General features: G+C 39.3%; 6 protein-coding genes across 11 annotated transcripts; 2 read left to right on the forward strand and 4 right to left on the reverse strand.

The window, feature by feature from the left end:
• Window positions 1-46,945: 46,945 nt before the first annotated feature.
• On the reverse strand, window positions 46,946-67,304 carry CAAP1 (caspase activity and apoptosis inhibitor 1). Of its 3 annotated transcripts, none has more exons than XM_075136539.1 (6): window positions 67,069-67,304; window positions 65,761-65,961; window positions 64,177-64,261; window positions 63,114-63,189; window positions 53,598-53,671; window positions 46,946-47,717 (listed from the first exon to the last, which is right to left on the reverse strand). In XM_075136539.1, exons 1-6 carry the CDS (start codon window positions 67,198-67,200, stop codon window positions 47,374-47,376), a joined length of 912 nt encoding a protein of 303 aa, XP_074992640.1. In that variant the 5' UTR covers window positions 67,201-67,304; the 3' UTR covers window positions 46,946-47,373. The 3 variants fall into 3 exon arrangements, with proteins under 3 accessions (XP_074992640.1, XP_074992642.1, XP_074992643.1); XM_075136541.1 differs by lacking the exon at window positions 67,069-67,304 and adding an exon at window positions 66,755-66,934; XM_075136542.1 differs by lacking the exon at window positions 67,069-67,304 and adding an exon at window positions 66,488-66,506.
• Window positions 67,305-73,269: 5,965 nt separating this feature from the next.
• PLAA (phospholipase A2 activating protein) lies at window positions 73,270-91,417 on the reverse strand. Of its 3 annotated transcripts, none has more exons than XM_075136536.1 (14): window positions 91,189-91,417; window positions 89,031-89,224; window positions 87,150-87,250; window positions 86,948-87,068; window positions 86,451-86,618; window positions 85,232-85,367; window positions 84,558-84,727; window positions 83,462-83,619; window positions 82,306-82,525; window positions 81,161-81,229; window positions 79,527-79,598; window positions 78,588-78,689; window positions 75,537-75,701; window positions 73,270-73,996 (listed from the first exon to the last, which is right to left on the reverse strand). In XM_075136536.1, the coding sequence occupies exons 1-14, from the start codon at window positions 91,335-91,337 to the stop codon at window positions 73,431-73,433; spliced, it is 2,391 nt and encodes a 796-aa protein (XP_074992637.1). In that variant the 5' UTR covers window positions 91,338-91,417; the 3' UTR covers window positions 73,270-73,430. The 3 variants fall into 3 exon arrangements, with proteins under 3 accessions (XP_074992637.1, XP_074992638.1, XP_074992636.1); XM_075136537.1 differs by having other exon boundaries at window positions 89,031-89,078; window positions 91,189-91,397; XM_075136535.1 differs by lacking the exon at window positions 79,527-79,598 and having other exon boundaries at window positions 91,189-91,413.
• Window positions 91,418-91,565: 148 nt separating this feature from the next.
• On the forward strand, window positions 91,566-132,398 carry IFT74 (intraflagellar transport 74). The gene is made up of 20 exons (XM_075136538.1): window positions 91,566-91,691; window positions 92,452-92,592; window positions 93,031-93,166; window positions 93,682-93,730; window positions 94,571-94,669; window positions 94,836-94,896; window positions 95,367-95,426; window positions 96,485-96,546; window positions 108,168-108,306; window positions 109,348-109,410; window positions 110,226-110,369; window positions 111,028-111,068; window positions 112,304-112,383; window positions 115,557-115,610; window positions 120,398-120,495; window positions 121,496-121,622; window positions 125,443-125,606; window positions 126,252-126,377; window positions 128,832-128,892; window positions 130,658-132,398. The coding sequence occupies exons 2-20, from the start codon at window positions 92,476-92,478 to the stop codon at window positions 130,771-130,773; spliced, it is 1,797 nt and encodes a 598-aa protein (XP_074992639.1). The 5' UTR covers window positions 91,566-91,691; window positions 92,452-92,475; the 3' UTR covers window positions 130,774-132,398.
• On the reverse strand, window positions 97,881-101,952 carry LRRC19 (leucine rich repeat containing 19). The gene is made up of 4 exons (XM_075138290.1): window positions 101,869-101,952; window positions 99,882-100,392; window positions 99,481-99,690; window positions 97,881-98,206 (listed from the first exon to the last, which is right to left on the reverse strand). Exons 1-4 carry the CDS (start codon window positions 101,950-101,952, stop codon window positions 97,881-97,883), a joined length of 1,131 nt encoding a protein of 376 aa, XP_074994391.1.
• An 8,828-nt stretch (window positions 132,399-141,226) lies between the features above and the next one.
• On the forward strand, window positions 141,227-180,636 carry TEK (TEK receptor tyrosine kinase). Its single transcript, XM_075136348.1, has 23 exons — window positions 141,227-141,442; window positions 153,228-153,539; window positions 158,745-158,855; window positions 161,550-161,702; window positions 163,864-163,995; window positions 165,145-165,285; window positions 166,011-166,139; window positions 167,152-167,306; window positions 167,592-167,733; window positions 168,115-168,276; window positions 169,266-169,400; window positions 170,117-170,410; window positions 171,699-171,998; window positions 172,484-172,641; window positions 173,886-174,096; window positions 175,056-175,166; window positions 175,510-175,700; window positions 176,089-176,202; window positions 177,116-177,186; window positions 177,792-177,832; window positions 178,945-179,041; window positions 179,518-179,617; window positions 179,729-180,636. The coding sequence occupies exons 1-23, from the start codon at window positions 141,391-141,393 to the stop codon at window positions 179,801-179,803; spliced, it is 3,387 nt and encodes a 1,128-aa protein (XP_074992449.1). The 5' UTR covers window positions 141,227-141,390; the 3' UTR covers window positions 179,804-180,636.
• Window positions 180,637-185,411: 4,775 nt separating this feature from the next.
• LOC142076064 (RNA exonuclease 1 homolog) lies at window positions 185,412-205,387 on the reverse strand. Of its 2 annotated transcripts, none has more exons than XM_075138430.1 (16): window positions 205,111-205,387; window positions 200,701-201,692; window positions 200,077-200,169; window positions 199,328-199,532; window positions 197,882-198,024; window positions 196,230-196,364; window positions 194,722-194,818; window positions 194,414-194,476; window positions 193,786-193,932; window positions 193,268-193,381; window positions 192,590-192,663; window positions 192,215-192,325; window positions 191,819-191,934; window positions 190,808-190,946; window positions 189,404-189,524; window positions 185,412-185,930 (listed from the first exon to the last, which is right to left on the reverse strand). In XM_075138430.1, the coding sequence occupies exons 1-16, from the start codon at window positions 205,262-205,264 to the stop codon at window positions 185,839-185,841; spliced, it is 2,796 nt and encodes a 931-aa protein (XP_074994531.1). In that variant the 5' UTR covers window positions 205,265-205,387; the 3' UTR covers window positions 185,412-185,838. The 2 variants fall into 2 exon arrangements, with proteins under 2 accessions (XP_074994531.1, XP_074994532.1); XM_075138431.1 differs by lacking the exon at window positions 205,111-205,387 and adding an exon at window positions 204,786-205,067.
• Between the last annotated feature and the right edge of the window lie 40,144 nt (window positions 205,388-245,531).

Here is a 245,531-nt window from a genome sequence, read left to right on the forward strand (position 1 = left end):
TACAGAAAATATTCACCTTTCACCTAGAAGAGACTAAGAGGTAGTTTATTCTGATGTGATGGCCAAACATCTGCTTAATGTCTTATGTGTATGTTTTCTGTCAACAGGTAAACTGAGAAAATAAGACTTGGAATTTTCAAGTGTCTTCATGAGTGCTTACTTGTCACTACATTTTTAGGAAATATTTAATGTCTCACTGGGTTCAAATTACAGCTTCAAACAGTTCAAGGAACAGTTCAAGGAAGCTCAAAAGCAGTCAAGACCACAATCACCTTGGAAAAATAGCAGAAACCAGATATTTTTGCGTCATCCTTGAAGAGATTCAGACAGAAGGACCCTTGTCTCCATCTTAGGGATCCATACCTTCGGTGAGATTCTGGAATAAGCAATTTGTCTTATTAACAAACTCAACTTACAAGACTCACTAGAAATCACATAAATAATGGTGCCAGCTTATACTGGACTCCTTTGTTCTAAGTGATCACTGAGCAACATATGCTAGCAGGCATAAGGCAAATTTAAAAGAGTACAACCAAAAAAGCTAAAAGTCCTCCGGAGCTGAAACTCTTGGGGAATGCAGAGGACAAAATGGATAAGATAAGCAAGACTTTCACAAGTCAATGAACAAATACCATTCAGGCAAACTGGAAAGTAATACAAAACAACAGAATTGAAGTCTCTGCAGCCCTTGATACTCTTGCTAGTTGAGGCTTAATTTGGGTGGAAGATATTACCACTGAAACTTGTGTAGTACAGAAGAGTGTGGAGTACTGTATTCCACCTAAAAACACAGCAAGCACAGGGATGTATTTAAAGACAGCACACACAACATGGTGGCAAGTGATCTACAGCAGAAAAGCCAGTCTCACTGTCCAGCAGAGCTGAATATATGAGAGCAGGCTGGGCTTAAACGGTGCTTTGCAACAAAAAGCACTCAGAGATACAGGCTCCTGGAAGGTACAGAATAGCTGCTAATGAAGGGATCCAAATTTATAAAGCAAAGGGAGATTCTTGGTCCAGAAAGAAACTTACGAGTAACTTTCACTAAGCAGAGCCTAAGTGTGTTGTGAATCTGAGTCACAGACCCATGTACTTTTGCAGTATAGTAGAATAATAAAATCTGGAGAAAATACTTCCTTGTCAGTAGCGTAAATATTGTAAATACAGAAAAAGTGTGCTGTGCCTGATGTTACTCATACATGTAACACACACCTAACCATCACAATCATTTGAGGATGAAAAAAGCTGCAAAATATTTGTGAAGCTTTTCTTGCAGGAATATGTACGTGAAGCTATACTTGTTGCTCTGTCTATGATACATTTCACATATAATTTCTCACCCAGAAGAGTACACAATGTTTATGGAAAATAAGTTATAAATGTGCAGTACATTTGTGGATTATGTTTTGATGTCCATAAATACCTTTTTTTCCTCCTTCCAGCATTCTTTAGTTCAACTTCTTTAACCTTGCAGGGTTATGGAGATATGAAAAACACTGACTATGTTGCAAGAAAATATGGGGAATGGGTACATTACCAAAATTAATTCCAACCACACAAAAGTAGTTTTTTCACAGTTTTTCTGTTGGTGCTGTAGTTAAAGTAGTGATGATAAACACACGGTTATCATTTAGCAGGTAAAATCCATAAAAGGACACTTTAATTTCTCTAAAGATTGGAATAGTAGACCAAAGCTGTAAGGAATATAGCCCATCTGATGGATGAAAGTTTTGAAAATACCACAGGACATCTGGGAGGGAGAACTGTTAGACAACAAGGAACTTTTTCCACTAAAATAAATAGTTCTGTTTAGTTACCAACAACAAAAATTACAATATGCAGCAAATATATTGTAGTTCACTGTGTCACCAACATTTTTCAGTGTTCAGATAAGGGATAAAGGTTAAATTCCTTATATTTTGAATTGCAGTTTTGTTGCCAAATGTAAAATATTTAACCATCAAGGCATTCATTATTCTCCTGCTGTTCTGGTCCGATTAATTCTTATAATATTAAACAGCAATTCATTTTATCCCTCCACATCACAAGTCCAGCTGAAGGAGATAAGTGGCTGATAAAAGATCTCTGAGAACAGTTATAAATTATTCACTTTAAAAGAATAATAAAGCAGCTATGCAAAGCTGAGTAAATCCTTCATATATTGCACATAACTTACTTAGAAACCTTCAGCAAATTACAGTCAATAATCTTCACTGTCAACCTGCCGTTCCACAAAGTTTTGCACAGAAACTTACCTCTGAAATGCAAATGTTTAATTAGTTTTTAATGGTGAGGTTTATTTTTACTAAATCTGGTCATCTGTCTTGATTATTTTCTTCATTTTTTATAGTTAACAAGTAATCGTCGTTTCAGGAGCTTTCTTCCTCCTTCTTTCTGTTTTGTATTTCCCTCTTTGAAAATGCAAACTTCAGTAAAAATGGCCAGCACACATCACCTGAATAGGGACCCACTATAGGGACCCACCCTCGGTCATTTCCTCTTGGGAATATATTCCAGGTTCAAGGACTGAGGTATGAGGGAGAAAGCTCATACTCAGCCGGGTCTGAGGCATTGTTTAAATACATGTGTGAGTGAAAAGCAATGTATCTTGCTTTATTTTGCTATAAATAACTGACGGCAGGGAATGGGAACCATTGGCACAGTATGAATTTAGATATTTTATAGCTCTTAGATCTGAGCTGTGATGCACATGCTGTCCTGGGAAGAAAAAAAAAAAAAAGATTTGATAACTGAATAGCAGTGGTCTCTGCACTTGTTTCTTATACTGTGCTGAACATATCATTCAGATTTAATAACAATACTACAGACACTTTTTCATACTATGCATATTTGTCTCCTTTGAGTATCTAAAGACTATGATACCTGTGAAAAGTTCACAAAAATTTATTAAATTATTTGTTTCTTTTTCCCTAGGCCAGCATCTAACTGAAAATGTTTGAAGCAATGTAATTTCTTTCTCCTATTAAATTTGGTCTAAATAGTAAATATATTGTAGCATTGCTTACTGAATTGTTCTCTAACATACAGTAGTTCGTCATCAGGCAGATATTGTCATGGCCTATGTTTGAGTAATCATACTTATGAAATTTAATTTTTAATGATGCAAGCATTATGTGTGGTACATGGCACTATCTCCTAAATCTAGAGTCTCAGATCAGAGCATTACAAAGTTTTCTCTAATCTCTACATCACCTCCTTGTTAAATGGCTGTCTGAGTGAATTTGTTTTTAACCCACTGGCAGCAGTAGCCTGGGCAGGCTAACAGGGGAGCTCTCTGCCATGAGGACTGCTGAGATGTTCCCAGCGCCAACAGGAGCGGCAGGTAATTTGGAGGGCTGTGATTCATTTGAAAGCCTCTCGTTCTTTTGGACTTGTGCAGTCCTTTTCACCTGTTGCTGCCAACTAGAAGGACCTTGCAGTCTTTAAAACACGTGAAGCCTCCTTGTCAATTGTTCAGATATGATGGCAACCAGGATGGATAGGTAAACTCTAGGAGTAGGGTATTGTTAGAGGGGAAATGTGGGAGGTGAACAGGCTATATCACACCAAGGCTCTTGGTCCTCCTATAGCTATTCTACATTCTTTCTGAGCAATAAATGCGTACTATATGAACCTTCCTCCTGAAAGAAAAACAAAGGATCTGATGATGAAACTTACGTGGGTGAGCATATAAGCATTAGTTGCCAAGCCAAATGATAAAAGGTTGCCAGGTTATGTTAGTTAAATTGGGTCATTTAATTTATGAATTCTAAAATACCAAATTTTCTTCCAAACCTGACAAAACAATGCCAAAAGAATCAGATCCCCCTTTTCACCACATTTCTGAATTATCTCAATATACAGTGGTAACAGTGGGTAATTGGATCCCACACCTTCCACAACAACTGCAACCATCTAACGACTACCAAACACTGCACTCTGGAGCCTGGGTAAAGAAAGCACGTATGCCTCGTTGAGCAGCAGTCCTCTTCAGAGTGGCTGCCATGCAGGCAAATGATCCTCAGAGGAGCAGGCTGTGGTAGAGGAACTGTGAAACACCTGAAAATAGTTGCTAACATTAATGACAGTGGGACATGTCTTGTTCTGTCACCAGCTGTGACCATTGCTGTGGTCACAGGAGCCAACTCACCCACGATGGCAAATAGTTTGAAGAAAGCAAATAGAAGACTAGGCACTTGACTCTTTATGATTAAGTGGTCTCATTCTTTAGGAGAACATTATTACAGTGTCACACTTAGTGACAGATTTGGCTTAGTCCCTCAGTACACAATTAACATTTGCTGAAAATATGAGACAAACAACTGTTAATGGGGAAACATACCATAATTAGCAATTGCTTGCAAAGGTTGTAATTTAGATATCAAGTTGGAGCCATGGAAAATCTGTAATGAAGCAATGATCTGACACAGTTTAGCAGATCTTATGTCTATTTTGTGCATTAGGAAGGAAGAATTACTGCGTCATTTGTTGTAAACAAGCACCAAATAGAAGATCACATCACATCACATCACATCACATCAGCTCCCTTTCACATCAAGCTTGGTTAAGAGACAATCAAAATTTAGCTACCAGCAGATACATGTGATCCTCAACACAATAGTCAGTTGCCATGGGGATGGGTTGTATAGAAAAGAAATTGCTTGTAAAAATGAGCTGGGGGCCAGTCTCATTAGAAAGATGTCCTCTATTTGGCACTTGCTGTCAATCTCACTGGACAAGCTGACGAGGTTTGTGTCCCTAATAACAGGCAGTATGCATGTGCTGGGCAGGGGGGCTTTATTATGCTTGATTTCAAGAAGTCAAAAGCCTGGCATCTGTTAAAGTCAGCAAAGGCCAACAGGCAAGATCCCAAGCAGGGGCTGAGGAGGGAACAGTCTCCATCCTGCCCCTGTTGGTGTCAGAGCACACAGACCACATCAAATCCCCAGGGGTCTCTTGCTTAAGACCTGCACAAGCAGAATTGAGAGATAAACATTCAGATTTGTTGTTCTTAGACAAAACAAGTTAAAACACCACCCTGCTGATGATCATTTCTGGAGTCCTATACTTTGTTGACTGACTGGCACTCCTACACTATGGCCAATTAATTATTAACCTTGAGGATCATGCGCTCAGAAGGAATTTTTGATGGATAATCTTGTTTGCAAAGAATAAATGGGTGATGAAGCTGGACTTGCTGCTTTAAACAGTGATTGTTCAAATGAAAAATTTAAAGTTCAATATACCTCTTTGTGAGAAAACTGCCTTAAAATATCTTTTTGAAAACAAGTTCTGTAATTTCTGGATTCCTGAACTGGTGACACTTTTAAGAGGTCTTTCTGTCAGGGGGTTGTTTCCCACCTCAACCTTTCCATCTTTCTCAAACTGAGCACTCCAAAAACAAAGATATGGAGTAAATCAATCCCATCATCATAGTGAAGGAAATTGGGCTTTTAAACACTGATCTTACAAAAGGATGTCTGAGAAGATGTTCATTGTCCTTGTGTTCTGTATAGTGTTGTATGGATTGCAGAATAAACTTTTGCTCCTTGCCCTTTCCATCCCTTCTCTTTTAATGCAACAATCATAAACACAGAGAACATTTTATGAGGATTTCTGATATATAACATCTAATATCCCACAAACATGTTATCACAAAGCAGTTTATGGAGCAATGCATTATGTTCTTGAAATGCACTGACTTGTAAGTATACATGCCAGCCCTATTGTGAAAAGAGCAAGGCTATCATGAATTCTTGTACTACTGGCATTTAAACTGCTGTGATTTACTGAGGGAAGGTGTATTAGTCAGGGCACTGAGCCTACACTCCTTTCCTTTCTTGAGTTGTCAAATCCTTTACATGAACATATCAATAAAAAAGGAGCAAGGAGATTAAACATCTGTCTTTACGCTTCTTCCTCTCAGGTATTCAATTGTTTCCAGAGAAGAATAAAAGTCCTATACAGTAGATATCTTGCAAAGGGATAGTAAGATAAGGAAATTCAAATGTCACAAGAGGCAAAAAACATTAGTTTAACTGCTAAATATCCCTAGATGTTATTGAGTTAATTGAGTAACAGCAAACAAAAAAATGTGTTCTTTTTAAGTTTCACAGTGAAGCAATACGACATAGAAACAAGATTAAATTTTTTCCAATGCAAATGATGAATCAGACAAAACATGACCCTTTATGGAACATTATGCCTCAATTTCTGCCATGCTGTATGGTGATGTGAAGAATTCAACTTTGGATTTTGATTTTGCAGCTAGTCTTTATCTTTGTATACATGCACAGACACAAAAGAAAATAAGGTAATCTCCCAGAGATAAAGAAAATTAAGGGACACTAATGATATGAATTTTGCACTACAGAACAGGCACTCTAAAAATAGCTCTACTCACCTTCCTCCATTTCCTGCAAATACTCTTCGCCAGACTAATACTCCTTTCCCAATGTTAGCAGCAGGAGAAACTTAAGTGATATTGGCTGCATGTAGAGAGATATTGAAAGAGAGAAAGAGTATAGCTGGATAGGAGTCATGTAAAGGGGTACAGATAAGCGGGCAAGATATCCTAGATTAGAGTTGAGGTTTCAGGTCAGGGATTAGACTTGAGTTGCTAAGCTACCTTTATAGATCTAATATTAAAATTATTAGCTGAACTCACTGAAGTTCAACAGTGATAGGCTATGCAAATTGTAGAGGAAAATTAACTTTGCTTTGATGTTTAAACATGAACCTGACAACAGAGCTGCAACCAGATCCCTCAATTGTAAGGAACAAATTCCAAGTACCAGATGGAAACAAGCTTCAGCGACGCAGGGAAATTTCTATATTCCCACTTCACACTCATATTTTGTGACCTGTGTCTGTCTCTGTTGATGACTAGCCAACATGGTGAAGATGTGGAATGGAGATGTGCTGAATTTGGCCTTTTATGATAATGACTTCTGCTGATAAGCACCTTGCTTCTCTTCTCTGATTATTTCCAAAGGCAACGAACAGGTCAAAGCCTTACATTATTGAACTTTAATTAGGAGACTAGTTTGCATACATTTTAAATGTTAATCACTGTTCAGTGAGCTGGTGAACTTTGATGGGTCACAACCTGCTCACCACTGGAATAGTTTGTAGCTCTCACTGCATGTTGGCATTGATGCCAGAAGCCAAACAGGGTAAGACATGTTTGGACAGCATAGAATCCTCTTCAGAAATGTAGGTTCATTACAGAGGTAAAGGTATTAAGCACAGAATTTGAGCTGATTCAAAAATTACTTCTTTCCAAACTGTGCCTTGGTGTCTGTGTTTCTTCAGGCATTATCTACTGGCTATAATTTCAGATACTATTTTTAAAATGGTAAGTTGCAGCAGATAAACTGCACAGACATTATATTTATTATGCTATGCTTACAATGAGTAGCAATGTACTAAACAGATATTGCAACTCAAATTACGGAGTAAAAACTGAAAAAATTCAGTATCAGAATAATAACTCATTTGCAGCTTCAGTTGTTCTCACCTGTTTTATATTAAGAAAATAAAATAGCATTTCAAAGGACAGGTTTCTACCTTTCAATGCAGCCAGGCTGATGAGGAAGGACAAACACTTGAAAAGTGCAGTTACGCAAGGTGCTTGAACATAGAAATTATTTCCTTAAAGTGTTTAATCATGCTTTCCAAAACCACTTCCTTTGGTGACCTAATCACATAAATCATAGTAAAAGGTTAAAGACGAAGTTCAATTGCACCAAATTATATGTGATAGTTTTGCTGAAATGGATTACTTTCTGTTAAAGAGTGAATTCATTCCACTAAATAACATGTTCTTTGCATGGCCTCTGGACTGAAAGCTGATACTCTGTCACACACTTCTATGGATGGACTTTTTACCTCCTTAAAACTCTGCTGCATGGGAAAACAGCAACCAATCATATAGCCACTTTGTTCTAGAAAGTAATCACTTCACTATTGCCTTACTCCATGCAATGAAAATGTTTTGTGTGACTTATGATTTCTGCAGAAATTCTTTGAAACTCTGCTTGTTTTATAGCAGGGGAAAACAAAGCATAGAGGTACAATGGAAGAGCATGGAGCTGGGAGATGTCCCACTCCTAGATCTATGCACTGCACTATCTTCTTCCTCCGGTCCCCCAAAAGAGAGGTTTCTATTGCAAACTTCTTACTTTTATGTATTTATTTTGGGTGACATCAATGTGATTACTGGGTTAAAGTTTGAAGAGCTAAGGTCACCATGCTTCCAAGGAACTGGTGAAAGACAACCATCACGTTGTGCTGGCTGTAGAAGGTACTAAACAAGTGTCAGTCCAACTGATTTCTCTGAAAACCAAAAAATTGCCCTGACTAGGGAGTAATCAAAGAAGAGAAAGACGCCATTCAAGTTTATAATGAATAAGAAGCAAGGGGAAACAATAAGCCAGAGCTGGAAAAGGTGTTAACACTGCCCCTACATTTAACGGCAGCAACAACATAAGCCTGAAGAAGCTTTCATTGCTTACACCTTAGAAGATATTGGATACTACACTGTCCTGGTTTCAGCTGGGATAGAGTTAAATTTCTTCCTAGTGCTGTGTTTTGGCTTCAGTATGAGGAGAATGTTGATAACACACTGATGTTTTCTGTTGTTGCTAAGGACCTTGTCAAGGACAACTACCCTCTGCTACCAAGCTAGACTGGGAGGAGGGAACACAGCCAGGACAGCTGGCCCAGCTGGACATCGGGGTATTCCATACCACATGACGTCATGCTCAGTATATGAAGGGTAGGCGTGATCCAGGAAGTACCGATCGCTACTTGGTTATCGGTCAGCGCGGGTGGTGAGCAATTGCATTGTGCATTACTCATTTTGTATATTCTATCATTATCAATATTATTTTCCCTTTTCTGTTCTATTAAACTGTCTTTATCTCAACCCACGAGTTTTTCTCACTCCTACCCTTCTGATTCTCTCCCTGCCCCACTGGAAGGGCGGGGGGAGTGAACGAGCTGGTGCGTGGTATTTGGCTGCCTGCCAGGTCAAACCACGATATAGACAAAGGTTTTGGCAGCTGCAGAGTAGATGGCAGGCACACAGAAGGTAGCAGAAATTATGTGAGGTTACGGCAGAAATGTATCATCTAGCTCGATCTTCTATAAGGTCATCCCCAAGAATGACAGCAATCTTAATATTCAAAATACAATCTTTAGATTCAGGGGTCAGCATTCAGCCCAAGAAAACGGTACTGAGTTCATATCTCTGATAAATGCTCTAATTTCAGATTCTCCTCTCATGAGGTAAACAGCATTTTATCAGTTCAGATAATGGTCTACACTTTAAAAAACGTATCCTTTAAATGTATGCTTTAAAGAAGACCATGTATCTCAATGTATACTTTAAACAAACAAGGCTAGTTTAAGACATTAGTGAGGCATTTGAAGTAATATTTTTTATAACAAACTTCCCTAAATTTCCACACCATAAATTACTATGTAAAAAGATCCTAGGCCAATCTTCCTGAAAAATCAGTACCAGATAGCTGCAAAATATAGGAAAAAAACAACCCAGACAACCACAATTTTTTCAGGCCCAGTTACAGCTGAAATTTTTGCCATCCAAACAACACAGAGGGGCTCCAGTATTTGTGAAAATCAAGCCAACACACTGGCAGGCAACCAATTCTCTGCTGGTAGCCTGCTAATTACAAAGTAGTTTCAGTAGAATACTGTAATTCTTAACAGTTAATTAGGACTTTATAATGTAGCTTTGATAGCACTACTTGAACTTAATTATGAAAGAGGTAACAAGTTTGTCCCCACAGTAAAGAGACTAAATACATCATTATAGAGGAAATCATATTAAGAAATAAAATAAATGTAATTGTCATGCAGGTACTAAAATTAATAGCAAAGGCAACAAAGGTCATACCAAATAATAATATTTTTAAAAGACATCACTTCTAGTAAGATATTTGAACTGTCCACAGCTGAAAATATGCTAGTCTTAGAAAAAAAGCCTGCGCAGAACAAAAAAGAATTTCAGGTTTTGTGTGAATTTGCACATCTCCGTGTGTATGGGTAGGTGAGGGCACAGAAGGGCTTATCAACATCCTGAGCCAGTGCTGAAGACTACGCTTCTTGAACTTGCATGAGCAGCATGGTCACAAAATGTGTTGATCTTCCCTCTCTGCAACTCTGACCATGGTCTTGCTGATTCCTCAGGGGAAGCTGGATCCAGCTGTGGGGTTTGCGTTGAATTCTTCAGGATGACTGTGACTACATAATGTTTCCTGGAAGCCTAAGCACTTTGTGGGGACATAGTTATTTGGACCAGGTTTTCCTCACTCAGAGGAAGAAACCTGACAGTACAAAAGGCAGTTGGGTATTAGGGAAGGGAAGGGAAGGGAAGGGAAGGGAAGGGAAGGGAAGGGAAGGGAAGGGAAGGGAAGGGAAGGGAAGGGAAGGGAAGGGAAGGGAAGGGAAGGGAAGGGAAGGGAAGGGAAGGGAAGGGAAGGGAAGGGAAGGGAAGGGAAGGGAAGGGAAGGGAAGGGAAGGGAAGGGAAGGGAAGGGAAGGGAAGGGAAGGGAAGGGAAGGGAAGGGAAGGGAAGGGAAGGGAAGGGAAGGGGAGGGAAGGGAAGGGAAGGGGAGGGAAGGGAAGGGAGGGAAGGGGAGGGAAGGGAAGGGAAGGGAAGGGGAGGGAAGGGAAGGGAAGATGAGGGAGGGAAGGGGAGATGAGGGAGGGAAGGGGAGGGGGGGAGGGGAAGCGAGGGAGGGGAGGGGAGGGGAAGGAGAAGGGAAGGAAAAGAGATGGAAGGGGGGAGGGGAGGGGAGGGGAGGGGAGGGGAGGGGAGGGGAGGGGAGGGGAGGGGAGGGAAGGGGAGGGGAGGGGAGGGGAGGGGAGGGGAGGGGGGAGAGGTCTGGCTGGGGAGCTACCTTTGCATGTACTATTGGTTGCCTGTAGGCAGACCCACCTTCTAACACACACTTTAATACCTTCTGTGATCCACATCATTTTTCAAGAGGGCTTCCAATTATAGCAAGCACTTTTGGCATAACTTCCGTGTGGGCCTGTTTTGGCTGTGGAGGTATTATTTTAAGTGTCATGAGATGTACTCGAGTATAAGAAAGCATGTTGGAACTGGCAGTAGCATCACTAAAAAGGTTATTCCCGGAGATAAGTTTTCTGCAGCATTATAAAAACTGTACACATCAGCTATGTTTCCTAGGTTATGCTTTATGTCACGAACTTGACCTACTTGAAAGTGCGCAATATGCCATTCAAACAGATGCCTGCAAGTATGGGTAGCCAAGAGATTGTGAGCAAGTAGATGTACCATAAGAAGTTAAAAGTAAAATTTGCATCCATTATTATCTCAGAAGCTGAACATCCTGATCTTTATGGTCCCTAATTAAAAGATGGCCTCCCCACAAGTATTTAAGCTGGGATGCATAATCTTAAAAAACAAAGAAACTTTTCCATGCTCATTTGAGGAAAAGTTTATCCAACTTCAGTCATTAAGAGTGAGTCGAATACAGGCTCCTATTCCAACACATCTGTACATGCTAACCAAATCAAACCATTGTACCTTCTTTTCAGCTTAGCTGAGCAGGGTCTAGAACCACTGACTAGGTTTTGTCGCTCAGCAGATGGAGAAAAAGTGGGCAAGGTGTGTTTAGAGAGCACTCTTGGCCGATTGTTGGCAATAAAATTAAGCATAGTGTCAAAATTAATGAAGATATGACAGAGAACACTTCCAGTCCTGCTAGCCAAGAATCTTGGACCCAAACTAGCCAGCTGCAAGCCTCTGCAACAGGTAAATACACCACGGTCAGACACACTGAATCCTGGCCCTACTAAAACAATATGACATTGTGATCATTTCAGTGACCACTGAATTTCTCAGCTGAGTTCAGGTGTTTTAAGATCATGTGTGAATCTGGAATTTCCCATATTCACAGCCATTCAGGTGCCACTGAGCAGAGCAGAGATCACTTTTCAGAGAGAGACTTTCCTCCCTGGTTGATGACACAGGTTTTTTCAGTGGCAGTACAACAGTGAAAACCCTTGGACAGTAGCTCGCTCTGATCAGGTTGACAATTGGTACCATAAAACAAGTAATACTACAGAAAGCTACAAATATTGCATTTGATCCAACTATAGCTGCCTTCACATACGGGTTACAACACTGAATCTGCCCTCCATTTCAAGTAGAAAAATTAAAAATATCAGTGCATAGAGAGCAGCCAGACTTCACCATTGACATTGTACATCTGATGTGTTTGCACAGCCTTTACAGACAATCCTGCACTCACATTTTTTTGCAGACAAATATGCACTCATTATGCTCCAATACTGTTAGGCCCTGAAAACACTGTGTTTAAGGTAATGCAGAAAACCCTGCCGAGAACACCATGTCAGGCTAATGAAGTGCATGGCTTTCAAACTGGTGTGTGCTCCTGTTAGTTGACTTTGAATGTAACCACAGAGAGAGCAAGAAACTGCAACTTCCAGGGAGGGAGACTGTCGGCAGTTCACAGCAAGCATGACTAATAAGCACACCCTCATTTTTGAAACAAACCTTAAAGAAACGAAGGGGGCAGGCACTGGCCTTCCACACCATGTACACTCCTGTGATTACCACCGAGAGTCTCTTCATTGCAGTCAGAGCCTCCCTTCACAACTAAAAGCTTTTGACCTCCCAGAGCATTAAAGGAGACAACCTGAAAATTTGGCTAAACATCCTTTTTTCCAAACAGCCTCAGATACCTCTACCCCTGGTTCAAAGAGAAGAAAGGACATAGTGACAAACACAATATGCACTCTGCACACTACTCTTAAGGCAATTATAATGTCAAGAGGGGACAAAATGAATGAATCTCAGGAAAAAGTATTCAGAAAATTAATGGTAGGTAATTAGCTACCTACATACTGTGCTATATTATGCTGCCTGGTCTCTTTTTTTGTGCTTTCAGTGTAGTTTTCCTGTAGGTGTGGCTCAGGCAGTAGCTTAAAGACCAGGGAAGTCAAAATTTCTGGCTCTGCTGCGGGAATCCTTTTGATTGCAATTCCTTCTGCTCCATTCACATGTGAGAAAATTTCTCTGAATAGTTGAGAAGTTCTTCACAACCTTCACAAGATCCGCAAGAAGGGCTCAAGGTTTCAAAATTCACATGCACACAGGCTAAGAGACACACACCTGTGCACTTATATATCCCAGTCATGCAAGAGGAGAACGTGACTTCTCCACTGTACAGCTCTATGCCTATATCATGAGGTCCTTCATTTTAATCTTCCAATGTAAGTACAACTTGCAGCCATTCCAGTGGCATCATATGCATGTGGAACAGGAAAGTTGGCTCTAAATAGGTCATGTTCCCTTCAAAAAGAAAGGAAGGAGAGGTTTGTCCTTTGCTCACCTCTCTGTCAAGTCCTTGTTTATCTATTTTGCCTGAAGGGGTAATTCTCCAGACCCACCAACCTCAACAGCATTGGCAGCAGAATATAATTTTTGACTGTTGGTTCATTGCTAAATTGCCACTTCGGGGGGAGGGGGGGGCGTGGACTTTACCAGGTTTCTGTACGTCAGGCAGTGCCCAGAAATGGCCACTGCACACATAAGAGCTCTTCTGCACACATGATATTCTGCTCTAACCTACTGCTGTGATATACCCACAACAGGTCCAGGATGCTCTGGGTTCATGAGACCAAACCGGACTCTTAAAGGGATTCATACATGTGCACTGATACTAGTCTATCAGTCGTATATGTACACATTCAGTAGGTCAAGTGATGGGAATATATGGAGGCTATTGCTTTCAAATCACGTAGCTGGGACTGGTCTTTACGCTTTGTGTACAAACCTGTGATGCACTCAAAAACTAAAACCACAAAAGCTGCAAAAGTATATACAAAACCTAGCACAACAGGAAAAAGCGATTCTTGGGAGAACTGTTTGTGGGAATAACTGTTTGAGGAAGCATGTAGTATAACACTTCCCAAGTTCTGCCAAGCCCAGTTTTATAATCCAGTAAGCATTTTTGTACTACATCCTTTCTGTTGCTGTCTTATCTTATGCTTGGCTTGCAAACCCTTCACCGCAGATTTTTTTCTTTTTGTTCTGAGTCATCATAACACCTAACACAATGCATACAGATGTTGACTGTGCTGGCAAGATACTATTTGTTGTAACACTAAGTGACCATTTGTTGTTAGGTCTAATACATGCTGAGCCTCAAAACAAAGTGCATACCTATGTGTTATTCCAGTTCTCCGCTGACTTATAGCAACATAAAGCTAGAGTCAGCTTGAAAACACTGGATCCATTTATATCACCTCAGGAAATGAGGTTTAAGACAATGCTTCATACCTCTCCCAGTGTTGTCTGGCTTGGCAGTTCAGCATGTTGTGTAAGATTTTTATTCCCATATTTCTGTGATGGTTACATCTGAAACATTTTTTTCCTCCGATATATATGTCTGTCAGCTCTACCTCTCATGCTACAATGCAGCTGAGATGATATTCACTATGATGCAGGGGAGCAGGAAAAAATCTGTGTATTTTTTAAATCACCACAATAGGTCTTAATTAGGTGACTATTACATTGAGCAAATACTCATCTTTAACTCTGATTGACTGTAATGGAAGGTAAGGCTGCTTAGCTCTAACTTGAAATACTCGATAGACAGAAGGACTGGACCCTACAGGCTTCATCCTACTGCAGAAGTCAAGGACAGTTTGTGTCATTAAATACAGTGGGAGCTGAACCAAACTCCAAACAACCCTTCCAAGGTCATCTAGAACTGGAAATCACTTCTTTCACATTTCCACCTCAAACTGTAACCAACTTCAAAAAAACAAGTTTGCAATCCAGTGAAAATAACCCTACATAAGTGAATTTAAAACAAAAGACTGTAACAACTAAAACATATGGGGATAAAGTGGGTCAAAACATAACCCAGATAACACAGCTTGTTTCCACACTGTCCAGAGGATTTCCACAAAATGTTTGCCTTTTGGAAATACATGGTTGCTAATATTTGAGTGGGTGTGACAATAAGCATGAACATCATTTTTTAAATCATTACGTGCTGTTTCAGAAACTAATACTTTCTACTCAGTTGAGGGTAATAAATTTATTAGAAAAGAGGTGTATGCTTTTCTTATTCTAAAATGTTACATTCTATTACATTTTAAAAAGAAAAGAAGGTAACAGAGTATCCTATAGGTATACCCTAGTCTCCAAAAAAGAATGTCCTGTCAACTCATTCTTCTTGGTATTATTAGGTTAGGAGATAGCTTCTAGATGAATGACATCCACCTATAATGATCACATTAAGACAGAACTCATTAATTAAAGATGAGGTCTGGTTTTATTGGCTTCTGGTGTTAGTTGAATAACCCTTGGCATTTCTGTAACAAGAAAAAGGTATTTTTTTCCTCTTCTAATAAAGAAGAAAAAATGTACATGCCATATTCTTATATAACCATAAAATCAGAATAGCTCCATGGATACTCAACAGAGTACAACTATTTCTAACGAAGAACAATACACACCAGAACATAGAATAGCCTTGTACAATCACAGAGTTTCTACTTGCTGCATTGAAAAACCCAAGTAGTATTTTTTCTGCATAAAACATAACTAATTTTCAACTTGTGATGTTGGAAAAGACTTCCCCAGACTATTTTTTTTAAAAGCAGGGAACAATTTGCATATTTGCACAACAATTTAGACTTTCAATTCTACAAGAGATAGGGTATTTGGCCACTAGTTTCCTTCAGTAAATATTAGTAGTTTAAACATGTTTTCAGACTCATTTTAAACTATATCAGCACACGTTTTGTCCCACAGAGATCTTGACTTAAAAATCTCTATTCGTTCTATAGGTCAATAATACTCACAGATAAATTCAAAGCCAATTTCATGTTTAGTTAGTTTCTCTGAAGGAAAAAAGTGCATTTGGTAGAATTGGCAGGTCAGATTCCACTCTTGTTGATGTCAATTCAGAGTAATGCAAGGAAACCAATGGCATTTTTTTAATTTATAGCGGCATCCATGGAATCAATGTGTGGCTCAAAGAGTTTTACTGCTACTCTTTAAGCAAGACTAAATATAAATATAAAACCAGATCAAAAATCTCATTGACTGTATCTTCTAAGCCAATTAAATAAGTTATGTGTCTTAATAGAGGAAAGCTCACCTCCTCAATACAAATTCTGCACCCTGAATCTTAGAGAAGTTTTGTAATTTTGGTTTGATCTCTGTGGCTTAACCTTATCTGTCATTTTAAACACAGACTTTGTAACAGTCTCATTTGTCCATGGACAATGGGTTCCTTACTAAATCTGCTCACCACCTACTTACTTTATTTTACAACAGCACACTGCTCCTTAGCTGCCTTCTCCAGTAATACTCAACTTAAATATAAACAGATATAATTAATGTGACAATGAAATGCATAAATTAAATGGAGCATTACTGACTTTGGTAAAATATGTTTCAGAACGAAATGCAAGGGACTTTTCTGACTGCCCTCCCAATCCTGCAATGGGATTACCCTGGTGTAGGTTTTTGTTTCCTAATACTACAGTCATTGTGTCACTAACACAGCATCAGTTGAAAAAAAAAAACTTCAAACATTTACAGTCCACTGCAAAAAATCCAATAACAGGGTCCATTAGCATAATTCCACCACTTGACATACTAATAACATCTATATTAAGTGGATTTTTGTATATGCACATAGATAGGAAGGTAAGTAGATAGGTAAGTTTATAGATGGATTGATAGATAGGTAGATTTTTCCCACCCCCCCCCCAGCATTTCTATTTTGCAACAAATCAACTGGGAATTGTCTATATTTAACAGTTTAATGCATCTGGTAGTTACTCATGTAGAGAAATTAATGCAAAGGAAAATAAATTGCTTACTATACCCAGTAGAAAAAGCACCTCAGATTATATACCTCATCTAATTTACTACTGCAAGCAAAGTGCAACGTTACTGTTCAAATCTGACAGACGCTTTGGTGAGGGGATATGAGCTTTTCACTTTGGTCCTTCACAATCGGTGTCGTCCGAATATTATTTGAGTAGAACATCATTACCTCAGAGGGTTTCAGAAGAAAGTGTTTTAAGAAACTGCATGCTACTTTGCAATATTCAAGACATCATTTTCTCTTAGCTTTCAGTCAGGCCCATCACATCTTTTCTTCCTCTGCTATTTTAGTTTGTTGAAAGGCCGCTTTCTCTGTCCCTGTTGAGGGGGAGGGTAACTATAGTTGTTCACTAGATGAGAAAATGAAGTTTTCTAACCTTGAAATTGGGATGCAGCCGAAATGGACCCGACTTTTATGTTCTCTTTTTTTTTTTTTTAAACCAGTGGTTCTCTCCAGTCTAAAAGGACAAGTTCAATTTCCCTTCAATTCAGCCCTGTTAGCATGGCCCTGAGCAGAATTAATAAGGCAACCTATAATTTATTAAAGTCTTTCACAGTTCTCCACTCAACCAGCTCACATGACATGTACTTCTAAAAAATGATTCTGTCACCTGGAATGAGAGGATACAAGTAATGGACAAAACAGGATTAGAGTGACTCCCAAGAAGCTTTATGGCAGGCATCACAAATACCTTCATGTTTCACCACAGCTGAAATAAAGCACTGACTCACATGTGACTCCTGATCCTCACCTTAATTAGTAACATCTTTAAATCAGAAAAGCTTCGTAAAACAAGGGGTCTGCACCTTGCTGAATTACAGGGCATAGCTCTTGAGAGAAATCAGTGAATGACTATGAACCCAAATCTCTTACAGGGGTCAGAAAAGGAGTAGAAGCAGAAACGATATCATGCTACTACCTAATGCTATATCACAAGTCTATTATGGAGATTATTCTTGGGCCATATCGTCTTCTGTGGCACTTTGGACCAGCCATGATCTTTTCCTTGGAATCAGTCACTTGTCAACATAAGGAATAGGAATGTGGCCTCCAGCTTATTCAGCTCTCACATTGCCAAGAAAAAAAAAAAAGAAAAAAGGTCAGGATGGAGTGAATGAAAAGTTAACATAAATATGTAGTAAAATACCGTGACATATGATATTCATCTGGGATCAGACGCTTTTCCCATGCAGCAGCAATAAAGGCATGAAAGGAAGCACTGAAAGAAGAGAGAAGGTTTTTGGAGAGGTACCCAAATCAGAAATGAGCAGAATTACCTTGTATTCCAGCTAATTCACAGTGATGCTAAGGTTAATTTATTGCTTGTTCAGTGGCTATATTTCACATTCTCCATAATGGACCTGGCTACTTTTGTGCTGCATGCCATAAAAACAAAAAACAAAAGGAAGATCTTGCTGCAGACAAAAAGCTGTTACACTAGTTGTTGGACAAGGGGCAATACCCCTGTGGATGAAGCATGGGGTGTATGTTGTGCCTGCTAGAAGCACCTTCTGACAGATTCAGGAGTAAGAAGATAAAACCCCAAATCACTTTTCAAATACACATTCTGTCTAGTTGATCTGATTTTAAGTTCAGTACTATAGAAAATTGGAATAAATTAAATCAAAACATAAGAAAATTATAGAGGTGCTCATTGTGTCCCTGCAACCAAAATGTGTTGAAAACAGACCTCAGGGTTGAATTGGCTTTCAGAAGAATGAAACATGTCCACCGGTCCTACAACAAAAAAACAAAACATAAGTGCTGAATAGTGAACTTTTAAGTTTTCTTCTTAAATAACTAAATGAAATGACACCTATATCAAGTTTGCTTACACTACTCAGAGTGAAAGGTAAAATCAGCTTTAACTTCAGACTCTCCCTGAAATCTCCAGTTAAAATAAATAGAAGGTTCTTGTATCTGGTTAAAAATAGATGCTGTTTTGAACCTGTTCATTACAGTGATTTATTTGCATATGTGCTTGATCTCTATTTATCGTGGAAATTTCAGGAATAAATATATATATATATATATATATATATATATGTATCTATCTCCCTTTTTAGAACTTTTTTTTTCTATTAAAAAATTACACCTCAGTTCCAAAAGAAATTTTACTGTTAGGATTTTTGGAGGTTTTTAGACTATTAGGATTTGGGGAGTTTTGCTGTACATTATTTCTTTTAATTAAAAGAATTATCAAGATTCAGTCACGCACTTCTTTTTATGGGCAAGTAATGGATGATACTATCACAGAATGGCTGAGGTTGGAGACGCCACTGGAGATCATCTAGTCCAACTCTCCCAGCTCAGAGCAGGGTCAGCTAGACTAGGTCACCAAGGATTGTGTGCAGTCAGGTTTTCAATACCTCCAGGGACAGAGACTCCAAAACCTGTCTGGGAAACCTGCTCCAGTCTTTGACCACCCTCACAGTAGAGAAGTTTTGTCTTGCATTTAAATGGACTTTCCTGTATTTCAGCCTTTGCCCATTGCCTCTTGTCCTGTCATTGGGCATCACTGAGAAGAGTCTGGCTCCATCCTCTTTGCTCCTCCATCACATATTTATCAGATATGGATAAAATCCCCCTGAGCCTTCACTTCTGAACAGTCCCAGCTCTCTCAGCCCGTTCTCGTTTCAGAGATGCTTCTGTCCCTTCATCACCTTTGTGGCCCTCCTCTGGAGTCAGTGTAGTATGCCTGATCTCTCGCACTGAGGAGCGAGGAGCCCAGAACAGGACCCGGCACTCCAGAGCAGAGGGAAAGGATCATCTTCCTTGACCTCCTGGCATCAGTCCTCCCACAACAGCCCTGGATGTGGTTGGCCACCTTTGTCACAAGGGCACATCACTGGCTCATGGTTAACTTGGTGTCCACTATGACCCCACCGGGACCCAGGAATATTTGATGCATTGTTCTTAATTTTATTCCTCCACTCCTCTCTGTTAAAACCATTTTCTCCCCCCACATTGTACTTTGAAAAATATATGAGTTCTAAAAGGAAGAATTTTTATGAAATAAAGGGTTTTTTATGAATGCAGGCCGGTGTAATTAGCCCCCTCACTGTCTCCATGGACAAGATGTTAGACTTCATTTTCTTCACCTGTTACTGCTGGTCTCCAAGATTAACCAAAATACATTCACCTCTCTCAAAATTCTTGCTAAGTGTTGAGAGGAACAGCTTGGAGAAGGCAGATACACACAAGCAGTATGAAAGCCCAAATAAATATGTTCACAATTTCTATAAAGTATGTGAATGTTTTTTTTCCCACAAGCACATACTTTCCTACTGTGACATCACAATACACATCTTGAATTAGGGATACAAAAACACCCAGGAACTTCTAATTTTTGAACATCTCCTGAGGCTCAATTCAGAACAGAAAATTAAAGAAACTTAGGTTTATAGTTCTGCAACATGGGGTTTGGATTTGGCTCAATATCATTTTTAGAGAAAAACTAAGGAATTATTTTGGAATTTGATTCCAATGTCCCTGGGGTTTGGAAGAAAGTGAACAGAAAGTTGAGATATAGGGCTTTGACTTTGACCTATGTCTTCTCTCTTTCTGCATCTTGCTTTATGCTACATCACCCCCGATAGGTTTACAGGTTTATAAACCCAAGTACTAATTTATATTATTTTTTGCTGCATGCTCGGCTATGCCTATCAGCCCATTAAGAAATTAATAAGGTCTCAGTATCTGTCATTGCTAATTTTAAACAGGAAAAAGGACATGCCAAGCCATAATATTGACGCATTTGAAAATATGTTAATTGTCTTTCTCATTATTCAGCCTACTATTTTCCTAAACACAAGTCACAAGAGATATTTTAACATTTTTAAAACCATATCTGAGTTCCTTTGAAATCCCAGAGTTTTCCTACTAATTGAAAAATAGTTTTCATGAGGATTTGTAAAGAAATCACCAATCAGAGATAGAAGTTAATGTATATTTGGTACACACTATCGACTGTTTTTCAACCTCAATTATTGACGAAAATTAGCTATCTGAACTCAGCAGAAGTGCTAACTAGCTTTCAGTAACAGCAGTTCTCAACCTGGGTTCAGAACAGCTGCAAATCGTTCAGTCACATTTCTGTTGCAAAATATCTTTGGTAGTTGTAAGATGGGAAGTAAGCAAGGGAGTATATTTTTCTCCCTAGCAAGCCTGAGTGATTCTTATTAATGCTAATATAGGCATGCCTGTGCAATAATGACTCTATATGCCCCCCAGACTGCAAATTGACAGTCTTACAGCATATCAGTGCATATAAGGAAGCATAATTAATATTAACTGTGATTTAATGCATCATTTTCCAATTTCTCTATGGAGGGTCCTACTTCATTTTAGCTTTTGGGAGGACACTGAGTGGGCGTTTTTTGGATGTGTATGGAGTAATAGCTCTTTTGACATTTAGATGTCAATCTTTTGGACTGCCTGAGATCTTATCTACACACATTTAAAAAAAAAAGTCCCCTTTCAAGTGATGAAGAGAGATGGCAGCCTTTCAAGTTATAAATCAGGAAATGTCTCCCTAATAGTGAATAGTGAGCAAGAGAGGGACAAAGGAGGTGGGGGGGGGAGGGGAGAGTGCATGCACATGCCAAAGCTGATCATTTTCACCACTTGTATTCTCTTTAAAATGAGTGACAATCATCTTACGGGCTGTAACTCCTTTGTCTCTACTCCTCACCAAGTTTCTGTACCTCACCCTTCCCTGGCACTGGAGGAAATGATTTATCCAAGAGGTGCAGATAAATCTCACTTCTTAGCACACCAAACCACACTCATTTTGTACATATTCATGTACATAATACTCCAGATCACAAGCCAAAGACAAAGAAGAAGAAAAAAAAAATCAACTGAGGAAGAGATGGAAGAGGAGAATATGGGTTCAGAATTTCAAGAGGGGGGAATTTTGCTGCTTTTGCTCAAGTTGTTCTCAAAAGAAATCTGTATCCGTAACCTAGAAATTCTTTGCAACGTAAGCATTTAGGCTCAGATTTTCAAAGAAACCTTTGGGTGATCTGGCACTCAAATCCTCCCAAGTTGCATGTAAGATATTCAATATATTCTCAACTCTTAGTGCTATGAGAGATAAGGGATGCTCTGCATATCTGTAAAAATAAACCTGAAGTTCAACATAATTTTTAGCAGAAAACAGAGGCAGAAAATCCACATGTATAAATACTACAGTCCACATAGTTGTATGCGTCTTCATAGCAGTATGTGGTATTGCTCTAAAGTAAGAAGAAATTCCTAAAAAGCAGGAGAAAAAGAGGGAATTGGCCATTTCACCTGTGGTCTTAGACCAGCAGCAAACCCAGCAGACTGAGAGTTCAGTCTGAGGCCTTGACAGCTAGAGCAAATGAATTTACAGAGTTCAGGGCACTCCCAAGCCCAACCAGACAGTGCTGGTGACTTGTATCTGAAAAGGTATAACATCTTTCTGTGGATTACTTGTTGTTACACCTTAGCTTGGGAAGGCAAATGTGTTAGAGGTTCTTATAAAACTGATCTGAAATTGACTTTAAATTGCTTGTTGGCTCCTGCTGAGAAGGGCTGAACCATTCATACTCCACGTGGAGTTCAAACGGGATTTCTGCCTGACTGTGCGGTGACAGCGAGCATCCAACACTGGGTGAAGGATAAGGCTTGTATCAGATGCTGCAAGAAGATCTCTCATGTCCCATGTCTTTGGAAAGCTTATGCTTTGCAACGTAAGCATATTCCTGCCCCACTGGAGGACTTTCCTTCATGAGTGATCCTGCTGACCTCTGAATCAGCCCTAACTCAAGACCTAAAACTAGCTCCAAGCTGTGTGTAAAACTAAACACATACTTAATTTTCTCAACCTGTAAAGGGGAGGCAAAAGAGAAACTCTTGTGAAAGGGGATACATTCGCCATGTATGCCTTACAAATAGAAAAAATTTTGCTGGAGTTTGACTCACTTTCCATCCTTTAGACAAAAAAATAGAGTGAAAATCAGAACTTCTCACTTGTTAGAGATCAAAATGTTTCTCACCTCATCCCCACAATGCCGACATGAAATAGGTCTAGAGGCAAGGTCCCTGGGATACTCATTGGACCACCTTTCTAAAGCCACATTACACTGACAGACACACATTTTGCATAAAGTCTTGTCTCCAGTGAAAAAGCGAAAGATTTGTCTCTTTTTTCACTGCAGCCAGGGCTTCACACTCTTAATTTTGGTAGCCCCTGGCAAGCACATTTAATGTTCTGATTGGTATGTGCTTTAGTCAGTTTTTAAATGGCAACAACATATACTTCTGCCAAAGAACAAGCTGTGGCCAGCAAGAGCAGTGACTTTTTATTGGTTCCCCCAAAACTGATTCAGCTGCAGTCCAGGCCAGCTGTAATGCCACCAACAGCACTGACCTATGAAAGTCAAAGTCATTATAACAAAACACTGCAAACAAAGAAGCCTAGTAAAGATGTGAGGACAATGAAACGGCGATCAGAAGTATTAAGGGATGGAAGACAAAAGAAAACACAGATCATATCTCACCTCTGTGCCACACATTAATACAAAGAAAGAACTCATGACAAATCATCCCTCATTTATTTTCCTTGTACACAATGGATGCCTAATATATTTGATCACTGATCCCTTGCAGTAATGAAGCAGTACAAGAATATACACCTATAAGAGTGAATTTAGTGGCAGGAATAGTTTGAGTTTCCTTCTCCAAATTCAAGAAATCTGTGTAATTTGCAAAAGAAAGAAAAAAAAATCTATATTTGTGTTTCATAAAGTTTAAACATATGACAGGAAGCAACACTTATTTTTTAACATTTTTTCCTTGTTCTGCTCCTGATTTGCTGTGACATTTTGGTCATGTCTTCCATGCGTTTCTTACTGTGCTGGTTTTGGCTGGGATAGAGTTAATTTTCTTCCTAGTAGCTGGTATGGGGCTGTGTTTTGGATTTGTGCTGAAAACAGCATTGATAACATAGGAATGTTTTCGTTACTGCTGAGCAGTGCTTACACAGAGTCAAGGCCTTTGCTGCTCCTCACCCCACCCCACCAGCGAGCAGGCTGGGGCTGCACAAGAAACTGGGAGGGGACACAGCTGGGACAGCTGACCCCAACTGACCAAAGGGATATTCCATACTGTGTGACGTCATGCTCAGCATATAAAGCTAAGGGAAAAAGAAGGAACGGGGCGAAGTTCAGAGTGATGGCGTTTGTCTTCCCAAGTAACCGTTACACGTGATGGAGCCCTGCTTTCCTGGAGATGGCTGAACACCTGCCTGCCGATGGGAAGGAGAGAATGAATTCCTCGTTTTGCTTTGCTTGCGTGTGCGGCTTTTGCTTTCCCTGTTAAACTGTCTTTATTTCAACCCATGAGTTTTCTCACTTTGACTCTTCTGATTCTCTCTTTCACTCCTACCCGGGGGGAGTGAGCAAGCGGCTGTGTGGGGCTGAGTTGCCGGCTGGGGTTAAACCACGATATTTACCCATAGATGAAGCGAGTTTGCATAGGATACACCAAGCGTTGTGAGTACCAGTTTCTTGAACTCTCTGGATCACGTGTTTAGTTCTGTTATTCCTTCCTCTCTAGCTGATACTGTACGAGTAGAGTGAGAGGGTAGAACCTCGTCCCCACTCACCGTTTGTTGACTCTCCAGGAGAGAGAACAAAGAGGTGAAGAAACCATGGGGCAGGATTTTACAGGAAAAGCTATGCTGTGTTTAAGCTGTATGTCCGATTCTAATATCTGCTTTTTCCACCTATAACACCCAGAAAGCAGGAGAGGAAACAAAGGCAAGAAAGTGTCATTTTCTAGTTCCACAGTTAGTTGTGAGGATCATGTGTTTTTATTTTACATGGTCCAGTTCATGGGAGCCAAGATGATGCCAAGACAGTTCCTCATTAAAAGAAGTCTTGATGCAATAGTAACACTTGTTACTGTTTATTGAGGACTGGTGAGTTAAAACGAGCACTTAACCTGTGCTGATATTAAAAATGCCTTGCCTTTACTAGGATAATATCTTCCACAGGTCCCTCCCCAAGGTGCACACCCCTCTTTGGATAAGATTTCTTCCAGGGCTGGTGCAAATGTGCACGTGGGACCCAATGGCACCATTTAGCTTTCAGATTTTACATTTATAAAGCATGTTGATATCCTCTGACTGTAGAATCTCTCTCATAGTTACATGCAAAATATCTGAGATGTTATTTAATCTCAGGTGTGATCAAACAGGGAAAAAGCACAGCTGTAGGTTGTTGCCTTTCTTCCTCAGATGCTCTATTTTTGCATGTTTTTGGCTGTAGTAAAAAGTTTTCTGATGCTACAGTAAGCACAGAGTCCTGTGATGTAATTAAAAAAAAAAAAAAAAAGACTTGCATAACATTTAGTTCAAGTGCAAGCACGTAGCTCCCAATACACTCTGGAGATGCAGTGTTTCAATTTGCAGTGTGCAAAGTCCAATCACAAGCTCAGTAGTCAGGAGCAAATGAACTCCCCATACCCCACACGTAAGGCAAAGGATATGCTTTCCAGGAGTAGTATCACCTGGAACACCAAATCAGAAAGAAGAAACTAGAGCCGCTCCTCACCACCAATGCTTATATTAAACCAAGCAGTACAACAGAGTGCTTGCAGCTGTATTTTATTGCACGTAATCAGCGGTCCTGACAGAATCAGAAGTGTTTGTCCAAATGAGAGGAGAATATACCATAAAAAGGTCAGGGAGGAGGCAAGGAGAGGGGAGGAGAGAGGAACATGCTCCTAACATCATTTTTAGGTGCTACTCCAGCACCCACATTAGCAACTGAGACTTGCTATTGACGGAGACATAGAAATAACTAGAGGACAGGTGATGGCCCACCTCCATAGAGCACCAGCTCTACCATGATGTTGCTTGATTTGTGTTGTTTGTGTTACAGTAACTGCAGGATGCCTCAAAGGGGACCGGGGTGCCGCAGTAGCATGCACGAATAAAGTCTTCCACAGGCTACTCATCCAGGGGTTGCCAGATACAAAAATACCCTTCGGTTTCCACTAGTTCTCCAGTAGCCAGGACAGAAGCCAAAGCCCTGGCAGCGGCTGCAGAGACAGAGGACACAGACTGATGTGCAACTGCGCGCACTGCAGAAGGGCTGCTTGGTTCAGTTTACTGCAACCGTTGAGGGGAGCTGGGTTCCTTCTTCCACTGCGTAATTTGTTGTTGCTTTCTCACTCTGGGAGAAAAAGGTAAAAACTTAGTGTTTTTCCGCTTAAAGAGTCATAGCACAGGAAGAGTTAAAATAAGAAAGCCTGAATGTTTAATCTGCCAGAAACATATGAGAAGAGCAATCAAATCTGGGATAAGTAGCTCCGAATGAGGTATGCCTGATTGCTTTAGGCCATGGTGTTTGTCAGTCTTTTAAAATTCAAGTCATTACCAGATGCTGATCTGCTATAATATTGTGATATTTTATCTGATTACACTTATCTGATTGTGCCATATCTGCTATTTGCCTTCCCATTTTTCCATGTATATTAAATGCAGGTGGTTTTATTATTCAGAGAGCTAGAAAGTGTTGACTGCTCTGAATATAAATGGGGATATTATATCATTACCTTGCTCTAAAAGCAGAGCCAATCAGTGTGTAAATCATATGCAAGGTACCTAGTGGAGACACAATAAACCATAATGTCTTGAGAGAGAAAGCAATGAGGAAGGGATAAGGAGATAAAAATTTAAGGCATTGTTAAAGAAGGATAATCTTCATAATCCTATTTAGTTCTTTCAAACCACCATTTGTTGATAATATAACCTTTATATTCAAAACTTTTTTTAAGTTCATTAAGTATCTCTTGGTGAAGTTATTGCCACGTGGAACATTATCAATAATGGAACTGAATAAAAAACAAGATCACCAGCCAACCAAGCATTTTAGCTGCTTTCAAAAGGATGCAGAAGGCATCCACACATTTCTGCAGAAGCTCTGTGGACCCTTCCTCTTCTCACCACAAGGCTTACTGTGGGTGTAGGTGTCAGGATTCCCTGGAGAAATGTGCAGGAATCATTTACAGCATATCTGAACAGCAGATCAGGGTAGCAGGGCAAAGGGACTTCATCTGAGATCAATATGCAGATATAATAAAGTTATCTGGGAATCCCTTTCTGCTTGCAAGCAAAATTCCTTGATGATTTCACTGTGATAAATTCTAAGCATGATAAATCCCACTCTGAGGATGCTTAGAAATGTTGCTAAATCACCAAAAGGCTGAGACTGGAGGCATATCTGGAGATCACCTAGCCCAACTCCCTTGCTGAGCTAGAGCATGTTGCTCAGAACAGTGTGCAGTTGGGTTTTGGATATCTCCAAGGATGGAGACTCCACAACCTCTTTGGGTTTGTGCTCAAAAACCCACATAGCAAAAAAGTGTTTTCTTATGTTTAAATGGACTTACCTGTCTTTCAGTTTGTATTCATTGCCTCTTGTTCTGTCACTGGGCACCTCTGAGGAGAGTCTGGCTCTGTCTTCTTTACTTCCACCATGAGGTATTTATACACATCAACAAGGTCACCCCTGAGCCTTCTCTCCTCCAGGCTGAACAGTCCCAGCTCTCTCAGCCTGTCCTCATAGGAGAGATGCTCCAGTCCTTTCATCATCTTTGTGGCTCTGCTCTGGACTCGCTGCAGTATGTCCATGTCTCTCTTTTACTGGGGAGCCCAGGACTGGGCACAGCACTCCAGATGTGGTGATCTCTAGATGTTATTCCTCTCCTTTGGCTGTTTTAGTGTAACGTCTTGTGATCCTGCTCAACCTCCAGCAGCCCTGACTGGACAGATGGAGGTACATGTTTAACAAACGAGTAAAAGCATAAAATAGCTAATGCCTCCCCATCCCTGCACCCATCAGTTCTGCTTGCAACAGTCAGAGGGACACCAGGGATGTCAAGTCCCCCAAACAGACTACAGCACAAAGAAACTCTGCCACACCTCCTTTACAGGAGTGATTTCAGAGAACATGACTAGGAGTCCAGAGGGAGATGGTGTTGGTCAAGTGGACAATAAGTAAAGCAAGATAACCTTAGGTAGACACTGGTAGGAGGTGGAGGGGAGCAGGGTGTGCAGAAGGCAGCTGGGGGAAACCTCTATAATTAAAACACAGCAGACACCAACTTTTCTGAAAAAGAAGAATGCAAAAAGAAAAGGAAAAAAAGGAGGGGAAGGGGCAGTCAACACAAGAGCCATGGGTGAAATGCTCAGAGATCCAGAAGTTCAAGAAGAAAAACAAGCAAATAAAAAAAAAAAACCAAACATGGGAGAAATAGCCACAACTATTGAAGGTTAATTTAAGCTTGCAGGGGAAAGAGTAAAGGTAACGCAACAAGTAAAGGTGGCTTGAAATCTGAACTGAGGAAAAGGTACTTTATTGTCCTGGGACCGCAGCGAAGTGTGGCTTTCATACAAGTGCACAGGCAGTCCAACTAATCCTGCGGTAAAAGTAGCAGAAATGCTCTTCTCTCTGTAAAATGCACCTTCAGCAAACAGACACAAAGAAAACTGTGAAAAGGAAAAAAAAGACAGAAATAGCCCTCAAAGCAGCAGTATGAGCCAGATGGACAAACCACTGCCTTAAATGCCTCTCTCCTGAATCTTCACTGATTTTATCTTCCCAGATGATTTTCAGCACAGAGTATCAGCCTAATGATATTGATATGCACGTCTGGGCACTAAGGGAATTAACCGCCAAGCTTGCTGGAATATGTGTGATTTTATCACGAATAGCACAAAATGCGTTGTTCATAAAGCCTCTGCTCCTGGAGCCATGTGACACAGGGAAATTCTTGTTTTGTGTTCATATTTCAAAAGTAAGCTTTTCAGCTTCCCCTCTCTGGAGAAAAGATTGAAGATGTCAACTCAAGGTTAAAAAAGCAGAAAGCAAATAAAAAGAACTTCATGTTTAAAAAACATATTTTTAAACATTTTAAAGAAAATCACTTTCAAGATTTTGGAAATCTTGATTCATCATGCTTGAGCTCAGTTTCACTCCTTTTTCAAATCTCCTGGACAGAAAAGCTAACAAGTGCCATACTGCTTTTCCAGAATAAAAAGCTGACTTGCCAATCACCATCTCATACGTATACATCTGATAAATGGAAAAAAACGGAGAAAAAAAAAATTTTGCAAAAAGTTCTAAAACTTCAAGAACTGATGGTTAAAAAGCAAGGTCTTGGTTCACGGTATAGAGGCTTCCATGTGCAAAACACTTGTTGGTAGCACTGAACTAGGGGATTTCTAGAACTTTTTATTTCCTTGTATTAGCAGTTCTTCGGAGAAGGGACACTGGTTTTGCTCTGCTTTCAGAAAGCAATGGGTTGCACTAGCACAGAGGTTCATATCTATGTCTCCTTGGTTCTAGCACCAGACAGAGAGTTTAAAGATCAAATATGATCAAAAAACTGAACTGTTTTTTCCTGTTATTTGACTTCTACGATTAGGGGATAAAGGGAATATGGGACTAGATTAACTGTATTTGGGTGCTAGTACAGCTTTCAGCGTTTTTATGAAAACTTATCTCAAAACTCACTCAAATTTGTTTGGATAAAAGACAATCTTTTACAGAGATTGAATGGCAGAGTCAAAAGTGAAAGATAGTGGTGTAAATTTTCAAAGGCACACAGATATATTCAGGGAAAAGGAACTGTGTCAGGTTTGGTTTTATTCGAAGCCTCCCTTGTATAGTTTTTTAGAGGGAATAAATATTACGTTTGCAAAAGCTGCAAATTATACCGAATATAGAGGAACTGCAAACACCAGTTAAAGCAGAATAAAGTCAAGTCTCTTCAAGAGATTAGAAACAAGGATTGATAAGAATAACAGAATGAAGCCAATTTCCCAAGAGACCCCTTTAGTACAAAGCTCCTTATATGCTGTATTTCTGCGGGGCAGCACACTCAGGGTCACAGGCTTTCCTGGGCTGCAAATGTGCCACCACAAAGACCTGAGAAGCCACCTCCATTAATCTAGTCATGGGAGGACTGATATCAGACTTCTTGGTTTGACTTCTGTGGGTTTCAGATCCCGCTCTCAACAATTATTTCTCTTGGTGTGCTGGTAAGGAGATGGAAAGAGGAAGCTGGACATTTCTAAAATGACTGTGATGGGCACAGAACAGCTTGTTGATTTTTATTCATGTTAAGACATAATTACTTGCTTTCCCCTGGATCCCATATGCTGCTTAGGCGTGGGCAGGAATAAATGCCACGTGATCGTACAGTCCAGCCAGAAGTCACAGAAGGAAATAATGCTAAAGAAAAATGAAGCAAAAGACAAAAAATCACCTTTACCAGGGTGCTGGTGGGGCTGGGGGCTGCTGGGGACAGGAGCATTGGGGCTGCCCTGGGGGTGGCAGGGCAGGACCTGGCAGCCAGGACCATCCCACCACCCCTCCAGGGAGCAGGGGCAGCCCCTGCCCCAGGCATCGGGCACTTCCCTGGGGAGAGTGATGGGAGAGGCTGGGCCAGGACATCGGCCTGTGAGTAGGGGTCAGGATCAGGCCCGGTGAGGAGACTCAGTGTCAGACACAGCCCCAGGATTCTTCTCTTAATGCTTAAGGAGCATCACTACAAATAGAGCCTGCAAAGTCATTCAGTGCATCCTGCAACGGTACAATAAAGCCCCTCAGGCATAACGTTGCAAAGCCAGGACGGGCTCCCAGTCAAGGTACGCACACATTTTCCAGCTACACACTGTGAATTGCCTAAATCCTGTGTTCCGCTGCCCTCGCCAGGAGTGACTCAGAGCTGCCTAATGCGCAGCCTGCGCTCGCAGCCCGCTTGCGCTGGCCGTCCACAGCTGCCAGGGATGAAAGCTCCCCATCCCTCCAGCGGGGCTGGACCGCGCAGCTGTAACACCTCTGTATGCAGTTCAACATCTGTGGGTCCTGGCCACCTGCCTGCTCTTCTCCCCATTTTTCTCTTCCTGTTGTTATTTCCCTTTCCACTGCTGACGTGTTTTGGCTGATGACAAAGCTGGGTCTGTTCCTTCAAGAGACACCTTCAGATTCTATGCAAATTTTACCAAGACTTGACCTGGTTAAAGCATGGCCAGGAGTACCATTTTTCAAAGACCTCAATGACCTCAGAGTTTTCACAAAAGTGACTTTGGCTTTTCTCACTCAGGTCACCCTAGCAAGGAATTACTTCAGGAACTTTACCCATAATTTAGCAACTTGGTATGCTACAGAAATGATATGTGCAAGAAATGGACTAACAATTCCTCCATTAAAAGCTGTCATCGGGTAAGATAGATGCATGTACATGTTCCATGAAGTACACGTGTATTAACAGAGCTTTGCAGATGTTAGAACACAGTGTGATGGGCTTTTGGCCCAGAGGAAATGTCAGTGTAAGTAGTTCCTGCCCCAGAGGCTGGGTCTTTTTCTTCCCCCTGTGCTGCCCTTTGGTTACACTGATACAACTGTTCAGTAAGGCTGTACAGTGAGCAGCGCCTGGGTTAAAAGCAACCCTGCCAAAAGGGAAAATCTTGTGTACCTCAAAACTCCCTTAGCTCACTGACCAGTTTAACACGCCTGCTGTAATGTGCTGAGCCTGGCTTTTCAGGTGGGGGGGTGCTTCAGAGCACCAGAGGGGCCTCAGCCACCGCTGTGTCCAGGGAGAGGCTACCTGGAGCTCTGCTGCAGGATTATGCAGTAGGTCTATACTGCAGGGGAGAAATTCTTCTTCTCAGTAGGGCTTCAGCACTGTTTTAATCTTTGATTAGCTCTTAAAAAGTTCGGCATGAATTGGTGCGGCATAAAATTACTTTATTATTAAAGAAATACATCCTGCTTTGACCATGTCCTCCCATCAAAAACACATAAGCAAACTTCATTCCTACCCTTACTTAGAATTTTTGCACTTACAAATGAAATTAAAATGTCCACCAAGTCCCTTGTAATGCCTTGTCTATACTTCCCTCTCACCCCACTACTACAGCTATAGAGAGACGCATATTAAGCAGCTAGGAAAAACCAGAATTTGGCATGGAATCTACAATGCCCACTAACTCCCTGACCAAAAGGCAGGGATTCAGAAGAGAACCCGACTTCCTAAAAAGCTTTTAGTTCAGGCACACTAGCTGAATGAGTCCATTCAGCCTTCATGTACACTGGCAGTGGTTTTTCATGGAATGAAAACATTTAGTTGAGGAAAATGTTGACAGCCACTGATTTCATTAATGCTTGTCATGATTTATCTGTGATTTTTCTTCCAAGAATTTCTATGCAGAGACCTCATCCATCCAGTCTCCCATATTGTTTTCCAGTTATTCCTTTCCCAAGGATGGCCTTTGTTACCTCCACCTGCTGGTAAAAAAGGAAAGAGAAAGAGAGGCTTCTTATTTATGCACATACATACATGCTGCGCATATATGCACACAAGGGAAATAGTAGCAGGGTGCTTTTATTTCTCTTTATTCACATGGTAACAGCCTATTATACATGGTAAAACCTTCACAAGCCAACGGTTTTGCTGCATTTCTGAGTCAGAAAAACTTGCAACCCTGCAATAACAGCAAGCCTAATACTTGACAGAAGAAATCACCCCTCAATTAAATTTTGCAGTATGACTAGCATACAAATTTAGGCAGTCTAATAAACTGTTTAGAGAGCTGTTCCTCATTCTTTGCAGATGGCCCCTGCAATTCATATCCAGATATGACAGCAGTGCATTCATTAGCAGTGTTAGCAAAATAAATATTTTCAATAACAAAAATACATCAAATGAAAAAGAAATACTAAGTCAGAGCATCATATGGTATAAACAGGCACAACAGTGTTCAGGCAATTCTTTTATTTTTATTCAATAATCGATAAAAGCATGTTATACGTACAGAACGGAGAACAATAGGCTAATCATTTGGAAATATTTGGTCTCACGTGGAATAAGAGGATGTACTACAGTGGGGTGACATAATACAAAGACTCTAATGTAGAGCATGCAGTCCTTCAAAAAGAAGGGTGTTGAGCTGCTGTAAACACTCTCCCTCACTTTTCCATTCTTTACTAGTAGCAATGTAGGCCCTTCAATAACAAAGAGATTTTTAATGTTATTCATTACTTATGCACTTCATGATCAGCTTTTCTCTTAGCTTGGAACTTTGCACCATCTGAGTACTGAAACATGTTTTGAACACTGTCAAGTCAGATATCTACTGTAGAAAAACTTTCTATACTCAATTTTGAGAAAAGCTCTATTGCCCTAAGAACTTATGAAAGTATATTTTTCCAAAGGTAAATGCATATTGGATTTTGTCAGTTTTGTTTTAAGGACAACGTTATATCAAAACACCAAGAAATCAGATTACCAACTTCATTGGATTTAATAACCTAGGTCACAAAACCAACCAATTCTCTGTATAAAATAATATATACTCCCTCTTTCTTTTCGTAATATATATAAAGCACCTGTTCAATACTTTTTTCCCCACAGACCAAAAAGTATGTTAACAACCTCTAGTTGCTGCCAAGAAAACACTTGTTGGCTGTGAACAACACAGATCCTTTCTGTTCTCATTAGCTGAGGGAAAGATTTGGCTCATTAAACTAGGTTGTGCTTCACAAGCAGAGAAGGAAGAGAAAAAGGATATGAAAGGGACAGGGTCAGGAAAAGTGCCTGGCAGGTAAGGATGCTATTTGTAGTTGTTTTCCTCCATATAAGCCTCAGGATCACCAGAAGAACTGGCTGTACTTTTAAAGACAAAAGAGAAATTTCTAATTATCTGGGAAGGCGTATAATGTGGTCCAAGAGAGAAAAACACTGCTAGCAGAAACCTTCACAGGGAGACTGAGCCACAGCCTAAAACCGGAGAGATAGGAGCAAGGAGGCATGACAAACAGGTGCAGGAAAAGTAAAAAAAGAAAAACTAATTTGAACACGAGTGCAGAGAAAACCGCTCTGTGAAGATGCATGAGTTCTGTCTTTATGAAAACCTCACTAATATTTACTGTAACTGCACAACAGCTCTAGCCTTGGAGGTAAGTCTGCACGACAAAAATTAATGTGCTGAACCAAGAAGTTTTATAGATTATCAGAGTTTGCCCATAAAAGAGTGTCAGTTTTCTCCCATAGATATGAAAGAGGTATCTCTACCTCTACCAAACACTAGACTGAGAGCAGAGCAAGAGAACATGCAAGGAACAGTGAAGAGGATGCCTGATGCCCATTTTTTTGGGAAAATGAAGAGTAAGGTGGGAACCTTAAGCCCAACCCAGAGCAGCAGCTAAAAAAGGTAGTCACTCTAATAGTCAGCACGACAATGACCGAGTAGCTTTGTGGACTGAACTTCAAATCTCTACGCCTCAGTTGCCCACCTCAGTAAAGGAGATCATAAGATTGCTCTGCTCCACAGGGCAGTTCATTAAGATTCTCATTCATTCTAAATGAAGAGGCTGAAATTAGGTAGAGTGATTTTTTTCACCATGGGCACCCAAAAGTAAGATCAAAGAGCTGATAAAAGATTCTGGGGATCCCACATCCAGAACAGCTGTAATTCAGAATGTGGGATACTGCTGTAGGAGGACGTGCCTCAGTAGTAAAAGCAAGAAATTATCAAGGAGTGGAGAAAGGAGATGTACTCTCTAGTTGGCATGAGTGCTAATGATAACAAAATAATCTTTCTAGTCTTGATGTCCCTCCCAGAGGGACCAGGAGGAAGGGCTCACCAGGACCCCCATGCGCTTGGGGCAGGAGCACCGTGCAGCCGTGTCCTGGGCAGGCAAAGCCCAGGCAGCGATGCCGGTGGGCCAGGGGTGGCTCTGGGGAGAAGGTCCTGGGTCCTGGTGGGCAGCCAGCTGAGCAGGACCAGAGAGCCTGGAGATAAGGGAAAGCTTTTCCCCCATGAGAATGGGGGTCAGTGGGGCCAGTGCCCAGGGCAGTGGTGCCATCTCCCTCCTCAGAGGGTTTCCAGCCCCGATGGGTTAAACCCCTGAGCCCTGGTCTGACCCCACAGCTGAGCCCGCTCTGGGCAGGGTTTGGAGTGGAGACCACCCAAGGTCCCTGCTAGTCTGAAGTATCTTATGATGATCCAATGTTCTCAATTCAAGGAGGACATCAGAATGCTGAAGAGGATTCCTGGAAGACCTAATTAAGGGTGAATTAAGTAACTGGAAAAGGCGCAGTGCAGAGGAAGGTTTTAAGGATCTCAATCTTTTTACCTCATTAGAAGCAGGTTAGTGGATGCATTGATCACTGTCCTTAAGTACCATTTAGGAAGCACAAACCTGATAACAGAGGGCTCTTCAGTCTGCCAGGAGAAGGTATAACAGGATCCAATGACTGAGACAAAGAAAGTCTCGTAAAGAAAAAACACAGACTTTTTTTTAAATGAACATAATTACATATTTAATTTGTGGAAATCCTCTAGTGCCAACAGAATGTAAGTAGGCTCAATTATAGTTGGCATTTGGGTCTTTTATTCTGGGAACGTTGAGCGTTGAATAACATTTCTTTTTCAAAAAGGAACAACACAGGATAGGGTATTTTCTGACCAAAAAAATGAAAGATACATATCAGCCGTTGACTGAGAAGATGCAAAAATAAGGTGTAGGAAGAGAGCCTATGGAGGGAAAGGAAGTCCAAAGGAAACAAAAGTGTGGAGATGCACAGGTGACAACTATAAGCTGACATTATACGGAAAATTAAAAAAAGAGAGACTTGCACTAATTCAATTCATTCTGGCTTTTTTGTGATAGCTTTGCAGGGTTAACAAAAACACAGATCATCAGCAAACCAGGCCGTAGGTCTATAACTTTGCAGCGCATAACAAGAAGGAAATTTATGTGGGACAGGAACCATCTTTCTGTGTTGAGAGGGTGTTATGCCACTTGTATTGCCACTGGTCAGCACCATTACAGGAATACAATTTACGGTTGTTGTCAAGGCATAACAGCAGCATACCCGACTCTGGATGCACACACAGAGCAGTCCTTTATTGGGTCCCGGGCTTAAACCAATGCTGTGCAGGGCAGAACCGCACTTTACAGTTCCGTGACAACTGGATGGAAAGGTGAATCAGAAGGTTAAATAAATGATATACATATAACAGCCTGTGCATGTTTAATATTTATTTCTAACTAGTACAAACACAACAGAAGAGAGCAATAATTAGCTAAAAATGGACTAACAATACTTGTAGGTATAAAGCACACGTGTTTGGGAGAAATGGCATAATTAATGAGGAATTTCATTACTGCATGCAGGTCTGTTGCTGAGCTAGAAGCAGAAGCTATAGTCAGCACCTGTCCTAATACCGTAGTAGCATTAAGAATATATTACAAACAGTGAGTTTTCAGTGTGATCAGGAGTGTACTTGCTGATCAAATCAGATTCACTCTTTAAAAAGACATAGAAAATAACTAGCAAATATTTCTCTTTGTATTATAGCCTATGGATGTTGCTTTAGTTACATTAGAGGGTGTTAGTATGGTAAGTGAGTGGAGAAAAATGCTCTGACAAGGGAAACAGTAGAGCTGATCCAAAAAAATTAATTCCTAGTAGGTGTGGTTTCCGGTGTGAAAAAGTTTGAGGATGCCTTCCAGGCATTGAAAATGCCTTTCATAACGCTTATGCAGCCAAGTGGCAAAACTCATTATATCTAAACAGCCTAGTACATTTTAATTCCCTTCTTTTCATTAATGTTTCCTGTTTCCTACGTGCTGCATGAATATCCAGTGGGCCAGAGGCTGAGCTGTTGCGGACACCAGACAGTACCACGTCAGTCACCACGCCATGCAGATGGTCAGGGTAAGATTCCTAACAAAGAGCCATGCAACAAGGAGCCTGCTGTATGAGCAACTCTTGAACTGCCACCATCTCCTCTTTAAGCATATTCTTCCAGCTGCCCCAATTATCTCCGATGGAAAATGGTCTTTTGACCAGCTAGGCTCTTCAGACCCAAAATCCTGAAAGGAATCCAGTTAAAGAAATGAGCAGAGTATCAGTGCGACGAATGCAGTGACTTCTTCAGTCTGAATTACATGTGCAAGTTACAGTAGCCCCATAAATTTCACTCTGGCAGTATCCCTCCAAGTCTACTCTATCATCCTACTGCTGGACTATGTGATGGGAAGGTCAGAAAAGCTGAATTTTAGTTTTTCTGTTTAGTTTCTCGTTCTCTGTAGCAATGACCCCATGTAAGGTTAGTAAAACCACATGATACATTAAGCTACTAGAAAATATTCCAAATGGTGCACACTTAAAGAACTGATCAATCTGTTTCATAAGTGGGTATAGGTCTGACAGCAAAGAATTTTTACAAGAACATGGTCTGTATTTACCCTATTCTTGAATGATGAGTGCTTAGCAGAAGCCTACTAAGATCAGGGACTTTATCCATGATTCGGTACCAACAATCCTTTTTCTGCAAAAGTACAAGAACCTTGCCTATCAGCAGTGTTTCCTTCCTGCAAAATGCACTGAATCACTGCAAGATGCTTTCTTGATAACTGATACCGCAGGGATTTTTTTGGTAAGTCAATGAGCAGCCCAAGATTTGTTTAATTGCTGCATTTCTATTCAATGCATTTAAAAGGCTGCTGTGGCTGGAATGGAAAGGGTGTTGTTACACTATCAAATATTTCTCCCGTAGGCTGACAAAAAGAAGCTGTCTCTTAACCTGATGGCAATGAAAGACAGTGAATGAATCATTGCTTGAGGAAACCAATTTATTTAGTCACTCTGTGTCACTGTTATTTATTACTTATCAGCACATGCTGTTAGTTCAGTTAAATATAAAAACCTGAAGTTCTCTTCCAGCCTTCCCCCCACCCCAATTTTTAAAAACACACAGCAAACAAGAAAAATGACATGAATCTGTAGTGCTAAAGCAGAACCCTTTGGGTTTATTGTGCTTCTCTTGTTTTAATAAGGCTTTGTTTATTAAACTTCTGCAGCTAAGGTATGCAGATTATTAATCTTCTTCAGCAGCTAAAGATAAAAGTTAGCAGAGAGAGAGGACATTATAAAAGTACAGTTTAGAGTTCCCCACTGAGATACACATTAAAAAAATGAAATGAAGTAGTGAGACAAAGTGTTGATTACAACATTTTATCAATAAAAATACAGGGAGCTGCAAACAGCAAACATTTTCTCTCTTTTGCATACAAAGGAATAAGGAATGAAAACTAATTTTTATATATGGGCACATATGTCACTTATTAGGTTAAGACATGATGAGGACAGATAACAGAATTTTTGTTCCTCATGAGAGGATTCATTGTTCTTTGCTTAACAGTACCGTTAATATGGAAATCCTTCCTCATAAATATAAATATAAAATGTAAAATAAATAATATAAATATAAAATCTATTGGTCCATAGCAAATTTGGCATTTGGAGATTTGCTTAATATATATAATTGCTAAAGGGACAATAAATTAAATCTACTCTACCCAAGACCCTTTTCCAACATTAAAGGGATAGTCTGAATTGCAATTCTAACCGGGCTTATATATTGACCGTGTCAAACACTGCCCGCTGACTCCTGACCCTGTTTTCAACGATAGGCATGTATTATACCCCAACAGCTTTAGGAGCTGCCATTCTTCACTGACCACAGCTTTCACTTCGGTTAAGTTCATTCCCTTTGGCCTGCTGATATTTGGTGAACACTACTGGCAACATTACCTTTTTCTGCAGCAAGTGGAGGTACCGTTAGGGGCCCAGTGGCTCCCTATTCTCCCCCTCTGTTGTTTATGGCTTGGCTTCCCAGTACAAATTTCAGTGTTAATTTAGGGCTGTGGCAGTGAAGAAACATATTTTCAAAAACTTGTCCACTAAAAAGCATTTCAGTCATTCACATCTCTGACATGTCATACTTTTCAAGAGACAATAAAAATGTCAGAAAATTTCATTTCTCAGTTCTCAGGCAGCCAATGTTTTTATTAAAACATAGCAAAAGTGCAAGGAACAGGATTTATTCTTGCTACAGGACCCAGATTTACCAACTGGAGATTTAGTAAAACCATGATCTACCAATTCCTGTATCAGTTCCTTTCACCAAATGAGTAATTTACTGATGATAAACATTATCATGCCAAGACATGTATAGAGGCATACTCTTAAAACAATGAAAGCACAGAAATTGTCGCAATGGGCTCTCCTGCAAAGCAGATACAACTATTGTATTTTTGAAAAGAATATGCAGATTAATCAGTGAAACAACTGATGAAGCTCTACTATTATGTGACCTGGTGCCAATAGTTGGCAAGATGGTCTAAATTCTACCTACATCCTGATACCTATACCTAACTCTTCCTATTAGTGGGTTCTAGCTCTTCAGAGATGCCTACACAATATGAAAGAATAGGCTTAGGAATTGAAAAGGAACTTAGATCATCTACATAGGACCCTACTATGGTAGATGCTACCTATTTTAACTTCCTGGGAACAATATTAATAGCTCTATGGCATTTTAGTACAAATATAAATTCCATAAGAAACCTATTTCTTTAAAATACCCTTTTTCACACAGTTAACCAAGAAGGCAATCTGTTAATAGAGTTGCTTAGATCCACTGAGTATTTAAAAGGGTTGAAGACAGAAAATACATTACCTGCCTTTACAATGGCAGGAGGTCCCTTCAGTTAATTTTCCAATACTGCATCCACTCGAGTTTCAGTATGCCTCTACGTCAATGTCCTGATGAGGCCTGGAAAGCAAGTTGGAGAAGACATTAAACAATTAATCTTAATTTTGTTTGGGATAAAGAGCAGGCGGCTTCCTAAAAAGATAGTTTAAGGAGTGCCTGTATTTGTAACAAAGCAATCCTACAACATGTAGTGATACAGGAACTGGTGCAGCCGAAGAAATAGAACACTAATGCAGAAGCACTGGGATATGCAGTGTACAGAAATTCCCCTTTATGGAGGAAAAAAATGCTAGGTTGTTAAATCTTGATGAAAAGCAGCCTACCTGTCCCCAATTCCAGCAAAATGGGTTATGCACCCTAGGTCTGAAGCGCCACATTAGGGCTGAAGTAACGAGGGTGCCTTTGTCAGCCTTTCCACTCATCTCAAGACAATGAGAGCATCGCTTCATTCTTAAACTTCAACATTTCATCTAAGTATACATATAACAAAATTTCCTTGCTCCTACCTTTTATTTGTCTAAATTGCAAGTCATTCCCCTTTACTTTTCTGCTGCCATCCCCTTTTTTATGCAGGGAAAAGTAGTGCTTACAACTTGTTTATAGATTTTGGGTTCTGCTCTTAGTATACAGCTCTTTGAAACAGACATTGTTAAAGCAACACAGCCCCCTAGTGTGGATGCAATTCAAAAGTTTGATTTCCATACAATTATGAGACATTAACTTTAACCAGACTACACATGGTAACAATCACAGTGACTTTGCTTAAAAAAACATACTAATAATCAGAAGTATGTAGATTGGCAAATTTAATAGCTGAAATAGTTTACATTTGGAGCAGTTCATTTTTGCATCACTTCAATAAGATGGAATTAAATCATGGACTTTAATTCTGATGCCTCATATCTCAAGGACTGGAAGAACCTGGGGTATCACTTGTGTGAGATAATCCAGTGCCATTTTCAGCAGTTAGATTTTCACTACTCATTCTGTTGTGCCAACACAGCAAATTCGATCAGGATGCTGATCCAAGTTGGCAGGAGCAAATGGACAGGATTCTCTGCTCAAATGAGCTTCCTGATGTGGTTCTCCACATACCCACGTAAACACTAGCCGCACAACACTGGTGTGGGAGGGAAGAGACAAGGAGGCAGCCTAGGAACAAATAACCTAACCAAAATATATTCGTAGTTCTTCACCAGTATTCATATTCTGCTAAAATGTCTTTCCCAGTACTCTATTTCTGCCTGCCTTTACAGGCAAGTTTCATCATGTTTAGACTAAACAAGCTTTTCTGTCATGTCCTCTGTTCCTCTGGTGATCTTAGAAGTCTTTGTCTGCATTTGTTCCACTCCCAATAGATATGTCTTTGATACAGCCATGCAGAATTGCACACAGTATTCCAGGGAAGTAAAGCTGAGATTTTGTAAGTAAAGTAAGATTGACTGGAGTCTGAAGATGGAAGATGGGATGCAAGATCATAGATTCGACAATTCACGGTGTAAAATACTAATCTAAAACAACTTTGCCGAGCCATTAGATACAAAAGATGAAAATTCAGTTTTGAGTCTGACAATAATCAAGACAGATCCCATGAAAAAAGACAACATTTTCCCATGTGCTTAAGAAAGTGATGATGCACTGAATAACATGCTTTTTTTTTTTAACAGAGATGATTACTTGCGCTCTACAATTTAATAACAATGCAATATTTACACTCATGCTTTTGGGGTCTTTCGCTGTCTGACTACAGTCAATTTGCTTAACTGGTTTGTGGCTAAACCTTTTTACAAGGTTCAGATTTTTCTTCACCTTTTACATACTCTGTTTACATATTTTAATATTAATGCCAAGAAAGGCCCATGAAACATGAGACTTGACCAAAAAAAAATCCAGTATTTTAACATTTAAATTTGGCCATAAATAAGGTGAACACACATTTTTTTCTCTCCATATATTGCGGATTGACTTAGCAATAAACATGAAGGTTTATATTACTGGGACTAAACTGCAGGGCTTCATAATCAGTTTTTAATTTGGCGTCTATGCTGCTAACGTTATGCTGTTCTTTATGTTTCTGCATAAATTAACCACCTCAGCTCCCTTCCTGACTAAAGGGCCTATTTGACAATTAATCTTCAGTTATCTTCTGTGAAAAGGGCACGTTTACCAGCATCAGTGATCTCATAAAGCTAAATTAGTGCTTATAATCTTAAGACGGGCATGTAAAATGCCATATAACAACTTACTACACATTCATGTGCATAAAACCTTTTTTCAGTTGCTGTTTTTTAGAAAACCCTTGACGTGCTTTATCCACAGATGAAAATGAAGTAACTTTAGTTAAGACGAGCGCTTTTGTAGACTCATATTTAAAAAATAATAGTAATATCCAAGCACCCATTTATGATTTTTATAGCTCTGACCGTTTAAGGAATCATACGGTGAAGAGATGTTTTGTCCCATCACAGCCCCGCGGAGGCTGCTGTTTGTGAAACTGTGCTCCCTCAAATACAGACAACTCTGCAGGAGACTGCTATCCAGCTGCCTCGCTTGGCGAGATTCACAACACAGTGCCGTACTGCTCATGTTTAATGTGGCATTTCAACCATCCCATTAGAACAGCAGCATCTTAAATCATCTACACAGATGATTTGATTCCCTATGTGCTACCTTTGTATCTGCTTAGAAGCAACCTGAAGTCAGTGATCAAAACTTCCATTCACTGCGATTAATAATTACAGTAATTTTAAACGGCAAAGAACATATTTTATAACATAGCTTAAAAAAAGAAGTTATGCAAGGCACTAAGTCTCTTAGGCAAAATATTTTTCTGAGAGCAAATACTGTAATGAAAAGAGTGTTACAAACAGAACTAATTCTTTTCTGAGGAAATGCCTGTGATTTGTCTCTCAAAAGTGGCATCTTGAAGTCTAATTATTATTCTCTATGAAACCACCATAAAAATAACATCAAAGCCTCTAAACAGAAATTATAGATACTTTTGGCTCTCTGGGGAATCACACCTTTTTATTTACCTAATACAAACACAATCAACCCTTCTCCTCAAAAATCATTGTGCTTCATCTATAAGGACAGCCAAAATTCATTAGAAAATATTTCTGTTGCAGTCCAGAATATAATCAGGATCTTCTTCCTCATGCTGACCAACAGCCAGTGTATAATATTTTTTCCCAACAAAGCAGCTGATCAAAAACCGGTAAAATTATTTTAAGGTTTCATAAATAATTCATGACTGCATTTTAAATACAAATTGCCTCTTCCGCCAAGTGAAATATTAAATTTATTTTTCAAAGAAAAAAGCAAAGAGATATTTAAGAATGAACAACAAACAGTTGTATAATAAATATTTTAAATACACTGGATTTTTTTAACTGTGCGGTGATACAAATCAATGCAGGAACCCATATAATTTAGCTGCTCTGTTTTTAACCTAAGCAGGAATAGCACAATACCTTAAAAATGAATTAGCACTTGTGTAATCAATCACATGAAGTCTCTCTTATGATATATGTATATTTTATTTTATTTTTGTAAACAGCTTAATTTAATTTTCTTGGAATCCTTCGCCTCTTTTAATTCAAATTTAATTGGGCTGTAATTACAAATCTTCTCTGTCATATGCATAGTAAACCTGTTTCATCTTTGTCACACTACATATTAAAGTTAGCATATGCAACTTCTTGATACAGACCTTGAAATAATAACCTCTGACAGATCAACACACTACAAAACGAACTTTTAAAGGTGACCTGGAAAATCAATAGGAAAACGAAGCTCAGTGCAGAAATAAATGCCATATACCTCCAGCAAGTAGGCAGTAGAAGAAAGCTACGTTCTAGTTTATCATTACTTCTAGCAGTATTTCCTTGCTGCCAAACAACTGCAAATGTATCGTTCTGCGACACCACTGAATGGACTTTGTACATTTGACTGTATCAGTTCTTCTGGTGGCGTAGGAAACGTATTTCTAATTAAACCTGATTTACATTCAGCTTTCCTACCTTTTTGCCTTACTAAGGCACGGCTTCGGCATGAAGTAGCCTTTTGCTGGGAAGTCGTTGGCAGAAATATGGGAGCCACCCAGGAGTATGCAGTCAGCGAGGAATCACCTCTGCTGGTGACAAAACCGCGGGTGTTGGGACTACCAGTTAAAAAAGGAAAGATACAGGTCTAGAAACATTTGTCCTATCAATCAACTATTACTGTATTGTACACTTCTCTTCAATATTAAGGACTGATTTTTGTTTATTCATATTGCTTGGGATTTTGCAAGCCTCATCAATGCTATGGCAGATTGTAGAACTGGCAAATGAACCTTGACATGAAAGAAGAGAGGCAAACAATAAGGAACAAGTTTTCCTACTGGTCCAGATACACAAGGTTGCACAGCAGGACTAGGAAGCAAATGTCCTTGCAGGTGAGCTTTTTCATTTCCACAGCAGGCAACGTGAGGTATCCACTGCCTTAAGGATCTAAGCATAGGAGCAGTAAAAGTTTTTACAGTCTTAACTTAATTCCACTAGCCTGTGACTTTACAAAGAACAAGACAGCACATCTAGGTTTTGCCAACTGTCTTTCTTCATCACCAGCTTTTGTTTCTCTGTATTCAAATCACAGGTTCACCAAACAGCCAAATGAAATTACCTGAAGACAACACACACGTATTCTGAGACAGTTAAGTTACCTTTTGAATCGGATATATATATTCTAACTTACATCCTCCATTTGCTAAAAAATTGTTGTTGCCGCGGATAACTGATCACAGTCAGGTGAAATTTACTCAGGTCACTGCCATCATTTAGTGAACGCACACTGTAATTTTCTCAGCTGTATTTAACTAACGTTTTAGTTCATAATCAAATTTACACTGCACTATTTTGCTAACATTTTACTCACAATACTGTTGATTCTAGAGGAAATCAATCACACTTTAAGAAATACATAAGAGGCTTGCTACTAAAGACAATGCCAACAAAGAAAGGGAAAAGGGTAGAAAAGGGGTTAAAAGAAAAGGGGGAAAAAAGGTGACAAAAAGAAAGGGAAGAAAGAGAATAAAGGGAAAAAAGGAAGGAGAAAAAAGAAATTGTAGACCTTGCAAGAGAATTCAAGACCTAATATTTAAATAGAACAAGGTCTGCAGTAATATCACAAAATAGCATGTGGAAATTACCTATGCTACTGCTGCAAATAATCGAATTTGGTTTCTAAGAAACAACCAAGAGAAAATCAGGAGTAACAATATATATATTATTTTACTTTACCAGGACCACATTCCTAAACTTCATACCTTAAAAAAAATTGATGTGTGTGTGTGTGTATGTAAACAAACACATGCAGAAATATTTTAATATGCATTTGATTAGCAGCCAAGTATAAAACCAGCACTAATTCTAAACAAAATCTGAATTATTTTAATTGTTGTAAGAAATCATAGCAGGAAAATTAATCCTATAATACAATTTACTTACAAAGAAATACCTTGAAATGGATAAAAGCAGAATTATAATTTTAAAACCTTGTATAATAAACGAATTAAATGTGTTTTCTAAAAAACATTTATACTGAAATTAAGTGGATTTTCCTATTTTCTGGGGACATTAAATGACTGTGTCAGTTAAATGTTAACAACTCAAGGTCTTCTAAATAGTCTGATTTGCTGCATTGCCCTAAATAGTATGCCAAATATTCAACAAAAACCTTCATAGTCAAGGAAAAACTCTATTTCAGTTATGACACAGACGATAAACAGCAGAGGAGAGTGACAAAATAAAATAACCAACAGAATCAAAACTCTGGTATTTGTCACTTTCAGGCACTTTCGTAACTGTGAAAATAACAGGGTTCAACTGTTTATTTGAAAGGAAAAAATCCCTCCCTTTAAGAAGTCAACTTTCTAAAAATTAAGTATGCTTTTAAGTGAATCATCGTTCATTTTAACTAGAATAGCTACATTACGATGAGCGGGGCCCTGTGGTGGTGCATGCCTCCCCGCCCCTTCTCCCGGGCTCTCCGCCTGTTGATCTGGGCCGCTTGTTGGTCTCAGAAATTCCCGTGAAACCTTGGCCTTGGTGCACTGAGTCTGGCGGTGAAGCGCTCCTTGACCGTATCAGAAACTCTGCATGGCTGAGGCTGGGAACGTACTCCTGCTGCCTGGCCCAGGTGTCATCCCGACACCCTTATCTAGTCGTAGCTCAAGTGGAACAACACTGAAACCTTGAGAATGTTAGTAACTACCACCTGGGACTGTGGTCAGGGTGGAAATTTACGGATGACTAAAGCCAATCATCTTGCGAACCTATCAACAGCGGTCCCAAGTGAGACCCTTTGAGGTCTCCTGGACGGCAGCTGGCTGCGCCCAGCATCTCCCTCGGAGTGGGACGCCTCTCAGAGCCCGCGGACTCTCGAGTCTGTGATATTCGGAGGACCGTCACCGACTGGCACGGGACCTGGGCTGAAACACTCCTCGAGGATCAACCCTTCACCCGTTGAGAAATGCCAAGACATTTGATGTACTTCACTGAACTGGAGAGGAATTTTTAACAGGTATATCTTTTGTGCATTTATACTTATTTCTATGTGTGTGTCTGTGTGCGTGAACTAGTAAGCATAATCTGTAATTAAGTCACTGTCGTGATTGTAATAGACTCTACTAACTTACTTTGTAAATGTTAAATTAGTTAATGATTAAGTGCTGCTGAAATCTTGTGATCTACCTTAAAACTGTGAATGAACCTTAGACTGCTGCTGAACACATATAATCCCTTAGACATAAACCGCTGACCAAGTCTGAGACTGGGGTAGATCCAACTGTACCTAGCCTCCTCTCTGAGAAGTTTAGAAAGCAAGGGGGGGGGTCTACTCTGAACCTCATGACTCAATGGGAAGGTCTCCTTACCCTTTTTGTATTAGATATAAACCATTGACCAAGCCTGGGAGTAGGAGTGGATCCAGCTGGCTCTTCTCTCAATCTCGTGACTCGACGGGAGGGTCTCCTTACCCTTTTTGTATTAGACATAAGCCACGGTCCAAGTCTGAGACTAAGATTGGATCCAGCTGGGTCTTCTCTGAACCTCGTCGATCAGGTTCTCCCTTACCCTTTTCGTCCTCGGTCTCTGTATAAATCATTCTCGCTCAATTATAACATGATTTTCCTTGGTATACTTTATCCATGTAGTAAGTGATAAGAGTGAACCTTGCCATCGAACTCAATGTTAAGTCGCGCTTTTATAAATGTCTATTAAAATCACCTTCTGCTAATACCTTTGATGGTGATTCTTTAGGTGGCCTCTGAACCACTCATTTGTGACAGGCCCCAAGGACAAATAAGCAATCTCAAATCCCATCCCAGAATGCTGAAGGCAGTAACACAACAAAAGACCTCTTCAAAATGGTATTTTTAATGAATTACATAAAATCAAGTTTCTCAAGCAGTTTAACAAGTTGCTAATAAATAAAATAGCTGGTAAGTTCTAACCATGGGGTTATAAAGAACTTGATTCTCCTAACCTTTCTGGAAGGCACCAGGTTCTTGGCATAGCTCTATGCATTGTGTGACTCCTTGAGGAGATAACCCACCACAAAGAGACCTGATCTTAGCGAAGCATCACACCACTCTGTTTGTGCTTGTCATGGAAGCAGCACGCTAAAGGCAACGAAACCAACTATCAACACTTAAGCCACAGGTCAGGATACACAATAGGGTTTGAATGAGGAATGTCATACCCAACCCAAATGTACTTTAGCACTGAAGAGAACAGACATCACATCCTTCAAAACAAATACTGAAAATTAAATCTAAACAATCTCAGGGCTGTTTTTTTACATCACCAGCTTTCATCAGAGCCTTAATAGCTCTGGCCCTCATCTCGAGTTCCAGAAGCTCCAGTTGCTGTGCTGATGGCTGAACATCTTCTGACGGAGGAACGGCTAAGGTTGCTGCTTTGGGCTCCTTTGGGCTCGACTCTGCCAACCCCAGAATCTCATTCACGCTTTTCTCAATGTCCTTCTGAAGGTCATCTATCTGACCAGCTCCACTTCTGACAGTGTTTTCTTGCACATCTGGGCCATCTTCTTCATTACATGGGCCTTCTATGTCACTATCATATGCATCTGCATTTATGCTGAGGACATCACTATCTTCTCCCTTGCCTGTAACACAAATGTAACAATCATATAGTTGCCTAACAACCATTTTTCTTTCAACTTTCAAAATCACTTCTGCTTAAAGTGTTTCTCTGAAGATTAAGAGAGTGGCAAAAAGATCTATGAATTTAAGAACTAATTCCTCTTTTCTTTTCTTCCAACTTTTAAGGCTGATCTAATTTAGACAAGTGTTAATGCATTTTTATGCCAATTTAGAAGAACATGCACTATACCAAAGCAGCAGTACCAGGAAAATTTATTCCATCCTACAGAGCTACATGATCTATTTTCCTAATTAAAATGTCATAAGGTTTTATATCACAAGGAAGCCTCTGCAGTGCAAAATTGATTACTGTTTATTATCTTTAAAGTAAACTTAGTTTTCAAAATGCAATTTTAAAAATTACACTTTAAAACTATTTTATATATTTTAAAAGAGTGGGACACTATAGTCAGGCACCGTACTAAAAATTAACAGAAACTCCACTTATAGTGCAACCATTCATAATCTATCACAAGCATTTCAGACGTATTTAATTCAGTAAAAACATGGGGAAAGTTATGGCATTAGCTTTTAATGCTGGCTAAAAGTTGGAGTTTATTTAAAAAAAAAAAATTAGAAGAGGCAGTGCAATAAAATAAAAGCAAAATGTAACAGAACCTGAATAACTGTTCTCAGAATTTGGCTACAGAAAGACTATTGCTTTTGACACATTGGCCTCAGAAATTGTTAGTCCTTCACCAGCCTTTGTATCTGTGGAAACTTACAGTAGGATTGGTTCCTGCTTAAAATGAACAATTTATACTCAGATGATGGTAAAGTTACTGATTCTAAAGGCTTTATAATTGCTTTTGGTAGTACCACTATCCAAAGGTATGGCTGTGTTCCCTGTTAATTAATAATGAGGGTTTAGAGCTAAAGATCTGTGGTTTTGAAATACATCTTATTTCTTACCATGAAGATTCAAAAAAAGTTTACATTCCTATGTAAGCTACTTGTGTCTATAATGATCATCTATACATCAAAAATACTCTATATTTAACATATATTCAGACAGTATTGCAAATCTGTTTTTTTAAATTTTCTTTAATTCTCGTTTAAAAATATGGGAGAGCATTAAGACAAGGGAGCCAAACTCTCCTCAGTACAGCACACTGACAGGACTAGTGCAATGGGCAAAAATTAAAACACATGAAACTCCATCTGAACACATGTAAAAACTTTTTTACTGGGAGGGTGGTCAAACACCGGCGCAGGTTCCCCAAGGAGGAGGTTCCCCAAGGAGGTTTGAGATTATTGAACCCAATCCCCCTGTTCAAAACAGCCCTTCTACCCTAAACAATCCTGTGACTCTGATTCCTAAAATTTGTATGTTGACATCTGGCTTTAAAAGGCTCTCTTTCATCGAACTGTTAATTTTTTTTTTGAATTGCTGGTTTCATCATCCATACTTTTCGTTCCTGAATCTCAAATCTGCGGGGTTTTGCAAGGGTTGCTCACCAACAACAAAACCACCAATATACTGGAAACGCAAGTAAACGCTTCCTCTCTGAATTGCTCTTTTTTAATATCTGGCAATCAGAATCTTACTGACATTCAAACTATAAAAAAGAAAACATTGATAATGCAGTCTAACACAGCAGGGACCTAGGATTTTAATACCTTTAACTAATTATCTTCCTATCATTGGCTTTTTTGCTCAAGATGCTCACATTTAACGTTTTACTGTTGGAAAACTTCTGGAAATATTTTTTTAATAATTCTTCTCAATAAGAATGTTCCTTCGACGTGAGTTTCAGATCCAATGCAAACAATTCTCTCCCCTTTCAAAAAAAAAGCATCTTTGAAACAACATTTTTACACTATTAATGTTTCAGTGTCTTTTATTATACAGGAAATATTTTAAAATGCAACGAGAAGAATGTGAGACACTTCTTGAAAACACAAGTGTGAAGTGTAAAAAACTCTCCATCCACATAATGATGTGTATTTTCTTCTTGAGTTTTTGTGCAAACCTCTCATGCTAGGTTGAAGTTCTGTACAAAGATTAGCAGTAGAGTATGGATTAGAAAAATTAAATCATTTCTTATTCAAAATCAGTTTAACCAACCTACCAGCCTTAAAAGAGACCACTTTTACTTTTAAAGGAAAAACAAATAACGCTTTAGAAAAATATTACTCTTTTTTAAAATGCCTTTTGGTACATGCATGCATTTGGTTTTAATTCATGAGCAGTGTAGAAAAACCTTAGGAAAGACCTATTTTTCTTGGGGTTTACAACATTCCTGCTATCCTGCGGGTGTGAAAAAAAAAATCAATACTGACTACTAATAAAGCTATAAATGCACTTTCTCTGCTTAAAAAACAGAAAAACAAAGAAGAAAATAAAAGGAAAGGAGGAAGGGAGGAAAGTAGAGAGGCCGGAAGGGAGGGAGAGAGGGAAGGAGAAAGGGAGGGAGGGAGGGAGGGAGGGAGGAAGGAAGGAAAGAAAGAAGGAAGGAAGGAAGGAAGGAAAGAAGGAAGGAAATAATTTTTTTTCTGGTCAAAAAAAATCTCAAATTGGTTTTACAAACAATAGTAACATTTTAAAACATAAATCCAAGAGTTTTATTGATTAAGGATTAAAGATTTTTTTACTACATACACTTAAAAAATATATTCAGATATTCACTCCTTATCACAGGCTATGATTTGTCACAGCATTTAAGTCCTGATTTAGGAATACTGCATGTTACCCTGACTGAGAATGCACTCCTCATTTAGGATCTTACATAGTTATCAGTCCAGTACCTCGTAACACTGGTTTACTGGGTTGCAAAAACTGGACATCATACTGGTAAATACAGCATATATGGGAACATAATACAGCTAACGTATGTGGCACCTCCAACATTCTAATCAAAGCTGACAAGAAAGCAAATTCAACTCTGGAATATGTATGATAAGTCATACAGAGAACTTTTGGTCTTTGTTTTTGTAAGATAAATCATAATTTTCAAGCAATAAAAACGCAAAGCCTAAAACATGAATGAGTCTGAAGGTACAAAAAATCCTCCTCACAGCAGTGTGTATAAAAAGTACTCATAAGAGATGAACATACCAGGGCCTTCTTCAATCCTGAGTAGTTTTGCCCTGTTCCTACTGTGACAGTAACGTCAAGATTAATATTTCAGTTTCAGATGCAGTTTTACCTCTTTCCCATACTATCAAATCCACTTTGAATACTATCTTTTCAACTTTTCCTTGTAAGACACAAAGTATGTGAAAGATCAAAAGAAATGGGAATCAACAGGATGCATCAATGGAGCATAGTTCAAAGCCTGAAAGTTAACTTCTAAGCATACTCATCCTAATTCACTGCCAAAGAGACGCTGACTTTGTACTGGGTCTGGCTGGGATGGAGTTAATTTTCTTCACAGCAGTCTCCATGGTGCTGTATTTTGGATTTGTTTCTGAAACAGTGTTAACACACCAGTGTTTCAGCCAGTGCTGAGCAGTGTTCGCACACCCTCAGGGCTTTCTCTGTTTCTCACTCTGACCCCATAGCCAGTAGGTTGGGGGTGGGCAAGAGGCTGGGAGTGATACACAGCCAGGACAGCTGAGCCCAGTTGACCAAAGGGTCAGCATTGTGCTCAGCAATAAAAGCTCAAGGAAAGAAGGATGTACATGGTTATGGCATTTGCCTCCCCAAGTAACTGCTATGCGTGCTGAGGCTCTGCTTTCCCTGAAGTGGCTAAAAATCTGGCTGCCAATGGGAAGTAGTGAATAAATGCCTTATTCTGCTTTGTTTCAGTGCACAGCTTTTGCTTCACTTACTAAATTGTCTTTATCTTGACTCTTAAGTTTTTCTCGCTTTTGCTCTTCTGATCGTCTCCCCACCCCACAGGGGGAGGAGTAATTGAGCAGCTGGTGGGTGCCTATTGCTGGCTGGGGTCAACCCACCACAGGATCCTTTTGGTATTGGTCACATATTAAGCAGAAACAAAATATTAACAGTCATTCATGTCTGTCCCAGAATTAGTATGGACCAGGAAGCTGGGCAAAGCCGCCTTGGGTTCCATTCCAAATTTGGAGCCTCCAAAATTGTATAATACAGTGTTCATACAAGCTCATTGGCCTACAGATGTTTAATTAGCTGATGGGCATATTTATTTCCCTCTTTTGCAGTTGTAATTTTACCCAGTAATAAAGAACATGGTTGGCATTTCTCATTATCTTTTTCATTTTGATAACTTTTACTTCTTCCTTCAGCTACAGTTGCAAAATTAATTTTAGCACACTTAATTCCATTGTTTAATTTTATTTTATCCATTTTTGCTTATCCTCTCATTCTCTCTTTTTTCCCCATAGCTTCACAGGCTGCAGCTCAGCAAAATGATTAGAGTTATATTTTTAAATTTATATTGATATTCTCAAAAGCTCTTTAAAGCTAACATCTTCAGTGAAGTCACTGTTATAGCCCAAAGCCATCATGATACTCTGGTTGATTAAGTCATAAAAAACAACAATGAAGCAATCAGCTGCAACAATCATCGATTCCCTTCCATAATACAAAAGTGGAAGAGATCCGCAGGAAATCTGTCAGTTCTAAGGTCACTCCGTATAGTACAACAAATAATTTAAAGCATTCCTCACAAAGCCATAGCAACCTGCTCCTAAGAGTTTTGATGCTTTTATTACCACACTTCACTTCTCCGTTTAACTCCCTTCACTAATTACTTCAGAAAAAAAACATGTTTCACAAAGTTATTCCAGGAGACATCTTTTAGACAATATTCTGAATCATGAAATAGGAGTTGCAAATAATGTTAGATCTTCACAGAAGAGAAATATAGCTTATAAGAATTTGCAACATTCTTTGACTGGAAAAGCTATTTCTGATGTTACTGCATACAGCTAGTCCAAATGAAAATAAATAGACAGACACAGAAACACCTATAATTCTAGTGCTTCATGTACAAAATAATACTGGCAGTTGTTACATGGTGCTGGTTTAATGAATGGAATAAAACAAATATTGCTGCAGGTTAAGAAAACTGTTTCTTTATGCAGCAGGTACTCAAATGTGTACCACTAACTTACCTGCTTTTGCATTTTCTATTCTGCCAATCACTGTAGTACCTGAATGTCTCACCCACTACATTTTTGCATTTAAACAACGAAAATATACAAGACAAAACATTCATCCTCAGAGATTCAAAGACTTGAGTGTGTACTTCCACTGGCACTGACTTCAAGTAAAATACGCCAGTTATCAGGAGTGGTGGGTGTTAAGCACCATTCCATTGGACCTCAGCTCTGCACAATCAAACAAAGCAAGGTATCATATACCAAGACCGAACAAAATTATTAAATTACAAGCAGTCCTTTGGCAAACAATTACTATAACAGATTTCTATCAATGCCAAAACAGAGTACTGTAGACTCTTATGATCATCTCAACAGAAAGTAAAACTGACTCTCAAAGAATTCAGCAAATGGTAATAGTATTAACAATCACTATATACCAAGAAATTGAAATGACTGAAGTTCCTCTTCAGCTGAAAAACTAGACATGAAGAGCCAAATGAGCCTTGCAAGAGCTTCAGTCATTTTCCAGAAGCTAAACTAGCACATTTTGAAGAGCTGCAATTTGCTTCTAGCCACAAAACTCTCCAATCTCACCGAATTAAGAAGCAAAAGTTCCCACAATGTCTTCTTCAATGTACCCCTGTCCTTTTCTGGAACTGTGCCCAAGGGAGAGGCTGTAACCCTACATCAGCTGATTTCTAAGAGGATGATTCTCTGTTATTGCAGCTACTGTTCAAAAGAGAGCTATCCGTTAACTGGAATTAGTCACTGCCCAACAGCAAGAAAACAAAATTTCAGCTTTCCCCATTACATACCTTGTTTTGATTCCTGACCTTCCAGCTTGTTGTCTTCTCTCAGAGAAGAAGTAGAGTCTATACTGTTGTCCTGTCTGGACACAAATAAGAAGACATTTTAATCTACGTCTTCTACAATTTCAGAGAACTTTCTCTAAGAAACGTTTACTTCAACTAAAGAAATGATGTGGTAGTAGGCCAATAGGCCAGCTACAGTACAGTATGTATAGAGGCAAAAGGAACGCACAGAGTGCTAAGCTAAGCACTTGAGAATGAGCTTTTTTTCCTTTACCTACTGATACACAAGGATAAAGCAAATATTTCCACTACACCCTAGCCTTTCAGAATAACAATCCTCACTGGTAGCCACTCCCTAATGCTAGGAGCTTTTCTCTAAAACTCAGAATAAATTGTCACACAGATAAATGATTTGAAAAAACTATAGTTTCAGTTGCATTCGAATACTACTTTCTGTTCTCTTTTGAAATTAAGAAGCTATTTTCATGAAGTTACCATCACCCCACCACCATCCACCTCTCCTACATCACAATCTCTTAGTTTCACAAAGGGACACTTTTTAAAACGAAATGCAACTCAACTGTTAAATTGTATTCAGTATCTGCATTTCTCTATCTCTTCTATTTAAACATTTCTATCCCTGACCTGCAAGGTTTCAACTGATTTATACAAGGGATAAGGAAGAGACACTTTTGTGAAATGTTCACGTCCTTTAGACATTTCGCAGGTACTAGTTATTCAAACCGTGAAAATACTGTGAAATATACAGGAAGGAGGAAGGCAGAAGGACCCAGAATCACAGGAAGAGCTCAACTGCCATATTTAGTGAGCATTTTGATAGTAGAATTGCCAATTTCCTACCCTGAAGGTCAGCGTGGCATTGGCTTCGTACATATTAATATGGAATCAATGCAACTATCCTGCCTGTGGGAGCTAAACAGCACTATAAAAAGGATAGCAGTATTCTGGTATCACAGATGTAAATATGATGACTTTAACAACTTGTTTTTCAATAATGGCCTGAAGACTTTTCCTAAAATTGAATACAGATCTATTTTCCCCACGCTCTCAAAGATCTTTTTTTTTCCAGGTGTCCAATGGCTATGTCAGGAGTGAGAACACCGTAATACATCTCGCCATCTTGGTCTGAGAGACAGAGTTATTTTGATTGCTATTTCCTTTTCTGTAGTAGCAAGGATTACAAACCAAGAGACTCTTCTGTTTCTCCCACTTTTTGTACCCATTGCAACATAAATGTGTATGGCAGCACACAATAATTGATTAAGAAAAATGTGTAGCTGTTTTCATAAGCACAGAGCACCTGAAAAAAAGATTTTTAAATGTTCTGCGCCTTAAGTAAGGAAGAAATGCACTGTCCAATGCCTTTATAATAAACTAGGAGTAGACTATTTAGTGTGATGCATTCTCCTCAGAACTCAGTGGTATGTATCCTTTCAGTTTGCTTTCCTACTTGGTCAACTCAAAAAGCATTCTCCCAACCTTTTAATTTCTGTTGGACTTTCCACTACCAAGCAGGGCTGAAAGACAAGGGATGGATACAAACTAGATGTTCAAATAGCTATGCTGAGTGGGAAGTTCTGTATATATGGCTAACCCTTTCAGAAAATTATTTAAATTTTGCCTCTTCACAAACAAAGAGAGTTTGCTCATTTATTTTCTATTCCATTCATCAGTCTTGTACTACAAAGGCCAGAGGTGTTGCAAGATGGATTACAGCCCTCACCTGTTAGATGTAAAATAAGCCCAGGAATTCAGCAAATAAAATTAGGTCTACTGTATGTGATGGTTTAGATATGTTAACCAGAGTCTCAATGTTCCTGCTTTTTCCTGCTTTCATGGGGGAAAAGGAACACCGGACAACATGACATTACCGTGTTCAATTTGTTAACTGGATCAAGCAGAGAACAGAGTGCAAGGAAGAGTTTTGCAGTCATACACACAGCCATAAGGTCAGAGTTAACTGAGATCCACCCCAATCACCACTCCTGCACAACCTAGCCCAGGGGAAACACCCTCTCAGCACTCTCAGTGCCAGGCTGCCAGGCTCCAGTCCAGCTGAGGACCAAAGCCTAATTGGTCCTCTGCTTTGAGACAGTGCCAGACTCCTTGGTAGCAACATTTCCCCACCCACCTCCATTACCAGGTGGGGTTAGGCCAGATGCCAGCACATCTGGCTAAATCTGTCCACGATGCTGTCACAGCACATCTTCCCAGAAATTTCAGGTTTTGCTCTCCGGTCACTTGCCAGGAGTGTTCTCCGTTGTATTGTCCTGTCCATTAGGTTATCGTGAGTCACCATAAGCACAAAGGCCAAGTGAGGAGCAGAGGAAAACTGCAAGCAGAGGGACCCTAGACACTTCATCAGTGCAGCAGGACCACCCTGCCTGAGTTGCTCCTAGGGTTGTGAAAGGAGAGCAACCAGCCCATTTTCTTGGAGTGAAACCTAAGAAAAGCAGTCAGCTAGAGAAATCGCCTTACAGGCTAAAGGGTGTTACTGCCTACAGGAACAAGGAGGTCTGTATAGGATGCTGGGGTGAAATGCTGAGCATTTCAGGATTGCATAAAACATACTGGCGGATGTGTTTAAGCGGAGTGTAGGAACGTGTAAGGCAGATTGGGATGTGTCCTGGTTTTGGCTGGGATAGAGTTAATTTTCTTCCTAGTAGCTGGTATAGCGCTGTGTTCTGGATTTAGGATGAGAATAATGTTCATAACACACTGATGTTTTAGTTGTTGCCAAGTAGTGCTTACGCTGGTCAAGGACTTTTCAGCTTCCCACGCTCTGCCACATGCACAAGAAGCTGGGAGGGACCATAGCCAGGACAGCTGACCCAAACTGACCAAAGGGATACCTATACCATATGACATCATGCTTAGTATATAAACCGGCAGAGTTGGCTGGGGGCCGCGATCGCTGCTCGGGGACTGGCTGGGCATCGGTAGATGGGTGGTGAGCAACTGCATTGTGCATCACTTGCTTTGTATATTCTATTATTATTATTACTACTATTTTACTTTTTTCCAATTATTAAACTGTTCTTATCTCAATCCACGAGTTTTCTCACTTCTACTCTCCCAATTCTCTCCCCGATCCCACCAGAGATGGGGTGGGTGAGTGAGCTGCTGTGTGGTATTTAGCTGCTGGCTAGGGTTAAACCACAACAGGATGTTTAGAGAAAAAAACAAAGGTGGGAAAAGGGAGAGATCAAGGCAGATTGAGAAAGAACAAGCATGGGGAAAAAAAGAGAAAAAAAGAAGATAAAGGGTGAGCAGAGCATAAGCAGGTTGCTGGTCAGTACACTTGTCTGGCCAAGCCCTGGACCCAATCACCACAGTCTGTCCTGCCTTCTTATTGAACTCTATCGCTATACTATTTTTCCAAATGAGAGGGCACTATTCTCTGTACATAGGCATGTGCATGTATGCGTGTGTTTCTAAGTGCCAGCAACTGCAAAGAGGGACCAAGGTCATAGGGGCCTGCAGGATTGTGTTGCCAGAAACTAGACAGAATGAAAAACATGCACACTTCCTTCGGGAACTTAAATGTCAAGCATCAGTGTGCATACAGGTGCTTGTAATTCACCAGCAAACCTCAGGCTAGTCTAGCCAGCAAGTAGGATGAGAGGTCTGGGAGTCAGGTACCAGACAGCTGGTAAGATCAGAGACCAAATTCCTAAAAGAGACCAGGGACTGCAAGAGGGCAAGTTGAGGGACCATAGGTCTGCTAGATACCCAAGAGATCAACAGTGAGTGTCAGCTACTGGGGACGATCATAGATCTGCACCAGCTACCAGAGACACACGTGTGCATAAGGAGGACTGAGTGGCAACTGGAGTGGGGATGCAAACCTTCCGAGCTTGTATGTCCAAATGCCAGCAACCAGGGAGAGCAGTGGATCTGGGACCAGCTACTGGTGAACAGCTCTGGAAGGATCCACTTTTTTTTTTTTTTAAAGCAACTCCTAATGATTTGTTATACTTAGTCCCTCAACTCTTGACCAAAATAAGGTTGTGATATACCCTGCTTGTCACTAAGAGCAAAAGCTGCTTAGGCTGCTGCTACCCTATCCTCCCTCACTCATACGCTTCATCATTTTGAACTGAGTAGTCTTCTCTGCACTGGACAGCAATGTATCACTTGAGAAAGTCTGATCTTGCACAAATAGTATCTAGGCAAGAAACTTCACATCTCTTGTATCACCCTGAGCTCCAACGCCAAATTCCACTGTGAACTTATAATCACCCCTTTGACAGAAAACTCAGAGTGACCTCTATGGTTCAAACACTGGCTGTGAAATTACCCACACGCATTTTAACAGCTACGTAAAAAGAAATTACCAACTGAAAAATCACACATCAAAACTTGTTGTAAAGTTTTCTCCTGTTGCCTTGACACAATCACTGATTACAACAAAACCACACTCCTTTAAAGACTACCTACTGTCAGCAAAAGAAGTTTTAGAACCCAAAAGTACTTTTACAGCACGTTTTACTCTTTCAGAATTGATTGGATTGGACTGTACTGCTGGTGAAGCTTCACTACTTCATTTAACAGGCAGGCATTTTGCACCATCTTGCGGCCAAGCAGAAGCATTTCAGCTCACAGTTCAGTTTTGCTTTCAAACTTGTTGTTTAATTTGTTTGTTAGTAAAAAATATTTTTTTCCTAATTATCTATACTGTGGTATAGCTTTAAGAAAGGGTAGCACAACATTATGTCTCCAAACAACGGGAGCAGAAGATATGCTAATCTAAAATTAAGGCACAGTATACAAATTTAATACCCCCTTCTTTCATGCCATGCTAGTAAGTGACCACAGTAATTTGGAGCTGCCTCTTTTTATCAGTCTTTAAAGATACTTCTCCCTCAGGATGACAGTTAAGTTCAAAGTCACTTTTCCAAGAGATAAACCCATCATTTTTTTCTTTTTTTAATAGAACAACATTTGCACAGTAAGCTTCTTTCTGCTGAAAAGAACAAACTATTACAGTTTGGTGGTGACAAATGCTGTGAATTTAAATTTGCCCTATGCTAGCTTTTCATGTTGGCATGCTCCATGCTAGTGCAATGCCTACCTGGGCTCATGCATGTGGATTCTGTACAGAACCTATTACTTTCAGGAATCTGCATAGCTGTCAAAGAAATTGAGGGTGATTTGGTACCACAACTCCAGCAGATTATACAGACTGAGGTAAGACAGCAGCCCAGGTTAGGAAAAGGGGTACTGGTCAGAGGAGTGGACAGCTAAGGACTAAGACAATAGCACTGCAATACTGGTGGCTGGGGTTCCAAGCATCAGCAGTAACTGGGGTTGAAGAACAGCAGGAAGAGTTTTGTGACAGAAAAGAGTATCTTAATGTGCTGGACTAGAAGACAGTCTGACAACATGAGATACAGTCATGCTGATAATTTCCTTATAAGGCTTTTAATTGTCGTTAAGAAACATTCACCTAAATCTCTGGAGAGAGGCTTGAGATCAGTACCTCTGCTACTCTGACATAAAGATCATGTACCTTTCTAAATTAAAATTTGCCTTTGCAGTTCCAAGTCTAAAAAATATTTCTAGAAGTCCCAAGTCCTTATAAGCTTCCTGCAAATTTTGGTTGCAAGGGTAGTTTTTCATGACAAATGAGAATTAAAATAATTAACAGCAAGGAAACAAGGAAGAAAATTCTCATGAAGTAGTGCTCCTCAGGAAAGGTATCCCAAATGACAGATGCTAGTCAAATAGTTTAATGCACTATGAAATGTCCATCAGTCTGATTACAGGAGAAGTTTGAGGACACCACAAGAACAGAAGACAATGAACAGATGCCAAGTGCTAATGTATCTGTTCAGTGAACTCATGTAGCCTATTCTTTCAGTGATTCCAAGTGGTGAAGGTAACCAAATTGTCCTAGAGGAGTAAATATCAGATGGCAATTGCATGCTTGTGAACAGCCCAGTACCCCAGAGCAAAACATGTTAAAATACGGCAAGCCTCTAAACTGCTAACCTTTCTAAAACAAAACAAGCAAAAACTGCACTTATGACTGCAAAGCAGTAAAAAGTCTATAAATTCTTGAAAGAGCAAATATTAAACTGCAGATTTTTACACAGTGAAAAAATAAGTACATTAGATTTTTAAAGCAAAAGATCATTTACTCACATTATACACGTGAACATATGATCACTATAATGATATTTAGCATGCTTGTGCTTTTAATACATGTTTTATTACTACAGCAAATAATTTACTCTCAGTCCTTCTGTTGGAGGGTATTTAAAGAGCCAATTCAGGGAACAGGAAAGAAACAGCTCAAGAACATGGTAACACCTTTTGAATGAGATGGGAAGAATGCCTACTTGGTTTTGCAGGATGTTAATTGGCTATCTCCTGTCAATTAAGTATCTGTCATTTAGTTGGAAGCTTGGGACACAGCAATTCCCTTGGTTTAACAGTATTCCATTGCAGACAGTAACACAGAAACAATAACAAAAATCTGAGAACTGCATAGTTAAAAATCTACACAGAGCTCACAAGTAGTGAAGCATATCCATTGTAATAGCAATTTCCAGTTATTGGCAAACATAGGCCCTGCTTCTTCAGTTCTTCTGCATGCTTATTCCAGGATTTCTAGTGTTTAACTCAGAAGAAGCTGGTGACAAAGTAACAAAGCAAGTGTGTTACATGCTAATGGAAGCATCTGAAGCTTTTACAGAGCTTAGGAAAAGCCTCAGGCCTTCCGTTCTGGCAGCAGAATGAGGATATGTGCATCAGAAAAAGGAAGGTTCAATTTACAATTTCAGATGCAATACTATCCAAAAGTTTCAGATAAAAATCTGAATTTTGCAATCTTCCCTGTACCTGGAGAAACTTCTCTAAATCCCTGCTACTTTTAGAAGGTACAGACAGGAAACAGGTCTTTAGAGACAGATAAGTATTTCCATATTTTAGGAAAAAAAAGACACAGTACAAACTACACCTTCTAAGAAAACCTGTATATTTTGATACACTTTTAATCTCTTCAGATATATTGATTTAAGCTTTCAGGATTTCTATTGATATATGCATATTGCTGAAAGTATAAATTTTTCAATTTTTTTTTTTTAAAGAACAAGGTTGAAAGAAACAAACTGGTGTTTCCAATCAGTTAACAAATTTTTGACTAGAGTCAGACTTGCTATTCACATTTTCCCTTCCCACCTTTACATATCCATGAAAACAACTAAGACAAGTCAGACTTAAAACAAAAAAGCTTTAATGTTGCATCATTAATAGAATGCAGAAAAAAGTAGTTATTTACAAGAAAACCATAAGTAATGAAGACAAATTATGAAGAACCAACAGTGAGAATATAAACAAAGAAACTTTTTCATTCTGAAAAGTCTTTTCTCTTCCCAGGGCAAACAAATTCACCCACTTAAACTCAGATGATAATTAAAAACATATTCATGATTACAACCAAAGTTTAGCTCAGCAATGCAGTTTTCACTATTTCTTCACTGTTGCATCCTTAGCCTCCCTGCCTACTGACTGACTTGTTGCTGTTCTGGCTGAAGCACAATTTTCTGAAGTTTTGCGAACTTGCATTTATATTTATTTACACACAGGTTGCAAAAAAGTTAACCTAAATGCCTAAAGATCAGACCTATTTAGTAAAAAGGGCTTGTGACATTTTAGAGTTGTAAAAGCATAATATTGTTCTACTTACTGATCGCTGGGCTTAACGATTAATATAAAACCTTAATTTTCCTTATTTCACCTATTTCTTCCTATCCCTTTATCTCTCTATCACCCAAACAGCTTTCCCTTTTTGTTTCTTAAGCTAGCACACAGCTGAACCGATAAGCCAAGGTTCTGAGATAGCACCCTTTGTGTAGCATGCTATTTTTTAACCCACTGCATTAAAAGGAGAAGAAAAGCCACAATTCCTACACCAACATATTTTGCCTGGTCAGTTTGGAGGGGTCTGAAATATCAAACTATCAGGATGGAGATAGAGATACAAAAACCAGGGGCACCTCGACCATTCTGTTTGCCAAAGGAAGCAAAACACTCTATAACTTTGATCAACACCTCTTAGTTTCTTTTACTTTTTTTTAAACACAATTTCTTCTAGATTTTGCTGTCAGTTACTGCTCACATCTTTCTCATCAGCGACGTAAGGTGACATAACTTTGTCAGTTTTTGGTAACTGCAGCAATGGTTAAAGAACTCGGTCAGTTTTAATTCTGCTGTACTTCAACACAGCTATGAGAAAAGGTAGACAACACCAACACACTTTGGTTTACTCACTGCTTATGCCTGGAATATTATCTGTACAGTGTAAAAACAGTAGACTTCCAAACTGCAATTTAGATTCTATAGATGTTGTTTTCCTGAAACTTTCCTACTTGCCATGGGCAAATGGGTTAAGTGTCTTCAGATACCCACTAGTTGAAAAATGGTAAATCCTGCCTGCTTTCCTTATTTTGTTGTTTTATTCATTAATTGACAATAACAATTTCCCCTTTTTAGATTTTAGCTCAAATCACCACTTTATTTGCATATAAGCACGACTTTATTCAATCTATTGTAGCTGAGGGTCATAAACACATGTCTCAATAGTAGCTCTGAAACACCTTGCAGCCATGGAGCTACCTTCCTGAAATCTAGCAGTGCTAATCCTCCATACCTTTTTAAGATGAAGAGCATTTCATGTATTTTGCAATAGTAAAGAGCTTGTGAATTAGGCCTTAAAAAAATCATATAATTTCTCCACATCAAAATCCTGTGGCATTTTTCATGGTTTCCTTAGCCAAGAAGTTTGTCTTCTCATTCTATTTAGAAGTTCACTGGCAAAACATCCATCATCTAACAAAGGCTCCTCTACATAAAGAGACCTGATATTTAGTGTATTTTGTAGGTTTTGAATTTTTTATTTTCCTTTTTTAAATAGCCAGCAGAGGGCAATGTCCAAAATAAGAAAACTAGTCCACATGAACGGGTGTGCTGACACCATTCACAGATCATGTAGGCAACAAAGAGCAAAGGGGGGATACAGTCACAAATCAGCTCCAAATGAACCCTAGAAGAAACAGTGTCGGGGGTATTAAAACTGTATCACATGAGAAAAACATGATGAAACATCACTTAACTTAGTATCACTCCATTTTCTAGTGTATTTGTATGAGGTATGGTGAGATGTGATCAAAGAAAACTACTTCATTCAGTAACTTCGTAAGTTGTTCTGAATCAATGACAGGATCAGAACCCAGGTCTCTGTTAAATCAAAAATACTGACCAGAATGTGAAATTTGGATACTATCACTACCTTTTCCATCCATTTGTTCCTACTTAGTAAGTCTAGATGAACTAAGCAAACCAGCAACTAAGAGGTACTTTAATCTGCCCAACACTGGTGTATTGTCTTGTATTGACTCAGAAGTTAATTAGGTTTGATCATTTCTCATGAAAAATCCCTATATTGTTCAATATTCTTAATTTAAGTTTTTAAGTGTTTTGTCTTTTACTCACTGACTGACTGGTTCACCTCCAGCCTTGTCTCCTCCATCTGCCTCCTCGTCAGTATCAGAATCAGCTCCAATCTTGCCTAGATATACACAGTTTCAAACATGAAAATTTAGGCAGGAAATATAAATAATGCTATATAGTTAGGCTTACTCTTAATAATTAACTCTATTGCAATAATTAGCAGAAGAAGTTTTTTCCCCAGTTAAAGCAGATGTTCTAAAATTAGACTTACTCAAAACCAAAAATCTTATTTCAGTTACACTGTATTACGAAAAAAACAGAATAGTTATTGCTAGTACAATACTATAGGCACTAAAGGTAGAATACTATAGCACAGGAGGTAGAATTAACAGAAGGTACTCCACAGTATTCAAGATTCAGAGAGTTCCACTTAATTGAGAAGACAACAATATGTTTACAAATAAATTCTAGAGTCCTTAAATATCAAGTGGGAGTTCAGTAAGATACTGAAAAGCTGGAATGTCATATCCTTCATCAAAGTACATGGACTGTGTGTCTTAGCAGAGCAGAGGGATCCACCAAGAATCCTTTAACTACACCGAATACGCTACTGCAATTGCTAATACAATTGAACTGGTATTGTGGCATGTCAGATTTCCCGTGCAGAGAACCAGGAGGCAACTTAATGTCAGTTTACCTAAAATAATGGATTTCGAACAATACTTCTACACTCCTAGCTTTGTTCTTTCCATCAAGTCAAAAGCTTTGTTCTTAGTTTGGGTACTAAGGAAAAGAAGCTTATACTACTGTTTTCTGAATGTGCCCCTATTAGCTTCTAAATCAATGAATGATTTCATCCAAGCTTAAAAGATCAAAACCAGCATATATATATATAGATACACTCTCTCTCCCTCTCTCCACACACACACTATTAGTATGTGTATATACGTAATGCTAATACGTACACACATATATATACATACTAATATATACTTACTAGTGTGTGTGTTTATATATATACTAGTAGCTAGAAACAGAGTGAAAATCCAGTTTAGAGGCAGACTATTCTCTGGTGTACAGTGGTGCCTAAAAGTTTCATTCATACCTTCAAATATCTTCAACAGTTTTTTTTCAGATAGCAGCTCCAACTGCTCCAAGCAAAGCCTTTTGATTTCGTCCATGGAACAGTTCTAAGAAGACAGATAAGACAGACCACGAGCTACTGAAAATTTCTGAGGACAGAGTAATTATGAACGCTAAGTAGTACTCCGGCTGTACTGAATGAAGAGCTAACTCAGATTGCAAGTCCCTTCCCTATTCTGACTTGCGTTGATGCAACTATTGAAGAACACCAGCTAGGCATTTCAGTTTTGACAACTACCAGAAATAATGTGTGTGGTTTTTTCTGAAATTTTTTTTTCTGAATTTTTTCTGAAAAATTAAGCAATACACACTATCAGTTACTTGACCTATGGCTTGGCGTTTTCACTGCAGCTCCAACACAGAGCAGTAGAAATACTGGGCCACCCATCACTCGGGAGCAGGTGGATTACGTTATTAAGCCTGCAAAGACCAGAGCCAACTGTTGGATCCAAGTTCAAGAACTGCAGCTAACGCCGCTATTGACAACACACCAACAGTTGTATATCATAATAAAGAAAACATAAGAAATACGTAAATTGTGATCCATTTCTCATGCTTGATACTACCACACGCTGTCACAGATTTTATGGGTATTCCAGCTACCTTCACATCTTTCATACTACCTGGCGTCCTCCTGGTGAAATAAAGTGATAATTTCACACTTTCAAATGAACTATGATACCACGTTCACGTACCAAGATTAGAAAGTGCTGAGCATATTGTAACTTTGATGATCCTACTGTAAGTTTGGTTCTACAGCACCAGGCAACTTCCTTTCAAACTCAGTAATGCCTTTGCCTCCAGCTGCACCAGACCTCTTCTCCCAGAGAAGAGAAATGGATGAGATTGTCTGCAATTCACTACATGGTTAAAATGAAGAAGTCCTGACTCGCTTATATTAATAATATGACTCATAAAGATAAAAATTAAAGACAACAATTTTAAAACTATTAACAAACACCACACAAACGGCATTTCACCTGCAGCCTCTTCTTCTGTACAGGCTGCTAGCCTAATTTATTATCACCAAGTCCTGCAGTTCACAAGCCTCAAAAAGCGTACATTCTAAGCCAGTAAAACACTAGTGATACTACCACTAAAGTCCACAGAAGTTACAGCTTCAGAAGCTATTTATCAAGGAGTTTTATTGCCTTACCTCAGACATCAGTTTAATATCATACAAAGAGCTGATACAAACAGAATTCAAACTTTTATTAACAAATCAGCATATTAGTGAACAACACTACTGAATTTACTCCATGCAATTATGAAACTCCTTTTGCATTTAACTAACCAGTACAGACAGACAGTATAAAAATAAGCAGCCTGCAGTTCAGCAATGGCTGAGCAGTGGAAAAAGCAGTACGCTGGAATAACTGTATCAAATCTTAAAAAATCTCACTTTCAGAGACTTGATATAATCTTTCTTTAAGAAATATACAGGCAGCTTTTAAGCTGGAAGTCCACCAGACTTCAGACAAATGTGCTTTGTTACACAAGCATTCAAGCTTGTAAAAAGTTTGTAAAGGTAAGTGTATGTCAGTACCTTTAAAATATCAGGCAGCATTTTCTGTAGTTTTTTCTCTCCTATGACACAGAAACACTGCTGAAGCATTTCTTTTTTGTCCGCGATGTAGAAACTGACTGGTTTGAGTGACACGCTGAGATCTAATCCTCCTTCTTCTATATCACTGGGTTGTTCAGCTTCTTCCACCTTTTCTCCAGATGGTACATTGCACTTTTCTTCCTAAAATCAAGGAGAACAAGTACAATTTTCACATTTTCTAATGAACTAGAGAAGAAGGGAAGTTACAGCTTCATTTGTGCTTGCAATAGTTTTCCCTTTATAATTGCAAGATACATCTCCAGGTGGACTTTTGAGCTTCCAAATAGTGTTTTAGTTTGCAAGGTAACTGCATAACAGAAGCTACATTTTTGGTTACTGAAACCATTCTTATGCTAAGGGAAATTTTAAAAGCTTCAAGAGGCAAAAAGTACTTTTAAATATTAACTGGAAAATATTTCTGCAAATACCTAGCTGCTGCTTATACACGAAAGCATGCTTTAAGGCGGAGGAAGTTACTCTCTCTGATTTGCTGTGCAATTAAATCACTAATCTCATAATTTACAGCCACCCTGCTACGAAGGAAATTGGCACACAATTCCCTGCGTGGCACAATCTTCTGAGAATAAAAGCGGGCTTTGTAGCAGAAAATATATCTTCCATACATCAGTGGAAGACCTCTACAGTTACAAAAGCCAGCTAGAAATACGTTTTGTCAGCCCCACGATTCACTGAGGAGTGCGCGTGACGTGAACGTCTGCACTGCCGCGCCGATACCTCCTAGAACAGAGCGGCAACCCTGCCCGCACGACCACCTGCCAGCGACCGGGGCACCTTCAGCTCGCGCCCCGCACCTCCCACCCCTGGAAGACAGACACAGGCCGCTCTTCCCCGGGCGCGCACGGGGAGCGCCGCGGCCCGGCCCAGCCCGGCCCCGCCGCGGTGCCCCTGCCGCGCACGCCCCCGCCTCTCCGACCGAGTTTTCTCCTCTCCGCGGCTGCAGGCGGACGAGCTCTGACCGGCCCCGTGCTTGTGCCACCGACAGGAACCCGCCGGCGCCGGCGCCGCCCGGCCGAGAAGAGGCCGAGCCGCCTGCCCCCCGGCCCCTCCCGCGGCCGACTCGCGGCAGCGACAACGGCCGGGCCTCGCCCGCCGGGGCGCCACGAAGGCGGGCGCGGCGGTGGCGCGGAGGGGCGGGTCGCGGCCCCAAGGCGCGGGCGGGCCCGAGCCCCGCCGCCCCGAAGCGGAGAGGGGGGAAGCGGCCGCCAGAGCACGCAGCTCCCGCGCTACCTCCAGGGCGCCGTGGCTGGACTCGGTGCTCCGCCGCTTCCTCTCGCTGCCGCCCGGCGCCGGGGCTCCCCCCGGGCAGCAGGAACGCGAGCGGCGCCGCTTCTTTTCCTTGGAAGACTTCCTGCCCGGCATCGCCCGGCATCGCCCGCCGCCCTCACATCCGCGCGCCCAGGGGATCGCCCCCGCGCCGGGCAGGCCCGCGCGCAGGGCGAGGCGTGCTTCCGGCAGAGCCCCGATAGGCCGCCTCGCAAGGCGTCAGCGCCCGTTTCCGGCGGGGTGGGCGGGGCTCTGCGGGGGCCGTTGGGGCCGTCGGTCAGCGGCGGCGCGGGCGGAACGGGCCTGCGGGGCGCGCGGAACCCGCCGCCCCCGGGCGGGTAGGGGGTGGCCCCCGGCCTCCGGATCCGCCCCCTGGGAGCTGTGCCTGGCGGCCCGCTGCCGAGCCCCCGCGCGTCTCGGGCCCCGGCCGGGGCCGCCGCACCGCGCCGGTGCCGCGCCGTGGGTGCTGCTGCCGGCGGCGGCTGCCGCGCCGCGGCTTTCCGCCCGCCTGCGTGTGGGTGGTCTGGGGCTGCTGTTCAGTTTCGTTGCCTGTTCTTTTTCGGGTGGCGAGGTGGGAGTAAAAGTGTTTCCAGACATAAGCAAGCCACGCACTTACACAAATGGCTTTGATCCTCCGTCGTTACTATTTAATCCTGATCTTTCTCCCTTTTCAAGCAGTTTCAACAACGTGAGGACCTTCATTCTCTTCCCTTGGCAGCTCTTTGGAACCAAAGATCATGTCCGAAGCCTTTTGGAAACCCAAGTAGAGGACATAAAATCCAAGCAAACCGCATTATCCAGGTTACATTGTCTTTGTGCTCAGCGGCACCTGCAAAACACCTGAGTAGGTTTCGTAAGGTGTTCTGCCTGGGGGAAAAAAAAATCTTTAATGCTGATGAGTCTGGTTCTAGTCTTTGCTATAGTCCCTGTAGTCTGCCCAGCAGAGAGACATTCGACTTAATTCTCTGTTGTTCCAGAGTCATCTCTCAGACTTGCTTAAAAATTGTTAGAGCTGCTGTTTTGAGCCCCTGGTTTGAAGCTTTAAGCAACAGGTTACACATCACAGTAATCACCTTAACTTGCTTCTCATGTAACCTTTTGTCCCCAGAAACTTGTTCTTACTGATTCAGTTGATGTATTGCTAACTTCTACTGAGATATGCTCCATTGAAAAAGGTTCAAGCATGGAAATATCCATAATAAAAAATCAAATATGCATATCCCAGTGATTGCTAATGTCAACAATAAATTTAGTTTTTCTGTATATGAGTATTGCAGAAGTGTGACACAAATGATTTTTCACGGGATGCAAACAAGTATGAATCATGGCAGAGAAGCTGGTTGAAGGCAGATGACCTCTCTGAGCAATTCAGTAAGACACGGATCAGCCTTCAGCCACCAACGCCAAGATTAGCTATAGAGGGAAATGCCAATCAAAGGGGATAGTTAGCCGAAAGTAAAGATCAGGGTAGAGAAATGTCTATCATTACACAGAAAGAATTTGTATTAAGAACCTCCTTTTCTGTGCAGAGACATGCAACAACTTTTTTCTTTATTTAATGCACAGAGTGAGCATTCGTCTTTCTTCTGGGTCTGTTTTTTTCCCAGATTCAAACACGTTGCCTTCCAGTTTGATATATTCCACATTGTGTTGGATCTTCAAACAGCATTGGTGGTACTGCCCCAATGAGGTAGAGGTCCACTGAATGCAAGTTGTACAAAGCTAGTGGTGATCAAAAGCATTGTGACCAGATGATAGAAAGTAATAAACCAATACAGGTAACACAGTGGTTGACAAGTTTTCAAAAGGGTTAGAAGAAATTATTAAGTATCATCTGTTCTTTTTTCAGTAGGCGTGAGTCCCTGCAGAGTCGGATAATGTGCACTCACAGGGTCAGAACTGATCCTGATTAGTCTGTATTGTTCGATTACCTGGATGGGTGGGAATAGATCTTCATCTTTATCATCACAAAATGACAGCCCTAGTGTACTCTGAAGATGGCAGAGGTAAGATAATTAAGAGATGTTGATGAGGGGTGTACAAGTTTGACATGAAAATGAGATCCCTTGAGCAACTCTATGGAAAATAAAAGGTTAAGCAGTATATGCTTAGGCATGCAAACAGGACAAGTGTTAAAGATGAATCAGGAACAATCAAATACCTAATAACTGCCCGAGCTGCTATTTTTATACAAAACCTGCACCTTTATTTGTGTGGACTGTGTTTGCAATGAATGCAGCATCTATTTACAGAGTACATAAGCTAACTGGATGTGTTGATAAAATGATTTCTAACAATATTGGCACCTATGTAGTCACAGGCTTCAAAATTTACTGTCAAAAAGGGGTAGTTCATACTTAACGCTTCTTTTTTCCATGTGTTTGATATAGATCAACAGTAATTTGGTCCACATTTGCAAATTCATCTTTGCAATTGGCAAGTCTAGAAAAAAAATTTCCCACCAAAATGCCAAGCTCAATCTCTACGGTGAATAAACATCACAAATCCATTGCAAGAATAGGAAATCTGAAAATATTCCAGATATTCCTTTAGGCTTTCAACAGTCGCATATGGCATCTCGTTGCTGAACATTTAATTTCATAGTCTATTCAGTACACATTTTGAAAAGGTGGGAAATTCTAGACTTTGGATTTGTTGATAGTTTAAAGAGAGAGAGAAAAAAAAAAGGGAAGTGATCACAGTATATAGTAATGGATCAAATTCAGCTAAGACAGTGTAACTAAATATTTTTAAACAAAAAACTTCATACAATTGGAACCAGCAGGTTATAACATTTCCTAAAGCATTTACAGTTACCTCTTTAGTACCAATCTATAGCACTACTCTTCTATAGTAAATTGCTTTAGCATATTATGTTATAGAGAAGTGACTGCATCCAATGATTCACGAATATCTAATTCAATGCACGATGCTTTTAATGAAATAGGTTTGCAGACTGAAGTTAGTTTATTTCTGTCTACAACCTGAACATGACTGAGTAGTTTTTAAAAGTCTGCTTAAGATTAGGCCCTGATGAGAGCAAGGTGCATCATAATAATAATAATTACAGAAATCTTTTGATTCATGTATCTCAGGCTATGTGACTATAGTTTCCATTTGCCTTGGCAAGTACAGCAGTTGGTGCTGACCTAAGTCAGTTTTGATTCCTTGTTCAGTTCTTTAGTAAGGCATTTTATATTGTATGCTGAGTTCTGGTCTAAGTACTTCCACTTCATAAAGCTCAAGGCAGGCCCAACAACAAAGGTTCCATGTGAAGTGCTACTACACACCGTTTGCTGTTCTAAGAGCTTCCATTCTAGCTTAGAAAAAGATGCCAACAGAAGAATTATATCATTGACTGAGAAGCTTTGAATTGTTAGCAGAAGATACAATTTCTCTTCAAGGGGCTCTTGACATCTCTGAAACATACTTTTACCATTCCCATACTTTTCCCATTACCAATCAGTTCAGGAGCACTTAGCACACAGATCAACTTATTTGAGGTTTATTGCTGTAGGTAGGAAGCCAGCTCTGAGTTCTGTGCTAGACACATACTGTTCTCAGTGTCCTCTGGTCTCAAAACACCGTGGACCTCCTGTTTGACACATTTCCTAGGCATAGATTTAACATCCTTTCACTGAAACAGAAACTTCATCCTGGTGACATCCTTAAGGTTTTCTGGTTGCCGGTGATCTCAGCTGCAGATTTTGTGGTACGCTTACATATATTTGTGTGTTTATGTACATGCATGCTTACATGTACCACAATGGAGTTTTAGAACAGTGTCATTTAAAACAAGAGCAATTGCAATTATTCATTTTCAAGATAATACTGACAAAAAAAAAAAGGATATATAGTTGTCATACATTGGAAAACAGAAAAAAAATGTCCACCGTTTTGTAGATGATGTGAGTTTCTCCCCTTTTTGTGCTCAACCTGTGTTAGCACGTACCCAGTTTTGCTAGCTTGGGAAAATCCTCACTGAAAGCCACTGCACAAATGCATGAAGGCAAAAGAACACCAACATGCTTCTGTGTCAATTAAAAAAAACCCACCTCGTTGTAAGATCTTAGAACATAATGCAAGATCTTGCTGTGTGCTACAACTATTTTTTTTTTCATTACCTCCTTTACACATTACCTCCGTTGCCTATGCTGCCACTTAATGTCTCTGTGGAGACAGACCCTCCAAGGCCAATTCCTTGGGGATGGAATCCAATGTCCCCCAATCCCTCTGTTCCCTCAGACAATGCTACGTCATGGAACGGTCAGGTATCACAGTACCCTGTAGCAGCAACTGTCCTTCTATCCAAATATTCCTGGCCTGCTTTGTGTATCTTGCCTAACATGTAGTGCTGCAGCCCCCAGATGAAGGATTTTTTGCTGTGCCCCATCATTTCCCTGCAAATTTAAGTTAATTTTGTAATATCTCTTAATATACCATTTCTTGGAGTTGCCAGAGTATGTTTATTAATATAAACATTAATTTTTGGTCTGGGAAGTTAATGACAATTTTCACATAAAGAGGTAATCTGTAACAGAGCAATCCCACAATAACAAAACCAAAATGTTAGATGAGTATAGATTTCTTAAAATATCACATGTACAAACACAGTTAAAGTGCACAACATTACAAAGCTAAAGCTTCAGGAACAATTGTATAGTAGGCAACCAAAATTCAACAGACAGGCACGTTATTTCACAGACACGTTTCCTAAAGGTAGCTTCTTAGATGTTTTCCCAGGAAGGGATTGAACTATTGTTAAGCACTGTAAATCCTTAATAATCTCTTGGACTGCCTTATACATGAACCTGCAATGGATGAAATGACAAAAACAGTGACTAAGGCCGTGACCAAGACTGTTTGAGAGGATATGTGTGTGGAAGTTCATCAGAAGTGTAACAGTGCAAGTGTGCAACTAAGGATCTGAGAAACAAGGTTTGCTGGAAGTAATGTAGTAATTCAGACAGTTCAGTTAGATGGAGCAAAAAAAGTTAGAGCTCTTGGTCACAAAATCTTTCACATCTGGCACAGATGAGGCAGAGAGGTGTCATGTGATGAAGAGCTCATGTGCCAGAAAAGCTTGCCCATTTTTTTTTCATGTTTTCCATTCTATTAGACTAATGAAAAATGTAACTTGAACACTGACCATCTTGACTTCATCTTAATTCTAAACCAAAGTGTAGCATTTGCAGGAGTAGTAGGAAATAACATTCCCCTTTTGAGCTGAACATCTTGGATCTGGTGGAATAGCTGTAAAATACTGCTTTCTCTTTTCACAGTCACCACAGTTACTATGTTAAGCTACTTCATAAAACTTGACTTTACATTTGTACAGTTTAGAATACAATATTTCAGTTGTAAGGGAGCTACAATGATCATCGAGTCAACTGCCTGACCACTTCAGGGCTGACCAGAAGTTAAAGCAAATTATTAAAGGCATTGTCCAAATTCCTCTTAAACACTGACAGTCTTGGGGCATCAACTACCTCTCTAGGAAGCCTGTTCCAGTTTCTGCTGCTCAATCTGTTCTCTGCACCTAAATTTCTCTCCCACTCTTCAAGATGACTTCTTTTTAAAATCATCTAATATTTTACAACATACTTTATCAACTGGTGGAGTACTCCTGTCATTAAAAGTCATGTAGAAGCTTTTGTAGAAGTTCAAGCCATTTTACAAGCTACAAGATATTCACTTATCAGTGAAGCACGACATCTATATGGCAGTTAAAGATTCTACCCCTCAAAAAGTCACCTAGTTCTAGGTTAAAAACAGTAAGAGCCATAAAATAGCTAGGTTTCAAAAAGGAAGTGGAAAAAGACTGATGGAAAATTAGGTAAATGCCATTTCCTTACCAGCATATTTGACCAGAGTTAATACTAACCAATGTTAACTATAAGTTTGTGAAAAGCACCACTGAACTTAACAGTTCTCAGGGCCCCTTCTCTACTGACAGAATGCACCGTCAAGAAACATAGAAATGTGCTTGAGGCAGGTGTCGGAGTTGACAGTCACTGAATCACAGCCATTTCCTACATCTCCATGTAGATGACCTTTAAGTACTGAGACGGTTTGACTTCTTGGTGATCTATTTTGATCTATGTCAGAAGGACTTCCTGCAAAGATCCTGCACACTATAGACTTCAGAAAAGCAGTCAAATGACAAACAGTGTAAAAAGTTTTATTTGCTCTGTATCTTGCAACAAATCAAGTTTAATTCATCCACAGTATTTTCTCAATTATAGTCTGTCACAAAATATGGACAAAAGCATCTTTTCTTTTTCCTGCATACACTGTGTCTCCCAAGTGCTAAGAAAAACAAACAATTATAGCAGATTAAGAACAAACCTACAGCATTCGTTTACTTTAGCCGGTTCTGATACAGAGGCATACTTTTTTATTTGAGAGTCAACTCCAAGAGACTTAGCTAATTGTACAGCATTTGTATCATCACTAATTAGCGTCCCAAGAGCCACAAGCAGTCTAAAAATGGCTTCAAGATCTTGAACAACTTCCATAACTGTGCTGATTACTGATAAACATTGAGCTTTGCCCTCAATGTTGTTGACTTTATGTAAACATACAGCATAGTTCAATGTCAGTGTGGCAAGAGCAATGTGGATGTTCTTATTATTGCCTGATTTCATTTCTATTGCTTGTGTCATTATTTCATCTCTCTGTTCCATCATGAGCTTCTGGCCTGCCTGGCTGACAAAACAATTGCAAAGAGCTCTAAGTGCCAACAGCTGGTTTGCTTGCTTTCCTTTAGGGTTCAAAAATTTAAGAAGAAGGATGATAAATTGTACATGATCCTTTTCACTGCAGAAGTTCTCATTCACAGTGGGATGCCTGACAGACAATCTAAGAATGTCTAGGGCTGGAAAGACAATATCTAAGAAACAAAACAAAAAAATATTTTAGCGTTAATATTGCATTATGTGCAAATGTGCTGGTGAGTTTCTTTCAGATATAGACATTCTTAAACCCCTAGCTTTGGGAACAGACAGTAACAGTTTCATGCGGGAGGAGATTCAGGTAAAGCACAAGTTGTTTGAAATTCATAGGCAAGTATTGACAAACCCATTCTAATAACACTTCAATTAATCACAAAAAACCTGCTTCTTAATTTAGGATAAATGGAGCGCTTTGCAAAAAACCTTAAAATCTTTCCTAAAAGCTCTAATTGATAACACTGAAGGCAAGCACAAAATATGATAATCCAAAAAGGTCTCTGAAAGCTTCTCAGTGACTGAACACCCCTACACAGGCAGCATCTCCCTTTGTCCTCACTCCGTATCTTACAGTTTAGGATATCTACAAAACTGCTTACAGAAAGAAACATGAGAAAAAAATTTTTACACTACCTTCCACTCTCAGACATAATTTGCAAAGGAAAAAAAAAAAAAGAAAAGATGTCCTCAACTCATCAGCTGGAAATCATTGTAAGGAAATTGAACTTAAGAGTTTGTTCAGTAGTTCCCCCTCACTTTACCAAATTTAAAATATATCTGGCTCCTTGGGTCTACTATCAGTATCCCATGCTTATAACCAAATCAAAGCTAAACCTGCTTAGCTACTTATTGAGCAGTCTTTCCTGCGGATATGCAGAATCTTGAGAATTAACACTTTGTACAATACAAAGAGTCTGAAAGGTATGAAGACATTAGCCATCACCAGCTCCCACCTGTGCAAAACATAGTTTGATTAAGTGATGTTATATAATAAACATGAATACCAAAATATTCTTCCCATTAATAAATCTTTAACTGCAATTTCAAGAAAGCAGTTCGTTTTAACTGCGTATTTAGGTATTTGTATATGCAACGTATCCATTTTTTCCAGAATGTGCAGTAACAACCAAGAGAAACTTTCCAATCCATCAGTGCTGACAATGATACATTATCAAATGAAATTGTATCACCTCCACTTGCATTCATTCAGAATGTCATTTCACTAGTGCAGTTCTAAGCACATAACCTAGCTTCAGTAACAACTTCTTTTCTACTATATTAAACAGGAGCTACTTTTGAGATTTTTTAATAATTTATCTCCATAATTTCATCTCTCATTTGGTGACAACTTAGGACTCCAACCTCACACTTCTTTGCTCTATTTCCAAACAAACCTCACACCTCTTTCTTGAGGATGCTCCTGCTAATGAAATAACCATGACTGATGTTTATATCAAGTTTCTCCTTTATGTTTACTTGTTGTGCCAACAACAAAACCTGACAACCATTTCCCAATTTTGCAATTCATGCCACTGCCTCTGCTACTCATCAGTGCTATTAGCATCTGTTTATCATCTTCTGGTTTCTACTTGGGTTATAAACTCTTTGGGACAGACTCTGTGTATCAGCTACCATAACAAGACTTTTGGTTCATGGTGAAGAATTGAGATGACAGTACAAAAAATAATTGCAAGTATCTACCTTCTGGCCAGTTGACTGCTCTCCATAAAGTCTCAAGCTGCTGTGCTGTAGGTGTTTCTGCAGAGGTGTTGCATGTTGCAGACAGTAACTTTTCTAGGATTATCAAGTCATCTTCTGTAAGCTTATGTTCTTCAGTTGCACTGCCATTAAGTTCCTTTAATTTGCCTGTAAGACCAATAGAAGAGGCATGGCTTTCTGACATTAGAACTTCACAAATCCAGATTGTGAGTGAAATACCACAAAAAACACTCTACAAACAAGTTACAACTATTGTAATTGTTCTGGGGGGGCGTTCGATTTTTAAACATTACTTTTCCCAGTTTCATCATCCTTCTAATTTTAAGTTTTTAATCATCACAATGATTGCTACTATTAAGCCCCCTCTAATACTGCCACAGACAGATTCAGAATTCACATCTTAGCCTACGTGCAGGCAAAAATGCAGAAAAGAATCACACGACCGTTAGTTTTCATAACTGAAACACGATTCCTTTTTTGCTCTTTTCTATTATTAGGTAGTAAAAACAATACAGAAACTACATGTTCTTAGTGTTACCACAGTTCTTGTATTTTTATTATTTAAGTGCCATAAGCAAAATATGATTGCACCATGTCCTATATTCAAATGTCAATGTAATTTAAAAATAAAAGTATTGGAAAAGGTATTTTAATGCACAGCATTTCGCTTAAAATGGATCTAGAATTAAGCATCTGCCAATCATGGTTCTTCCAGAATTGATGAGGGCCACATCAATGAACACACAAGCAGGCAGCAATACATTAGTACACCCTTATGAGTTTCATAGTGTGGACAAAAATCAACTATGGGCCACTTATGAAAAAAAAGTACAGCTATTACATCTGTCTCAGTCCAGCCATAATATTTACAAGTGTATTTAACCATGCACTGTTACAAAACTTAAGGAAACTCAGTAAACCTAGTTTTCAGATTCTAAGCTTCAAAAACCAAACAACCCACTAAGCCTGCGGCTAATACGGTTATCCTTCATGAATATTGGACAAAAATTAACTGATGCAGTATGTTTTTAAGACTAAATAGAAGTGTCTGCTTTGCTATAACGTAGCAGAATGAAAGTCAGCTAGTTTTGCCGTCCTCCCTCTTAGTAAGTTCTGGACAAAATTTTACTGTAAAATCTGTGCAAAACTAAGAGGATGCTAAATCTATTTAGTAGTGACAACCTCCCGAAAAAAATTTTCTAGTTTGTGAATCTTTTACCTTCTCCCTGAACAAATAAATACCAGAGCGCAAGAACATTCAGGGAAACAGGACGAGGCTGACTGAAGATTCTAACTGGTATTTTTAAACAGAAAATGAGACCTGAACAATACGTAGAAGAGCAATACTGCAGACAGAAGGCCCCAGAGGGTCCCAGAGAGACACTGACCGGCTTGAGAAATGGACCCATGCAAACTTCATGAAGTTCAACAAAGCCAAGTGCAAGGGTCCTGCACCTGGGTTGGGGCAATCCCCAGTATCAATACAGGCTGGGCGATGAATGGATTGAGAGCAGTCCTGCAGAGAAGGACTTGGGGATACTGGTGGATTAAAAATTGGACGTGAGCCGGCAATGTGCGCTCGCAGCCCAGAAAGCCAACTGTATCCTGGGCTGCATAAAAAGTGTGGCTAACAGGTCGAGGGAGGTGATTGTCCACTCTCATGAGACCCCCACCTGGAGTACTGCATCCAGCTCTGCAGTCCCCAGCACAAGAAAGACATGGACCTGTTGGAGCAGGTCCAGAGGAGGCCACAAAAATGATCAGAGGACTGGAACACATCTCCTAAGAGGAAAGGCTGAGCAAGTTGGGGTTATTCAGTCCAGAGAAGAAAAGGCTCCAGGGAGACCTTATTGCGGCCTTTCAATATATAAAGGGGGCTTATAAGAAAGATGGAGGGAGACTTTTTACCAGGGCCCATAGTGACAGGGCAAGGGTAATGGTTTTAAACCAAAAGACACACTGGAACAGTGTGGAACAGGTTGCCCACAGAAGTTGTGAATGCCCTATCCCTGGAAGCATTTGAGGTCAGGTTGGATGGGGCTTTCAGCAAGCTGACCTAGGGAAAGGTGTCCCTGCCCATGGCAAGGGGGTTGGACTAAATGATCTTTAAAGGTCCCTTCCAACCCAAACCATTCTATGATTCCATGACTGTAAGGCCAGGAGCTTGCCCTCTTCAAGAAGTTGGATAAAGGTGAAGGTATACTTTTTCTAAAAAGCAGAATCTCTTGGTTTATGTTTCCTTGTCACACTATCTAGACAACTACAACATTTTCAAGCTCTGTATATAAAGGGGAGGGAAGGAAGCGAGAGAATTTTAATTTGGAGATCTTTAAGGCAGGTACATTGTGAATAGAAACTAGTTTTACAAAACATAGATGTACTGAGGCACTCTACAGAAACATACTGAAATAAACTGATGACAAATAGGATAGAGATTTTGTGGAACGTTTACAGAAATGTAGAAGAGAGAGTAGAATAGGAATGAAACATGGGAAAAGAGAGGGAAAAACAAGCCAACAATAACATTTACCAAAAATGTGTATAATTACTAAATATTGTACACTGTTTTTTTCTGTTATGCAGAGTGTTCTGCTATTACAACCTGTGAAATTGCAGAATGCCTTACTTTAAAACTTCATAGATTACACTGTATGGCTACCTGGTGAACTAAAACTTTCATGAGCAAAATCAGAAAGGGATTGCACGTGACCTGCATACCCAGTAGCTAAGTGAAAAAAAAGTACAGTATTCAAATGTACCAGCTTGATAAAAAAGATGCTGAATAACAGTGGACATAAGCCGAGGGGAAAAAAATAGGATATCCTGCATTAGATAGAGTTCTTGTGAAATTTGCTCATACTCCTAAGCCTTTAAATACATGCAGCATTAGAGTGATGAATGCAATTTTAAAAGGTCAAAACCAAGAAACAGTAGGAAAGCTATGGGAAATCACTTAGCTTTTTGAAAAGATTAAAAGTGAAGTTACTTCAGACAGATGAAAAATAAAACCATCCTTGAAATGAAAACACGGACCCAGTATCTGCGTAGGATTGGCCTGGTCAAAGGTGACAGCATCCTTCTTCGGAAAATAAATATTTTCAACTTTCGCTGCAGCTGATTGGTAGGCGCCCATTCCTACATAAAGGAAATAGAAAAGTTCAACAGTGTACCAAAGTGTCTGACATAGAACAATATCCTACCAGTAAGTCTCTCCTGCTGGACATCACTCAGAAAAATAACTTTAAAAGAAATTGAGTTATGCAAATAGCCGTCATTCCTTATGTTATTTTTACATTCAAAGCTTAAAGCAATACCTTCACAAACTGTTCTTCCCCAATGTAAAAATTTACTATACAAGTGTAAATTACTAACAGTGATTTCTGAATTACATGAACTAAACACACAGTCATTCATAGGAATGGGTATTGCAGTTAAGACATGAAAATGGCAGGGGTTGTTTTAGAACAAAGATCCCTGCTGCCCCTGAAATCTTATCTTTTGATTATTTTCATAATGAATGAGGTTTTATATATTGGCAGATTTGCAGATATGAACAAGTTATGTCACATGCAACAGTAGCTTGAAATCTCTTCAGAAAAAGAGTAATAAAAAGCTTTAATTTATGACCTATAATGATTTCCCAGAATCACAGCTGAATTAGTGGCTGATATTGTGTAATTTCCATTAAGTACATATATCAATTTATTTGATCAACAAGGTAACTAGTAGGAAACGAACGATCCTCTCAAAAACAGATTACTATCATGTATTTTAAAGCTTCTGAGCATGATTCCTGCGTGTAAAGGAAGACTCGTTATCCCTATTTTCTGAATAATTTCCATAGTATAAGCAGCTTCAATCAGCTCATTATTTTTAGTTAATATAAATTTGCATCAATATAGAATCCTCGTCAAAGGAAAAAACAAAGCAAAAGATCAAGGATGCTTTTCCTTGGTAGGCATCATCTCTTACCTGTGTATGGGTCAACCCCACTCACTGGAGCTACTGCATTTGATGCTGAACCAGGAACATAGCGACCAGCACCTGAACAGAGACATTACGCTTTTTAAACACCACCACTGGTAAAGAGGTAATGTATACCTTATTTAGTTACTAGTTTTCAAACACCACTATTAAAGATGTTATTTTGCACTAAAGGAATTCAAAAGAAGTCTTTCAACACTTCCTGAAATTTAAGGATTAAATCTATGCATATGTGTGAGGGTGGTGCTGGTGGTGATGATGGTATTCACAAGCTAAGTGACCCACAGCTGGGAGACATTCTGGCATGGTCTCCAGCACCCACTGGTGCAAGGCCCTCAGTACAGCAGATACCTTACCCATGACAAGCTCCAGGGCTAGGGCACCACTGCCCAGGCCTCGCCTCTCTTTCTGCTTGGAGCCAACAGTGGCCTTTCCTGTGGTAGGTGGATTCTGTTTGTGGCACTGAGGCCTCAGGTGAAGGAGCTGCAGGGCCTTTGCATCTGCAGAGACCACAACCTGAGCCACACAAAGCAAGGGAGGAGACACAGCTGAAGACCACAGTAGAACAGAGAAAGACTGTCAAGATGGAGAAGGTTTCTGCTCCACCTGTATATCTGCAACTGCAGAACAGGCACAGAGCCCTGGCACTGGTGAGGACAAACACCCAACAGGGGATGCATCAGAGCCAGCTGAGACTACACCTCATGTCTGCAAAAAGGGGAAAGGCAAGCAGCAGTGGTGGGAGGCTTCCTCCTGCAGGGTATGGAGGCACCCATCTACTGACAGGACCTGGTATCTTGGGAGGTTTGTGTCTGTTGGGGACCAGGATGCTGCAGAGAGACTGGCAGGGCTTGCCTAGCCTTCAGACTATTACCCTGCTACTCTTCCACATGGGCATCAATGATACAGCCAAGGAAGTCCTGGAGAGTATCAAGAGTGATTAGAGAGCTCTGGGGGCAAGGGTGAAGGGCCCAGGTGGTGCTTCTTTGATGCTGCCAGCAAAGCAGAAACAGAAATGGACTCATCAACTGGGTCAGCAACTCGCTGCACGGCTGGTTTTGCAGGCAGGCCTTCAGCATCTATTGACTAGAGGACCGTTTTTGAGGAGCAAGAGCTACTAAGCTGGGATGGGGTAAGTCTGACAAAGCAGGGCTGGAATGTCTTTGCAAATAGGCTTGCTAAACTAATGAGGAGGACTTTAAACTAGCTATGCCAGGGAGGGTTAGAATCTAAAATTTAGGGTGGAAGGTACCAATAAAGGTCATGTAATAAGAAAAAAGGAATAATAAGGAAAAGAAGAAAACTACTTCTATGAATATACCCATTCCTGTGTTGGCCATGCATATGAGAGTTTGACAAAACAGAAGGTGTAAGACCGTACTCTCTGCTGTAGAGGACAGAGTGACATGAAGCAGACCAGACAGCAGAGGGCTCTCCTCCACTGAACAGATCTGGACACGGTTTGACAGTGGCGGAGTCCACCTCATTAGTTCGTCGCACACTACTGCCCCAAATGGAGAACTGCAAGAAACAGTGGTCTGAAGACGAACGCTGAATGCAACTGAACACGATAAAATACGCATCTTAAACGCTAGCAAGACAGATTATTAATTTTACATTACCTGTAAATGGATCTGCTGCAGGTATTGTACTTGATCCAGATGAAGAGCCTGGAACATAACGTCCAGCACCTAGTGAAACAGTAAGAAAAGCAATGACTACTATACACTGCTTGATGTTATTAAAATGCCAGTACTTTTCAGACAGAAGCAGCTCAAAAATAAAGCCAAACATCAAATACATCTTACTGTTTGTTGTGGCATTATAAGAAACCTGATCCTATTCAGCATCAGTAGACTTCTGTGTGAACAAATTCTTCCTAATTATTTGAGGGTCAGAAATTTGTTTTCTGGGGCATACGCATTACACATTTGGCCAAATCAAGTGTGTACATAAGTTCAGATAACTGCAGCTCCATGAGTTACATCTGAACCTGATTAACGGCCTGTATTCTCATTTCTAGTTCATTGCACGAAAAAGATGTAGCTCAATTATTTTAATGACATTTTATTCCTAACTTCATCTTTGTGAAACTCATTGAAATAAGACTGGTTTACTTTGTAAATGTGATAAGCAGGATGTAATTGATTACCATGGTTCAACTTACGAGTAGTTAACTTGTTCTAGTTCCATTTCCTGCCTGAAGAAGGGTCATTTATGTATTTCACTCAGTTTCAGTTTATTGTCTAGGTAAATTTTTGTATTTTAATTGCCTTAACAGCACCCAGCCACCTCTTAGAGTAATATGAAAAGTGGAGTTTTCTTCCACTGGAAAAAAAGACTAGACTGAAAAATACAACTGGCTTGATAAACATTTTGTTGAAGATCTGTTCTGACAAATATTCACAAGTTTGTCAAGTTTTCATATTTTTCTTGTCAGATCTATCTGTGCCTTGCCCTCAATCATTTGAGGACGTGAAAGTCCTGTACAAGAAGTGCAGGAGCTACAACACTGAAGTCTGCCTGACCAGACAGTGAGGTGGATTGAAAACTGGCTGAACAGCCAGGCCCAGAGGGTGGTGATCAGTGGCACAACATCTAGTTGGAGGCCAGTCACTGGTTGTGTACCCCAGTGGTCAGTACTGGGTCCAGTCCTGTTTAACACCTTCATTAATGATCTGGAAGATGGGTCAGAGTGCACCCTCAGTGAGTTTGCTGATGACACAAAACTGGGAGGAGTGTCACTATTTAAGTTTAAAATTTTTACCTGTAAACGGATCTGAAAATTGATCACTCGTACTCAACAGTGTTTGCCCCTTAGTGTTGTCCATAATAAATTTGGCCACCTGATCCAGAAACATAGGATTTAGATCATTCTTTTGCAGGAAGTTGTATGCAGTCAGCCAAGGATCATCAGTAATGTTATATGGCAGTTTGTAGGAAGGCCCACTTTCATTTACATCAATAGTGAAAACATAGTCATACTCCTTTAAGCAGAATAAAAATAAAAACAAATTAGAAATTTGCCAGTACTTTTTACATAAGAATGTATCAATTGCAGACTAATAAAGGCCTAGGGCTAAGCCTAAAAACTTTAATACTGCTACTTGCAGATTGTATCAATAACACTCTCCTACACAGGCTGCAAGTAAAAAAATACGTAAACCATACCCTGTGTTTTCCAGAATTCTGTCTCAAGAACAGCAGGCTAGAACAACACATCATGATAAAGTGTGTGCAGATATATTACAAAATAACAGGTGCACCAGGTAACTCTCATGGACAGCTCTGGCTGCCTGCAAAGCTATAGGACAGTCAGATGCCTCAAAAAACTTCAATCTCAAAAGCACACTTCTAATACTAGAAAACAACAAATTCCTAAGGTTTCTTTAAACCATGTGAGAGATAAAATTAGTATCTCAAAGGCGTTCCTTCTGTGGTGGCACTAGACAGAGACTTTTCTGTGTATATTTCAGTAAAGAAAACATTTTTCAGCTTATCTGTCTTTAGGTTCAAAAGTTACTATAGAAAAGGGGTACAGAAAGCCTGGTGCCTAATATTTTAGGCAAGCCTCATATTATAAATTGTACGGTTCACTTCCTTTGGAAAGGAAGTTAAAACTAACTTTTCAAGATATTAGCAATAAATACTAGAGAACTTGATCATTTCTCTACTAACAGTTCACCTTTCTCCAAAATAATTTGTGTCCATCGGCTTGCTCGTTTTACAAAATGTGTTTCAAAAGTAGTACTTATTTGTACTTCTACCTCTGAGTTTTAATAGATCAAAGAAGACAAAGAAGTAACAACAAATACCTATTTTCTAAATTATATTTTATCCAAGCAAAGACTGGAATAAATTTTTAATGGGAAATTAAGCATTTTACTTAGGAAGGAATAAAACCAATTAAAGTTTGCATATACCTTTCCTTCAAATAAAACCTTTCCAGATGTTTGTTGTGTGGCTCCAGAAGAACCAACAACATCGCCAATCTTTATCCATCTTCCTTCACTAACGCTCCACTGATATGCTTCTACTTTCCCATTATCTTTAATAAGCCGTGTCTGTCCATCTCTTGTTCCTGTAGACAGGAGTGTTTAAGAGTTTGAACAAATTCAAGAATACAATTTACTTTAGGAGAAAAAAAGTCTTCAAATAGCACTCAAATTTAAAGATGAAAAGGTAGTTCACCAACATTTAAAGTCACAGCACGAGAAGTAACTAGATACTACATGTCGCAACAAGAATAGCAGAAATCTTGACAGCGGCATTTTGCAATTACGGTAATGGTATCTGCCACCAGACTAAGTTGCAAAAGCAATCCTTAAGTCAAGTATTTCAAAAGTTTACCATTTTCCCAGGGAGATGACAATCAAGAAAGGTGATATTCTCCCATGGTCTAACAAGATGGGAAGCTTCATACGATTGTAACATTTATGCCACTTGCTGATCAGAGCCAAGGGCTGAGGTCACTGGTTACTTCGCCTTGGGAAAAAGTATTTGTCTATTTAAGAGTAATCTGAACTACCACTGCTTCCACTGTATTCTCAGTAATCTCCCGAGTACCTGGAAAGTGTAAACTGAGTCAATCAAGACAAACTATTTTTCAATTCGAAAGCTAAAGCAGAAAATTTGCATCTACTTTTCTTTTAGGAAAAAAAAATTCCACATTCAGTAGTCCTTCTGCAAATTACATAACTCTCATATACTATTGGCACAGTTGGCATAACAGATCCAAAACATCTTGAACATGCTGCAGCATCCTGAATCCCACCTTCTAAATTATCTCAGAATAGAAATATTTATCATTTTAGTCAACAAAAAAACCCCATATATTTAAACTACAGCCTTGCCTCCAAAGGAATCAATGAAAGGACAGTAGAGCAAAATTAAGCTGTTTTCTTCAGCAACTCTACTGAAAGTGATCAAAGCCTTAATTTTGGAAACTATGGAAAGTTTCAATACCTCAGAACCAAGATTTAGAGGGATCTCTAACACGACAAAAGTACAATAACTTACCAGGTTCCTTAAGATGTTCTCTTCCAGGAAGGTCATCAGCATTAATATCTCCTAAATCACCAGTTTTAGGGTCAATGGATGCTTGAGAAAGCTCATTTTCAAAAGCTTGAATCTCCTCAGCACTTGCTGTACGTTCCAAAGACTCTGTAAACACTCTTATAATTCCATCACTGAATGGAGAGAAAACATTCAAACAGAAATATTATTTTAAATGTCAGAATGACTACATACATTCTAATGGTGACTTCTATGTCAGGAGAAACCATGATTATTTCTATTAATCCCTCCCAATGATTTTTATGAAAGGAATTCACTCTCATGCTAAAAACACCCAGAGAAGGACTTAAGCAGGTAACCCTACCTTAGTATAACTTTAAAATCAAGGTAGAATATGCCTATCAAAAGGGTTCTTTATAGTGTACTTGTTAAGTCCATTCTCAGTCTATTCACGTTTTATCACATTCCCAAAAACTCACTCTGCCTCTGAGATTCACAAAACAAAAGAATGACTTTTTGGATGAAGTATAGCACATGTTTAAATTTAATCCCCATACACATTTTGATGGCTGTATTTTTAAATATGGATGAAACTGATATCTAAAGTGATGCCTGCAATTTCATCAAGGGTTTGCAGATTTAGATCTAAAAATACACTGAGAGTAAAACCTGCATACCTTGCACCAACTACGATGTCACCATTATCTAATACACAGCAGCACCATACAGACTGAGCTGGGAGTCTGATTGTTTGAGCACATTGCCCTTGTTTCCAGATTCTAAGAGATCTATCCTCTCCGGTAGTTACAAAATCTGAAAAGAAAAAACATATAAACTTTTAAAGCGTATTTTTAGTGTACTGTGATACTAGATGCTGTTCTGCAACTGGGTATCTAAAAATTAGAACAATAAAAGAAGCTTTCTACAATTTAATACCTCTCTCAATTGCAAGAAGAGAGCTAAAAGAAAGCCACTGCATAACTGTCTTCTCAAAAAAAAAATGAAGTGCATAAATTGCAGACTAAGCAGCCAGACAGGGAATGAAATTATGCTCAAGACAAACAAAAGATTCCTTTCTCCTTTCAAGAGTTTAAACAAAGAACTTTGAACAATTTTGTAACCATCACTGTTTTATTTTACACTACACTTGCATAGTTTCACGTTTGTTTTAAATTTGGATTTTTTGCAAGGTAGGCCTGCTTTTTTGCAAGGTAGGCCTGCTTTTTCAGGAAACATGCATAAAGCACTCTTAAAAGTCTATAAACTCCTCAACGAGGAATTTTAAGGCATAAGAGATTTATGACATACACATCCACTAGTATACATGCACTTTACCTGTTGAACAAATGCGCAAGTGTCCCATATACCACACAAAGGTCACTGACTTGGAATTTCTTCTGCAACTGCCTGCAACAGTTAGTTCTGAACCTCTAAACCTCTACCTCTGAAAACAAATGCATTTAAGCCCCACGCGTAAAATTCTTAACCTAAACTATTTATAATGTACTTTGAAAACTTTCTGTGGAATTATCTAAATTTACATTATCTCAAACTAGTAAGCCACGCATTACCATTTTAGTACTCTGCAACACTGCTGAAACACAGGTGGCAACCGAGATGATAGCTTTGCCTATTGCTTCGCCAAAGTTTCACTTAAGCGTTGCAACTGAGCCTAACTCAGGACCTTTCATCTCACCTACTGCCAGAGCAATTCTGCTGGAGGTGTGATTGGGAGTCAATCACAATTTTTTTTTTAATTATTTATGCTAAAGGAAAGAAATCAATTAAAGACTACCTGAGTTCTTTAGTTGTGGCAGCTCCACTGAACTACAGAATGCCTACTTTGTCATTTCATTTTGGAAGAATATCGGGTAATAGTCACAAAAATAATCTTACCTTTACATTGAGGGAAGACAGAGATGCTGTATATATAATTTGTATGTCCATAATACACCTGCAGACACTCGCCAGAGATCTGCCATCTTCGAACACTAGCATCATTAGCACAGGAAAGGAATTCCATTTCACTGAGAATAGCTAAACCTCTCACACAATCTTCGTGTCCTTTATAAAAGAAAGGAAAACTTTTAATGCAGCCTTTCTTTCCATTAGCAGCAGTATACCATTTCTATTTAGCTCACTCTAAATCCTGGCAACCAATCTTCATTATGGGAGCAGTTTAAGAAAAAAAGGCAATTCATTGCTCATTAATCTCTGAAAAAAAATCTAATTCCTTTAGAAGTGATGTGATTTCTGAGCATACAACTTGAAATAATTTAGAAATCCTGCCTAAAAATTGTTCAATTTATCTACAGTTTTGTGGGGGTTTAATTTTTTTCTATTTTTAAAAGAGCACATGACCCTGATGAAATTACAACTGCAGCAACATTTACCAGTGAATGTTCTTTCACATCTGCCTGCCTTCCACAGTTTAATAGTTTTGTCAGCTGAACCAGTCAACATTAATCCCTGTTCAGGAAGTATTTTCACTGCCCATATTGCAGCTGTATGACCCTGCAAAACAACAACATTGTTAGACTTAACAGAATTAAATTCAGAATACCTATTTTATATTCATGTAGAGGAACTTCATACCTGTAATGTCATCATACATCTGTCATTCAACCAGACCTTGGCTGTCATGTCCCATGATCCACTTAATAACGTGCCAAATTTCCCAGATGAAAGGCTGCAAACTGGAATGAACATTCAAATCAGCACTGAAAGTTTCCTGCATTGCCACCAATCTTATGCCAGCAATTTAGAGAGATGTATTTAAGGAGATTTACTTGGTATTAGTGGCATATTTAGTGTTGAGGAGTTTGGGGAAGAATTAAGTGGAACTGTAGTTGCACCGCAATCTAGAAAAGAGCTGTTTAAAAATCTCTTCACCTTAGATTACAAAATTTCACATCTTTTTGCCATTCATATTTTTAAATTTCTCTTAATACCAGATCTCTTCTCCTCAGACTAGAATATGTTGACAAGCAGGTTAGGTAACTAGTCAAGACACAGAATTAATGCAAAGGTTTAGTTTTAAGATTACAGAGAAAGCCAAGACTTCATCAACGTGCATTAATTTATGTCCTCAAGAAGCAAGATTTCCTACAAAAAAAACTTAGCTCATCTTCTTGGAAGGCAAAATACTACTACCAAGAAATTGTGGTGACATTTAAAAATTCAGCAAAAAGATAATCTGCAAATGCTCCAGTAATAGACTCCAGTATAAAACTGAAGACACATGGTGCTAATAAGGTTATACTAGTAAATTTACAAAAAGAGCTAAGTCATAAACAGAGAGTAACTTGTCCATCTAACTGTTCATAAAAGGAAAGTATGGCCTTATGCTTCTTGCTTCTATGACTCCACAGTGATAACTGGACAGTATTCTACCCCTGTCACTTATCATGTCCTACTTTTTTGCCCACTTTAAAACAGATTTTACAATTCATGTAATTTTACATTTTTTAATATTTTACATTACTGTAAAAATTGCTACAAATTCTTTTTTGTAGGGGAATCTATAACTTGCCTAGAACATTTCATCCCTTTTTACACCTCTGAAGGGAGCATGTCATATGTAATTTTAACTACTCATCCATCCCAGGTTACCGATAAAGTACGTAAGCTATTCTATGTCTCTTTATGCAGTGACATTATTTTCTTTCTTTCTCAGAGAAAGCCAAGAGGTTTATAACACAAAAATAAATTTTTGGTGCTGCTTAGCAGTCCAAGGTATTTTCAAACTAGTCTCCACAACCATTCTTTAACAAAATTAAAAAGAGCCCCAAAACCTCCAAGACTTGAAATGTTTATTTTTGACACCCTATAATTACATGATTAGACTGTTCAAAGGTCTATTAAATACTAGATTAGCTCACAAAAAGACAAACTTAGTATGCTACTATGAAAATTGCTGAATCTTTTCTTATATAGCTCAAGAAAAGGTACACAAAGTTGGTTTAATATGTCACATGTTGCACTGACCTGACTAAAGAGAGATGAAATTTCTGCAGTGAGCTTTTAGTCTTCACTATGTATTTAAAGCACCAATTAATATCAGGTTCCCATCTAGGTAACAAATTGGGCAGTGAAAGTGTGTTTATTTAGGAAACTCACTTTTTCTACTTCTGTCAACTTTGACATAAAAATTAAGCTTAATACATGGAGAATTAAACTAACCGCTTCTTAAAAATGTAACTCTTGGCAAAAGGGTAATCATTCTGTAAATTGCCATGTATTCACATATACAGTAAAAGCTCAAGCATTCATCAGTGTAAACCTGGAAGCCCTTGCAATGAAGTCACTGCATGAATTGAGATTGTAAAATCCTATTTGCAGAGGCCATAATTAAAAATTTGCTATGTTGAATACCAAAGAAATCAAAATTGAGTTTTATAACTTCAGCTTAATTTCCTCTCTAATAAATCACGTTAGCCTTTATGCTACAAACTCCAAAACAAAATTACTACATACCTGTGTTCTTATGACCCTTAAGGACGTAAAGAGGAGCTGGGTTGTCAACTGTGAAAATGCAAATATTATGATCATTGCCACCAGTTGCAATCAGCCCACGAGGATAGAGGTCACTTGGAGGTATGATGCACACACAAGATACAAAATTTGAGTGGCCACTCATACAGTGCATTTCAGTAAAACCCCTGTTAAGACTAAACATATATGATAGTCAGTTCAGAGTCATGACAGAAATAGTACTTATTTGAGGCACTGAATTACAACAGGTGTTTTATATTCCAACTCTTGAATTCATAACTATGTTTGCACTGTGCTGAATAAATCCTATGAAAACCTTAAAAGAAAATTATATTCTAGCATTCCAACCAGTAAGCAATATTTAAAGCTTTCCACTTATTTTTCAGTAATGATAGGCTGGAAGGACTTAGTTTTGTTTTTCCCTGCTCATTGGCAAACACCTTGCCCAATCTGATCAGAAGTAGTTGCAGTTTGCCTCTACAAAATCTTTTGTTGTCTCAAGTCTCAAATGTGTACCCCAATACACCCTAAAATAACAGAGCACATAAATGAAAGAAAGTTTACTGCCTGCCAATCTATTCACTGGCTCTTAATTAGGAGCACTGTAGAGGTTTAATAGTTAAACAAATTATAACTGATTCAAGCAGCACCCTTATTTCTTCATCATGATCCAGCCTCAATAGTTATAGCGCTAACTGGAAAAAGCTACTTATCCCCACACAATAAATGTGTGGGTTGTGGTGGTGGTGTTTGTTTGGGTTTTCTTCCTTTCTGTGTTTGTTTTTTTCCCCCAAAAAAAGGTATCACATCACACTGTCGTCCTTCATACTCTAATCCGTGGAAAGCTTGGGATATATAGAGAAATCATGATGCTCTTCTGAATTCTAAAACATCTTCTCTGTTGACGGTACATAGAACAAATGAAGGTAACATATGTTCCTGTAAAATTTAAATAACAAAAATAACATACAAAAGTTTGCTTATCCACTGAACTCTGCCTAATCCCAGAGACTTCAAAGCAGAGAGAGATAATCATTACCAACGCTATGACTCTACATAAGTTAACCATGTCTTCCTCACACAGCCCTCAAGAATTATGGGTTAGAATTCAGACTTCCTTTCCTACAATAAATTTCTATGCAATTTTCCAAGTTCTTCCCCTTGTGATGAGAGATTTAATAAGACACACTTAATGAGATTAGTCTTCCTCCCCCTCAGCTGCAAAGCTACAGAGATCAACTTAAACACACATGTGAGCATTCAGGCAAATTTGCCAATTATCTCTGTTTCACTGGAAAGCAGTGGAAAGACCATCCATGCCTAGCAACTTCAGAATGCAGTTCAGAGTTTGAAACTATAGACAGGTGAGGAGATATGTCCTGTGGCTTCCTGCAATACCCTACATCTCCACCATCTCCTATGCACATCGCTTAGCAAGTACCTCTTCTGGTCACAATGATATATTGAAAAATTCATTGAGTGAATTCAGCAAGACAAATCCAGTAGGAGACAATGTTTTACAACACGAATATCAGAGAAAATAATATTGTTTTTTTTCCTTTTGTGTATTTAAATTTTCTCTGTAGTTTTTGGTTCATATTCCATTTTATGTTCAAAGAAGTTTACTCAGCAAGGGCGAAAAAAGAATTTTTTAAAAATATTCAAAGCGTACCGCCTTACTGTCAAAAATGCAGCATTGTTACCTAGCAGGATTACTTTGGTACAAAGTATCAAAAGGCGGTAACACCATTAATACCACCACGAAAAAAGACGCCCAGATTTATAGACATTATTAGCGTCTGCAAAGCACGCTAAAAATATCGACACACAGTTAACTCTTTGAGCAAATACAACCTCCCCAAAAGCAGGCATGCAAGCGGTAACGCCTTCGCTATTCCCAAACTCATCACCACGCCCCCAGCGAACAGACTCCCACCGCCACCCCTCAGGCCCCGCCGACTCGGCGGGGAGCCCCAGGAGAGGACACGGCCGCGCGGACCAACCCGGCGGGGCTCGGGCGGGGCCCCAGCAGCTGCACCTCCTCCGCGCCCTTCCTCCCGCAGAGCGCAACCCGCAGCGGCCGTCCAGGCCCGCCCAGCGCCGGCAGCTCCGCTGACGAGGGCCGCGGCCCGGCACTCACCCGTCAGGAGCCCAGAGCCGCGCAGTTCGGTCCCGGGAGACGGACACGAAACTGCCCTCCGGGAAGAGGCCGCGGGTCAGGCCCCGCACGTCCTGCCCGTGCCCCACCAGGGAGCAGCGAAGCCGGTAGGCGCCGCCCTCACCCGCCATGGCGGGCGGCCGCCGAGGTGTCCTGACACAGCAACTATCCCCGCCGCCGCGCCCGCCGCCACCGGAAACCGCCACGCGCCGCGCCGGAAGAGGTGTCACTGGGCACGCTGGGGGGGGGGGAACTCCATGTCCCGGCAAGCACCTCGTCCCATAGCGGGGACAGGGCCGCCGCACTTCCGTCGCGTGGCACTCTGGGAGGTGTAGTCTCCGCGGGCCGCCGGGCGTGGCAGTCCCTCGGCGGCCGCACGAGATTTCTGACTCTCGCGATAGAAGGGCGCTGCACTGTTTGGCTGGGTGGTTGCTGCGATACCGGCTCCGCTGTCCGCGGAGGCTTAATGGCGGCGCGGGAGTACGGTGAGAGGAGGGGGCTGCTGCCGCCCGGGAAACGGGGTCCGCGCCTGTCTGCGGCTCTCCCGGTTCTGTAGCAGGGGCCGTTGGCGCTGCGAGCTCTGCGCCTTCCCGGCTCCAGACCCCCTCAGCCTCTCTGGGGGCGGGTTTTTATCGCTCGGGGGAACAGGGGTACTTCCTGCCTGTCTGGGTTATGGCCAGCAGTACCAACGTCTCTCTGGCCCTGCCTGGCAGCTGCCTGGCAGCTTCAGCGATCGAAAAGCTGTCTCTGTGTGCCGCGGCTGGGGAGGAGCTCCGCAAGGGGCTGGTGAAAGCTACCCGGATTTACCGGGGTAGCGCAGTCTGGGGTTGCATTGGTGACTGGTGATGCCTGAGGGACTTGTCTCCAGATAACCCAAATGGATATTGACAACAGCTGTTCAGTTCAGTTTGTTTCACGAGAGACTTGAATTCTGTGGGGGGATGCTGAAACAATAAACGCCACAAGAATTAGCAGGAGTTGGCTGTTCAACAATATAAACTGAGAACTGACTAAGCACTGAAGAGGGACTGCTGTCTCTCTCCTTGCTGATGGACCTTCTGTGGTCCTTTCTGAGCACTGTCTCTATCTCGCACTGTGCTTTTCCAGTAAGGAAGTGCTTTGCAGTTTTCTAAAGAAAACTAAAGTCCTTTTAATAGAGGGAAGAATTAAGCTTTGAAGAGTTGATCTCTGGTAGTTTTAAAGAACTTGTGCAAATTAAAGGACTATTTCTATCCTTCTTTCCAGGGAGAAGTTCAAAAGGGAACAAATATGGCCAGCAGTCACAGACCTCCAATAGCTCGTCCTTCTTCAAGAGCAGGAATAGGGTTGACCGCAAGGCCTACCTCTTCATCAAGGACTCCGTCAGCAACCAGAATAGGAACAGGGGTATGTCAAAAAGTTTGAACATTGACTTCGATATATTTTGGTTTTTATCCTTTTTTTTGTAATTTTTTTAGTACTGTGACTGAAGTGATAGTTTCTCAGGAAGAATTTTAAGATTTTAATTTTGTAGCGAGTTTTATTTTCTAATTTTGACTGAAGGGGGTCAAGGAGGTCTTGCATCAAGAGTTCACCTAGGAGACCTTAATAGCATTTATTCTGCAGACTGAGGGAACAATGAACAGCTGCTCAAAGATAATCTCTTACCCTTTTGCAGCAGACATTCGACTGAAGCTTTGTTTACCTGAAGAGGTGTAAATGCTAAAAGATTCTTATACGAACAGTATAGAGACTAACTTAAGTTTTTAATTGCTTTAGAAATTGCATAACAATAATAAATTCGTAATTCAGAGTTGGGAGGTTTGTGTTTTGGTTTTTTTATAGATGCCTCCTAGTACATCAAGACCCGCTTCTCGTAGTGGTTCTTTGACTACTGGAGGAGTCTTATCATCTCAGATTAAAGTTGCAGACCGTCCAGTGACTCAACAGGGATTAAGTGGAATGAAAACTGCAATGAAAGGTATTTTTTACTGAAAATAGCTATCAAAGTGTCTGCAAACATTTTAAAGAAATATTTAGGTTTTTAAAGGAAAACTTTTCATTGCTGTATAAATTGCAGAGTGAATAGCTATGATTAATAGGAGTAGGAGAAAGGATTTTCCTCTTATTTTCTTTGCTCTTGTCAGTCAGAGAAGACAAAGGCTTTTCTGTGCCTGAGATGTATTTAAAGATCATTCAGAAGAATAGAATAGGATAAACTGTGTCTTCTTCCATCACGGCAGAACGATTAAAATACTTTGTTATATAGTAACTATTCATATAGCTGAAAAAGTAATGTTTATCTTCAGAACAGTCTAAAATGAATTTCTGCTTTCATTTGTTTTAATGAGGTAAAATCTATTTAAGAACACTGAGAAGATGACAGTTCTCTGCCTGCAAATTCTGCAGATTGTTTTCATAATTTACAGTTCATCAAAATTAGTTTCCTACAAAATTTGTTTTCTAACAAAATGTCTTCTTATTCCCCTTTGTCAGGTCCTCAGAGACAGATAATGGATAAAACATATTACCTTGGACTGCTGAGGTATGTCTTAACAACACATTCAAGCTGCAGAAGATTTAATGCTCTGTTCCCTTTCTGACATGAAGTTTGTTGTGTTTAACAATAGCGTGGGATAAGTGGTGTTCACTTACAATGGAATCTGTCCTGTTACAAGAGTTAAGGTTTTGCGTATAGTTTGTAGGAGGGAAGGAATTTTATGCTTATGTCCAAATACAAGTAGATTACTTTGACATTTTGTTATTAGGCCTGCTAAGTTAAATGCACTCCCACAGCATTAGTAAATGGAGGGTCAGTGATTTTGAGCTTCCACCTGTAATGCTTGATAGGTCTGATAGCTCCATTTGTAAGAAGTAGCACCACAAACGAAGCACTTTTTACATTTCAGGTGGTTTACTTGGATTACACATTGCGCTAACACTGACAAAGGCAAGGCCTTGCGGAAACTGTATTGCATACACTACTTTGTCAGTTGATCATATTGTAGTATTGAATAATCAGTCCTAAAAGATGTAATTTTAAATATGGATGATATCCACATTCTGTGAAATGATACTATGATTTCTTTTCCCGTCCATTTGAGAATAATTCACACCTGTTTCACCATCAGGGACAAAAAGCTAATTAAAGCATTTAATTTCATATCCAGGTTTTCTAACGACTACTTATGATTTTATCTGATAGAACCACTTTGCTTTTTTCCTTACTTATCCAGCTCTTCGTTGAAATACTGATTTGAAACATGGTGCAGTGTGAGAAAGATACTGATTGCACATCTCTTGTAGTAAAATATAGTTTCTGTTCTATCTGTGTTTTAGTTGTACATTCAAATGTTAATGATTCTTTTTTGTTTATTTTTTACAGAAGCAAAACAAATGAACTCACAACAGAAATTAACAAGCTGCAGGAAGAAGTAGAAATGCACAAGCAAGAGAAATCTGTCTATTTGTCATATGAAAAAAGGTGAGATGTATTGCAGCTAATGCAGTGTTAACTTTCTCAGTCACAAGACTATCCTCGGGTATTGTGCAAGCTTCAAGGAACCATTAAATAATTCTTTTTTTCATTATTTTATTTTCACATATACAGATCTTCCCATATTAAGTTTGGCTTTTTGTTTTGTATTTAGGGCAGAGGCTTTAGCTGGTGAAATCAAAGAATTTCAAGGTCAGCTAGCAGACTACAACATGGTATGCTGCCATCAGCTTTTGATACTGAATGTTCTCCCTTCTCTCATTTACTTTGTAGTGCTTTTGCTTTACTTCAGCATCTTTTTTTTGACATTTCTCTGTAAAAATATACTGATTAGTACTGGCTTTTATTCAGTTATTGGAAAGGAAAAAGATGGAAACTAAGGAAAATATAAAAGAAAAAAAAAGAAAGTGTACTATACATTAGTAGAAGCAGTTGCATACGGATTTAAGAAATCACTGCTGCATAATATTTGTGTGTTTTGTACAGCTACATATAATGATGATTACTTCTGAAAACTGCATGTAATCTATCAGGATTCCCAAATCATGTTTTTTCCATTTGCAATAACAGAACATTGCTGCGTTTTCATCAGCGCTTTGTGAGTTGCTACCTATTTGTCTGATTTTTTTGTGTGTAATTAAAAAAAAGGAGAGTAATAACAGGTTGGAATTCTGTCTCATTTCAGGTTGTGGATATACTTAACACCAATATGGATATGGCAGAAGTGATTCGAGATTACAACATGGTAAGAATTAGGATATTTGCTATGTTTGAACAGAGAAATGGTGTGTGTTACATTCTTGGTGCTTTGAACGTATGACATATATAAAAAATCATAGCACTAATTACCTTACCGGTAACTTACCCGGTTTTTCCAGTTAAATTAACCGTAATATTGGCAACGTGTTTGTAGTGAAAGAATTGTCTGAAGTGTTGCATTAACAACCCCATGGTAGTTTTCTGTGTTTTAGATTTGAGAAGGCTGTCATCCCAACCCAAATTATAAGTGTTAAAATATATTCTTTATTTGACTTGGAAGCACAGAACACTAGTCTTATGAAAAGCAAATTCACTAGGCTGCACTGCTTTGTAAAGCTGCCTGGTCTTCTGAAAATTTAGTTCTGTTTTGTGTTCTGCCTTTAAATGACTCCAGTGTAATATATATTAAATAGGTCTCTGACATGGCCAACCCCAAAATCAATGAGCTTTGTTCTTCCTTTATTTTCTTTCTTTATTTTCTAACACATTTAGTGTTCCTCTAAGCATTAAGGCATGAGTGGCGTTAAGGAGGTTCCATTTTTTATAATCACTTTGTCCATAAGCAAAAGAAACTAATTTTAGAAAAGGTTATTTTGGTAGCTTGAAAAACCACCTGGGTATTTCTTGGTCAAAATATTTTTTTTCCCCCTGCATTTGATTGAAAAATAAAGTCAGAATGTCTGTGTCATAAAAAGAAGAATGCTTTGCAAGTGTTAGATTTTCATTTTGTTTGTAGGCTTAAACAGTATTTTACTCCCACAGTAATAGTAAGTGAATTGATTTGTTACAAACTTGATTGTATTTCTTTTTCAAACATAGAGATGCCTTCTTACTTCCTTTGGTTTCCGTGGAAGACTGCAATTTCAGAAGGTCTTTCTTCAGTATCAACTGCGAAAAACTTCTGGAGCAGGCGGCCTCTGCTGCTCCTTCCTCTACTGCATTCTGAGCAACTTCTTGCTCATTTAAAGAAAACTTTGAATTTGTGTATAAAGTCTGTATCTTTATTATTACATATGATATAAAAATACCTTTTTCTTTTTTAAGTTAAAGGTTCAGAATGACCGAGATGCTCAGAGCGTGGATAAAATTTTCACAGAAAGACAAGCGTAAGTACATGAAGTGTATGCTTCTCCAAAGCTGTTAAAATCATAACTGAACTTGGCAAAATTGAGGTGCCATCTAATTCAGAAGTTCCTTAACAGGGCGATGCATGCCACAAATGATATCTGAGCAATTTCAAGGTGATACATCAGTGCCAGGCTGCAGCTGGAGTTCCCGGCATTAAACTCTTCTGAGTAACTGCTGTGGAGATACTTACCATGTCATCCAGGAGGAGTTAGGTGGCAGTGGAGACTCCTGTCTTTTGGCAACCTGTTGTCAAGTTCCTGAGTTTTGGAGGTTGTGTTGTGGAGTAGCAGAGTGGGGAAAGCAAGCAGAAGTGGGAATAGAACTGCAATTCCTGTCCGATAAGGTAAGGGTGTGTGGAGGGGAAGATGAGGACAGTGAGATGCTTGCAGTAAGAATTTGTAAGCCTTGAGAATGGCTTGTGTAGTGATAGGCTGAGAGGGTGAGTTTCTGACGTTTAGTTTAGGATGTGCAGGAGAAAGAGATGATCCTGCGTGTTGCCAGTAAGAACAATCTCAACGATGAGATTTCATATATAAATAAGCACTTTTAAAAAACAATTCACCATTTAATAATAAGTCACTTTTCAACAATACTGCTGTTTTCAACAGCTTGCAGATGTGTCTATTCTACCCCTGAATGCATTTTTAAGTGTTAAGAAAATATGAAGAGGAAAAACTTGGTTCAGTAGCAAACTAAGGCATAAAAGCATTAGATATGCAGTAATGATAATTTGTCATTGTACTTTATGTAGACACATTTAAGGGAATGGAGCAGTTGGTGTTTCTTGCTCTGCTAATTCAGGAAAAAAAAAAAAATGCTGTGTTCTCTGATTGTGTTAGTTTTGCCTAACAGACTACTGAGCTGTGACACCATTGATTTGGATTCGGTCCCCAGTCTGGCTGTGATCTGCTTCAACATTTTAAAGAATTTATTTTTCCTTTCTGGACTTTTTCACATATAAAGCATTAGTGATTATACCAGTTTCACAAGCTACTTTGTAAAGACTTGTTCATGTTAAGCAATATACAGTAAGTTCCCTGCCCCTGCCATAAATAACAAAATAGGTTTTTGTGAAAGGTGGATTATGAGTATTTTTTGCATGTTTTGAAATATTTTTTGTGACACTAATCCATGCACATCACCACATTTTTTAGCTTCATGATCCATGCAGCAATACTTTGTTATGGATTTGATGAGATGAAGGGAGATGGATTGCTTAGCTTCATTTTGTATTGTACCTAAGTAGCATAACATGGAAGTATAAGTATACTACAGTTTTGAAAAGTCAGTTCATCATCCATTGTTTAAGACATTAACTCTCCTCAGTTACATGAGAATCTATGTATTTATCCTCAATAAATCCGTCTTCCCCAGGCACAAATGCCTGAATTTTCTCAAATATTACTATGGGATCTTCATAATTTGTACCCGATACTGTAGGAGAAGAACTCATGTCAGCTGAGAACTCCCGTTCAAACATCTCTGAGTCATTTTCTTCCAGACGACGGTGTCTGTAGCTGATCAAATAGTGATACCATGTCGGGCATTTTATAGCAGTAAAAATCAGGAGCGTAGTGCTTAGGACAAACCCTAAGACACCTGCTAGGAAGGTCCAACTTTTGCCAAGAAGTGGTAACTCTTTAGAACAGACAGGAAAAAAAGAAGAGTCATCTTCATGAGGATACAGCAAGAACTCTAGTATGCATTTTTTCATAGCTGGATTGAGAACACACAAAATAAACAATGATAGGGGAATTACTGAGTATCTCCAAAGCTTTAGTAGAATGTTATTGCTATGTTATTAGGGAGTCAGAAACATCACTAAGACCAAAAATGCATGTACATCTCATATTTCCCAGCAATATAAATCCGCCATGCGTATTTATCAAAATTAAATAATAGTTTCAAAGTCAGATAAAGTTCTGGGGACATACGAAAGATAGAATCAATTCCAAAATTGGGCTTTTGAAAAAAAAATCAATAATTGACTTCAAATTCTATTTCCCAGGCTTGAATTTCTGTATGGTGATGATGTCTGCACCCTAAAAGATTACATCTTTTGTTTGGCATATCCTTTCAATTGTATTTCTTTTATAATAAAAATTTCAATAGACTGTAGTTGCCAGTAGTCTTTATTTAGAAGCTGGTTTTGTGTGCTGGCCACTGTCCTAAAATAGGTTATAGCTGCTACAGCAAAAGAAGCCTGTGGCAGTAGTGGCATACAATTTTTGTATGTATCTGGAGATTGGTATTTCTTCTGCTTTAGCCAGAAGCAAGAAGTAAAGCATTTCAGTATGGAAGAGTGGAGAATAACATTAATTTGCATTAATGTTATTAATGCAATTAATAAAAAACCCCATGACTTTACCAAAAGAAAAGCTAGAGTATTACAGAGTTATGGTGGAATTAACAACAAAAGGTGAAGAAAAGTAAGGAGAGTATCGCTGAAATTTTCAAAGAATGTGGGATGGGCACATCCATGTCCTTTACACTGAACACAGTCAAGGACAGGAGTAAAATTAATAGGCTCACTCTTTCACGTTTTAAGAAGACAGCTACATCTACAAAGCAGTTAATTTGGAAGAAGTAATTGAATTTTTTAAAGATGCTTCCCTAGTTCTGTTATCCAGAGATCTGGGCAATTATCTGAATTTCAAGCCTGAATTTCGTCATCAGCTTGTAGTATCATTTGAGAATTCAGGTGTGGTTTGTCGTTTTTGAACACTTACTCAGTAGATCTTAACATTCACCATAATGTGTATACGGTCTACCAAAACCTGGAAATACACTTTTTCCATAGCCTTGGCTTTTATGGAAGCATTACAGTGTGCTAGGAATACAAAACAGTATGAAATCATGGAACAGCAAATCAAACAGCTTTTAAGCAGTAAAGCGAAACATCAGTATATTACCTGCATGTGTTCCATTGCTTCCAGTGATGTTGTTTGGAGTCGGAGGTGTTAGTGAGGCACTACTTTTAAGCTTAATGGCAACAGTGAAAGTTACAGTGTTTTCTAAAGAAGCTTTTTCAATTTTGCAGTCAGCTTGTTGGATAGCCGCCATCCTGATGGACAATTTTTCCGTGCTGTTTGGGAATGTACATGTAGTGCTGTTTTCATTTTCTGTGAATGTGAGCCGTGGAAAAGCTATGAGATATTGCTAATTAATTGGCACTAAAAAATTTTCATGCATAACTAATGTATTACTGCAAAATACAGATAAGTTGATGGTGGATATTATCCAGCTCAGGAAAAAACAAGATAAGGCTGTTTGATATAAACAAGAATGAAATGCTGCTCTTACCAAAACTTACCCATTGTCACATTGGAGGCAGTTAGCCATTTCTGTAAATCAAGGAGGTCACAGGAGCAGGTCCATGGGTTTCCAGCTAAAATGGTTTTAATCAATTTAAAAGATGATTTGATATGAAAAGATTTCAGAAAGTTATACTGTAGATTTAAAACTGTCAGACTTTTTAGAGAAGTAAATACATCTGAATCTAGTTGAGTAATTGCGTTATAGGACAGATTCAACACTGAGAGTTGATTTAATCCTGCAAATGCTGCTTTATGAACTGTGCTAATATGATTGTTGCTGATATCCAGAATCACGAGTTTTGTCAGATTGCAGAAGCTGTTATTATACAGTACAGTAATCATGTTTTCATTCAGATAAAGTTCAGTGAGGTTAATAAAACTTTGAAGAATGTCTTTGTCACTATCTTTTAAAGTGATTTTATTATTTTTGAGGCTTAATTTAGTAACATTTTGGAAAAGGTTAATGGGGATATTAGAGAGGTTCTTTCCAGACTCCTCACACGTGACCTGTTGAAAAAAAGAAAATAACAATTAAATACTGTAGGGAAGTCCAGTGATGAAGGTGTCTCAGTGATGACTATTAAGGGCGTGAAAAATCTTTTGTGATTTTTAATGACAGCACTTTAAAGGAAAAGTTCTACTGCTCTTCATGCAATTTTATTTATGTTTTTCTTGATATACTTGTGGTCTGGTGATACAGGGGAATGAATCCTCCTAGTGTATAGAGACCTGAAGTTCCAGATCAACTTAGTGCTTAAATGCTGTTTGAGATGCAGGGCTCTGTATGTGATGATTATCCAAAACGTTACCAGTTTGGCATGCTATTTTGGAATTAGTAGAGCTGTCTGTTTTAAAATTCTGTGGGAAGGTTGGCTGGATAGAAGAAGGATTCCTTTCCCACATAATCTGGAAAGAAGGTGTCATAGAGGAAGTGGATTCAAAACTGAAAATTAATTCAGAGATGCTTTTTCGAATGTATTTTTTTTGTTTTAAAAACAGCTATGTTTACTCTTTAAAACATCTTTGGAGCAGACCTTCAACAAAACATTTAGTGTATATTTTTATTATAAATATAGCACTTAAATTCATTTTGGTCTTCTGGGTTGAAGTTTAGCATAGCTGCAGTCTTTTCAGGTTTGAGAGTGTTTACTCTCAATATGTTGAAACGTTTTTGTTTTCTGAAAAGAGTAGATTTCTTTATATGTCTATTTATGCATTACTGCAGATGATGTTTAGTGTCAAGATACTTGAACTGGCTTTAAAGGAGATTCTAAGTACTGAAAACAGAGTGGTTGCGATATCCCTCTTCCTAAATAAGTAGTCTATGGTCAGCTTGTTACTGCTGTGACCGAATTGAGTCTAGCTAGCTTATTTAAAAACAAATGTAGGTGGAGTGCCTTTTCTACACTGTATATATCCATTGTGTGGTTTTTTTGTTCTTCGTGTTTGTCCCAAAGTGAACAAGCAGTAGATACAGCACTGGACCTGTAAGCAGTGAGTTAGAGCAAATAGTACGGTACCAACTTGACTGTTAAACAAGACTTCTTCCTTCCCCTCATTCCCCAATAAATACAAAATCCATTAAATTAACCTCTGGGAAAAAAAAAAACTTTAAAATTTCTTACATACATTTGGACCTGACTTGGGCAAGCGCTACCTCAGTAAATCTCTCGAGCAGTAGTTGGCCTTATTCAAGTAACTGTTGTTTTTTAGGTCTATTCCAAAAAGATAAAGGAGGCACTGTATTTGCGAGAGATTTGACTGAAATATAAAACCATCTCAAATATGTTTTGGTGTTATTCACCCATTTACAATGACTGCCAGCAGCTAGTTATCCATTGTGCAGAAAACCACATCTTCTTATTTGTCTCTATATGCTTCTTTCTTCAGGAATTTTATGTTTACAAGGTAGTTTTTAAAATGCCTTTAGCTTCTAGTGTATCTTTCAAAAATAAGGGTAATTTACATACATATAAAACTTACAGTTTGAGAAGTAACGTTGCAGTCAGCAGTGACTGGATTCAAAAACAGTGTGCCAGCCCACATCACAAGCCAAGAGAGTTTCATGTTTAGAGCCTAGCAAAAAAACAATACTTTTGTACACCAAGACCAGCATACCAGTGTCTTCTGTAGAGTAGTTTAACAAATTAATAGATACAGTCATTTCAATGATAATTTAATAAATTTTGTTCTACATAGGTACTACAAAATGTAAAATTAAGAGGAAAAACATAGGTTGTCAAAATTAATGCATTCAGCTTTCACTTAATTGACTCAAACCTAAAATCCAGTGAGCAGACTGTATCAGCAAATAGAAAAGGGATTGATCAGACAAGTTAATAGGCAACAGTTTCATAAATGGATAAAACAAATAGGCAGGGATGTACTCATTAATATCCCTGTTAAAGCAATTGTGGATACTGGAAGACTATGATAGGAGTAAGCTGTAGAAAGTATTCAGGCTTGTATGCTCTCCCTAAATAATTTCTCTTGTTGCCACTGACAGAGGCAGAATACTGTACTAGATGGATTGTTGGTTTATCCAGTCAGATTTTTCGTATGTTCTTATGCAAGTTATTAAGCAATTTTTGTGAATTTTTAATTAGTAGATTGATCTTCTAATCTTTTTATTATCCATAATATAACATATATCATCTGACATAAACTTGGACCTCTGTATTATGAAAGTGTAGTTGTTGTTCTGATCTTTGGAATGAAGTAAACATGGTTCAATCTCTTGTGCTGGAGTTTTTGTACAGATTTGAACCTTATTTTTTGAGAGTCAGGAAAGCTTTTCTGACAAATGGTATTCACTTAATGACATTAACTGACATTAACTTCTCTCAGAGAAAGTGTCACTTATCCACCCCCTTTGAATCAGGTGTTATTTGCAAGATCTACTGATTTTGAACAGGAATGTTAGACCATCTCTGTCAGATGTTAAATCAGTCCCTGTTTATGCCAGACTTGAATTAAAATGTTATGTAAAAGGTAGATTACCCCTTCATCTTTACACTTTTTCTTAAGCATCTGAAGAGAAAAGATCGTGAGCTAAGTGAACCTCAGTATCTCCTTCCCCGATTTCTGTCTTCCAGATTAAAAAAGGCCCAAAAGATAAGGTGTAAGATACTTGTTTAAAGTGCCTATTGTATCTTGAGCTGTAGAGAGTATTCGCTGAATTTAGCAGAGAAGAGTGGGGGAAATTACATAAGGAAGCTCAATTGCACAAACAATGCTAAGCATAGGCAGGCAGTCGGATTTGAAAAAACTCCACCAATCCTTAAAAAGAGTGCCAGGAAGCCTTTTCTGATCAGTATGGAGTAGATGAAGTGACAGACCAAATTGGTCAAGTCTAATTGATTGCTTCTATACATTTGTGTGTTTGAAGACTGACCTCATTCACCTAACTGAGTCAGCCTGGAAACTTACTAACTCCCTGCAAAGAAGAAAATGATAAATGCCACTTATACTGCTCTGATCCATCGTGCATTTCTACTGCTGTTGGAAATTTACATTAAATACAAAAAGAGTTAATAAACCTTTTTGTTAGACATTATCAGTGGCAGGGACAAGGGATACTAGCAGCAGCAGCCACTGTAGTATTATGTTCTGTATTAGGTATTGTTCTTGGCGGTGATGGAGCCAGTTTTATATTGCATGGAAAACATGCAGTTTGAGAACTCCTGATGTAGACTATGTTAACAGTTGGATCTCATGGCATACTTGGACCTTAAAGATACCACTTCCAAGATGTTCAGAAACAGAGCAGGCCTTAACCAGGCAATCTAGAAACAAGAATTAATAGTATTATTGTAGTTTGCAGATTTCAGGAAAAATACTGTCTTTAATAGAGTGGGGAAAATATATTAAAATATTATTTTAAAAATTAGTCTGTAAGTTAATCAATAACAAGTTGAAAATGAAAGTTAATTTTAAAGTTTTTCAGAACTTCAAGAAAAAATTTAACACGTCTGAATGAAGGGCATGCCATTAACTGGAAAAATCCTTTTCCTGTGTAAAAATTCACTCTACATGTGTCTAAGTCAAAAACATAGTTCCTATTTTTTACTTTAGTTTCTGCTGAAAAGGTAGGGGTTTTCTTACAAATTCGATTTCCTGCATTGTGTGTGTGGGAACCTGTATAATCAGTAGAAGAACAGGAAAGCATCTGTAATTTTAATTGCAGTTTAGCTTTTTACTAGAACCAGTCTTTAAGAATTGCTGTTTAAAGTAATTGCTTTGGAAAGAAACAGAGCCTGGCAATACATTGGTAATACCTTGACATTTCCTTGTAAGTAGAAGCGCTTTCTTAAAGTTTTCCTCAGTGAACTTTTAAAGATTTTATTGTTTAATAGTAATGTAATTCCTATTGTTTTTCTTGCATTTGTAAAGAAAAAGGCAGATTTGGGGTGGTAATGGGGTTTATATAATCAGGTAGTCTGCTTTTCAGAGAAGAAACGGACTGTTCCCTGGCTTTTTACTGAAGTACAATTTACTTAACAGCTTAGCGTGTCCAAGGTTCGTAGTAATTCCTGAACCTTTAAGGTATCTCAAGATGTATTTGTTTCCAGTCTGGCAACAAAGTTACACTAATAAATCTTTGCCTACATTTTGAAAAAGATGTGCCAAGTGTCTTACCTTTCTATAGCTTCTTAGAGGCAGCATATGTACACATGTGTAGGTTTTTCAGTGCACTGACAAGAAATAATATGGTGCAACAGCACTTTGTTTTTGTTCAACCTTTGTACCTGATGAATAAGCAGGCAGTGTAAAAAATAATAAACCTAGAAAATCCTTAGCAAAAGATTGACTAGGTTGAGCAACTTCTTATAATCATCTTGGGTTTAATTGGATCTGCAGCCAATAGAGAAGTCTCATAGTAGTGTGCTCAAATGTCAAGTTCCAGATCACATAGGAAGCACTGAGTTAAAATGCCAGCAGGAATTTACAAGCAAGTTGGGTTATAATCAATTAAAGAAATGCTGGAGACAGAAAAAAACTTGTATTTTTTATGTGATCAGTCATCAAATGAAGAAAATTTCAAGATATTTGCATACTAAACTAAAGATCTCTAGCAGTTAGTTAAATCTGTGTTAAATTCTTGTGTTTTGGAAACATCGGCATCAGAGGAGCTGCAGGGTGTGATATATAAAACTCATTATTTACAAAGAATTACAAGCACTTAAGGACGTCTGTTACATGGGCTATATTTCAGGAAGAAATTCTAAAAACAGATGATACTTGCTCTGATTTGAGAGTATGTCTATATGCATGCATGTCTGTATGTTGAAAAAGGGATTATATCGATACACAAACACTATGTGCAATAAATTTTTTCTTGCATTGGTGCTCATTCTCTAAGCCTCATTCTGGCCAATGCACAGCATCAAACTACAAAACAGTTCAGTCTCCTCTCCTTCATTCCTCTCGAATATGTGGCTGTAGAAACCATTTTATTTCACTATGCCTCTTTGATGTTATTGCCACTTTGATTTTTTGCTTAGTATCTCAGAACATTCTGCAGCTTTTCCAAGCCTCATCCCTGATTCAGCTTCATCAGTAATCTTCAAATTACTTGTGGTAGTGAATTGTCTTCCTGTGATAGCCATTGCTGATATTTTTATTGCCTCTCAGAAAATCACTGATTTTTAACCTTCTGTCAAAAGGTTTCTACCACAGAAGATGCGTCACAGCTAAGTCAGACATTTATAGTCTCAAGGGCATACTGCATCACCTTGAAGTATTTAGACAGGAGTCCATATCACAAAAAGAGACTTGCCTCAGGTAAAGAGGCTGTTCTGGAACGTGTCCACACACACTTTACATCGGTGGGGCTGGAAAAGTAGACTTTCTTTCCTTACTCTGTCATGCGTACTTGCAGTCTCGGGCATAGATGAGAAAAATCCAGTAGAGCTTGGAGACATAACTGCCCTCAACAGTGGCAGCTGCTTACACGTGGTGTTTTGGAACACGGGAGAAATGCAGCAGGCAGTATTCTTCTCTCCCTCCCTAAATGCCCCAGTGATCTCCAGGAACAGGCACCCTGTTTGTACTTCAGACAAGCTCCCTGTGATCAGTACTGACAGTGTCTCAAGAATGAATGAATTACATCTAGTGTGGAGATTTATTCTGGAAATCAGCAACCTTAACATTTTCTTGAATTCTTCATTGCAATTTCTCTGTTTTCATTCTGTTGTCTCTTCAGTTGGGCTTGATTTGAGAGAAACTGTCACTGCTGAGACCTTGCAACAGCTTTCATAGGCCCCGATGGAGGGATGGGGAGCTTCCAATAAAGTAGTAACATGAAAGCACCCTGCCAGTTCCCAGTTCCATGTCTTCCAGAGGGTCTTGAATGAAACTACTCTCATAGCTTAAGAACACGCTTCACTTAAAAAATTACTCCTTTCCACTACCAAGCATAACATAATTATCCATTCATAAGCTGGTGTATTTACAGTGAGGGCTTCATTCCTTGGACTGGGTCTGAACAAACCATTTTTACTCTCAGGAGGGTGTTCCATTTAATGTCATGTTACAACCATCTGGTATTTCTTGGGCAGACAAATTTGCTACAGAAAGTGGGAGATCATCACTTTGATTTGTTTCTTCATCGTCAGGTCCCAAAGCATCTTCGCAGCATGGGTTGCTAACCTGACAGAATTTCTACTTAGCATCCTCATTTTCCTAGAAATTATAGATCTTTCTTGAAGCCAGCTGGAAGACTGGTTACTCTTTTGAATCTCTTTTGAGAATTCCTTGGAAGTGGTGAAAACTATGAGGACAGGCTGAGGGAGCTGGAATTGTTTAATCACTAGAAGAAAAGGCTTAGTGGGTATCTTATCGAAGTAAATCCCTGATGGGTAGGAGTAATGAAAATGGAGCTGGTCTCTTCTCAGTGATTCCCAAGGGCAGGACAAGAGACAATGGCCACAAATTGGAGAACAGGAAAATCCATTTAAATGTAAGAAAAAGCTTTTTATTGTAAGAGTGGCCAAACATCGAAACATTGCCCAGACAGGTTGTGGGGTCTCCATCCTTCAAGGTACTCAAAACCTGCCTGAACAAGACATTGACAACCTGCTCTAGGTGACTGTGCTTTGAGTAGTGGGGTTGGACTAGATGACCTTCAGAAGTCCATTCCAACATCAGCTCTATTCTGCTTCTATGAAATTTTCATTGTTCCCTTACCCTGATTTTATCCTTGTGCAGTTAGACTATTTTGCATCATCTTTTAAGCCTTAGGGCATTCTTGGCTGCAATCATTGAACTGATAGTGTCAGTTATATAATTTAAAATTCCTGGCATCTTGCAACTCAGGAAGAATTAACGAAAAATAGAAGAAAAATAAATCCTGAAGGAAGTATCCAGCTGATTTTGTCATTCTTAATAGCAGAAGTCACTCTGGAAACAAACAAACAGTTCAAACAATCTTTCATGAACTGTGAAGGGAAGGAGGGTATACTCTTTAGGGTCTCAGGAGTTTTTGTTAATTTCCTTTACCTTTAGCTATATTCTCAAATAGACTCTTCAGCTTTCAGGAATTCCATAGAAATTACTAGACATTACGTGAGACAGTGTGAGAACAACTCTTTATGCCTTCCTTGAATCTGCTAATACATTTGCTTGTACCTTAATATAGCTGCAGTGATAGAGAAGTTTTTATGGTTGCAGCCCATTGATTTCCTAACGAGATTAAAGTCATGAATCAAGAATGTCAGGAATGGCTAATTTCTTAATTCTTGCATGGTTAAGAAGCTCCACACTGCCTACGACACTGAAGCCACTCTCCATTCTTAAGGAATCCAACAATTCATTGCTAAAAGAAAGTCATCTTATCATCGTTATCCAGTACTGTCAAGTCCTGGTATCTATATAATAGTTTTCTTTATGTGCATTCACAAATCACATACCAGCTTCTTTATTTCAGACTGCCTGTTCTTATTCTAGGATTTCACTGATTGAGAGCAACTGAGAGGGAGTAGTATACTTTTGCCAGTGTTGGGGGCTATGTAGGTAGACAGGGTGGGAGTGTTGGAGAGTACTATGTGGGTACTGTAAGGGCAAAGAATTCTGCATCTTCTGTATTCCGTGTGTGACTGTTTATGTAGCTAATCCAACTCCAAGAAGATTAGATACAAGTAGGTAACTCCTTTTTTTAGAGTCTGTGGAGTTTTTGTGTAAAAGGATCATTTCAGTGAGGCTGAAGGAACACCAGAGTTTGAAATGGGTGCTTAAAATAAACATCAACTAGTATAAGTTACAAAAACATTCTATTTTTACAGCACAGAAAAGTTAATTCAAGGTGTAGAAGAAGATATTGAACATGAAAAGGTTGTAGCAGATGACATAATAAAAGACATGTCGCAGGAAAATCAAGCTAAATATATGGAGATGAAGGCTGCAAATGAAAAACTCTCCCAGGTTGGTTCGTTTCATTGTACTTACCTAAAATGTTTCTCAATCTGTTTCCATTGGTTCCACATAGAATTTCAATATTAAAGAGCTTGAGAATGGAGTCATAAAAACAAAATAAAAACAATAAAAAAGCTTGCTGGTACCTTAATCAATTATAGAAGTGCCTGAAAAATAAATAGAGCAATTGACTAAAACCAAATACCTTGTCTTTTCGTATTTCTTATTTAAGAAGAAATAATGTTCATCATTTTCCTTTTAAATTTGGGGGCTGACATGCAGATTTTAAAAGCCACTGTGGTGCTTAGATGTTTCATCATGTGTAAAAAGCAACCAAAAGGGAAAAACAACCCCAACAATTTTTTTAGTTCACTTGAGCAGAAAGTTTTCTTCCTGTGTACAAAGCTGAATCTGACTGGGGTTTTTTGTTGTTCTTGTTGTACGTTGAATAATCAGAAAAATGAACTGGGCTTTGTAAAAATTTTGTGACTTCACTAATCCTAATGTTAACAAAAGCAATAAGATTTCTAGGTTCTCTGGGATCATCTAGCTTCAGGCATACAGCCTTAGAAAGTTTCTCTGTATGGTCTGTACAAAGAGATAGGCATCCTTTGAGGCCAGTGCTTCCCAGCCGTCTTAGGATGAGCTGAATCACTAGTCAGGGCCTACCTGTCTCTTTCTGGACTATGAAGAAACTGTGGTGGCTAGTTCAGATTTTAAAATCTGACTTTAAACTTCTGAAGTAGAAATGGTGATTTCCACACCCAGTACTGATTTTAAGAAAAATAGTGGAAAAAGGGCAAACAATTTTTTGGTTATAGCCCAACTGCTAAAAACAATGGTAAGACTTCATTGGAAAAGTTGGATGCTGAAAGTAAGTAGATACTATATCTGAGTTACTTAGAGAAGCTGGACATCGTTTTGTCTTTTAAATTTTTAAGAGCAGCAATGAGATATTTTACAGCATTTTGTAATACTAAGTTGCAGAACAAAAAAGTAATCTCATCAAGTGTAATTTTTATTTGAATTTTGCATTTTTTTCTTCTTTAGGAATTGGTTGTTCAACAGCAGGAATTGGACGCACTAAATGTAAAGGAGGAGGCTCTAAGAGCTGTATGTATGATAACAAGTGATCTCTGTACCAATCTTCGCTGAACTCTAGTGTAAAAAATAATACAGTAGAAAAATACCTATAATCTTTCTCCTTAAATTTTCAGATACTGTAGGGTCATGCCTTACAATAGGAAGGCAAAGCTGCCTTTTTGTTTTCTACCAATAATTTCTAATCAGTTGTGGGTAAAAATTGTTTTTGCTAGATGCCAAGTACAAATTTTGATAACAATAATGAGGTTTCCTAGCTTTAGTTACTCATGTGGTTTCAAATGTTTTGTGTGACATTTGATTTATTTGGAATTATTGTCTGAAATAAATGTGAAATTATTATTCACATCCTTCTTAAGGATTTGTGAGACCTGATTTTTCAATATATTTTTAACTTTCAGGATGTGTGAGGAGAATTTTCTCATATTGGGTCTCCCATGGATAAAAGGTTCTATGAGCTCAAACATACAGTCATGTATATATTCCGAAAGTATGATTTTCAAATACTACTGGACATTTTTCCAGTTCTTTTGAATACTGTGTAGTGTTTGTGATCCCCTAGAAATGATGAAGTAGTAAATCTACTCAGAAAATTGGCCTGAGGATGAACTCAGAAAGCAAGAAGTAGCTGACTGGAATATTCCATTCCAGAAAATGCAAAATTGAGAATATGGATTGTAAATTTTATTGTTTATACTATCTCTGTACTGTTTGTAACCAATAAGCTTCACTTTCAGTTATAGATGTGTTGCTTAAGTAAAACATAATTTCTGCAATGCTCTCTTGCCATCTGAAAATAACTAGTAGGTGTTTGCTTTTCCCAACAGGAAATAGCACACTCCCAGGTGAAGCAGGAGGCTGTGCAGCTGTATGAAAAGCTCCACGAGCTCGAGGAACGTCGAGATCAAATGATTGCTGAGGATAAGAACATGGAATCTCCACAGGAAGAAAGAGAGAGATTACTAAAGCAGGCAAGAACATAAAATGTTATCATGTAAAAGGTTCTTTGAGTCAGTATTTTAAGGGATGATAATATTTTAAAATAATTGGGTTTGAATCTTGCCTTTATTTGCTCTTTAAGCAGCACAAATCATCTGAAATTAAGAACAGTTAATGAATTGGCTGGATGGATGTTTCAGGTTCAGCCAAAGCAAAATTGGCCGTCAGCTTTTCAACTGATTGACTTGCTCCAATTCATCTGTCATGTTGGTATGGGAAAACTGATCCTGTTGAACAGTTCTATAACATAACTCCAGACAGTATCCTTGTGGGGTACTGAGCAGATGTACTAATCCACGAACAATTTAGTCCATTTACAAGGGTCTATGCTATGTTATGTAACTATCCATATATACTATATGGATTATTGGACGGAACGACACTGATGTGTGTCTGATTTTTAAATGTGTATTGAGAAAGCAGGAGAACATTTGGAAGACATAACACTTAAGTCGTATCACTTCTTCTCTTCAGTGAAGAGCCACTGTTGGACAATGTGACAGCATGTTTGTGATTTCAGATGCTGAGTTTCTATTCCTTATATACTAAATTAAGAAATCTTTTTTGATTTTTCCTTTTTTCATTTGTAGATTTTATTTCATATGTTAAAGTTGTTATACTTTTTTATAGGTTAAGGACGATAGTCAAGAAATAGCAAGCATGGAAAGACAGTGAGTAATGCCATTATACTGTTGCTACAAATTACATTTAGACCCTAAAGACAGATAGTTGAATTCCAACGCATATTTCTATGGACTTTTAGAACCACATTTTTGAGTCTCTGCTAGTGTTAACCTTCCACAGAGAATGGAATATATCCTTCTGGTTCAGCTAAACAACTTTTATAGTGATAGGACACTTAGATCTGCATAATAACATAATTCTTAACCTTATGAACATGCCTTAAGAATATAAATTGGTAATAGCACTGACATAAACTTCTTTAAGGCTGAAAAAGACATTCATCCGTAAGAGCTATTCATCTGGGACGTTTATGAAGTTGAGCCTACATTACGCTGCAGTCACATTTTGAAGAGTTAATGTTTGTTTTGTGTTCTTAAAACTTAAGAGTTACAAAGTTGCTTACAGAGAGTTCAGTTCTAAAGAGTAACGGCATTGGTTCTTGATTCTTGGGTATTGGACCTTTCTGAAGATTTGCCAGAAACTTTGGTAAATGTTACAATAAATAGTAATGTACTAGGGGGGAAGATAAAACAGTACAATATTTTTGTGATTTTGAGCCTTTTGATTTCTCTCTCTTTACAGAAAATTTGAGATAATTCCTGAAATCTCCTAGAAACAATTTTAAATTGTTCTAAACAGTATTCCAAACTGTAATAATTGGTTAGTTTTTAACGCACTGGCACCTTTGATTGGATAATAAGTTGATTAACAGGGTTTTTTGAAAGAAACAATAACAGAGACTTGTATTTGAGAATTTACATAGAAATGTTTTTAAGGTAATTTCCTTTCTCACTCCGATTGATTATGTAATACAGTGTTTTACTTGGCAACTTCTTAATGGATTTTAGTGAACACGTAGGTAATATTTAAGGAATACCCTTCCTTGTTGCAGTTTACCAAGTATGTTGTACTTCTGCAAAGCTGTACAGCAACCAGCAGAGGGACCAGTTGAGTAAGTTAAGACCTACCGATGACTCAACAAAAAATGTTTTTAATAAAAAGGAGAAGTACTTATATGTAATAGATATAGGGACTAAAGTGACAGGTGCTTTACATATACCTTTTATAATAACGCCAATCCTCCTGATATTCTTTTGGTTTTGATAAACTTTGGTATTTTGGTTTGGTATTTTTATTCTTGATTTTTCTCTCCATTTTTGTCAAACAAAATAGGTATTTTACAACACATTTTTAACTTGGGATTTCATTATCTATTTGTCAGGCTGACAGAAGTAAAAGAAAAAACAAACCATTTTAAAAAGGTAATTCAACGACTTGATATGGATCTGGAGAATCATCAAGGTAATATGTCTGGAGTTGTAGACTCCAGAGTCTATGCAGAGCTGCATCTGTTCATATTATAACACATATTGTAATGGACATTTGTTGTTTGAAACTTTTAGGCTTATGCAAATGTCCATTATTCACCATCAGAAGAAGGTTTTGTGTCTAAGGGTGCAGGCTTCTCTTTTCAAATGTGAGAAATGGGGAGTAGCCACTCTTAGCGGCGCATTCATCAAGTTCATATTGAGTAATAAAACTACCATATAAAATAATAGTACAGCTTTTGTGTACAGGTTTTGTGTCCCAATTTTATTTTTAGGGCTCGGTGAGGAATAGAAGTTTCTTTTACTGGCAGCATTGCAGAACCAGCTTAGCTTTACAAAAGCTTTTATTTATTTTACCTTTTACATGATCTGATACACTGTCAGTGAATGTGGAATTGAGAATGTTTAATAATAATATGTAAGCAGACAGAATTCAGTACTATTTTTATCTGTCTTTGAAACTTCTTGGGTTGATCTTTGCAACAAGAGTTTGGGAGCTGCCTAGAAATGGCATTAGCTTAGAAACTTACCTCCAGCGAACACCTGCTGTAGTACAATAGGCTAAGTTAGGTTGGGATTTGTCCTAGCACTGGAAGTTATGGTTCTGGAGGAAATAACTTAGTGTGAGCATAGGCCCTCAACAGCTGGGGAAGATTTTCCTTAAAATGGAAATTCATCCCACGGAAAACTTTCTTCTAATTATACGGAATCTATAGATAGGAGTTACATAAATATGTGCATACATTCTGGAAGACTTTATAACAAGTTATTTAAATTCTATAGGACTTATGAATTAATGTGTTTGTGTCCTTTTTACTTTATACCTATTCTCAGGCAATCAGTGTAATAAAATTCAGCTGTAAATTTCTTCAACAAATATTTCTAAAATTGACCCTAAGCAAATGTTTGATACATTTGTTTCTCATCTTTTGCATTACGAAATATTTCATATTTCTCCAGATACTTCATTATTTTTGTGCAAATAATTTATTAAGACTGTTTTATTAGCTTCCTTGTTTCCAGATAATATCATTGCCAACTTCACTATTCTGCTTTAATTTTTCTGTTTTGTTTGGCTTGCAACTTTTTTTTTTTAATCTTTGGAGAAATGCAGAAGGTAAGCAATGAGTTGCTTTTCACATTTTATGGTTAGATTTACACACAGAATCATTCATTGCTGGACTGTATGTCTTTCACTGTTTTAGAAAAAGACCTCTGTTGAATAAGAGGGTTTAAAGCATATGTTGGAGAAAGCACATGCGCTCTGTCAACGTATCAGGAACAGTCAGGATATTCAGAATAAAGTTACCTTGTGGTATAATATAGAGGGAGTTATACCTGTTGGTATAACATAGAGGGAATAACAAAGATATTCATAAGGAGTAGCTTTAAGACACAGCAATCTAAACTCCCAACTTTTCTAGTGAATGGAGAGAGAATCCCGGGGGGCCATTCATACTTCTGCTCTAAATCAGCATCTTGGGGTGTCCTTGAGATTCCTGTCTTCCCTCCCTTCCTGGTCAGCTTACTTATGGCTCAGTATTTAAACTGTTTATTACAAAGCATTCCCAAAACTTCAGCTTCTAGAGTTTTTTAGTTAAATTTAAGGTAAAATAGCCAGTAAAAAAAAAAATTACAATTAAGGATTTTTTAAATGTTTCAGGATTAATATTTCAGTGCTGGGAACATTTTTGAGCAGGAAAAACAAAATGAACAGATCATAAATAGAAATAATTATTTTTAGTTTTCACTTAAGAAAATCTAAGTAAGTAAAAAATTCACCCACTTATTATATGTTCCATATATTAGCAGTTGCCTTTAACTGATTAGTCAAAATCAACATTAACTCATATTGGAATAGACTTAACACTTCATAAATTGCATGAGAGGCTAAGTTATTGATGTAATAATGCCATATTTTAAAGAAAACTTCTCTGTAAAGACATTTTAAAGGTTGTGGTCTTTATTTCAAATATTTTTTTTCTTTAAATACTTGCCAGATCACGTACCTCATTGTTTTACAGCTCACTGTAACTAGAATTTTTAAGAGTAGAACAGACTGAGTTATTAAGTATTAGAGACTTGCCTTGCAAAATGAAAGAGAGAGTCCAGCAAGGAACAAAGCCACAGCTGCAAGGAAGCTGAAGCAGAATCACAGTCCCTTAGGATGTTCTTATTGTTTGTATATAGTAGATTAAAAAAAAAAGCACGGGGATGTACAAGTAAAAAGACCTGGAGAAATTTGCTTGCTCAATTATATCTGTATCTACTTCATTCTTTTTCTTTGTGTTCTTTAAAGTTACAAGATTATGCTGAAAATTTATCAATGACCAAGACTCAAACAATTAAAAATTTAGATGTTTGAAACTTAAAATTATTTTTAGGAGCTGAATTGTCTCATCTTCTTGAAACTTGTGACAAATATATCAAGTCTCCCATTTTACTAGTACATTTTAATTAATTAAGAGCTATTTATAGTCAGTAGTTGGATTTAAAGATAGAGTCAATTATGTATTTTATGTTATTCGTTACTCCTAATGCTACTATAAAGAATGTGTATGGAAATGTTCTCTTAAACTTAATTGTAGAAAGCTTTCTGTGCATTTTATTTTCCTATACCATTGCTCATACAGTTTTCCTGTTTATTTCCCTGAGATTGTCACCCTGTTGCTTACAAGCTGTGTATCCGTATGAAAGTCCATTCTAATACACGAAAGTGCCATTGAAATGGCCCATATGTTAAATAGAGCTGCAGAAAGTTTTAGTTAAGCATGGTGCCCAAATAAATATGCAAAAGCATTTGTTCCCTATTATTGAAATTCACCTGACTTCAGAAAAATCCTATGAACTTCCTCTGTTCAAACCAAGTATTTATCCCAGTCTTTTTTATCAAAAATTCCAACCTCTAAAAAGTTCTAAAAATTGCATTGAGGCTGATTTATTAAGCTAAATATATTTTTTTTTAATATAAAAGTGTGTATGACATAGTCAGTTGAAGTGACTACATTAAATGACATGGGATGAGTCCTGTAGTTTCTAGGCATATGGGCATGTAGAATTTTTATTTTTAAAACTGACATTTTGCCTACCTAAAGGAATCCAGGACTGAGACAATATAAAGTTAAATCAATATTACATCTCTTGCAGGAGAGGAAAATTGGAAATACAAGGAGCTGAAGAAGAGGGAAGAAAGCATGGACAGTAAGTTGTCTAATATACTTTAATTAGGCCAATTCCACTTAAATACAGGTTTTCTTGTATTGTTAACACTCAGTTAATTTAGAGCTGAAAAGAACTGATATCCTGATCTTTGCATAAAGTTTCTGTGATCTACCTCAGGACAAGATAATTGATATCACAATTGATATCACAAGGACAGTCAAAGATACTTGGAGCATCTTTCAAGGCTTTTCATTAAACATTAAAGGTCTTAGGAACACAGCTTTATGTTATGAAAGCAAGGCTGAAATTAATTTTAAAATTAATTTAAATAAAAGATATATAAAACCAGCTGTTCAGGTCTGATTAAAAGCTGAACTTCAAAATATACAAGCATAGACATCATGTAGTTCTTTAAAATTAAGGCTTCTCATATCTGTTTATTCAAGGTGAATGCTAATAAAGCCTTCTTCCGTATTAAAAGGTTCTAATGTTGTAGAGACCTCAGCAGCAACTAACAGAGGATGAAAACAGAACTGTTTTTTCAAATATATTGCTAGTATAATGTAGTAGGCAGCTTATAAAAAAAGTTGGTCTATTACTCAGCAAAAGGGGAAAACAATCAATAAATATGCCATGAAGGCCAAAGTATATAATACCTTTTTGTAACAGTGTTCTCTAAAAATGTTCAATATAACTTAGGGCTAGCATGATACTGAAAGAAATGTCTCTGACAATAAGGAAAGGTGGATAAGAGCATTCTTAGAGAGTTTCTGCATTTTCAAATTACCTGATTTCCTGAGAGGCGGAAGGGCAAAAGCTTGTTTGATCTTGATTTTCAGTACAAATACAGACCATGAAATTGGGACCTCATGATCCTTCTGACTTTTTGGGTTTTGTTTCTGTTTCTGCCCTTCATCAGAGGATATTGATGCAGTTGCAGAGCTGTTTGAGATTAACTGAGAGTTTCGGGGGAACATGCAGGAATCTTAAAGATGGAAAAGAGCAAATATGGTACCTGTCTTGAAGAAGAGCAGCCAGGGAAAGATACACCAGTCAGCCTAGTATCAATTTCCAGAAAGATTGTGAAAAAAATAAGGAAGCAAACAATTTGTAAACATTACAGAAACAGGAATATGAACAACACGAGTATTGATTTGTCAAGAACAAACAACTAATTTCCTTCTTTGACGGAAAAATATTGCAGAATAAGGGAAGGAGCAGCAAATGATGTGTACTTTGACTTCAGTACATCTTCTACTGCTGTCTTGTGTTTTTAGACGCAAGCTAGGGAAATATTGTCCATTATTAACCTATAGTGTGCATTTGATTAAAAAATTATTAATTATGAAGAATCCACTGCCAAGACGGAAGGATGTATTGAGTAGAGTTTTGCAGCGTGTTGGATGTTCAGGTTAGTCAATATTTTTATTAATCAGTTGGATGACAGGAGAGAGAGTAAATACATAGTTTCACAGAAAATGCTACATCGGAAAAGCTGAAATCATGTTGAGGACAGGGTTAAACTTTAAAATACTTCTGGCAAATTAGAAATTAAGTACAAAAAGTTCAAAAAGGATTAAGTGTAAGTTTATACAGAGTAATCAACAGCAAAAATACAGAATAGGGAGCAGTTCGTTAGGCACGGCTCTGTGGTATGGCTCAGAGTTACAGTGAAAGACAAAGTGAACGTGGCTCAGCAGTATCATACTAATATGGAAGAGAAAATACCACAGCACTAGGTATACATAGGAGTGTGATTGTCAGACACATGAAGTAATCTTGTTCTCTCTGCATTGAGGAAGGCTTCAGTTGCAGTATTGTCTCTAGTTCTGCACATAAAGAAAGAGGTTGGCAGTTCTGAAGAGAGACTGATGAGGAATGCGGAAAGCATGACCTGCAAGAAAATATTAAAGAATGAGTCTTTTATTTTAGAGGATTTATGACGGTCGTCAAATGTGTAAAAAACCTGTTTCAAATAGAAAGTGAATAATCTATCTCTGCATATATATGGAGGATAGAAAAGGAGTAATACACAAATAATTGCAGAAAGATTTCAGGTTGGATATTTAAAAAAGCTTTCTAACATTAAAACTCACCAAGCGTTGGAATAGATCGTTCAGGAGGATTGTAGGGTATCTATCATGAGCTGTCTGTAAGAAGAGTATAAACAAACATCTGAATTACTGACATACTGACAAGTTGTTTTTGTCCTGGAGCAAGTGAATTAATTAGACGACCTCTTGCAGTCTCTTCCATTCAATTTTTTATGAATCTGTGAAACACGTAGCGCTCAAATGAAACAAGGTCAGTAAGACAGGTGTGATAAAAAGGAGAGTTGCTTGCAGAAAGACAATGAGGTGAGATGTAAATATGGACCTTACTTAATGTTTCTAAATAAATTTGAATAAGATTTGGAAAAAAAAAAAACTAAAAAGGTCCAGAATGCCAACGGAGCAAAATACTAGTCAAATCATATAGGTACGATTCTTAGGTCCTAATTCCACTGTTTCGGGCTCATTTTATAGGATTACATATTTGTGGATGTAAAGTGCTTTAGTTTTGTTCTCGTTTCATATTTTTGAATATGTGAGAATGCTTTTCTTTCATGAAGGTGGTTTTGTTTCACTCCTGTGTCTTCCCTACGTATATGCTTTGGAAGATTCAATATCCTCATTGCCTACAGTTTCCTTAGAAGCAAATAAATAGGTTTACAAGAATATTGCAATCAACTTACTTGAGACCTTTTGCTAAGATGCATCAAAGGCCATGGCATCATCTGTTATGTTGAAAAGAAGTGGTTCAGACCCCCACAAGAGACAGACGTTAATGAAGCCTTTGCTCACTACTAGCGCACTAAACAGTTAAATGTGATTGAAAGTTTTGTGTTAGGTTATCTGAGTGATTCTCTTTGTAAAAATTACCCACTTAATTTTTTAAACAAAAAAGGAAAGAACAGGTCCAATGTTTTGAACACAAAACATTAAGTGAGAATTTCAATACTATTACTTTCCTTACTGCCCTTTCTCTTACTTCTGTTGTCCTTAGGTATTTTCTTAGTGTAGAAAATTCCTGTTTGTATTTCACAGCAACAGATGGTATGAAATATCCACTAAGTTTCCTTTGACGAAAGAACTCTTTTTGGAGCTGTCATTGTTGCTCCTCTTATTAAAGTATAATTGTATTATCTTTAAGGTAAAACAAGACAAGTTCATTTGAAGGAAAAGAACATCACAGAGAGAAAATAAAACTTCCCTTTCTGAGGGTAACTTCATTTGCAGCCTGGGTACTGGAGAAAAACAGACCTGGCAATGGTCTTATTCAGCACTTGGGACTTGACTAGCTTTTTTCAATTGCAGGCTGTTTAAGCTTTGGTTTTAGCTATGTTTCTGGTTACTGGTTCACAGCAGTGTTGGCAAAAGGTAAACCTTCTTACATTCTTGCCAAGTACTGTTCTCTACGGTTACTAGTCAGTGGCAGATGGACTGAAACTTTATTTCAACTTTTTGAGCCAACTGAATCTGCATCAGAACTGGTCATTATTTTTAGCAGTCAGCTGTGCACCTTCCAAATGTGTTGTCTAATGCCATTCATTGACCTCTAAGAATTCCAAGTGTCTTTCATCCTGAAATCTGTGCCTCAGAGACAGTCTTTGTTCTACCTTAGTATTGTCCCCTGGCTCAAATAATGAACATTTTCCCCTCTAGAAGTTTTAGAAGCTGTAGTCTGTGAAGCGTCTCTGTTAAGTCTTTCATGGACAGCATTGCAGATGATGTCAGATATTACTGTAGTTTTCTTATCCATAAATGTTTTATCAGTAAAGAATTTAAACATTAGATATTTTTTAAAAATCCTGGATGTTCTGGGATCTAGTCATTCCTCGTCCCTTCAGGATTTGTCAGTAATTCCATTAAGTAGTTCCCCCTGTCTTCTTTCTCTTTTCCCAAATAATCCATCTTGAATCTACTATTATCTAATCCTTCTTGCTTAAACACGCACTTCTCCCCTTTTTCATCCAGCTAGAAAGTTTGCAAATCCTTACATTTCGAGAATGCTCCTGTGTATATAAGCCATGTTTCAGGAGAAGACCCAGCAGGAGAGGGATGATTATAACTTATAGCCCTAGGTGGCATCTTGATGGACCTCTGACTTCCATGTGATGGGTCTAGCACTTTTTTTTCAATATATCTGTCACCAGGAATAACAATATAGTATGCCTAGGACACAAATACAGAGTGCATACCACCATTAAAACTGTCTTGTCAGATTCAGTTGGATACTTACTAAAATGAACATAAATTAGAGATGTAGCAAAGGGACGTCATACAGAAAGACAGAGATGATACCAGGTCAATACTGGTCTCAGGTCCTTAGCAGTGTTTGACATTTAGTCCAGGCCATTAGAGATAGTGAAGTCACCTGTTTCCTTTATTTAGTAGCCCATTTTGATAGCTTTCAGAAAAATGAAGACCAACAGCTGCTGGGAAAGGCATTCAGAAAGGTGTCAGAAATGATGGTGAGGAAACTCCTTTCCCATTGGGTGGCAACCCTCACCCAAACAGTATCCAGGAGGGTGGTGACCTCATGTCAGTCAAATCAGTCAAATATGTGTCTCTGGAGAAACTGTCTTCTTCTTCATTCCAACCCATAAATTGACAAGTTTCAAGGACTCTACCACCTGTCTCTTAAGTAAACTATTAATCTTAAAGTAACCTGTCTGAAACTGTACAGCTTATCAATTTAATACAAAGTTTTGACTGGAGATAACAAGGGCTTGTGCTGTACCCATGCAAATAGCAGCCTTTTTTATCACGTTTGTTGATCTCTAGATTTTCTTGAGACTTTTGAAGAGGTGAAGAATCAGGAATTGGAACGAAAGACCCAAACAGAAGCCAACATTGTTGCACTCCTGGAGCACTCAAGCAGGGTAAATGCATTTCCCTCCCACTGTGGCAAGCCAGGAGTTTAGAAACATTGAGCAGGAGAATGAATGGATAAAGAAGGATGGTGTTTTTTATATATTATCCAGTCGGTATCTGCATAATAATCTCTCAAGAGGATTAAACATTAAACCATGTACAGCTGTAGTTAAAAAAAAAAAAGAAAGATTTGTTTAATTTCTCTTTATTTCTGGGGAGTTTTGAATATTAGATAATACTTGTGACCGGAACAAAAGAAATGTTAGCATAGTTGCTGTAACTCGTCATCATTGCTATAATTATTCCATTTTGGAATATTCCAATATTCCATCCATGGAACATTATACCATACATGATAAACATTTCAGAATACTGCAAATAAAACTACTGCAATATTTTGTTTACCTAACATCTGCAAATCTCAGTTTATGGGTATTCTGTCACTACTATTAGGTAACTGACAATATTCCAGTCGTCTCTCAGATCTACTAAAATTATGTCTGGAATGCTCTGCTGTGTAATATTTAATGTAAACACTTTAGAAATTGTTCCCATTTGCAGTCTGCCATTTTTTTGCACTTTCAAAACATTTTTCTTACAACGTTTTTGGTTCCCATGGAATTTTTTCTTACAGAAATCTTTCAGCTGAGTAATACTTTGATTATATCATCACTTTAATTGTCTTCTAACTCTTTTAGTATGACATACCATAAGATATATTTTAGGCAATGACTTTAGAAGAGATCGATATAGCAACACAGTTTATACTTGCTGCATTTTTGTTTCATCTTCACTGGCCTGTCAGTACATCTTTTATCAAAAGTTGGCAGAATAAAAATTGTTCACATTCAAATAACTTCAGAGTATTTCCAGTATTTTCAGTCTTTGTAGTAGAAAAGCCAGATAATAGACAATGTACTAGGACAGGAGAGTTTTTTATTTGTCCAGTTACCATTTGTTGTTTCAAAGATACAGCATGTTTACATTATTGTTATTGGTAACACACAGAATGTGAATCGTATGAAACAAATATCATCTGTCACCAATCAAGAGCTGAAGATTATGCAGGAAGACCTCACTTTCAAATCAAATGAAATGCAGAAATCACAGAGCACTGCTAGGAATCTGATTACAGGTGAGATCAGCAATGACTTTTCAAATTCATTCCTTAAAAAAATTAAAATTACCTGAGTTGTTACACTAATAACAAGTACAGGATCAGTGATCTCCAAATATTAAAATACAGTGGCAAGTTGACAGATTGAAACTCTTGTGGGTTACAAGTTATTTATATTCCTCAGGGGTATTCCACTTACTATTATCAGCAAATGATCAGCTTACTTGCACGGATATACATTAAACAGATGTATTTTAATACAGGAGTACAAAGTTCTTTGAGCTAGAAGTTTGACTTTACTAATATTCACCTCAAAATAAACGTTTTTCACAATCTTAAAATAGTGTTTAATATATCGAAGTAGAGACTTCCACAGTTATCTAACCATGTATTATTTGTAAATGTAGTTCTTAGTATCACTTAATTATGGTTTGTGCTTTTCTAAAGGGGTATGTAGCATGGGAGAACAACTGGCAACAACAGTGAATAGCTCGCATATTCTCAGGCTTTGATTCTGCAAAGTGAATGTTCATTTTGACTTCATTTTGGAAATACTCAAATACTTAAATTTAAGTGTAAGAATCTGCAGTATCTCGCCTGTAAGTTCAAAAAGCAGACAGTATTTTTCTTTCATTTCCATAACAAATATCTATTTAGTTCTTTATTTGCACTGTTTATAGTGGAATTGTTCTCATAATTCTAATCCTTTGCCAATATCATTATTGGTTCAGCAAGCCTTTCCTTGTTTGTTTGGCTGAAAGGAAGGGGCAGGAATTAAGAACCATAAATCATTTTGTTAGAAGGCTGTTACGTGCTGTACTTGGTAGTAATTTTCAAAATAGGAGCCTGTGTTGTAACTTCAAAGTAGTTATGTGCAAATAAGAAGTTGTTATGCGCAAAATGTTACAGAAATTGATTGTTCTGCTGTGTGTTTGAACATTTAGTGTTAGCTTGTCTGCAAATACTCATTTTGCAGTTCTAGCGTAGTTTAAAAAGCTGAGCCATACATTACAAGTTCAAAAATGACTTTTCGGTTTTTTTCGTGAAAGCATCAATTCTATTACTTTACAATATAAGGATGTTCCAGAAGCACATACTGCTACAAAGACATTATTGAAAGACATGTTTCTTTCTTCACAAGGGGAGAGAAGGAAGTTACAGTACATAATTTTCAGCAGATCATTTAATGATTCATAAGTAAACTTCTGAAAGCAAGGAGTCAGATACTGTAATAAATAACTTAAGATTCTTTCAAAAATACAGTGAATGTTTAGTTTGCACAGTTAAAGTTCTTCCTAACCCTTGAATTATAGCACAGTCATCTTCAGGATTGTTTTGTTGTGATTAAAATCTGGATTTCCATGTTTTCTTGCCAAAACAAAGATATAAAAAGTCCACCAACAGAAGCCTTAAAAAAAAAAAAGAAAAAAAAAAGAAAAAAAAAAAGAAAAAAAAAAAGAAAAAAAAAAAGGAAACCATGAAGAGTAAACAAAAGTGCTGATGGCATAGTTTCCCAAAAACATTTCCCTGGGTCACTGTAGTTTGGTCTGAGAGTTTGCTACTGTGTACACACTGCCTGCTAGACGCTGCAACTTCATGGCGTATCAGAAGGAACTGGGCTGCATCCTCTTCCTGTCTCTTCCCCTAGAGAAGTTCTGAGGTTTTTTGGTTTTGAGTTTTTTTCACTGATGCTGTTGCTGGATAAGGATAAAATCAACCCCTTCCAGTTTCTTCCCTTTCCTCCAGAAAATGTGAATGGATAGGAATAGTCCATTGCTGTCTCACCATAGTTTTTATCAGTGTATAGATAGAACAGTCTAAGAATCCTTTCTGGCTTTTTGGCATTTATGTTGTTATTACTCTTTACACATAAAATAAATCCCAATTAGTCAACTATGTATTATTTTAAAATAACAAAATATAAATATTAGAACAACTATATAAAAAGCAAAAATGCTGTGATTAGGCCTAAATAAATCCTTAGGGAAATCTAAAGTTGTTCTCTGCTATCTCTCTCCAATTTGAAGTATTTTTATTTAATAATTCTATTTTTTACTGTTTTTAATGTTAAAACCCTAATTTATTGAGGTCCATTAAGCATTTGTCTGTCTTTAAACCACAGTGCCGTAGGAACAAGGGAAGTAGAGCTGTCGTGTCTTAGGATCTGACACTGACCAATACCAGGAACTTCAAAGTGAAACTATGGGCAGTTATGAAATATTCTAGGCACAGGGAAGGTGTTTTCTAAGCCCTTTAGGGTGGAAGGCAGAATAAACATTGGATCGCAGACATGCAATGCAGTTCCAAACCTTTTATTTTTAAACCCTTCTTTTTAGCAGTATGGAAATTTTTCGTATTTATATAAATGCTCTTTGTGCTTACAGAACTCTTTCAATCTTGCCTTATGGAAGTGTGTTCCTCAGGATAATTACATATTGTACACAAAAATCTTGGCTTGCCTTTTTTTTTATTTTGAGGTTCCTAAAGAAATCACCAAAGCACTCTGTAATAAGCCAGAAATGTTGATTAAAGCTAGTATTTCACTCTAAAAAATGAGTATATGGCATAAATACACAAGAGGAGAGATGAGTACCAAAATCTTGCTATGACAGGGTTTTGATCAGGTGAGATTTTCCCAAATAATTCCACTAAGGAAACCATAGTTTTTGGAGAGGTGAACTCTCCCTCTGCCACATATGCACATCCACTCCCTTCTGCCATAAGGGTCTATACTGCCTGGGTTAAATTGGGGGAAAAATTTCCTACCCTTTTTCCAAGTGATCAGTACAAATCTGACTGTGTGAGCAAAATATACAGTCTATGGCAAGAGAAGTTTCTTTGTGCTGTCTCATCCCTCCCAATAGCCCACTTTGCCTAATATTTTAGAATGTAGGAAAAAAACCTGCATTATTGGAATCATTCTTCCGAGCTAGACACAGCTCTGAAACATAAGATTATGTAGCCTTGTGTGTAAATGTTCAGGAACATGAAGAAAATACAATGACAAGGTTGCATGTCAGCCAGCCATCCAAAACAAGTCTAGCCACATCTAGTCCTTCCACACTCAGGGTGGATAATTTGTTCCCAAAACTGGCTCAAAGTGTATTTTTTATTTTGTCTGTCTTTATTGTGTCCTCTCTTAAGCATCTCATGTCTGAACAGTTTCAGTCTTTACATCTCTCTTCATATAAGAATCCATCCATACTTCTAACTCCTTTAATTACCTGTATCTCTGTTGTTTCTTTTTAGTGGACTGTCAGAAGTAAATGCTGTGTATTGTAGCACATGCTCATTTTGTAAGCTATGGCAGTTCTTATTCTGGGGAGATATGGAAGTGTTTTCCTGTACAGAGTGAACGTTTAAAGCAAATTTGGTTATTTACTCTCATAAAACTAAGTCTTATCATATACAAGCAACATAAATAAAAACAACATAATGCTAAAAAACTAACAAAATATATTTTTTAAATTGTCTGCATTATTGCAGTCAACTTCTTTTAAGTATCACCACTGCTTTAAAACTTGAAATTGACTGATGCTATAAGCAACTTTAACAATAGAAATATCACACTGTGATATAGAAGATCACGGCGTTTTCATTACTTTTCACTTAAGGAGTATAAAACAGTAGTTGTAATATAGGAGTCTGACTTATGGGATGATTGTGAAGATCACTTTTCTCCTTTCATTCACATTAACATTCTCATGGATATCAAAATCAGAAAGATATCCAGGAGCTGTTTGTATTGCTTAAGTATAGCATAAACCGTTATATATTGGGCAATGTATTATGAAATAAAAAGTATTGTTAATTAGAGATTGTGTATCTGGTGATCTAGAGAGTCAAAAACTGCAGATGGACCTACAGAAGATGGAACTCTTGGAGGGCAAGATGGTTGATGAACTGGCTTCTCTTAAAGACAAAATTGAACAAACAAAAACGGAGTTGGAGGTCTATAATAATTTGCCAGCTCTGAAAGCATCAGGAGAAGAGAAGAAAAAGGTAATGAAAGGAATGAAACCTTGGATTATGCAGAATTTTTGTGGTTTTGAGCATGTAGTGGATGCAAATCCACGTCTATGACTAGGAACCCTGACTGAAAGCTGAAAACTGGGCTTGCACACCAGTGCAAATGAATCCAAATGCTTCCCTGCTTATATATGTGACTTATTAATTGGGTATATGTACCAGGCTATCAGCTGGATACCTTCCACAAAATTTCCCATTTATTTTAGTGATTCATCTGAACTTTTCTGCTGTAATTTATGACTACCCATAAGTTTGAATTTAGCAATCTAACCACAGAATCCAAACAAAAAAGAAAAATCTATTCTGCATGTATTTGCTCTAAGACAAACTCCATCTAGAGCACTTCCTATTTCACATGTGATAAATTTCCTACAAATTCTTAACATCAGCATTCCCATTTGTGCTGATATAGTATAGTCTAAACCTACGACTTGGTCATAACCATTGAATATCATCTTTAGGACAGAGCATGCATTGCTAGAGAAAAGCCTTATGAATTCTTTATGCATATGATCTTGTTCTGAAAGGAAGAAAAAGCTGAATTAAAATAACTTGTCTGTAGCCCATAGCACATGAACTCATCCATTAATCGGTTTGTGTTGTTTTTTTTCCAACTAGAGACTCCAGGATGATAAAGAAAAATTAACAAAACGTAGCCATGCTTTCAAGAAAATAATGGAACAGTTGAATACAGAGTATGAGGCACTAAAGAAAGAGCTGCAAGAGAATGAGACACATTCTCAGGTATCGGTCAAGCTACATATTATCTCTTCAGTTGTTTCTATTGCAGTTTCAGCTTTCTCATACACATGAAGCATTGTATGGACGGAATCAGTTTATTCCTTCTCAGGGAGTTTTCAAAGTTATGTGTTATCAATGCATAGCCATATTTTCTGTTTTGAAACAGGAGTTAATATTGTGCCAATAAATTTCTTGTAAGCTTTGGATTTCAAAGTTACTAGGCAGAGCTCTTTCTGAGCTTAAAAATTGTGCAAATCCTTTGCTTAAGTGTTTGTACTAATCTTGTTCAGAACTCTTCCCCCTTTTGCCTTTCCTTTGCTTGAGGAGTTTTGTGGACCAACTTAGAAAGAAACTGCAGGAAGAAAAAGTCACTACTAATTAGAAAAGATCCCTTTTGCTTTTAAAGTTATGGTGGTAAGTTTTTTCTTGCAACCTGTACTATTAATTCCATTTCCCTTTTTCCAATCCTTCTGCTCCTTGCAAACCACTGATGTTATAGGATTTGTTCAGATTTCTTTAAACACAAGGAACTTCAGTATATGAGTATATTTACATTTACATTTCAAAAGTGAATGAGGAAAGATGATGTTTATAAACTCTTGAGCAGCTTTGATTCTTCCATTATAAACACCCATAAATCGCTGTCATTTTGGCAACAGAACTTTACTGACATATAGGTTTGAATGCACAGAAGGAAAATGGATAATCTCAAAATAAGCTGAAAAATGGAAATTGACTGTTTTCTCTGCATTTCTGATTTTTGTTGTTTCAGGTTGTTGAGATCTTTATCCTTTAGAACGATTACTTTCTTCTAATTCAGTTAAAAGCTGAAGATGATATTTGTACATGTTTAAGTTAACTTTCTTCTGGAATGAACCTTATGAAGCGGATGAGAGAGCATAGCTCGAAATGAGGAGATATACGTATACACTCGTAGCATATGATCATTGTGGGCTAACTCTAGGGTGATAATATAAATTCCCAAAGCTGCATGCCAAAGTCTTCAAGACTTCAGATATTGTATATTTTTTATGCAAGATCAGATTCTTATTCCTAGAAATTATGTAAATCAGAAATGGATACCCAGCCAGTGTTAAGATACTTTCATAATGATGCTAAAAAGTTTATATAAAATAGTAGTTGTACAGCATTTCTTCAGTTCATTAAGCTGTGGCATTTGTATTTCAATGTGTGCAAAAAGGATTTGTTTCTTTGCCTTTTATGTCATGAGTGTAAATGTCATGAGGGTGAATAAAGGTGTATCTTAAAATAGCTGATTAGTTGACAAGCATCAAGTATTTTGAAGTACAAATAGCATTTACATATCTTGAGGGTTTGGCCGATTTTGTAAGCAGTCGACTCTATGAGTTGTGGCATTCAAGGAGTTACTATAAAAATGTACTGAATATTTCCTTTGGTATATATCAGGCAGTATTTTAAACCTAGGTTCCTTTATCAGCTGTATTGCATGTAGCAACATCTACAAAGGGGGCAATAAAAATTATAATTGGTCAGAAATATCATATCTTGGAAATAAATGATTGCCATGTTTGCTGTGAACCAGTATACTAGATAACTGATTCTTCATGGTAAGGTTTATTTTGAGTAATATAGCCATTATTTTCATATCTGCTAGCTTAAGAATAAGCTTTTAAGTAAAATGGTTTGCAATATTTTCCTAATTTATTACCTTAGTTTCCTCTGAAAGTTTAGTCTCAGAATGATTTTCAGTTTTTGCATTTAAAAATAACATCTGCATATCTTGAAATGCAGAACCTTGAACAGTAGCATCAGAAAAACAAATATTATAAAATTGTATTGTAAGGAAGCAGCCATCGATATAATGTCCACATTAGTTTCCTGTTGATGCTGAAAGTATTGAAGAAGTGCCAGCACTTAACCCACACTCCTACAATCTTCTTGCTGCAGCTCTGTTCTTATCACAGCTTCTGGCATCAGACAGGAAACTTAACTATGGAAGTAAGGAAGTTTCTTCTGTATAGCTCAAAGTCCAGGACAGTGTCAGGAAATATTGTATCTTTGGTGATTTTAGATCCTACTGATTTTAAGAAGAGATCATTTAAATGATATGAAGTATAATGAGAATTAGTATCTCCCTGCAGTCTTCACCTTTTTACTTCTGATGTGCTTACACATTTCCCTAGATGACAAGTCTTGAATTCTCATCTGATTTTTTCCATCTACCACTGCAGTTGCATGCAGTGCTTTTGTACAAATAGATGTATGAAGTGCTAAATTATATACAGGTTAATCATTGGCAGCTTTAAAAATCATTTTGCCATTGTTTCTCATTTCTGTGGGTTTTTTGTGAAATAACTTCAATCTTACCAGGTGATAGAGTATAAGGTATTGACACAACATTTTTGGGAGATTCTTTGTGTAAAGTACATGTGTAATAATTATCATTTTCATTTTTGGCTCTTTTTGTGTTTTCAGCTTACAAATTTGGAGAGGAAGTGGCAGCACCATGAGCAAAATAACTTTATGATGAAGGAATGTATCCTTTTCTTTAAGAAATACAGTAAAATTCACGCACTGTATTAATTGAGGAAGAAGTCTGTTTCCTCCAGCAGAATAAGACAGGACAGAATGGGGAACAGGAGACAGAAGAGGAGGGGAAAGGTGATGCTTTGCAAATGTCTGGTTAGCTGATAGATATTATATATAGCAAAACTTGCATGTGTTGTCTAAAACAATTTTATGGAGTCCTAAAACATAAGATTTGTCTTGCAGTCTGGAGCTTTTACCTGTTGGGTCAGTTTTGCCATTAGGTTTCATACGAAGATCATCTTCACATCTGTCCAGTCGTATCTGAAATTATCCAGCACGTGTAGCATTGTTTGAAAAGCTGTATAGCATGCTGACTTGGCTTAGTATTTTGCAGTAAAATGCAACAAATTGTATATGCTTCATGTATTTCTTATCAAATAAAGGAGGAATTGCATATTAGAGGGAAAAAAATCAGATAAATGTGGTAAGGTATGACAAGGAGGTACTTTAGCTGCAAAATGGGCTGGGATGGGGGAAGTGCGTTGTAGCTTTCTCATTATGTGATACTAATTAAAGAGTTACATTCCACTAATCATATAAGACCTTCCAAAACATCAGCAAAATCTTATTTGCTGCAAGTGACTTCCATAAGGTAGTTTTTGAAATTAGCAAAAGTACTGAAGTTTTTTTAGTTAGAATTGATGGTTCTTCTTATCTTGTACTATTCTCCGTAATTATTGTAGAGATCTGAGTAGGGCATAGTTGCACTTTTATTTTATATTCTGGGGAGTTTGAATTCACTGCAATAAATTCACTTCTTTAAAATGATTTAGGAAGCAAAAAATTTGAAATCTCAAACATTCATAGAATCACTCTTACATGATTATAGTACAAATGTAATCAGTAGAAGTAAAAGCAAAACTAGACTGTATCCTCCAGCGTTGTGTGTTGGACAACGGACATTGCTACATATCTCAGAAAATGGCACAAGAATGTATTTTAGGCAATTCTGTAACAGCCTAGCCATCAGGGGAAAAAAAAAAAATAGGATCTGCATATAGCGTTATCTTTTTCGTATACCAAATATCGCATTTCTCGTATCTATAATTCTATAGATATATAGAATATATAATTCTTAGAAAAAATCTGAAAAAAGTCTTGGACAACGTAATGTAATTGGAGCCACCTTCTCTATGAAGAAGGCTCTACAGGAATATTTTATTAAGGCAAGAATCTTAGATCCTATTTTTTCTAACAGAAAAACTCTAAAACAAACCAAGAGAAAAAGTTGATCAGGATATTAAAAGCGCCTCCTAACAAGCTACAAGGTATTACCTATACAAGTGCAGACCCTTATATAGAGTTTTATGTCTGCTTGGGCTAGTGGAAAGAAAGATCCTGCTTTCTTGGACTGGGACTTTTGCAGCCAGAGTTCTAAAGTGCCAAATTGTATGGCTGTAAATAGCTGAGTGCCTTGAAATGGTTTTGTTTGCAGTGTAACAATGGGCAGAGTCTTCCAGAGGGACCTATTGCCTCTACATATGAAAACAAAACTGACTCAGCCATGTAATCTCTTTTTTTTACCATGCTTGGCATGAGATGGCAGCTAGTAAATTGGTGTAAATCTTTTAGACCCAATTTGAGTTTTTTCCATTATTTGCAACCCTTGACAGTTTTCACAGAAGGAAACTTACTGTTTTGTGGGTCCCTTATGATCTCTAAGTATGCTAATATTTATACTGGCAGTTTGTTTCCTTAATTCTTTTAATCAGTCATAGCAACAAAAAGTCAGGAGAGTGACTACCAGCCAATAATGAAGAACGTGAGAAAGCTGGTCACAGAATACAACAAAGCTCTCATAGAAGCTTTACAGAACACCAAGAACTGAACCCGGGCACTTCCTTCCTGCCCCAATGGACCAACAATGAGAGATGTGCACAGGCGGCACGGAAAGCTGGACTACTGAGCCCATTTGCTCACCGCTACGGTGACAAACATTCGTAAAAGTATTTTTCCGGGTTTTAGTAGTATGCCTCCTTTTGCAACATTAAAAAATTCTAGAAATGAACTTATGAATTTTAGAAACTTGTAGAAATACTGTACAATAAGTGTAAAATCATCAGAACATTTTACTGAGGCCCATTGCTGGATTGCATCTCAAATGTGAAATTTCAGTCTGCTTTACACAATGAGTCTCTAATTGTCTTGTAGTCCTATCCCTGCCAAACAGAATAGGAATTTTCCCTGAATAAGGACTGCCTGACACAGGCTCTCATACACATTATCTTAAGAAGTGTGTAATAGGATAAATGGTAATATCAGCATACCATCCCTATTTAAGTAGCAATTTATAACAAGTAAGGAAAACATCTAAGGCTGACAAGCATCCTTTTTGATTTTGCTTCATAGTATAAAGTCTTATAATAAAAGCAAATGTTCTCTGGATCTGTCAGCAAATTTTCATTTCTCAATGGAGAACTAATTAACTTCCTTATTTTATATTTTTTAATGTCATTATAAGGAGAGAACTGTGATAAAAAGTAGTGAAACATAGCTAATACTGACCTTGTGCAGAGCATTTTACTTTTGTAGTATTCACCAATAAAGGAAGTAACGGAAAATTATTTGTATTCTCCACAGTTTTTTTTCCTCATGTTTCAAGCTGCAGTGTCATATGCAACCTCTACTTTGACAAAAATACAGAGATTCAACATACAACAAAACCAGGACTGATACAGAAATAACAATGTGCTTTATGATACAGAAATTTCAGAAAATGTTTACATAAAACAAAATTTCCACGTATATATTTCCCTCACATTCTATATGTAAAGTAATTACCTGTTGCTAATTTCCTCCACCTGGTATGAAAAAAGCACAGTTGACTATAGATAGGAATCTTAGCCAGACAGTAATCTAGCCTTTTACAAAAATTATTAAAAAACAGTAAGGTCCGGATTTATAGTTGTTTTGCTCTCTTAGAAAAGATTTCTGAAAAAGAAGTAGACTATATGCTTCACTTTATAGAACTAGAATAGACAAAGAATTAGAAAATACACTGAGTCTGTTAAAATAGAAGTTCTGTATTTTTGTCACTAACTTTCTCCAAATCTATGATTGTCATTTTGAGTATAAAGAGGTACGTAAAACAAAAATACTGAAGATTCTTGCAGAGAGCACTGTGTTTCCAAATTCAACACAGTAAATGCTGTTGCTCTGTATATTTATGTCTGTATAATATTTAGAGATAATGGAACAGGATTTCTATAAACCAAGGACTGTTATCTAGGGGAAATTCCCGCTAATGTCTCTTCCTTCCTGTCAAAGTTTCAGCTATTCCAGAGAGAGCCCATTATTTGCTGAGATAAAGTTGAAGTCTAATATTCTCACCAATCAAACCATCAGCTGGAGAGATCGCCTCCTGAATTCCACTTGTGCTACAATAACATATTTTAATGAACAATGGAAAAAAGCTGCAGACTGAATAAACAAACTGCTTTAAATTCGTTTTCACTCGGGGCAGGGGATGGTTTTATTCCTTGGTAGTGCTTCTGTACGATAGCATGGTAAAGTTTACAGGTTTTTGTTGTGTTCCCCAGGAGGTGCCTGTCTTAAAGGCCCTCTCTCCAGCAATGCTCTTCTTTTCTTTCTTCTATTGAAGGATCTCCAGATTACCTGTTTCTGTCTGAGAATCTCATCAATCGTTCCTTCTTTTAACAGTTCATCCATACGGTCCTGGATCATGGTCATAGTACCCGTGGCTGAAAAGAACTGTACGGATTCTAAATGGTGAGCCACACAGCAGGCGTTTAATCTCCCTCTAGGAGATTAATAACTCATTCCCAGTAGTGAGCTGAGTAAACTGTAACCGTATCTAGCTCTTAAAGTCTCAGTAAAATAACCTTTTCTTTAACTCTTTTTATCTTTTTTTTTTTTAATACAAGATTAATTACCAGACACATGGCGTTTTTTTACCAAAGCTCCTGTGTGTATATCAAGACACTAATTCAGTAACACAGGTCTCTCCACCCAGGCAATCTTTTATGCATTTTATGCTATGACTTCAAACTGGGAGGACATTAACTAAGTGGCAGCATCTATGGGGTGCAGAAATTTAAAACCTTTTCTGCTCATCTGTCCCACCAGGGCTGAGCAGAGGAAAGCATCACCTTCCTCAGCCTGCTGACGATGCTCTTCCTAACACACCCCTGCATACTGTTGGCCTTTTTTGCCATGCATTGTTGGCTCATGGCCAGCTTGGTGTCCACCAGGAAGGACCCCAAGGCCCTTCTCAGCAAAGTTGCTTTCCAGCCACTCAGCCCCCAGCATGTACTGGTGCCTGGGTTTTTCCTCCCCGGGGGCAGGACTACACATTTGCGTTTGTGGAACTTCAAGAGATTCCTGTCTGCCGTTTCCTCAGCCTGTTGAGGTCCCTCTAAACACTGGCACACCCATCTGGTACTTCAGCCACTCCTCCCAGCTTTGTATCATCTACAAACTTCTTGAGTGCGTTCTAACCCGTCATGCAGGTCATTAGTGAAAAGGTTGAACAGTATTGGCACGAGTATCCACCCCTGAGGTACACCACTACTGGCTGGCCTCCAACTGGATTTTGGGCCACTGATCACACAGTGAGCCCCAAGCCAGTTTTCAGTCCACCTCACTGTCCGCTTACCTAACCCGTACTTTGTCAGCTTATCTGAGGATTTTATGGGAAATGGTGTCAAATGCCTTGCTAATGTCGAGGTAAACAACATCCACACCTCTCTCTTTGCTCACTGAGTCAGTTAGTTACCTCATTGTGGAAGGCCATCAGGTTGGTTAAGCATAATTTCCCCTTCATAAAACCATGCTATTTGTTCACTATCACCTTCCCATCTTTCATGTCTGGAAATGGTTTCCAGCGTAGGTTGCTCCATCACTTTCTCAGGGATCGAGGTGAGGCTAACAAGCCTGTAGTTCCATGGCTGGCTTTTCTTGCTCTTCATGAAGATAGGAGTGACATTTGCTTTCTTTCAGTCTTCAGAAGCCTCTCCCTATCACCATGAAAAAAAAAGATAAGCAAGAATGGCCTCACAATGCCATCAGCCAGCTCCCTCTCCACATGTGGGTGCATCCCAACAAGCCCCATGGACTTATGTATGTCCAGTTCGTTTAAAAGTTCCCTAACTTGGTCCTCCTCCAGGAAGATGCCACTGAGGCATTATGATACCAGGTTTGACAGTGTCTGTCACTCCAAATCCCACTTCACTGGCACATTGCATGGAAATAAGCATTTCAGTTTCAAAATCTTCAACCAAAGGGTCTGTTATTTCTATGTTATGTTTGTGCTTTGCATGAGGATGAGCATAGGAAAGACTGTCCTTATTCCCAGCTCATGATGGGATGACACTGCACCAACCTTGTTCCCCTATTCAGGGATATCATCATCTCCAGGCAAACTGTATTTTTGCTACAGACAAGAGTTAATGCTCTTGCTGGTCCTCCTGCTTCATCTTACCTTCACCGCTTTTCACTGTGATCAAAAATCAATCAAATTCTTTTTCTTTCAAAATGAGTTGATTTTTTTTCCTTGCGTTAGTGAGCTTAGAAGATAACATGCACCATTCCTGTGAGCAATTCCAGACAGGCAGAACACTGAGATTCTTTTTTAGTTCTTTCTGCCTGATGACATTAGTTAATGTTAACGCTTCTTAGTGCGTGTGTGTGCTGTTTCACAATCAGAGGGATATGTTTCCAAAGTGAAGGGGTTGTAAAGTCTTTCAGGATACTTCTATTTTTCTGCTGCAAGTGTAAAACAAAAATACAAGGCATAAGGCAGACTTTATGATGAGGCACGAGTCTTAAGAATATCTTAGTTTGAGAAAGATATTAGAATGCTTACTTTATAACTATTCTGCAAAATATCTGCTTTGAGTGAACTCCTTGGAAACATGTCTCATAGTGATAAGGCATCTGGGTGGGGTGGATATGGCAATTGTCTGGAGCAAAAAAAACAACTCGGACTCTGAAAGGGATCATAAAATCAGAGTTCACTGGAACACATGCACAACGGTGAATACTAGCTGAATGCTGAACGCTATATATATTGTAGGTGACAACTCCGGCCAGAGCAATGCTGCGAAATGCAGGTTAATCACCGGGAAGGGGAACTGAATTACTCCCAAACAAAATAGTTGTCATCTTTTTCTTCTTCTGTAAAGAGGAAGGAAGCCTTTAACTGCAGAGATGATCTGAATTCAAATCCCAGCTTTGATCAATCATTCGTTGGGACTGGCAGAAGTTTGGAGCGGAGGAAGAAATGTTCCTTGCCCTGACTTGTGGTCTACACTTGCAAGTTCTCCTTTCAGGAAGGAGGACTAACTGGACAATATGCCAAATGTGTGAAATGGAGGAAGCCTCCCACATTTAAAAAAAAAATGAGCCAGAAATGTAAAATGATCCGCTCTTGTTTCCTCTTGTAAAGCTAATTCCTTGAAAGCTACATTCAAAGTGACTGGGCTTGATTCACTGAGCACTGATCTTTGGATCAGGCCCAAGATTTCTGCTGTGCAGCAAAGGATAAGTAAGATGCAAGACCGCTTTCTCCAACATACAACATGAGTTTGCCTACAAATACTATTTCAAGTGGGGTGAGGGGAACTCAGCATTTCTGAAAATTAGAAAGAAAAAGAAAATAATGATTATAGCAGAAATTATCAATAGTATCAGTCACCCCAACAGTTATGCATGACAGAGAAAATTCCAAATAAAGCCTTCAAATTTTCAGTATCCTTCCTGTTCCTTCTTCTTCTTCCAAATTAAGTGAAAAGAGGGTGTTTAATGGCTTGGACTTGTGTTCAAGTTTGCTGTATTTCATAATTTTTTAGGAGTATTGAGCTGAAAGTTACTGAGGGTCTTTACCTATACGCAAATCTACATTTTAACTTCTCACCTTAAGATGAGACGTGCATGTCTTTCACGCTTCCATATTTCAAGAATTGCTGAAATTATATTGTTCAAACTCTCAAAAAATTTTGCCATTTAGCAATTTTTCTCTCACACAGAGAGAAGACTGAAGCATTCAAAGAAGGAACTGTTACACTGCAGCTCACCAACAGTGCACTTGTGGCTCTCCTGTATCAGTACAAGATTTTAGCCAATCCCAGTGTGACGTGAATTTGGAAGCACAGCCAGGTAGATAGCAAACTTATCACTAAGTTGCACTTGTTGAATGCTGGTTAAAGTTAAATAAAGTTAAATGATGCAGTCATCAAATAAAAATCCCCATTAGAATCACATTAACGGTGTGAGATTAGTTCAGTGGAAGATAGCGGGTCCTGCAAACACGATTTTAAGAATGAATTTTTGTAACCTTAAGGATGAAAATACTAACCTTGAGATCTGGTCCTTGAAGCAATAGTCAGATCTGCAAACTTCACGTGCATTAAGTGGCTTACACAATTAGTCTTTATGTCTCCAAATTGCACCCGTATGAAATTTGCCTCATTAATGCAGGGCTACTTTAAGCAGTCATATTTTATTGCTGTGCATTACTTGGGGTGATTTAATGTTAATATCTTAAAAACATTTGGATATACCATTGTTACCATTAAACATAAACACACAGACTCATCCGTCCTTCAAAACGTATTGTAGAAAAATTAAGTAGAAAAGCAGTAATAGAACAGCGGAGAAAAATTGTGAACTCTGTAGCTTCTGTATGAGCTCTGCTTACCTCCTGTTGGATGATGCTTCCTTCAGGCTGGAGAATCTCATTCATCTCCAGACTTCTTTTGACTTTGGGAGAGCAGGAGTATTAACATCACTTATGTTTGTGCTCCCAGAATCTGACCCAATCTTGGCAGAGAAACAAAAGCTTGATTTGGGATTAATTTAGCACATGATCAGAATGTTTATTAGATCTTTTAAAAAACAGGGCAGACATGCTCTAAAGTAGGAAAACAATGGGCTCAAAAAGCAATGACAACAAGGATGCGGTTTTGTCCTTTTTTATACACACTAAGTGGGATATAACTAGCTTGCTTACTTCTCACTCATGTGACTTCATATACGTGTTTGACATCATCAGTGGCTCTTGTTGGCTCTTCACTTCTCACACTTTCTTTCTCCAAGCATTTTTTAAAATAGTCTCAGTCCCTTTTGTCAGCAAAGAATTGGGAAACAAAAATTATTTTTTTGTCCTTCTGCTGACAATTCTAAAATCTACATAAAACCTATTTCAGCAAAATACAAGTGACTCACAAAGCAAAAGTTTCCAGAGTAGAGACCTTAGTCAAACAGCCTGATGTCCTTCACAATGACTTTACTGATAGAGGCCCTGAAGTACTCCTGTGCTGTTTCATGAGCTGAACTTTCCCCTTGAGAGAAACCTGAGATTCCCATGAGATCCAGTGTTTAATTGTAGTAAATTCCCTTTCATTCCACTAGCAAGGAAGAAAGGAAAACGACAGCTCGCCTTGGCTGAGGCTGTTCTGTAGACTGCACAATGCTCAGCCATTTTCCAGACTATGGTCTCCTGAAAACCCAAGAGAAGCTCTTTTTTGAGAAGAAAACAAAAACGCTGAGCAAAAAACCTGATCATAGCTATGTTTGCAAGCAAGAAGTAACTGCACCTCCTCAGCACGAGCTGCCAAGTCAAGAGAATGAGCTGCAACAAAAAACAGACGCTATTACCTTTTCTACCTTACCTATTACAGTATCACCACTCCTCCACACTGTCCCTTCCACGTTAGTATGAATTATCTTTAACTATGTACCACAGAAACCTTTATCTCCCTCCAGTTTCTACACTGCCACTGCGTTGCGCAGGGATACTCCTCATCCTGACCGCTGAGACCAGCGACAGCACGTGTCCTCTGACTGGCCACCTGGCTGCTACCTGTCACTTCCAGGTGATCCAAAATAGATGGCTTAGGGGCTATGGTTGCCCTCAGTGGCATAGACTGTTCTGTAGGGGAGAACAGGATCTGTTTAAGAAAAGAAGCTTAAACTCCATCATTTATGAGCCTCTGCTTCACATTAGCTGATTGCGGTGAGTAATAATTCCTAAAGTTCTTTTACTGCCTCCTACTAACACATATTAACATCATGTCAAGGCCAAAGTAATGGCTTGTTTCCAAAAAGCATAATACAGCCAGACACTGCAAGAGGATATGTGCTTTCTGCTAACACATCTACCTGATTAAAGAAGTGCGGAGTGGCATTGTTTCTTTTTCCTCCTCACATATTTCCATGCGCTACAGCATGTATGAATGGATTGTCCTTGAGACAAGCGTGCTGCTTATCTAAAGAGGAAAGCCTGGTGTCAGGAGTTCAGGGCACTCGACATATCATAAAATTAGCTTTCAGCAAACAGAGTTATGAAAAGCCATGTTTAATGCTAGGACTATATTTACATGTTGAAAGATGATTTGTTTCCCTGCTGTAACTAATTTAAAAACTCATGCATGCCTTTGTGACGGGTGTTCAGCTAGATGTTAGTGCTGATATGTATTAATCGGCAGATAACCACCACCAAAACTGATGTTCCTGAGGGGAACACTTTAGAAATGGCATGGGGTTGGACAGCCCTTCTGAGTCTTTCCAAGTACTTTTAGAAAAGACAAAGGGTGTAGTCTAGGGGGCCCAAATACAGCTACACACTCACCTGAGATCGTGCCATGGACATGCTCGTTGGCCAGCCCAGTAGTCAACAGCCTCTATTAGTCCTGCATGCAACAAAAGCTAGAGTAACTCGGTATCGTATTTTACTTTTCCTGCCATCCTCACTTTTAGTCCAGTTTCTTTTACTGGCAATCTGATTTTGCCAGAAGGCTATTTCCAATTTGTCTGCTCTGTAATTGTGAATGCAGGCCGAGATTTAGGATCCTCTTGTTTGTAGATCCCTCAACACAACCTGAGGATGGAATCGCAAGAGATGGGCTTGTGCATGGGATCCTGCTATGGTATTGTTATTGCTTGGTGGAGGGGACAGGCAATTCTACTGCACTTCTGTGCTGTTTAGTAACCAGAGGGATGATCAGATCATACAGTTTTTAGTTCACAGGATAGAAAATTGATATGACCTACTTTTAGGAAGACTCGTATTCTAATAACATGAAATATAAGGATCAAAATATGGAAGGTGGGGCTGGGAGACACTTAAATATGAGTTAGAATAAGCCAGAATGGTGAAATCCTTTAAATTCCACAGCCTAGCAAAAGCTTCCTGATTAATTTTGACTTCAGCAGGAGCAATAATCAAACTGTGGCAGTTAAACACCTTCCAAGTAGAAACAGATCTAAGTTTAAAAACTTACTACACATAAACAAGTACTTAAATGTTTGCTGAATCATAGATGCCATTCTCTATTTCTTCAAAAATGAAATTATATAATGAGACACAAAACAAATACATGAGCCTGCTGAGGCTGGTATCGCAACCAAATTCTGACTCGGGTCAGTACATACTTCCTCTTTTCTGGCTTCAGCAAGTCTTTGCAACCTTCATGTATGTGTGGAGTATTGCATATCTAGGCTGTCCGCTGTCATCCTGGAGATAGTTACCTTGTCATGGCAGATTAAATGGCCAGTAGGCACAAACTGATTCTTCAAAAAATAGTGAATAACTGACCTCGCCAATTATGCATACTGCAAAATCAGTATCAGCAGCAGTCCAGATGCATTGCTTTGCATTTAGGTGCATTAAAAATGGAGACATGATGCATTTCTCCTCAGTGACCTTTTTATGCCTTGGGGAGTGAGATTTAAGTGAAAAGCTTAAAAAACCCTTAAAAAACAATAACATCTGGAGAACGCCAGCCCGGACTGAAGTTGTTTGACCCCTCACCCCTCAACAAATCAAAAGACACTGAAAAAAAATTAAGAATAGGCCATGTAAGAAGTAGGTTAAATGAGCAACAGAACAGAGTTACCCACTAGATGATAGGAATTATGATAATACTTAGTATGTGGTAATACACTAAGTATTCTGATATTGGAGGGTCCTATACCGGCAGGCTTAAAAAGGCTAATGTGCAACTGGAGTATGGATAATCACTGCCTCTTCATGTCTAACAGTAGAAAAAACCTGTTCTCAGAAATCAAAGATGGATGAAATACATGTGTGTATTTTGGTGTGGAACCAGACCAGCTAAATATCTTATATTCTGCCTCCTTTAAGCCTCAAAATAGAATTTTGGTAGCGTTTGGACCTCACAGTGTGTTTTTCCACCCAGAGGGTATTTTCAATTTAAGTTGCTACTTGGTTTGCCTTTCAGTTATATTTTCGGGGGCGGGGGCGGGGAGAGGGGGCAGTCGGCATGTAATTGCATTAATGCATTGAAATCTGCTGTAAGGTGACACCCTACTGTCCACACGGCAATAGATCTTGGGTGTAAAGGACTTCCTCTGTGACATCTACACCAACCGAAGGCTAAACGGCCTTCATAAGGAAATTAAATCAAAGTAGGATCAACGCATACCCCATTTCCAAAGTGATGCTGAACATTCACTTTTCTATACTTCTGTAAAAGTCATTCTGGGTGTTAGCATCTTGGCAGAACTACAGGACTTTCAAATGCTACATTGTCATGGGTTATATTTAGTCAAGTGGTAAATAAGATTGCTCTTTATTTGCAATTCTGTTTATATATCTGAGTGCTGCTTTCCCATTTATTTCATTATTTTTTTGTGGTTTTCTTTGTATTTTTGCCTCATGTTTTGTTTTAGCTTCTGAGTTTTGAGACCCCCCTGAATGATGTGGCATTTTGATCCCACTGAAGTCATAATAACTCTGGGTGCGATTTATTATTGCAACAAGTTTTCAGTCTGTTTCCAATTGTCAAACGTAGAGAAAAATTGTTTCCAGTAAAGCACATGAACTAATGGAGCAGTTTGCTGGATTGTGGCTGGCGTTGGTCTATACTGGATTCAGCTGGTTGCTTTGTTACTGTTTACTTCATAATTTTATTACTGTGTGCTGAGATGCGCTGCAGCCAGCAGCTTACACGTGAATTAAATAAATAAGGGAAAAGATGATAGCACCCTGAGAAATTAGCAGAGCTGCCCTTTGAGAAGGGGATGACACTTTCCACCTACTGTACCTAGGTGGAGGACTTTTCACTCGCGCGCTCCCGCCTGCTGGGGGATGCCATCATTGTTCCTATTTTGCTGACTGTGACCAACAGCAGTCCCCTGCTTCTCCAGCAGCTCCAGATAACTGTTTTGATGTATGGCTGGATGGACGGGACTTGCGCTGCCCTGCAGTCCCGCTGATACAAAAATGCCTTTAAGATCCTGCCTTTCCCATCCTAATCTACAAAGGAAACAGGAAAAAGGAACTTAAACTCCCTGTACTCAGACAGCAATGAGACTGTTCCAGCCTGCTCCAGTGCTGCGGTTTCTTGCCTGTGAGTTGTAAACAGCGTACCATGCAGGAGAAGAGTAACCGGTAAACGTCTACCCCGAGAAAAGGATACTCCATGAGCGACTGTAAGAACTGGATGGATATATTTTGGAAAGCATGGACCCTTTAGCACACCTAGTTCTCTATGGATTCAGCCTGATGATTTCAGGTAAGCCTTTGCTTTAATATCTGTAGTCGACCCGTCACGCCCTTCTTGTTTCTCACATGATGTGCAGACAAAACGCATGACTCCCTGCTCCTTACTCCAGCACTTATCTTTATTAAGTACTTGTGTTTGTTTCAGTGAGACCACTTATCCCTGTGCAGCGCTCCTGCAGAGAGTGAGGGCAAGACTGTGGCCAAGCTATTGGGGAGGGTTTAGCTACATGTAGAATCCACTGCTACCTCTTTTTAATTGTTGAAGTCATTTGTTGACACATACGTACATTGCAGCAGGGTTTCTCTTCTGTCGAATGGTATTAACTTTTTCGTAAAGCTCATTACTTTGAAACTATTGATGTCTTTCCCCAAGAATATCTGCTCTAAATACAGATTAAATGTTGACTTTATCTGTGACTGACATTATGAACTGGCTGTGTGGTAGGAAATGTTGACGTTTCTAGGTATTTCAGTATCTGATTTTAGACGAGTGCTTAGACAAGATTCCACAACTGGAATCTAGATGAAGGTCAGAGAACAAAAAGGGCAGAAAAATGCACATTATATAAGACGAATTAATAACACTTCAAATACAGCTAAAGAATGATTCAGTATTACCAGCAAATGTCATTAGTTCAGCAAGTCAGAAGTTAGTCATAAGAGACATCTGCAGAAAGGTATACAGTAAGATTATACTAATGCAAATTTAGTTTATAGTATTTGGAGCATTAATGTTAGAGATGCTTTGCTGAAGCTATCGCAAGCAGAGCCCTGAGGAAGCCTGTGCTCTTCCCACTGGATTCTTAGTTGCTCAGCGTTTGAGTATTGCTTTCACCATCCATACTTTGATTTTCTAGACAGTTTCTTCTGGGTAACATATCAAGCAGAATTCTGTAAAAGAGAAATACAACTCACACAATAACCTTAGACTCTTAACTCACTCCTAACCATTTCATTGAGATGTGCATAGGTTGTTCCAGTCCATCTCACAGAAAAAAGGTAATGTGCTGTAAAACTGCAGACTGTGCTGCAATGAAAACCAGAAAGTAGCAAGAAAAGGCAGAAGTCCTCATTGCCGTGTAACTTGCTTTACAATTTCCAGATCTTCTTGATTAGCAGCATGTTAATAGCTAAGTGAAATTACGAACAAATGAGTTTGAGATGTTACTTTTGGCATCTATAACAAGCTAGAGATTAATGCAGGCAAAAAAATGTGTTTAAAATCTGTTGAATGCATGTTTGGAAGTATTCTTATCTAGCCATTGCTGTAATAGGCTGCATATTGTTTACCAATTCCTCTTTCGTGGCTTAAGCGTCTTGATTGTTTAGCTGCACATTGATTCAACCTATTTAGCCCTCGGATCACTTCCAGCTTCTCACTTTAAGGAGATATCTGGTACTGTAAGCATTGTGGATGGAGAAGAAAAGACAGCTCAGTTACCCCAACTCTTTTTCTTTGTCTCTCCTGTTTCTCTACATGGTAACGTATACCTAATTGACATAGAAAGCAAGCAACGTTCACTAAGTCACAAGTATGGAAAAACAGAAGTCAGCTGCGGAGATTAGCTATAAACATGGTCAGTGCAGACAGCTCAGTCCCGAAGAGCCGCCCGTCACTGCCTTTTCCACAGGGGCTGACCAGCGAGGTGTGTGCTGTAGTCACACCCATCTCAATAGATCTGTCAGCTTTCCCGCTTTTGTTTGAGAATGATATCATGTTTCCTGGGGCGAGCGGTGGAAGACAATGCGAGCCCGCTTTCCTCTAGATACTGCAGGCGGAGTTCAGGAAAGCGGGACTGACATTCCCCAAGCAGGGGAGGCTTTACACTCAGCACAGACAGTGAACTGGCTTAACCTTCTCCCCGATGATCGTGGGCTTCTCTGGGTGTGTTGCTGGGTAGGCACAAAGCCCACTCCACCCTTTCCCAAGGTGAAGACCGTCAGCTTGGCTCCCATTACGAGAAACGGCATTTGATTTACTTTTTTGGTTTTTTGATAACAGTACTCCATTGGCAGTTAGAACTAAAGATCTGATTTGGAAGGTAATGTTAAAAATATACACAAATGCTCAGTTTTGCACTGTATATACGGTCCCTGCTTGCCATAGCAAATGTTCAATTAAACCGACAAGGGATTGAACTTAATCATGTTGGGATTCTTGAAACTAGACTGAGCATCACCACGTGTTTTTCTTTTGGTTGATTCTACTCCAGTCAACATTCTGTAGAATCAAAATGATCCTGGCATCCATCCTGAAGTATGGATTCAAATCCCAAGGCTGTGGCTAGGTACTATCTGTTAAGTCCTCACCAAAGAAGAGCCGCAGGCTCACCTGTTCCCTCAGGAGGCTGAGGACAAAGCAAGGAACGAGTGTCAGAACTTGCCTTTTGCCTCTTAACAACATCCTCAGATGGTTTGGAAACTTGCTTGCAGCTTCTCACAGTGGGCTAACTCTCAGAAACGTTCATGTGTGGGCCTTATTTTAGAAAGATGGCCACCGTCAGTAAGATATTTGTGGAAACCAGCAACAATTAAAATCAGTTTCAAGCACATTTCTTTGACTGTTTCTGGCAGGAAACAAATACATTGTCAAATGTCTCCGTTCTCCAAGACAGACAGAATCTTCTGTGCTATAGCTTTGCTCTACCAATAATCTTAGATCCAATGGGTTTCTAAAAATACTAGAAATTTTTTTTTTTTTTGTGATTTAGCTGTTGGACCCATATAAGGTAAAAGACTCAAAAGGTTATACTAGCCTTTTAAGAAAGGGTAACAGTGGAGTTAACAGTGCAGTGGTGTTCAGTGGTAGCTCTCTATCATCCTTGTTGATGGCTGCGTTTTCTTTGGGATCAGTAGGTGTTATAAAAAAAACATAAATCATATATATAATCATTATTATGTGACTCATTTACATATTTAGAAAGTTATGCAGCCTTTAACATACATTACCAGACACATAAGCACCATTATGATGCTGTAGGCTCTTCAAAATTACAAGAAATCATAATTTTTAGTTAGACCAGAAAGTTCTAATAATTCTGTTTCAAGACTTGTTTTTCCCTTGTGAAGCTTAACTTAACCTAAAGAAAATCTGTATTAACCTCTGGTTAATACATGCCTGTGACAGTGAACAGGAATGTCATTCTTCCCATAATTAGAGACTAGGCCTCTGTGAGTATCTTCAAATATGCTGTTGTCAGACCAAAATGGCACCTGAACTTCAAACAGCCTGTCCTACAGCTGCAATGCTGGGGTTTCGAGCCTCCCACAGCCAAAGGAGTGGACACAAACCATGTTTGAGCTTTCAGTCTCAGGTATTTCAAAACTATGCTGACTAGACATTAGACTGACACATAACCTTTCAGACATCTAAATTATTAAACTATTAATATAAATTGCAAAAGAAATTTAAAAAGAGACTTCATCCCTTGTTCCCGAAGTGTATTTGATTTGTGAGACCCAGCAATTGCATCTGCCTGCCACACTTAGGTTATTTACCCAGAGGGAACGGTGTTCTGGTGCCTTTTTCATGAGTCTGAAATTTACACAGAATTTAGACTCTTCTTGAGATGTAGCCTTCATCTAACCCAGAAATGATGGGTCTGCCACAGGAATCACTGGTTGAATCTCTGACCTGCTGAATGTTGGTATTTCTGCACAGTTCTGTTAGGACGATCATGACTAGAAAATCGATGGATCTGTTTTATGGGAGAAAGAGAGCTGTTCTCTTTTAGTTACATTGCTGGATGTATATTTGCAAAGAAAAAAGTTCCAGCTGTGACCTAATTCATTGCTGCCTGACTCTGCAGCTGGAAGCCAAAACCAACAGCTTCAGACTGTGCAGGCAGCTCTGTGCACCTACCCTAATTGGAATTACAAAAGTGGGCTGATTCCCTCCAGTTCTTTTATTTTTTAGCTTTAGAGTTTGCTTTTGGTGTGTGCCTGGTTCAGACCTAGTGAGAGGTAGAGTAGCTCTCAGGAAGCCTGTATTCCCAAAGGCCATTTCAGCAGCTGGGATTAGTCAGGAGTGAAGAGGCATTGCATCAGACCCGGAGGAATCAAATCTAAAAGGGTGAAATGAAATCACACTACATTCACAAGTGTTAACATATGCTATTGTTTTAGATACAGATTTCATATATATATATACACACACACACTAGATTGTTTGGGTATTTAGTCATAATTAAGCTGGTTGGATGGATTACCTTTTTGCTGAAATTTCATTTTGGGGAAAAAAAATGAAGTTGTAATATTTTGCAGAGATGGTCTGATACCCACAAGAATTTCAATCTGGAAAGCTTTAGGTGGACAAGAGGGAGTACAGAAGTCAAAGAGACCGACTGCAGCTGAGCAAGCCGGCTTTAGGGCAGGGAAGATGTGGATTTGGTGCTTCATGTGCCCACAATGAGAATTACGTGGGTTGGAAACCTGCTCTGTGTCAGTCACGTAGACTTGAGCCTGCTTGGCCCAGATCTGTCTCTTAAACACACAAAAACCCTGTTCAGCTTTCCGTGGAAGACTGAGAAGTCATTGTGTTGTGGAGGGTGTTGGGTAGGCACAGAAGAAACGAACAAAAAATGTATGCACCTACCACTTGTGTGAGATAGATGTATGGTTCCATGGTCAGCTCCCAACGTGATGCAAGATCTATCTGGGACTGCAGGGATGAAAATCTTAGAGAAATTGCAATGAAGGACTGTCCTCCAAAGACAGTATCTACCCCATGCTAGTGGCAAGATCTCATTTAGGATGCTGTTCCACTGCGTTTTCAGTGGAGACACACAGCAAAGAACCAGCCCGTGTCTGAACTGGAGACTTTCCTGTAAGGGGTTTAAGATGGTAACTGTTTTTTAGGGTACAGATTTGATAACTGTTCTCCAACTAACACCCAAACTAATAACATGCACTAATAATGTTAAACAAGGGTCATATCATAAAGAAATAAAAAACCCCATTAAAATTCATTTTGTAATCCATCACTAGGAAATGCAAGCACTTTTAGGGTGTGACGACATTAGGCATTTACTAAGTTCTGAAAGGATTTTTGAAAGACAGGTTCACAAATGACATTTCTGCATTCAAGGGTAATATATGTAAACTTTTGCTTCAAGGTCAGTATTTTGCTTGCCCGGTATTTATTTACTTTTTGCATTGTGTCAGCCTGTCTAATGAAGCGGCTTGGTTAATTTCCCCTTCAGAGTGTAACAAGTCTCTCCTGACAAGGCAGTTCCATCTGCACTTCTGATCATGCTGATGATTTTCTCTCGTATTATTTTATGGCTGTTCATCCCAGACCTGCCACTGGTCAGAGACCTTAGCCTCGCTAGTCACATAGTGTGCTTAGCACCAGAAACATCTCCCACTACTCTGCTCAGAAAAATCACTAAGTGGCAAAGTGAGGGTACACTACTGTACAGGCAAGAATGTATTAGAGTATGTCCGTCGAGCAGCCAGCGCTCACAGACACTTCCAGACAGTTAATCTGGATATATCCTTTGATATATCCTATGAATATATCCTATGAAGACTAGTTGATTACCTATGTTAGTTTGCATACTTCAGCTTGGCATATGCACACAAACAACATACAGTATAGATAGTAGCTTCATAATGCAACTTACAAGGACCACCCTTGTTATAGACATATTTATTCTTGCTTGCAAGTACTTTCCTGGTATGTTGCTTTCCGCTTTCTTGCTTATGGTCAACCAGGCCTAAGGAGGAGTCATGAGAAAGCGGCTTTCAACATTTTGGTTACTTACACACACACATTTAGGCACCCTTACTGGGAAACCCCCAACCAAGCTGCACCAGTGTGTCTTTTCTAGCTTTTTCATCTTAAAAGATTGCTTTGATGGGTTGTGAAACAACTGAAATGTAGAGAAAACAATTTCACTCTGTTTTACAAGTAACCAGCTGCATTGCCTTCAGCTGCTCCAGATGTACCCAAGGGCCCATAAGAAACGATTAGCCCTGGTAGCTTTGACAGACTACTTTGTTTTTCACACTTGTGCTGTGGTCTTCCCACTACTACTAAGTAGCAAAGTGATGTTCTGTCACTAATTTTTTGTCTCTTATTAGTTTCATAATACCTTCCCTCCATAAATAATGCCCTATTTCTAAGGGCAAGAGGTCTCAGTATTCTTTAGCTGTGAGCCATCCCACAGCTGCCCAGTAGCTCACGTAAGATACAAGCAGTAAGATTCTTTACATGGACAACAAGAAAGGTTTTATTGGAAAACCTGACTTTTTGCTCATTTATGAGCTGTTTTTCAGCAGCACTTCTGTCTCTCTCTTTTTTCACCCTGCTGCTGCTGCCGTGTGGCAGAGAATCTTAATCTGTTTGGGTAATAACTTCAGCCTTGTTTTCCTGTGGAGGACTGAGCTGTCAGAGGAGAACTTGACTCACTGGGAGAAATTACCTGAGCTGCTGCTATCTTTGCATCCCAGATGAAGTTTCCAGGACACCAGGAGACAACTGAGCCCATAAAATGAATATGTTATTTCAAATCCCCCCCAAATTATTTACTTTTTTAGAGAATCACAAAAAATAACCATGATTGATAAGAGAAATTTTGAGTGCACATATGAAAAATATCCCCAAACAGCTAATGTTTTGGGTTAGTTTCTAACTAGCTTTAATGTTAAGTAACAAGTACTCTATTTCTTCTCCTTTTTTTTTTCAAGGGAGAGGAGACATGGGGATTGGGTCTCTATTCTGTTAACTTCTTCGTATTTCACTTGCATTATTTCCATCCTGATTGATTATCTTCCAAATTGGCTAATTAGTTAATTAAAAAAAAAAAAAATGTACTTTATTCAGTACTTCACTAAGAATTAATGAAATGCTATACTTTTTCAGCAAAATTGTTTCTATGATTGCCGTTTGTATTCCTAAATAGATTAGTTAAATTATTTTAATCTGGTGTGTGTTTTTATACAGAAAAATACAATTGAGGAGGGTACAGCTGAACCCGTAACTACAAAAAAAGACACAATAAGAAATACTGAGGTGCAGGCTATTTAGCAACTTATGTTTCTTCTAAATCAAAATCTTATTCTTTCAAGCAGAGGGAGTGCTTGGTGTTGTTTTTTAAGAGACTTGAAGGAGGAGGTTGGTGACTTGACAGTCTGGGACATGTTTCCATAAGTCTTAAAGTGATTTTTAAACCCTGCAGTGAATGTCATATACAACTGACTGTTTTACTTTAAGCATAACACCAAACCCAAACTAAGCACAAATTCTATTTTTTCCTTGCTAGTATAGTATCTATATGTTTTACATTCATATTCCCAGATAGTTAATAGCAGAAATAATTTGTGTTCCAAGCAATAAGAGTAAAAAAAATAAGGACTGCCTAAGCATTTCAAATTACATCACCTTTTATTCCCCTTGCTTCACCTGATGAAAAAAGGGTGGAATTTACTTGAATTTTCTGCCCTCCCCTCTTCTCTTAAATAATTAGTACTTTAAAAGTATTAATCTTTCCACTTACCTCTTACCACAGCTCTTCTTCTTCCTCTGTCATGCTCCAAATGCCAAGAGAAGGACTTCCAGCTTATAGTCACTTCAAGCAATTAATAGTAAAGCTCTACAAATGTAAGGAAAATAAATACATCATTAGGTGTGTAATGTCTAAACAATTTCTTTCCTTCCACTACCACTCAGTATTAATTAATAGCTAAAACATTTACTCAGAACTTTGCATTCTCAATACACCTTGCAAATACGGACTAGTGATTAAATAGGCGTCTAGGGGGCAGTGGGGTATGGTTGTCCTTTCCCTTGATGGAGCTGACCACTTTGCTTGCTATGGTAGAGGAGTGTTAGCCTCTCCACAGTACTGAACACTTTTCCAATTAACAGGCGACTTTGCAAAGGTCTCACATTAGGTAGAAATTGTCTTCAATATTTGCATGTTTTCCTGGGGAGAGACAAGGGTTAACAGTGTAAATCTGGAAGTATTTGGGCAGGGATTTTCTGAGATGAAATGACAAATCATAACACTTTTCTATTCTCATAAGACTTGCTATGTGTACTCATCTATGGCATTAACTATCTCAGCTTGAGATTGCCGTATTGTTTTATTCCCGAACTAGCATCTAGCACAACTCCAATCTAGGGAAGTGATGTTTTAAACTTTATCAGAGACTTTCTTGCTCTTTCTTGCTCTTCTTTGCAAGTGTCTGGGAAGTGTTCCAGGGAATTTCTGAGAGCTGTTTCTTGCAGCTGGTCCTGGCTGAGTTTTGCTGGTGCAACACAGCACAGAAAACGTGATGACTCTGTGCCTGTATGAATGGCAATATTTGGTAGGGAATGAGAAGAGAACACACAGGGGCTGCAGAGACAGCGTGATACACACTTATTCTTTGTTCAGCCCAGTTTCCCCAGGAGAATATGTATATGCATATATAGAAGAGCTGTGAAAGATACAGCCAGGTATCACCTAGCAAGAGAGAGCACAATCCTGTAGTTAAGAGCGGGCCAAGAGGAACTGCAAAGGTCTCCCTGCATTCATTTTGCCATCTGGGTTATAGTGGGTGTGCTATTATTTAAATTTACTGCTTTAGTGGATGCCATTTTCCCTGTGCTGGAAGGGCTCAAAGCACTGCACCACAATGAGTGTGTGTCATAAATAGTGGGCAATGAATCCTCTCTGCATGGTATCTCCCATTTCCAGCATTAGCCTTCTGCAAGTGCTCTCTCTTCTCAAAATGTATTTGCACACACAGCAAATTGCTTTCCTGATAAGGTCAGTTCTTCAAGGACCAGGGCAGGAGTCAAAGGACTTTTTCAAGGAAGCACAGAGGATTGTCACTGACACAGAGGCAGGCTGTTTCCTGTCTGAATTTGTTGTGCTTTTCTCAGAGAGCTAAATCCTGTTGTCCTTGTTTGGTCCTTAAATAGTCAAAGTCTTCATTAACATCAAGGGTAGGATTTGCCTAAGTTTTGCCAGACTAGGTAAATCCTGTTTAGCAAGGACAGTTGGGTTAGTTTAAGTTGCATTACCAGAAAGAGATGCTGTAGGAATCCCGAAGCATAAAGCATATGTGCATTTTACACTTTTCTGGTTTTATTTTTTTTTCCACAATCTGAGGGCAGCAACTCCCAGTGGCGTCAAAGAAAGCCTTCCTATCACCTCAGAGGCCTTAGCCTGACTTTAAAATGCCAGTCCTGCTAGATTCCGAGTTGAACGAACGAGTGAGTTGCCTTCAAGTCAATGTGCTACTAGGGTGCTTTTTTTTTCAAAATGCACCTAAAGCATGGCTTTTCTTAGTGCAAAGCTTTCACTTGGATATATTTTAATTTCTGCTTGCAATATAGTCCAGCTCTGAAACCTTAGCTGCCAAATCATGCTTGGCATATCATTCCATACTTATGCATAGATATCACTCCCTTTTAGACACAGAAAGGCCTTCTAGTGTTTTTTCTCCAGGAAGACATGAAACTCCACCTGTGCTCTGTCTGCCTCACACTGGTGTGTGGTTACTCTGCAGTGTCTAATACGACACAAAACCACCTATATTTAGACAACCAGTCAGAACACTATCCATCCACCAGTAGCTAGATTTTGATTCATCTGGAATAATCACAAGTATAAATAAGAAATATGCCTGAGTTATGGTTGTTCTACACCTTGATTACACGATTTGTACTACTACAATGAAACAGAAAAGTATGCAGCAAATGCCCTGAATCTGATACAATACTGCTTTGCTATTTCTTGTATAGGGATCAAAGGCAACATGAAAGCTAGTCCTTAAAACTCAGACTTCTCCTACTATTTTTTCTCAGCATATTAAAAGGTTGAGATGCAGGGCAGGGAAGGAGGTGTTATTTTCACCTTTCAATCTGTTGGAAGTCAGAGGAACAGAGAAATGCTAGAAAAATGGACTGGAGCCCTGGACGAGCAGTCATCCTCTGAAGGACCCCAGCAACTTGGGCCCATACCTCTGTACTGGAAAGACAGTTGCAGCTCCGTGCCCTGTAGATGCTAGGGAGAAACACCAAAATATTTCAGTTCTGATCTGCAGCACCCTGCCTGACCTCAACACAGATAATCACATCAAGCTGCGGAGTTTGGATCCAGATTTGGTTCCGAGTTTCACAAAAGTTTGCAGAAATCAGGATCTTGCAATTTATGATTTTAAGAATACCTGTACCTGGCATGTGATTCTTGCTCATACAAACTGAAGCCCTCTGCTTTCAATGTTAGTGACTGTTGAATTACATCTGCCTTCAGCTGATGCATCAGATCCATAGTAAGAGCACAAATGTTCCTCATATAAAAGTAAAAGTGTTGAGATAAATGCCTTGTAAAATGAATGCACAAGCCTGGCCTCATTTCTATCACATACTTCTTTAACGTTGTTCAAAGGATTTATTTTTGTAACGTGCAGCAGGATGAATTGACTTCGCTGACCCACACCTTTATGCAATATTTACTTTGACTGCCGTTGCATCCTTTCCAGAAGGTTTCATTTCTCCATTATGTAACTGCAAGTTATCTGGGCTGGCACATTAAAGGGTGGTAACTGAGGCAGACTGGCCGGGTGTGGCGAGTGTCAGCGTGCTGTCAAGATACTTCAGTCCCCAGAGTGGTTGCTGGCATTGAAAGCAGAGGAGGACCTCCTCCCTTGGCCCCGAGCACTGCAGAGACACAGGCAAAGACTGCAGTCAGCGCGAAGACCTTTTGGCCTCCCTTATCTAAGTCTATACCCCTTCCTTCTAATCAGAGGAACATTTGGAAGCTGAGCGGCACTAAATATTGGGTCTCTCTGTGTAAATACAAAATATGCTTGTATCCAAAGCAGGAAAATAGATGTGATGAATAAAAGAAATCAATTATTCTTCCTGTTTCAGCTGGAAAAAATGTTACTGTTTCCCTTCTCCTTACCCTGAATTTCAAAAGTAAAGGGAAACGCCTGTTATTTGCAAATTGTTGATTATAGGAGAGCTGTATTTCCCTCCTGCTATGTGCATTTGAACAACTAAATCTGTAACACTCTGCCAGAGATTGTTTTAATTAGGCTTGTATCTATCATTTTCAAAGAATTTCCATCTCCATGTATTTCTGGCAGTTCTATTGATCAAAGGGAGCCATTTATATTGATTTAAACCTAACCTCATAAAAAATGGCTTAACTAGTGCTGCTGACTTGCTCTTTGTTTTTGAGGCAGTTTCTTTGTGCCATGGTTCTTGCCGCTGTCTGCTACGGCTTCAAATCGTTAACATGTGAATCATTATGAAATCATTAATCCAAATTCATAAAACAGCTGGAAAAAAATACTCCAAGTGTTCAAAGTACTACCAATTCCTATAACGGAAAGACATATCTGCTTTATGTCAATTCATACGTATTAAATCCATGTAAAGAACATAAAAGAAACACTATTGAACTGAGAACCTTATGATCTACTGACCCTGTTACCAGCAAAGCACCATACTTGAGGCATTTATGTACATGTATAACTATGCAAGGATCTATCTGCTTCTGCAACCCATGGTTTTCCTTGGGCTTCTGCAACAGCTCTTAAAAGAAATTCCACAAACTCATGAGGCTTATTTCCTCTTCTGCGAAGAACAAACTCCATCTGCTCATGACATAAAAAGTAAATCCTAAAGTCAGTGTAGCAGAATAGTTAATCTACAGTCTTCCTATTTTGCAGAAAAGCTGTGCAAGACACCGACAGTCTGTGAGTGCTGGGTGAAGCAGCTTATCTGGTGATTTGATCGGCCACATACTCAAACTCTGCAGTAAAATTTTTTCACTTGCTGCTTTTTTCCTTAGGTAAAGTGGAAGCGGCACTGGACCTCATACTGATCAATTCATTCCCTCTGGTGGGCAACTCCGAGACGTCACTTATCTGTATCACTTCCAAATGGCGTTCCCGTGAGTCTATCACGATAGACCGAGACCAGGAGGATGTGACGAACCAGCACCGGGAACCACTGGAAGTTAATGAAGATTCAAAGAGAGCAACCGCCAAAACGGTGGTGTGGAAGCGGGAACAGGCCAGTGAAACTATTGGAGCGTATTACTGTGAAGGGAAACTCAAGGATGAGGTGACAAGGATACATACCATGAAGATGCCGCTAGGAGGTACTGTATGGTGGTCATGCATGTCACTGCTTACAGACTGGCAGTTATCCCTGGTTGACACAAGTGGGCACAAACGTGGCTCCAGAGCAGGCAAGGCAGTCTGGAGTCAAGAAAAATAGACTTGGCTCAAGCCCGTGGTTTTTTTTCTAAAGTGCAGAGACAACTGGTCAGTACCAGCTGCTAGTCATTTCCTTGTGGAAGTTAGTCAGACATCTGTAGGTATTCTGCCTGTACCTGGCTACTGCCAGGAACACAAAGTCAGGTGGCAAATAAGGTAGGTACTGGCCTCACTGAACCCATGAAATCACACATACTCCTCCACCGGGTCTTTCACATCCCAGACCCTTGATTTCTAAACATGCTTCCATCTTAAAGTCTTGGCGGGTCTGAGATGTAGATAGTTAAATATTGCTATTCTTTTTTTTTTTTAATAAATGGGCAACCTAAGCCTAGAAAATTACTTTCTTGCCTAAGGTTCAGAAAAACCACAGATCAGCAGCATTGCATCTACACAGTCTGCGTCAGTATGAAAAAAACCAATCCAGCTCAACACTGGAAAGAAACTCCAGAGAAGTTTCCCAAAATCTAAGAAGGTTATTCACAAAAATCCACTATGGATTTCACTATTGACTTGGTTTTGGTTTTAAGGCTATGCACAGTAGAAAAAACAAACATGGCAGGGAGGTGGTGGGATGAGAAGGTGGAATTTCCAAGGTCCAGTACTGTCGCCATTAAGATACATTTTCTTATGTGCAAAATTTTGCTTCTCTCTGGACCTGATTAGACTTCTGGGACAAGTTCCAAAGCAAAGAGACCACCATAAACTACAGAAAAGTGCAAGAAATTTTGGCTAATTTTCTGCAGCAAATCAAGTTTTCAAAACGTCAGCCAATTTTTAGTAGACTTCACTGTGTTGCTAATGTTTTGTGTCATGGCAGCTGGTCTGTGAGGAGACTTGACACTTTTAATCTTTCTTTATAAAGTTTTAGTAAGAGGAATTATCATTGTTGGTACCTCCTGAAATTATACAGTAAATTTAGAAAAAGAGGTTTTCCATTTGTCTGAGCTATAGCTAGTGTCCATTTGTTTCTTTTAGTATGGGAACGTTAGAAGCAAGGTGGGCAGGACAAGTGCATTTTTCTTTGGCTTATGCTTTCTCTGACCAAAAGTCATCTTTGAAGGGTTGGACTCGACACCAAGAAAGCTCTGCAGATGCAGGCTGACAACTCCATTGTTTCAAAGGAGGCTGCAGTGAGGAGGAGGAGGAGATAAGAACACAGTCCATGCACAAGTCAATGTGAGCCTGCCTGTGGCAGAATGCCAGTGAGCTGAGCACATCTCTGGCTGGCGTGTAGAACAACCTCCATGGGTGGAAGAGTGTCTTCTGAATCAATCAGTTTTTTGCACTTGGTAACTGTGGACCTAGGAGCAGAGAATCTAAAGTAATCAAACTTTGAGAGTTTCCTACATGACAGAAGCTGTTCTAACCAGAAATAACACAACATTCACGCCAGTGGTAGGTAGATTTCTTTGAATAATTTCTGGGTTTGAATCCATTTCTCAGATTTTCTTGCAAAAGCTTTCACTGACAAAATTTGAGCTAGCAACTCGTGGGTGAAAGCGTATAATCTAATCAGACTAGATGGGTGAGAAAGAGGCGCGACAGAAATTCTCAAAGCTATTAAAGTGCACAGAAAGAGGAAGAAGAGGTCAGTGAAGGACTGTGAGGTTTGGCAAAGCATCTGTAGTTGGAAAACAGGCCTTTTTCCCCTTTACTGTTGTTGTCTGAATAACTTTTAAAGGCAAAGTGTGTTTTTCAACACCAAAAATGGAGCAAGAGTTGAAATGTGCAGCTTCCCATTGAGGACACAAAAGGCACAGGAAGGAGCAGCATTTCTGAAAATCCAGCCACTGTTTTGCAGCCTAAGGGCAAGAAGCTGCTGAAACACTCACTAAGCGTTAATCATTTGGGTAGCCCCACTGACTTAGTGGGAACTGTCATCTGCCTGATTATGTACCTACCTATTATCAGATATGCAGATACAGTGAAGATTTCTGCTGTATAATATGGAAAGATAACAGGTTCATTTTCCTGGTTTACTCTACACGTGCCATTCTGAAAGTAACAAGTCCGTTCACCTGAATTCTTTATATTTTAGCATTACGGTTACACGTGTAATATTCATACATGCAATGAGAGGGAACAGATTATGCTTTTTAAATATATATATATATGAGGAGTAATGCTTACACTGTACACAGCACACGTATCTAGAATAGAACACTATATAGCCTGTTCTGCATCTAGTCAAATATAATTTATGTAATTTCTCTACACAATAAATGTGTATTTTCATATATATGATTGAGTTTCCCCCACAGAAACTCTCTAGAGCAGACAAAGGGACAATAATGGAAATGCTAGCAACAGAGCGTTATGGCACTTGCACTGCAACTCAGTTCATTATGTCTCTATAAGGAATTGGCACACTTGAGATGTGAAATCATGAAATACAAGTCACAATCTAAAAATACGTTGGAACTAAGCCCACCAGGGAGTGTGGGTTCCTTTCCATTGCAACAATACTCTGAAGAATAAGTCTTGTGGTTAAGCTAAACAACATACAAAGAAAAAAAAATGGGAATACAAAAGTTTAATATCTTGTTAAAACAATTAGTAATGCCTCACTAAATTTGGTCCAAAAAACATTACAACTAAAACACTTAGAATCATTTGTAGCTAACAATTCATTTTTGGGAAAGCTGTTGAATTTTCTTTTCCTAAATAGATCATGATTTTCACCATGCATTTGTTATTCACGAATAACTTCTAACTCGGGAGCTGACAGTTTTTGTTTGCCTGTTTCTAATGAGATCTTATTTCATTATTCTATATTAGAATTCTCTGTTTCTCCAAGATGTAAGTTCAGATACCAGTGCCTAGGTAACAGGGCAAATGCTCAATAGATTCCCATGCATGTGCTTAGTAACATGCAGGAAGAATCCTGCTGAAATCAATCGGATAGCACTTACAAAGGAATGAAAACATGTGGCAGAGGCTCAGAGCATAAACACTAGAACTGCACAAGGGATGGAAATTCCATCCTGCAAAGAATTGTGAGTTTTCAATAGCTGTCTTATTTCCAATCTGAAATAAAACATTAAAATGTCAAAATTCTCAAGGAAATAAAATTCTGGGAGAGATGTTGGCATGGATTGATAGAAATGTCTTCATTTTTACTCAAATTTTCTTTCTTTAATTTTACATCACATAACATTTTGATTTTTAATTAAAATGTCATTCTGAAACTGAAGTATTAAAATGTTCTTTCCTCAAATATTGCAAGAATACTACCCTTTTTTTCCCCTGAGATTTTACAAAATAACAGTGTGGAGGTACTAATGCAGTTTCAGCCTCATGCGAACTTCGATGTAGCACCTACCTGCTAGTTTTTTACAGCTCTATTAAATATATAACAGAAAGTTAGTTCATCATTTTTTGTCTGCTTTCTGATCCTATCTCTGTGTATTTCTCTACCACCAAATTTCAGCCACAGACTCCAAATTTGTTTTCTGCAACCATTGGTATGAACCAAAGTATACTTTATCGACAGTTTTCTAAAAATGAATCAAAAAAAGAGGCATGACTATAGATAAATGGCATTTTTTATGAATAAGTTGTCTAACTGTTCATACTAACTTGTGTATGTGTTCCTTAAGCAAAATATTCCCTGTGAAATAAATGCGACTTTAATAGAAATGGAACCTGTGCAAATGCAGGGCCGACTAGGAGCACGAAAGACTCTTCAAGGATTCCTTCCAGCTGAGGCTCAGGTTGCTCACCTTGCTGGGGAGGCCAGGGGCAGCAGAACCGGGCTCCCAGGAGCTGAACAAAAACAAGATGCAGGACAGAATTACCCAAGAGGAACTTGCACAGGAGGAACTCCAAGCCTGAGCAGCCTCAAAAACAGAAAGAGAGAAGGGGCTGCTGAAAATCAATGCCTCACTCCCCTGGGTGCTCTAAAAGGGAAAGTACAAAGGTGTAACATTCTCACTCAGATAAAGAGCTGAATAGTTTGGAAGTTAACTTTGCCTAATTTTAGAAGAGTTTCGTAATTTTTTTTACCATACCACATATCAATGACAGTGTGACATAAAAACTCAGAGATAAAAATGATCAGAAAACCTGAATTTGTCCTCAAAAAACCTCACTTTCCCTTGGAATTTTCCAACTACATGAAAGGAAGCGTCCTCAACTTCTAACTTTTTTCAAAGTAATGTTGCAATTAAAGTTATCGCTTAATTGGTTTCAAAAAGTACTATTTCTTGAGATTTTTCTGTCCCTTCCCCAATCTTCTGATCTTTTTTCCCAATAATAATGATAAGGAAAAGGCAAAACTTTTGTGAAAATCCCTCTATCTACTACTTTCTTCTTTCTCTTAAATGAAGAACTATAAACAAATATATAAAACTACTTTTCTGTTTAAGCAGAAAAATTAATTTCAACTTCCCAACTGGAAAATTGAAAAATATCACTGATCTTAGACAGTTCCTCCACACAGAATTTTTATTTTAATTAAGACACATTTTCGATAAGAATATTTTGGTAAAAGTACCACTGGCTGTGAATACGTTTTTTTCTTTTGCTCTTAGTGCAAGCCAACCCTCTCAGTATTTATAGAGAGCATGGTGAACTAACACAAGCACAGACCTACTCTGTCTTACTGCATCTCCCCCAGACCCTGCATGACTGTGGTCTCCTGAACTATCTTGACTGTTCTGCATCATAAAGCTTACACAGAAAAGAACTGAGTCACTCAGGGTATTTGTCTGCCAATGACAGCTTGTTCCCTACGATACATTTTCCAGTACTTTATCCAGTCTGCTTTAAAAATGTCTCAAGGGATGAAGAAACTTGGGAGTGTTTTACAGCCAGTTGGAGCTCCTACTTAGGAAGTGTTTCCAGTTACTCAGCCAAAATAAATTTTTTTTTAAAATTTCATGCCCCAGGTTCTAGTGGCAGTCTGTTGTTTCAGGGTATAGGTGAGTCCTCTGTCTTTACCAAAACATAGGGTTGAGGTTGCTGGTGATAAAGAGTCAGTCAAAATCTGAGTCCAGGTCCCTTCTCAGCTTTCAGCCCAGAGACCAGATAGGGACAGTAACTGCTGCTATTTATCCCTTACTTCTGTCCTGTTCTGTTTTCAGCCTCATTCCACCCAGTGGCATTAACTGTTACAGCAAATAAGGGAGAGCATGTGAATATTTCCTTCATCAGAATGGCAGCAAAAGAGGAAGATGCAGTGATCTACAAAAATGGTAATTAACCTTTCTCTCTTCTATTTTCTCTTCCTGCTATCATTGTCTTAGCTAAGTGCCCTGTAGCTGTTTTAAAGTCATTGCTGATGAAGCCCACGCTGTGCAACTGGAGAAGACATAATTCCTCATGCATTTAATGTTCCCTAAAGAGCCATTTGCCATATCCAATATATTGAGCTGATCTGTTTCTCTTCCACCAGAATGCCAAGTCCTGTTTATACCTTTGCTTTGTTTCTCATTTTCCTTTTTGATTTCCGTCTATATCCCCTCATATATTTGCCTGGCTGATTTTAGCATCTTTTTTTTTTTCTTTTTTGCTGTGCCACTTTGAAGGCCTAGTTACTGCATCTTTCTTTGCATTTCTACTGCTTTCCAAGTGCATATCTTTCCTTCTTCAATTGGCTTTTAGAGGCCACTTAGCTTCCATGACGCTCTTCAGGCTAAGAAATTAAGCACTAATAATCTGCTATTAGAAGGGCAAAACTGTCAACAAAATCTAATTCTTATTTCATTCAACTACAAAAATTAGTCAGGTAGTGAAATTTATGACACCAACTTTTCTATCTAGCATGGCACCTCACTCACATGTCACTCACTGTTCAACTGTGTGTTGCTACCTCTTGACGCTTGGAAATACGTGCAGTTTGCTATCTATCTCCTGTAGAAATGTAGTAAATTACCAGTCGCTAAACTCACTGTGCCTTCATACTTAATCAGAATGTTAGACCTCAAGAAATTATAGCTGTGGAAAGCACACATAATGTACTGGTCCATCTTTGTCAACCGATAGTCTAGCTTACAGCGAGCTACCAGAAACAGGGAGTAAATAGAGCAGGATGAGGTAAGGAAGAGTCAGCACACTGCAAAAGAACGCATGCAGTGGGTCAGCCTCAGCCCCAGTTACTGAATATTGGAGCACTTCTCTACAGGCTGGAAGAGAAAAATAACCAAAAGGTGTCTTTTAAAAAGGCAATATACAAAGCACAGTTTCTTAAAGACCTGTTTCTTCGCTCTTCAGAGATTCAGCTATGGCAGTGCACAGTGGAGAAAGTTTGCCATCACTTGTCCTTTCAGGGTCCCCAGGGAAATTTTGTGATCTCCTGTCAGCATTTTCTCATACAAGAACCAGGGAGCAGGATTATCATGGGTCTCAGGGAGAAAGAGCAAACTTATTATGGCGTGGTTGAGGGGGACTGCAAGCATGTGTGAAATAATGGGATATTTAAAGAAAAAGCCAACCAGGAGAAAGGGAGGGCTCAAAGTGAATGGAAAAGGAACAAACATGGGAAAATGGGGGGGAGGCAGGTAAAAGGTGCAACTTGCATTTGTGCAAGCTGCAGGCCAGTACACTGGTATGCACTGCACTATAGTTGGTCTGACCTTATTAAACTGGATTCCTAATTATTCTTCAGCATAAGTGTGGTCTCTACCTGGTATGCATATGTATAATTTGGTAGTGACCTTCAGGCCAGACTAGGAGGCACAACAGGTTTGACTCCTAGTAACTGGAAACACATGCCAGGGGTCAAAGGGTCTTGTACGTCTGGGGCCAGCAACCAGAGAGACTAATTGTCTAAGGGCAGCTATGGCAGGGACCCATTTGTGTGTGCACCTGTGTCTGTGTGTGTGCATGAGTGACACTAGTGACACACTGAAGCCAGGCTAACCAGCGAGTAGGATAAGAAGTCTGAGAGACAGCTATTAGAGAGACTGTAGGTCCAGGCCAGCTAAGACCCTTTTTTGGTGTGTGAGTGTATAAGATCGGCCAGCAAGCCTGACTAGCTGCCAAGGGAGATTAGGACCGGGGTGTCTGCGTTGTTCACGTGTACATGAGTCCCGTGTGCATATGCAGTACCTGTAAAGGCACAGTTCTGCTGTGTGGGTCTATTGGTGGTGACTTCATCAGTAAAGTGTGTGTGAGCATGTGCATGTATGTTTTGGTGATAGCTGGCTGGACCTGGCATTAGCTGACTGCAGTGGGCTTGCTCTAATAGACCGGAGTGGGAGGACTCCCAGGAGTCCTGAAGTCCATTGCATGCAGCTTCTCTTTGACAGCAATCAATGTTCAAATGTTGTTACCTGGTGATCCGGAGGATGGGAGAAGACCAAATGCTATCACCTTACTTAGCAAGCATGTATGACCAACTACAGCAAAGAATAACATCGATAAGCTCCCTTGGTGAAAAAAATAGAAGAGACAGAAACATGTTAAGTTTTGAAGATAAGAAGAGAAGATAAAGCTGTGCTGTATTCTTCCTGCTTTGGTCTGTTGAGTAAATCTTTGTGCTACTCAGATTAAATAGGACTTGGCTGGCATTTGCTCTTTGACTCCTTCTAGTCACACTAGACTCTTGCAGATGATCACCCCTCACTTCAGGGAAGGCCAAGAAACAAAATGAACACTTTTAGCCACTTGACTCTTAGCAACATTCCTGTAAAGCAGTGCGGAACTTGAAGTAGTTTGTCCCATCCATCTACTAAATCTCCCCAAAATCTAGCTTCCTTTTTACTTGCACCTCTCCAATTATCAAAAACTAGTATAGCTAAACAGCTGACAGCAAATTCATAACTGATAAATAGATTCTGCTGCTTAGCTCATCCCAGCTGTCCTTCCTCAGTAACCAATATGAACTCACTTCTGTTTATATAGGGTGAATGACTTCTGCCTGTTGTATCTGTGTGCTCCTTCCCCAGGTTCCTTCATCCACTCTGTGCCCAGGCATGAAGTGCCAGGGGAGCTGGAAGTCTCCTATCCTCAAGTTCAACCACAGGATGCAGGGGTTTACTCTGCCAGATATATAGGAGGAAACCTCTTTACTTCTGCTTATACAAGGCTTATTGTAAGACGTAAGTTCCATTAATGTGTGCTGATGATTAATTGTTTAAAGTCGTAATGAATCTGAAATGAAACTTACACTGTGCCCAAATAAAGGTCAAAATCTTTCTTGGTATAAGGTGCCATCAGATTATGTCAGAAGAAATTTTTTCCCAAGGATCTTTGGTACAAGCTTATACTGATTTAAGCAGCTGAGAGAGAAAAAAATTCAGATTAGGGTTCAATTCATCTTAGCTATTGCCAGGACAGCTAGCTCTTTTCTCAGCATCTCAGCTTTTCAAACAGCAATTAAGCATGAATGAAGAAGGTGGCACTGGGTGTCCCATGAATATGAGATGTGGGTCTGAGCACAAAATAGGAATTTTCAAATGTCTCTGTTCTCTATGGTGGGCTATATCCAAACCCCATTTATCCTGAGATTTCTCATCTTTAGCATACATTATTGTAATTTCAGAAACTACCCCAGCCTTAATTAGCTCTTAAAGTTCACCTCCCAGTGGATGACAGGACCAGTTTACAATGCAGGCAGATACTTTCCACGAAGTATTCTACATGTCTTGTAGCTCATGCTGCTATGTCCATTTTCATCAGATATAAAGAAAATTATATTCTATTAACTTGGATAGAAATACAAAACTGACATGTAAAAATAAATAGCTGTTCAAATATCTTACATTATGGAGAAAATGTTTCCAGTGGTAAAACGTATCATCTTACTTGCTAACGTCCACAGTATACTTCCAGGAGTCACAAATGAATCAATATAATGCCCCAAATCTGGATTTTGAAGCTATTGCCACCTCACAAAATGAAATGGCCCAAGATCTGTTCTCTGCTCTAGTGCCAAGCTGCACAGCAGAAGGCTTATCCATAAATTCTGCCCCCTGCCTTGAAAGAGGCTTTTGTCTTGCCCATCCTGCCTATTGGGAAAACTCCTGGGGCAGAGTCTGGGATAGCAGTAGGGAGCACACTAACAATAAAGAGAATGGATGGTTATATGCCACTGCTCAAACATACGTCCTGTCTTTCTTTGAATTAGCGGTACAGACATAGACTGATGATTTTTAGCAAACCTTTTTTTTTAAGTATCTACATGTAAGAATTTCATTCTGGGAGAAGGAAGAGATAGGGCTCCATGCTGATTCATTAAATGGTTGCTGAGATCTGAAAAAGCCGATCCAAGTCTGGATTGCCACTTTTACTGAGCCTGCCCCAGGACTTTCCAGTTTATTATCTTCTCAGTCCTAGCTTTACACTAGACGAAGTCATGAAGGTCAGTTTCTGTGATGTAAGAAACATTGTTACAAATCAAATACAGAAAATTATTGAATCCTCGCAGCTCCCACTGATTTCAAAAGCAGCTCAGAGAATTTTGCATCTTGTAGGGATAGATTAAGCATTTGCATGATGAAGTCCTATATACTTGTTTAAAGTTTGAGCTCTGCTTCCATGAAATCAGTATCAAAACTCTCACTGGCAGGATTAATGGTAGTAGTATCTTTTTAAACTGTGAAGTGGGAAAAGAAGAAAATCGTGACAGGTATTAAAACAACTGATTGCTCTTAGTCCATTTATTCCAGAAACAGGTCACCACTAGTTGATTGATCCTTCTTATAAAGACCCAGTGAAGACAGTAAAGATACAACAGATGTGAATCCAGTCTAATGAACTTTCAAGAAAAATATTGTTACAGAAAAAAATCATGTCTTGCCAAATGCTGTTACAATGCCAGTGATGCCAAGCTTGGTTCTGCTGGCTTACTACCAGCACAGCCAGCCCCAGGTGAAGCCTGGACCTTTTGTAGGTCTCAGATCCCTGATACAAGAATAGAAATCTTAAATATAACATCTTTGTCAACTTCCAAACTTACTCTTCCAAACTAAAAAAATCTCTCTCTAGTTTCAAAAATGGAAGACTTTTTCAGTTCCTTCCTTGAAAACGTTATGTAGTATTATTGCGTACTATGCAGTGGTTCTGCTCCAGAAATAGGGGCACTTCCACAATGAAAAAAGTGATTCCTTACATTAGGTCAGTCAGCTGGGGTTTTAGGCGGTCCATATGGGTCATATTTTTATGTATTTTACTGTTTGTCTTAATTAAAAAGAATTTTACTACTTGATTGGTTACTGAATAAGAAGACAACAAATATGTCATTATATTTTTGCATAAAAGGATGTGAAGCTCAGAAATGGGGCCCTTCCTGTAGCTCCCACTGCCCTTCCTGCACGAACAATGGCATTTGTCATGAAGATACTGGGGAATGCATCTGTCCTCCAGGTTTTATGGGAAAAACATGTGAGAAAGGTAAGCAAATATTATTTTCACAGATTGCTTATTAATTTGTTTTCAGCAGCAGAAGTTGGCAGATTATTTAGGGAAGCATCAAATGGAGTAGCCTTTACTCTTTATAGCTAAGGCATTTACAGCTGGTGCTGGAGACAGAACAGTGTTGGGTGAGATGAACCCTGAATTAGTAAGGCTGTTCTTGTAGTTGTGATTTAACTTCTCCTTCTCTTCTCCTAGCAGAGATTATATTGCCAGGGAAGATGAATGTTTCCAAATCTTCTTGATCAATATGCACTTGGACAGTGTGCTAGATAATCTCTTCTAGGCTCCCTTTCCCACAAGAGACCAGATGATCCCTTCCAACCTGGGCTGTTCTATGATTCCCCTGAAATCAGTATGCTTGAAGCTACTGACTGTTAAATGCATGGTAGAATAGGAGATCTTAAGGATACACTGGCACTGGGAAATGAAGCCCTGTGTTAGAGATTCCCTGGCTATTTCTGAACAAGCTGCTAACGTGCTCACAGGGTGACTTGTCTCTGTAGGGGCATATCAACAGTATATGTCTGTCTGTGCATATCTGTGTCTGTGACAATTAGTTTGGATTCTGGAATAATTACAGCAGGCATCGCATTGCTCTGATCTCTCCAAACAACTTTTGGGTCCAATGCTAAATATGTATCCTAATATTTTGACTGAATTGCAGTGCTGCAACTACTAGAGCTAAGCTATCGGAATAGCTGACATCTGAAGTACTCTGAAGTAGTATGATCATATCAGAAAAGCAAAACCTTGAGCTTGGCAGTTTCATATGCATTGACCTCTAAGAAGAATATTTGGTTTCCATGGCACTGTTTGTCCATTTTATATTAAAAAGGCTTATAAAAAGGTTTTATGCTGAAGCTTTGTTCCCACATATCCAAAGCAATGGGTGCTTTGCTGATGTATCCTCACATGGGAGAAAGTTATGCTTGTTTCTGCTGCCTGAACTTAACCATTAGTGCAGCCGTGCCTTAAGTAGTTATGGATGTTAATATATGTGGCATCTGAATGGTAAAAATGCTATTTTTTATTTTAATTCATGTTTTCTGTTGTCTAAAGCTGTATCATTAGAAGCATTAACTCTTTTGTGGTTAGAGTTATTCTATCCTTCTCTCTCTTCAATAGCTTGTGGAGCCAATACATTTGGTAAAACATGTGAAGAGAGCTGTAAAGAAAACTATGGCTGCAGAAACTATATGTTCTGTCTACCAGATCCATATGGTTGTTCTTGCGCCACAGGATGGATGGGACTGGAATGTGATAAAGGTATAGTAAAAAATACGAGGAATGGTGAAGAGTCCTTAGAGTGCTGCACATAGCAAATACAGAAAGGAACTAACAGAGGAGAGTAAAAGACAGGATTTTTACAGTAAAAGAGGGATAATAATATTTACCCGTCTCAGAGGACCATGTCAGATTCTTAGAAGAAGGACATACTAAGTTAAAAACTATTCAAATTGTTCTGCAAAATGAATTGATGTTCTACTGAGACATTAAAAATCCTCTAACAGCTACAGTCCTGCTGTATTTCTACAAGTCAAACTCAGCAATTCGGTGCCAAACATATATCCATTGCTGAGCAATACTGAGCGTAATCAGCCTTCTTCACTTCAGTTAGACTGCAATCTCTTTGGGACATGAAGCACATCTTCCTCCATGAATATGTGCCATCTTGTTCAATGGTGACATAACACTGATGAAGCCTTTGGATACTACCACAGTGCAAGTGAAACAACAGTGGCGATTGAAGACGCTTCCACACTGGCATCTAGTCTACAAATGACAGGCGTGGATACAAATGTGCTCTACTGTCTTGACATTAGTGTGTTCTCAGGATGCTCTGTGGATGATTTAGTATTAATACATATAGTTTCAAACTCAACCCAACTGAGGGAACTAAACCCTACTGGAGAATTGATGCATGAGATTGAAAACTAATAGAAGACATTTTCTAGTACCTTTAAACTAACTGGAAACATATGTACTTGCAGAATGCAAGCCTGGTTTTTATGGGTCGGATTGCAAACTCAAATGTAATTGTCACAATCGAGGGACATGCGACAGATTTAAGGGCTGCATCTGCTCCCTTGGATGGCATGGTCTGCAATGTGAAAAAGAAGGTAAAGCAAGGTAACACAGTAAATGGCTTTTCCCAGTGTAACTGAAGGTACAGCATTTCCTCTCCAGGCTGGTGTCCTTGCTCTGCCAATTACATTCCAGGGGCCCAGACACTTCTCTACATTTTTATTGCAATGCAGTGTTTTTAAGCCTCTGCCCCATATGCTGCATTTAGCAGGCCGGTATGCTACCATTTCGTCTGATTTTGCTTTCGTTAGCGGTAGATTTGCAAACGTTACTCCACAGGATTTGACACTGACCTGAACATCAATTACTGACAGAAGCTGCACATCCTACCTGCATGATCAGCTTTTGGATAGGCTCATGGTACTTTACCATTACCTACCTCTTATTCATCTGCATACACTCCTATACCATGTGCCTCATGATCTGAAATTGATGACTGAGACACCAAGACAACCCCAGCTCTGTCTCTCTGAGAGAGAGTTAAGTTTGCAAAGCTGAACATACCTCATTCAGAATCTCTTTGTATTCAGGCAAGGTTCACACACAGTATTTTATAAGATGCATTCAGCATCTATTATTTCTGCATGATAAATTAAGTGGCAAATCCACTGTTAACTGGTAAAAGCTTTCGAGCGCAAAAACAAGCAGAGAAATAAAACCGTGATCCAACCAGCCAAACTATATCGTTGTGACCTTACTGCTCTTATAAACAGACAAAATGGAGAGCAAATAGATACTATACATTCAGTACAAACTGTGTGCATGATTTTGGCATAGCTAAACTTAGAATGCCAGCGAGAAAGAGAGGGGAGGGGAGCGGAAAAGAAAGAAGAGTGGACAGAGGGCTTGTTCCTTCTCGCATGATATTTACACGGGTATAACAGTGCTGACTTTGGTCAGCATGATCCTTGTGTGTGCCCACATGAGTGAAGGGAGAACCAGACACCTATGCTGCCTATGCTCATTGTACACCTAAACCTGTTTTGGTGCTGCCTTTTTAAAGTTCTGTTTGAAGGCTGACATTAAAATACTATATATCTTCTGTAGGTTCAGCAGATCTTTCACCTCAGATAGAAAACTTACTAGATCCTGTAGAACTCAATTCTGGCGTCGAGTTCAAGCCTTTTTGTATAGCAACTGGAATGCCACTTCCTAAATCTGAAGAATTTAAACTTTTGAAGCAAGATGGAACTGTCCTAAGGGTAGGCTCCTGATTAATTGCTTCCTATTATTTCTGATGTTTATATTGACTTTATCTGTAGTTAATGCACACTATGTTTTTCAAGCATAGTGTGAAATTTCAATATTCTGAGATATCTCATGAACTTAGGAACAGGAGCACATATGAAACTATGGAACTGACCGTTGTAGACCCTTTTTATTGGTATCACTAAACTCTAGATGAATTTCTAAACTGTGAGAAAGTGTCATGGGAATATTCCTAACGCCCACATTTTTTGGGCCCTGTACTTCTTCTGTCATTTCAGCCTGCCCTAATTGTTACCAGTAATCGCTCTGAAGCCATGTTTACAATTAATCGAATCCAGCCCCGTGATACAGGAACCTGGGTCTGCAGTGTGCAGACAGTAGCAGGAATGGCAGAGAAACCATTTCAAGTTACAGTCAAAGGTAAAATCATGCATCTCTTCAAATGTCTTTGCCTCTTAGCTTTTAAGGCCAGCTTTATACTCTAACATGGCAGAGCTTTCTGTTCTCTGCACTGCAGGAAAATGTCTGAATAAATATCTACAGTCAGAATGTGAACAGAAACTTTTTATAAGCAACATACTAATTATGTGTATTGAAAAAATAAGTGTGATGGTAAGAATTAGAAGAAAACCCGAAGTTTTTTTGAAAGATCTAAACTGTCAGCTTTAGGGGGTAAACCTCTGTCTGCTTAGTAAGAGTTTTGAAGAACACCTCCTATTTTTCTGTAGATATAGGAAGATACCAGAGTTTTACTGATACAGGGAATTAAAAGGCTGGTTTAATACTTGCGTTCTTGCTCAGTTCCTCCTGTGCCACAGTATGCCCCAAGGCTGACAGACAGTGGTCATAATTTTCTCATAATTGATATCAATGCTGAGTTACATCTTGGAGATGGACCTGTTGTGTCAACCAAACTCCTGTACAAGCCAGCAAAACGTTATCAGTCCTGGATGTCTGTGGAAGGTAAGAGGACATTCTTCAGTTCCCTTAAACACAAACTTCAGCTGCATGCTGAAACATAATGTAGTGTCTGCTCTTGACTAGACTCAAAAGACTCTACAACACATAAAAGTTAAATCTTTTATGACTGGACGCGTCATGAATCTTTTATGACTGGCTCTTTGTATATCACTATGTATAATGTTAATGTGGATGTGGTACACCAACAGTAGTCAAAAGTATATATTCAGTTTTCAGTAACCAAAGGGTTCTCTCCTCCTTCCTTAAGATAAACAGTACTCAATGTTAGGCCCAGCTGTTGAAAACTCCCATGTAAATAGCAGGTTTTCAAAAGTAGTGAGCAGTATGAAAACATCCTGGAATATCTACAATCTTCCTTCGTGTCTATTGTGCCCTCTGGTGAGACAAATATCTTACCTAAATATTTATCAGGAATGGTATGAGCAAAACAAAGCCTGCTTGTGAGTTAGATGACCTCTTCCAGCACTGTGTTAACATTTTATGCAAGGCCTAAAATATTATAGGAACATTACAGGAACTTTAACAAGTAACAAACTGTTGTTACTAATTCAAGATACTAATTCGAGATCTGCATACACAATGCACGCTGCCTAAGCAACCAGTCTTGTTCTGTCCTGAAGGAAGGGCAGATGGAAACATCCTTTGGGCTGGGTTGGAACTCAATTTAAAAATAAGTATTTTATATTTCTAAATCATCATAGAATCATAGAATGGTTTGCGTTGGAAAAGACCTGAAAGAACATGTAGTTCCAACTCCCCTGCCATGGGCAGGGACACCTTCCACTACACCAGGTTGCTCAAAGCCCCATCCAACCTGGCCTAAATAATGTATCTTTGGTGAATCAGGAACAAAAGAAGAACCTGAGTATCTTACTTTCCATGGTTAGTGGTTCGGGAATATTTTCCAAACCTTTTCTTCCTTAACATTTTTCAGCATGAGCTATGGCTTTACCTTCTCCTTTCATTGTCAGTAAAAGGCACAACCAAAAGACTGGACAATCTGGAACCAAAAACAGAATATCAGTTCTGTGTTCAGCTGAGTCGGCAAGGGGAAGGTGGGGAAGGCCATCCTGGACCACAGGCTAGCTTCACAACAGCTGCACTTGGTAAGTCATCATCTTGGCTTTTCACAAAAGGGCTGTGTCAGCTGTTTTTCTCTGTGGTCTGTTCCCTGATCTCTGCCAGAGCACCTTCATTTGAGCAAAGGTGGCTGGACATGAAAACTATGTAGAGTCTTTCAAAATAATCTCAGGCAAAGAAAAAAAAAAAGAAGAAAAAAAATCAGAGGTGAAGAAAACCAGAAACGGGCAGAGCTATTATTCTCTCTGATTTAGAGATGGGGGAACTGGGAAATTTACATATTTTGGCTGGCTGTGCAGAGGAGTTGGACATAGAAATCACTTCTTTTGCATGCCAGTCCTTCATCTTTGTATTAGATCAGTTTACTTTAAAAATGAAGGTGTCTGAACAAGCAGAAAAGCTTTTAGTCCACTGAGGATACAACCCAAACTGAATACTGACATACAAAATAAATGAGGATTGCACCAGGAACTATCTAATAAGAGAGCAAAAGAGCTGGCTTCTCACGTCTAAAAAGTGCATCTGCAACACCAGCTCAGTGAAGAGACCTTTTTGTTGACACAACAGCTGTTGATAAGATACTTTTTAGATGTAATTTCTGCCAAATTGGGTGGGGTGGTGGGGAGAATTACCCTTTGTCACTCCAAGCTAGGGTAAGCGGTTGGGAATAAGTGGTACCCCTATTTTAGCTTGCATACCAGACATGAAATATTGTTCCCTGTCTCACTGTGGCTTTTCCAAGGTCTTCCTCCACCAGAAGGTCTCACTCTCTTTCCAAAAAGTATGACATCACTGAATTTGTCATGGCATCCTTTAACACTGAGGACAGAGGATGACATTCGTGTTGAAGTAGAAAGGAAGAGCGTGAATGACAACGGTGACGAGAGCAGTGTTATTACTCAAGTGCCAGGAAATATGTCCACCCTGATCATTAAAGATCTTGAGCCTAGACAGCAATACATGTGCAGGGTTCGGGTGAACACCAGGTCCCAAGGAGAATGGAGCAACTATCTGTATGCATGGACTTTCAGTGACAGTAAGTAGCTGATTCACATCCTTCTGTTTAATTCTTCTTTCCCCCAGTGATCAGAATGATTGTCACTTAATGACTACATTAAATGTAATCCTTTGTTCTGGTAACACTCAATTCCTGATGATCACTTATGGTTATTACTATTATTATGAGGATAGCTCAGTGTCCAAAGAAATTCTTATGCTTAGTTCTTATCAGGAACTAATAATGAGTTTAAAAAAAAAAGGGAAAAACAAATTAAAAGCTTGGGAATCCCCATCTTCATTTCAGTGTGATTCATGCATTTTTTTCCTCCTAATAATGATGAACCCACAGAGTTCCCTACTCCAAGCTCTTTTGTTACTCAAAAAAACCCACTCAGACCCTGCAATTCAGCTATGTCAATATAAAAACAGTCAGCACTTAAAGAAGGAAGAGAAGATACAGTGCAAGGTAAAACCCCTGTGAGCAAAGTGTAGTTAAGTGTGCTACACTGAAGACCTTGAATTCCCTGCGTGTGAGTAGTGTCCTTTCTTAACGCCACAACAAATGCCCTATCTGAATGAAGTACCATCTGAGCAGATGTCCATCTGAATGGCTGATGGGTGCCACTGCCCATACTCCACACTGGAAAGGTGGGCTTCCTCCTCCTTACAGGTCATGTGAGGAGGCCCTCACTGAGATCCTACATGTATTAACGGAAGTATCAATGGCTATCATGGGACACGCCAGTTTCCTGAGCTCTGACGCCAAACTGCACTAAGAAAAACATAAGGGTACTGTTCTCTAGGAGAAGGTACTTAGCGTAATAGCTAAGGGTGTGTCCACAAGTCCAGCACTCACCCCTGCTGGTGGTTTTCTGATGAAATTTATGGAAATGTTGGTATTGATTTCCCTCCTTCCTAACAGCCTGTATCCTGACACGGAATTGCTCCCTGAAGCAGTGAAAGTACGGGACCTGGGAATCACATGGGGACGATGATTCAGTATAGAAAGAAATTAACCCTTTCTGCATTAACTTGAAAGCAATCATGTTGTCCTTGCATACAGCTGAGCATTCGTGTCTTCATCCAAGGACAGGATTATACTGAATGCCACTCCAACCTTTGCTGGAAGTATGGAGTACTGCAATACGGGTGACAGAACATCAAGTTCATAAAACTATTGCATTCAGTTACCATAGCTCGTCAACAAAATTCTGCTTCTGTTTAGTACTGCAAAAGCATCGAGGAAAGTATTTGGCTCACTGCAGGAAGGAGAAAGAGGTGGATGTACGCTCCAACGCTTTGTGTGTGTTTGTGTTTTTTCTCAGGAATCCCTCCTGCACCATACAACATCAGGTTTTCTAACACCACAGACACATCCTCAGTCATCTCTTGGACGACTGCTGAGGGTCATTCCATCTCTTCCATCATCATCAGCTACAAAATTTATGGCAAGGCTGAGTACAACCACATTGATATTATCATAAAGAACACCAGCATTACTCAATACCATCTCAAGGGCCTTGAGCCAAACACTGTGTACCAGGTTCAGATTAATGCTCAGAACAACATTGGCTTGAGCAACCCAAACACATCGTTTGAACTGAAGACTCTTCCAGAAACTAAAGGTTGGTTACTCCAGCATGCTGGACTTGTACAAACCAGGGCCGATTGTATAAACTAGTTAGCTAAGGCAAAGTCATAATATTATTTTTTTAATATTAGTTTTCTTTTGCTCTTAATTTTGACACACACAATACAGCATCACCAAAATTTGATTTTCAGTTCACTGCATGGCATTGGTGAAGTGAAAACATACAACATCAGAAAGTGCCCAACAGCTCATAAATTAAAGCAGCTGCATATAATAGGACTATTAGATCATTGAATGTGACCTCAGCTCTGCTCTGCCTGAATTCAGCAGCGTAGCTGCAGGTACTCATACATGTGAAAGTCAGAGCATCCAATGTCTGTGCCATTTTTGCAACACAAAGGATGTATATCTACGTCTTTATACAGTTCACAAGACAGGAGTATTTAGTTATACGTTGTTCATGGCTTTTTCAGAATTAGCTGGAAATAATGATGAACTCTTTATGTGCTTCCTCAACAGCTCCATATGAATCAAAAGGAGGCAAAATGCTGCTAATTGCTATCCTTGGCTCTGCAGGGATGACCTGTGTAACAATTCTCCTGGCCTTTCTCATCATGCTGCAGTTAAAGCGAGCCAACTTCCAGCGCCGAATGGCTCAGGCTTTCCAAAATGTGGTGGTGGGTCTCCAGCTTTCCTGTGTCAGTGTTGTTATTAATTTTGGCCCCGTCTTTTCCTGTTTTTTCCAATTCCTTTTCTTTGGCCTTCCCAAATACTTCTCTTCACGTGTGCAATTAGTACTGTGGTTGTAAAGCTTCTCTGCTAGTGACCCCGGAGCTGAAGCAATCACAGTTACAGGCTATAAAGTAGAAAACCTGGCTTGAAAAAAGTTGCACACCATTTATCCTTCTTCCTTTTCTGCCTTGTCGCACCTGTGTATGACAAGTTCCGAGCCAGACAGAATGGAGAAGCGTGTTCTCCCTCTATGAAGTTGTGCCTGATTTTGAAAACTACAGTATTTTTTAACGTTGCTTTTGAGCATCAGCGACTGCTCTGTCATGGCTTTTCAACTTGGGGACAGCACACCAGGGATCAGTCAATGGCAACATCGTCGTTCTGTCTGTGAGGAAATTGCTGAAGGTTGTAACATCACATAGAGATCTCTCTCTCTATGTATACACGCATAGATTTGTATCCTGCTGTAGTCTCTTTATCACACTGCTTTCCAGTGCTGTTCTCTCACTTCAGAGGGGAAGCTGTGAAGCAGAACGAAGCTGGGCCAAAAAGCTCCTCCATATGGATCTGCATAGGTTGTTTCATAAACAGGGGGCCAGGGGGCTCATCCAAAAAGATGATCAGTCCCCAGGCCACACAGAATAGCTCCTGCTCCTTATCCTGAAACTTTTCCCACAGAAGTATTTAATAGGAGTGTGTAACTGAAGTAGAGATGTCTCCGCAAGTATGGAGGAAGATCATTTCCTCTCTCATTTCCTTGCTTCTTCTTTCCTCAGTCTTCCTACTGAGCCTGATCAGCACAGGATTTAGTCAAGCCTAGTATGAGATATATCTCAAACCTGGGACTTAAAACTGGTTTTGAGATCAGTTTTACCAAATGATTTCTGTCCACCTCCTTCATCTTCAAGATGATTATAAAACTGTTCAGGAGGCCTAGGTCTACAAAGGTACTTATGCATAAATTAGGAGCCTGATTAATTTTGTGGATCTGGGCAGAAGTGCTTGATGCAGTTAGTGTCCGAAGTAGGTGTAATTGTCTACTGTACTCACTCTTGCGTAAGCAAGAGGTGGATCAGGCTCCGTGTGTGTGTGTACATGAGTGAGCACACGTGTTCGGGGAGTGATTGCGCTCTACTTGCTCAGTAAAGTAGAAATCACAGTTAATGTCGTTTGCTTAACTCTGTTACAGAGGGAAGAGCCAGCTGTACAGTTTAACTCAGGTACTCTCACCCTGAGCAGGAAAGCCAAAAACAGCCCAGATCCCACTATTTATCCAGTTCTTGAGTGGAATGACATAAAATTTCAAGATGTGATTGGGGAAGGTAACTTTGGGCAAGTCCTGAAAGCACGCATTAAGAAAGATGGCTTACGCATGGACGCTGCGATTAAAAGGATGAAAGGTAGTAAAGATTGGTGACTCTGAGACTAACGACTTTTCTTGGTTGTTTGTTCCAAGTATTTCTGTGTCGTAACAAATGCTTAGTAGCCCTCTCCTAAAGCTAAAATAAATATTCAAAGTTGCTCATGAAATTGTATCAGCTGTCACTAGGCTAAGATTTGTGCCCTGGCAAGGCTGTACTTCTTCACAGTCAAGTTGGTTTATATTTCTCTCTAATTGCTTATATCATTAACTATTATGTATTTTTCAATTCATAGGTCAGTATGAACTTCATGTGTGAGTTCACCTGCAAAGTGGGAGCCATTGAAAGATGCATTTAATAAAGAGAGGAGCACCGAGCTAGCCTTGGGGCACAGCATTTGCTCACCTTGCTTTACCTTAGCCATTCAGAGACAACTGTATCTATGCATCTATATATATACATACTGTGAGGATCACTCATTTTATTTGTACTCATTGGCATGACTGCCACGTTCCAGAGGGAACTACAATACATAGAATACTGCAAGAATGTACATATTTTCTTGCAATGCACTAGATCATTATCTAGGCAGACTGGGAGACACTCTTAAGTATGATGATAATTTTAAAAAGAGCCAAGGCCTGCATCCAGGCAGAAATAATCAACAGCACACACATGGAAAGATTCTTAGGCAGCTAGTTTTCATATGATCTGCTATGACATTTGACATTCTCAAATAATAAGGGGAGTGATGTGGTACATTAAGGTGCTTTCTTTCTCTGCAGATGGCTGCTACAGACATTAGGTTCCCTCTTTTTTTCCTTCGATTGAAAAGTCCTACTTTTTCAGTAAATACTAATGTATCTTAGAGTTTTTCTCCTTCTATTGAGGCTGAAGCAGTAGTGCCCCAGGCAGCCCAGAGTCCTCATAATTAACAACAATATGGTCATAAATTCAGTTCAAAGGAAAACATAAACGCATGCTTATTTGATTTTCAGAGTATGCCTCAAAAGATGATCACAGAGACTTTGCTGGAGAACTTGAAGTTCTTTGTAAACTTGGTCATCATCCCAACATCATAAATCTTTTGGGAGCATGTGAACATCGGGGTAAGATAACTCTTGAATACATGTACTTTAACATCAGTTTAAAAAAAAAAACCCACAGTACAGCTCATACAGTCCATAGAAACACTAGCTTATAAGCAGGTCTTTCTGCAACATTTGTTAAAAAGCCAAATAAACGTGGTTTTAGATCTACAAGCCCACACTGATCTTTCAGAAATGATGTTCATCAATAGCTCTAAATTCTTCTCTGCACCTAGGAATTATACTGTTTGGTATTTCCCCTCCAGTCTGTTTTATGTTCATTTCTTTTTCACTTAAAGTGTCCAAATAATATTACTGACTATATCTTACTTTGTGATATGCTCACTATCTGATGTTTCATTAGGATATCTTTATCTTGCTATTGAATATGCCCCCCATGGAAATTTACTGGACTTCCTTCGGAAAAGCAGAGTGCTAGAGACAGACCCAGCATTTGCTATTGCCAACAGTACTGCATCTACACTTTCCTCTCAGCAACTTCTGCATTTTGCAGCAGATGTTGCTAGAGGGATGGACTACTTGAGCCAGAAACAGGTCAGTCTTCAGCTCTCTACCCACTGAAAGCACAGAAATTCATTTTCTCAGGGACTGTGCATTTTAATGAAATCAAAATAAGGTTTTAATTTTAGCTTCTATAGCACCTACTGGATGAGATTTATTTTGTTGTGTTCACTTAGCCCTGTCAAATGCTATGGTCACGGGGAATCAAGGAAGAGGCACTAAAACTTACAAACGACATGGTAACTCACTGCTGTCATCTTCAGATAAAGTTTAAAATGTTCTCAGTAGTGACATACCAAGCCGTTTGTTTTGGGTTTTGTTCTTATTCTGAATGTTTGCAATTTTCAATATAGCATTAAAATAATTCATGTAAACCTCATAGATACTGTGGTGATTTCAATATTTATTTTTTTAATTTTAGTTTATTCATCGAGATTTGGCAGCAAGAAACATATTGGTTGGAGAAAATTATGTTGCAAAAATAGCTGACTTTGGCTTATCAAGAGGTCAAGAAGTTTATGTTAAGAAGACCATGGTAAGGATCAAAACAAATTGATATAGTCTGTTTTCCTCATTTTTTGTTTTCTTGTTTCTTACTTTGTGTTTTCATATGAACAAAAATGCAAACTCATGGGTACTACAGAAATGACTATTTAAATGTTATATATTAACGTGTATAAATATTTATATTGTGTTTATTAATATACATACATTACTTGTAAATCCATTCTATACCATGTTTATAATATAATATACAATGTAATTAAAAATTATTTATATGAATATGTATGGCAGTAAAATAACCAATTTTGCAGCCAGTTATGAGATTTAGTAAAAACGTATCATAAATTATAAAGTAATTATATAGTAAATAAATTATACAGTAAAACTATATAATATACATCCGACATATGAAGAGGATATGTGCATGCGGGTAGATCTGTACAGCTATGAAAACAATATTTTCGTACCAGAATTTGTCCAGCTGAGGCAAGCTGGTCTAATTCTATTGAACAAGGCCAAAGCTGGCAAGATGGTAACCAGAGGCATGTCAGATTCTGTGAGCTGAAAAAACCGCTGTCCAAAGCTAATGCTTTGGAAGATCTGGAAGAGGAAGGTGTGTAATAAGCATCTTGTAGTCATAGACCAGGAACAACTCCGCGTGGTCAAGGGAACAGGACTGGCTAAAGGCATCATAAGACATCAGTCAGGAATTATTTCCATTTCCTCTCGATGCTGGTTGGATAAATTTTCTATTACCTTTAGTGTAAACTGTCCCTTTAAGAAGTAAATGCACAACTTAAAAAAATAAGTTTATTCACCTGATTACGCTTACTTGCATAAAGTCAGTTTTCATTAAGGTAACACACAGAACAATTGTTCGGGTATAAATTGCAATATCGCTATTCCAACTACCAACAAATAAACTTTCATGAAATAATTTTCAGGGACGGCTTCCAGTGCGATGGATGGCAATTGAATCTTTGAATTACAGTGTTTACACCACAAACAGTGATGTGTAAGTATGTTTTCAAGTAGTCTTTTTTTAATAAAGAAATATTTTTCAATCTCAAGGGAAGTTTGACAGCCAGGATGAGACATCCTCTCTTAACTCAAAAAACTCCATAGCCATGTCAGCATGAGTGAGCAATGAAAGCAAAAATAAAACCCACAATAAAAAAGTGACTTTATTTCATCATTGGTGTCTGAACAAGTTCTGTGCTCACAAGCTAATTGGATTTGGGCCACTACTTTAACTATATTTCTCACTTGAAATCAGAAACCTGATGAATCCTTGGGAGACCCAGAGGAACTCAGTATTTTAGTCAGGAAAATGGAAGTAATATTTGGCAAAGCAATTCTGTAATAGCGCTATTTGCTGAAAGCTCACAGTCTAGTAAAGGACTCTGGCTGATGGACTCACAGTGAACTAATTTTGCTAAAGATTTCACTCCTGCTTTCTGATTCTATGAACCCTATCATTACACAAAAATTAATAAAAAAATATAAAAGAATGAATCACACTTCTCTGTGTTCTCTGAATACTAGCAAAACTATCTACCATTTTAAAATATGAAATCTTGTTGCATTCTTGTTGCCCTCCATAATATCCCTCTGTTGCAGATGGTCATATGGTGTCCTATTATGGGAAATTGTTAGTTTAGGTAAGTATCTGAATTTTGTACTGCACAAATAAACCAATATGAGCCAAGCTAGCTCCGTTCACTCAGTCTGTTAAAAATTTATTCCTTTGCAACCTATTTCAAATTTTTCTGTTTCATTCTACTAAATTTGATTTAGCTTCAGCATGCTTGGAAATGCAATTGTCACATTTTCAATTCACGTACCACTCTAAATGAGAAAAACATAATCACCATGTTTTCATTGCACTATAAAACCTAGGCTATATCTAAATATGAAATCCAGCATATCACATGATTTATAGCCCTATTCCAATATGTTTTGAGTTGATGGGTCGCTTTTCCCTAGGCTTCTTGAGTTTTAAATCAAGACTTATATTTTAATGACTGGGAGGGGGAGCAAACACCTCCTACTCCAAGTATTCTCGAAGAAAATTTTTGAACATTAATCTTCAAATAAAATTTAGAGTTCATTTCTGCACACACCTCTATTCATGATGTACGTGATACAGCCTCAAACCATTCAAAATTACTGTGTTACACCACCCTTACGATTTGCCTTGGAGTGTGCCCCATGGCCTGCTGGCCAAGAGATGCACACTGACTGAGGTGCACATTGGGTACTGGACTGATCATGAACTTTGCTTTCTAATTTGTTCCCAGCTTTCATTACTAAATGGATTTGTGCTAGATATGGATGGGAACTAACACACTGCAGTGTGAAAAATCAAGAGTCTAAGCAACCAAACATCAACTTGACAGTAATAGCTCCATGAGTCCATACTGGATCTTATTAATATCATACTAATGAAGGAACGACTTGCCTATTGCCATCAAGTGTATTGCAAAATCAGTTCAAATACAATCATATGCAGGCCCTCAGAGTTGTAGAGAAATTTAGGCGAGCCCCACAGGTGATAGAAGTTTATACTTGCTTTCATTTTTCTCTTCAATACTGGGCATTAAGAACAGTATGGAAACATTAACAACAAAAATGCAGCTGCAAAATATTCCCTAATGTTGGACTAATTCACTTGTTACTAAGTCAGTTGTTCTTTTTCATTTCTGCTATGAAATTAAAATGTCTTTTGTTAAAAAGCCCTTGCATTCATTATAACGATTAAACTCTGCTTTAGGTGGAACACCGTATTGTGGAATGACATGTGCAGAACTCTATGAAAAACTGCCTCAAGGGTACAGACTGGAAAAGCCTCTCAACTGTGATGATGAAGTGTAAGTAACTGCCTCAGCAAAAAACCCGACACAGAGTAACACAACATCTGCTATAGAAAATATATCAGGTCTACCAGAAACTAATAAGACAAACATTTTTTCAGGAAAACATAAAAACTACATTTTTAAAAAACATTTTTAAAAGGGTGCACAAGTGGAAATAATTACTTAAGTTTTTTGCACCCAGCATGCACTGTTATTTGCCATGAACCCTTTCTCAGGCTCTCTGCTCCTGCCAGATATCCTGTTCTTTACACAACATGGCTGGGCTTTAGCTCAAAGAGAGCTTTTTGATTATTTCAGAGAAAAAGAAAATTCTTTTCAGACAGCAACCAGCTGTGGAAAATGTAACTCCAGCTCTGTATAAATCCATTTTCCTTTGAAAAATGGAATGTGCACAATCTTCCAATAAACGTGAATTTGTAGCTTTAACCTATGTATCTAAACTATCAAATGTTGGTGTTTGATTTTTAAAGGTATGACCTAATGAGACAGTGCTGGAGAGAGAAACCATATGAAAGACCATCATTTGCTCAGATACTGGTGTCACTGAACAGGATGTTAGAAGAAAGGAAGGTAAGAATGAATCCCTAGAAAAGAATTAGGCCATGAATAATTTCAGTATAGTTTAGGATTCTTGAGATAATGCACCTTGCATCACACTCTTTCTGTTTATTTCCTTCCCAGACCTATGTGAATACTACCCTATACGAGAAGTTTACTTACGCAGGCATCGATTGCTCCGCTGAAGAAGCTGCTTAAGACAGGAGAAATCTTCATTCATCAATGATGTACTGAAGAAAACCAAAACTTAATCTGCTGGAGCCCAAAATGTGATGTGCTGTGTAGAACTGTGTATAGCTTTAACTGTATATAATACAGTAATACTGTTTTACTACAGATATGTATGTGTATATCACACAGTAACCTCTGCCTCCACAGGCTGTAGAAGTGTATATACTGTTCAGGGTAGGAATAGACTGAAGTCATGAAATCTGCTGTTTCATATGCAGGATTTTCTTTTTTCCTAGTCGTGTAGATATAGCGTATACATAAAATTATTGTAGTGCATTAGGTATTGCCATCTTAGATATTTTTTACACTTTCCAAGCGCTACTGATACCAAAGTCGGTATCTTATAGCAGTATTTCATAGACATTTCATTGTGATTCAAACAAAAATGCTAAGCTCAATGCAACAATGGGAGTTGCAAGCAGATGTCAATCCAGTATGCTCACCAACGATAATTAATTATTAAGCAAGACTGCTAGTTGAATGTAAAAGTGAACTAGTAGAAATAACCTGTTCAAAAATTCTATTGACATTTGTAAAATATAAGGCATGCTATTGCTCTTTCATAATCCAGTTCAACAGTCAGTGTTTGCCTATATGCAAAATATGCATATATTTTGAAGTGTTTAATCCTATCGAAGGCAGCCATACAGCAATTATCATGAAGCACAGGATTGAGGAACATACTACATATTGTAAAATACCTTTTTACAGTTAGCCTGGATATACATGAGGCTTATTCAGTTTGTATTTCATTTAATAATTTCACTGCATAATTATAAATCACTACGTATTATGTACAAGCAGGGCTGGCTTACTTATGCTTATTTTTATCCCTTATGCAGTTTGTAGTGTGGTATGGCCTCTTAAAAATATTGTACTGAAATGCTTCACAACAATGATATTTGGCCCGCCAGAAAGATCTTCTAGTCCTTATGTTAGACAAATAGAGGCAGGATTGGCCTGAGCTTCTGGTATCAAGTCAACCATGTGGGATCCTGTGGATCTACCCTCTTCAAACTTCACACATCAGCTAACCTCATGCTTTGCACGTATGTTCCCCTCATCCCCCCATGATTCACCAGCTCATAACTGACCATCAGACCACCGTGACTTTCTAGCTGGGTGGATCAGGTCACCCCCCAAGACTTGGAGGAAGATGCTAGAGAAAGAAAGAGAAAAAGGTTTCCTCTTCTGATACTTAGTTTGTGGGTGGGTGTTTGGTTGGTTACAAGGCAGATTGGTTATCACAGCAGACGAGAGTAACATTACGGCATACACTAGGTTGACTCAAATAAGAGAAGCACCAAGATCCTTATTAAAAGAAAGTAAGTCAACGAACAAGGGTGCTGAGATGACTTGTGTGGCCTTGAGATAGGCAGGACTTGCACTGCAAGTACAGGTGCTACAATCTGAGTTCACAAAGAGTGAACAGATTCACTGGACCAAGGAACAATTCCAAAATGGAAAAGAGAAACAAATTCCACTATATTTTTCACAAAAGACTATGTGGCCGGGCACATTTGAAGCATGGGCATTGCATTTTGCAGTCCAACCGGGTTCCTACAGGTCAGGGAAGTGAACAGGAATGGACCTCCATGGGTGTTTTCTAGGCTGCTACGCAAAGTTAGCTAACAACTTCTGCTAGAACTGCTCCACTTCCTGTACAGAATTTTTCACAGGTCCAAAACAGCTCATTGTCTCACACATCTCTAACAAGCAGATACAACTGACTATTCTCCTACTTGATGCAAACCCCTTCTTCTGTGGCAAACTTCTACTTGGCCCAATATGCCACATAGGAAACAATCAGAGGGTCATTCATCAACCCAATAGGTCTTAATACTGTCTGCATTTTAAGTGCTCAAGCCGCACTGTAAATTTAGCTGGAGGTCATTTATGTATCCTTATAAATGTTCTTCATATCTTCACTTAACATTGTGGCATGCATTAACTTTCTAATCTGCTCTAATGAAATTTAATTTTTTTTAAATTGTCGCTTTAAAAAATACACAAAAGAAAACAATAACTCCAATACATAGCTTGAGATGTCTCTACTCAGTCTATACATAACAGAACTACGGCTATTACAAACATCCACTAGTTCTGTCAGAGTCTCAGATAGACGAATTACTTCTATACTTGCAACATGCACCTGGTATCCCAGGTTCAATCGCTAGACTTTACTGTCTGTTATCCAGTGCTGGAAAGCCCAATTCATGGCAGTAGGTGGCATATAAAGGTTTTCAGCTTAACCGTGAGCAGGCTGTATGTTCTGCCTTCCACAGCACAATACATGAGATCCCATGTCCCCTCCTTCCCAAGTGTCTTTTATTTGTTTCTTTGCTGTCAAGAGCATAACGCTACCAGTACCAACAGTTTTCCATTATTGCACATACCCCGCGTCCTAACATTCTTTATACACCTCCACCTATTTACACCTGCCGACATCTATGCACAAGCTTAGAGTATCATCAGCTATTCTCCATGTTGTTTTTTTGGTATCACAGCATTAGTCTTCCCATATTCTCTCACATAGTTATCAAGTTCATACTCCGTACAAGTTTTTGGTTGGGAAAGAAATGAACAGTATCAGACAAGTGGAGTTGGCCATGCTTTAAGGAGTATGTGATGCAGAATGGCAGGTAACTGCTTACAGTAAAGCATTATCCATAGTTTAAAAAGAAATTATCAGACACCTGTTCAGAGGAAGTGGAGCCTTTAAGAATAAAAGTCAGAAGCAAAGCCCCCACACAACTTCTCCCCCAAGCCTTCTCCCTCACCACCCTCAACTTCTATTTAGTGCAACAGCTCTGATTGTTCAACAGCTTGAGTGCAGACAAAAAAAAAGAAGTCCTTAATATGTCCAGGCAAAACTCAAAAGCTACAGAAGAACACAGTGTGCTTGGCAGGAAAGATAAGAAGTGATCTGAGAACAGGTATCACTGGCTAGCGTAAGGTGAAGTTCACTAGATACCATCGTGAGGTGAGGGGGAACAAAAGCTCCAAACAGGCATCTTTAACCTCATTAGATTGGCTGAAAAGTAAGGTATAACTACCCTTGAAAGATGTCTGAATTTAGATAATCCACTCAATGGCTGCATTTCTCCCACTCCTCAGTAACCCAAAAGGAAGCACTCATCTGGTCTTAAATGATGGGGATATTTAATTCTTACTTCTCTGTGGACAGACTGTGCCTGACACAACCCCTCTCCACTACCCACAATATGATTGGGCATTTGCTGAAACTAAAATACAAAATGTTGACTATTACATACATCTCATCAAAAGGTATAAATACCTGATGGAAGGAGGTAAGGCAGATGGAATTAGCCTCTTCTCAGTTGTATCCAGTGACAGGATGAGAAGCAATGTGCATAAACCGAAATCTAGGAAATTCCACTGCGGGTGGTCAAGCCATGGAAGAGGTTGCCCAGAGAGGTTGTAGAGTCTCCAGCCTTGGAGATATTCAAAACCTGACTGGACACTGCAGAGGACTAGACTAGATGACCTCCCCAGATGCCTTCCAATCCCAGCTGTACTGTGATTCTGTGAACTCTGCAATATGGGGGAAGGGAAATGCAGAAAATAAGCAGAGGCCCAGCTAAAAAGCATGAGCAATTAAATTGTACGGGAATAGTTCATCTGTGGTCAAACACAAGTTTTCCCTCTTGCTGCTAATTCCCTCCCTGTGCTGGTACACAACATTCCCTGCTCCCAATGCACCATTTGGTCTTTCCCCAAGTCACATACTGATGAGCCATTCCCACATGCAAGGCAACTGGTTGGACACAGGGGAACGCTGATTAAACAACAGTTGGAACAAAGCAAGCCAAAGTGTTTCCAGGCTGTAAGCCAAAATCCTCAAATCAAGCAAACGTAGAGAAATGTTTCCTCATATTTCAGAGCTCTTTCACATATTCACTTAATAGCACAACATATGACACAGGTGGTGATATTCCCACAGGAGGAGCCAATGGTTTCAGCAAGTCCCTCTAAACTGTGGAGGTCCAATCAGACCACACCAGCCCCTCACATCTCCAAAACATGAACTAAGCTTCCAGCTTCTGAAGATGCTTGGTCAGGTTTTGCAGTAGCTAAGTCTATATCATAAATGTATGTGGGAAAGAGAAAAGTATGCTTACAGCAGGTGGCAGCAGAGAGATAACAGAGGTATGATTCAGAGTTAAGTCACTGTTCCAATGATTAACTGCACCTATATTCACACCAGCTTTCAGTTTTGCTGAAATTTCTTTACTTCCAGCATCAGAAGATTGTTTTATTTTTCTATTTTTACAAAAAGTTAGTATCTAAAATTATTTTACTTATTGTGCATAGTGTTTTATCTATTTGGTTTTAATAATTCAATAGTCAACTATATGAAGAAGTTATGAAGAAGACAAGTCAGATGATGGAGGTTCCTTAGCCTATAGAGCCTCAGAATTACCAGTTTGGTCACTGCTAATAGCTTGTTGAATGAACTAACACAGGTTTCTCTGCTAAACAGGGCAGATTCTACAGAGTAGACATTCATCTCTTTCCTCAGATTTATTCAAAAGATGAATAATAAAGGCAATCTTCACTAAAAAATAAAGGCAATCTTCACTTCAAAACTGGGGGAATCCATAAGCAAGTCTATCCCCTTTGTAAAGAACATGTCAAAGCCCCTTCTCTAAGCTGTAGCAGAGGCTGTATACAGGACTGTTCTACTAATATAGAAAGAAGTATTACCTATTTTGGGTGAAGGAAAAAATCAAAGCTTTGGTTTTTTTTGACATTCTGCACAGTTTTTGACATTCTGTGCAGCAGGTACAGGACAATAAATACTGAAAGCTATTTCTAACCACAGCTATCACTTGTCAGTACCTCACAGAACAGGACACATTCCAAGTACTTTAATGCGTAACAAGCAGCTACAGAGATTTTTAACTTTCAGTACAGGTTTAATTTTGCAGTATACTCGTTTTTCGGGGCACATCTGTGAGAACTGAGAGATCTTCTATACTCTATTGATCTTCTTTTACAGGGTCCTCAGTCAGGACCATTTTTCCTCACCAGTCTAAGCTTTCTTTGACAAATTCGTGCAAAGCATAACTTCAGCTCAGAGCTAGTGTTGTACAAAAAAAAATGTGGTCTGTTCTTACATTTTCATTTCCTTCTGTTTCCTCCACACAAAAATAAGTGGCAACAGACTGAAATCCTCCTCTCTGAAGGCAGCAGATGCTGAATACTATCTTAAGCAGGAGACAGGGCATTCATTATACCTTGGAGTATAGTCCAATTTTAGCTAAAGCAATGAACAAATTTACTTCTTGAAATACTCTACTTTTTGAGAACCCTTGTAAGTCAAAGCTTATTGCTTTTACAGTTGAAAAGTTTCTACAGGCTCAATTTATTTAAAAGAGACCAGCTTATTCTGCTCCAGAAGAGGTCACATTTCTACCATTATGTCAATCTTGTGTCAATTCGTACATTAAACAGGACTAAGTTTGTTTTCTTTCTCTCTCTCTCTCTCTGAAAGCAGATGGAGAGGTAGAGAGAAGCAGGAAGGGAAAGGGAAAAAGAAAACAATAATCTTAAGTTTCTGCTATGTGATTAAGTTTTATTTCACAGAGACTGAACACGGTGAAATCAAAAGTTATATCCAGAACTTTAAACAGTCAGTACTTTCACTTACTCCAAATGATAGTTTTTAGCTATAGAGTAGTAAGAATGATTACAGAAATAATACTTTTTTAACAGAACAGAAAAACAACACCTGAGCTTGCTGTTTAACGCAAGAAGTTACTCTGTGCATCTTTCTTGTGTGTATTTTGTGCATTTGTGTATTCTCCTCCTTGTATATCTTAAGCTTCAGAAGTAGCTACAGTCAAGTTTTCCCATTAGATTTTCCCATTGTCCTCATTTTTATATCAGAAAATAATTGGTACTGAAGCATTACAGAACAGTGAGCCAAACTGAGGTTGATTTTTCCCTCCCATCTTGTTCCTCCAAAGCCATAATAATCACCATTTTCTCCTTTTATTGTCCTCCTTGACCTTCCAAAAGATTAGTTCCATACAAGCAATTGCATCTTCCCTGGAATCATGACCACCAACTAGAGAAGAACAAAAAAAACCGTTTGAAGAGTTAGATTATGTATTTTTTTATAAAAGAATGGTAGCTTTGTTTATTAAGCTGAACAATTGTCGAGAATATTAAGACAATACTTGGTATTCAGACAGTTTTTGATGCAGCTTCTCGCTACCAGGATTCAAGGTAATAACCACATGCTTCTAGCAGTCCAGTATTGTCTGGCAGTATTCAATTTCCCACCGCATTCTCCAGCTTCAAGATCCAATGGAGCCTGGATTAGTAACCTAGAGTGTCCAACATAACTGTCTTTGGAAAACCAGTCTCCCCAAGTCATGTACTTTCAAATCAGGAGTTGGAAGATTAACAGATGACAAGTTGATTTTGCAACTAGATGGTAAATTTCTACCTTGGTTAATTAAGGACAATCTACTTGTCCTGATCTACTGAAATGCTCCACAAAATCTGAACAGAATGGAGTTAAAAGACTTAAATTATATATGGTTATACACTTTTATTACCTGTTTAGTCAAAGCTTAAAAACTCAGCAACTTACAAGTCTACATGTTTTACACAATTCCCATAACTACAAAAAGTAGAAAGGTTTTAATGTATTCTGGCTGGAAAATAGTGGTAGTCATCCAAACCAGAAATGTATACAATCCTCTCATTAGTTGGCAGCTATCGTAGGCATCAGAATACCCTTCCTAACATTGAGTCAACACAAGAAAATGCTGGCTACCAGGATAATGGTAGTTAACTACTGAAAGTTCTGTGCGGTCCTTACTGAAAGTCAAAGTGGCATGTTGGGGCTCTCCTAGCAACTTCAGGATAGGTGGAGAATAGACCTACTATATTCAGCCATCATCTTCATAACCAGAAATTTGACACAGTGTCAAATTGTCACATTGACTAATTTGAATATGTGTCCCTCAGTAAATCCTATATGAGTTGATCAAGGGAAATCTAAATCCTGTATGGTTTAAGTTATGTTAAAGAAAGATACTGTTTTGAGTATAGAAGTTTCAAGAAAGGTACAGAAGATCTCAGATAAACAGGTTTGGGACAGGGGCTGGTTATTCAGGAACCAAAAAAGTTGTGGAAGAAAAATCTGAGAGCATACAGTTCAGCATTTTCATTTGAAGATGGCAAAATCCCCTCCCCATTCTATGTTTCTGAGCTAGTTCCTCAAAAAGAAAAAGGTATTGCTTCTTTGCCCTACAGCAGTGGACTACTGCATAGATTCCACATCTACTGATTCCACAACTGCTTTGGGCAGGGGAGAACACTACAATATAGTAAGTTGATACTAGGGAGAAAAATAGTATTCTTAAATTTAATTGAGATGTTCCATTCCCCAAGGAAGCAGAGGACTTAAGTGCTACCACAACAAAAGATGACTCAATAGTGAAAGAACAGGCTTCTAGCTTTCTCTTGTAAAACTTAAATGCCAGTGACTTGAGATCACTTTTCATATGTAGCAGCCTAGACTCAGAAGCAAAGATCTTCAGACATTTACAGACATGTAGTTGCAATTCAGATACCTACTGGCTTAAAGCAGTGTAGTACCTCCTTGAGTGTGGAAGTGGTTATACTTCCCTCTCAGTGAACACATAATTTACACAGTCATGGTAGTCATCTGCAACAGCATTAGTGTGTTACATGAATGCTTTCACCAGCATGTTTTATAACAGCTATCCGCGCAATATCTATTTAGATTGAACATATAAAGAACTGTGGAACCCAATGGAAGAGAGTCATAGCTTTTCTCTGTGGCAGAGAAGTTTATACCACTTAGTAACCTCTACTATTCACAGAATCAGAAGACAGCTGGCAAAAACCTTGCAGGTTCTAGTTTTCTCCCTTCCTAAAGGTACCTTAAGAAATAAAAGAGAACAGTCGCCAATAATCAAATAGAAACTATTCTGTCATTTGGATAAGAAAACGGAGGTGAACCTGTGATCCCTCCGCCCTTACTATCTTTTGTCAGAGAAAGTTCCAATCCTCATTTGCTTTCCAACCCATGAAGTAGTGCTCTTGTCTTGCCATTCCACCCTTTGGCTGCTGCTATTTTTAACTGCTCAGGAAAGTACAACCTGTATGAGACATGTTTTTCAAGTAGTCTATAAAAGGCTCAACTATTGAAACCATAGTCTTCTAGCTCTGTTACATATTCTTCAATTTTTCAGTCAAATCAAGTATATGATATACTGTAAGTCAAGCTACCTCAGCAGCTGCAGTTCTTGTACTTTAGACAAAAATCCTGGAGTTGAGACCCATCTCAACTGGAGTTTGACGAGTTAAATCACCACAGACCTACTGCTTTCTGATAGCAAAGGGTGTTTCATTCTACTAATCCCTAGGCTTACAAAAAAGCAAATCTAGACTTGAAGTTTATTACCTTTCTCCAGTACTAGAACAAAACTAACACAAACTAGCACAAAGCAGCAGCACAAGCCAATATAAACATAGGGAGTAGAAGTCATGCGTCAGTTTTTTTTCATTTTTTTTAGAAATGGCAGTTACCTAGCTTTATAGGTTAAGCTTGGATTTTAGCTCAGTGGTCATCAACAAAGAATGATTAAATCCAAACTTAAGCAGAAGAGTCTAAAGGCAGAGTTTTGGCTATTTGAGATAGCCATCTTCAAGTCTGTAGAAATAACTTTTTGACATTCCCCTTACTCCCACCACAGTGCTGTGCATCAGACTGTCAGAGCAAAGGAAGTCATAAGATATTATAAGCTTTGAGATATAGCATCCAGCTACTCCACTGGGTATCAAAGGCCATTAAGTTTTGCTCTGTGCAACAATTTATATATTCCCTGGGCAATGAAGATATGTTAGCAGCACAGAATATTATTTGCTGTCCAGAAGGCTTCACTGGTAAAAACAAATATGAATCTGCCAGTTTATTAGATACTCAATTTAATTGATTCTAAGATGAGATTAAAAACAATTATTTAGAATAACATGGTCAATGCAAAATATATCTGTCAAATGCAACATTTCATAGGTATTATATGCAACTGTAGAACAGATCTATTGCTTTGTCTTTGACAGCCAGCCAAGAAATTTACCGTAATTTTACTACTGAAAACCCCTGCTGAAGAGCTGTATCAGCTTGGATAAGCAAGTGAATCTTGAAATAGATGTTAGCCTCATCACACTACCTTCAGAATTTTAAGAATGCCCCTTCTACAAGGGAAAGAAACTGGAACACTTTTGTATGGTGAACACTTTGACAAGCCAACCATACTGGGGGGGGACAAGTGAGAGGCTGTGTGGTGCTTAGTGCTGTCCGGGGTTAAACCACAACACCAATGACATTACCCTTCAGGTATATCCTCTGCATTTACTATACTATTGAAGTAAAGATATCCAAGACAAAGCTTTAAATGACAGCAAGTGTATTACTACCTTTTCAGTTTTCTGGGTTATTCCTGTCTCCCACTTCATGCTGCAATATACTGATTGCTTAATAAGAATCTGCATTCTTACCATCATCTTGACGAATTCTCCTGAGGTAGTCAGCCATCAGACTTCTAAGTGCTCTTTTGTGAGGCAAACCTAGCCGATGAGGAAACACTATTGATGTGTCCACTACTGTGTCATGAATTAGCTGGAAAAGAGCAGAGACCACAGCAATGATTACACATCCAGTTACAGTCTTGCACCTCCTTTATTTATTAAAGAAATCTCATCTAGCATCTAAACCATTTCCGTTCTCAATAATATGTCCAAACTAATCCTTAAGCCCCAAATACTATGTCATCTGTCCTGTGTTCCTCTATTCATTATAGAATGGCAAACTGTGGGGCAGTAATAACTGTGGAAAAATTGTGCTTTGCAGTGACTTCTGTACACTGCATTGATGTTTATTCACTAGTTGTATATATACACTGAACATAACTAATTCTGTTTTTAGGTAGTCAATACCATACTGCAAAGTCTCATTTGCTTTGGCCTTTAGATATCACTAGCAGGGAAGCCTATCAAAGCTAAATTCTAATTCCTTCATCAGTAATAATCACAGAATGGTTGAGGTTGGAAGGGACCTCTGGAAGTCATCTTGTCCAAACCCCCTGCTCAAGCAGGGCTACCTAGAGCCAGCTGCCCAGAAACATGTCCAGATGACTTTTGAGCATCTGCAAGGTAGAAGACTCCCACAACCTCTCTGGACAACCTGTGACAGTGCTTGGGCATCCCACAGTGAAAAAATGTTTCCTGATGTTCAGAAGGAACCTCCTGTTTTCAGTCTGTGCCCACTGCCTCTTGTCCTGGCACTGCGCACCACTGAATAGAGTCTGGCTCGTCTTGTCATACCCTTCCTTCAGGTATTTACACACATTGATAAAATCCCCCTGAGTCTTCCTGAGCAGATGGTTATACTTCTTATGGAATATTGCTGCCTTTGATATTTAAGAGCATAATCCATGCATTTCTGGTACCTAAGGTAATTACCTAACAGGCAGCATAATTGTTTACAGAGATTCTAAGAGCAATACCTTAGTATTACTTGAATTGTCACTGCCTTTTATGCATTTGCCAGCATGAGTTCAGCAAGATCAGAAAACATACAATTCTAGGTTTCTGTGAACCCAGAAATAAAAACAATATTATTCAGTGGTGATATATGGTTGCAGAGCTAGAAGCACAAAACAGCAAAGTAGGAAGCCCAAATGTCAGAATCTTTACCACACTGTGTTTGTACATACACCTCCTTCTCTGAATGTAGTATTACCTTTAATACAGCTATCATTTAACCATCAAGTACATTTCATTCTTTTTTTCATACATGTTGATCTGCTGAAATTCAACATTCTTTTCCTTTTTGAAATTAATTAGAACACAGTAAAGACAAGTAGTCATCTCTTAAAATCGGTTTCAAACAGGTTATTTTACCTTGAGAGCAAACAAGCCATTTTCTAAGCTGTGTCCAATTAAAATTGTATCTGCACTGAACATGTTTAACAGTATTGCCTGTACATCCCGAAGAGATGTTGTGGTATTCTTCAGATCATCCGCCGTTGCTCTAGAGAGTCTAAAGACAGATTCAGAAGAGCTTCATTAACAGAGACACTAAGAAATGTCTAGAAGAACTAGCTTTATAGTAGTAATTTCCCCAGCATCTCAAGTTAACACTAGCCAGCTTTGAAATCACACAATGTTGAAGTCAACATAAGGCATTTTTTCATTCTCTCCCTTTTCACCTAGGTAGTGTAAGATAAACTAAGCTAGGTTATTTTAACTTAGCTCTACCACTACAAGCGACTGAGCCTGTTTTTTTAAGCATGGACTAAAGACAGGGCTCTGAGCAAACAAATATTGCTGCTGAAGAAGTAGGAACACATTATGTTGGTTCTCCTCTAACTTTTTTTACAGTGAGGCTCAAAACCTATGTTTCTTCTCAGAGCAGTTGCAGGTCTTCAAAGAACTAACAGGAATCAAAAACACATCTTCCAGGTCTCAAAGACAAAACCCAATAGGAAGACCAAATACAGGTGATCTGCACTTGATCTTGCACAGCCAAATCTTGTTAAGCTGTACAGTCTGATGGCCTCAATGCATGGCTTATGACTATACTGCTTTTCTGTGAGACAACATTTCTAGAAATTTGCATTTGCTTCTATCCCCTTAGGGAATTTAGCAAGTTCTGGGAGGTTTAACTTAACTTTTTTTTTTTTTTGAAGGAAGGGAAGAAAAAGTCTTCAAATGTGGAAAAAAATAAATTGAACTAGGCAAAGAGAAAAATCCTTCTTAACTGAGCCTGTAAGAACAAAAGCCTAATTCCTGATTGAAGGTCTTTGATTTATGTTACCGGAAACAGACATGTAAGAGGCATGTTTCTTCTTATACAGTCATCTGCCAATTTATTAAGTCTAATCCTGAAGTACTATAGACTAATTAGCATACCTTATATCGTAGTCTACAACTTTACCATCTTGTTTAACAAATGTATCGTAGACAACCTGTAGCTTATCATCGACCACTGTCACTCTAGTTAGTTCCAAGCCGTGGGTTGTGTAACACTGAAGAAAAGAGTAAATTTAACAAACATTTACACAGCAATGATGTTTCCTTACATTATGTAAGTTGTACAGAAAGCAGAATTGGCTACAACTCAACAGATCCAAACCATTTTGCTCACTGCATATTCAACACTAAAGGTCTAGTCACGTAGAGTGACTAGTCAGAGTTTTGCAGACCTCTCGGAGACATGAGTTCCAAACTACTACAGCTAGGAAATTGCTTCATTAACAGCAATATAGTTTTCTATTAACTGAACCAAACTTTTTAGGTTGCTCATACCATCTCGCAGTCCAGAGCATATACACCATAGTTTCCATCAAAAGGCGGTGATTTTATTAATGTCTTCATGAAGCCTTCTAATTTCTCCCTTCTTCCATCATGAACATGAAGCTGTAAAGTTTCCATTAGTATTTAAGTTTGCTAGATATATCTTACACAAATTGCTAGACAATTTGTTTCTCTAACAGACATGAGAGCATATATATAATACTTCTTGTCAATATTTGCCACATAATTTACTAAACACTAGTAAGTAAACCTAAAAAGCTTATACCAAACCATTCGCAGAAAGCGATGACCCAGCTTTAAGACAAAAGGACAGAGAAAGCAAAACTGAGATACTGCAGCATATAAACCTTCTGAGGTTATTCCTACCTTGGCAATCTGACATCCAGCAGACCCAACTATTCTCTCACAACAGCTGTAGCGTTTTTCCATGCCACCAGGAACTGCCAAAAAGAAAAGTTGAAAATTGAGTAGTTTTTGCAGCAACTAGCAATGGCAAAAACAAATCAGTACCCTCACTCCTCCTCTCAAATTTCTTTTCCATTTTCTCCTGAGACTGCACTATGGAAAGAAGCAAGTCCCATCTACAGGTCCCACCTACGCCAAGATGACAAACTCTACATTGTTCCCTCCTGAGACAAGGTGTCCATCAAAAAAAAAAAGAAATACCAATGAATGGGAGAGAGAAAGTTGTAGTATGCTCTAGAAGGTTCTCCCTGAAGGAAATATTTAATGTCGCTGCTGAGTATTTAAGGTGTCTCTCAGAAAAGATGAGAAGGTTCACTTAGAAGTTAGTGCAAGGCCACATAATGAACATTTTTCTATCTCCTTCCTACACCGTTTTATTAACATCAGCTTTCCTAAAGTTATGGCATATTCAGAGAAAACAGGCTTTACTAACTAGCTACATTCCAAAAGTACAGCAGAATATATCTCAGCTGAACCTTGTGCAAAAAGAAGTTTCATACTCTGATCTTGTTGAGTTTTGACATGAGATGTTACAACTTTTAACGGCTTCCACGAAGACTGAATGCCAAGGATACCTACCTTTTTGTTCCAATACTCTACCAGAATGATAGTTGCATTCTTCTTTACGTCTATGTTCTCCTGAAGAAGTAACAGCATATACTTCGCCACACCTACAGCACACTCTTTTGAAAGCTAAAAAAAGATAACAGAGCATATTTCGTAGCTGGCTCGCCATAAAGTTAAAAAATGCTGAATTGAAGTATAACAAAATTACATGAACAGTAGTTGTGAGAGCAGAGTATCGATACATAAGCAGCCTCCCAAGATTAGCCATGTATAAAAAAAACCCAAGTTCCTCTATAGCACAGTAAGAAATTCAAGTTTACCTGCAACTTCTTCAATTACTATGTTGAAACAAAAATTTAAAAAGACCTATGAAGCTTCATGGTTTGTTTATGAAAGCTTGTGAACACACTTGTAGTCCAGGCACTAAATACAGAATACTGCTGTAATGTATCATTTTATACCCGTGTATTTTACTGTCCTGTGAACCACTGACTGAAATTTAATTTTGTTGCAGTCTAGTAGCCACTCACCATCATATCCAGCATTTTTTACAACCCCAGTAAGTATAGCACTACCATTTTTTTCAGGATTTGGTCGAGGGAAGTTATTTTCATTCAATTGTTCCTCAGTCAGAAGATAGTCTTTTAAAAGTTCATATAGAGCACCACCTGTAAATGCTAAAACAAAAACAACCAAAAACCTATGAGTAAACAAATCCAAAGCTTAAGCAATATTAGAACAAATGTAAGTAGCACTTAAATATCCTAGTACTTCCAAAATAAAACCAAGCTGAAATTACAACGTGTGCACTATAGTTTACATGCAAAAACTATATGCTTGTACCTCAGAGCAATTAGAAGTGATTAGAGGTGAAGCATTATTCAAAACAAAGACGCTAAACAATAGGGATGTTACTTGACTAGCTATCCCAGAAAGGCTAGGCATGCAATACTAAAGAACATGCTCTTTTCAAACAAAAATGCAATATTTTTCCCCCAAGAATGAGCCTTAGATATAAATAAGAAATTGTGTTGGAAACCCTTGCAGTGGCTAATTGATAAAGCTTGACCAAAAACAGAGCAACATTTTCATGCTGAAATAAGCCCGTTTACAGGCTAAAGTGAAGAACTGACACCTCCCTCCTTCCCCTTTCTTTACCTTTCTCTTCCTCTAACTTTATGGATCCAGAACCACTGCAAGATCTGCTGTTACTAAGTTGTCCTGAACACAGAAAAACGTATTTTTAGCATTCCTTCTCAATTTTAGATTTCCTCTTAATATCCTAAGCAAATATTTATAAATCAAAACACCAATTTATTTCAGTATTCTATTTCTAGAAAAGGATTTAAATATGCAGAAATATCTTTAAAGTTAAACTAAAGAATCCTTTTAAGACATTTCTCTGCTGTTTTAATTTCTACACTTACAACCCATTAAAAAAAAATCTTCATTGAAAACAAAACTACCATGATCTCTCAGCTTTTTGAGAGTCTTCACAGCAAAATTCAGGTACATTTTTTTACTGCCACAACGATCATAAACAGATTGCTCTTCTATCAGGGCCTATGTTTAAAAAAAAGAAAAGATACTGAGTGTTAGTGGAGTACTGTACGTTCTACAAAAAGCACTGCCATTTAGAACCTGATATTCTGAACCTGGAGTAATTACACATGCAAGTAGTGTCCTAAATCTGAAGTGCAACAGGAGACACAAAGTCAGATGGATGAGACACCTAGAAAGACAAATTCAGTACTTATGAAGCAAAGATGTGTGGGGGACATCAGTGCTACAACTCAGAATTTAAATCTAATCCTTGCAGGAATTCGAACACTCTTAGAGTAAGTATTCCTGTGGCTACAGACAGCTTTTTCTGATCCTGCTTCAAAGGAGGCATTATTACTTTTTAAGGAAACAAGAAATGTTTCCTTGATTTTCTTTCTGTAGAGAGGTAAGAAACAGAAGTGAAAGGAAGGTCCAGCACCTTTTAACTTTGAAGAAGCACACTTGAAATAAGGTGCACGTTCATTAATCTTCTGGGGGAAGAAAAATGCTTCTTCCCTGGTTTTATTTCACTGTTTACACTATCTGCATAGTCAACAAAAAAGAAGCTCATTTGAGGCATAAACAGTGCCTTCTAACAGTCACTACAGCAAGTACAATTCACAAGTTGAAATCTCTAAGCAAAGGAAAAGAGAAAGTGGAGAACTGATGAAGCTGAGAAATAACACAGCAGGAACTTAAAGGGAAGGTAAAACAAACGTTACTTAGTGAGAATGAAAAGTCAGACATACCAAGGTAGGCTGCATAATATAGAGAACACACAGTATATGGCAGAGTAGTAACATCTGATGTTTTACAAGCTTTCATTCAACATATAATTAAATACACATACAGAGTCTTACCAGGACACCTCCATAAAGTCTTTTGATTTCCAGCATGCAAGAAATTTAGATCATCTAAAGGTTAAGCTCAGGATATTTGTGCCTCTCAGACCATATCTGTTGGCTATAAGCTTAGGTAGCAGTTGGTGTGGTGTAAACAGTAAATACAAGATCAAAGGCTCAAAACAATTGAGAGATTTATGGTTGTTCTTCAAACACGTTTTCCTCCTGTCCTGAATAAATCTCAAAGTCATAATTACATTCCAGGAAGCCTCCAGTATTCACAAGAAGATTTTTATTTTACATTTGTAAAAGAAAAACTTTTCTTTTTTAATACTAACATAACATGTCTTTTTGGAAGCTAATTAGCAGTGCTAAAGACAAATGTTTTTACTGGGAGAAAACTGAAACTGATTGATAACACGGGCAAGTATAAGACCAAGTACATTTTAACTTCTGCTTACTGAAAAGTCTGAAATATTTGCCCTAAAAAAAAAATCAAATAAAAAAACCCCACCAACATATTGTGCAAGATAAGACCTACTGACTTAATTCAGAAGAGGAATTGTGAAGATCTATAAAACATTACAAACCTTGTCAATAGCTTCGTTCACTGTACTACAAATTTTGAAGCATTCTGCAAAAAAAAACCCGACATATCGCTGTCTTGTCTCAAGTGGTACTTTGGACCCTGATTCTGGAATAGAAGGCCTTTTCTGAGTAGAAACCTTAAAACAAACAAACAAAAAACCCCATATTAATGTAGTCAATATGTAACAAATAGCCCAAAAAACTAAAACCAATTCAGACATTCTTTTGCCCATCCTTGTAGGGGAAAAAAAAAAAATCAAATATTGCTGAATAGCTATTCAGAAAACTGGAGTTGCACATGACAGAGAGCCAGAAACAACCATCATAAATAGTAGTCATAAAGATTTCCCCTGCTTGAACTAAACAAAGTAGTCTTCTGCTCAAAGTTATGTGAGGTGTTAAAACTATTTTTTAACCTTTTTCTCAGAGAAATTTCAGTCCTTCAGCAAGGACTAGCAGGTCAGTTATGATTTAAGTCATGGTCTCCATCTGGCCTTTATTTCAGGCAGTACTTCACTCAGAGAGTAAACTAAGAACCCAATGAACTAGACTGAAAAAAAAGTTTATTTTTAGGAACCTATAGTCTTTGTTAGACAACGCAATGTAGAGTTTTTGCTTATCACAATATGCTTATTTTAACATTAAGCACAGAAGTTAAAGTGATCACATTCAAAAATCTGGCAGTAAGTTAGGTTAACCATGATATCATCACACCCAAAAAGGTCCAAGCAGTTACAAAGATGCATTGGGTGTATCAAACATGGAGTAATATGCCTATACCACATTTATTCACTAAGGAAGATCCTTTAAAAGCAGCATTTAAATGTGTGTGCTACTACCAAAGGAAAGGTAATTTTTGCATAAAGGGAACAAAGGTAATGCGTATCATTGTCACAACCTAATTTCACCATTATTGGGGCATGCAGTATTCTATTTAGGAAACAAGAACGTACATATTGGAGATAGGAATTAAGAAGTAATTTGTACTCAATATCCTAGAAAAACGTCAATAAACAAACTGACTGAAGCCATAACATTGGACATTTTTAATTAGAAAGCAAAACTCTCATCTTGTAATTTATCTGACCCCAGGAATCTTCAGTGACCTCTACTATAAAAAAACCCCACAAGGATAGAGTAATTTTTCTGAGACGAGAACCTTACAGTACTCTGCCACTCAAAATTACACAGCAAAGTTGGCACTAACAAACCAAAATACGTCCGCATTAACCTTTTGACAAGTTCCTTGAAAGCCTTTAATTTAAAAAGGTATCTCTCCTGAAGCCAAATAAAGCCTTTCATCAGATATCATCTGCTACTATCCATGGCAGGAAGTTTTAAGGGAAAATAACCAACGTACAAGCATGACTTGACTGAAAACAAACTAGTACTTAATTCTCCCATCCCAAGCATTTTGATTAACAATTTATATATTTAATTCCTTTCATTTGTGTAACGCTGGTTAGTACAACCAAGAAAAATGAAAATACAATTTGCATAGCAACTTGATAAAAGCACACAGGAAACAAAGCAATTTTTTTAAAAAGCTATACTGGTATATCACATCATAAAATACTCTTTGAAATTAATTACAGTTTTTCCACTTCTCTTCCCATTCATATACCGAAGTTCTGCAGCAGTAATTCTACAGTACCTTGCATGGCACAAGGGTAGTCCTTTCAAATGAACTAACAGAAAGTCCACAGGGCATTGCTGTTGCAACATTTCCTTCCAGTAGTATATGCAGTTGAGCACTGCTGGTTTCAATGGGCTGAACTTCAAGTAAATTTAAGGAGGCTGAAACACACAGAAGATACAGACTGAATCTAAACTCTGACGGTAAGCTTTATTTAAATTACATTAATCTGAAACACAGATATTTCACAGCTCCTTTTTTAAAGCAGGGTAAAAGTACACTAATGCACAGAAGCAAACCTGGAACATCAGGAAACACATTAAGACTTCACTTCTGCCAATAGATTTTATGCAAAGTGTTTTCCAGTATTTTTGAGATCATATATCAGTTTGAAGATGTTAGAATAAAGCAACCACAAAAGTCAAGTTAAAAGCTATTTTCAAGTTGTAATGACTATGATTTTTAAACACCTACTTGCCTGCCTTCCCTGTCCCTTTGCCCTCCCCTGCAACAAAGCATGATAGCAAGAAAAAAAAAAAAAAATCAGGAAAACCACCATTCTACCCTCATCTTCCAATGCAATCAGTAAGTGCCCTGAAGTATTGCTTTGCCTTTTTAAAGTCAGGAAAGCTACAGATCTCAGAAATAAAAATTTGTCATGAGATTCTGGAGCCAAGGTATCAGCATTTGACTTGCAGTCATCCTGCTTAACTTTACTTGCATCAGCACCTATTATACAGCAAGACACATTTGTACACCATGAGATACACTAATCCATTTTACTGTTAGTCAGAAAGAATGCACACATTGGCAAAATGACTCAACTTTATGTGAAGATGCTTTATAGCATGCGTAATAAAGACACGTGAATGAAACTACAAAGTAGTATTCTATTAATTTAATTGCTAGGTAGGTTACTTTGCAAGCGTATATTTAAAGTGACAGTAGAAGAACTGGAGGGGAAACACTGTTTAACTGGTATCGAATGCTGAAAATAACTTTACTCCAGGATTTTTCACATATGAAGGAGAATTTAAAGGGAGAAGAACATACGATTTTCAAATCACAAGATTTAATAAATTGTTTCAGAAGGTCTGAATACTTCAGACTAGAATCCTAACAGTTGATATCAGTACTAACAGGAAACTCACCAGATTTCTTTTTTTATGCTTTCAACTCATGTATCAAAAGACTTTCAATAAAACAAATTTTTTAGGATTTTGGTCAAAACTGTACACGTTCAGAGAACTTAGCACAAAATACTTGTCCCCTTTCCACTAGAGCTACCAAGACTTCAAATATAACCTTGTAGTTGGATAGGGCATCTATCTGCACAAGCTAAGTGCTCATCATCATTCAACTCACAACTAACATTCACCACAACAAAATTAACACATTCAAGCAATGCCTAACTGAACAAAAATGAAGTTTAGTTTTTCAAACCTATGGATCAAGCTGTCATACCCATTGGTGCAATGCTTTGAAATTGAGTGGCTGACAATCCAGACATAGTTTTCTTCTGTTCAGAAGTTGTAGCAATAAAAGCTTGTCCCCTTGTAACTGCAGCTGCAAATTCCATTGCCTCCCAGTCTGCCTGCTGAATTTCTGCATCACGACCCTGCTGCCGAGGAGATGCTTTGAAAGGCACTGTTTCATTTTTGTTATGTACCTGATATGCACAAACACAAAACCAGAGTTAACATTTAAGCAGTTCCAAATCACAGCAAGACAGTGTTAAAGTTAACACGTTGCTTCTTAAAACTGAATTTTGCTATCAGACTCAGAGCTCAGCATGCTGTCCCTGGAAGGAAGCTCAGGGTTGGTGGAGGGGGCTTAAAGAATGATTCCTGCTATTAACATTGCCACCTACAACACTGTAAAAGCAGAGAAAGCAACAGCCACTTTGGGTTTCCAAGAGCTGTATCTGTAATCTCATGGTACAAGCCTCCACTCCAAACTGACTTTTCAATACTCGTTAGCCTCAGCTGCCCTGGGCAGCAGCTTACTTCACCTGTGTCAGGAACCAACTCTAAGTACTACAATATTTGCTACAACTTTTAACAGAAGAGCTGATGAGACATTTGTTCTAATTCATTTCAAAATATTTTTTATAATTAGATTACAAGACTCAGCCAACCTGAAGTTCAACATGAGTCTACAGATATTAAGTAAAGCTATGTTGAGCATCAGTTTATTACACGATTATAACTCACATCAAATTTTGCCATGTGTGCAACTCTTCTTTTTTGTCCAGGAACATTTACTTTGGTTTCTAATAAATTGAGATCTACATTTCCTCCAAGGGCCTATTAAAAACAAGAACAGACTATTTAGACCAGCGGTTATGAAGCTCTAGACTTCGGTAATATCCTCATCACCCACTCACTCCAATGTTTCAGGATGTTCAGTCAAAAAACTCACCAGGAAAATTACAATTCTAACAGTATTAGCATTCAGAACAGTTAAGCCACAGTGCTTTGAAGCTGAGGCAGTAGTACTCAAAGTTCCTACATTTGTTTATAAAAAGAACAGGAGACTACTGAATACACAACTGCCTCTAAAATGTTGCTTATTACAGTAAAAGTAAAAATGGCTACCCCAAGGCAGGGAGCTATTCAGAGCAATTTTCTACTTCAGGAAACATACAGATCACCCATTGTCAAACTAGACTAGAGAGTCATAAGTGTTGCTTATGACTTTGTCTACTAGCATTGAAGGCTCAAATATTTAACCTTTACAATACACATTTTGGAAAGAGTATTTGAACTCGACTATATATCACATCCTGTCCGCATACGCTCAGAAAAAACACTCAAGCACTGAAAAGGAAAAAATACCTGCTTATCACTATCCTTCTTTCGTGCTTCTCTTTCAAACTCATCAAAAATTCTCCGACACTCCTCTAAAGGATCATCTGATTCAGAGAGCTCTGTGTCCTCCCCACTGGGTTCCGCTTCCTCAGCGAATGAACTCAGCAGAGTTATTTCACTTTCTTTCTTATTTACGTAGTAAGTTGGATATGGGTATGTATCTTCTGGGCTATCATTACCCCCATTTTCTTCTATGCTCTGGCTTTCCTCTGTATTTATTATTTCCTTATAAGGTCTTTCAATTGTGGTTTCATCTTTTGACGAATGACCAGTATACAAGACAGTCTGTGTTACTCTTCCGCTGCTCACAGAGTCTTCATCAGTAATACGCTCCTGAACAAATGCTTCGACCAATATATTGGCTTCTGCATTTCCTTGCTTCAAAATTCCCTTCTGCATGTCTGCCTCAATAAAAGCAGCTGAAGATACACGTTTCTCCTCAGTATAAGCAAGCGCATCTCTTTCCTCCAAAACCTTCAATATATCAGTGTTTACATCAGGCAAATAAATCTCATTTGCCTTTGGAGAAACATTGCCTAGTTCTTCAGATTTATTTAAACCTTTGCCATTCTTCCACAAAGTGATAACTTTCTCCGATTTTCCTTCTGTACACCCAAGAATGTCTGCTATAGCACTAGCATGTAATTTTTCTGCACATATTACAGCAGCCAGTTCTTTGTCCTTGTTTCTGTTTGTATAGTTCCTACTTATTCTTGGCTTTTTATTAACAGCTTGTGGTGGCACATCAATGACAAGATCACATTCATCATCAGAATCTTCAAGTTTTATTTCAAGTTTCACTGGGGAAGAGTTTCTTGACCTCTTTGTGAATACATGTCTACGCCTAAATGGAGACATCTTTGAATTCCCATCCTGATTTTCACATGGAAATACTTCTGTTGGCTTACACTGCTGCTTAGCATTTTCATCTTCATTTGTTACTGAGGAGATAGAGACACCTGCAAAATAATTTTATAGAAAATTATATTCTATGTCAAACAGTGCTCGACAACTATAATCAACAATGTATTTTTCTAATTAAAAAGCAACAGCCACCATTTGTATACCAGAAAACTGAAACCACATCACACGTATGTGCTAAAAAATGTAGTACAAGTGTTTAGAAGAAAGCATCTTACAAGTACTTAGAAGAAAGTATCCTACTTTAAGATCATTTTTCAAGGGTTAAAGTGTTTATAATCATTTAATTGGGAAGACTGTACTGTGAGAGTTCCTTCTGTTCCTCAATTTCATTCTTGACTGAGTGTACTGCTATTTTAATCCTTTTGGGTTTTCGTAAATCATCTGCTTCTTGAGGAAAGACAGCTATGACCTTAAATTAAGTCATCCTAAACTGCAATCCACAGATTTCAGCTGAGGAAAAAGAAATAATCTATTTTATTAATTATGCACAAGACTACAAGTCTCATTGGCCCAAATATCCAGTAACACTTCATGCCAGGCATATTTATAATTGTGCACAAACTTTAAGCAGCCTTGAAAGTCAAATTTTCCAACTGCAGACTTAAGCAACTAATCATTATCTTTTCAGCTTTTATAGGCTGTGGACTGCTTACGAAAACTCAACCTGACACTTTCTCAAGGCACTATCTCCATCCTCACATGGATATTCTGGCAAATCACAAAATGTAGTGGTTATTACCCTCTCAATTTATTAATTGCATACAGACACTGTCATCCAAGAGATCCGTTAGCATCAATCATGTATTTTAACAACAATGCTATTTACATTGTTATTGAAAAACATGTGTCACCATTTGATTTCAACAGTGACTGTATAAGCAATTAGAAAACATTTCAGGGAATTACTAGAAAGTCACATTACATTAGTGAATGGTATCCTTTCCAGGTTACTCAAAAATAAGTAATTTTGGCATTAACACAGTAACAATACACTAAAACAGGGCAGTACCCAAAACCTCACTACCCTGTTAATCCTGTGGGTTAACCGTGCCTGGCAGCTGAGCCCTATGCAGCCGCTCTCTCACTTCCCCCATGGGATGGGGCAGAGAATCAGAAGAGTAAAAGCGAGAAAACTCATGGGTTGAGATAAAGACAGTTTAATAAGTAAAGCAAAACTTTGCACACGAGCTGTCGTGGTTTAACCCCAGATGGCAACTAAGCACCACGCAGCCACTCACTCACTGACCCTCCAACAAGGATGGGGGAGAGAATCAGAAGAATAAAAATGAGAGAACTTGTGGGTTGAGATAAAGACAGTTTAACAGGTAAAGCAGATGCTGCGCACACAAGCAAAGCAAAACTACTTCCCATCAGCAGGCAAGTGTTCAGCCATCTCCAGGAAAGCAGGGCTTCATCATGCCTAACTATTACTTCAAATGTCTCCCCTTCCTCCTTCTTTCCCCAGCTTTTATTGCCAAGCACAACATCATATGGTTTGGAGTACCCCTTTGGTTAGCCTGGGTCAGCTGTCCCAGCTGTGTCCCTTCCCAACTTCTTGCCCACCCCCAGATTACTCACTGGCAGGGCAGCATGAGAAACAGAGACGTCCTTGAGGCTGTGCAAACATCCTTCAGCAATAACTAAAACATAGGTGTGTTATCAACATTGTTTTGGTCAGAAACCGAAAACTTAGCACCATACAGAGCTACAAAGAAAACTTACTGCATCCCAGCCAAAACCAGTACACCTCTCTACCTCAAAGAAATACTCTGAGCCACTATGAGCTGGTCAATCTTCTTATCAGAAATATAAATAATCTGAGAGAGGTAATGTTTCCCCACCTTTTATACAGGTGAGATACCATTTAGACTATGTGGTAATCCATGTTATAGGATTATTCTTTGACTAACTAGAGCCTGAGCAAACCTTCAGGGTTCAAGCTTCAAATTTGCTAGAAATTGCAGAAGCCATTTAGTGATGGATGTTGGTCACTTGAAAGGAAACACCTATGGACTCAGTCTTCGACAAGTCACATTATGCTGGACAACTACCTGCAAAATCAGCAAGTGGAAGTCAGGAAGGGAATGAGTCCACGCTGTTTGGTTCCCCCCCCCTGCAACTGCCATAGATCTTAGCAACCATCAAATTATCCCAGTGCTTTTTCCAGGCTGCAATGCTTTATGCTCAAGCAAGAAATCTTTGAGAAAGAAATAAACCATTACCATGTATAGGTAACTGTGAAAACCCAAGTACTTATTGTGGAAATGAAAACTGCTGCACAGAAAGAGACTACATGCAGAGTAATAACCTGACCTGTGACTGAAGTTTTGGCACTCCCGAGTTGTGAAGACAGAAAACATAGACGTGATAGAGTAAGAGACACTTTGATGGTTCCCTGGATTACATACTTAGCAAGCAACTCTTAAAACTATCAACATAACCCACATCAAACAATGTGGAAAAGACCAACCCAAGGTAATCAGAAAGCAGCTACTTGTTTTTAATTATAAGCATTTCAAACCCAGTTTGGAAGGAGGTTGCTTTTTTCATTAACATAGGCTGTTAGTATTGATAAGTTTTGTGCTTCCCATTTTAAAGTCATTTTAGTACTCTGCTCCTCCATTTGGCTTTATTGCCAACACTACTATTTCCGCTAATGAGATCTAGCTTACAGTAGCCTGAAAACACTTGGTCATAAGAGGAACATGACAAACATCAAAAAAGCTAGTTACAAATCTTATTACACTTAAGAAGAAAGTGGAGCACCATGGGAGAGGCATATTAAAGTTGCAGTAGAAAATGCCAGTTATTCAGATGTGCAAGCAGGCTTTCTGCAGACTGCTAACCCTGGAAGGAAAGCAAGTGCCTTACAAAGATTAAAAGCAATTCATAGTACAACTTCTGCTCTTCATGACAAGGGCTAAAGGTCACACACCACAAAGGAAAGGTGATATCCTCCTACCAAGAAAGAGAGGAGTCATCAGCTTTTATTATACTGTCACACACCAGTTTAAGCAATGCTCCCGAGACCAGCTTCCTGAAGCCTAACCCCAGGCACAAACACCAGCTTGTATTATAGTTCTAGTATTGGCACTGCTGTTTGCCAAGTGGGGGTGTTTAATTAATACCTTTTTTTCTCCTAAGAGCAAAGACAGAGCAAGATCGTAAAGACCTCCTACCGCGTCCTTTCACTCTTCAGCTCTCACGCACGGCACTACAGCTCTATATTGAGCTACCATTCTCAAACAGCAGGGACGAAGCCATGCCCACGCCTCAGCACCTTCGAGCACCCGCCACCGCCGCCCTGACGGTAGCGCTGCCGCCTGGCAAGCAACCCCCCAGAACCGGCGGGGTCCTGCTCCCTCAGCACGGCAGCCCCCGGCTGCCGCCCCCCGCCCCCCAAGAGGCGCAGCGGGATGGGACAGGGCGGGCCGTCCTTCCCGCCATCCTCACCCTGGCAACGGGCGGCGGCGGCAGGCCGCGGCGCGGCTGGGGGCGGCTCCCCGCGGCGTGACGCCTCGTGGCGGCAGCGAGGCCGCTGGCAGCCGTCACCCGCGGCGCCGCCGAAGGCGCAGAGGGAGGCGCCGAAGCAGCTGGCGGGGCGCATCACCCACTCCCGGCCGCGGCTGGGCGCCTGAGGGAGAGCGCGGGAAAGCGCCAAGAAAGCGCCCCGCCCCCCAGCCGCTCGCTTCACCGCTGCGCCGGCGGCGCGCGGCCGCGGCCGCCCAATGGGAGCGGAGGAGTGGGGCGCGGAGGGGGGCGGGGCCCCAGCCCGCAGCACCGCCCCCGCCGGGAGCTGTGAGGGAGTGGGGGGGGCGTTGGCGGCCGGGGTGAGGGGGCGCCTGCTCTTCCTGGGGCAGGGCCGTGTCGTGCGGCGGCGGGTGCCCCGGCGGTAGGTGTTTGTTTGTGAGCTGTGTCCCAGGCTGCCCTTAGAGCACGCGGGTCCGGACAGCCCCTCCGCCCCAGCTGCAGCAGAACTGCCCCTGCTGAGGGGCTCCCCGGGCTGCCACGGTCGGATCCACCTCATCTGGAACGGGCAGCGCGGCCCGCAGCTCGGCGCTGAGAACAACTGCCAGGGTGAGTTCCCGTCATGGGTCCACCCGTCCCAGTGCTCTGCCTCCCGCAGAGGCCAGGCGCCCGTGGCTGGGGAGCCGCAAGAACAGAGCAGGAGTGTGCAAGCCTTCCCTAGAGGCCTCTGCGCAGGGGCTTTGCCAGCTTGTCTGTTGAGCAGCGTCCAGTGGCTTGCCCAGTCTACTCGCTCCCCACCGCAAGGACAGCCTCTGTTGCATACCTGGAACCCGGCTCCTGTGGGTTTCATTTGATGCTCCCTGCTTTTCTTGGAATAGGTAGTCAGTTGCTATTAGTTCTGTCTGTGGCAGATAGACTCTGCCGCTCTCTCCACACGGAGAGTCTCCCCTCCCTCCAGCACATACTCTCTTCCAGCCCACTTCTATGGTTGCTGTTGTGGAAGCAGGTCCTTTCTTCCCATGATCCTTGTCAACCTAACTTGAAAATTTTCGGGTTTTGTCTCTTGCTTTTAACTGTAAGGGACCAGAATTGCACTCGGTATTCACAACGTGAATTAACTGGGAATTTGTGGAACAGCACCATCACATTTTATACGCTGTTCTGTATTCTTTTCCTGTTAATTCTAGTAGGTTGAGTCATCTACACTGTCAACTCATACTGGTGGGGTGAGCTTGAGTACCACCCCTAAGACAAAACTTTAATTTCAGATAGTCAAGGACAATTTCAAAACATGGAAAACAGAAAAATGATAACAAGAAAAAGAATGAAGAAACTAATTGAAAACGGGCTGCTAATGTAACTGTCCCCTGCTGGCCAGTGATGTGGCTGGAAAGAGGAAATCTGCTCTGTTGGGTGCCAAAGAAGATAATAACTATATAGCTATAGATAAGAAGGAATGAAGAAAAATCTGGTATTGCTATCCCATATTTCTGCATTATGAGACGAATTCTTTTCAGAACTTAGAATCATAGAATCATAGAATCATACAGGTTGGAAAAGACCTCTAAGATCATCGTGTCCAACCGTACACCCAACACACCATGTCCACTAAACCATGTCCCTAAGTGCCTCATCTACACGTCTTTTAAATACTTCCAGGGATGGTGACTCCACCACTTCCCTGGGCAGCCTGTTCCAAGGCCTGATCACTCTTTCAGTAAAGAAATTTCTCCTAATGTCCAAAAACGTAAGTCCTTATAGCTACTTCTATGCACAGGATCATGAAAGTTAATGAAAGGATTCCTAGGATTTTAGCTGGCTTCAGAAGACCATAGCCAGGCAATTTTTCTAAATCGGTTGCATTACTTTGAAGGCAATACATTTTGGCTGTAATCTGGAAATCCCGGGTTTTTGTGCCCCACTGCTTAAAATTTCTCTATAGACCAGTCTATACTTCTGATTGTGTGGGCTTCATTGCACTTTCCTTCCCCATGTTGGAGTAGGGTCAACTGAAGAATTGTTACTACTGTCTGGGAGTGGCAAAGACAGGTATGATATTCTGGGTTTGGAGCAGTGTGTAAAAAGCAGAGGAAATAGAAAAAAAAGTGTTTTCTTAAAAGATCTACCAAGAGATCTTTTTTTCTGTTAAAAATACCTGCCTTGCTGTTATTTGGGCTTACATGTTATTGTATACATACAAACAGCATACAAGCCTGTTATGTACACAAACATTCCAAAACGCACCTATGCTCACATAACTTTCCCAAACAAATTATATTTAAAAAAAAAAAGTTAATTATTGCTCAAGGAAATCGTAATTTTAAAAGTAATTATTGTTCAGAGATCCATCACTACATTCCTATTCAGTGTGTGCCGCTAACATTAGATTGCTTGAGTTCATTTCCAGAAGTCACTGTGTTTCAGCTGTTCCTTTTTAACTTGAGGAATAATGTGGAGCTGTCTTCTGGCCATGGTTGTATCTCTGCTTGATTCTGAAGCAACTAATGTTTGCCTGCAAACATCTGTAATCAAATTTTAACTACACATCACTGTCTTACCAGAATATAAAGTTTATTCTGTCCTGTCATGAAATTTCACAAATTTCACAAATGTAGTGAATCACAAGTACCATTTATATAAACATAGTTGCACATATACCAGTATCTGAGTTAGAGAGCTTGTCAGACACAGTCAATGAGATTCTATTTAGTTGTGGTCTCCATTTAAGTCTTCATACGAAAGAATACTGCTGAGGCTTGGTGCATGAGAAATTGGTGATATATCAACTACAGAATTTATGATAGGAAGTGTTTCTGATTTTGTGCTTTTCCTATTACTCTGTATGCCTGATGCTGTTTTCTCACCCCACAGGCTGCTTTCTGGAGCTCTGGAAACTGAAGAATCAGGAACTCCCTTCAGAGGGTCAAAGTAAGATGCAGAAGCTGGTGTCTGTTGTTCACGTGAGCATCTGAATTTACAGCAAAAATTCCTAAAACACAAAACAAAAATCATGACGTTATTGTAACCAGAGGAATCCAATAGAAACTTAACAGATACAGAAGGATAATAAATTACTGAACTTTCTTTTTTTTCAAGATTTGAACTGACAAAGGGGAGCATCTCAACTTATAAGGAAATGTTTAGTACATATACTCTTGGTAATAATATAATTTCCTATTTTTTAATAATTTCTGCCTTCACTTTTCATTTGCAGGGGAAAAAGTAAGCAAATTAACTAGATGTGTGTACAGCCTTTCTGAGCTTTTACCACATTTTTGCATAGTCTTTAATCCTATGTTTGGAGCACCTTACTTTACTATCCAAATAATAAAGTAAAGCACAGCACATGATTGGAAAACTTACCCTTTCTCCATTCTGTATTTGATGAAAGCCATACAACAGCATATCATAAATATTAAGGAGCAGGCAAGAGTTGTACATGACACAGCAAGCATTACGTTTACTTTAAAATCTTCTTGGCTGGTTTCTTGAGCTGTCTTCCTTTGAAACAAATCAGCATTGTCTGACACTACAACAGTAAAGCACACCACACCACTAGTATGCACACAGGTAATGTCCTGGACAAGTCGATGTATACAGAAACTGATTGTATCTATGTGATTTGCAAATAAAAATAAGCACTTCTTAAAAAAAAGAACTAATTCTGTGAAAACCCAAATCCATTTAGTTGTCGATGAATTGGCCCAAAGCACATCTTCCAATCTTTCTAGACATGATTTGTATCCATCATAAAGAGTAATTCTGACAGAAGTTTAGTAGAATTGGGACTGTGGAGATGCTACTACCCTGAGTTTATTAGAATCCATTTTTCCACCTATGAGGAGATGGGGTGGTCTTAAGCATCTGTGGAACTATCGATTCTACATATTCCTAATTTACTGTGTGCAAAAGCCATCAGGACTGCTATACTATAGTCTTACTTGGCACTTCTTGGAAAAACACATTGCTTGGATGGTATCTGATGTCATTGAGATCAGGAACTTGATTATGTGCTCGTTTGATGATAAAAATGTCTTTGATGCAATTAAAAAAATCCATTTCTTTTCTGCATTTCCATCTGTTATTTTAATACCTAGCTAATTCTTTTGTTTCAAGAGAAACAAGTGGGATTATAAATAAACTGCAAGCAGTTGGCTGTTCTAGAAGGATTTAAAACAATTTGTGTGTGACTGCTAAAACGCACTTGATTGCGACATTGTTACTTCTCTTGCCTGTGAAAAGGAATGAAACTCAGAGCTGTCTCCAGTAAGCTAGTCACTCTGTCTTTTAATATTTTAAGATTTTTTACTGCTTTTTACAGCTATCTATGTATCCTAGTTTTGCTATAGTTCGTATAGATCTAAAACCATCTCAGTTTCTCCTGATCTTGTTAACTTTCCTAAGTGCAATTTGTTCTAATAAGCAGTACCAATCAGATCTTTTAGCGCTGTATAGTTTTTAAATGGTGACTAATTCTCAGTCAAAAAAGGTTTGTTTCCAAACCAGTCATAAAGCTACTTTTATCTATCAAAGTGAAACTCCGTGTTTGTGGTCTTCTATTACTTTCAGAGACATCCTCATAAACATTCATAAATTTGGCTTTTGGATCTGAAAAATATAAGATATAGTAATACTCCAGTATTACACAAGGAAAACCTTACATTTAGCAATTACTTTTTATTTCACCTTTTATGATCCTTTATACAAACTCACAACAAACAGACAAACCTTTTAGGATAATTTCTGTCCTTACAGTTTGGTTTCTAGAAATGCTTTTGCCTGTTAGCCCTTTGTTAGAAAATGAAACGAGGTTGGTACATTTTTCTAGCTATTCAGAAGTAGAAACAAGCTAATTTATTTTGCCAGAGATAGAGAAAGCATATATTGCTGTGTCATTCCTGAATCAATATGGATAAAAACCATACAATCTCAGAGGCCAAATTGTACCTTTGCACATAAATGCACGTCTCCCATTCAGGTCAGTAGAAACTTAGCTTCATCCATATATTTGTGAATACGTTTAACATTTTCCCTCAGTTGCAAAGTAGTAATAAAATGTAACTGGAGGTAGGAAAACAAGAGATACACAAACTAAAGCAGTCTTCAAGGTTTTGGGATAGAAGCATGTTTTCAGATTCAGAGTACTTATTTGCATTACTTTTTCTATAGCTTGCTGATATAGCCCGTGCAAACTTTCACCGTCTTGGGACTTCAGTTTGTTTACCTGCTAATAAGTGCGCGTCTCAAAGACAGGGTTTGCCTAATGATTTTTACTTCTTCTGATTCTCAGGTGAAAATGTGATCTCAATTTCCCTTGATTTCAAGTTTCTTTTTCATTTCATTTTTGCCCACCAAATTTAGAATTGCTGTTGTTCTTATACTGCCTAGTTAGATGTGTTGAACTTATATTTAATTTTTGCTCAGTCCTCTACCATACCATCCAAAGGTGGTTCTTCACCATGGCTCTGTGTGAGAGTGGTAAGGTAATGGGGTCCAAATCTGGATTCTGGGGGAAAAAAAAAAAAAAGAACAGCTGCAAAGATTATTCCTAAGATAAAAGCAGAGGAAGAAAAATCAGAAAGTTAGAAAGTTCAACGTCTGAGATGAAAGGGAAGGGGAGGAAGCATGCCTAGGAAACATGCTGCATTATTGTCAAAAGCCTAAAAGCTAGAAAAATCAGAAATTAATGTAGTTCACTAGCAAACATGATTGGAAAAGTGGTAAGAACTTCTTTCTTTAGAAAAAAAACCCTATGTTTTATTCTCTAGTACTTTGCAATTCTGCAAAGATTAAAAAATTGAGAACTTGAAATAGCTACATTATGAACTTACAAATAGCAAAAGAATACCTGGTCTTGAGCTCAGTGAAACTGGGAAAATCATGTCAGATCAGCATGTCAAAACAGATTTTTTTAGTGTGATGGTATAATATTAGAAACCCTGATGAAAACACCAATTAGCTGTTACCTAGTGCCTGCTCTTCCTGAGAACTCTCCCCTTCCGCTCCTTTGGTGGAGTTGAATTTTGCTACAAGCAGTAATAATAAAGAAGCTGAAGTTAGGCAAGTGACTCTCCTAGGAATAGAAACTAACTACTTAACAAAAATCCCAACCTATGTATAAATTTTAAGGCAGAGCTATTTTTGCAGAAGCATGTTCCAGGTTCATATTTGATGGCCATGTATGGAAGGCAATGTGTCATTTGCCTATGGTGTTCTGGATGTTAACGGTTTTTTACATGAGACCACCTTTCATGCTTCTTGGCAGAGCTTCTTGGTGCTTGACAGCACCAGTATGTCACTTCCTATATGCAGTTAGTCACTCAGCAAAAAAGTACCTTACTATTATAGTCCATTTTAATCATCCTCAATTGTTAAGTCTAAACTGTAACAGAAATATCTTAAAGGAATGATTCAGGCAGAACTGGAAAGGGACTCTCTCAATCTGTACACAGTGCCACAAGTGTTGACAGACACTGTGGCATTACTTACCTTCTGCAATTAACTCAGATGTGGGCTCTCTTTAAACATGAACTGTAAACCATGTTGTTTATCACAAAGGTCACCAGTGAGCAATAGGCAGGATGAGAGGATTCTTGAAACATAGCAAAATGAAGTGGGAACCCGTGGGATCTGATTACTCACAAGTCAAATTATGTCTATGAACTTACTTTGTTAAAAGGCGGGAGGGCAGCAGGACATTCATTCTCCTCTCTCACCTATCATTCTGTAATTTTGTTTAGTAGTTTGGAACTAATTTAGGATTTCTTTACCTAACCTCTCATTAATTTGTCTTGTTCTTTGAACAGTTGTATCGGTAACAAATGAATGCAACACAAGATATCATTTGAGATGCATAGCTGCCTGGTATGTGTGCGAGGCTCTTCTTTCTGGACCTTACTACTACTTAGGCAGCTGTATATAATTTCACACTGCTTAAATGGTATCTTCTGCTACTTACATTTCTCCTGCAAATTCTGCATACTCTTCTTTAACAGATCCTCTCCACCATCAAGCTGGGACACAAATGTCTTTGCAGAAATTTCTAAATGAATGCATATTAAGTTAAACTCCTATCTTTGCCATATAAGTCTGGCATTTTCCAAAGAGCACAACGGGAGTATTCACAAAAACAGTCACATCCAAGTGAGAGAGATGGTTTTCAAACTACCTAGTTGTGCTTTAACTGATTTGTGGCTCATTAAATGCAGTCATTTTTACAGAGAAACCAACCATTCTCTTCTCTGAAAATTTGGATTGCTCTATTCTGTAACTGCCTAAAGTGTAATTGAAATTAGTCTTCTGAAGGCCACATATAACCTGTTTCTTCCTCTATTTTTTTATTCATAACCTTTTTTGTTTCCAGTCTACAACATGTTTATAAATGAATAGTACAAATTTTGAATGTGCTTAGTTCAAGGAGTGAATGGTACAGCACAGTTCCTCTCTCTTCTGTCTTCCCCTTCCTGATCCACTAGAGGAAGAAACAGTTAACTAAAATCTTTTCCTTACAGGCATATCTTATAATTCCATTCTTTAACATTATAATGCTCTGGAATTACAAGTCTATGTATTTCAAATGTTGCCAGAAAAAGAGCCAAGCTGACTTCGTCCTTGAGATGTTCTATAATCTGCTCTTTCCCCTGTCCCATTGCAGACAGGCTTTTCATTTCTGTCCCGTCTATAAATACTAGGCATGCCATTGCGTGATTGAAGAACAGGGTTCTGTTTCAAAGACGTAGCCAACAGGATCCTAGATGCATTTATCTAATCCTCTTACTACAAACTCCCCACTGAATTTGTGTGAATGTATAAGCCGTTCAGTAGGTTTTTGTGGAGGCAGCGACTCCACAATATGTGAACACAATATTATGAGCAGGGATTGCAAACATTAAGTTCACATTATTTAAAAGGGAGAATTCCACTTCACATAAAATTTTGAATACCTGATCCTGAAGTGACAGAATATCTATACTTTGAAACTTAATTTCATTTTACTAGTTTCTATAATCTTCCTACCAGGACTTTGTTCAATATTAGTGGTTTTTTCATCATCATCATCTTCTTCCTTCTCCTCTTCCAAATAATCTCCAGGTAGTGCTACTTTGGAATAATCCAGAAAATGCTTAGTCAATAACTGCTTAGTCAAATACATGTATTTTTAAAAAAACTGTATTTGCTGATGATTTGATAGGCTGCAAAATATGTTTGCTGCAACAAGTGACTAAAACCAGTTTAATAGATTGTAAAGCAATACCATTCACTTTTTTAAAATGCTCTTATTATTTAATTAATATCTCAATAGTCATATGATATATATTTCTAAATATGGCCTGTTTCCAACAGTGATGTACATGCACTGACATTCAGGAACTGTCTCCTGCATCAGGTTCCCACTTCGCTCTAATCTGCAGCCTTCACATTACAGCATGCCAATCAGAATATTTCTCACTCAGGACAAAAGATTATATACGCTAAGAAAACAATATTCCAGTCATGAGTCTGGAGTGTAAGATAACGGCTGCAAAGGTCAGGAAACCAACAGTCCTTTTTTTTACTTTTTGAAACAACTTTTTTTTCCCTTTCCCTTTGTGAAACAGTGAGTCTGAGCCGGATCAGCCAGAGGAACAGTCAAGAGTGTTTCAGTCTTACTGCTTTGCAGTTCCTGATGGCTGAACTCTGTCGTGTATCTGCAGGATTGACTGTCCCTGCACCATTAGAAAGCCCAGGGGCAAACCTTGTGCAATTCTCAATTCAACTCGTTGCTTGGTTCACAGAACTGTGAGCAGATGCTCTTCGCTCTGGTGTTATGAGCTCTAATGGTTATGTTCTGACTGGATGTTGTGTGGTTGCTGGACGTGCTGGACAAGCTGTATGCACTTTTGCCTCCTATGCGCTTTTGCACCTGCACACAGGCAGAACAAGTCAAACTGTAGAATATGTTTTCAAAACAACAGTGCTACCACAGTGGAAGGGAATGGTCTTATTAAGCTCTCTGAGGAAAAACTTCATTTAACTGAAAAGTAATGAAAGGAAGAAATACCTTCTGCCTTTTTTTATATTTAGCAGATCTGTAATAATTTTTACCAGAATAAAATTTTGACTAGAACATACCATCAGGTGAAATAAATTTTCTGGTAGTCTCTGCAGACATTAGAAAGGATAAAAAGACAAGCAAAATTACTTTCATAGTGGAAACGGTGCTAGTGTTCCAGATTACACTGGTCTCTATCGCAGCTCTTCTTAGTCATGAGAAGTGGGGTACACCTTCAAACGTGGGGCACTGTGACATCATCATCATGCTGAGAGCTGTCATAAGACAGTCAGAGGGAAAGGTAAGCCTGCCCATCTGGAAAGACCCTACCAGTTACATTGGACTAAAGAGGACACTTACTTAAGATAATATGATGATTCTTTAGTCTTACAAATGGAGCTGCAGAGGACCCTATGGATGTAGAAGGACTGAACGGCTCCTCTCCCATGTAACTCTGCACTGGTAAACCGTGCTGTGGGTTGCTCAGGGGAGGAGGTGCATTTGGCACTGTCGTTTGTAATATATCCTATTTATAAAAAAAAAAAAAAAAGCCTTCTCCGAAGGGGAGAGGGGGAGAGTCTTATTGCAACATACATCCCGTGACTCGATCTACGAGCGTAAGGCTCAGCACAGCTTTCAGTTCTCACCTATTATTTTTGCTTGACTGTAAGCTACAACTGTTTCAAACGCATGTTTCCGATTACAAGGTTTTTGTCTAAACTCTTTAAAGACTTCATCACTTCAAAATACAATGTTTGTTTAGATAATGTAGAATATAGACTTCTAGTAATATTTGGCATGGTTCATTTTAAATGAAAAACCTGGGAAAGGTATCATATTCCTGATCTGTAACAGTTTGTCAAACTACCTATGTGACTGCCACTGTGCCAGAGCCTTTTAAAGAAATTTTAAGGCATGAGAATCATCCTAGTTTATGTGAACTAAAAAAAGGGAAAAAAAATGCAAAGCACAAACTGTTAAGGTCTTACATAAGTAAGTGACATAGCTCCCTCTGCTGACTGCAGAAAAAAAAGTCAGGTTTTTAAAAGGTAAATTAAAAAATAGGCACTGAGAGGAAAGAGAGTGCAGAACAAAAATATGAGGAAAAACCGAACGCTGAGAACAATATAATTATACCAGGAGAATAGAAGTTCATAGTTTGTAAATACTTTTTTAATCAACACTGACATAAGCTGACTTACTGTTGACCCACATTACTCACATAAGCAAGAATTTAAAAGTTGGTGATAGAATAATTCAGAGACGGGAACGAAGAGCATTTCTGGTGGGGCACATACAGATCTAATCTGTAGCTTTTGGCAGTTCAGTAAAATGGCTTTTGGCTCAGTAAAATGAACTGTGATCTTACAGCCATTGCCCTTCCTAGAAGCATTCAGTTTTGGTTGTAATGGTTGTTACTTTTTCAAACTTACATTTGGACATGAGCACTTGAACCCTTGATGCTGTAAAACATGACATGCCTTTTCTTACATCAGGGACAAGTGCGTCACTCTCTGGAGACAAAGAAAGGTTCAAGCTCTGTCTGAGGTAGACTGTATTCACTCTCACTACAAGTGGGAGGAACAACTCAGAGGAGACTTGCTTGCGACAATTGCTCACACAGTCATTGCAGGCAATGCACAGACCTGTCCACAAAGAATTGAGGTTAAACAGAATGGGAGCCCTGTCATTAAGCATAGCATGGTTGCACTAAAAATTAGGGTTCATATTCAAAGCAGCCTGGAAGTGATTGATTGACTAGTTAATGAACAGGGACATAAAGCAACATTAAGAGCTACCAGGAAGTTTGTGCTGCAAGACATGAGCAAACGTGATTTTGAGCTGAGAGGTTGAGCTAGCAGAACTGGACACACGTAAAACGGAGGCTATGGAAAAAAAGAAGCATCTAAAACAACATTTTGGAAGATACTGGAGGGAGGGGACTGAGGTGAAGAAGTAACACGGAACTTTTGTTGGTCATCAACAGTCTTTCACCCCAGGGTCCAATGATGTTGTATCACCAAACTGGAGGAATACTCCTCATCCTCCTTGTATTGCTGTTGTGGGGGGGATGAAACTTGAATGGAAGAAAAAGATTATGATGCTGAATGTAGAGAAGGAGGGAGAAAAAGAGAAGAAAAAAAAAACCTTGCCAATGTTCAAACCAAAGCCGCTAGCTTCAAATTATTCTTCCCTTTTGCAACGCAAGGTGCCTTGGAATCAGCGTGGTGCTCTTTCAACGCTTCAGTTCAATGAGTGCAACTAACAGAGGGAGCCCAGAGGTCCAGCAGTTTGCACAACAGTTTGTGCAGAAGGATGCAGGAACTCTGCTGAGAGCCGTGCATGTGTGCTCAGTGGTGGTGATGCACCAGTGGTCACAGTCCCAAGCACCCACCAGAGCAACTGCTCCTGATCTTGACCTAGATGGGACTCCCACAGGAGGACGCAGGTCTCCAGGTGTGGGGCTGAATGCAGTGCAGAAGACTGGGGCCTCACTGAGGCCAGGGTGGGGGTGATGGTGCCCTTGCTTACAGAGGGTATGTGCTGGTGGAGGATCTCTCTTGCCAAGTAAAGGAGCAGCAAGAGAAGGTCAACAGGCTGCACAGTCTCAGATCCATCACGAAAGAGCTTAACTGGGTCATGTGCAAACAAGAGCGTGACCATCCAGCTGTACCAAAGGAGGCGCAGGCAGAGCCTGTGCTTATCAAGCTGGGAAATGGAGACTCCCTCGATGGTGAAGGCTGGGAGCTAGTGACTTCTTGCATCAGGAGGACCACTCCTGCTCCACCTGTAGATCTTCAGCTACAGAGCAGGTTCAGTGTCTTAACAACAGTGGTGGGGCTCGGAGCTGTGTCCAGTGAAGCCGGCAAGCCAGCAGAGCCTGAGCTCTGCAGCAGCACCAGGAGGAAGTGTGAGAGACTCTGCCACGGGGACGGGTGCCCCACCTGCTGACCTGGCCTGCTGTAGGGGGAAGTTGCTTCTTGACAAGGGCTTGGACATTCTGGAGAGATCGTTGGTGCCTGTTCAGCCCCAGACTAGTACCCTCCCCGTTCCTCGTCATGGACACCATGCCAGGGAGGCCTGGAGTGTACCATCTCCTGCAAATGCATGGTAAAATAGCTGTATAAGCATCTGCACTGCTGTTTAAATTACTGACTTGCTGCAGAACACACGTTGGCAATATTGCCGTGCATCTGATCGGCCATAACTGAAGCTAGAGTAACATGATTGTACTTCTTAGTGTAGCGTGTACTAATTATTACAGTAACAATGTTGGAGTATTGAGGCCAGCCAAGGCAAACAATAAATGACAGCATAGTATTCACAAAGTGGATTCTGAGGTACCTTCTATTTTCTTGCAGAAGGTACTGATATCAAAAGTGGCAGACATGCGATTTAGGTCTCTGCTTGAGGTAGCCCAACAACAGATTTAAATTGTCCCTTAATTACGGATGTCGAAAATTATTTTCAAAACTGACATTTTTTTATTTACCTGGCCTAAACCACCTTCCGACTTTAACAACAGGACACTGAAATTATCCAGATTAGTTATGTAGGTATTTTGCTTCCATACAGAGAAAATTAAGAGATATGTATACGTCTCTGTATTATACAGGTAATCTGTAACAGGTTTAACTTCAGGATACTAGTTCTTAGCTGTCTTGCAATTGATCTACAACAACCTAATTGTCTTATTACTTACTTTTCTCCTTTTACCATAGATCACAAATTCTCTTCCATATTCATTTTTCAAGAAATAATTATACTGCCTGCCATCTTAATGAATAAGCATTGCTACAGGATCGAAGTTAATGAGATCCACCTTGTTAATTTCCTGTCATGGCCTTCCACACTGTCCTGGTTTCGGCTGGGATGGAGTTAAATTTCTTCCTAGTGCTGTGTTTTGGATTTAGTATGAGGAGAGTGTTGATAACACACTGATATTTTCAGTTGTTGCTAAGTACCATCCTAGTCAAGGACATTCAGCTCCCATGCTCTACCGACTGAGCTAGGTGCACAGATGGGAGGGAACATAATCAGGACAGCCAGCCCAGCTGGCCAACAGGGTATTCCATACCATGTGACGTCATGCTCAGTATATGAATGGTAGGCGTGATCCAGGAAGTACCGATCGCTACTTGGTTATCGGTCAGCGCGGGTGGTGAGCAGTTGCATTGTGCAATTTTGTATATTCTGTCATTATTATTATTATTTTCCCTTTTCTGTTCTATTAAACTGTCTTTATCTCAACCTATGAGTTTTTCTCACTCTTACCCTTCCGATTCTCTCCCTTTTCCACCAGGGAGGGGGGGAGTGAGCGAGCAGCTGCGTGGTATTTGGTGGCCTGCCAGGTTAAACCATGACACACACATAAAGATATATTCTATTTAGGACTATCTCTTCCTCTCTTTACCCTTGTTGAGTGCTCCAGGAGGGGACCAGCTGAGTGTTCACGAGAGCTGATAGTACCTCCTGCCGGTGGAGGATGTTCTTGGGCCAAACAATGTCATTTCCTATGATTTCCTTACTTGATTTTTCCCAAAACAAGTACCAGAGGATGTACGAACAAAAACCCCCACAAACACACACGAAAAAAACCCCAACCAAAAACCAGAAAAACAAAGAAGGAATCAAAAACCCAGAACAGAATATAATGTGAGGAACTTCATACTAACCTATGAACTCATTTCTGCTCAGAAAACTCTTAGGTCTATTTCATTCTGCCCATCAATCACAGAATTAGATTTTTAGTTGAAATCTGCAAACACTGTATGTTGCATTTCACTTTGAAAGAAAATACAGCTTTTGCCATCTCAAAACTAAAAAGCTATATAGTGATTGCACAGCAACCTTAAGCACTGGCAGCTCCAGTGCCATTTCTAGCATGCTGGTCCTTGCCATAGCTTTATTCTGAGCAGAATTTTAGGAATTTGCTTGTATGAACTTGAGTCTGACAAGCAAGAAAAAGGCTCGATGACTTTAACCTACAGAAGGAACAAGATAAAAGGATCTGGACGATTCCTCATTTTTTTCACATCACCCTAGGTTCAGAACAGCAGGCCAGAGGCAGTGCAGCACAGACACTTAAAAAACAAAAAACAAAAAAAACCCAAGAAAACCCGACCTGAAGTGCTTGATATCTGGACAGTCAAAACAGCTACAGAAGAGACATTCTGATTTCATTTTATTTAAACATAAAAGTACACAAGCAACAGCTGAAATTTGTACATTCACATAGGAATTAGAATAGGAATTAGAATTAGAAAAAATACTCTTTCAGAGTTTCCACTTGAAAAAAATTCATCGGTAACAGTTTCCAGCTGTTGCTCTAGGAAAAGCTAAATACCATACTTAGCTCTCTTTATGGTCTTTTATTCTTTCATTGGTTCAAACAAAAAGCTTTCTCCTTTACTCACTCGTGCTGCTGGTTGCTCTGCTCTGTACCTCTCTCATTTTTTTTGAGAAAAGCAGCAACTTTTTTCATCCTTCTGAAGGTGGCACCTAACAAATCCTAGCTGGATCTAATAATGAGCCTCTGGCTGGGCCACATCACCTTCAGGGAACGGCAAACCTGTTAGAACAATTAAGTGTTTTGAATGAATGCATCAGGTCAACTTTGAATCCTGCAAAACCACCTCCAAACTAAGAACAGGAAATGGCAGTGAAGTTTAGTCCCATTTGTTATTCCAGTCTGTTAATGAGTGAGCTGCTGCAGTAAGGCTTTTATACCGCTTGCTTTATAGAGGTCAAACTTTCAGACCTTTGAATTCAGGTGTGAGTTTGGAGTTTTGTTTTGTTCTTGTTCCAGTAATTTGATCGCTTTTCAGAGACTAGTTTGCATTATGAGAACTTGTGGAAATGCAAGAGCCCACAAACCAGAAGTAACAAACTGAAGACATTGTGTTTCTCAGGCCCTGAAGTGGCAGTGTCAAAAACAGCAGTACAGGCTGACCTTCGACATCACTCTCCAGGCCTGCAGAGAAAAACTATCAGGTTGTTTTGTTGTTGTTTTTTTTTTTTTTCTTCTTTGTAAGGTATGTTTCTTTTCAGCTGTACTTTCTATTTTGGAATTGTTTTTTCCAATGAGCTGGCATAAAGAATGATTCATACAGGTCCATCCAAAGAAATCAGGTTGTGAAATGTTAGCTGATAGCAACAAAATGCTATGTCAGACTAAGATAGTAGCTTTAACACAGTTCCTGCTCATCTGCAGGACCATTCAGGTTGTTTGAGATGGGAACCCTGACAGGCATTCAGGCACTCGTCTATCAGTAAATTCAATTTTCTATGGGTTATTTGGAATAAACATTTTGAGGGCCATCCGCACATCACAAAGCTCAGGATCATGCAGCGGTGACACGAGTGCCACTTACAAGCTGAGTCTCTTGAGTCAACTCAGCCCCTTCCTTTAGCCTAACCTTCCTCCCGTTTTTATAACTGTTTGTCACGTCCAAGTAACTCAGAGCTAGAAACATAGGCTAGGCAAGTCTGATTTCACTGCCATGGATGATCAGCTTAGAAGTACATCACCAGCAGGCTGGCTGATTGATGAGCTCCAAACACCACCACTAAAACAAAACAATAGAGTGTCTGTGTAATTTTCTTTTCTTACACTGATTTTTTTTTCTGCTAGGAAAATCTGGCACAGAAATGCTTGATGAAGGATGTCCTGTCAGTGAAACCTGCTTACTAAGAAAACCAGCTCTGCTTCTCGGGCTACACGCACCAGCTGATAAATTTATTGTATACCACTCAGTTTGAGAAGGATAAATGCAATGTATTAGTTGATTAGGATTTGGGGGGTTTTATCCCTGAAGAGTTTGTCAACTAGTATATACCATTTCTCTCCTCACACTTGATCATGTCATAGCTACTTAAAAATTAAGCAAGCAAGTAGGCAGATTAATTGGGCATAGTATTAATATGGTTATTACGGTGGCAACTGGGAGGGCATGTGACTTAATTCTTGGGCTTAACTGTGCAAGTCTTACATATGTGTGTCACTGAAACTACTGGTAAGTGTGATAGTTACTAGACTGCACTGTTAGCGTATTTCTCTGATCATTTGCTAAGAGAAAATCTCAGAAAGTCAAAACAGGTGATGGTTTGGTTTTCTTTCTTCTGTTAACATAGTATGAAGTGCACATGCATTTAGTTTACTAAGCACTTGTCTGTTGGGAGCAGAACACAACAATTTGTGGAAACATCTGATGATTTTTACAGCTTGAGCCCAGGAGAACCTGAAAGACTCAGGGACTGCGAGTGAAATGCACTCCAGTGCAGCATGCCAGCACAAAGCTTGGATAATCACTCACAGCTGACTTCTGACCTGTCTGCAGACCAAGGAGGTCTTCCAAACCTGGGCCTGAATTCTGCTCCTATCACTGCATCCACTGACTCTCTTTTCCCTCATAAATATGGACGCCACTGGGTAGAAAACAAATTGTTTGATGATTTGTCTAAAATGACAGCACCACTGAGCCAGAGGCTACCAGCAATAAAGACAGGCAGCTAAGTCCAGTGAGTTCCCCCCCAGCCACTTTGCTGTTTTCTTGCTCCATCCACATGAAGGTGGGTGTGTTCAGCAAACTCTCTTGGTGAGAGCGATACCACTTCCCAGAAGTCAGCCTCTTGCTATGAACAGCAATGACATCTACAAGTACTGCCAGCTGATAGAAGTTGCCATTTTAAGGAAGAAAGTAACATGACAGGTGCTTAACGCTGAACTGAACAACAGTGTCCTGATTTGCAGAGCTGACTAGCCTGACAAGATTTTGCAGTGCTGTAGGAGGACTCCATGACACAACTCCTGCTGATAAAATATAAATGTCAAATTTTAGAATGGTCTATTTTTGGTTTTGTGTTGTCATTGTTGTAGGTTTTTTTCTGTTCAACTGTTAGAACGTGATATAATTTGCCTTACAGTGGGAGAGGGGCTTGATTTACTGTTTATGCAATGAGATGCCACCTCCCCTCCTAACTACTGCTACTATATTTGTGCCGTATTTATTAGAGAACGGTTAGTAATTCCTACAGGATGGCTTTTAGGGGTGCGAGTAATGTGTGGCTTTTACTCTGCTACTAATGGTACCAGAATGGCTCCACTTACCAAAATGCATGCACCACGTGGGTGACACCTTCAGCTGACCAGTCAATTTACTTGAACTGCTCTAATTGCTGTGACGTATTAAATACAATCCAAAGGTTCAGATCATGAGGTCCATCTGTTGTGTGTCAGAACTATTTTTTTAATCAGGCAGATCTGTTTGTTTTTCACCGTGTCACCTGCTAGGTTTGCCTCACTTTTATTTTGTGATGGCTCTGAGGACTGTGAAGAGCAGTATGGAACAGAAAAGGGAGGCTGAAGCCTGCTTTGCCATCATATTGTGCAGCAGCAGGCAATCATCATCCCAGCTGCAGTCGCAATGACACAGCTGAGACAACTTCTCCAGTGTAGCAAGGTGTGTGGGATAGATTCTAATAGCCAGTCTCACTTCGCCCCTGCTGCTTTGCTCCTCGGCTGACCCAGGTGCCTTCCACCTGCTGTTCAGCTTTCATTGCCTTACGGAGTCATGCTGGAGAGAAAGAGGGCAGCATGCAGCAAAGCTGGAGAGGGAAGAGTTTACTGCAGCTCTTTCCCCTGGCAGCATAGGTCTCTCTTCTGGCCTAGACAGGGAAATTGAGAATGGCAGACTAAAGAGCCAACACACATTGCTGTAATCGCAGGCTCACTGGGATTGGAGGCACTACTGGAGGTTGCTAGTCCAACCCCATACTCAGAGCAGGGTCACTTTGAACAGGTTGCTCCGGGTTGTGTCCAGTTGGGTGTTTTAATACTACCAAGGAACCCACAACCTCTCCCGGCAACCTGCTCCAGTGTTTGACCACCCTTACAAAGAAAAAGGTTTTCTTTACGTTTAACAGGAGTTTTCCTGTTGTCCTGGTTTCGGCTGGGATGGAGTTGATTTTCTTCTTATTAACTGGTGTAGTGCTGTGTTTTGGATGTAGTGTGAGAATAATGTTGATAACATACTATGTTTTGCTTGTTGCTAAGTAATGTTTACCCTAGTCAAGGACTTTTCATCTTCCCGTGCCCTGCCAGGTGCGCAGGGGGCTGGGAGGGAGCGTGGCCAGGACGGCTGGTTCAGCTGACCAATGGGCTATTCCATACCCTATGACGACATGACCTTATATGCCCAGCAGATAAGGCTGGGCGAAGAAGAAGGAGGGGGGGATGTTCAGAGTGATGGCATTTGTCTTCCCAAGTAACCGTTACGTGTGATGGAGCCCTGCTTTCCTGGAGATGGCTGAACACCTGCCTGCCCATGGGAAGTGGTGAATGAATTCCTTGTTCTGCTTTGCTTGTGTGTGTGGCTTTTGCTTTCCCTATTAAACTGTCTTTATCTCAACCCACTGAGTTTTCTCACTTTCACCCTTCTGATTCTCTCCCCCACCCCACCAGGGGGGAGTGAGCAAGCGGCTGTGTGGGGCTGAGTTGCTGGCTGGGGTTAAACCACAACACCTGAACTTTTCTTTGTGTCCATTGCTTCTGTCATTGGATGCCACTGAGAAGAGTCTGACTGTCTTCTTCACTCACCTTGTCCAGTATCTATACCTATGGATAACATCTCCCATGGGACTTCTCCAGGCTAAACAGTCCCATGTCTTTCAGCCTCCCCTTGTGTGAGAGATGCCTCAGTCCATTCATCATCCTTGTGGCCCATTTCTGCACTTGCTCCAGACTGGACCCGGCACTCCAGGCGTGTCTTACCAGGGCTGAGCACGGGGGAAGACCAGCCCTTGACCTGCTGGTAACACTCCTTCTATTGGAGCCCAGGAGGCTGTTGGCCTTGTTTGCCATGAGGGCAGATTGCTGGGTCATGGTCAGCTTGGTGTCCACCAGGACCACTAGGTCCTGCCCTGCCACCCAGCTTCCCAGCTGGTGTCCCCTGCATATACTGATGCCTGGGGCTGTTCCTCCCCAAGTGCAGGACTTTGCATTTCCCTTTATTAAACTTCATGAGGTTCCTGTTCGCGTTTTTCTCCAACCTATTGAGGGCCCTGTGAGTGGTGGCACAGCCGTCTTGTGTTATCAATATGCACATGCTACCCTGAGAACCTTCCTGCTCCCCTTGCTATTGGGCTTATTTCAGCTCTGCCAAATTCCTTAGCTTCCCTCAGAAGCTGTTTTCCAATTACTCCATTAGTTCCAGCATCTCTCATCTTCAGCTCCTCCCCACCACCAGTGAGAGACACCCAAAGTCCAGCATCAGCTCTTCTTCTCCTGGGTGCGGTCTTTACATAGCTGGCAGCCATTCTTAACCCCTATGCTGCTGCTCCCCTCAAGCTCCATAACTGACTTGTATTCAGTATACAGTAGCTTTACATATAATAGTGCATGTATATATATGGTTATATATGTTTTAGGAAACAGGCCAAAGGACAAAGAGAACAGTCCAATGAGCCCTAAGTCCATATGCTGGAGATAGTTTCTGTCGTCCTATTAGACCTCCACTTCCTTCTGTGGCAGCCAAATTCTAACCAAGGTTTTATAGTTCTGTGTTTAGGAGATGAAACTTGGCCTTGAACTGGCTTGGTGCTAGGTACATGTCCCTCCTGTCTTGGAGTGTCCCATCGGGACACAGCTGAAGAACATGATGAAACCTACGAGTTACCCACGCTCGAAGAACTGACAGGCAAGAACTAGCAGGCCAGCTTAGCTAAAGAAAGGCTACTTGCATGGCTAGTCTGATCCCACTGGTGTCGGTGAGAGGCTGGCCAGTTTTCATTATCATGACGTTTGGTCAGTTTTTCTTGGTGTCCATCAGTGCCAGGAGGGCCGAGGAAGTTGGTGCAGTGATGGATCTCTCACTTCTAAGTCCTGTAAGCCTGCCAGGAAATTCTACCCCGCAGTATGAAACCCACAGGCATTATTTTTTCTGAAGAGTTAGATCCCAAACAACTTCACAACACTTCTGCAAGCTTATGTTTCTTTTATTCATATTTGGATTTCATCGCTTCATCCACTAGGATTGACTTGAAAAGTAATCTTTCCTTTTTTTTTCATGACTACAACAGTTAGTGTTGGTCTCTCTTCCCATACAGTTGAACCACCATTTAATAACAAACAGAACTAAAAAAGCCTAAGACACATCTGACATCATTAAAGAGAATTAACATACCAAACAGTGCTGATGCATGAAGGAGGAAAAGGAATCAACCACTTACTACTTAGAAAGATGCATCCCCCTTAAAAATTACCAAAATAAAAAAATGTATTCTGTGGGGAAGAGCAGGGAGTGTACATATGCACACACTGATACTTCCACATCCATATCCCCACCCAAACATACATATATATATATATATGCACGCACGCACATACATGCACACGCATGTATTAGACTGAACAAGTAAGGTTTTTTTTTCCTGGGAGAATATCATTATAAATCTTTATTATATTATATCTGTCTTTAAAACAGGAAAACTTAGTAAAACAGAAAAGAAACAATTACTTTAATAGCTCCAACTTATTTGGCTAAATCTTGAAAAACATTGCCTCTCTATTTAGCATGAAATACACGGAAAATAAGTTTGATCATTTTAGATGTAAATGTATACTACTACCAGGTTCTTATTACTGATTTGGCTTACTTTGCCCTTGGAGTAGTCTCCATAATAATTAAAAACGTCTTTAATTTCTTCCAATATATAGGAAAAAATGTCTGAACACTGACCACTTGTCTATACTGGGTCCCCCAGTGTTATCCCCTTTCTAACGCACTTAAAGCATGTTACATAATAGCAAGCATATTCCTGTGTTATACATAGTGCATCCTGTTTTGCAGTGCTTGCAGGTACCTCCTGCTCTCTGCTGCTGCTCTTCCGACAATGAGGGCGTAGGCGAGAGGTATCCTTTCTGAAGGCACAGAGGGAGGCGAGACAGCTGCTTTTTGTGACAACATTGTCCCTGGGGAAGCAAAGAGAAGACTAAAAGGCAGAAGGCCAGCTCCGAGACCTCACTCCTGGAAAATGTGAGAAACCTGAAGAACACGCAGAAAAGGTAAAAAGCGAAAGGAAGGAATGGCTTTTTGTGAGAGGGCTCCAGAATGTGTAATTTATTCAACCCGAAGTACAAAGGTGCTAAAAGACCCTTTTAGTCTTTTGTTAATAGAGACTTGGCAATAGTGGCTCCCGGACTACAAAGGGTACGGTTCTCTGTGTCCTTTCCACAGAGCCCTAGGAATTTTCTTGCACGCGATTACTGGGATCACGTTTACCCCTTAGGTTTCTGCATCTTGAGTGGTTGTCTGTAGGTCGCCATAGAGTTACACATTAACTATTTTCTTTCTCTCTCCCTGCCTTGTTCTTAACGAATCCATTGGTCAGGAGAATTAAGTACCTTGTGGTATAAGTTTTGCTGCTTAGAGCTGGAGTTCTTGAAGAAAACTCAAGTTTTCGTAAGTACTCAACTTCTCTCAAATCTGATGGAAATCATTAATTTCACTGCTGTGTCTCAGTAAGAAAAATCAAACCCTTTGACAGACCCTGGAACTCCATCCTTCATAAAACATAAGGGAGGTTACATTGAGGTTTGTTTTATGTTACATTTGTCACTACAGTGACACTAGTCTATGTTCACACAAAGTAGAAGTTCATTACAAAATCCCTTATTACAGAGACAATCAATTAAAGCTATTAAGTCTTTAATCACTGAAGGCAATTTTGGTATCACAGGAACCTTTCACACTCTGAAGTAAAGCTGACTGTGGTCTCAGTCAGCTGAAGTGATCCCTCTTATAGTGCCTTGAAGTTTAACACTAAGAGCATCTCTTACGTACCAGACTAAAAAAAAAATTGTTTTTTAGGCAAGAAAAACAAGACCTGATTGAAAGACTAGAAAGGTGATTAAAAAAAAACAACTAAACATAAACAACAACCCCTTCCACCCTGCCAAATCCCAGAACCACATGAAATGCTGGAATGATTAGGAACATACATAATTAAGACCAGGTAGAAAGTTTTTCTCAGTAAGTGAAATGGGTGCCTCTGCATACAATCACGTTTAAACTCAGTTCTCATTACATATCCTGAGGAATCACATAAATCAGGACCTGCAATTAACAACCAAAACACGATTCTGTCCAGATGTGGCCCCGAGCAAATTACTGATGAAGCTGCAATCCCTGAGCGCGAGATCCAACAGGACGCTGCCCCTCTCTCCTCTATGGGAAGGGGTAATATAATACTTTTATGTAGTGATGCCACGTTCCAGACATTATTCTTACCAGGATATCAAACACCAGGCATAGGAAAAGGAGAAATGGCGCATGGCATGAGATGGCCAGGCCGTGGGTGAATACCTCTGCAGTGGAAGCAAGAGTACCTGCTGGGAGATATTCAGCCGAAGGCCAAACCCTGCCCTTTGGAGGAAGTTTATTTCATCACCTAGCAAACTCCAGGTTCCCCCCAGCAGAATAAGAAACAAAACAAGTACATTTTGCACTTCTTTGTGGCTGGTTCAGCTCCTGGGTTGTAACGGGCTTTTCCCATTACAGGAATTCTGGCCAGGTCAAACACAAATCCTCTAGGGTTCAACTCTGCATTTCCCTCCTTTGCCTCTACAGTGTACTGTAGTAGAAAAGGAAACACAAGAGTTTATGAAAAACAGTGTTAGAAAAAGGAAAATATTCCAACAGATAAGTTTTGCATTCACAAAATTAATGCATTTGCAAAAAAGTTATTAAAAATAATTCAAAGTAACAGGGAACAAATTCTGCTTCATCTTCAGACTGAGCTACAGTGAACAGACTCAAACCAGCATATGGTAAGAAGCATAATAAAAGGAAGAATAAAGTATTTTATGCATAAAATACCGTGTTTTTCAATTAATGTAGTGACTTTGATCTTTACGCACAAAATTCCACACATTTGCATCTTCATGTTAATTTTTAAAATATAGCACTGCAGTACTGCCCAGCCATAAGAACACCAGATGGCAACTGATCACAGTGAAATTGAAGAGCACTGCATCAGCTACAGCTCCATCTGCAACAGTGCAACAGCCCAGGCACTTCAGAGGAGTACAAGAAACGCTTTCATATGCAACTGATGTTGTAATTCCAGGCAGTTGTCTCCACATGTACCACGTACCTTCTTCCAAAGATGTGACATTTCTCATCTTCTTTAAAATGAGGCAACTAAGCTCAGCAGTAGCTGTGGCAATGAATTCCACAAGCTAGTTATATCCTGCAAAAGTGCCAGCAGGCCAGAAATTATCTGCGTGCGCATTCCAATCCCCAGAGAATTAACCTGACTGCAAAGACCACGGAGGAGGTAGGATCACTTCAGTCCATCCCCTTGAAAGCACAGGATAATGCTGCTTGCATAATTCTAAAGACACAGAAAAGCCTCCACCGTAGCTACACTGAATGTTCACAGACAAAAGCCCTTTGTCCCAGCAAGGACATGATCACTAATATTTACAAGCTCTATTTTAAGCAAGCAGGCAAGCAAATCAGAATGTATCACAATATGAGCTAGAAAAGGTTTGCTGTTATTCTTTAGTGTCTGCTACCCCTCTGTTTTAAATGTTCCAATCACTGGATACTCTATGAGATTTGCTTCTGATACTGTCTCAGAAGACGTAAACATACCTAACTCACTTGCGGGGAAGGCAGCAACAGGGTTCAGCACTTACTCAGAAAGGAGTAATCTTTCACAATAACACAAATGTGCAAAATTCATTAGAAGGCACAGAATATATACGTGTGTTCCACTTGATTCCCATTTATTCAGCTGTATCTCTCGTCATCTCTCTGTTAAGTATTGCTTCCATTTTTTTTATATAACAAAGCCTCTTATCAGGGTATATTTGGCATAGACGACTTGATTTACTGCAACGGATCCTTCCAGGCTGTCCATACATGTGTTAGTTAAGTTAGACTGAGTAGTGGAAAAAAATTTTGTGGTAATGTTTCCAGTGTGGCAAGCAAGCCACATTGCTGGACACTGTTTAGAGCAACAGAGACCTTAGCTTAGTCCCTCCTGCTCTAACCTTCATACCACTCATCTTTATTGTATCTTCCTCCCAGTTACTAAAATTGAATTTCTTTTTCCCTGAAAAGATGAAATTTTAAGGTGAATGAGAGGGATCCTTTCTCTAAGAGGATGGGAGTATATCAAATTACATGACAGATTGGTGTACTTCATAGGGTACTTCAGGAAAATGCTGACTATAGCTGCTTTTTTATTGAATGTAGAGATACTGAGCAGATTTGCTGTCAGTCACAGTATGAATACAATGAAAAGATTTCAACACTGCAGAGCTATATCATGTAATTGAGATCAGAAACTGTCCCATTGTCACCCAATTATGAGCCACAATGAAGCACAAACTGCCTGATCAGCTGAAGGACACGGCTGTGTTCCTGGAAACACAAGGCTCGCTGGCATTTGGGAACGGTGGCCAAGCCTTGGGTGGCCTGGTGAGGGGTGGAGGGCATTAAAGGCTGCAAGTCTTCTGTGATTCCAGACCGCCTGAATATTCTGCTGCACTTAGGAAACAAAGCACATACCAAGAAACAAAAGAAAAAGAAAACAACATTGCAGCTAACAATACAGTTTCGTTTCAAAACAACTAATCTGGAGGTCAGCCCAGAGATCTGAATTTCAGTAAAGCTTTAGCAGCAGGAGCACAGTCTGTCATCGTTCGTGGCTGAAGAGGTTCTTATCCCTAACAAGGAGCTAGAACCAATATGAAGTTGATTCTTCTTTTTCTCAATAATCCATGTCGCTCAGACGAGGTTCCTAGCAGCATATTCAGGGTTAAGAACACTGACAGTGGTGGGAAGCATTTGTGAAAGTAACTGTGGTTCCCAACTTTCCTGCTTTCATGGATTAACAAGCAGGCTCAGTCCATGAGGGCTGTCACGTTCTTGAACTCTGCAATAAGAAGGAAATTGGATTTTGCTTTTCTTCAGTGGGTAACTTTTTAGTGACACATCCTGGTTGTCATCTCTTTCTGTAAAACAAGAAGGGGAGATTAAAAAGCAAAAGACATTTATTGTAAAGTGTGCACACACCTCTTCCCAGTTAACATTTCTGCATCTCTGCAAATTCACGTGGTTTTATATGCCGCCATGGTTCTGCTCCTCCCTGTCACTTTCAAAGACAATGAACATGACTGGCAATTAGGATGCAGCGTTTTGTCATTTTTGACAGCTTTAATACCCTACTAATTCCCTAGCCATGTCAGGTAAATGGTACTGCATTCCACAAAAAAGAAATAAATCACCTGCAAAAGCAGGAAACCTTTTAACTTCGTTGTCATTGAACCTGCAGCTAACAGCAGCAGAAACATGGAAATACATTCTTTGCGTAGTTAATTCTGCCTACACATGGACACAAATATTTAAGACTCGATCAGAGCTGTGGCATTTGTCTCTAGGATGGGGTCTTGGAGCATTCACAGACTCCATTAGGAACTGAGGTTTGGGATCCATATAGGATCTTATTTGATCTGATTTACAGGCACAAACTCTGTGGTAACTGGCTGCCTCATTCTATAAACCCCTCCATATTTGTCAGCAGATTTTCTGGAAAGATGTATCAGATGGTCCGTCCAACAGCCATCCACATACATGGCATTAATGTGTGCCGTTTGCTGTCAAGACTGAAAGGCTGCCGCATCTAAGGGTCACCACAGTTCTGCAGGTTGTCCCTTTAGCTCCGTTCACAGTGCCTCCAGACCATGCAGCATTTCCCTTGGAAAATCTATTTAGATTTACCAAGTTATCAAAAGTTTCTGAAAATCTTCTTAGCTTGCTTGAATAATTTGTTATAATTTATAAGATGATTAATATCTAATGTAAAGGGCTTCCTGACAGTCTTGTAATTGTATTACTCTGTGCTTAACAGGTAATTTCTCCACCTAGAATCCTATGCAGTATTGTAGGACTTTTTTCCCTTTCCAGAGCTTTAATTAGTTTTCATTTCTTGTAGATTCATGAACTATCTTGCATCACTTGTTATTTTGCTGTCATGCATGTAATAGAATGGAATATTGTCATTTGCAGCAGTTATAAAGACAATGGTAATTAGTACAGTAATTTATACAGTAATGTGTGATCTCCACAGTGATCCATACAGTAATCTGAACTAGTACTTGCTTCTTCTCTAATTTGTTAAAGGTGACAAAGGTGAATGTTCATGGAAAAATCTGTCTATTTTTCTTCTTAAATGTTTTTTGGGGGGGCGCGGGGTTGGGTTGTTTTGTTTTGTTTTTCTTTTAAACAGCTGCAATTGGGTTTATTCCTTCAGAGCAACAAACACCAAATGCAGAACTTAATATAATTCAGCATACTGTTGGACAGCTTCCTACTATTTTATACATAAGCAGATACAAAATGCTTCTCCCTTTTCTTTCTTTGAGAGATCACAAAAAGCAACTATGCTAGGAAATACTGAGGAGCAGCATGTAATTTACTACTAAATCAACACCATGATAACTAGCTCCAACCAAAATAGGCATCTAGAAAATGCATCTGCTAAAATCCAGCAGCACTCGGTTTGATCTGAAGCCCTCAGCAAGCTCTTCCCAGGGAAGGCAGGGCAGGGCAGGGGCCACAAGCCCTGATGTGGGTTGACACCACGCAGAAGTTTTACTGACAGGGCCTGACACCGATTCCAGAGCTGGTTTTCCCAGCCGAGGATGCCAGGTGCTGCCCCGGCTGCTCCCCAGCCGTCTGCGCTGGGAGCTGCTCCGCGGGGTGCTGCCAGCCTTGTGGTGCCAGGCTTCTTGCTATGGGCCCAGGAGGCACACGCGTGGCGGAGGCTGGTCAGCACCTTCCTCAGCAAAATCTGCCGCGAGTAGAAAGGAGCTAAAACATGCTCAGGAAGGCAGTACTCATTTCTAAGGCCTGTGTTTTCTTCCCCGATTTTAAATTACTCTTTTATTTCCCTTCTCTGAAGATTAATTAGGTGCTAATGCTTCTTGAGGCAGTGTTAATCTTTGCAGACCCCTAAATTTACACATACTCTATGTCTGTACGCCCATACTGTCCTACCAATAATGACAGCTGATAGGTCTGCGAGGTAAAACACCACCACTTCTTTCTGCAGCTGCTGCTGAACAGCTGTTTGAAGTCAGACAGTAGCATCTTATCCTGTTAGAAAAGCAGTAAAGAGGATAATGTGGACAGTATCAGAGTCGTCGTAAACTGGGCCACTCTCCTTCAGAAGCAGTGGGAGGCAAACTGCCTCCCGATAAAATAATGAAGCATCATAAGCAACACATTCAACATGCAAAATGCATCTCCATTCTTACCTGAAAGAAAAAAATATCATGAGAGGCAGGAGTTTAGACATGGATAAATGTGTCCAAGGCAAAGGAAAGAGTAGGAGCCTAGATAATCTATGCATAAGGTGTAAACTAGAGGGCTTTAAACCAGTTTGCCATGTGAGTTTCTGAAATGTTTCCGCTACGTGTAGCTGTGAGTGTTTCACTGCTCACGAGTCATGAAGCGTGAACTTACCATGCCATTCCTAACTTTTCTGTCAAGGCAGAATTTATTTTTTACAGTAATACAGTAACACAAATTCTCCCCAAGCCTCTCCCTCCCTTCATTTATGAATTTTTGTTTGCTTATAAAGTTATATTCACGGTCCCTTACATCCACTGTCTTCCCCCTAAATCCTATTCCCCCCACCCTGTCAGGAGGATGTTGCTGCAAATGGCTCTGCTGTTTTCTCCCTGCTTCTACTTAACAGGCCTTCTGTTCCAACACCTGCTTGGCTTTGGTTTTGGAAATGCTCACTAAAGCTGTGAAGTCAGATAAATGTTAAAACTTACAAACCATCATCATCTCCAATGCACAGAAACTTCTTCTGTATTGATCTATATTGTTATCAGTAAATGAAGGACTCAGAAGTACAGACATATGGTCACACTGCATTCCTGCATATATGTGCCTAAGCTTTTACTAATTTCAGCCAATGACAATGAACTAGATGTGCTTTTTAGAAAAAACCCAAACAACGTGATCCTTATAACAGTGAATTGGTACATACTTTGTGAGAGTTACCTACTTCCAGTTGTTTTTTTCTTAGAGGAACTTACGATAGGGAAGAAAAACAAACAGGAAATGGTTTCTCAAAGAGACCGATATAATTATGAAGCTGGCAAAGAAAAAGTTAGCTTCACTCAAAATGCTAGTGAGAACGAGAGGAAGGGTCATACCCACAGCGTCCAACCTCAGCCGGGCAGCAGCACGAGGCATGCTGAGCCCACTGCTGAGCCTTTTGCAGAGCAAACCGCTCCTACTTGCCAAACGCGCCCTCCGAGAGACTTACCTTTAAAAACTAGTCACCCGCTCTTCACAGAGCCCGCTGGAAAATCTCTCACTGATTCTGATGGGCACCAGGGAACTTAGCACACAGTCCCACTCCACTTAACTCAGCCAAAAAGTCCCCCTCAAGCCTCATCAGAGATCTGGCTCCTTATCCTGGTGGTGCACAGCCATTAGGTGAACACTGCCTTTAACACAAACTCAAAGCTGAGTCTTCTTCAGTGTTTCCCAAGTCTTCCTGGTTTTGTGCTTCTCTAAAACTTTACTGTTCATTTTAATTTGGGAAAGGTGTAGAGGTATGTTCTTGACTAGTAATTATCAATTAAAAGCACATAATGGTACTTCCCAAACATGGGAAATGGCAGCTAGCTGTCGACTGACTCTTCTGAGAAGGCAGAAAGACTGGAAACGCTGACTCTTTGGCTTAAGGTACTACGATACCCAGCCCCGGCTGGATATCACATGAAACACGCAGGCTAGACAGAGAAGTTAGAGAATCAGACCCAGAGACACAGACAGGCACACACAAACATTTTTAAAGATACTTAAAACTTTCAAAGTCTTTCTGTGCTGACTAAACACCCAAACATCGTTAACAGAAACTCTCCCTACCAGAGCTTTTGATACCGGATGTGCTCCCCCTTGAAAACGAATTAGAAGAAATTCCAGAGCATTATTCTGTACCGCTGCATTCAGACTTGTTCCTGCTCTCAATTTTGGATTACAAAATTAACTCAAAAAAAGAAGGCAGGAATAAATGCTGTTTTTCAAAGCCAAAATACAAAACAGAAAAAAAAAATCTGGACCCTATCTCTGTGTTGAATATGCCCACAGACTAGCCACTGAGGAGAATTTAACACAGAACTTACTTCTAAGTAACTTAAAGAGAAACATTTCCTATTCTTTGTCAAGTCCTTAAAGTACTTCCTCACTTGCTGGAGTTAACACTAACAAGCTACTTTGTAAGCACCAGAAATCCGTCTGCTTCGTTAGTATTTGTGATTTCATGGAAGGATGCATTCCTCAATATTTTTCAGGGAGTACCAATATGATTTCCCAGAAGAAAAGAAAAAAGCAACACATAGTCTTAAAAGTGTAATCAATCTTTCTCTCTGATGGATGTCTGGTCCTCTCCCCGCCCTGCTGCTCTAACATGCATGTCAGATACATTCAGCACATAAATCTATACCTAAGTATTTTAATTTCCGCTCCTCAGTTCGTCTTTAAATAAAGCAGGAAAAGAATGGAAAAAATCCAACATCTCAGAGCATGCATGAGTAGCTGAAGAAATCTCCTTTTAACAGGACAAACCTATCTATGGGGAGATGCTGATCAAATCTGAATGGATTACAGGAAGAATGAGTTCCCAATAAAGATTCACGTTCTTCTAAGAAAACGGTGTTTCTATGCTTGCGTGAGTCAAACATGGAGTTGGCAAAACATAAGGTATAAAAAACCCAGACATCACCTTTGTACCAGCATTTAATGGAAGCAAGGGGTCTGCAGTTTGTCTGGTGCAAAAGCTGATGGGAAAATGGGTGAAGTGACATGAGTAAATAGTATAAATAACAGTAGTCTATAAGAACACCAGAAAAATTAATAAATGCAACAATCTCCTTCACTAAAACCAGGGCTGCTTTAAAGATTCAAATCCTTTTTCAGTGCCTGTGTCCCACCCTCACTTCCAGTTCCCCAAACTGCAGCCGAGCAGGGCTTGCCATTCCCCGTCCTCACCTCCTCCTCCTGCCAGTTGGCAAGCCTAAGGATGATGTGACAACAGCTTGTTTTAGCCCTTTGACAACTGTTTTAAACATGGTGAGGTTTTAAGATGTGGATACAAGTGTCTCAGCAGAGAAGTGGTTTGAGGAAATGTATTACCTCCTGACGGGCAGGGATACCCAGCAGCTTGGAAGACCTGATCAAGTAGCCCAAGTAGCCGACAGCAAGGAGATGCCAGCAATGGACACCATGCCCAATTCACTTGTCCCAGCTTACTGACTTACAGAAAACAACCTTCCATGTGTAGCTTGTCATGTACTCATGTCTTCAAACACTGCAACCCAAAAAAAAGCATTGCCCAGCCTTAACCATATCCTTATGGTTAAGGAACTTAATATCTGTGTAACAATCCTGTGAATAAATACACGATGCTGGGCAATACACAAACAACCCTTCTGGTCCGTGGCCCATGATTAGAAGGCTCTGCTGGAGCATCACTGGGACGTACCTTTCTCCTCCCTACTCTCACAGACAGAAAAGCAAGCCACAGGCAAGGGGAATCCCATACATAACCAGAGGGGCTCAGTGATGTACCCATGGAGCCAGTTCACAGTCTTTTCGTGTTCAAATCAGAACCACAGAATAAGATGAAAAAGCAAAAGGTTTAAAAGAACATTTTACATACTGTTCTTCAAAGCACAAATGGCTATGACTGCTGCGATTTTTTTTGTTGTTTTCCTCACAAAGATTTCAACAATTGACAAATAATCATCATGTGGACAAAGCTCTTTGTACCCTGGTCACAAAAGAGGCTGTTGACTATGGAATAGCACGGATCACACGGTCTAAGATCCTGCGCTGCACCACTAATCTATATTCAGGCAGCTAATTGACCAGGAGAGGAAGGCTGAAGCCAGATTTGTAACAGTTAAGTCATCTGCAAAACTCCTTTTTTCTGGCATTTTTAGTTAAAGCCATGCCTTGAATCTTCATTTAGAAATTGTTTTCTTCAAAGTTACTAAAAAAAAAATCCTCTACTTCTTTAGTTGCCCCTGTCTCCGTATACTGACAGAAAAAAATGACAGACTGGTAATTGCTATTCAATGGCCATATTGATCATTTGGGTATTTCCTTTGTTAGGTTTCAGGATGTCTTCCACTTGAATGAACCTCAATTATCATGATGCACAGGACTAAATTAATCTCTCCTACAATCTGTTTGGCTTCAGGCTAGTTATTTTGAAGCTAAGGATGGCCCGATAATAATCCTAGTTGATTACTCCTGAATTTGTATTTGTTTGCAAGACACAGATAATACTCCTGTCTGCAAATGCAATCCCTTATCACTGAAGGCAAAGGCATTTTATCAACTGACTGCAAGCGGGAACAGGATCAGGAAATTACACTGTGAAATGCACCTGTCAGTAGGGTTAGATCCAGGTAGATACAGAGAACATGCATTTAGATGGCCGACTTGCTTCAAGGCATCGTATTCCACGGAGGTGCTTTCACCTTTGCATGTTTTTGTCTTCTGTAACAATAAAATAAAAGTCCTTCTGTGGTTGGTTTTAGTACATCTCACCCTATTAAATGGACTTTAAATGTGCTGCTTTTGGCACCGAGATCACGCAGAGTGAATAAGGAAACAGTAACACTATCTCTAGTATAAAATTTTGCAGAAAATTTTCTCAGGAGACATGTTAGTTCTCTACTATGAATTACAGTTTTGTTGCATGTAGTAGGTATTTTACATACATGGTGTAGTGGGCATGGTGGTGTTGGGTTGACGGTTGGACTCAATGATCTTAGAGGTCTATTCCAACCTTAATGATTCTATGATTCCATGATTCTATAAATAATTTTATACACTAACAGATCTATTTAAATGGAACAATACATACATCTTTCCCTTTTTTTTTACAAAACTGCCAAGTTCATGTGGCACTAGATTTTTTCTTTTGGCAGTTAGAAAAATTGGACTTGCTGTTTTCTGTTTTCTGGTTCGTGTGGGTTTAGAAAGAATAATAACAGCCCAATCCAACACTCAATAAAACTAATAGAGTCACTCAACAAGTACTGTTCAAATTATGAAAATACGTATTTTTAGTTAGGTAGAATAGCTTTCCTGAAACTTGTTCTTAATAATGTCTTCACAATTGCCTTCTGATGCCAGTTAGACTACTGGATTAAGCCATTAAGTGTTACAGAAAGGAAATTATAGATATTTTTTGAATAGTTATCCAGAATTTTAAGTTGTTTTGAGTTCTAGGAAATCTCAAGTTTTGCTGCTGTTTTTTTTAAGCAGTCTTTTCTTTGTGAAGATTGATGACACTCAATCAGTGGATTGCCTCCTTGTTTCAGTCTAGTGAGGGCAGCTGATCTACGTTATTCAGAGAAGCACAAGATATATCTAAACTGGGAAGGTGATATTTTGTCAAAGAGGATGAACAGCAGAAGTCCTGTCTATAGTAACAAGAACAGTTGAGATGCTAATGCAGATAGGACCAAAGCATTTCCAAAAGCATTACAGGAACCATGGTGGAGGAGTTCCCATCATACTTTTCGCAATGCTGGTGAAAAAGCTTTTTCCAGACTCCACTGGCTGTTAATGTGCCTTCCACACACAGCACAGACAATCAGCAAGGACCCCTTTTGCTAACTGGTATAAGAACTAGTGTAAATGGACCCATACAAATTACACACGGAAAAGCCTATTTGATTAAACTCTTAAAGGTTTCACCACTTTCTGATTCTACCTACAGTGTATTCTCCAGGGTTTTTCCTTGATGAGGCATGAACTGCAACTCTGATTCACATTGGCTACAAGTTACTAGCACAGGGAGAGGAAGGTATCACGTTGTGGTTACTAAGGAGCAATTTTGGGTCTGATTCAGGTCAGAATTTAAACACAGGAGCAAGTCCATGTGCAGGAAGCTCACCCCTAAGTAGAGTAGAAGAAACACTTATGCATCCATTATAAAGCAAATAGTTTCAAATTCCTTTTTTATATCTCACCTGACCGGGAAAGCCCTTGTCATTCTTCGTGGTTTTGCAACCACAACTGGGTTTTTCTACTCTGTGTTTCCTCCTTGTTGCTGTAACCAAGCCAGCCACTCCCCCCACACACTGAGCTAGCACAGAGCAACAACCTAGTGACTAGGCAAGATTCACATTAACTCATCAGAAACTCAAAATGAATTAAATAATTACGGAAAAGATTTTTTGTGTGTCATGTCTTTTGTGTTATAGCAATGTCATAGGAGTTCATTGTAAAAAAAAAAAAAAGAAAGAAGTGCAAAAGTATCAGATGGATGCTATTTTGCAGTTAGTTTCTGCTCTTTTAATGTTTTGCAAAATTGAAGACATTTGCAGGAATAAGTTTCTTCAAAAGTTTCCTGTTCTCATTTTATTCTGGACTGTTAACTCTTCTTTTCTTGTATTAAGAATCTCTTTGAAGTACAAATATGGTGTTGTTATTACAGACTGTGAAATGTGGATTAATTTGGAGAAGCCCTTTTTATTCAACAGGCTATAATTTACATTCATTAGCTAAACTTTAAAACAGGACTGACGTGGTGTACTCCTCACCAACCACAGACACCTGTACTTATGTACCCACAAAAGAGAGAAAATTGTGTCAAAGCACGAGACGGCAGAGTAGTTAATCCAGAGCACCAAAAAGAACCACTCCAAAACCCCTGATGAGTCGATGACACACAGAAAATTGTCAGTAGCAAAGTCCTTCTGTCCTGTTCTCAGCAGCGTCTGCTTGGGTTCAGTACAAACAAAGCAGCTGATGTGATAAAAATAGTCATTAAAAACATGCATGCCAGAAATTATTTACTCAGAAACTCTGGCACTGCAGTGCATCTTATGACTCTGCTTTCTTTGAGAAGTTGAGAATCCTATTTTTCAGCAATGTTAAGTGCTAGAGTTCTCATTTCCCCCCTAATTTCTTGCATGAAATGGAGGAGATGGAAAAGATGGCATTTATTTAGCTACCACTGGTTTCTTGTTCAGTTAGTGATCAGATCCGTTTGTTGAGAAATCATCAGTTGTACAATGTAAAAGAAATCCTGTTGGATATTATCACCATATCTTGCTGAAGTGGAAAAACTGGGGTGGGGGCAGGGTTTTTTTTCTTTTTTTTTTTAAGAAGAAAAAAATATTGCTGGCTAGTTGGCAGCAGTGACAAGCCTTGCCTGAATGGGGACTCTTACTAAAGCAAACAATCAGGGGGAAAAAAAGAAGGAAAATTACACCTACTTTAAAGTTGGCTTAATGAGTAGTTATCTAATTCTGAATAATACCCAAACAAGTACTAAGTCACTCTACCACTTTGTGATGAGTAACAGAATTTAAAGCAACTACAAGCAACAACCTTGTAGGAAAACTAAATTATTAGATAAATTCATATTATGAACACACAAGTACCTGAACTTTGAACAGTTTTAGAATAGCTGTACGCCTACATTACATGCCTAAAGAGAGCCACTGAACACAGACACACACCTCTGACTCAGTTACCTGTATGTACACACACACTGGGTATTAGTTCTGCATCTACGGGCACGTGTAACTGCTGGGCACAGTTTTCTACGAGGCACATGGTAAATATTTAGCAAGGGAATTTTGCATTAAGAGAGGCTGATAGTCAATTCCATCTAGTAGAGGGCATGGTGTGCAGCTTTGTGGGAGGATAGACAAAAGCACGTCAGAGAAAGGATGGGAAAGCTAGGTGCCAGCTTCTCTGGAAGGAGCTATTTGGGTTGGGCTTGTCTGTTCCTACCAGAGTGCAGGGGGGTGCCAGCTCTCCCTCTGAATGCCTCAGTGTCACGGCATGAGGAAACTAGAAAGAAAAGCTTTTCATACAAAAGCTTCACTGATAGATTTTTGGGTCAGAATCTGTTAACGATAGATTAATTAGGGAACGATCAGTTATCCTTCTGGAGCATGAGCAGCACCTATGACTCTGAACAAGATTAAACCTTGTGTGTTCACTGCCTAAAGCCCAAGCCATCCAGACAGCACACAGAACACACTGGGAAGTCTAGAAGGATAAACACCCAGAGATATCTTTAAAACAATGTGTTAATATTATTGTTGTCTTGCTTCTTGTAAGTGATATAATACAGGACACTTCAGAAGGATCTGAAGGGCTATACTTTGACGGTAATGAGCAGCAATATAAAAATAGAATTGGGTATCTATAAAGGATAGTGATAACAAGAACAGTGACTTCAATGAAATTAGTTCTCCTCTCCTTTTGAGCTCCCGCTGTCCTCTGTTGACTGGCAAATAATTTATATTTCACAGTCTATTGATTTATGGGTACCATCACTGCTTTCATGAAGATTGTAAATTGACATATGGAGAAAATGGACTCGAAAAGCGCAAATTCTAATTTTCACAATAAACATAAAAAATTAGCTAAGCAGACAAAACAATAATTTGGAAAAAAATCAAGTGAATTAAGAACGGTATACTTTTATTTTAAACTATATGCTTGAAAAATTTGTCTGCAGAAGAATTCTCATTTAATCATCCTGTTTAACTCAGCAGTGTTTCATTTGAGTGCACCCTCGTCAAAATGCCAATACTTTGCCGTGTTTTTTTAAGCCTGCTACTGCTGATTTTTCCACTGTGAGTGCTGGATGCGGCTAGTGCCAGCCAGACTATGTTTACAGTATTTCTACTGTGTTTATGTCATTTCTGGCAAAGAATTGCCTGACGAGTAAACATTTTTTGTGATATAGACAAAGATGCAGCAAAGTTGCTAATTATTTTGTGAAAAGATGTACTGTTTGTAGTAAATTGGATGTGTAACAGCAGCTACTTGGGCCTCATGCACAGTAGTGACAGAGCTGGGGGACTGATATTTATGCCTTGCGGTAGCCCTGGCAAAGCAAAAAGCATAAAAGAGAAACCCTTGAGTGTTCACCTGAGCACCATCTGCCTGCAGTACTTTTAATTAGCTCACCCTGAAACAGACTGGGTGCTTGGAGAAACTCACGTGAAAACGGAGACTTCTTGATTTGGTATCCTGACTTCTGTGTGATCCCCTAAACACCTGGCAGGACTAGCACTAGCAACTGCTGCAAGCACAAACTCCCACGTGCATGTAGGGACACTCACTCTTCCAGCACGCAGTGAAGGACTACGCTTTTGGCTGTGTTTGTGCCAACAGAAGTGCAGGCTGCCACAAAAGCAGTCACACCATCACATTTCCCCCAGCTCCACCTTTCCACCACCTGTCTTGTGCCAATATCAGGTTGTGTGTAACTGCTCAGGAAAGTGTCCTCACAAAAATTCCAGCTATTCAAGGAGTTAGTCAATAGGACCCCTTGGGAAACTGCCCTCGGGGCAAGGGAGCAGAACAGAGCTGGCAGACCTTTAAGGACGCTTTCCACAGAGCGCAAGAGCTCTCGATCCCCAGGTGTAAGAAATCAGGAAAGGAAGGCAAGAGATTGGCATGGATGAGTTGAGATCTGCTGGTCAAACTAAAGGGCGAGAAGGAAATGCACAGGCAGTGGAAGCAGGGACAGGTATCCTGGGAAGAGTATAGGGATGCTGCCCAGTTGTGTAGGGATGGGGTCAGGAAGGCCAAGGCACGGCTGGAGCTGAACTTGGCACGGGACACAAAGAATCATAAGAAGGCTTCTACAGGTATGTCAGCCAGAAAAGGAAGGTCAAAGAAAGCGTACCACCCCTCGATGAGCAAGACTGGCAAACTGGTAACAACAGATGAGGAGAAAGCTGAGGTACTCAACAACTTTTTTGCCTCAGTCTTCACTGGTAACCCTCTTCCCACACCTCTTGAGTGGATGGACCGCAAGACGGGGACTGGAAGAGCAAAGTCCCTCCTGCTGTAAGAGAAGATCAGGTTCGAGACCACCTGAGGAACCGGAACATATATAAGTCTATGGAACCTGACGAGATGCATCCCAGAGTCCTGAGGGAAATGGCTGATGTAGTTGCCAAGCCACTCTCCATGATATTTGAAAAGTCGTGGCAGTCAGGTGAGGTCCCCAGAGACTGGAAAAAGGGAAACATTGCACCCATTTTTAAAAAGGGTAGAAAGGAGGACCCTGGGAACTACCATCCTGTCACACCTCTGTGCCTGGGAAGATCATGGAACAGATCCTCCTGGAAGCTATGCTAAGGCACATGGAGGACAGGGAGGTGATTCAAGACAGCTAGCATGGTTTCACCGAGGGCAAGTCCTGCCTGACCAACCTAGCAGCCTTCTGTGATGGTATGACTACATCAGTGCAAGGGAAGAGTTACAGATGTCACCTATCTGGACTTCTGTAAGGCCTTTGACACAGTCCCCCACAACATCCTTCTCTCTAAACTGGAGAGATATGGATTTGATGGATGGACTATTTGGTGGATAAGGAATTGGTTGGATGGTCGCATCCAGAGGGTAGTGGTCAATGGCTCGATGTCCAGATGGAGATCAGTGATGAGTGGTGTCCCTCAGGGGTCCGCACTGGCACCAGTACAGTTTAATATCTTTATCAGTGACATAGACAGTGGGATTGAGTGCACCCTCAGCAAATTTGCAGATGACACCAAGCTGAGTGATGCGGTTCATGAGGTTCAATAAGGCCGAGGATGAAAAACTGGACATGAGCCGGCAATGTGCACTCACAGCCCAGAAAGCCAACCGCATCCTGGGCTGCATCAAAAGAAGCGTGGCCAGCAGGTCGAGGGAGGTGATTCTGCCACTCTACTCCGCTCTGGTGAGACCCCACCTGGAGTCCTGCGTCCAGCTCTGGAGTCCTCAGCACAGGAAAGACATGGACCTGTTGGAGCGGGTCCAGAGGAGGCCACAAAAATGATCAGGGGGATGGAACACCTCTCCTATGGGGAAAGGCTGAGAGAGTTGGGATTGTTTCGTCTGGAGAAGGCTCCAGAAGGACCTTGTTGCAGCCTTTCAATACTTAAAGGGGGCTTATAAGAAAGATGGGAACAGACTTTTTAGCAGGGCCTGTTGCGACAGAACATAGGGTAATGGTTTTAAACTAAAAGAGGGTAGATTCAGACTAGATATACGGAAGAAATTTTTTACGATGAGGGTGGTGAAACACTGGCACAGGTTGCCCAGAGGGGTGGTAGATGCCCCATGCCTGGAAACATTCAAAGTCAGGTTGGACGGGACTCTGGGCAACCTGATCTAGTTGAAGATGTCCCTGCTCATTGCAAGTGAGTTGGACTAGATGACCTTTAAAGGTCCCTTCCAACCCAAACCATTCTACAATTCTATTAAAACCACCATCTGACTATGGTAACACAAAGGCTAGCTCTGACACAAGGAAGGAGAGAGGACTATCCAGTGAGCAGTCAGGAAGGGCAGGATCACCATTTCAATTTCAGACTGCATTCATCTTGGCTTAAAATGATTGTGGAATATACCTTAAGTGTTTTTTTTTTTTAACAGATTATGGAAGATACTGGCTGGAAAGCGCAGAGATGGAAACACTGTCTTTTCACAAACAATGCCACACATATGGCAGCACTTCTGACATCCTGTCTGTAAGTACAAAAATAACTATTCCTTTTTCCCCTTGTAGTTTTTGGTTCTTCTGCTAAACGTGCCTATGAACCTGTCAATTAATACATCCATGGGGTGCAGAGCACCCTACAGCAGCACACAAAGCAGCACATTGTGTAATACTAGTGTTGGTGGAAAAACAGCACATGAACATACCACCTGTGTCTGAGAGCCTAGATTTTTCTATGAATTTTATGGGAAGATCTGGAATAATTCCACTGACAGAAAATAAAGTGCCTCAGATTCATGTCGGTGTTATCAGGGCATCAATGCAGCTCTGAATCATAAAATATAGGAAGGCAGAGTTATGGTCATTACACAAACCTCAATGTGTAATTTCCTGAACACATTTAACTTTGAAATCTTCTGTCCCCCAGACCATAATAGGTTTTTGCAAATAATATATAATACTGCCTCCTTGGGGGGAAAAAGAGAGAGGGAAAAAAAAAAAAAACCCCGAACAACTGAACAGAGTTTAATGATTAGGTTAATGCATGAAACACTCATCTCTCTACTTAGTAGACTGCCTGGACAAGCACTAGAGATCCCATTCAGAAAGACAGTTTTCTACAGAGATGGGAAAAAGAACACGTTTAGATGGTTACTTTTAAGCAGCTCCAATGAAAATGTTATCAGAAGCCAATCACGCTATAAAGCCAATGGAAGCTTTTACACTGAGAATAATGGAGAATAAGGCAAGAAAACCTTACTGTCGTTGCTTATCCTGCAGATGAACTCCATCCTCATGGAGGCAATTACCAGCTTCACCATTTTTATACCCCAGCTCCACTGACTGCCACCACTTCCAGCCCCAGTGCTACCCGCTTGCTACCATTTGTCTCTGCATCTAAATGAAATCAGCATTTTAACAGTTATCAGAACAGCACTTGTAAATAATATCCTTCTCTATTTTTCTTCATTCAAGTGTAATTATTACTTTCTGTTCTCATAAACAAAATGTTTATAAAAAATGACTTCTGAGAAAAAGGTCAAAGTTTTCACAGGATGGGACTATTAAAAAAAAACAACTTCTGGAGAAGGAGCAAAGCGGATGTCCGTATACTGCTGTCTTTTACCCCTGTCCTTAGAGGGAAATTTCACTGCCATGAATAGTTTCCAAAGTTATGTAGGAATCTGCTGGGAATCTGACTGGTTTGCAATATATTTTTTGATATTTCTGAAAGAGCACAAAAGGTTCTCTTTGATCTCTTACATTGCTTAAACCGAAAAAAGGTACAAAAATGGCATATACTGGTATCTCTGGCAAACAGATTTGTGTATTTGACAATTCCTAATAGCTGTGAGAGAAGCAAATGTACTCAAAGGGTCCTCCTTGTGCATCACTTCCCACTGCTCATTGGCACGCTATGAATGCTTGACCTGCCCACAGTTCTGTAACTGGGTGACCATGGAGAGATGAAATATACTTGCATTTACCACCCAAGATTTTTTATTAGAACACGAGTTTCACAGTACATATTGAATATACAAGCCCCGCACACATTCTCAGGCCCTCTATGACCTTGCACAGATTTGCACAGCAAAAAGACCAAATATCTTTTTTTTTTTCCCTAACTCTCCTCTTTAGATATAAAATTTAAGGTTATGTTAATGAGTAATGCTCAATAGTGAGAAAAAGAGCTAGGTCCATGCGTCCCACAAGTTTAAAAAAAAAAAATGCATCTTGGGAACTTTGTTCTTCAAGTGAATTACACTGTGCTCAGACCTCCAAATTTAACACTGAAATCTCA

The sequence above is a fragment of the Calonectris borealis genome, chromosome Z (genome assembly GCF_964195595.1).
Source record: "Calonectris borealis chromosome Z, bCalBor7.hap1.2, whole genome shotgun sequence".
NCBI classification, from domain to species: Eukaryota; Metazoa; Chordata; class Aves; order Procellariiformes; family Procellariidae; genus Calonectris; species Calonectris borealis.

Coding starts and splice junctions, on each gene's coding strand:
- CAAP1 (XM_075136539.1), bottom strand. CDS start 67,200: ATGCCGGGCAGGAAGTCTTCCAAGGAAAAGAAGCGGCGCCGCTCGCGT. Junction 64,262..65,760: donor TGCTGCCTGATATTTTAAAG/GTACTGACATAC, acceptor CTGTCTTCTTAG/AACTGTTCCATGGACGAAAT. Junction 47,718..53,597: donor AGGTCAGGAATCAAAACAAG/GTATGTAATGGG, acceptor TTTGTGTTACAG/GCAAGGGAGAAGATAGTGAT.
- PLAA (XM_075136536.1), bottom strand. CDS start 91,337: ATGGCGGGTGAGGGCGGCGCCTACCGGCTTCGCTGCTCCCTGGTGGGG. Junction 83,620..84,557: donor AGAACATCTTAAGGAACCTG/GTAAGTTATTGT, acceptor TCCTGTCTACAG/GAACAAGAGATGGACAGACA. Junction 78,690..79,526: donor TGGGGTTGACCCATACACAG/GTAAGAGATGAT, acceptor TCCTTTATGTAG/GAATGGGCGCCTACCAATCA.
- IFT74 (XM_075136538.1), top strand. CDS start 92,476: ATGGCCAGCAGTCACAGACCTCCAATAGCTCGTCCTTCTTCAAGAGCA. Junction 94,897..95,366: donor AGCTAGCAGACTACAACATG/GTATGCTGCCAT, acceptor GTCTCATTTCAG/GTTGTGGATATACTTAACAC. Junction 110,370..111,027: donor GAGAGAGATTACTAAAGCAG/GCAAGAACATAA, acceptor ACTTTTTTATAG/GTTAAGGACGATAGTCAAGA.
- LRRC19 (XM_075138290.1), bottom strand. CDS start 101,952: ATGAAACTCTCTTGGCTTGTGATGTGGGCTGGCACACTGTTTTTGAAT. Junction 100,393..101,868: donor GCAACGTTACTTCTCAAACT/GTAAGTTTTATA, acceptor TTTTTTCAACAG/GTCACGTGTGAGGAGTCTGG. Junction 98,207..99,480: donor AAGCAATGGAACACATGCAG/GTAATATACTGA, acceptor TCTGTTCTAAAG/AGTTACCACTTCTTGGCAAA.
- TEK (XM_075136348.1), top strand. CDS start 141,391: ATGGACCCTTTAGCACACCTAGTTCTCTATGGATTCAGCCTGATGATT. Junction 153,540..158,744: donor CATGAAGATGCCGCTAGGAG/GTACTGTATGGT, acceptor TTCTGTTTTCAG/CCTCATTCCACCCAGTGGCA. Junction 166,140..167,151: donor TCTGCAATGTGAAAAAGAAG/GTAAAGCAAGGT, acceptor TATCTTCTGTAG/GTTCAGCAGATCTTTCACCT.
- LOC142076064 (XM_075138430.1), bottom strand. CDS start 205,264: ATGCGCCCCGCCAGCTGCTTCGGCGCCTCCCTCTGCGCCTTCGGCGGC. Junction 200,170..200,700: donor AGAAGGATAGTGATAAGCAG/GTATTTTTTCCT, acceptor TGTTTTTAATAG/GCCCTTGGAGGAAATGTAGA. Junction 193,382..193,785: donor AAAAAATGCTGGATATGATG/GTGAGTGGCTAC, acceptor ATCTTTTTTTAG/CTTTCAAAAGAGTGTGCTGT.